Source organism: Cololabis saira, chromosome 12 (assembly GCF_033807715.1).
Source record: "Cololabis saira isolate AMF1-May2022 chromosome 12, fColSai1.1, whole genome shotgun sequence".
Classification (NCBI taxonomy): domain Eukaryota; kingdom Metazoa; phylum Chordata; class Actinopteri; order Beloniformes; family Belonidae; genus Cololabis; species Cololabis saira.
Genome location: NC_084598.1, coordinates 20738751 through 21027108, shown reverse-complemented (window position 1 = coordinate 21027108; position 288358 = coordinate 20738751). Strand labels below are relative to the sequence as shown.

General features: G+C 40.8%; 6 protein-coding genes across 15 annotated transcripts in view; 4 read left to right on the top strand and 2 right to left on the bottom strand.

Moving 5' to 3' along the window:
• Positions 1-46047: 46047 nt before the first annotated feature.
• aar2 (AAR2 splicing factor) lies at positions 46048-49427 on the bottom strand. Of its 2 annotated transcripts, XM_061735977.1 has the most exons (4): positions 49353-49427; positions 48313-49250; positions 48004-48233; positions 46048-46443 (listed from the first exon to the last, which is right to left on the bottom strand). In XM_061735977.1, exons 2-4 carry the CDS (start codon positions 49085-49087, stop codon positions 46276-46278), a joined length of 1173 nt encoding a protein of 390 aa, XP_061591961.1. In that variant the 5' UTR covers positions 49088-49250; positions 49353-49427; the 3' UTR covers positions 46048-46275. The 2 variants fall into 2 exon arrangements, with proteins under 2 accessions (XP_061591961.1, XP_061591960.1); XM_061735976.1 differs by lacking the exon at positions 49353-49427 and having other exon boundaries at positions 48313-49335.
• A 5108-nt stretch (positions 49428-54535) lies between these two features.
• Positions 54536-72279, bottom strand: prpf6 (PRP6 pre-mRNA processing factor 6 homolog (S. cerevisiae)). The gene is made up of 21 exons (XM_061735975.1): positions 72056-72279; positions 68872-69034; positions 68621-68739; positions 68395-68473; positions 65636-65812; positions 64973-65101; positions 64751-64845; positions 64496-64652; positions 64075-64237; positions 62288-62406; positions 61953-62171; positions 60342-60464; positions 60112-60233; positions 59850-59988; positions 59613-59732; positions 57711-57887; positions 57436-57569; positions 57080-57171; positions 56416-56530; positions 56144-56270; positions 54536-55988 (listed from the first exon to the last, which is right to left on the bottom strand). The coding sequence occupies exons 1-21, from the start codon at positions 72241-72243 to the stop codon at positions 55836-55838; spliced, it is 2910 nt and encodes a 969-aa protein (XP_061591959.1). The 5' UTR covers positions 72244-72279; the 3' UTR covers positions 54536-55835.
• A 25537-nt stretch (positions 72280-97816) lies between these two features.
• On the top strand, positions 97817-179235 carry samd10b (sterile alpha motif domain containing 10b). The gene is made up of 5 exons (XM_061735974.1): positions 97817-98110; positions 132110-132294; positions 152713-152881; positions 167410-167550; positions 177283-179235. Exons 1-5 carry the CDS (start codon positions 98098-98100, stop codon positions 177303-177305), a joined length of 531 nt encoding a protein of 176 aa, XP_061591958.1. The 5' UTR covers positions 97817-98097; the 3' UTR covers positions 177306-179235.
• Positions 179236-184948: 5713 nt separating this feature from the next.
• On the top strand, positions 184949-230139 carry znf512b (zinc finger protein 512B). 3 transcript variants are annotated; one of them, XM_061735970.1, is made up of 18 exons: positions 184949-185719; positions 185843-186042; positions 189230-189361; positions 208347-208426; positions 208554-208682; positions 208945-209120; positions 209225-209499; positions 209605-209676; positions 210466-210597; positions 213477-213604; positions 215314-215406; positions 221110-221208; positions 221867-222010; positions 222118-222441; positions 223077-223178; positions 223353-223415; positions 224174-224272; positions 226319-230139. In XM_061735970.1, exons 3-18 carry the CDS (start codon positions 189232-189234, stop codon positions 226664-226666), a joined length of 2394 nt encoding a protein of 797 aa, XP_061591954.1. In that variant the 5' UTR covers positions 184949-185719; positions 185843-186042; positions 189230-189231; the 3' UTR covers positions 226667-230139. The 3 variants fall into 3 exon arrangements, with proteins under 3 accessions (XP_061591954.1, XP_061591957.1, XP_061591956.1); XM_061735973.1 differs by lacking the exons at positions 184949-185719; positions 185843-186042; positions 189230-189361 and adding an exon at positions 205022-205059; XM_061735972.1 differs by lacking the exons at positions 184949-185719; positions 185843-186042; positions 189230-189361 and adding an exon at positions 205804-205914.
• Positions 230140-234329: 4190 nt separating this feature from the next.
• uckl1b (uridine-cytidine kinase 1-like 1b) lies at positions 234330-252004 on the top strand. 5 transcript variants are annotated; one of them, XM_061735965.1, is made up of 15 exons: positions 234330-234424; positions 239742-239935; positions 241771-241877; positions 242893-243063; positions 243325-243396; positions 245049-245238; positions 245460-245521; positions 247689-247708; positions 248413-248511; positions 248622-248715; positions 249148-249210; positions 249353-249475; positions 249947-250054; positions 250466-250622; positions 250776-252004. In XM_061735965.1, exons 1-15 carry the CDS (start codon positions 234351-234353, stop codon positions 250853-250855), a joined length of 1614 nt encoding a protein of 537 aa, XP_061591949.1. In that variant the 5' UTR covers positions 234330-234350; the 3' UTR covers positions 250856-252004. The 5 variants fall into 5 exon arrangements, with proteins under 5 accessions (XP_061591949.1, XP_061591950.1, XP_061591951.1 ...); XM_061735966.1 differs by lacking the exon at positions 247689-247708 and adding an exon at positions 246632-246648; XM_061735967.1 differs by lacking the exon at positions 234330-234424 and adding an exon at positions 236655-237094.
• Positions 252005-278035: 26031 nt separating this feature from the next.
• Positions 278036-288358, top strand: part of zbtb46 (zinc finger and BTB domain containing 46) — a 71324-nt gene continuing 61001 nt past the window's right edge. For all 3 annotated transcript variants that reach the window (XM_061735963.1, XM_061735964.1, XM_061735962.1), the window contains exon 1: positions 278036-278212. The gene's annotated coding sequence lies outside the window, so the exon portion shown is untranslated. The remainder of the gene's footprint in view (positions 278213-288358) is intronic.

Genomic DNA, 288358 nt, shown 5'->3' with positions numbered 1-288358 from the left:
TCGAGTGATAGCTTGAAAAAGTAAAAATAAATAAATAAATACATCACGTTGATAATACTAACTCGCCCTTGACTGCTTCAATTAGATTTAACAGGGTAAGTTGTTGAAATCATCAGCCCTCAATGGAGTTATCATTAGCAGGTGTGCAGATATTTGATATATGAAAGCAGATATTTTTCTGACCTGCAACATTCAAGTGTATGTCAAAACCATGCTGCACATCAGAAAGGTATATACAAATATATCCAGACTATTTTGAATCAAACTTTCTATAGATAGAAAGAACTTTCACATGTGGAAAACATTCCAAATTGTTGCTCGTCTTGTAAGAGTAGGCATCGCCGCAAATTTACCTTTTGGTAAGATTGCTCAATGCAATGTCAGCATATCAGTCCGAACAGGCCTCACTTAGCATGTTATATGTTAAATACCATGACAACACATATAGAAAAGGATTAAACAAGGATGTTTTGCAAGGAAGGGTTGCCAAGAGAAAGCTTCTGTTGTCTAAAAGCAACATGTAAGCACGATTGAGGCTCACAAGACAGCATCTGAACAAACCACAATACTTCTGGAACAAAGCTTGATGAACAGATGAGACCAAAGTGGAGATGATTGGACTACTGTAAATGTGCAGTGCAATGTTTACAGAAGAAGAAAAAAAACATTTCAGCAGAAACAGCTCATACTTACTGTCAAGCACAGCAGTGGAGGCATCATGATTCAGGGTTGTTTTGCAGCTGCAGGACCTCAGCATCTCACAGTCATCGAGTCAACAATGAACATCTGTGTTTTGGATTCATAACTAATTGGATTAATTAACTATTTTATTTATGGTCTAACACTTGGCATTTATTAATGTCATGAAGCAATTAAAATGAACTTTGAAGTTAGATTCAGTCCATAAAAATTGTGTTTTATGTCTTTTTGCTTTTGTTTTCCCTCATTGTACATGTGGATCTGAACAAAATAAGGAATTTATTTGTGACAAACAGGAATAAGTATTCCTGTGATCATTGACTGAGCTCTCATGCTGCATAACAAAAACGTGCAAAAACTGGAGCTTGTTGCAGCCTTTAAGAGACGAAGATCTTTTCTTTGTTGATGTCCGAGTTCACAACTAATTCTTGCATAGAAGATGTCAACGATCACAGCCAAGTTTTTCAACCTAAAAAAACATTACCTTGACATTTTATGTCTGATTTTACACTTTGAAAAGACAACTCCTGCAGATTGGATAGTTTTACTTCCCAGCTCAACTCCATTGGAGTCAATGGATGACTCTCTTATTTTTTTTCTTTCTCATGCTTCTCAGATTTGGAATGGTGTGTTACTGCTGAAACTCTTTTCCTGTGTATGACTCCTAGATCCACAGCAACCCTCTGATCACAGGGTTGCTGTGGGGAAACATATCCTCTAAGGATGCATAGCCTGGATGCCAAAACCTTTCTCTCAGTCTAAACATTCTCATACTGATTAGCATAATTCTTGTCTTTACTTTTATGGACAGTTATAAGTTTTAGTAGCCAAACCACTCAGTGAAAGTTGTTAAGTTTTTGAGAAACGCTTTCTTTTCTGTCCAAGTATGAAACAACAAATGGAGTGATGACAAGAGGATTGGAGGGCTTTCCATAAGGTTTGAATTGGAAAACATTTTGTCCTGCAGGACTGGATTGCTGTAATCAGGGTGGTCAAGGATCGCAGCTGTCCCTGTTTTGTGAACTATGCCAGCTGGATCCAGCAGGCTCCTGGGAGCCACTGGGACCACAGGGACATGAGCCAAGCCGATGGGGTACAGAGTTCCTGGAATCACTGGCTGAATTAGTGACAGAAGTGGCATGATTCAGAACATCCAATGGATTAGTGACATCTTTGATAGTAATGACTGGGGACAAAGCCACTTTTAACTGAAGGTCTTGGCACTATTTTCATGTGTGGAACAAAAATAAAAGGAAGACGATACGGTGTGAGATGGATGAGACAAGGATATGGGGCTTAAAGGATTCCATTGGGAATACAGGCCGAAATATCTCCAGTGACAGACTTTCTGATACCTCATTGCTTTGACTTTTGGATTCGTGGCACATCAGAACCTATTAACGCTTCCAAAGATGACCTCAACTGCAGCTCATTGTGACATGCAAGGACCCAAAAGGCCCAAAATCTCACCTCTATTTGTCTGTCACTACATGCACACTTGAGTGTGTATCCTCTCCACTTTGTGCACTGTGGACTGACCCATGCAGAGAAAATTATTTGGCCAATCAATCTTTTGCTTTCCAAAGTAAGAGGAACAAAGACATGTTCTCTTTGTCATTTCTGTGCAGTTTTTTGCTGTATCTATTGATGCTTTAGCTGGAAGTCTGAGAAGCTGCTTCCAGCGCTGTAGGAGACGGCAGCCACTCTAGTCGCTTCGTAGCACTGTCGTTGTTTTTTACCCTTATTTATCTATTTTTCTTACCTATAACTTTTTTGCTTTTAGTTTTTTCTTCACTATGTATCCCATGGATACAGCAGACTTTCAGACAAGAGCCAGCTCTCTCGTTTATTCTAGAGAGGAGTTGCTGGCTCTCAGGAAGAGCACACACGGACAAAGGCAAAACACCCCAGCGGAGCTGCGGAGGAGATACCGAGGCTGCAAGGCTGGGGCTAACTTAAAGGCTAGGCTAGCTGACAACCGGAGCCATTATAAACCCTCGCTTGCCTCCGTGATTATGGGGAACGTTACCTCGCTCCCGAATAAGATGGACGAGCTGTCCACTCTGGAAAGCCAATGGATTTATCCGGAGTGCAGCTTGTTCATCCTGACGGAGACATGGCTAACCGATAGCATACCGGATGCTAACGTGGACCTGCAGGGATTTACAAAGCCACAAAGGCATGTGGGAAAACTAAAGGTGGGGCACTCATCTACGTCAACAACCGTTGGTGTAACCCTGTCACAGTCAAGGCAATGTCGTGTTGCCCTAACTTGGAGCTGTTAGCTGTTAGCCTTATCTTCCCCGAGAGTTCAGTCTCGTGATCTCCCTTTGTGTTTATATCCCTCTGAGGGCGGAAGCAGCCACTACCTGTGAAAGGATACACAGTGTCACAGCATGGCTGCAGATGCAACACTTTGCATTTCAGGATCTGTCCTCTTGTGGTTCATGTCTTACCTCGTCTTACATCATGGCAAGGACGAGTGTCCAGATCGCATGAGCTGCCAATGGGTGTGCCACATGGATCAGTGCTGGGCCCTCTCCTTTTTTTCACCATACACCTCTTCACTAGTTGAAATCATCAGCTTTCATGGCTTCTCCTACCACTGCTATGCTGATGACACCCAGCTCTTCCTTTCCTTCCCACCTGGCAACACGGCTGTCTCGATGCGAATATCGGGCTGTTTTTCTGATATCTTTGCATGGATGAAGGGCCGTCACCTTCAGCTAAATCTGTCCCAGACTGAGCCAAAGATCCTCTATACACAAGAAAGCGCATTGCCGTTACTGGCAAGGGTTTGAAATGGTATACACTTCCGGTCTCCTAAGTGGGCGTGGTCGCCCCTCTGACCTCACATCCTGTCTCCTAAGTGGGCGTGGCCGCCCCTCTCCCCACATCATTTTGGAACATACAACACTAGATACAGTACAACTTTCTTCCAAAAATACTTAAATAATAAAAATAACAGTATTATTAAGCAAAGAAGCAAGTTTTATTTTAGTTTTAAACTTCATTTTATCCGATGGGAAAACGATGAGAGCCAAATCTCGCGAGAGTGTGTTGCTCAGACAGAGACAGGTCTCAAAAAAGTTCATTTTCTCCTAATCTGTCGGTCTGAAAATTGCCATTTTGGTGTCAGAATGTTCAGAAGGTTTGTGGCTTTTGAAAAATGGGTCCCATATTTACTTAGGTTACTATGGGGCGAAGGAATTGGTAATAATCTATGCTCACGTTCACTTTTCCCATAGGACTCAGGACCTACTTCCTGTCTCCTAAAGGGGCGTGGCAGTCACGTGACACAGATACAGGAAACCGAACCGTAGTGGGTTGTCTCGTTTATAGAACGTCTCTGACTGAGCCTATTGTCGGTCCAGCCAGTCAGTCCTTACATCCTCAGATAAGCGTGCAGCTGGATTCCACCACACTTGTGCCCACATTTTTTGCTAGGAATCTTGGTGTCATGTTAGACAACCAGCTGACCTTCAATGAGCATGTTGCCTCGGCCTCCCGTTGTTGCCGTTTTGCTCTTTACAACATCAGGAAAATCAGACCCTACCTCACAGAACATATGACACAGCTCTTGGTTCAGGCTTTGGTCATGTCACGTATTGACTACTGTAATTCCTTGGTGGTCGGCCTCCCTGCATGCTCAGTTAAACCTCTGCAGATGATCCAGAATGCAGCAGCATGTCTGGTCTTCAACCAACCCAAGAGAGCTCATGTCACTCCGCTGCTAATCACCCTGCATTGGCTTCCAGTTGCAGCGCGCATCAAGTTCAAAGCTCTGCTTTTGGCTTACCAAACAATTACCCAAACGGCTCCTGCCTATCTTCACTGCTTCATCCAGAACTACACCCCTTCTCGACAGCTCCGCTCAGCCAGTGAAAGACGCCTGTTGCTTCCACCGCAACCTCTATTTGATAGTAGTTGACTCAGATTTGGTTGTTTACATTTTGAAAGGTTAGAGAGCTGTGTACATAAATTTTCACAACAAACTCTGCACATCTGCAAACCAGAGATACATACACGTAAGCTAGACAAAAAAAAGATGATTATGGCAAAAGTGAGAATGACACGTTTCCATTTCCTGATGGAGAGATAGAGGGAAAGCACAAAATTGAGAACATACGTAAAAGTTGTATCTAGTGCAAGTTGCTGGGTTTCATTATCACAGTCTGGCTTATCCTACTTTGAGCAAACGTGTCAAAAAACTGTTACTATTCCTCTTCATAAAGGAATTCACTGTCTACACAGCACTGAGGATGAAAGTTTAGTTAGCTTATTATACCTCAGGACTACATTTATGTTCCCTTTTGTTTTTGCATTTGTCTTCATTGCATCCAGCTTTTATCCCCTGCTGTGTTAGTAAGCATGGCACCTTCGAGAGATGTTCATTATTAGGGCCCGAGCACTTACAGTGCGAAGGCCCTATTGTATCTGTAGGAATTTTTTTTTCTTTTTCTTCTTTCTTTATTTTTCCGACGAAAGGAGGGCCTTTTTGCCCCCCTAAACGTGCCCTAAAAGTCACCAGATTTTGCACGCAAGCCAGGCCTGGCGAAAAATCTGATATTTAATGGTTTGCATTAATGGGCGTGGCAAAATGGCTCAACAGCGCCCCCTAGAAAACTTTGTGCCTCAAGCCCCACAGTACGATTTGACGTACATGCACGAAAATTGGTACAGACCTGTATCATGTCACAACTTAAAGAAAAGTCTCCTGGTGCCATGGCCGAAGCTGAACAGGAAGTCAGCCATTTTGAATTAATCGTGTAATTTTCGTGCAATTTATGCCATTCCTTCGGCAGTTAATACGGCCCGAACCGTAACGTGCACCCAGGTGTGTTAGACATCAAAATGTGCGTCTCCATCTTTCGACGACGCGCATTACTTTTCTCATTCAAAAGCATTACCGTGGCGACGATAGATTCCAAAAAGCGCGCCCCCCCCCTTCATCTGATTGGCCCATATTGGATAGTTCCCCAAAAGTCACCAAATTTTGCATGTAAGCCAGGCCTGGCGAAAAATTTGATATTTGATGGTTTGCATTAATGGGCGTGGCAAAATGGCTGAACAGCGCCCCCTAGAAGACTTTGTGCCTCAAGCCCCACAATAAGGTTTGACGTACATGCACGAAAATCGGTACACACCTGTATCATGTCGCAACTTAAAGAAAAGTCTCTTGGTGCCATGGCCGAAACCGAACAGGAAGTCAGCCATTTTGAATTAATTGTGTAATTTTGGCGCAATTTATGCCACTTCTTCGGCCGTTAATACGGCTCAAACATAATGTGCACCCAGGTGTATACATCAAAATGTGCGTATAGATCCTGCGATGATGGGCATAACTTTTCTCAGTCAAAAGCGTTACCGTGGCGACGATAGACGCCAAAAAGCGCGACCCCTCTTCATCTGATTTGTCCATATTTAATAGTTCCTACTTTCTGCCATAACTTTTGAAAGGGTTGTGATAAAGACATGTGGGTGGTGTCATCGGACTCGGTATTGAGTACTTGACCTTCATTGGCCTGAATTAGCCCTGCCCCTTCTTCTGATTGGTCAATATTTGATAGTCCCTATCTTCTGGCATAACTTTTGAATGGTTTCCCATAGAGAGTCGTGGGTGGTGTTATCTGATTCGGTTTTGACTCCTTCACCTTAATGGTGCAAATTAGCCCTGCTCCTTCTTCTGTTTGGTCGATATGTGATAGTTCCGATTTTCTGTAATAACTTTTGAATGCTTTGACATAAAAACTCGTGGGTGGTGTCATCGGACATGATTTTGAGTCCTTGAACATAATTGCTGCAAATTACCCCAGCCCCTTCATCTGATTGGTCGATATCTGATAGTTCCTACTTTCTGCCATAACTTTTGAATGGTTTGATATAGAGAGTCGTAGCTGGTGTCATCCGCTAAATGTCCAGGCCTGAAGACATCTACATGCAAGTCATACAAGCGCTTCCACTGCAGCACGCCTGAACGTGCGTAAGGGTGCGAGGGGCCTGTTCATCACTGCTTGCAGCTTTAATTTAGGTTTGATCTTCACTGAGCCCTTGATGGTGCAATTCTGCATCAAATCATATGAAGGGTTGAAAAAAACTCAGTTTCCTTCATTCTCATTTTTTCATAACCCTCTCAACGTCCATCACTCACGCGTACATGTCACAGATAATCTTTTTCTCCGGCACACAGATGAACAGACAGAGACAGTTAAGTTCCAGGTAAAGGAAGTTTATTTTTTAACAGAAAAATGATTCCACTTCCAATAGGGACACTGGTGGCAAGGGGGATTAAGGAGTCCATAAAGTCTTTTGGAGGAGTCCTTACTTCCCCTAAATGATAGGCTTGGGCAGTGGAAGGAGATGGAGAAGGAAAGGGAAGCGAAGCGACGTGTAGTGGAGATCGTGTAGGGAGATCTGGTCCTGGATCCGGTCCTGACCCACAGCGTGACTGTATGCCTGTTCCGTGGGAAGCGGCGGGCCCCTGGCACCTTTCTTTTTTCCTCTGTCTGTTCTGCCGTCCAGTGTCTGCTCCCCCGCTCCATTTCCCTGCAAGCAAAAAACCAAAAGCAAGAGATAACTCCCCGGTGCTGCCCTGAACTCCTTTCAGCCTCCTGCTGATCATTGCATGGCACAGGAATATGCAACTCGCTGCAGGTGTGACGGGGAGGTCCTTCTGAGCAGTGAGGAGAAACTCATAAATGAAATCACACAATAAAAGTGAAAAATAACACCAGTGAATCACACACACAAAAAAAAGAGTCTCTTCCTTGCTTTGTGGCACATGCATACATGCTCGCCAGTGAGTTTCCAGACAATAAAAACACAATATTTCAATTCAAGCAGAGACGTGGACATCTGTGATTCTGTGACTGAGAGAAATGCGTAAATTGAGTACTTCAAATTATGACCTTTTCTTCACTAAAGCAAACCCTCCAAGGAAACTTCTTAACATATGGAAGGAAAACACAAGCACACTCCCATGTGTTTGTAAAGGAGATGGAGGGAAAAATCCTGGTGTTTCCCTGTTTTCTGAGAATTGAGTAATAAAGCCTGCGTAGTCTGACAAGTCTGTATCCTCACTGATAAGTCACAGCCTATATTTGATTTGATATATTTGATGTATTTGATCTTTTGGTTCACAGAAAGTTTTGGTAGCCTTTGTCCTGAAACACATTGTCACAAAAAAAAGGTAAACAATATATATGATCATTTACAGTACATAGCTGTGTATGTTACTCCATGCCCTTTTCTCCATTTTCAGTGCATTTCTGTTTTTCATGTGGTATGAAGACATTTCTGGAAATATTAACATGTTTAAAGGAATGTTTATAGAATGTTGTTTTAAGTCCCTAAACTCCCTAAACTAATATATTTTTGTTGTTATGGACCAGATGAAGATCTGATTTCATTATGGAACGTTTCTCATACACAAGATTGAAAGAGACTGCTACAGTGCTGTAAAGACAGACGAAAGCCCTCCACTTCAAGCACACTTTATTGGGTAATTATGTCAGATCACACCCTTTTTAAACATGAAACAAAAAAAGATAGGATTGCAAACAGGTACAACAACCCAGGAGGATTACCTGGAAGTCAACCAACCAAACAAAGCTGTTCATGGAGCTCTCTGGAGACCAACTGTATGTGAGGTCACTTAGTACAGAGTAGCCTGGTGGGTGATTCCTCATGTTGGGCACTTTGGGAGAGAACCTTTCCGAAGTCATGCAGGAAGTAGGTGTGGTCAGGATTGGTGGAATGCCTACTGACTCGGGGATAGCCCAGAGGTGGAACACCTGCAAACTCCAGGTCTAGTATAGCGAGGTCAGATGAGATGTCACCTGGGGGGTCTCGTTCTTCATCTGCTAACTGTTGAATCCTGTCAACTAGTATTCATCTGGAAGGTGATTTTTGATACGGATGTTTCATGGCAGTCCGAGGGTGAAAAGCAAAAATCTAAGAGCAAAAGCTCTGCATGCACAACTAAGGAGCCTGAGTATGAAGAGAAAAGCTCAAATTGGAAGGCAAAACAACTGACAAATGCCATACAGTGACACGTGAAACTGAATCTGGCTGCAGAAAACATACATTTGAGATGAAGCAGGTCATATTTACACACAAAAAGGGACTTTTTTGAGGGTGAAAGCCAAGTTTTGAAGGTTGAAAATAAGTGGGCCTGCTCTCAATTTTAAACCCATACACTCCTGATAAAATATGGTAATTAACCCTCATATGCACCCACATTTATAGCCCACAGACCAGAACCAAGACACAAAGAGTCATATGTCCATGTATACTGTCAGGCAGACATATACCACAACAATGGGAAAAATACAAACAGGCACCTTACTTAAAGTGGACAGCTGTAGGGCTTGCAGTGTGTTTGCTTTCTGTGTGGATGACTGGTTCCAGTGGGCAGATTTTGAAAGCTATCACTAATCCATTTGATTTCTAAAACCCAAACCCCTGGGCTGCAGACAAAGAGCTCTTTCACACATACAAATACTGATTACAGCAACATGTGACCTCAAGAATCCTTGCATCACAAAACCTTTCCTCTGAGTCCAAAAATGAATTTGATAAGCAACTGAGTTTTACCCACTTATGTATAAATTATCTGAAAGAAGAGCATTTTGTAGAAATTAAGAAACAATGGGTCAGTCCACTTTGCTATCTTTACTAAACGTACATCAGGAACCTCAATGCAGAATTGACACAGAGAATTAGAATGAATAATAATTTGGAACAACACAAGATGGATGGACAAGTTGATAAATGGTTGATAAATGTATATTGTTTCATGTTATATTGAGTGTTTTCACTGTTTAGAGGGTTTGGCTGATGCTTTGTGTCCAGTGACGAAACATTGGAGCGTTTTGGTTGCTTTTGAGTTTGAGGTTGACCATATAGAGCCTGTTTGCTGAATATTTTTTCTAATCTTTATCTTCTTTTGTTTGGGCCCTGCTTCCTGGTAGGATCAGTAGGACTGGGGTAGAATTCGTATTGATTGGTGTAGACTGATCCTTGGAGATCCACGCGTGTGAGTCTGACGTGATCAGTTGTGGAACTGGTGTAAGAGCGGTTTAAGGTGAGCTGCTAGACCCAGTGCGGGCTTTTTCAAGGTTGTGCCTGAAACAAACCTGTGCTGACGGCAACAACTCTTCTATAATCAGTAGCGCACTGTTGTGTGGTAATGGTGTCTGGACAAACTAATTGTAAAAGTTCTGTGACGCATTTAATTGACTTTTTGTATGAAGATATGGGGAGTCCTGGGAAGATTGTGTGCGTGTGTGGATAAAAAAGTATAATTTCCCTCCAAAATGGTAATCTGAGCGTGAAGTGGAGGAAAAATTGCACGCGATTTAAAGGCAAGGAATGCCATGACGCCAGCGTTATGGGCTGAATTAGAACAACATCAGAAAGCTTTACAGATCTGGAGAGGCGAAGCTGAGGCTCGCCTGAGAAAACGCAAACTAAAATAAGGAGGACTACAATATTACATGAAACCATCTTAAAACAACATTCCATTACATAACAACAAAGTTGTAACTTTCTATTGTGAGCTTTCCCACGCAGGTATGCAGGTATTTCAGCTGTACTGGACTAAATACTGAATTTGAGTTTGGACAGTACTGCAACTGACACAAGAAGACACTTAGAAAAGGCTATTAATAATCTGTGGATATGAGACAATGATGAGGACACCGGATCAGAGTCAGTAGTTTTACGTATTTATTTAAAAGATGTTTACTGAATGTACAACCGGCACTTTGGCACCAATGCATCTCATTAGAATGATGGCATGATATATTTGGCTCTAAGTATAGTTGTATTGTAACATATCAATAGTCCACATTCCAGGCATCTCTGCAAATCCACATGGTTTATTTTACAACATTCTGGAGGGCCGCATAGCAGAGCACCAGGGAGAATCCGCTGAGATGCAGGTATTAAGTTCAGGATAACTGAAATTGTTGAGGCTGCAGGGCTGTTCTCACACCCAGATTAAAGAATGTTTTCACGCTTGACCCACAGTATTTCAAGTGATTTACGCTATTGTTGACAACCTAAAAAATGGTAGTGTCATGATAGTGTCATTATAAAGAGCAGAGGTTTAAAGTCAATGCATCCTTGTGATAATCAGCCGTTTTACTACATACAGGAAGACTGCACATCTGAGAAGCAAACAGAGTCAAGAGCTGGTAAGATGCAGGCGGTGGAAATTTTATAGAAAATTTAAAAAAAATCTGTTTAACACGTAAAACTAGGTTTGGTTATTTAATGCTAATTTGGCCCTTTTTCTTTTTTTTTCAATCCCAAACATGATTCTTTACTGGTAAATCTTTACTGGAAGGACTCCAACACTTCCAGAGATCACTGTCTGTAAACACAGATTACTGTGCAACCCACAAATGCAGTTTATAGCTCTATCATAGTGTTTACATGTCTTCAAAAACAAGACGTGAACACAATCTAGAAATGTTGTTTTTCTATTTGTGCCAAAGTTAACTTAAAAATGGTCTGAGGCAAAATTGAAAATTGTCCTGTGTTGCCCAGGTGCTGTGGATGTAAAATCTCGCTATGGATACCAAAATAATATTTGAACCCAGCTGTACAGTAGCTATATTTGTTTCTGCTGCAGAGTTGAACATATTAACTTTAGAGTCAATGGAAATGGGTTCACTTTTGGAGTCAGACCTCAGCTGTCAGTCATGGAACTGTAATTTCTTTCCTCAACCCGGACGTTGAAGCGTTTAAGCTGAAATGTCAAGCAAGTTAGCATCATTGTATAAGCCAAACTTTGCTAAATATAGCTACCTTGGAGTAACTGAAGTATGCTGGACATGTTCACACCAATTACCAGGCTTACTTGGCTTACTTGCCAATTTTTAAATTGACAAGGGATTGGGCTGAGTCAGCCTTGCAAAGATGGCGACTTTCAGAACTCCAAAAAGTGAGCTTCAAAACCACTCCTCCGAAAGTTATGACTGACATCTCTTAAGGGTTTGTCCAGTTCTCTTGAATAAAGTCTACAGTCATTCAGTCAGCTGTTCAGATTTGCACGGTGCTGAATCTTGCCTTCACTGCAAAAACTCACTTCTAAGAAAGTAAAAAAGTATCAAGAAAATTAGAAGACTATTTTGGACTAGTTTGATAGCTTTAAGAATTTTAGTCAAGAATTTTTTCTTACACTATTGGCAGACGACTTTTTGCTAAAAATAAAACAATTTTTAGTAGATTTGGGGATATTGTGCTTATTTCTAGAAGGGTAGTTTTTGCAGGGTTGGTGAAGTAGGAAATGTTTTGCACTTGTGCTTTTGCTTTATATTGAACAAAAAACGAATAAAACTAAAGATCTTGTATCCAAAACCAGTTTTGTTTTGCATAGAAAACGATGCAGCAAAAATGCAGTCCTTATATGTATGTCAGCTTGTGATTAGAAGCCCTTATGTGTTTCCAACTCTGGGCTTGAAGATAAATGTAAAACAAGGACAATCTGGTTTGAGAAGGCATCTGACATCACAAAAGATCCCAGGAAGGGCTTACATGGTTAGATTCACATGAATACTGCTATGTAGCTGAAGCCAACCACATCATTCAGTGAGACATGCATGCATTTTTGTAAAACGATGATGATCAGAAATTCACAGAGGGACACTTAAAACTGCACAGCAAATGATAATGAGCAATAGCTCTTCTGAGATTTGCTTTGCCAACAATGAGTCAAAGTTTTGACAAGTCTCCTAAGCATCACTAAACATCCAATTTCGGTTCCATCAAATGCTCTGGTTTCATACTATAAAGAAATAGCTCAAGTGAAGAGGAAGCATTTTATTTGCTTTGGTTTTCCTAGCTTTCTTTTAGCTTGAGTTGTTTCTCCTGATCATGTGAGAAGTTACTCGCTACAGAAAAGTTTCAGAGAGAAATGCAGAGCGCAGGTGCTTTAGAGCCAAATTCATTCTCTTTGACACCATATCCTCCCTCCTCCTGCGTGCACAAAATTGCCTTCTCTAATGGAAAAAGCTGTCAGACAGACACTTTAGTATGACTGCTGTAATAAATAAAACAACATTATGTCAAAACATTTAATGAAAAGTGCATAAGGTATCATCCCCAAAAGACCAATTTAGAGGTGTGTTCCACACTGCAATATATCATTCCAGACAAAAGCATTTGGAAAGAGGCTGAATGAAATCCTGCGCCCCTGTGAATGTGTGTGCATGCACAGGCTGTGCAGCATTTGCAGGAGTTTTATGTTAATGTGACTCAGAGGAGAGGCAAATCTGGGTTCAGGAGGGATCTTGGGGTAGAAGCAGGCCGCTTTCTGACTCGTGGGTTTGGACGTTGATAACTACCAACACTGCAAACCCTAAAACACTAATGCCTTCATTTTCTGACTTAGACAAATTTAAAACTTAAGGCATTCCACAGTTTATTAAGAATACAGGCAGGCACCTGCAATGGACAGGATAAAAAGCGCTGCCTGGTGTGCTTGTGATTATATCCCTGGCAAGTTGTTATCTCTAAAAGCAGTATAGTTACGTAAGCATCACATGTGCCCTACGATACTTTCTTTTCCCCGTGAAAGACATTTGATATAAATGATGGCCACTGTCTATTTTTAGTTTTTCATTCAGTTTGTTCTGATTGCAAAAATACATTAAAGTCTTCACAGAGTGACAGATTAGCCGGGCTCTCCAGGTTTGGCAGGTACCTCCGGTTATTTTATTCGTCTTTTTTACTCTTTCTTCTCCTGTGCTCCCAGCCAGATGCGAGTCTGCCTTGCAAGCCAGCGTGAGACATCTGGGAAGCATTGGACTCATGAGTGAGGATAGAAAGGGCAGCTGGAACCCATCAGAGCCCAGGAGATCAGTAGAGTCTCTTCTGTTTGTATAACATCTGACCTGTCCTGAGCTCTTAACTCGTTCACAGGCTGATGACCAGGTAAGAAGGAGCAGTGATGAAACTGCTGAAAAAACAGTATACAGCGTCTAATCATAAACAGACAAAATAGTTCTGTTTTTGCACCCTCCTGTGCTGACTCTTTACATAGACCTTTAAGTTGTGAACGCAAGTAGAAAAAGTGCATAAAAAAATCCCAGAAGTTCACCAAAATGTAGTCCAAATTTTTTATTTATTCTTTTTTTGTATCTATTAACTCTAATTTAAGACCACACAACACACACCTGCATATAGAAAGAGAGACCTGTTACAAATAGTGCAACTGGTGATAATTAGTCTCTACTGGCACTGATCCATTAACCACAGCCCACAGCTCCATTTACAGCTGAGCAGGAGACACACAGCACCACAACAGTCTACTCTTAAATTTGACTGTATTGCCATATTTGTATTTTTTTTTAATTTTTCTATGCATATATTAAAGACAGGAATTGTATGTTTCTGAGCATTAATGAAAGATTGGACTTGAAATAATCCCTTTTAACCGAATGTTGTGTAAATTGTTCTTTTTGTTGGAACGTTGCAGCTTCCTTTTATACATGTACTCATTTACAGAATAAATTCAATTTAGGGAAAACACATTTCAACAACAGTAAAATTCAGTTCGGTCTGATCCCATTACTTACTTTCCATCCATCCATCTATGACTCAGCTGTCCACGTACAGACAATTCAAAACAAGGAATGCAGTGCCCCTTCCCTGAACATAGATTACCAGGGCCCCTGGCAACTGGAGCCAGTTCCTACTGGGGGTACTGGAAGGTGCTCCTCAAGGAGACTCCAGTGTTTTAATCACAGCTTGTTCTTAATAGGACTGTTGTGTTCAAACAGAAGTGTTTCCACAAGTGCACATTTAATTATTCACCTCATAATTCCGTCGTCAGACTTGAGGTCAATTAGATATTTTGGTGAAGGGAGGAGCTGAGCTGTCAGCTGAACACCACCTTTTGTTAAGTTGGATCGGGTGGTGGGGAAGGATGCTGGACAACAATGCTGGACAACAAGGTGATTCAGTGCAGATTCAGTACAGAGACATTAAAACATCACATAGTAGAAATAAAAAGCATGATTTAGAATTTAAACAAAAAAGAAAGAAAGAAGAACAATAGATAAAATCTAATAAAATCAGTAGTTAAAATATGATTATGTTTTGAAACTCAAGCTTAAAAGTACCATTTCAGATTTAGAGCTTTATTCAAGGGCAGCTGAAAACAGGTGTGTCTTCAACCTGGACTTGAATACACTGAGTGTTTCAGCTCATCTGAGGATTTCTGGGAGTTTTTCCCAGACATATGGAGCATAAAAGCTGAAGGCAGCTTCTCCATGTCTGGTTCTGACTCTGGGAACTGATAAAAAAACGGATCCAGATGACCTGATGGGTCTGGAAGGTTCATACTGTGCTGAAGACCATTTTGATAAACGTCAGCCACATCCTGGTGAACCCTCACCGGAGGACAAAAACTCTGAATGGACCATGTTTTGTTCCTCCTCCTTGTCTTGTGCAGCTAGAAGGTCAATACCAAGTACTGGACATCTTCACCAGGCGGTGCACGAGCAGGGCCAGGAAAATTATCAAGGGCATTCACCAACCTAGTTGGGCTGAAGTTGCTAAGTGAATTAAAAAGCTCCACAGTAGCTGGAGGTTCGCTCTCTGTTCCAAGGCCGTGGATGTCATATATAATTTATGTTTAAAGGCCAAAGCTTTACACATCTAGACGTAATAATAAGAAATCACCTTGTAAGGAGGTCTAAAATGAAGCAACTATTAACCTCAGACTGCGATAAATCAGACCAAAGAAACGTCACAACTGGTCATTATTTATTGTACAATAATGAGCAGCATGTGTGAAAATGACTTGTATGCCTTGACTCAGTTACTTGTGGAACCACCTTTAGCAGTATTAACATGAAATAATAGTTTGCATAACGTTTTCCAGACTCTTTAAGAGTCTGTCTTCTTTAAAGAGAGATAGGATTTTCTCCTAGCAACTCCTCCAAACAAGCCATACTTGTTAGGAGTTTTCTTTCCAAGTGTACTGGTATGGACTTTAACATTTACAGTAACACCCTAAGAGTGTCTGACAGAGTGTGACATGTAGCTCTTGCAGTTTTTTGTAATTTTTTTCTGACCTTGAGGTGAACTTGCTGGGAAGTTCTCTCCACCACCTAAACATTCGTTTCCAGGAGTGCTTAGGCCAGGATAGGATAGTGTACACATTCCGTTAATGTTGCTAGTAAGGGTGGGCGAGCTGATGATCTTATATTGTGGAGAATTTTAATTTCCCCTGGAAACCTTTCTTCCCGATAAAACAAACAGATTGTGTCATTAGATAAATGAGTAACAGAGCTCTAAAGACTTTCCTGCTCCAACTGAACTCAGCAAAAGCGTTATTAGTTGTGGCACTGTCAGGACGACTCTAATTAAAGGCACTAATTTTGTAAACTGGCGAAATCTTAAAAGAATCAGGATAAAATTACCAAACACTACTTCCAGTCAAAACTTTTACAATAAAATCTGAGTGAAAGCAGGGTGCAGAGATTTACGAGTTGGACCTTTTAGCCTCAAACTGAAGTGTAAGACTGTAATTATAGCTCCACTGTAAACCTAAAATTATTTACATAAAATAAGATGTCACATGCTGATTTAATGAGACGGCCTGCACTTAAAAATCCTTTACATTCAACGGCCTGCCAAGGTTGGCATAAAACCTTAAAAGGAGTGATAAGGAACCAGTCATGCAGATTAATCTCATCAGTAGTTTAATTAGATGCATTGACAAAAATATAGGTCCCTTCATGCCTTTTGGTTTCCTCATTTTTGTGACACTCCATGTCCCAAAGAGATGCCAAGAGAGACAAAGAATTATTTCACTCTTCAGTAAACACATTTTAATCCATAATGCAGTTCCAATGTTGTAATTCAGACACAAATATTAAAAGGCTTGGAGGAGTCACAGTTAAAGGTTTGCTTTTCAGAAACACTTTAACACTTTGATTCCTTCAGTCGCCGGCTAATGGATACTAGAGTGTGGAAATCAAACATTGGGACTTGGCCAGTGAATCAGTCTAATCCTAGCAGATTTCCCGTCATCCTTCACCCAAACAAAGCGAACATCTGTGGACGGGTTAAACCAGGTGTGGCCTGTACCGGCCATGGGAAGCCTGGAGTTAGAGCTGAAGCTTAATGCAACGGGACAGATGTGTTTGGTGCGAGTCGCCGATGCTAACACGGCCTGACACCCTGAGCCTCGGGTGATGATGGCGGTATTTGGACCCTGAAAGCCTTTTTGGAGTGGTCTTTTTAGATGGGAAGTGAAATTAGTGAAAAATGTATCACCTCACAAGAATTTTCTTTTAGATATTTCCCCAAAGGCAGTTTTCTTTTTTTTCTCCGCTGTTAAATTAAAAATGCACCTGCCTCAGAAGCACCAAACCGAAATGACAGACTGACAGCAAACATCAAAGAAGATGTGATCGTTAAAGTGTTCAACTCAACATGCAAGCCATTTTGATTTAGGTTCTCTTATTTGTCAGCAGGGAAGATGACTCTGGCGTACAACGCCGGAGAAACTTCAAGCATGTCTCACTGTGAACACAAGACAACAACAAAAACAGATGCAGCACAAGTGGACAAGACTCATCTGTAGGGATTTAAGTTGGGGCAGTTAGAGATTGTGTTGTTGGTTTTTATTGTCACTTCTGCTGCCAGAAATCCGGATCCACCCAGAGATGCTGATGCAAAACAACAACGACTCTTTCACACTTACAAAGACATTTAAAATGACAACGCCTCCCCATTTACGACTACACATAAACACACACTCACATAGCGCTGATCTGACCCTCGTGGCATTTGCTACACCTCTTTTTTTTTGCTGTTTATTTGAAATGTAATATCTTCTCACAAATCTCATCTGCACAGACCCATGCAGGATTCATGTTTGAAATAGGACGCAGCAATTCCACAGGAAGTTGACAGTGCTAAACCCTGCGACCTTTCACCACCCAGGCAATCCAAACTCTGAATTTACAGCCAGTTAAGTGTTTCAGATTTCATCCCTCACATTGTACTTTCTCTCATGTCTAGCCAATGCACAAAAAGCCTTTTATTCACATACTGCTCCCACATGTTTGATAAGTGCCCCGAGCAGATAGTAACATGTGCTAAGATCCAGGCAGCAGACTACATACAGATACATACTTTTTCAGCAGGAAGGACTACGAGTTGCAACAACATGGAAAATCTGTAACACAATTTGCCCATGACTGCTCATACATCGGTTTCCTGATTAGGAAGATGTGTTGAATAAATGCCATTTCTTCCCGCTAGTAAGGATGATGAAACACTTGTGCTTCTTTTTTGTGTGTTTTGTCAAACGTTCCCACACCGATTTGTACCGACTCGCAGCACATTATATCATGCTCAAATTGCAGCTTTTGTTTTAGCACACTCTGCAAATAATCAAAACTCACTCAGGCGAGACGTCATCCAGTGTGGCGACTCATTGTTTGCAGAGTGTAAACAGCACAGTTAAAGACTGTATTAATCACTTGTGACACTGACAGAGCGGCAGCAGTGGACAAGCATGTTTACGGTTATACTAAAGTCTGTGTGTGTTAATGTCATAACAAGAGCACTCAACACTAGGTTAGTGCCATCGATGAAGCCCGGGTGACTCAAAAACCAGCACTCTGTTTGGATGAGGTTATTTCTGGTTATTTTACAGTGAAGCTGTGACATTAAAGAGATTCTTTCTTGCAGAACGTTTGTTGTACATTTAGGTGGTTTCAAGAGGACTTAATGAAATATATACCGTATTTTCTGGACTATAAGCCGCTACTTTTTTCATAGGTTTTGAACCATGCGGCTTATACAAAGGTGAGGCTATTCTGTGGATTTTTCTTCCACCGCTAGGGGGAGTGCTAACCAGAATTAGAATAAAAACTAAGACAAAATAAATGCAAAGAAGAATACGCTACTTCTTCTTTAGCAGATAGAAATAGGTAGAATCAGATTTCAAACAGATAAATAGATATCTAAATACCGGTTATTTTCTCTTGGTTCTGTCCCGTTTTAATCAGCAAAGTTGCTGCCGTGTTAAAAGACACTGTTAGGAAAGGATCTATTTAGGTACAAACATGTACATCATTTACAGTTCAAAATCCTTCTGTACATGTAGTAAATATCTAATCTAACAACATAAATATCTGCAGCTTGCATATCTTCTTTTTTTTTAAATAGAGCGGATGCGGCTTATATGCAGGTGCGGCTTGTATATCTTTTTTTATTGTTTTTTTAAAAATAGAGCGGATGCGGCTTATATACAGGTGTGGCTTATAGTCCAGAAAATACGGGTAATTCCATCTCCGACAAGTTATGGCAGTTTGTATTATCAGATTCTAGCAAACAATATCCAGCCCAATTGTAAGGTATTTTTTCCACAAACATGTTCTCTTTTGAGGAGTGTGCTCAGTTACAGCATTACAATGGCAAACTGCGCAGGGGAGAAAAGGGTTGTTTCACTGGACGTTGTGGACACAAATCACATTCCCTCATTTGCATAGCTGCACATCCTCTCAGGAAACCGACTCTGCTCCATCCTGTCAATTTGAGCCAATCTTACTCCTGCAGCTTCCCAGTCACTGTGGGGAGTCTAGGAATCCTGGAACTCAAGAATTCCTGGCGGATTTCTTTTCCTTCCAGGAAATATCTCCACTTCTGTGTTTTTCTACTCACCCATCTCTTTGTTTCTGGAGGGTCAGAGAACTTGTTTTGAGACCATCCAGCTCAACACCGCTGTAATATCAAAGTCACAGATGGAGATCCGTCCTGCAGAGCTGCTGTTAGTCTCACTGTAAAATGGCTCACTGAGTCACAAAAAACTTCAACAGTTTTTGTTTCTACCTGCCAAACAACCATTCCCATCAATGCAAGTGTCCTCCACAAACAAAGCTGACCTTTTAAGTCATTAGAGCCTCTTATTCTGTGTTCTTGATCACTCTCAATGTTATATGTGTATGTAGATGTACATATATATTTATGGAACATTTTTAGAACATTTTTGTACACTGAGCCACATAATTATGCCGCTTCCAAAATCATTTGACCCTTCTTTTAGTGTCCTCTGAACACCATGGTCCACGGACATTCAAAGGACACAGATCAGTGTCTCTTATTTTCCCTAAAATCAAATGCCTTAAAGGCACTCTATGTAACAGTACCACTTCTGATGCAAGAAGCAAACATTATTTTAAATTCGGCTGAAAAACTGAAATTGTAAATAATACTGTAAGCAGTGCGTTGAGCAACATTCACAGACAGTGATGATTCTAAAACACACACACAAAAAAATGTTCCATTCATTGCTGCTTCAAATTCCCCTCCATGTTGACGTTCAGGGGCCTCATTTATAAAGCTTCCGTGCGCACAAAACATTTTAAAGATATGGGGATCTGGCGACGCAGACGGTGAGGTGGTGAAATGAAGCCAGATTCATGTCATACTTTTAATGTCATCACATATCAGACTTATAATATAATAGCGCTGATCGTGTCCCTCTGTGTTTGAAGCACAGCGTCAGTCAGTACGCTCTGGTGCTGCTGCTGCTGCTGCTGCTGATGCTGCAGCCGCGGTGCAGGACACGCCGTGCCGGGAACCTCCTCGTCACCCACCGCTTCCAACTGTAGAGTGACTGAGGACATAACAAATAAGTGCTGGGCCACTCTCCTCTTGGCCTCCACCTTCAAATCACACCACTTCTTTTTTATTTCTGCCACAGATCTGTCCGTGGCACTCACGGCGTTTAGAGCGCAGCAACGACATGCTGCCACTCATTTGCTTTCTTTTTGTTAGTGATGCCACTTCTGTGACTACCAAATAATGTGGTTTTCCTGGCCTCCACCTCATCCACAACATCTTGATCTCGGTCTCCATGAAATTTATGGCGCTTTTCCACTAGCACCTACTCAGCCCGACTCGCCTCGGGACAGCTCGTCTCGCCTCTACCCGCTTTGTCCCCGTTTGTTTTTCCACAGCCAGGTGAGAAGTGGGCGGGTTGGGGTGAAGCTGCTGTGACGTACTCGATTGCGCAACTCCTTTGTTCGTGTCGGCGCAGATCAGAAATCAGCTGGAGCCGCGAGCGGCTGAGAGTAAAACAGAGCGCCTATGGATCTGATCATTCCTTATCGCCCGTCTACATCCCTTTTTAATTCTCTCGTCAGCCACCAGGTTTATGAACATCTGCACCTCAGAGTTGGATCACCAAACAGACGTTTCCGCTGTATAATAAAATCGCCGCGAGTCGCTCTCGCGCTGACTCCCGCTTCCTGATTCAAACGTCTGACGGCACCCTTGTTAGGTTTAAAACAGCATTAAACAAGTTCGTAGCCAAAAGAAGACACAAAGACTGGTTGGAATAATTTTTCACACTTCTGCAGAAGGGGAGAGAACACGAATGCTTCTCCAAAGTCCTCTGCTCTGCATTATGCTTTTATTATGACAGAACGGTAAACAGTTTAGACAGTAGACAATGGTGTGGAAGTGATTACGTGTGATTGAGTTCTGACATTACAGTGGTCAACTGTCACAGGACAATGGTCAGCTGTCCCCAGGACAGTTCAAAACCTGAATAGATCAGGAAGTGGCTGATGTGGCTTCTGTCAGCCAAGCATGTGACAGTTTCATAATTACAGAACAAATCCAAAGGTTGATTTTAACCTCACACCCCCCCCCGACCAATCAGTGGTGTGGAGGGTGATGACGTCAGATATAGTGCCGGCTCAGCCCGGTTAGAACCTCGGCAGAATGGTTACAGAAAAAGTATCTGCTTGGCACGGCTCCACCCGCCTGAGCCCGGCGTAGTGGAAAAGCGCAAGACGGGGGCGTGGCGGGTAGAAGCGAGCTGAGTAGATACTAGTGGAAAAGGGCCATTAGTGGCATGGTGGCCTGGCTCCACACATGACTCATTTATCCTGACGCGCAGCAGAAACAGACTGCATGCAGGCGCTGCGCATGCTCAGCAGGCTCATTCATATGCAAATACAGTCATCAAGTACTTTGCATTGACCATTCATGGTATAAAGTGGGCGTGTAGAGGGCAGGATATGAGGCGAATTCACATGCGCAACCTTCCAGGTGGACTGTGATTTATAAACGGAACATTGCGTGCAGATGTGCGTGCACACGGTTTTTTAAATCAGGATTTTTTTTTGTGCGCACTCCATTTTCGGCTTTTGAGCGCACGTACACTTTTAGTATGAATCCTACGCACTCTTTTATAAATGAGGCCCCAGTTTTTTAAGTCTATTCATTTGATTCAAGCTGCAGTGGCTGATTTTTTTTTTTTTAAATACAGTGATTTGAAGTGTTTTTGTGAAACCTTGTTGCACTGTCACATTTGTTTTGCACTGCATATGATCTCACTGTTCAGTCCTCCTTAATTACACGGACACAGAAGTGGCTTATCACTGGCAGTCACAGTGTTTTGGTTGGTCATCCAGCCCCTGATGGAGCCAGTTCTCGCATCTATTCCAACCAAGTTTTGTAGCCAGAGTAGCTCTAGTTTTCCTGGCTCTGAAGTGGGTCTTTCTTCTTGGTTGGCTGTAATAAAAAAAAAGAAAAGCTTGGGAATGGTTCTCAATCAGTGCTGGAAATTAATAACTGCCTGTACCTGCACAGCTCTTTTTGAGGGGTCGAGGTCAATTGAGCTAATCAATTGAGGTGAAGATACAACATTGCCTCTACATAGTCTCTTGCCAAGAGGCAATATCTAATCATTTAAGCAGGATTTTCCTCAATGGAGTTAGGGAGCTCTGCCAGCATGTGCGTGCAGAGGGTGCTTTCACTCTCAAACTGTCAAACTATTATTTTGTCCTCTCGTGTCACAAATCAACACCATTGATGAGCCCTCGCAGGCAAAACTATGACGTCTTTTAGAGTCGTTGAATTTATCATTGTGAAGATTGGGCCATTTGGACCACTGTCCTTTTGTGGTTTATAGTGACGTTCAGTGGAGTCCGTATCATTTTGGCATCTGATATCAAACATTTTGGCTCATCTGAGTTTATTATATCGTCCATGACAACCAAACATAAAAACTATTGATTCAGCTGGCTGCTTATGGGGTAACAGAGATATAAGCAGAATGGATAAACAGAGATACTTGAAGTCTGACATAGCGACTGACTCTGTGGCCCGCTGGTCACGCAAAAGCCAGATGCTTTCCTGGCTTCATATCACATTTCCATATTATTTATTAAAGTTATTTATGGCCTTTGCCATAGATTTCCAGAAATTTTACTTTTCACCAGTGTGCTGTATTCAGTGCCTCAACAACCAGACCCTATCTAATCCAACCTGTTCTTGTTTATGCCAAACCTCTGGGTCTAGTGGAGATGGGAGCCCAATAAAACAAGTCCCAATTATCAATGATGCAGCCAGATGATTGAAAAAAAAAAACACCATTTGGTCTTTGTAATACCCTAACACGTGTTGAGCAGTGTGATGAGTTGTGCTTACAGCTCCAGGGACATTGCTGTCCTGTTGTTGTAACAGCAGCTGTTGACCAGGTTGTTATATAAGTTGTAGAGGCATTTCAGAAATCCTAAATCCTGAGGACAACTCCTATTGACCAAGCAGTCTGGTGTAATATGACGCCATGTACCTTAAATATATATATATACATATATATATATATATATATATATGTATATACATATATATATATATATATATATATATATATATATATATATATATATATATATATATATATATATATATATATATATATATATATATATATATATATATATATATATACATATATATATATATATATATATATATGTATATACATATATATATATATATATATCATATATGTGTGTAAGTTCAAGTTGTTAGGATTTTTGAGTTTTGTTTGCATGTCTTTGCAAATAAAAAACTACACAGAAATAACTGCATACCATGATACAAATGCAAAAAACCCTAAGTCCTGTTTTGTTTTTTAGTGCAGTACACTCCCAGTTATACAGCCAGCGCCCTTGTAGGCCAAGCTGATGACGCACAACGATACGTTATGTTATTGACATTTAAAATATGAAAGCCATCTCACTTGCGAAAAATTCAAAACATGTTTGAAATTAGTGAAAGCGCCCAGCATTCTGGACCCATTCAACTTTTTTTCTGTCCATATGATGAGCTGTACAGGGACATGAAAATTCATTTAGTATACTTATACACTTAAAAAGCCAAACATCACTTAAAGATGGGGGTCGGGACCCCACCCTCACCCATTTTGATGATGAGGCCAACTGATAGGCTAATTTAAAGATAAGTCAAATAAATTGACTTAACCTTCCATGTATGTTTCTAGTCCGACCCAAAGTGGTCTATGGACATGCGCTAAAGTTCCTAGCCAGAAAGGGAGATGGAAGGTGATATGTCTTCAAGAATCAAGAAAAGGAAGTCCAGTATATATGTTTAAAGCCTGTGAGAGTCATCTGGGTGATAAAGAATCTGCACCAGGGTATAACTTACTTAGCTTCTCATACTGCCATCACAGAATGTTACTGAAAACAATCAGGGGGTCATTCACCAACATGTTCTGTTGCTACTTCACTATTCAAAGTGCTGCATGTCTGAAAGGAGCCTAATCCAAATTTAATTAACCTTTTTCAAATGAAATAGTTGGTGTCAAGTATTTAATTCTCTATAAAAAGTCAGACATAAACAGCATAATTACTACTGAAATCTCATGTCATGCTGTTGGATAAGTTTATCCAACTGCAAAAAAACAAGAGTTAGCTCATACCAACACATAAGCACCCTTAAATATGCTTACACTACTGGATAATATTTTATCATTTAAGGCAAGCATTGCAATGCGCTGTGGTCACAAACGAGGTCTGCACTAAAATAAAGAGAAAAAAAAGACAGGCTTCATAATATAATTTTCACCAGGCAATGTAACAACAAACAGATGGGCCCCCCACCGCTAAACTGGGTTGATGAAGGACTGGCAATAGTTTGAGCCTCACCAATGAGAGGTAACAGAGACGAGTCCTTGCCTGTTCTGATTGATCAATACTCACAAATATGCTCTAAATGTTGAGTTGGTTAATTATGTTGTCTGTAGACACTCTCCAGCTTTGATTTACCTTTATTTAATACTACATAATCTGTGCATATCTGGCTGCAATTACTGTAATCAAAGCAACTACTTTTCATATTACCAAATGCCTCACTATCATTTACATAACTTAAAGGTCCTCTGTAGCATTTTTATTGTCTTCCTATGTTGTTCACATGTGGACAAATTTGCTGGTACCCTTCCTCTAATGAAAGAAAAACCCACAAGGGTGACTTCAATAACCTGAAACTGAGAAAGGTAATAATAAATAATTAAAGCTGTAAGCAGCGATGAACGGGCCCTCGCACCCTTGTGCATGTTCAGGCGTGCTGCAGTGGAAGCGCTTGTATGACTTGCATGTAGATTCTTCAGGCCTGGACATTTAGCAGATGACACCAGGCACGACTCTCTATATCAAACCATTCAAAAGTTATGGCAGAAAGTAGGAACTATCAGATATCGACCAATCAGATGAAGGGGCGGAGCTAATTTGCACCAATTGTATTCAAGGACTCAAAACCATGTCCGGTGACACCACCCACGAGTCTTTATGCCAAACCATTCAAAAGTTATTGCAGAAAATAGGATATGGAAATATGGAACAACTAGGTGAAGGCGGGGCGCGCTTTTTGGCGTCTATCATCGCCACGGTAACGCTTTTGACTGAGAAAAGTAATGCGCATCGTCGCAGGATGGAGACACACATTTTGATGTATAACACACCTGGGTGTACGTTACGGTTTGGGCGAAGAAGCGGCCGAAGAAATGGCATAAATTGCGCCAAAATTACACGATTAATTAAAAATGTCCAACTTCCTGTTTGGTTTCGGCCATGGCACCAAGAGACTTTTCTTTAAGTTGCGACATGATACAGGTGTGTACCGATTTTCGTGCATGTACTGTATGTCAAACCGTATGGTGGGGCTTGAGGCACAAAGTTTTCTAGGGGGCGCTGTTGAGCCATTTTGTCACGCCCATTAATGCAAACCATTAAATATCAAACTTTCGCCAGCCCTGGCTTGCGTGCAAAATTTGGTGACTTTTGGGGCACGTTTAGGGGGGCAAAAAGGCCCTCATTTCGTCGGAAGAAGGAAAAAAAAAAAATTCCTGCAGATACAATAGGGCCTTTGCACTGTCAGTGCCCTAATTATAGTTAAAAAGACAGTGACATGCAACAGCAGTATCATTATAGTATCATTACAGGGTGCCTGTTGTATGACTATGCTCTGTGGCAGCCAGGGGATGTATTGCTTTGAAGATAGAGATTTATAGCACATTATTTTCATTAACTGGATCTGTTAATGCAGACAAAGGTAACTTTCACAAACCAATTTTTTTCCTCTTTTCTTTTGCGAGAAAACATGTTTCACTTCTTTTTTCACTTCTTCAGCACCCTACCAGTGCTGGCTGAATCAGTCACTTACCTTTGAATCATTCAGTGAGTCACTGGCGTGTCCAAGTAGCTTCACTGAAGATGTTGTGAGCCAGTTCTGCAGGCAGGTGCCGTTGGCAGGCTTTATGACTATCCAAGTTCTGGCATATCATATGATTGATTTAATCATCATGCTCTGAGAACTGATACAAATGGCTCTTGACCAAGTGTTCATGGTAACTCAATAACAATAACTCAATCAGCAACATAATTACATTAGCATGCATCGTTAACTTGTGGTAATAAGTTATTACCTCTGCTCAGGAAGTTGCGTGGTTGATGGAGTTTGTTTATTGGTAGGATTAATCATAAAGTGATAGATGGTGCAGAGAGCAACAGTCTTGTCTCTTTTTAATGCTTCACATTTGGTCAAAATATAACAATTTTAAATAAAACAAAACACTGCAATCTCTGCTGGTTATTAACATAGGTAGACTCGAGCATTTATCCGTCTCTGCTTCTCAAACTCAGGCCAGTGTTGCTTCATGTGTCAGCAGCTTGATGATTATGATCTCACAAAGAGTAGTCCTGTGGTGGACTGGTGACCTGTATAGGCTGTTCCCTGTTTCCTGTGCAATGACATCTGAGATAGGTATGAATCATCCCCACCCCACCATGCCCATGAACGCGACTGAATCAGGTACATAAATTGAATGAGTAAAAGCCACACAAAATGCTGTATTAATAAAAGAAATGTCAAAACTTTCCCCAAATCATATTCCTTTTCCCACAGACAACAGGCTGGAGCAGTTGCTTTTGATTTGGTGGAAATGAAAAGCAGTAATCCCCTCAATTGAACAGAAGTATATGCAGTGGTGGTCTTTTTCCCTAAAGGCTTTACCAGAAATCCTTATTCCTCTACTATTTAACATTTAAAAGGCTCAGTGTCAGAAAGCAAAGGAATGAAATATCATCTTGCTGTTCATCCAACTTTTTCAAGGAACTAGCTCAACTCCCTGCTGAGACTTCTGATCTTCTAAACCACTGCATTTTATTTTGTTACCGCTTTGCAATGCTGTGCCATTCAGGGTCATTCCATTACACATATTGCTTAGAAACAAATGATGAGGCAGTCAAGCTGACTATACTCATAAAATCACTTCTCCAGAGCCTTTCAGTGGTAATTTGGTCTGTTTACTAAAGTGGAGATTGATAACAGCTCTCTCAGTGTTCACTGCCGTGAGGCTCATTCCAACATTGTTAAGAGACTCAAGTGGTCTCCGGACCTCTGAAAATCAGCCTCTGATGAGCATTCATCTTGGTACCTTCTCCATCTCTTGACAATCATCCAACCAACTCAGTCTTCTTTTCCCTAAAGTATCCATTCTTCTTTGCATGCAAACAAAAATCTGAGCAGAAGTTATTCCTTTCAGGCCCTTTTTTGAAAAGCACTTTTTCTGTTGATTAAATCTTTCCAAGACTGAGTTTATTGTCTTCCCAGCCAGTCATTCCTTACCTCCTCAGATAAGTGTGCAGTTGGATTCCACCACTGCTAGGAATATTTGTGTCATATTAGACAGCCAGCTGACCTTTAAGGGCCATGTTGCCTCGGTTTCCCGGTCCTGCCGATTTGCTCTTTACAACATGAGGAAAATCAGACCGTACCTGACAGAACATACGGCACAGCTCTTCAGGCTCTGTTCAGGCTCTGGTCATGTCACGTATTGACTGCTGTAATTCCTTGTTGGTCAGCCTTCCTCCATGCTCAGTTAAACCTCTGCAGATGATCCAGAATGAAGCAGCACGTCTGGACTTCAACCAACCCAAGAGAGCTCACTCAGCTGCTAATCTCTCTGCACTGGCTTCCAGTTGCAGCGCGCATCAAGTTCAAAGCTTTGTTTCCGGCTTACCAAACAATTACAGTGAGCGGTTCGGTCCGGGCCAGTGAGGTTTGGAATGGTTAGAATGGTCCAACCAGTTCAGGTGAGTGTTCCCACTGCCAGTCGGACCGGCACTGAGCATCTGGGCTTTAGACCAAATGCCTAGCATGGTGTCATACTAGTGCGACGACAACAAATGTGATGCACAAACAAGAACAATGCAGGTCATCCAGCAGGTCGTTTTTGCTCTGCATGGCTTTTGGTTCTTTATGTGTATGAGAGAAACACAACCCAAAAGAGAAGAAAACCTCTTGTTTGGGTCTTAAATCAAGTTTTTCAACGTTTGCTTTTGTCACGTTTTTTCTGTCCACCAATCAATAGATCACATCGTGTGATGCCAGTAGCTCCGCCCTAACTGTACCGTATCATTTTCCATTGGACCTACAACCGAAGGGAGCCCAGAAACAATGTGGTTTGGTCAGTTGTATGGAACCCTTTTCTAATGGAAACACAGTTTGTAATGATTCTGTTGAGCTTAAATTCTAAAGCAATGTCGGATTTTCGTTAGTTAATTTTCAGTATATTATTAGGGCCCAAGCACTGACAGTGCGAAGGCCCTATTGTATCTGTAGGATTTTTTTTTCTCGTTTTTATCGTTTTTGTTTTTTTGTTTTTTTCCACAAAATGAGGGCCTTTTTGCCCCCCTAAACGTGCCCCAAAAGTCACCAAATTTTGCACGCAAGCGAGGCCTGGCGAAAAATGTGATATTTAATGGTTTGCATTAATGGGCGTAGCCTAATGGCTCAACAGCGCCCCCTAGAAAAGTTTGTGCCTCAAGCCCCACAATACGGTTTGACGTACATGCACAAAAATCGGTACAAACCTGTATCATGTCGCAACTTAAAGAAAAGTCTCTTGGTGCCATGGCTGAAACCGAACAAGAAGTCGGCCATTTTGAATTAATCGTGTAATTTTAGTGCAATTTATGCCATTTCTTCGGCCGCTTCTTCGCCCGAACCGTAACGTGCACCCAGGTGTGTTATACATCAAAATGTGTGTCTCGATCCTGCGACGATGCACATTACTTTTCTCAGTCAAAAGCGTTACCGTGGCAACGATAGACGCCAAAAAGCGCAGCCCTCCCTTCATCTGATTAGTCCATATTTGATAGTTCCTACTTTCTGCCATAACCTTTGAATGGTTTGATATAGAGAGTCGTGGCTGGTGTCATCTGACTCGGTTTTGACTCCTTCACCTTAATTGGTGCAAATTAGCTACGCCCCTTCTTCTGATTTGTCGATATTTGGTAGTTACTTTTTTCTGAAAAGACTTTTGAATGGTTTGACATAAAGAGTCATTGGTGGTGTCATCTGACTCGGTTTTGAGGACTTGACCTTCATTGGCATGAATTAGCCCCGCCCCTTCTTCTGATTGGTCGATATGTGATCGTTCCTATTTTCTGGCATAATTTTTGAATGGTTTGATATGGAGAGTCGGTGGTGTCATCTGCTAAATGTCCAGGCCTGAAGACATCTACATGTAAGTCATACAAGCGCTTCCACTGCAGCACGCCTGAACGTGCACAAGGGTGCGAGGGCCCGTTCATCGCTGCCTGCAGCTTTAATTTCTGATTAAGTTTGCCTTGTCTGAATAATTGTTCTTCCCTCTCTTTCTCACTTTTTTTTTAAAACATATGCTACGGTGCACCTTTACGCATCCTTATGTGTTGGCTACCTGGGCAAGAATTGTATAAATATTTATACAAACAAATGCAAGCTTTATACAATCTCCAAGAATCTGCAGTATAGGTTTTTTATTAATTAGGTGATTTATGCGCAAATCTACTCATGGATTGCCAATATTTAATTAATTAGGCCCAATGCTTGCTGAGACGGAAAATTAAACACCAGTTAATAAGCTTGTAAATCGAGAATATAATTTAGGTTGCAGAAATGTAACATTTACAGAAAAGAGATTTCTGTTTGCATAATTTTATACATGGTTGCTCTTTTACTATACACACTTCCTACTTGTATCACTGTCTATTGTGTATTAGGTCATCAGATACGCAGTGAACTGAGAAGAGAGAGGTATCTTTCATTAAAACATCAAAGATAGTGCATCATTCCTCCAAAACTGAGCGGTTCACTGAGCCACTTACTGAATTGCATGCTCTATTAGATTAGTTCAAGCTAATTCAACTGTAACCAATTGTGGGTTATTGTTCATGCTAATTAATCCAACATAGGAGGTTGGTATCCAGTGAGAACGCCTCAAAATCGAATCAAGATTACAGTGGTCCAAGTTCACCGAGGTTAAAACTTCTCTCTCCAAAAAAAACAAAAAAAATAAACTCTTCATCCTACACTGCCTCAGTCAACTTCACATACTATGAAAAAAAAAAAACTTCACATACCTTCCACATTCACAGTCTGGGAAAAATTAATCTGCAGTAACAGGAAAAATAGATTGTCACAGAAGACTTTTGAGTTAATGCGCATACATCCATTCTCTGTTGTAGCCGTGTGACCCGTACATATGGTCCCATCACTTGAGAGCACAGGTATGCAGGGAATGCTGCTGTAGTAAAGTCAGACAGATGCTGTCAAAGGCTGCAAAGAATTGGAATCCTAATTAGGGTGTGAAAACCATATTTCACAACCAGAATGTTTTTTCAGCTTGAGATGATTAGTGAAAGTAGCCCATGCCAAATGAGATGGTCGTACCGCCATTGTTTCTACCTGAGGTTTAAGCTACAGGATACAAAAGAAGTTATATGTCTTGATGCAGAAGAATTTGGTGTAGAGTTGTATCCCCCGGAGATGCAACTTTCGCAAGCCCATATTTCTCAGCACTGACTACTGTTTGTGTTTAACTCCGATTTTTACTGTCTGCATCAGAGGAGGAAGTGAGTGGGCTTACCATTTCTCACGTAATAATCTCATCTCACAGTCTTTGGCACTGGGTCAGAGCAGATGAGCAGCACAGTGAGTTCAGAAAACTAGAGGTCCAGTCACATGCTGCTGGCTGTATGTGCATGTGTGCGTGTTCGTGTGTGTGTGTGTGTGCGTGCGTGCGTGCGTGCGTGCGTGCGTGCGTGCGTGCGTGCGTGCGTGCGTGCGTGCGTGCGTGCGTGCATGCGTGCGTGTGTGTGTGTGTCCAGTTTGGGTATTCTGTTCCATTAGAATTAGCTTTTTTGCCATAAAATGCAGCTGAGCAATCGAAACAGCTTGGTTTGTACTTCTGTGTACAGACCACTATGTACTTTGCTTTATATTGCAGTGTGGATGCTGGGAACTGGACAGACCCCCTGTAACCTCACAGATTTTCTAAAGACAGCTTTTGAAGCCCCATCACAATATTGCAATACTGCTCATAAACTGTATAATACAATGGATAGCATTAGATAATGTGACCCATTGGTTTATGAACAGCAGTTTCAAAGCCCCGTTTTCTTTGTACAGGGTGCAGTCATGTTGCTTGGGAAGCTGATCGGAACATGCCCACTTTATGGCAATCAAAGTTAGCTTTGCCTACCAGCTCCTTTAGCAGATCCCTGCTGAAACATCTCCAGAGCTGCCGGCAGACGTTTACAGCTCAGAATTTTCTCAGCAGTGAAATCGAAAATTACTGTCACATTTAGCTGATACTGGGTTCATACAAGCAGCTGGTTGCTTCCCTAAGTGTGGGAGCATGACAACTACAGATGAGGAAGTGTTAATGCCTTGCCTCTGGTTGACCCGCCTTTCAATCAATAATTTTAAAAATAAATATAATGTTTATATAAATTGTAATGATGTGGTATAATAGTTGTTATGGGTGTGAAATCAAATGAATGAGACCAAAACAGTTTTTTGAACCAGGCTGTGAATATGTTTATTTCTACTCTAAATGTGAACATTTAAACATGGGATTCAATGGAGATTGACTCCTTTTTGCAGCCAGCCTCTAGCAATCAGTGGAGGAAATGTAATAAATCTTAGTTCTACATGAGCCTCAACCCAAAAGTTAGAAAATCTATTCAAACATCTCATTTCAACTCTCAAAGGATATAAGGGAAACACCAGCATATCAGCAATCCAAATGTTGTGACCAAAAGAATATCTGATGAGCTGAAATTATGGCTAGCAGGGCTCTACAGGAACCTGCCATCATGCAGGCTTGTGAGATTTCATTTCAGTTCTGGCTGCACTTGTTTCAGGTGTGGTAAATCTGATCTGAGGCAAAAGTTGTTCAATCACAGGAACCAGCTGCTGCCAAGCGAATCAGAAATGGCTGCTTGAGGCTAAGCTTCATTCCCAAACCCATCCAGGCCAACCAGTCGCAGCAATATTTTGATACGAGTGTTAAACACAGGATATCCGTCAATGTAAAAAGGGCCTACTGGTTATGCCGGCCATTGGTCAAAGACTACACCCCCACATTCAACCTAGATACAGATGTCATGGAGACCAAAACTGCTTTTTGAACCAGGCTGTAAATATGTAAATATGCCTGTTAATATGTAAATGTTCACAGAGATTGTTTAAGAACAAGACCCAGTACAATTTAAGCCTGAATTGCAAGTAAATAAGACTCTTATGTTGGCAGCCGAGGCGTAGACACTGTGAACATTCAGGGCTTGGCTCAGTGTGTATCACAACATTCCTAGTGGGTTGTTGGGGAATGGTCCCCCAGAAGAAATCTTTTAAAAATTAACCTTTAAATAATGACCTTTGGTGAACGTTGTGGTTACGGAAGAGAAAATTGAGACTTTAAAGACTCTGTGATTATGCCTTACCACAGCCAACGTATGTAGCACTGCAGTAAAAGGCTGATGCTCGCTGTAGAGGGGCTTAAATAATTAACAGGCTTTTGAAGTAATGCTGGGTGTAGAGCTGGTCTAGAAGTACTGGAGATTAAAATGAAATGGCAGAAAATGAGCATAGCAGACCCCCTTTAAACAATTTAATGACTCTGGAGGAGTTTCTTTGTGTAAAGGTTAAGGGTGCAAGCCCAACCTGGATATTTGTGAGTTCTGGTCCCTGTATCAAGAACTGTTATTCTTCAGTTGATATACCACATGAACAAGCTAACAGTCATTAATCACATTTACAAATGCAACTTTTTTGTGCAAAAACAGGTCTTATTTCAATCATTGTGTAAAGGTGAGATTGATGTCTTGTATTCTTACACACCCATAGATGTGTTTTAGCCCAGTCAGGCGAACTGGGATAAAATAAGAATTATGTGTCTTTTCTTGGTAAGTCATAAGATAAATTCGGCAGAAGGTGAAAGAATGGTACTCTAAAACACAGCAGCAGTGTTCTTCTGGTGAATGAAACCAGAAACTAAGAAAAACAGGATACTAGTTATGCATAATAAAATATGGTGCGGAAGCACTCTCATAGACACTTGTTCTCGGTTAATAGATGAGAGTTGCATTGTCTCAGCTGAATCTTTTAACAGTTTTATTGATTTTCTATCCATGTCCCAGTTACCACAGGCCCTGTTTTTCTGTTTTTATTTGCTGTATTTGAATAAATGGTAGCGCCCCTCTGGTCCTGGAGGGGGCGGGTGCGCCTGCCCGTGTCGGCGGCCGGGGTGGCCCCGTCTCTCCGGGCAGGCTGGCCCCTCGCCGGGTGGGGGTCGTTGGCCTGGGGGGTGAGGGCCTCCTGGTCACATGTCTGGCCCGGACCGAGTGGCCGGGGTTTGCCTGGGTAGCGGGCCGCCGCCGCGGGATCCCTGGCTGCCTCTTCCCGTGTTGTGGGGGTAAAATTGTGAACGTATAAAACATAGGGCCATACAGGGCCATCACCCCATTTGAGGGAGGCTGTAGAATCAACACTCTCTTAAAAATTCACATAAATACATGAAGCTTATATACACATCTGCAGTCAGTTCATAATCAGCATCAGTTCAACATGTATGTTGTATTGAGAGGCAACACTAGTCCTCGCAGCCCAACAAGGGTCACCAATGATACTGCGAGTGAGCTGTGAGGGAAAACACTGAAAAGTTCTTGTTTGGGGCCATTTTTACTACATTTTATATAAACTGATATAGTTCTATAGCTTCTAAAGAAAGTTAGAGACAAATCTGTCTGTTTGGTCTCTAAAAGGAAGCTTTAAATGTTTTGGCCATGAGCTTTAAAGTTTTCCACTACGGTGGGTGTATTTGCAGAACAGCCATGAAGAGCAAGTGCCACACATTAGCAGGTAAGCTGCTCTGATAGTGTGTGACACTACATTAGTGTCATCTGTCAGTGTAGTTGTGTTCATCTGCATGTACAAAATCCTCCAGTAGCGGTTGCCATCGATGACCTCCTGTTGTCCTTCTCCCTGAGTGTTTTAATGGCACTGTAAAGGTCATACGTGCTATTTTATGGGGAGAACACATTCCAAACACGCAGCAGCTGCAGCCTATATGTCTGCTCTATTTACAATACAATAATGCTCTTCAACATAGCCTAGAAAAATCCTATGCATGTGTATGCATATATTACTCTTAGAGGAGCCGGGGAGTCTCACACTTGGCTTTGACCGCGTGCAGAGGGACTGTTGCCATAATATAGTTTGGAATGTAATTATGCTTAATTGCTGGATCAGTGTCAATAAATCAGTAATGAAATGTTGGGCTTAAAGCATACGAGCCGGGGCATGTTGGTTAGAAGAAGAGCTATGGTATAGTCCAGCGCCGGATTTTAAACAGACTCTTTTTGTTAAGCGGCATGATCCCTCATATCAGACGATACTAGCCAAACAAATCTCACATTTTAATAAAGACAGGAATTCTCCAGACTGCACAAGACTGGCTTCATTATGAAGCTGGAGGGAATGCATGTTGTAAACATACTGTTTAGCTTCCAAATATGAAGACCTGATGTACAGATTGGAAAATAAGCCGTGATTGAGGTTAGTGCTTGCATAATCAACAAGATATTGTGACTATTAAGCAGACAGTTACTGACATTTATGCCATAAACAGGAAATTGACTTTAATACTCCTCATAATCTATATTATATGGACAATCGCATTTGGCCACTCCTGTAAATTACTGAATACAGGTATTTCAGTCGTAAGTGTGTAAACTACAAAAGGGGCGGTTCTGAAGAGCTCTGGGACTTCTGCTGTGGTACTGTGATAGGATGTCACCTTTGCAATGAGTCGATTTGTGAAATTCCTCCCTGTTGGTAGTTTCACTGTCAACTGTAAGTGATATTATTTGAAAGTGGAAGTTTTGGGGGACAGCGGCAGTTCAGTCACAAAGCAGGAGTGTAAAAGTTGTGTAAAAGTGACCAAAGATCTGCTGATTCCATCACTGAAGACTTTGTATTTGCATAACCACAAAAACTGCTCATGGAACAGGTTTCCGTGGCTGAGCAGCTGCATGCAAGCCTCACATCACCAAGTTTATTTACAAACATTACATAAAGACACACTGACACTGGACTACGGAGCTGTGGAAACATTCTGTGCAGCGATAGCTTCTCTGTTTGGCAGTCAGACAGGTAAGTTAAGCCAGGGATACCAGGAGAACATTACCTGCCTGACTGGACTGTGCCAACTGTGAGGTTTGATGGAGGGGGGATAATGGTATGGGACTGTATTTCAGTTACTAGACCTTTTACCTCCAGTGAAGGGCAGTCTTAATGTTTCAGCATATAGACACATTTTGGACAATGCTATAGCTTCTTTGTGGCAGTTGGTTGGGAAAGGTCCTTGTCTATTTTAGTCTCTCTGGGCCCCAGCACACATAGCAGTGACTAAGAAGACACGGTTTGAGCTTGGTCTGGAAGAACTTGACTGCACAGAACCCTGACCTCAACTTTATTGAACACCGTTGCGATGAAATGGAACAGAGATTACAAGCCAGGCCTTTTTCATCCACCGTCAGTGAATTACCATACAAATGCTCTACAGAATGAATGGGGATAAATTCCTGAGGAAAACCATCCAAGAACAGCATTGTAGGTGCAAAACAGGGACCAACAAAATATTTAAGAATATGTATTTGAATACAATATCATTACAGATGGTCAGGCGTCCAACTACTTGATGAGGTTAAAACTGAGGAAGACCAAAGAGGAGATGTATAGATGTAGTAAAAGAGGACATGAAGTTAGTCGATGCGAGGATGCAGAGGATAGGGTTAGATGGAGGTGGATGATCCGCTGTGGCGACCCTTGAAGGAAACAGCGAATAGGAAAAGAAGTATGTAAGATAAAATGTTCCACAGTTGGTGGTGACATTCCCCAGTTTCATCAGTCGTGTAACTGCGGGATAGCCACGGCTGAAAGAATTCCCTGTTAGACCAGTCAGGAATTCTGATATATCGGCCTTGAATCCCTCTATAGGATCCAGGCACCAGCAATGCAACCCAACAGAGAACTGAGATTCATTGCTTTGTGTGGGTTGTATGGTAATATATCCCCCTACTGCATACAAATCACACTCACAACCCCCCTGACTCATAAAAAGATGAGGTCTTTTCTTTTTGACATGAAAACAAATGCATTTACATTGTTCTTCCCGTGTCCTTGCTGGAGACTGAGGTCTCTCCCGGGCGTGTGAAATAACTGTGTGAAAAGCTGGACTCCTAATTGACTGGGTGTGACGGCCACTGATTTGCCAATCATTTCATTGCTTTCCTGAGACTGACAACATTCTCAGAGGAAAAGGAGAGTGAAGCACTGCCTTTCAATTGACACAAAACAGAGAAATACACGAGTACATGCATACAGATGGACCCAAGTAGAAAGGCTAATAGCAATGGACTTTATTCAGACAGGACAGAACATGATCATTCTCTTGAAATCTCAGAAGTGAAACAGTTGACAAGGGCTCTGTGAAATGTGCGTGTGTTTTATTCAGTAACAAACAAAAGGCGAGGACATGAACCAGAAACATTAGCTAAATAATCTTTGAAAAGCTTGTCATCTCTTGTGAATTATAGCGGTTTGGCTCAATGAATGTGACACATTTCACTTTATGGTCAATTTCCCTGTCTTTAAACTTGTCTTTAAACAAAACAACCTGTCAGGTTTTTCCTCAAAATACAAGACTGCTTCACAGAAAGACACAAGGACTGCCGCGAGGGACATTAATATATAAACACAGGCAAAGTACAGAAACTGCAGCTTTATACTGCATTTTACTATTAATGAATTAACGAAAGGAGCCTGAAAATTACTAGTTTCGTCAATAAGTATTAAAAGTTGACAAACACAACATTCTGAGTGGGTTCAAGTTGGGAAAAAGGGTTTGGATTTCCCTCTCAAAAAGTTGTAAAACTATTTAAAACTAAACAAAAACAATGCAATGATTTCTATTTTATAGCCTGTATTTAAAACCCAGTAACACCATGACATCTGGTCAAACGTTGAAAATGTATTCCTTTAAAGCCACTCTATGTGACGATGCCATTTCTGGCCACATGGGGGGCAGCATATCACACAAAGGTTCATAGTTGTGTTTTAAATGGCATGCTTTTGTTCATACAGTCGGGAATGAGTGACACAATATAAGTGCTGCTGTGCTGTGGTCAACTTTCTTCTTTGGATGTTTCACCTGAGCCATGTTACCGCTAAGAAGTGACTTTTCTGGGATCTTTAATTCCAAACTAAAATGAAGACGGTTTCTTCTAGTTATCTGTGTAATCTCTCCCCTTTTCGTTAGAGATTAAAGCTGGGGTATTTTTCACCAAAGATGGACTGCCCTCCTCTTTTCAGCTTAGGAAAGGAGCACCCCACCACTTCTGCTACATGAACAAGATGTCGACCATTGAGTGGCTAAAGCCTACAATGAAGTGTACTGTGGCAGGGTGGAGGAGCAGCCACTCAGTTGATTGGGCACACATGTGCCAGATCAGCCTCTCCACCCTGCCTGCCTTCATAAAGAGCAGCTGCACTCCAGCAAGAGGGCTGCTGGAGGAAGCTGCTGAAGGTGACGGCACATGTGTCTTGGGTGAAAGAAGAGAATAAAGAGTTCCTGCACTAAACCCTATGTCCTCTGTCCTGTCGGTCGACCCCCGTAGCACTAGCCTTGCTACATGTACATCTAGTGGGACAGAGTGGTACTACAGCACCTGCTGTGCCGTCCTCACTCATTAGAATAATGTTGTAGGTGGTTCTTGTCATCACAGCAGCGCTATATGCCCACATGTGGTCAGAGGTGGCATTGCAATATAGAGTAGCTATAAGATTTGCTCATTTCGAATTTAAATACAGGCAATGTTTTCAAAATAAGTTGGGCAGAGATATGTTTACTAGTGTGTGGGAACCTGAAAAGAATAAGTGTTGCTGAAATCAAAAATCCATTCTCTGAGACATCTCCACACCATGGTAAAAGCTGGTTTTTCAACCATGGTCTGATCACAGGTCTGAGGGTCCTTTCCCTATTCAGCTCAAAGGTGTTCTTTTTTTCCCAAAACAAGTCAAAGTGTGATTTGTCTACGACTACGAGATAGTTTTCTGCTTCTTTTCAGTCCAAAATAAGTGTGCCTGAAAAGTGTTTACTTGGTGGTTTTTGTGAAGTGATTGTGATCCTGTGGGTTGATCATTGGAAGCACAGTCATTGTTGTTTTTCAGCCTTGCCTCCTGCATACAGAGATTTCTTTGGAATCCTGCCAGCCGTGGTGTTGTGACTGCAGAAAGGGCAGTGAGACTTGAACATAATCAGCCATAAGGCAGATCTTCTGGAAGGTGGACACTCCTGTTAGTCTCCAACAGCCCCCTGGAAAAACATACAGGCTGTTTATGCATTTACATTTAGAATGTACAAGCCACTAATGTAAACCATCTGTCCCACCGATCAAACTGCAGTTTAAATTCACAGTTTAATTTTACCTGAGGAGTATAAGTGAGGATGAAAACGAAGAGACAGACATGCTAGATAATGTAATATCAGCCGCTCTTTGTAAAGACGTTCTGTGGCCAGTCAGGGCCTGACCTTCATTAACCAGCTGTGGATTAGTGCTAATGTGGACATGGAGAAGACCCAGAGCGCAAACCTGGAGCAGGTCCAGACTGGGAACGGGGCCAATGTCTGTTTATTGGCCGGCATGGGTCAGAGAAGTTAATACCAGCAGCAGACAAAGCAGCATAGCAGAGAAATACAACAAGACAGTGAAATGTGAAGGGAATGCAGAGAAAGCTTTCGCAAACCAATGAGTTATACTCTCGCTGGATGTAGTGAAGTGTTTATTGCATAAAGAACTTGCAGCTCTTTATGACATCATGGCAGATCAGCAGCTTCTGCTATTTGTTTGTTACTTGTGTTATATAACTAAAACTCTTAATTAGCTGACATACCAAAACATTACTACCCCTAGACTCCTCAAGATTCTGCCTCTTTCACCCTGCTTTTCCTACTGGATTTTCATCATCAGCTTTGTCAGTTTTTAGCCATTGGGACACTGGGACAAACATCAGATCCAAATCTTTTTCAAAGTTCTATTAACATTTGGAATGAGCATAAACCACTTTAGTGGCAACAAATCCTGAAGATACCGTATCAATAAAATGTTTTATTCTTGGTTACGTCTGTTTCTAAACTCTTTGCCTGCATCTGCTGCCAAATCTTTGGCTTTGGCTCAGACCTTGCAGTGGGTTTGTCACATGACCGTGTTTATTGTTTGGTGGTTTAACATTGATGGGATTGCAACCTCCCCAGTGTGAGTCAAACACATGGCCACCTGGCTCCGATGACCCCTACCACAGCATGGACGCACACACACACACACACACACACACACAATCGCACATACACTGACAGAAGTCTGTCCTATTAGACAGACTTAATAGTAGTGGTGACAGCAGCTGGATCCGAGAGGAGACAATCAGGGCCCAGACTAGGGGCAATGAGCTCCCTCGGTTCTCGAATTCTAGCCAGTAACACTGAAGAATTAGATCTGGAAGGACAGATGGAAAGACTTTTAAGAAGATGCTAATTAAGAGTTATTTATTCAATAAATGTTTTGATGAGAGGTGACATTTCTTTCTTTCGTTCCTTCTTTTTTCCCTCATCTGCTATTGATTATGGGGGAATTTTGTGCTGCTGAGATTTACATTCCTGGAGCAGAAATGTAACAGATGAGACCCGACTCTCCCTGCTCTGCTCTGGATGATGGTCCCACAACTCAACTTGGGCACAAATAGGGAGAACCAGATGGATGAAGGAAGTGGAATTGGAAAGACCTGGGGGGGGGGTATGAATATGCAAAGGAGATGAGAGGAAAGAGTAGCGATGTGAGAGTGAAACTGGAGAGATTTTTCTTCAGCTTTTTATGACTGTCCTGTGTGCCAAAACAAACCAAAAGTGAAGGGGATTAATGAAGCAGCATTGTCCAGAATCATGTTGTGCTGCTGACACGTTTTCTTGAGAACTTCCTGCTAATTAATGAATCACATATCCAATCATGTCATAAGAAAATGAGAATAAAATAACCAACAAATGGAGATCTGGATGTTAAATACCCAAGCTTAAAGGAGACAAATGAGAGAAAAACATTTACTCTTTCTCAGTTTTAGAGCGTAAATTGTAATGCTAATATCAAAGGATGCACACCCCACTGGGGGACGGCCCAGAGTGGATTTGAGTGGCTGACTTCTCCTAAAGTCACAAAGTTGTAAAAGCGTGGATAAAAAGTGAGCTTTTGCATGATTTTCCTGTGTTATTTTCACCAAAGCGTGTCCTACACATTTCATTTAGACCTCAGGATGGTGCTTTTGAGTTTTAAAAAAAAGGGACAACATATTTCTTCTTTAAAACTGTCAGCCTGCTCTGCAACCTGAACTACATAACAGCAGCAGGAAGAAGTTCAGCCAATAAAGTCTTGTGCAAAAATATGACACATGCAGCTCTGTTGGTGCTTGCATCTGATGGAGAGAGCAGCTCTCACATTACCCGCTTCACAAGAAAATATCACTGGATTGCATCTTTTGTTCTACTGTGGAAATACTTCCCCAAGCCGACGTCACATGTCGTACGTGGTTGTGCAGGAGAGAAGCCTGGCAGAGGGACGGTCCCACAGAGGACATAGACGGAGAACAGTTTTCTATATTTAATCATAAAAGAGTAGAAAAATCAAAGCAGGCAAAAGCAGTGTGTAGAAGAAAAAGGTCTGAATAATACATTAGAAAACTGAATTATTTAGAAGGTGAAGTGCGGGTGGCGCAGGGCGAGGAGGAACAAGGCAAAGAAAAAGCACAGGAAACTGAAATAAAGCAGAAAGGGAGAAGAAAAACATGAATGAATTTAATACCCAGCGGAAAACAGTGGGTGATGAATGCATTTATCCTCTCGCAATCTGAAAGACCCCGGCCTGCTGCAGGGTTTCCCTCTTGCCCTTCCTCTCCAAGCTCCAACCATTCAGTGGGTTCTCCCCTGGGTGTGGGGCTACCGGGAGGGGTCTGCTTCAACCTCACAGCAACCCTCGCACAAACACACTAATGTTCCAGAAAAATAAGGGTTAAAGAGGTGGGGGGGCAACAGAAAGAAGGATGGTGTGTGTTTAGAGAGCAGGGTATTCAAACCCTTTCTGCTGTGACCACGTCTGCCAGAGTTCATGCTCCCGGAGCCACAGCCAAAGACAACACAGGCCCACTGTAAATGGAAGTTGGAGATCAGTCATCTGATGGGCAGGTGGGGGTAAGAATGATATCTGATGGTCTGAGAGCACTAAGTAGGAAAAGTTTTTTTTACTGTGGTTTGTTTAAGCTGTGCTCGATTCCAAATGACCACCCAATGTTTAGAGACAGGTGTGTGAGCTCTGTGGCAGTAGTGCGACATGACAGATCTTTTCCTCTGCAGAGCAGCAGTGTGTGCATGCGCTAATCAAAGCTTGTACTTGTGTCACCTCTACCAATTTAGTTGCTCAGGCAGGGAAATTTATTAGCCAGCTATTTCGTCCTTAAGTAGTGCACGATCACAAAGGCACACACATGCCTGGCAACGAGACCTCAAAGGGTCTACCGCCTTGTTTTTAGCTCCTGCCTTTAATCACTCCAGCAGATCACCATAACGGAGCACATTGTTCACACGCTCGCTCACTCCCTCTCCCAAATTTCTAGGAGGGATTCCTCACTTCGTCCATCCCTGCCTTTAGACCCCGTCAGCCCGACCCATCCAGAAGTCTGGACAACGGAGTTCAAAACTTTGTACAGCCACACACGCACTCGGGGAAAATGTACACGTGTCTGAGTCACACTTGGGTCATGCAAGTCAAACATGTGAAGCCCCTGCTGGTACTGTAGCAGGAAAAGGATTACAGAGGAATAAAAATGTGGCCATCAACACGTTCTTATTTATGAGCCGCTCATGGAGGCTTACAGCGAGGAGAAATGGGGGAGAAACAGCAGCTGGGAATGGCTGTGCGTGGATAGGAGGGAAGCAACGCCACAGACGTTCAAACTTTTCCTGATATGAAATTTAATGTATGACGCCAAGCTATTTAACCTTCATCAGGACTTTTTGTTGTTGTTGTTTTTTACTTAAAACGACTGCAAAGGTGTTAAAACATCCTCAAATATATTGTATTAAAAAAACCAAACCAAGACAATGTTACAAAAAAATGGCTCTGATGTGAAAATGCTTACACAATCAGATTTACTGAGCAAGATATTGATATCAAAAGAAGTTGCGCGCACACACACACACGCGCATGCTAACCTGCATCTTCGCTGCATAAAGAGCTGAGGGTGGTGAGTAAGTGACTGAGAAAGAAACAGAGGCGCTGGTGTGTACTCTGGCGCGGGGAGCAGTCAGCAAACTCCACGGAAATAGCAAGCGCACATCGAGTGTGGAGAAAGCCCCACTGTGACGGATGAGGCCTGCGGGGCTTTGAGGTTCTGCACAGTAAACACAGCGTGTTTCCCAGTGCGCTTCACATCCCGAGGTGGCTGCACCAAACAAAACAGATATGAGACACTCTTAGGAGAATGGATGCTATGCTGCAAACACGGCAGGAGAGTGTCCACTGAAACAGGTTGTCTGCCAGTATGCTGTGCAGTCATGCACAAACACTGATGGCCCTCTTCTTTCATCCTTTGTTTTTCAGGCTCTGTCATTATTTACTTAACAAAATGAAGTCAAATAGAGCAAAGTATGTGTTCAAAACTAAGTACCCTCGGGATACAATAGCTTGTAGAGCTACCTTTAGCAGTAGCTATTCGCTGTGTCCTCTCCTGCCACAGCATTTCACTTAGATTGAGGTCTGAACTTTGACCAAGCTGTTACGTTCCTTTCATTTTTCAGTCATTGCAATATTGTTTTGCTGCTGGACTCTGGACCTTTCCCATATTTTGTTCTATGACACAACTTCGACTAACCTTCACTTATGGGACAGACACGCCCACATTCGCCTCTAAAATGTACGTGCAGAAGGATAAATGGCAAGGCGTCCAGGTTCTGTTGCTCCAAAACAGCCCCAAATCCCCCCTTCCACCTACGTGCGTGACAGTGACGTGTTTCTTACTAAAGCACTATGTTTCTATGAAGAGGCTGTCTTTTGGCAATCCTCCCAAAGAAGCCATGCTGTTTCAGTCTCCTTCCAATTATCCTGTAATAGACTTAAACAAAAGAAAATTCTCAGTGAGGCCTGTAGAGTCTGAGAAGTAGCTTTTGAGATTTTTCTATATTTCTTTGAGCATTGTCTATTGGGATGTTCACTAAAAGAGTCTCTTGAACGGTTTTCACCATCTTTCTCTCTTCAGGACACTAAACTTCCTTTTTTTTTAACTTGGTTTTACAATCCTTTCCAATTTGATGTGCAACAATAGCTGCCTCTCTTAAGCTTATTGCTTATGTCTTTCTTCGTGGCATTGTGTTAACACACACCTTAACGCTCCAGACCAGCAAACTACCAAAAGAAATGCTGTCTCTCTCCGTCTCTCCTCCCTCATCCCTTAATCTCTCATATCTTCCTGCATTAATACTGACTCCCCCTTTTAACCTTAATTTATAATTTTTCCTTTATTTATATTATTGATTTATTTTGCTGTCTCTCTCCTAAAATAACCATCATTCTAGAAAACCATCATATTCATACACACCACACATTTGTTTTTGTACTGCTTTGTTCGTCTGTTTGTAAAATAAATAAGATAAAATAAAAATAAATACATTTAAAAAATGCACACCTGCTGGGAATTAATTCATTTTATCTAGTTTTTTTATTTTTTTGGCATAATTTTTGCAAAATAAATAATGGCACAGTGAAAAAAGTGGTATAGTTTATATGAGGTCATGTTTGCCTAATACTACAACCCACTTTGATAGTATGCATTGCTTAAAAGCAAAGAAAAACAAGACTGGCATAGCTGGGACTCACTTTTGTGCATGATTCTGCTGTAACTAATGAAACACTGGAGGGGCTGGAATACCAAGAACATCAGAACACCCAAAACAATCATTTGTGTGACAGTTTTCTTTGAAAATGTACATTATTCTATCCCCTGAGAGGACAATGCATCAACATATATTTGACATACACTCCCCTTCATGTTTTGCTGATGTTTCCACCATGTGTTCCAAGTTTTTGCTGCATGTAATTGCATTAAAAAAGCAAAAAAAAAAAAAAAAAAAAAGATACTAGTGCATGGTTTCAGTGGCTCCACAGTAGACCACAAATAAAGGAACAATTTCATTTGAAGTTGTGCATAAATTTTCAAAAGAAAAAGTGACACAGATGGACATAGGAATTAATGTTTTTATTTTATTTTATTTATTTTTCTTTTAATCCCAGTGATGGACAGATTTTGGATTTTCCAAAAATACTCAAAGTAACTGCTAGTTAATAAATAAATAAATAAATATTCAAATGAATAATAGTCAGTAGATTAAGAAATGTCAACCGTAAGACTGGAGTTTGCGGAAGGAAAATGAAAACGGAAATAGGTTGGAAACCAGTAGTAAACATTCTTGACTGCTCAAATTAGATCAAGTGTCTTACTACAAACATTAAGAAAGGCTGTTTGTCTAGGAGACTGTAGGCTTTGGCGTTGAGCCAACATGAACAATTACTTGACCTAAAATCATGAATGAAAAAAAAAAAAAAAAAGATACTAGTGCATGGTTTCAGTGGCTCCACAGTAGACCACAAATAAAGGAACAATTTCATTTGAAGTTGTGCATAAATTTTCAAAAGGGGCGTTTTTGTCACAAAGCCTAGAGCTGCAATCTATTTCACAATACCATCTGTCTTCTGGGAAGAGTGGATTTCTTGTATTGACATTTGGGTCTTGATAAACAAGCCCCATCTATTGATTTAAATAATTGCATTAAATGGCCTTTGTGCTCTTCAAGGAAGCCTTCTGGTCAGAGTCTTGTGAGTGCGTGTCAACGAAGACACGTCCGGCTGGAAAGAAAAAGGCCAAAGAGGGGAAGAGGAAAATTCCCGTGTGAACAGATCGATATACTAACAGGAAGAGACTAGATCTGTCCCATCCGTCACACAGACAGACCTCATAAAGTGAACACAATTGTATGGTGCACATGTTCTTAATATACTTTTAGTTCACATGAGAAAAAATGTAGATAAAACTCCTCCTGCCCCCCCTTAAATACAGCGCTTTTACTTTCTGAGTGGAAATCTAAACATCTACAATGTTGATTTAAGGAGCACGTCAGAAGATCCTCACAAATAGCCAATGTCTGCCATCTAGTGGAGGAGAAAGCCACAACAATTCCTGACGGAAACTGAAACATTTTTCACAACTATTAAACAAAACCACCATACAGCCATATACAGTAGCTTTAAAAGTGCTGTCTTTATTTTAAGAAGCTTTTGTCATGAGAATTGATTGAAGAAATATAAGCATGTTAAAAAAAGGAATGTCCAAGTACTTAAACTTTATTAAACATGTAGCCACTGATGTCCATGGACTTATTGTGTTCATCAGGACAACAGAGACAAATTAAACTAATATTATCAGTATTCTCTTATTTTCTTTCACTAACCAATGTACATGTCATGTACTAATGTAAATTTACAGTTCAAAATTAAGTAATCGCATGGCAAGAAAAGGTTTGTAAAACTTCCTTTTAATACACTATTCCAACTAAAGTGAGGTTAAAAATTATGCTTTTTGAGACAGAAAACCACAACCAAAGTTTCCAAACTTTCTTCAAAACAGAATACAAATGGTGTGTATGTCTGTCTGGTGTTGTTCAGCCCACCCTGATGAAATATACAAATGTGTGGTGATTTATAAGACTACCGCGTTGCAGTTTGTAGAACCTAGAGGAGAGACGGATCAGTCTACTGAAACGCCTTCAGGAAGCTCCACCACCACAGGTGTGCAGTCTTCCAAGTCCACATCGAAGTCCCAGCTGAACTTCTTGGTCACGTGGGCTTTGAATTTCTCTGCCCTCTTACGCAGGGCGGTGTCCATTCCAGGTCCGGTAGCAAACTGGAAAAAGTCCTAGAAAATAAGTGAAAGGATATGAAGATCTGTAACACACACGGGGATGTACTTAGTCGTAATGGGTGGGGCATTTCAGTGGCAACTAGCGTTGAAAAGTTTAGCTAAAGTCATCTGATAGAAACTCGAATCCATGGCTCACTGGTTAAAGTTATACTCCAGCTTAACCCGTCATGTGTCAAGTGTACATGGGAAGAGAACCGAACGACACTGATGACTTTATTGGTAAAACATAATGGATAAAAAGTTCAAAGTGTTAGCCAGCAGTAAGGATAAAATGTAAGAATAGATCAAGTCTGATGAAGAGTCAGACAGGCCTTGGGGGAACCTCGTCTAAGAAATGCAAAAAGGTCATTAATTACATAAACACAGTGTTAGTCATTAAGAGAACATATTTTAAAAGCACTTCACATTTAAAATTAAGATCTGCTAATAAACAGAAACTGATATCAGGCATTAGAAACATGATGTTCAGACATAAATGATCGACTAAAAAACAGCTGAGCTCCATTCATGATTTTAGGTCAAGTAATTGTTCATGTTGGCTCAACGCCAAAGCCTACAGTCTCCTAGACAAACAGCCTTTCTTAATGTTTGTAGTAAGACACTTGATCTAATTTGAGCAGTCAAGAATGTTTACTACTGGTTTCCAACCTATTTCCGTTTTCATTTTCCTTCCGCAAACTCCAGTCTTACGGTTGACATTTCTTAATCTACTGACTATTATTCATTTGAATATTTATTTATTTATTTATTAACTAGCAGTTACTTTGAGTATTTTTGGAAAATCCAAAATCTGTCCATCACTGGGATTAAAAGAAAAATAAATAAAATAAAATAAAAACATTAATTCCTATGTCCATCTGTGTCACTTTACCCACCGTTTACTGTTTGTTTAAATAATTGCCATTTGCACTCATACTAGAAATAGTACATGTCGTGTCGTGTTGTATTTATTTTATCTTTTATCTTTAAACTTTTTAAGAATGTCTGTCCATCTGCTGTGCCTGCGCCCTTTTTATGTTTATATGTCTATATGTTTATACGTTTACATTTTACCGTGGGAAGTGGGAAACCTCTCGATCTCTGTATGTCTTGACATACTTTATCGACAATAAAGCTACTTTGACTTGACTTTTTGACTTTGACATCTAGTTTGCCACTGAGATGACTTTTGTTGTGAACTGGTGATATGCAAATAAACAGAAATTGAGTGTTTGACTTTGATTTACAACTTTCACAACAATGTACCTCCTCCACTGTTTTGTCTTATTTTATATCCCAGCTGAACTTTTTTGTATTGTTTGCAACTGAATGTTTTGTTGTTTTTACATTTTGTGTTAATGCATTATGTTTTTCACGAATTGCTTTGTGTCATCTTATTGAATTATAAATAAATGTATCTTGTCCTCTAAATGCATATTGGCGTTACATTCATTTTTTTTTAAGTAAAGCTACATTTCCTTAGCATGCAAAACTCAAATGAAAAGGGTGAATAATAATAAATACAGGGAGAATTTTTATCACACCTTGGAGTCATATTTTGTGCGTAGGCCGTACCTGCAGTGTGGTCGTAAGGAAGTTGCTTTGTGACACAATGTCAACAAAGAATTCAGGTGGTATCTCTCCAAGCTGGTGATAGAGCACGCCAATGAGTCCTAGGTAGAGCTCCTTACGCTTCCTCATGGCCTCCTCTGAGCGGCACAGCAGAGCCAGGAGGCGCTTCCAGTGCTCAAAGCCTTCATACACATCTCCAACCAAGAAACACACAAAGGCAAACTGGAGCTCACCTGGAAAAGAGAAACATATGTAATTATTTTCATATTAAAAGTAACATTACATATTGTCGTTCTTCTTTTAAGCACATACCAAGCAGGTTGAGAGGTAGCTGCTTGTGGTTCTCCTCCAGCACGGTCTCCAGGGTGTAAGTCAGGTCCATGCTGAACTGGGTGATTTCAGCGGGTGTTGCTCCAGGCGGATAGGTCTTCTTGGGGATAACGGAGAAGCGCAACTCCGTGCCCTCCCTCTGTTTCATCTTCGGTAGTCTTTCAAGCCCCTCTTTCATGTTCTGACAGGGTGTGTCATTTCTTGGCTGATCTTCCCTGTCTTTTGTGTGTCTAAACTCAATCTCAGGAATAACGTCGCTGAAGGCGCATATTCGACCTGTCAGAGGCTGCAAGTTCATGGCCAGCTCCTCGCTGAGGCGGTCGGTGAGGGACACCCACTTCCTCATCACCTCATAAGGATAGGGGCCGAGGTAAGGATCCAGGTCTCGCAAGTTTGCCCGGATCCTGTTCACCTCTTCCTCGTTCTTGGAGGCTGAGAAGTCCAGATCTTCTGTTTTGTGATCCCAGTTTGCGAGTAAGATCTCTCTGGGTTTGAGAGTGAGGAAGAGGCCTGATTTGGGGCCCATTTGTCCTCCACACTCCGGCGAGTTCACAGAGCAGTAGTGGAGGAAGTGTAGGCCAGGGGGGATCATCTTAACGCCCCGGAAGCGAGGACCAACCTGCCAGCTCTTGCAGTCCAGGCCCAGCTGTGTGCCCTGAGGGACACCCAGCAGCACCAGGGTGGCTCCCTCCTCAAACAGCCTGCGGGCAACATCTGGATCCAGGTCACTGATGTTCCTGCTGCTGCTGCTGGCCATCTTTGCTCCTACAAACGAACTTTAGCCAGGCAACAAATAAAGCAGACTCCCTTTGCACCGGCCAGGACGAGGTTCTACGTCTAGGACTCACAAATAATTTCCTTAAAACATGTAAACAGAAACGCTGCGTTTGAGCTCGGAAATGATGCGGTCTACTCCGTCCCTGAAAACATGGCGAGAAGAAAAGTTAACTACAATAAAGCGTTAACAATTACCTAACACCAAACTTTTGTGGGTGTATTTATCGAAAACAAAAACAACTCACTTTTGTTTGGGGACGTAGGGAATTCGTTTGGTTGAAGCAACGCAACAAAGATTTCGGCTCGGGCGGAAACACGGTCGTTACACAAACGTTCCGCGGTTTAGTACAACTTCCTTCCTGCAATCTAATGCCGCGTTCCATTTGTCCTCGGAAGTGGGGATTTCGTAGTTCCCAGTCGGAATTTTGAACTGGAACGCCCCTCGAAGTGGGATTTCCCACTGGGAAAGTGGGAGACTCTTCACCACCCCCGAGTTACCATTCCAAGATGGCTGCCCCGGTTGTAAACAGTCGAAGAGAGCTCTGTAAAAATTCGTAGCACTTCATTCTAGTTTTGGTCACACTAAATCAGTCGTATACAAGTATTGTTTGGCTTATATAAGCTGCTATAGTGTAATTTACATTTTTCATGTGGTATATGCGAACTACAAACTTGTTTTCCTACTTTGTAACTGGAACGCTGATAACTCGGCTGTGACGTCATTCCCAGTTGCGAGTTCCGACTTCCGAGGTAAATGGAACGCAGTACATTGCTCTTTTAAATAATAATAATCACAATACATTCAATACTTTATTGTATGGCATAAACTTCACAACATGACAGGATATGATGGTTTATAAAACATAAAAGTTGATAGAACGGGACAGACCTCAACAATGTGCTTATTCTGAAAGTGTTTGAATGTGTTGCGTATACATTTTTAGCTTATCTTTGGTTAATATGAAACAATTCCATATAGTAAATAGCAATGCTGACAAGAAACGGCTGGCTGGTTTGATCCACAAAACACTGAAAACTTGAACAACAGTAAACATTCCTGGTATTGCATTACAAAAACAATGTGAGTTATTGGCCACTTGCTGGAGTGAACTGGTATCTTCATGAGAAAGTAGTACAGCTTTTAGAAAAACAAAACAGACACTATATTTCCTACTTATAGAGTACATATACACTCTGAAGTTTTTCCCAACAAGTTTTCAGTGTCTTTATAACTTTAATTAATCTAGACCTCTTCCTCTTCTTTCCTCGTATCTTCCGGACAGCTGAACAATTGGCTCTCTTTGCCTAAAACCAAGCAATAAATAAAAATAATAATTTTATACATTTCCTTTATTTCTTCATTCATGGTGATCTGCAGCAAAGCTTATCTTTTTTTTGTTTTGAGTCCCTTTTCTTTACCATATTTTCAGGACTGCAGTTTTGAATGATGAGCTGCTCCATGTGCTCCACTGGCTTTTCCAGGTCAGATGGCTTCTTGCTGCTCCTCTGACACCGTATCTGCTGAGTCAGACCATAGATAGACACAAGGATGCGATGTGCCTGCCAAAAGACAGCAGCCCAGACAGTAAAGGAAGGGAAACAACATTCAAAATTATCCATAAGGCACAACAAATGGGACACACATTTGCTTTTGTCAAATCTTCCGTGCAAGTAGATTATGTGAGAAGGTGGAACACATTAATGACACAGTCAGTGAAGCTAAATCCTAAGAGAGGCCCAGACTTGGAAATCAATCAAATCATGAACACTGGTTCAAAAATATCAGATAAAAAAACAAAAAAAAGTCACAAAACTGCAGGAAAACGACAACAGTCTTGGCTATTGTGTTTTCTGATCATTCTCATTTGCTTGGCTTTTCTAGTTTTGTTTTTCTAAAATGTTTCTGGTTTTGATTGGATTAAGTATACTTAATATTGTGCCACTTACCTTTCCTGAGGGACAAGGATCTCTCTCTTTGAATTTCTGAAGTGAATCAGACAAATTCTGCAAAAAGAGGACGCAAATGCAGAAATAATTAAGATACATTTAATAGAAAATAACCACGGCCACTGCAAAAACTCAAAATCTTAACAAGAATATTTGTCTTATTTCTAGTTAAAATGTCTCATTTTTAGTAAAAAAAAAATCTCACTCATCACTGGAAAAAACAACAACTTTCACCTGTTTCAAGTAGATTTTCACTTAAAATAAGTAGAAAAATCTGCCAGTGGAACAAGATTTTTTTTGCTTGTAATGATGAATGAAAATTGTCAAATAAGTTATTTTTCTGGTAATGACTCTTGTTTTAAGTGCAATGAGATTTTCTGACTAAAAATGAGACATTTTAACTAGAAATAAGACAAATATTGCTGGTAAGATTTTGAGTTTTTGCAGCGGCAAACACTGGAGGGCAGACTATCACCAACTATTCAGTAATATATGCTTGTTACATCAAAGTTACAATAGGCTATTATAAAAGTAGGCTATATGGCGCGAAATAAAAGAAGTTGTTTACAAAGTCACTTTTGCAGCAGAGACTACTGTGCAACTGTGTACCAGATTCTGCAGCTCAACGTGGATGACTTCTCTGTAGGAGCCCAGTATTGCGTTATAGTTGCATCTGCGTTTACCATAAGAGTTGGCCAACAAGAGAACCACCAAGACACTACGGAGCAGAGATCCGGTCAGACACTACATGAAAGGAATAGAGGGGTGTGAAAATGTGAAGAAAACAGCCCAAAGTTCAGTTTGGACATGAAAAGGGAAATACATCCAGCGGGAGCCGCAATTGGCACTGACGCATGCTGCGTAAAGGCTGATTTATGGTTCCGCGTTACACCAACGCAGAGCCTACGGCGTAGGGTACACGTCGATTGAACGCAGAACCATAATTCAGGCTTAAAGCATCTCTGCGCCAACATGTCATCACGACCAACACATACACATTCTGTCGGCACGCAGGATTCTTCATCAACAGCTTTCCAAGACATTTTTGCGCGCAAGATACGCAGCCCTTCACTTACCATTTATCATGATCTTCAGCAGGATCCTCAGACGAGTAAACCCATCTGTGGCAGTGACAGGAAGATCCAAGAAATCCCTCCTGATCTCGCTGCGGTCCTGGGCAACCAAACCCACTTTTTTTCCTCCCCTAACAGTTTTACACTTTGACACTTCCTCTAGGGCAGAGTTTGCGCTGCTGCGTCTCCAACATCCCCATTTCCTTCCCCTTCATGGACTGCTGACACTCGATATTTGGGTTTTCACCAAACTCCAGTCAGATCTTGTCCAGGAAACTTTTGCAATTAATAGCTCGTCCGCATCCTTTCGGTTTCGTTTTAAAATATGTCAAAGAAGCGTAAAGAACACTCCCAAAACAGTATTGAAGACACGTCCAGACTCTCAGTGGGTGGTTGAGGTGGAGCAGGCCCTGCAGGACCTGCAGATGCAGAAACTCTCAACCCTCATCTTCTTAGAAGAATAAACAATGCAGTGATCCTGACATGAATCCAAATAAAAAATGTCTGAAGTTACAACAATGAACAAGTGTGGGAACCGCCTGGGAGGGTCAAAGAGGGGTCTGGGACAGAATATCATGTCACACACAGAGAAAAAAGTAATTGTGCTCTCAAATGAAGTTTGACATTTGGATCACAACAAACTTTATGACTTGCCTTGGAGGAAAACAACCCATAGTGCAATAAACTTTATCTGCTTACTGGAAGGCTATAATATGTTTTCAGGGCTTCAAGCAAACTACAGTGCATCCAGAAAGTATTCACAGTGCTTCACTTTTGCCACATTTTGTTATGTTACAGCCTTATTCCAAAATTGATTAAATTCATTTTTCTCCTCAAAATTCTACACACAACACCCCATATGAAAAAAGTTTTTTCGAAAGTTTTGCAAATTTATTTAAAATAAAAAACTAAGAAATCACATGCACATAAGTATTCACAGCCCTTGCCATAATGCTCAAAATTGAGCTAAAGCACATGCTGTTTCCACTGATCAGCCTTAAGATAAGATAAGATAAGATAAGATAATTTTTATTGTCTCCCTTGAGAAATTTGTCTTGGACAAAACTAGAGACTCTTGAGATGTTTCTACAGCTTAATTGGAGTCCACCTTTGGTAAATTCAGTTGATTGGACAGGATTTGGAAAGGCTCACCCGTCTATATAAGGTCCCACAGTTGACAGTGCATGTCCGAGCACAAGCCAAGCATGAAGTCAAAGGAATTGTCTGTAGACCTCCAAGACAGGATTGTCTCGAAGCACAAATCTGGGGAAGGGTACAGAAACATTTCTGCTGCTTTGAAGGTCCCAGTGAGCACTGTGGCCTGCATCATCCTTAAATGGAAGAAGTTGGGAACCAGCAGGACTCTTCCTAGAGCTGGCTGGCCGTCTAAAATGAGTGATCGGGGGAGAGGGGCACTAGTCAGGGAGGTGACCAAAAACACTATGGTCTCCCTGTCAGAGCTCCAGCGTTCCTCTGTGGAGAACCTTCCAGGACAACCATCTCTGCAGCAATTCACCAATCAGGCCTGTATGGTAGAGTGGTCAGACGGAAGCCACTCCTTAGTAAAAGGCACATGGCAGCCCGTCTGGAGTTTGCCAAAAGGCACCTGAAGGACTCTCAGACCATGAGAAACAACATTTTCTGGTCTGATGAGACGAAGATTGAACTGTTTGGTGTGAATAGCAGGCGTCATGTTTTGAGGACACCAGGCACCGCTCATCACCAGGCCAATACCATCCCTACAGTGAAGCATGGTGGTGGCAGCATCATGCTGTGGGGGTGTTTTTCATCAGCAGGAACTGGGAGACTAGTCAGGATATAGGGAAAGATGAATGCAGCAATGTACAGACGTACTGAATGAAAACCTGCTCCAGAGCGCTCTTGACCTCAGACTGGGGCGATGGTTCATCTTTCAGCAGGACCACGACCCTAAGCACACAGCCAAGATTTCAAAGCAGTGGCTTCAGGACAACTCTGTGAATGTCCTTGAGTGGCCCAGCCAGAGCCCAGACTTGAATCCCATTGAACATCTCTGGAGAGATCTGAAAATGGCTGTGAACAGACACTTCCCATCCAACCTGATGGACCTTGAGAGCTGCTGCAAAGAGGAATGGGCAAAACTGCCCAAAGATAGGTGTGCCAAGCTTGTGGCGTTATATTCAAAAAGACTTGAGGCTGTAATTGCTGCCAAAGTATTGAGCAAAGGCTGTGAATACTTATGTACATATGATTTCTTTGTTTTTAATTTTTAATAAATTTGCAAAAATCGCAAAAAACCTTTTTCACGTTGTCATTATGAGATGTTGTGTGTAGAATTTTGAGGAAAAAAATAAATTTAATCAAATTAAGAATAAGGCTGTAACATAGCAAAATGTGGAAAAGTGAAGCGCTGTGAATACTTTCCGGATGCACTGTATGTGGGAAAATAAGTAAATGAATAACTGTAGCAGGGGAAACTGTAAAAGTCAAAATTAAATGCACTCTGATATTTAATAAACGCAATCAACAGTGTACGTCTATTTTCCACGTTATTAAAAAGTATCCTCTTTCAATTTCCTCAATGCTCAGTTCAAACACATTACAAAGTTAAAATAAGCATGTTCTTCTACATATCAAGTAGTTGCTTCTGAATTTTTTGTGCTAAAAAATTACACAATGTTTTTTTGTTGAACAGATGTGAATTAACTTCCAATTACAATTGGGAAGGATATAAGGTGGGAAACCTACTTAATACTGCTGTTGAGAAACATTACCTGGGCTACATTTTCACAAATATCAGATCATTCAAATCAAGTGGAAAGAAAATGTGTTGTTAGACCCAGTCCTACAACATATAATGTAATACACTCAACAATCAAAAAATTCAGCAATTACATTCCCAAAGCAGTGTTTTGAAGTCAGGAAAAAAAGGTCAGGAAATGAATAAATTAAATCAGTATTTTACTAGAGTAGGTGTGTTTTTCTCTTTAATGTTTTTGTTTTTTCTCTTTAACAACTAAAGACATGCAGCATTATGACAGAGTTGCAGAAGAAAATGTCAGATGACATTTAGGAAAATAATGAGAATGAGGAGGCCACTATATGAAACTAAACTTTTAAAGATAAACCAAAATAGAAATATTGCCAGGCAAAAGAAAAGAAAAAAATCCTGATGCATGGCGAGGGCAGGATCATGAGGGAGGAACCATGAGACTTTTTGCAAAAGACTATTAAATGACTGACTGCTGAAGAACAAAATATATAAATGCCACCCTCCAGCAATCTTTAATCAGACATGGAAGGAAGTTTAATTAACAAGACAAAAGCCTTATAGTTAAAGAAATCAGTGGCTCAACCAAGACCTTGATGCATCTGGGGGTTGACATTCCTCAAAAGACCTTACACAACATCATTCCACTGAGGCTCAGAAAACATGTCCAAAACTTCATGTTGCAATTTCCGTTGGATGTGTTGTTCATACATATTCACTCAATCAGATATTTGATATTAGCACTTGATTTCAAATGTGCCGAGCTGTTTTCAGACTGACAATAAACCACCTTTTTCTGTTACGCAAAACATTAATTTGTAAAAGAATAAAAGGTGAAAAGTGTGGGGTGTGTGATTGAGAATGGCGAGTTCTGGTAGAGAACAAGCATGTCCATAGCCATTCTCTGTTTGACCGGCCACTGCCAGAGTCCTCGTTTTCAGTCCTAGTTTCCCCAAGTCTCAGAATGTGTTCTTGATCTTTCCGGCTACCTGCGCCAAGATCTCTCCTGTTTTCTTCTGCCAGTTCAGGACGTGTTTGGACTCGGCGCACCACAGCTCTCCATGGCGAGGCTCGGCATTCTCACATCGCTTTCTTACTTCTTCTTGCTGTTCCTGGTGGATGCACATCAGTAAGGTTAAAATACAAACACAAGTTTTTGGGAAACACTGTTTTTTGTGAATGATAAGGAGCAATTGTCTAGTTCAAAACAAGGAAAAAATGTAGCTAAAATGTAGATGTAGCACAAGCCCAGACACTAGATCAGTACCTCTGTGCCATGCTGAAGCTCAAACTTGTAGAAGAGAGCCCACGCATCTCCCAGGTCTGGTTCAATCTTTACCGTCCTGAGGAACCACTCTCGGGCTTTGGTTATTTTACGCTCACTCCAGAACAATCTAGGATGAGGCAGAAAGATGCATACCAGGAGCACAAAAAAGATTAGTGAATACATTGTAAAACTAGAATTATAAGATCACCAATTAGAGTTGAGTTAATTACTAAGAATAAAAATTACAAAACAGTGAAAAGATAAAGTCATACTTTGCTACAGCGAGCAAGACATGGGGGTCATGTTCACACTTCTTCAAAGCATCCACGCTCTTTGTCTTCCTCTGAGGTCGGGCCTCCAAGAACACGGCCTCCGCCCAAAGGATGCCTTCACAGGAAAGAAAGAGAAGTATTTGAAAGAAATATTTGAAATTCGGAAGAAACATCAAACAAATCTCTTTTTGTAAATTCAATCTAGAACCAAGGGGACAGACGGGAGTACTGGGGTAATACAAACATTCTCAACTTAAGCTTGAAAACTTTAAGGGAATTCGTTTTTTCTACTTTTTCAACAGAAATTGTCTGTTTACAGAACTGGTTTTGCGATAGAAATATGGAAAACAAATTTGTACTCTGACTGAAAGATCTCTAGCAGATTGAAGTATTTGAATCCTAGACTGAGACATATCTGTATTAAGTTCAATCTTATTGTCATTTGGCAGGAAATCACCCACTGGGGACATGAGACAAAATTTGGTAGGTCTGTAAGCTTCAAATGAAGGAAAGTGAGAATTCTCTACCGATGTGTAGATTCAGTGTGTTATTTAGGGGAAAAACAGATTTAACATTTCTTTTTTTCAGCAAACTAAAACAGACTGTTTTTATAAGTCTTTGAAATTAAAAAGATCTTTGTTACATTAAAGTTCAAGATTCTGACCTGAATTGGGGCACTCCTGCAGGGCTTTGGCCATCAGCGTGTTGGCGATGTTCTTCAGTCCGCCCCTGAACTCCAGCCTGACAGACTCCAGCCTGTTTAATAAATACACATCATTTTAGAGCTACAGACTTCATTTCAGGTTTGTTTTTTTGATGGGTAACTTGGGTAATATTTTTGTTTTTAAATACTTTCGGACTACAATGTTTTCTCAATGTACATTTTTTTCTTCGTAGGTCAGTCTTGCAGAATTTTTTTTTTTTTTAATGTATGTAGATATGTTTATTACAAAGCTTGCAGAACTGACTCCTCCCAAGTAAAACTCGACAAAACACATTTTCACTGTTGTCCTTTCTCACCACAGCTCAGGGCCCTGTGGGTTTTTGAGTCGGGCCTTCTCCAGGATTGCTCTGGCTCTCGTCAGCTGTCCCACTCTCTCTTCAAGACGAGACAGCAGCAACCACAGGGGCACCGAGTGGGGACACTTTTTCAGCTACACAAAAAGAAAAGTAAATAATCACTCACTGGTCTGAGACATCTGAGCTGAAACAAACACGCATTACCAAAAAAACGGTTTAGTTCCCAAGACCCCTTGTGTATGTTATCATCCAAACAAACATTTCCCCGGCCTCACCCCTTGGTTATAGGCTTCTCTGGCCCTGTCCATACTCTCACACTGCTCCTCAATCTGGCCTCGCATCATCCAAAGCTTGGGGAAATCCTCATAGTGTTTCAGGGCCTCGGTGCAAAGCTCCTGGGCAGCTTCTATATTTCCCAACACCCACTCCAGCTTCACTGACTTCATAAACACCTGGAGAGATAAAACAGAGAAAATGGTCACCCATATAACCCCTTCAGAATCCCATTGGCCTCATGATAAACAACATAGAACAATATATACTCATTTTTATAAAAAATAACAATAATTCTTTATTTTCTATGCCCTCTTCCTCCTGTTCAGGATTATGGGGGGTTGAAGCCCATCCCAGCTGCCACAAAGGTGGTGTCTGTGTCAGCCCAAGTGGTGGTTCAAAAACTGGGGGAGTGCGGGGGGGACGACATCATAAAACTTTAATTTTCCTCTCCCCACCACATTCACGTCCTTGTCAGCTGCTGTCTTTGATGTGCTACTGATCTGACTGAGTCGGTCAGCTAGTCAGCCTTTACAGCTGTGCACAAAAACAAGGCATGCCTTTCTCTAAAAGGCTCTACGGGAGGTGTGGAGCGGGGTAAAGTCGCTAAATGTATTTGGCTGAATTGCATAAATTGCTTTTTCTTCTGTGTATTATCACATATTGATCCTCTGTGTATGCATTAAGATGCTGCTGTGCAAGTAGTATATGTCAATATTAAGATAGGATATAATCTTTTAAAATGTAAGCGTGGTGCCGAATATATTACATCAGCGATACATATACCCGGGTGATCTGTCAAGTATTAAGAGAGTGTTTGAAACGCTGCATAGGGTGAGCACCAGGATGGACCCTGGAAAGGTAAGTCTAACACAGGAAGATACAGAGACACACAACCACATACACACATTCCAACAGACAGTTTAGAATCCCAATCAACCTAACTTGATTGATTTGTGGGTCGTAAGAGAAACCCTGTGCAGACAGAGAGAGAACATCACAACCGCACACAAGATAGTAAAATTATTCTGATATAGTAACATACTTGTATTGTAACCCAGTCCTATCAGAATGACCAAATGCCACTTTCACTGCTGTCGGTGTACAATACAAATAATAAAGTGGAGTGAAGCCAGGTCACTGCAGACAGAAATCAAAACATGCCAACATCTGGCTCTAAGTACAATGGCACACTGTTTACTCGGCAGTCAGTCCTGTATCAAATGACTCAGCAGGAGATGCGGGTATTTATTTATCTTCCTCTCCGAACAGAACGGTGATCAGAATTGTTCCTTGGCAGATCATGTTTCTGTAGCCCACAATGTTAAAGGATTCATTTGGCGTGTTTTAGCAGGTGTAACTCAAAAAGGAATACTTAAAAAAAAAAAAAGGATTTAATTTTGGGATAAACAATATCAATACTCGAAGAGCACAGCTGTCAACCCTAATGGTGTAGAAACCTTGCAAGTTTAAACATGAGTACAAAACATTTGCAGAAACCACTTTGATGACTAAACACTGACTTTCTAACAGACAAGAATAAAACTTGATGATCAAGTCAACCCTAAAATGTGGGTCAGAAGAGTTCTATCAATCTGGCGTTTCTGACTAAAAAGCAGCTCGCTGGTACAGTAGGTCACCAAAGGGCAGTTGGAAGTGAAAGCACAGGGATATTTCAACATACAAGCAATATCCCACTGTACACATTTAAGTAAAATAACATGCTTTTATCTTTCCATCTTGTCAATGATTTTAAATTCAAAACCTAAACGCTGAAATTCTTTAATACTGGAAAAGGGAGATAGGTTTTAATTGTTTTTTATTCAACTGATAAGAGTAAACCTTATGAAAATGATAACTGTTTTCAGACACAGACACAGACACGCTCACACCCATGCACTCACCCTGGCCGTTGGTGCACTGCTGCGAGCCTTGGCCAGCAGTCGTCGAGCTCTCTCGTACTCATTATTCTCAGACTCCAGTTTGACGGCAGCGAGCCAGATCTCTTCACTGTTAGGGTTAGCCTGGAATCAACAATAAGGGGGGGGGGGGGGGGGTGTTAAACACAGGTAAACATAGACTACTACAGTACGGGGGAAAAAAAGTGTTTGCAAGTCAAAGGTTCAAGAGTTCATTGGCACCTGGAAGGCCAGAGCGAGGATACTTCGAGCTGCAGGCACATCTTCAGCCAGCCACTTGGACTTGGCACCCATCAGCCACAAGACTTCTGCTTTTGGGCAGTGAGCCACTGCTCTCTGCAGCAGGGCCTCCAAAGACTCTCTGCAGCACACAGTGGTAGTTGATGAAACACACGTCAGAGGAAACATTAATAATAAGCAAAACAAAAATGAATGGACGACTGTTATGCTTATAAAGAAAAGTAGTGCAAACAAAGGGGCTCACCTTGTGCCGTGGTTCTTCTCAAAGTATGCTGCTCTAAGCCAGACACTTTTCTTACTAGGGAACACCTGCAGGGCATGGGCATAGATGGCCCTGGCGCACTCCAGGGCTCCGTGGGAAACACACTGGAGCGAAAATATAAAATAATATGCACACAAGTTTAACGCAAACAACAAATTAGTATGAAAATTTGTCTTTATTTTCCAGAAAAAAAAACATTCATCCAAACTCACACTCTCTGCATCCTCCATCCAGGTGTGTTTTCGGTCTTCCTCCTCAATGCCAATCCCTATGACCGCCCTTATCACTGCCTGGCATGTAGCCACACTGCCTGCTTTGTCACACTCTTCTGCATCCTGCATGAAAATCAGAAGGCTTTAGATGGGAAGAAAAAAAACTGTGGGTGCAGAGGAAAGAGCCAAACACGAATGCATGAACTGCTGGAGTCTGCAGAAAGTGAGCAATTTGGAAACATTTCCATACCTTACATCAAAGAAAATACATTATACAACTAAAATCAATGATCCCTGAATGAACCCGGGTTACTGATTGATATCCATGAAGATGACTTGCAGTTTAAAGATCATCTTAACAAGGGATAATCCCAGCCAAGATTATGGGAAGAGCAAAGGATAGGCTCAGGGGTGACCAGGGTTAAAATAGCAAAAATGGTCTGAAAGCCTGTTGACATATTTCTCTTGTGTCTGTCTGCACCAACACATCATACTTAGCAGAATTTGACATTTCACACTGCACCTTCATACATATTTTGCCAGAGGTAGAAAATGCCAGGTAGTGAAAAGAAAATAAACTATAAAAGAGGGATTTCTTTGGAAGCCTATCATTTCAAAATAACCGAAGTACACTAAACAATGCGTCAGTCACAGTGCTGGCTTGTGTTCTGTTGTACTCAAGATGAAATAAAAGAGCACTACGTTGCCAAGACGCTGGCATGCTATCAAAGACAAGATACAGTCTGAGCTTTTTTTTTATGTTTAAAAGACAACACTTTTTCCATTTCATGTAGACCTGTTTCGTGGAGTGTAGATGGGAAAAAATGTATTAACCACAATTGCATAATAAATCCGTCCTCAGCAATCATATCTTGTCCCAACCTGAACTAATTATCTATGATCTGCTTCTATATAGTGCAAATATACATGGGCCCCACCTATAAATGCTGACATTTTCAAGCTTTAGTGGGGTAATGAGTTTCTCTCCGCCCACCTATATTTTGCCAAAACAGCTACGGTACTTGGTTTTTACCTACACTATGATGACCTAGATTAAATCAGTTCACAAAATGTAAAAGTATGATTTCTTGTAATGCTGTTGTATATACTCTAAAATCAATAAGCGATTTCAAGTGGGGAGTGTGGAAGTACAAGTTTATAAGTCAATACTAGCTCTTCACTTTATTGCTGTAGTCAAATTGTTCCGTTTTACTCTAGATGCACACTGCTCTCCTAAAGGATCAGTAGAAAAGTACAAATTGTTCAGTTGCAAAGTGTTCTCACAACATGTTTCCTTTGAGTGACAGTGACGTCGGCAGCTGTTTTATATGAAATCACTGTTTTTTCATTAGTCTTTCGTCTATCTTTTGTCAAGGTATGAGTTTGTCCATTTCCTCTGCTTTCTTGCTGTGACTTTATTTCAAACATTCCATAACAACATCACTGTTAGTGTTTCTATCTTTGAGAAGTGTTTCATGTGTAATTATTCATGTTTGAAGAGAGTTTTATCAAATATTCATAGGACAAAGCTTCCCTCTGCTTTACTAAGTACTGCAAATCCTGCTCTTTCCCTTGATAATAACACGAATGCACAAAGCCATATTAACAAACCTGTATCCACTGTTCTCTGTTGATTTCCACACCATTGGCACGCAGAGAAGTGATGGCTCTGTCAATGATCTTGTCCACCATCTGAGTGTTTCCATTGGCCTCCTCCAACTTAGCAGCAGTGATCCAGATATGGCGATCTGTGGGGATGTTTTCTCGAGCCTTGTTCAGGACACGGCGGGCGTTTTCATATGTTTCCAAACGGGCCAGTGCCAGCCACAGCTTTGGTGGGGGGTAGATATGAAGATTCATGTGAATGGTCTTATATGTTGCACTGTACTGTGAGATTTCCAGTCCAATAAATACTGTTTAAAGTGACAAACATGTTGTAAACCTACCTCCACACTTGTAGGGCAACACTCCACAGCTCTGCTGAGCATGATTCTGGCGTCCTCCGGTTCCTCCAGCTCAACAGCAGTCTTCCACAGCCGAACTGACTTGGATACATTCTCTAAAGCTAAACAGACACACAGGTATTAGAAGAAAAACAAAAAACCAGAAACTTTCGCCTAGCAAATAGCATTCTCTGTTTATTGCAAGTGTCCAGTGTAATCAGTACATGGTTTTCATTGCGATAAATCATAGACCAAACTACAAGTTTTATACAATAACAACGAGGAGATGAAAAATAAGTTTTTCAGCAAACACAGATGACTTGTTTTTTTTTCAGGATGTACCATCTAGGAAGAATAGATTAGTTTATTGTCTGTATAAAACAATTCTAAAAAACCATCCATATCCCTTTTCATGGTTGAATAACCGAAGGACTGTTTGACATCCATCCACCAAACTTTGTAGCTACGCTAGAGTTGAGAGCAAATCTCAAAGAGATCCGATGAAGCGAGGAAACACATGACATAATGTGACCAAAATCACATCCCTTTGACATAATGTGAAATGACATTTCCTGTTGCCAACAGCTGGCGCTATAACCATTAGCAAATATTGCACTGTCAATGTGTTCAAGCTGAGACTATAATTATACACATGAGTTAAAGCCAATTTCTCTCTTAGTGTGAGTCTTTAAAAATGCCATCAAGCTTCACCGTGTCAATCCGATCACATCCTCCAATAAACCAAATCTCTAGTACTAGTTTGTTAAAGCACATGGCCTGGAGATGACTGATGTGTTGAATAAAATTGCATATTCTATTAGTGTTAGGTTTTTCCTCCCTCCCCTGGGTCAAGCAAAGTGCAAAAGAATAACAAGTAAATAACACAAAAAATCCTGGGGTGCTGCTCCTAATAATGACCCGATGAGATAATCTGTTTGATAAAAATCAGATCACATGCCGAAATATTTCCTCACAACGATGTGTGCCTCTCTGTTAATGTCACTGCAGGCACTTGAAACTATATGAAAAGTGAAATGTAGGCCTGACCTGGTAAATCATCCCCACAACGTTTTACTAACCAACACTAGACAGATCAATCAGGCATCACCGCAACCCATTCGTTAGCTACCAGATTAGTAGCAATGCTGTGACGTTTTTATATAGTGCATTAACAGTAAATGTTTAGTGTTGAATCGGAAGGCAGAGGGTTGTGTTTATAATGAATGAAACAAGAGCGGAGGCATTTCAACATGTAGAGGCGGTGAGAGCTCTACTTTGGTGGAAGCACCGATCCATCTCTGTCAGTGGAGTATGCAGCTGGGAAATATTAGAGAGAGTGTGTGTGTCGGTGTGTGTGTGTGTGTGTGTGTGTGTGTGTGTGTGTGTGTCAGTGTTGGAGCATTGACACTATGCTTAAATACAGTGCCTAGTCTTGATGAGAAGCCAGAAGCAGTTGCCAAATATTGCCTTGATGAAATCTTTCATGAAATCTTAGTGCGGAGGATCTGAGGAAGTCTGAGGGCTTTTATGAGACAATCAAGAGATTGAGCCGGACTTAAACTTTGGCTTTGCAGAGAAACTAGTATCTTATTTTTGGCAGGAGAATCATACTCCTACACAAATGCACTGCTGGGAAAGCATATCAACTTCTCCACATGACAGCAACGGGCCCTTTCAACAACTGCCTCACAATCTGACAATGAATGTGGACAACGGAGGAAAAAAAATGAAAGGCAAAATTCAAATCACAGATAATGTATTTTGGCAAAACTGATATATAACAGTCTTACCTTTCCTGAGGACCCGTTTCTTAGCTCTGATGTCCGTCTCCAGCTCAGCGGCTCTGATGTAGATGCGGACGGACCCTGGCAAGTGGCGAACAGCCTGGGCTACTACGGCTTTAGCTGTATCGCCAGGTTGGAGCCTGGCTGCTTCCAGCCAAACATCCTCACTCTGGTTCAAAAAAAAAAAAACGAATCAAGAAGACAGCCAGGCATGGTGATATTCCCAATTTTGCAGCTTAATTGGACTTGAATAATACTATCCATTCATTTTATGAAATAGCCAGTGGTGCGTATTCAAATGTTTGTCATGTCGTACTAATAGGAATGCTACAATGTGGTATCCAGAGTTTCATGAACAGACTTTATGATTATGACTTTATGAGCTTACTGTACAAGCAGGTCTAGTTTTCTACTCATCTTCCTTTACCTTTGGACACATTTCTGTGCCTTTCATGATTAGGTTCCTGGCCACCTGCAGTTTACCAGTCACCTCCTCCAGCCTGGCAGAAGCAATCCACGCAGGCGGATGATGGGGGTTGGTCTCCCTCACAGACTTCAGCAGCAGACGTGCCTTCTTAATGTCACTGAATACACAAAGCCGAGCAAGAAATGTCAATAAAAACGCAAAACATCTGCTCATACACAGATACTCTGAACATCTCTGTGGCCAGCTTTTCTGTACCTGATGTCTCCTCCATACGTGGGGATCATTGAGTTGAGATCTGTCAGGTAACCTTTTGGATCCACCACTGTCTGTCCACTAACTGAGTCGGACACCTGAGGAGAGAACAACATATATATGTAAGCCTGTGCATATAGTATAGATACATATAAAAACTTTAGCATAGTAAGTGCAACGGAACGAGGTAAAAGAAAAAGTAGCTCAGGATTATGCAAAGGTCACCTGACTTAGCCTCATATCCATGAGAGTGTTTCTGGCTTGACCAATTTTCCTCATATCCAGTTCTCCAGTTCCAGGTGTCATCAGACCAGGGGTCATGCTTCCTGGGTAAGACGTGTTCAGACCTCCCAGCTAGAGGAGACGGGAGACAAGGATAATTGAGAGGCGTATTTAAGTTTCTGTGATCATTTTGTTGCAGCATGTTTAAACAGCTCACATGACACTTTTCTCATCATTGTAAATGATACATGCAAAAAAATCTGTCTGTTGGCTTTCTTAGGCCGCAAATTGAAAATGAGTGGAAATAATTCACAGTGGCAACGTGAGAGAAAAGCTAAAAACGTTTTACTCAGCTGAGTGTGCCTCTGATTGTTTTCGATGTAAGCAGTCTATTCACACGCACCAGCTTGACCAATGCAGTGCCTTTTAAAATTGTGTTTTATTCACCAACCAGGGCTCATGTCAACGGTAATACGAGTCCGTTGTCAAGAGTTCACATGAATGCATAACAAAGACCACAGAAAACTGCGTTAACTGTGCAGTTGCAGTGATTTGATGCGGAGTCAGGGAGACATCCTGACTCCTGCTGGGACAAGCTGAAACTGCAGTGTGATGTTCAGTAACGTGGACTGAGGTGGCTGTGCATGTAGTTGCATTAGGACTAACCCCTTGCAAAGGGTCAACGCTTGTATGGTTTTCTCCGCTTTGGAGGTGTTTGGAGAAGAAGCTGTCAGGCACAGGGGTGAGCTTCTCGTAGCGGGGATTTCTCTGGCGCTTGTTCCTAGCATCTCCAACTTCAGGGATGCTCAGCCATTCCTCCTCAGACACCTCTGCCAACTTCCTCTGTGAAGATATGGGAGGAAAATAGAGGGATTAATGAGAGTTTTGAGAACTGAATCACCCTCAATTCAACAGTTCAGTTTTGTTGAAATGTCTGGCCATAAGATCAAGATTATGTGCTGAGAAAGCAAGAAATGACCAAAAAAAAAAAAAAACTGTTTTTTTACATCAACATCACCTGTAACTGACTGTAGATACCACCCAAACAACTATAATCAGTACTCGAGTTGAGGGGGGATGGCATCCCCCCTGAAATAAAAACAGTAAAAATCATCCCCCCTGTAAAACTGCCATCCCCCCTTCCCATCCCTTATGTCATTTCATCAATGAATGTGGTTTTACTGCTATTTCAACATTTAGAGTCATCACCCGAAAAATAACACCATAAAAATAACTTATTTGACAACTTTCACCTGTTTCAAGTAAATTTTCACTTGAAATAAGTAGAAAAATCTGCCAGTGTGACAAGATTTATCTTCTCATTACAAGCAAAAAAAATATTGTTCCCCTGGCAGATTTTTCTACTTATTTCAAGTGAAAATCTACTTGAAACAGATGAAAATTGTTATTTTTTCCAGTGATGAGTCTTGTTTTAAGTGTAATAAGATTTTTTACTAAAATGAGACATTTTAACTAGAAATAGGACAAATATTCTTATTTTGAGTTTTTGCAGTGAACCATTTTACTTATCCTGTGAAGGACAGAGTCATATTGATAAGTTGAGAAAACAGTTTTTTATTTTTGTGTTTTGATGTATTTGATGTAAGCCCACTGGATATTTAAAGCTTACAGAATGCTGCATTTAACTGCTGCTATGTCATTCCTGCAGGTGTTTTGGTCAGTGCTAGTATTTGTAATATATTATATTATTTGTAATGAGCACAAATTATCTGTCCCCATATGATAAAATCCACCACCCCCCCTGATTTTTTTTTTTACAACTCGAGTACTGACTACTATGGTATATCAACAACTGTATTTCCAAACCACATGGCCAAAAGGTATAATTAAGAACAACTTCCACTCCTCACAGTCTGTTGTGTACTTAAGGATAATCAAAAGATGTTTTTAGATTAGATCCCATTACTTTCCATGGACAAACAACTTGTGTTTAACGCGCGCTGAGCAGTGTAAATGCAAGGCGTTATTGCCTCTCTGTTGCCCGAAGCCAAGTTGCGGGGAGGAAAGAGGAGTCAAGGTGTTACTGAGTTGGTATTACATAACATGACAACTCTGCTATGTGTTCGGTAGGTTTTGCTGGCTCCACCAACATCTGAAGAGCTGGCTGATGCACTGTTGGGTGCTGGTGAAGGAGCAGGTCCCAGATCCATGTTGAACAACAAAGGGATTTCCGAAGTGGCTTCCCCACAAAATCATGTTGCACAGGTCAAAAGCAGCTGAAGTCGTTGATTGCTTATAATTTCTTTTTAAGGCTTTTCAAGTTATTAATGACCTCAGTTTAGTTTCTTGCAAAGCCACAGTCTGTCATTTTAGCAGCCAGCTACACATTGCAGTTCCTTAAAAGGCAGATTTATGGCGTCCTGTGCTCTAGAATGACAAGTTCGTAGACTTCCATGTCTTGCTATCAATAAATCCCACCCTGGGCCCACCATCCTGCGTCATTGTGTTTACATCACACCTGACCTGAGATTAATACACCCTCAAAGGTGAGTTATTGGCGGGGCCTGCTCGAGACCTAACCCCTATCATTAATGTAAAAAGGACAGGCAACACGCTAAGTTAGGGCAATAAACACAGGCAATGTAAAAGGGGCTAAAGGGTGACGATACCCCAAATCCAATTTCTCTAAAGGGTGCAGATGTGCTCACAAAACATTAAAATGATTGTGAAAGATAAAAGTATGCTATGGTCGTGTTTATAGTGGTATGGTTTAAGCACAGGTGCTGCCATGCCAGTGCTAGAGGACTTTTTTTTGTGTGTGTTCTCTTCCCACCCAACACAACAGTCTCTTAATACACCAAAACCAGATCTTGTAATTCGCCATCTGATTCTAGAAACAGTTTAAACCAATAATGGAATGTCTAAAAAAGCAAAATCACAGCTGAAACACTTCATGTATAGAAATGCTGAAGATTACAGGATATTTTCTTCTCCCATACTGTAATGCTATTAAACTAAAGCCAGTAAAACCAAACTGCTTTTATCCCAAACTCTCCTCTTAACATTAGGAACCACATGAGCCAGATAAGTCATTCAGCAAAGCTTTTCATACTACTATAGCTTCACTTCTTCAATGTACACAATCCATGACAGGTTACACAACCAACAATGTATATAATGACTTGCAAATCAGCTGTGTCTGGTATACACATGTCACTCTGCTTTGTAGATTATCAAGTTCGCAGAGTTAACTTTAAACATAGTCTCTGAAGGCGCATTAAAATACTGTATATCTAGGGGGGAAAAAATCAACAATATAAGAATATGACAGTTTAATGTCACTTCTTATCCTGTAAAAAAATGTTTAAATACTGAATTCAAATTGTTTAAGAGTGTAAAAACGTTTTTTTTCTTGTAGTAGAGGATTATAAAAACAGCAGCAGCTTGGAACACAAATGTGATACCTTCAGGTCTGAGAACTGCTGCTGAATCTTTGGTCGCTCCATACGATATTTCTCAATTTCTTCCTTTTCTCGCAATTCCCTAAAAAATACACAGAACACAATTTATGTGAGGTATGAATGTAACATTAAGCCCAAATTATGCAAATACAACTAAAGTGTGCAAAGATTAGTTATGAGGGCGTAAGTTTGTTTTTAGTTTGTCAATAGAAACTGTTAAATTTGTTACCTCCTTTCTTTTCGCCTTTCATCCATTCTTTTGTCCAACGCTGCATATATAGCATCTGCTTCTTCGTCATCTTTCTCGTAGGGCCCGCTAGAAAACAAGCTACCTGCATAACCGTTAAACTAAAAGAAAAAACAAAATCATTAGAAAAAAAGAAATGGTCGGAAAGACTTATTTTTTGTAAAACTGCGTTTCAATTTATGCAAAAAAATTTTAATAATGAGACTACAGATAGAAATTATCCACTCAGAAACCTCATCATAATTGGTGTCATTCAGATCTTCATCATCATCATCCTGATTCTTTTTCATTTGGTCTCCAACTGTCCTTTTTCCAGGAGGTGCATGTCGGTCATCCACTGGATCATTGGCATCCCGAGCAGGACCGATATCAGAACGGGTGGTGAAGCCAGTAGCACTAAAACATAAATATACAATCAAATACTCATCACAAAGAGCATGGACAGAATTACTTCTTTCTGCAGATAAACACATGATGGAGTGATGTGTATATCTTTCTGTTATAATGGGTTCTTAGGGACATGCCAACAAGCCACTCAATAACCACTTTGACTGTCTCACCCGAACTAGAGTGGAAAGGGATGCAATGATTGTACAGATGTTTCTTTATTAAATATTGTTTTGTTTGTTTTGATTATTTCGGTCTTTTCCAAAATAAGAATTCAAATACAAAAGAAATGACAAAAGAAAACAACAAATAAACATGAATTTAATGCTAATATTGCATTAGACCAAAATATATAAATAAAACAAGACCGTAGGCTGAAGCTTAGCTTATTACGCCTACCCTTTTATAATCAATTTCTGTCAGCTCCTACATTTACCAATACAGAGCAGTAAATCAATTAAAAGAAAAACATTTCATATACTTTTTGTATATTTAAAAAATGCAATATACTGCATAGATCTATTATCTATTTAAGTTCGGACACTTACATAAACACTCACACAATATGATCATACTTAATGAGCATCTTGTTCTTCAATTATTTTTTTAATATTTGGTATGTACTGCACTCTTATTTCCATTTCCAAAACATTCCACAGATTAACCCCATAAACTGAAACACGTCTACTGGTATTTTTGACATCCGTTCTGTTCCTTGTTTTTGTGAACATACAGCTTCCTCTCAGTTCATATACACTTTGTCTTTGCTGAAACAGCTTCTGGATACAGTGTGGAAACAGATTATTATAAGCCTTGTACATCAACAGTGATATTTTGAAATCAACAAGTTAATTAAATTTGAGCATCTGACAATTAATAAATAATGTATTTGTTGGTTCCCTATAATCAGCTCTGTTGATAACTCTGAATGCTTTTCTTTGAAGCAAAATAATTGGGTTTATGATTGTTTTTTATGAATTCCCCCAAATCTCCGCACAGTAAGTAATGTATGGTAGTATGAGAGAATGATACAGTATTTGTAATGCATTTATAATGATAAATTATTTTACTTTATACAAAATAAAAGGTGGTGACTGCTGGTGACCTATGCTGTGACAGTGTGGCACTCCAGCTGCACAGAAGCAGACAGGAAGAGGCTGCAGAGGGTGGCAAACACAGCACAGAAGATCATCGGCTGCCCTCTGCCCTCCCTGTCTGATATCTACAGCTCCCGCTGCCTCAACAGGGCAAGGAACATGTTAAAGGACAACACCCACCCGGGTTTCCACTTCTTTGACCTGTTGCCCTCTGGCAGGCGCTTCAGGTCCATACGGACCCGAACAAACAGACTCAGGGACAGCTTCTTTCCCAAAGCTGTGAACTTTCTAAACCAGTAAGCTACCTCATATTGTGCAGTATTCTTCATCCATTATGTGCAATATTATTCAACTCATTCATGTGCATTATTATTCTCTCATTCACTAATTTTCATAGTGTATATATATTTATGTTTCCTGTTTCTCATTTTGTTGTTTACACAGTCTTTGTTTACATAGTCTTTGCATGTGTGCACTTTTTACGGAGCTGCTGCCTAATCTCATTGTACCAGTATAATGATATGAAGGCTTTCTTTTTCTATTTCTAAAATAGCAATATACTCAAAGCAAGCTAGCAAAGCGTAATCACTTTTTTCTCCACATTCACTTCTCTTATTTTACTGCCTCGTGATAGGTTTTGTGGTTAGTCAAAACTAATCATGTCATTGACATTTGTTTGATGAATCCCATTAGTTTCAAAGCTAACTACAGTGACTCCATAGAGACAGAGCCAGTGAGGCGGTCTCTGTGATCCAACCTTTAATGAGTGAGTCAAAGAAAGGATAGAGTTTAAAATCTTACTGCTGGTCTACAAAGCACTGAATGGTCTTGGACCAAAATACCTGCTTGATCTGTTAGTTCCTATGAAGCTCCCAGACCCCTGAGGTTCATCTGGATCTGGTTTGTTGTGGTTCCCAAGAACCAGAACCAAGCAAGGTGAGGCAGCGTTCAGTTATTCTGCTCCTCACCGGTGGAACAAACTTCCTGTAGACCTGAGGTCTGCTCCAACTGTCAGCTCCCTTAAATCAACTGCCCTTACTTTTTGACAACTTGTGCTTTTTATTATTTTACCTCTTTTCTTATCATTTTATTTCATTTATTTGGTATTTAAGCCTACTCTTAAATTAAATACTTTCTGAAAACCGCAGATGAGATGTGTACCTGCGGTATACTCTAATGCCCTTAGTTTTCAGCAACTTGTGCTTTTTATTATTTTACCTTCTTTTCTCATAATTGTATCTCATTGTATTTGTTATTTACTGTTTAATTGTGTTTGCTGCTTTTAATGTCGATGTAAAGCACTTTGAATTACCCTGTGTTGAATTGTGCTATACAGGACTGTCTCAGAAAATTTGAATATTGTGATAAAGTCCTTTATTTTCTGTAATGCAATAAAAAAAACAAAAATGTCATACATTCTGGATTCATTACAAATCAACTGAAACATTACAAGCTTTTTATCATTTTAATATTGCTGATTATGGCTTACAGTTTAAGATTAAAATTCCAAGAATATTCTTTTTTTTTTTAGATAGGATATTTGAGTTTTCTTAAACTGTAAGCCATGATCAGCAATATTAAAATAATAAAAGGCTTGGAATATTTCAGTTGATTTGTAATGAATCCAGAATGCATGACATTTTTGTTTTTGTAATTGCATTACAGAAAATCACAATATTCAAATTTTCTGAGACAGTCCTGTATAAATAAACTTGTCTTGCCATTGACATTTGTTTGATGAATCACATTAGTTTCAAAGCTAACTACAGTCTCTATAGAGAGGCGGTCTCTGTGATCCAACCTTCAATGTTTATAATGTACTTGGTGATAATTAGTGGTGAGTGACGGACCTACTTATATATTTGCTCTACACTCCAATTAAATATGAATAAGCAGCGTGTGTGTGTGTGTCTGCAGCAGCAGCGTGGCTCACCCTCGTCCCAGCCCCGGCACGTAGCCCAGCGGTGCGGGCATCCCCAGGAACGGCTTCTTCTTCTTCCCCATGAGCGGGGAGGCGAGGGGCATCACCGGGGCCCCGCCGCCGGAGCCCGCGGCCCCGCCGCCTCCCGAGTTGTTCTTGGAGACAATTTTGGACGTTTGTTTTCCTCCAGACGAAGCCATCGTTGCTGCAACGGGTTTACTGGCGGATGAACAACAGCCACACTTCCGCTCCCGGAAACGGTCTGCGGTGAAATGTCGTTGGTACCTGTTACAGCGCCCCCCGCAGGGCAGGGGGGGTACTGTTGATTTTCAATATTTTTGATTTACAATATCTTTATTTGGTTTTCAAAATCCTTCCAATGACACACAAAAATAAGAGTGCTCTTACATAAAAGGAAACATCAAGGACAGCTGAATTATTGTCCAGCATTCGAATCATATTTCCTTACAACTCAGATATTTATGAGATATCATAAAGCAACACTCAATTTAAATGAGAAAAGAAAAGAAAGAAAAAAAAAGAAAAATAAAACCCCAAACAAAACAAAAAAGTAACAAAAATGAAAACAACAAAGGTTTCTCTGTTTTTCAAGGGTTAGCCCAAAGTATTTCACCGTTGTGCTTAATTCAGAAGTATAAACTCAAATGTACAATTTACAAAAAATAAAGAAATCAAGTATCAAAAGAAAGGAAATTACTTTAGAACACTGCAGAAGATCACTAGTAGCTACGCCTCATCCACCCCACTCCCCAGTACTGGAGTTTTCTAAGATTTGATGACTGTAACATGTTAATTTTCAACGTCTGACTGTGAATGTTTGATTTTAGGTATTTCTCCCGGATATTTATCAAGTGCAACAGCGATGTGAGCATTTTCTATAAATACCACAAGAGGGCGCCAAATCCTGGAAAAAAGTGGTTGATTTTATTTTAACGTTGTTCTTTAGTTTGGGACTAAATGAGATTAAACTGAAGCGATAAACACTGTGTGATTGTCTAAAACGTTCCATATAGTTCAAATTATCATTGTTTTTTTGATATTTTTAATTCATTCACATTTAATCTTATACAGATATAAAATGTTCTGTTGGGATTATTTCACCTATTTGTTTTATAGGATTACAACCATATGTTCATAAAAACAACCGGGATGTTGTGTAAATATGAATTTAAAAAAAAGCCAGAATCCAATACATTTTTCAATCCCTTAAACACCCCAAAATATCTAATATCACTGCTGATTACATTAATTGGCAACAGAGCAATAATATGACTTGGTATGAAAAACAGTATTCTAGAGAGCCTTTAATAAGTACAGATGAGGAGGGGGTTACAACTCTGTGACAAATTGCAAGTTAGTTAAGTTAAGTTAAGAATAATGTTTAATACACTAAAATTTCAAAGCCTTTGGAGAAATATTAAAAGCAAAGCCAGTTTATTTTTATAGCACCATTCAAAAACACGGTGAGTCACAGTGCTTTACAAAGATATTAAAATATACATAAAAAGCATGATTTAATGCTTAAACAAAATAATGATGATAATAATAATAATAATAATAATAATAATAATAATAATAATAATAATAATAATAATAATAATAATAATAATAATAACAATAATAATAAGATAAATAAATACAATAAAATAAAACATAATAGAATTTACAGGATTCAAACCTGAGCACTTTAACCCAAAGAGATTTTACAAGATTTAAAGGCTTCAGGGTTGTTAACTAATTTTGAGTGTGATCTTCTCGATGGAACCACATCAATAGCCTGAACTAAAAATTGTGATGTGAAAGTGTGATCTCCATTCAACCATCCATCCACGTATCTGGGTTCAGGTCATGAGGGCAGAAGCCTAAGCAGAGACGCCTGGAGCTCCTTCTCCCCAACCCCCTCAGCCAGCTCATCCAGGAGGATAACAGGTCTGCCACAGAGCCTTCTCTGGACATAAACATACCTGAAACAAACCTCCCTTCCAGGACTCATCCTAACCAGATGTCTGAACCACCTCAGTTGGCTGCTCTTGATGTGGAGGAGCAGGACTCTATTACAACCCGTCCAAATGACTGAACTTCTCACCCTATCTCAGTCGACACCTATAGGGTGAGAAGCCCTGTGCTTGTGTGAAACACAATTTTAAATTCTGTTTGGAGATTAGAAAGCTGCATCCTCCTGTCAATACTCAAGATCACTCCCTCGAGGTCTTTGAGATCCTCTGATCAGTCACGTCTTGTCGTCCCCAAAACCAGGCAAAAAACCAGGGGCGACCATGCTTTTTCAGCAATAGCCCCTAGACTATGGAACGAGCTTCCTCCCCACATCAAAATGGCCCCCACCCTTGACATTTTTAAATCTTGTTTTAAAACTTATGTTTATTCTTTGGCTTTTAATCCAGCATGAGTGTTGTGTGGTCTCTGTCTTGTCTTTTATGTTTCTGAATCACTGGTTGTTGTCTGTCTGGTGTGTTTTTATTTCATGCTTTATGTGCTCTTATTTATTTTATTTTGTTTTTATCTTATTTTATTTTTACTATTTTATTATGTCTTGCTTTACTTATTGTGCAGCACTTTGGTAACCATGTTGTTTTAAGAATGTGCTATATAAATAAAGTGGATTGGATTGGATTGGAATATTGATGACCAGCCATCTGGTTTGTGTCCGGCACACAGACCAAGAGTCAGTACATGTGATATGAGGTGCAGTGATGCACATTAAATTGGTAACTAGTACGAGTATGAATGCACCATTAAAGCAAAATGACATATACAGGTCTTAGAAGAAGGAAAGCTGGAAGGCACCCTAAATCTTCTATGGAAGATTATTTTTTATAATGTCAAGCCATTGGCCGCTCACATTTTAAACACATTACCGAGGAGAGCTCTGTGGGAAAAAGCCCAAGTACAACAGTGGCATTTCTGCTTCTCATGCCTGCGCTGATCCTAGACAACGGCAGGAGAAATGAGCAAAAGATGGACAAATTGTTTTTGAAGTACAGAAAAAGTTTAAAATACTTTTGAAAGAAGAGAAATGTACAACAGAAGTAAACATACCCTAGTCCTAATTTTTCTTTCAAAATATTGCTAGCATCACATCCAGATTGAGAAAATACTGTGTGTATGAGAAAAACAATAAAATATCATATGTTATCATTTTTTCAGTTGAACTATTTAGCATTTCATAACAGTTTATTTATTCCCTTGGCGTTATTTATAGGCACCTTTCAAGGTACCCAGGGTCACCGTGCAAGAAGACACAACAACAATCATGCAGGCCAATGCAACATAAAGCAGCAAAACAATAAAACAGAAACAGAAAACTACAAAGAATAAGTCCTTTTTAAACAATGTATCTTCAGTAGGGATTTAAAACACTGAAAAAAGTCCGTATTACGAAAGTGATGTGGGGCAGAGCAGCTGGAGGATCTGGAGCCCGTGGTGACCATATCCGAGCAGGATAGAGGACGATGACCTGACACTCCGAGATGGTGCGTTGATGTATAACAGTTCTGATACGTAGCCAGGCCATGGATGGTCTTATAAATAGCAAAATGTTATATTCAATGCAAGATTTCCTCGGAAGCCAGAGAAGCTGCTGCAAGATGGGAGGGATATGATGGACGGAGGGTGTTCTTGTGATAATGCGGGCTGCTGAGTTTTGGATTAGTTAGTTTGTTGATGGATTTGAGAGGAAGGCCAGAGAGGAGAGAGTTACAGTAATCAAGACAAGAAGTAACTGGAGCATGAACCAGAGTAGCAGCATTTGTAGGTGACAGCGGCTGCTATGTTGAAGGTCAAAGTAAGCACAGCAGGAGATGTTATTGATAAGAGACGTAAATGAAGAGTGCTGTCAAGGCACCCAATGACACCCAGAAACAGTAAACAAAGAAACAGTAGTCTTTTCATTATCTTTGAAAAGCTTTAAAATGTTGTAAGAGTAGATTTGCAACCATTGAATAGAACCTGCGATGGACTGGCGACCTGTCCAGGGTGTAACCCCTGCCTCTCGCCTGAAAATAGCTGGGATAGGCTCCAGCAGACCCCGTGACCCTGCAAAGGATAAAGCGGGTATAGATAATGGATGGATGGATGAATAGAACCTCACTTTTCGCTGTTGAGTTTTATTTCTGCTTGAACAGGACTTCCAGATGTTACTGGACATAGACAGTATGTACTCAACAGTCATTTTTAGAAACAGTGCCTCTCATTTCTTGAGTATACTTAAGGCCATCGCCTGAGAAAGGTCATACATGTGGATAAAGTTAACTGAGCTATCAAGTTCAAGTGATTACAGTGTATTTCTATCCTACACATGTTAAGAATATTAGAGTGTTACAGAAATGATACACACTATGGTCAAACATGAGACACCAGACTGCAATAAGTAATTACAGTTGAACATGACATTTCTGGGTTTCATTCTATGAGATGAAGGGAGGCTATTCATCAATTAGTTTCAATCACATTAACTTCACTCATCCTCAGGCTGAGCCTTGGCTATGGCCTTTCTTCTTTTTTTTTCATTTGCATCGCCTGAAGGGCAGACATTATTTTACTCCTGGGAGAAGATGCTATGATGAAAATGGGCTGTCAGGGGCATTAGAAGATGTATAGCTCACACATTCAAGGGCCCGTTTAAACATGAAGCTTAACTCAAATCCTGATTTAATTAATTAATTATCTCACTTTATTCCCTCATGAGTATTCATATAGTGACATGATTGTGATTGGATAATTGTTCAATTATGTGCGGCTGAAATTATTGTGTGCTGAAGGAAATAAAGAAAAAATAGCACACACACAAATTACATGTGGGTATTTTTGGTATATAGCTGAGCCATACATTACGGATCAAGGTCAGTCTCAGCAATGATGAAAAACTCTTTTTTTTTCTCTTTGAAATTGATGCAAGCATAGCCTGATTGAATGTTGACCCTTCATTAATTAGCATAAGAACAAATTAATTACATTTTTTTTTTTTTTTTTTTTTTCCCTCATAGTCAGCATTATGTTTTGCAGCAGTATGAGCTACAGCAGCTCCTCTTTGGATGAAATACCAAGTAGCCATTGAAAACTTGTTTTGATGCCTGGTTAAAAGTCAGACGGGAACACAAATATGTCTTCCTCATAAATGTGTGTCAGGGACTGCATTTTGTTTATTTTTCAGAAGACGAGTCTGTTGCTGCAAGAGTTTTGTATCAAAGAAATGTGCTATTATTGGCTGCCTGTTCAGATGAATTTCCCTTTGTCTTGCTTCATTATTTTTTTTTATTTATTTATTTTTTTAAACAAATTAATTAATCTCCACTGCAATATGAGTAGTAGCCAGATTACTAGAACAGGTTTTCGTCATCCTCAAACTATGTTTTGACAACAAAAGTGTGATTTCATGAGCACAACTCAGCAGGACCCCACCAACTTCCATCACACATGCAGACGCAGACCTACCGATATTTGAATCTGCAGTCGTGATGGCAGTGGCAACAGAAGATAGCAGATATCTGCTGGGGGGTGATGGGGTAGTTGCGAAGGCTGACTGAGCAATTGTGGTCTCGCCAGAGATCATACTATCACCATTTCCTCTGATGTGCTGCCATAAACATTTGGCAGCGCTTCCTGTAAATGCAGTTGTGAGCCAGAAGCCGACTAGAATTAATAGGCCCTAAAAACGTGTGTTTTTTCCCCTTCTAGTTTACCTGCTTCATAGACCATTTGGCATAATAACACAGAAGCCTTAAAGGCCTTAATATAACCTTTACATTTAATCTGCACTGACATTTCAGTTTCTTTTCTACTTAGCATATGCAGTTGGTCATAATGGACATTTTGCTCTTGATTGGCACGTACACTTTCTATCGTGCTGAAGGAAAGAGAATGAGATCTCTCTTTCTTTCTTTTTTTTAAATAGAGAACCATTAGTGTGATTTGTCAATGAGAACAAAGCTGAAGGATAATCAATCAGCCCTTTTTTTAAAAAACAAAAAAAAACGAATCACTTCATTTATATAAAAAAGCACATAGAATGAGGGCGATTCACAAAGTTATCCTTCATATTCGTTAAAAGATACTTTAATTTGTGCTTTAACGATAAAATGATGCACAAGCAAATATGCAATTAGTCAAAATGAAACATGCTATGAGCAAATTACATCATTGCAGCATACTTGCATGGAAGCACTCCCTTGATCGTATTCACATCATCCTAATGCTCACTCACTCATGTTTGTGCCGGTTTGCATGGATGCATTATAGCACTAAATCTGTTTATTCCTTGGAAATGACAGAGGATCATCCACTGGTCCTCCACTCCATCCTCTGGCTTTGAAAAGGTGAAATATCACAGTAAACAGCATCATTTCCTATTTTGTGTGAACTACTGAGAGAAAGATGTTTTTTGCTAGTGAGAAGCAATGGAGGAGATATGTCAAGAAGACAGGTTTATTGATGTACTCAGCGCATCACCTGCATACACACACAAGGAGACGGAGACACGCTACTCTTGTTAGGGCTGCACTATGAGTCAAATTTAGCTCATTATATTCACAATACGCAAAAAAACCTCATAAACAAGGACAAGGACATTATCATTTTTCTAAATTACACACACACGCTAAGCTCAATTATGGCTCTTTAACTGAAAACACTTTGCTCGCACAGCGTCTGACTTCATACATATGAATTAATGATTAATTTGGTGCTGATTACCAACTGTGTATTATTCTGGAGCAAAGAGAAGTGTCCTTGTGAAAGGACACCGTTTAATTTCCATTAGGGCCTTCCTTCAGGAGTAGCCATTCAGAGTCATTTTAGGCAACAGATGTTTAAGTGGAATTCTATTGATCCCCAAGCTTGGCGCAACAACAAAGCTTTGAATAACGACGGCTGATAATTAGTTTATGGCTTCCATCTGCAATCCTATGCAAAAAAAAAAGTCGATTTTGTGTTGTGAATACTAATGGATTGATAAACGTAAGGAACAAAATATATTTGCATTGTGGATCAATGAAAATGATTAATTAAGCTAAATGCTACGTAGAAAAAAGGCCTTCGCCACTCATCTCCTTTACGTCTCACTCCAATAGTTATGTATCAATTACTCTCTGTTCCTCAAAATGTTATAGCTTGTGTTTACCAAAGTGGCAAATAAATAAATCAAATAAACTCTTATGTACTTCACTAGTTTCCAAAAATCTGTGACTCGGGCGACATCTGGCTGCTGGTCAAACTCAAAAGGAAAAGCGAAGAAAAATGCCGCTCCTCAACTGAGCGCTAGGAGCTGGCATCCAAACCAAGTCCACTTTCAAATGTCAAAAACACTAATTATAGCCTGTTTCAAAACACAGCTTTGGTCTTCGCATTGACGATTCACATCCACTGCACCTGTAACAGGGGTTGAGATCTTACTCATCTCATCAGGTAATATTATATAAAGCCATGAATGTATTCATAATTATTTGTGTTTTCTTTTGAGATGGTCAAATTTGTTGTGTCAAATAGCTAGTTTTCACTTTAAGGTTCTGGAACTGTGACCATTCCTGTTGTACAAATGACATGGCTTCTTGTGCTCTTAAAAAGGAAGAGCTAATTATATAAAGCTGGATGCAAGTTAAAGTATTAGCATGACAGTCTCTATCACTTTCAAACAATGGATAATATGCCCCAGCCAGACAGACTTGTTGGCCTAGAAGTGACAAAACCCTCTTTTTCTTGGGTCAAATTTGAAAATTGTCTGATAATTGAACTCTGCATGTACATATCCTTTCTGGTATTTTGAAGGGACACTGCAGTATCTTTAAATAAGCTGCATTTACAGGATTATAATTTTAGTAAAACATGAAGACTTACTGAATTTAATTAAATGTTATCTATGCCATAAACAAAACAATGTATTGTGATCTCGTTGCAAAGATGACAAGACCAGAGAACAGGACGACATGTACTGTCTCTACACACTTTTCTACAATATACATTGTTTGTGTCATCCTGATAAAAATAAATGATGCCCGTCCTCTGCTGAACAGTCTTTCCAGCATTTGCTTATAAGAAATTGCAAAACATCTGAAGCAATTGTTCTGATCTAGCGATCACATTTTACATTTTGACGGATGCTGTAGGATTTCATTCCTGAATCTTGGTTTTTCACTTATTAAGGGAGCTGTGTCCCATAAACAGTCAGACATTTCTGTGTATTAACTTACAGGTGTATTACATGAAGGTTAAATCTGGCACACTGTGTTAGAGTCTCTGAAAAAAGGCAGAAGCAGAGGCATTAGAACTAAATTGGAAAGTTAGTGAGGCAAAGCAGAAGACAAGGCAAAAAGAAACCCAAGGGACATACAGTTGAGGTCAAAATAATTAGCCCCCAAAGAAGTGTGGGACATTTTCACAAAATCACAATAATTCCATTATTCATAATCCTTATATGGATTATCAAAGTTACGGCTACCAGTGGATTCACTTTTGAATGTAAGAAATGTATATTTTGATTTTCTTAATGCAAAATGTAGTTTAAATCAAGATGGTCAAAATCATGAGATCTCAGTGTTTCTTTTGCCTTCAAATCAAACCTGAGCAATCAATCAACATTTTGACATCACTTAAAGTCACTTCAAGGATAAGAACTTCATTGCTCACAGAGTGCCTTGTCAAAACCAGATTGAAGTTTGCTTCTGAAAATCTGAGACATGAGGACGAAATAAGAGGATGGGAGCACAATCATGATGCTGTGAGACTGTTTCGTTGCTTCCGGCACAGATAACCTCATGAAAAAAAGATAATTATATTCATACTCTGGGGAATAATGGTAAGGGATCTACTACCAGTCCAGCTTTAGGTCACTTTTGGGTCTTACAACAACGACAAGGAGCCAAAACAGACATCTCAATAATCACTCTGAAGGACACAAAAATCAGGATCCTGGAATGACCCTCTCGGAGGCTAGACCTTGATCCTTTTGAGAATCTGACAAGGAAACTCAAGATTAATGTCCATCAATGGAAACCACATAATCTGGATGACCTGGAATAATTCGACATGGAAACTGGGGAAAATATCCCTGAAACAGCAGTTTGGTTTCGGTTAGGAACTAAAATACAGTTGTGGATCATATACTACACTACCGATTAAGAATTATCAGATGGCCAATGACTTTGGCTTGGATGTATTTTTTTTATATTGAATGCAAAAATTAAATAATCTTTTATTTGCTAAATGCAGATTTGCTTTTGTTCTTTGGAAACAAGTGCATTACAAATGTATTCAGTTATAGTTATTTCCATGGGGAAATCTGTACTCTTTTAAAGTTCTCACATGGACTAATGCATTTGAACTGTAAACTGGAGACTTGATCCAGGTTAAATTTGTGGCAAAATGTGGCACCACACCACAAACAGAAAAGCTGTCTATTTTTTATTTTAAATCAACTCGCTAGTGCTGTGAATTTTCTCCTGAAATTCACAGATGGCACTCAAAGAAAGGTGTAACCTTGTGCATCTTTAGTCATTGTCACGAGCTTGTCATTAAAATGACAATTCAATGAATTATTTTGACTATTGTCTTTGTAAAAAAAAAAAGAAAAACACCAACAACAAAAAACAAAACTATACTGATGGCATGCTCACTGGCATCAAATTTGACTTCTTGGAGATAGAATGAGGATTAAAGGCTTTTGAAGGTTTACATAATTACAAGCAACTCCTTTCGACTCTCCCTAAGGGCCACCACATGATCTCTTCTGCAAGTTGCTTTTTTACATCAGACGCCCTTCCTGACAAAGTCAGTTATTCAGCCTATATGCCCTATTCACACCTGGCATTAAAATCTCCTTTTAATAATCCAATCACAAATGGGCAGCTATATTGCATCTGTTCACACTTGGTGCTACCACAGGTTTCCTCACGCATCTGAGTGGCAGCTTGAATGAGATTCCCCCTCCCACCCCCTCGCTCCCTATGCTCATAAACAGGAATGTGATTCCACCTTCAAAGACTGAAAACATTGGGGTTTTTTTACCTACAGAAGGCCCAATGCACTACTCTGTGTTCTCAGATCGTTTTTTTCCCACTTTTCTTCAAGCATGAAAATAACAAAATACTTCAGAGGATCAAAACAGAAATCAATGTCTCAGAAATTGAAAGAAGAGCTGAGGTAGGCAAAGTGCATGGCATTGTGGTTGTTGTTGGTCACTATGGTAGGGGGTCCGGTTTGAGGTTTTCTGGGCATGTCTCACTGGAAGAAGACCCAAGGGACGATGCAGCACACGCTGGAGGAACTACGTTTTTCAGCTGGTCTGGGAACACTTTGGGATACTCCCCAGATGAGCCAGACGAAGGTGCTGGGGAGAGGGAAGTCTGGGCTTCCTTGCTTAGGCTACTGTCCCCTCAACCACGGATAAGAGGTAGAAGATGAATGCATGGTTGTTGTGACCACTGAATAGCTGTTTTTTTTCAATGAGGCAATGTGTTAGTGTCCTTAAGAGATATTTCGGCATGTGATTAAAATCAATCCAGATTTCTTTTTAAAGAAAAGCATTTTTATGACACACAAGTGCTGAGGATGATTCAACAAATGTATCGGTGTGAGCCTAAAAACATGCAGTTTATGCTTGCAGCATCCCTCAGGTCCTACATCTCCTTTTAAGTAGTTTCACTTAGTTTGAAAGAAGTAAAGAATTCCACTCCCAGTGGTTTGATAAGCTCATAAGATCCATACCTGTTTCCAGGGGTGGAAAGTAACAAATTACATTTACTCACGTTACTGTAATTGAGTACTTTTTATGTGTAATTTGTAATTTTCTAAGTAGTTTTTGAAATATGTAATTTTTACTTTTACTCGAGTACATTTTGACCCAAGTATTTTACTTTGCTACATTTGAAACCCCTCACGTTACTGAGTACAAAATTTATGGTGAAAATCTTGTGGGCATTTGATTTTGGTTTATTGTGAATAGCAGGATCCTGCGGGCATTGGGCACTTTATTTTGTGTTTGAATACTTTGATTCTGGTTTTAGTGTTGTCGGTTGGACAATATGACTGAAAATAGTTTGCACTTTACAGTAAAAGGTTGTGACTGTCCTTTTTGTCCTGTTATGCGGAAGTAAAAGGATCATGTTACTGAGCTCAGCTGAGCTTTTACAAGTGTGGATGTTAAATTAATTAAATTAATACTTTAAAATGCCTCCAAGTTGATTAAAACAACTTGTGCTGGATTTGATTCGTGACTCATCCTTTTTTGCATTAAATAACTGAAGGTAACTTTTACTCAAATTACATTTTAAATGAAGTACTTTTGTACTTTTACTCGAGTAAATTTTTAGATGAGTACTTTTACTTTTACTTTGAGTAGGATTTAAGCAAAGTAAAGATACTTTTACTCAATTACAATTTTTCAGTACTTTTTCCACCTCTGCCTGTTTCTTTGCTGATGGGTGATCAAGCACATATATTTATTGACAGAAGCTGTTCTCCTGACCTGCTGTCAAACTGTTCTAAATTATTTAGATAGAGTGATACACATCGTGCTGCACTCGGTTTGCTATGATCATGTTTTTTGTTGGGTTTGTTTTTGCTTTCGTTCCAGAAAGGAGAGGAGATCAGGGGAGACTTCCACACACTTTGTCAAGCGGTAGAATGAAAGAGACAGGGAGCGATGAATGAAATATTAAAAAATGGTCTGAGCATCCAGACATTTCTCAGGATGATGAAACTTCTGTCCTATCAGATCTAAGACAAAGACTTTTACTTGTCGGGTCACATGCCCAACAATCTGACTTTAGGGTTCAGAGAACTACTCCCTTCAGATATAAAATATAGCGTGTGCAATATATAATATATAAGAACTACTGTAGTTGCTTAAACAGCACATGTGATCAGTGTTTGTTGTAACTACCAATTTAAAAACTCTGTCACAACAGAACCCTGATCACTTTGTTTGGGGGATTTGAACCTGACAATTTCAAATCCATTGATCCACTGATATTTGGAGGTTGCCATGGCATCACAGGCCCACATCAGAGTAGGTTTACATAGTATCCCTATTTTCATTTAATCTCAAATTCATAACACTACTTGGGAGGAGGAAGTGCAAGGCTTCACTCCACCTACTAAAATCAGCTGCTATGACCAGAGCAGAAAAAATAATAATACAAACGGAAAGGAGGGTTTTGTACTGTATTTGTATTTTGACCAAAGAAAATTGCAAACATTTCTTACCACCTTAGGAATTTGTATTAAATTTGGAGGGAAAAAAGTAATAATATTTCTCCATTAATAGACTTTTTTTTCTTTCTTTTTTTTTGTTCATTCTAAAATTTCAGTTTCTATTTCAGTTGAAGGAATACAGTATTTGCTCACTTTAAGGCTCTCCTGTCCCTACCACTAGAGAGAAAATAAACCAACCTTTTCATATATTGGGACATAATGGTATCACTTTACAGCACTATGTCACACATTAACAGTGGTGAAGCTTGCTCACAAATCAACAGCAGACATTATGGCAAAGGCGACTAGGGCTTAAGAAAGTAAGGAGGGAAGAGAAAATAAGAGATATAAAGCAAGCAAAAGACATTGACAGTCACAAAAGTGACCAGAACTCCATCACTATATCTACTGAGATAAAAACAAAGAAATACGTGTTCCAGTCGTGTTGCTCTAAATATACTGAAACCAGCTATCACCAACAGTTATGTGTGAAAGCATAATTGTTCATTATAGAAAAATGCATAAAATGGTGAACACAGAAATGAAAGGGGCGATAACCGGGCGGAGCAAACAGGGGCCTGCCAGATTATGACCAAGAACAATTCAGAGGTAAGAGACAATTGAAGGCAATTCTCTTTATTCAACTTGGCACTGATGTTGAAACAGCAAAACAATGTTCAACACTGAGCAGGTCAGGCCATCATGATCCTGATAGTAAAATATGAGTGAATGAACGTTGAAATACGGTTAGGCAGAAACATTCAATCCATGTTGAAGCCATGTGAAGACTGGTCCACTACAAACAGAATACGTTGATTCAACATTGATTCCACGGTGGCATTAGAATTGGATTATTGATTGATTGTTGATCCAGCATCAATCGTCGACCTTAACCAAAAATCTACATTTTTGACCATACTTCAACATTGATTTACGTAACATCTTTTGCAATCTTGAATCCACTCTACACACCAGTAAGGTTTCAATAAAGCATGAAGAAAATATATAACACAATTTAAATACATATATTGCACAATATTTTTAAATAGTTAAATATCATGCGCGGTTAGATTCAGAAACATATGGGTAGTCATACGATTTTGCTAATCTGAGGAAAATCACAGCCAAATACAAGAGTAGTTGGGAATAGCAGATCTTTAAAAGGCTCAAATGTATATCAGCATGAAAACATATTCATGTCTATTCCTTTCAACTGATGAATGACAGATGGGCAACTGCAGAATATTCTACTCCTTTGCATTAAATAACTCCTGGATTGCTTTCCAAGATGTTTTGCCTCATTTTCCATCTGTACAGTAAAGAGTCATCCAATCAGCCGTGATACATTTTGACTGAAGCAGACGCACACTTCACAGTTCATCTGCCACTCTTTCCTGTCATATCGTCACTGAAGTAGTGACGCATAACCCTGGAAACCATGCATATCCATGTCTTTCGACTATCTCCATGAGTTTTACGGGTGTTATGTGCTTCAGATAATGAGTCATTTAACGCACCATCGTATCAATATGGTTCAGGTTGGTATTAGTTCAATTTACCTGGTAACTAACAACACACAGAGGAGTCCACAAAATGTTACGACCCAAACCTGCACCAATACTCAAGCATTAATGCATTTCCACCCAGTGTTTTGCTTTCATGGACGATTAAACTCTCATATGGGCAGCATGCACGGTCCGACGTCAGTGGTTTAATTTTTCCAATTCAGTTTCTAGTTGTTATGTTTCTCCACACATTTGAGTGCAGCTTTCCGCAAATCTGTCTCAGGTAATTTTTTTCATCCTTGTGTTACAGTCATGCACAAGAACGCATTCTGGTATTCGGTTTCTATATGATAGATAGATAGATAGATAGATAGATAGATAGATAGATAGATAGATAGATAGATAGATAGATAGATAGATAGATAGATAGATAGATAGATAGATAGATAGATAGATAGATAGATAGATAGATAGATAGATAGATAGATAGATAGATAGATAGATAGATAGATAGATAGATAGATAGATAGATAGATAGATAGATAGATAGATAGATAGATAGATAGAGTTCATGCTCAGATGCAGTCTCTTGCACACATGGGCATTTGCATAAGAGTGAGGTCACAAACAAAAAGTGAGTGGAATTACAATTGCATCCCTTTCATTTCTCTTCCTCAATGCACGTGTTTTCATACATACACATGCGCATGCAAGGCAAAAAACAGTGGACAAAAGGTTGATGATCAGGGCGTGGAAGGGGGAATATATCTCTCAAACATATTTTGTCATCTCTGGCTCCACACTCTAAAATAAATCCAGAGAGACAACAAAGGTTTTTTTTTTATTTTTATTTTTTCTTAAGTCGGCTCCTCTACCACATGTACACAGAATGACTAAAAACTCCCCCAGGTTTTTCATTAGGAAATCAGCTCTGGGACACAACTTATCACCATAAAGTGAGTTCCTCTTTATCATCTATACTCATCTCAATGGAGTAAATAGCCTCCTATGGGAATTCATTAGACTGCTTTCCCTTCCACCTGAAGGAGCATTCTTTCAGATCAGATTAAGGAGAGGCAGAAGTCTTATGTTTTATTAAAATCCAGGCTCTTTGAATCTTCTTGGAACATTTTGATGCATCAAAGGTTTATCCAACCTTTCCTCGACTACTCCTTTCCATTGGCATGTTTTATTCTGTTTGGTACGACTCCTCCGAGCTGCCAGCTGAAGGACAGCATTTCACCAAGACATGATCTTTGGCAAAGCTGATGCCAGACTCCAGTATCAACAGCCCGCCTGTGCATCTGAAGGAAGTGCTCTCATTTTTCTTTTCTCCGTAAAAAGACTCTGACATAAGTTTTTTCAGCGTGTCATCTGCCACAGTCTGGCATGGGTATCTCTGGATGTAAGCAAAAGAGCACAAAACGGACATGCCATGTTGGGTGTTACAACACTGTCAGTGAAAATTTAATAGCATCGTCTGTCAGTTATACTTGGAAATGTTACACTCCAACACTCTGAGTCTCCATCTCTTCAGTGATACCACGTATCTCCCAGTAAGGATGCTTTCACAAAACTCTCAACAGAAACTGAACACTGCAGGTTAAAGACTGAATATAACATCTTTTATACCCCTCAACTCCCGCTCACTGATATCAATCTGCACTCATGCACAACCCTTCAAACATTTCTTTCTAGAGTTCTTTATGCTCAAACTGCAGTTTATCTGTGACCTGAAACTCTTGAGGACTGGTGCTCGGCAAGTCTTACTCCTTTATCTCTCCAGGTCCCATTCTATTCATTATTCACCACACTGACCACCCTATAAATTAAAGATTCAGGCTTCCACTGCTCAATTTTTTACATGACAAAATGTCTTTACAGGCACCCAGAAGCACACTTCTAAATTAAGCTCTGCCTATGCGTGTACAAGTGACTGGTATGCAAATGGGTGTGTGTTTCTGTGTGCATATTTGCAATGTTATGCATAAATCTCTGTAAGTGTGTTTGTGAGTGTCAAACTTTCATACCCAATCAGCAAACAGTCTAGAGAGGCCCTGATGGACCAGGCAGCTCTTTGTTCCTGATTGTTCCCCCTTTGATGATCCGGTTCTTTGGCCTTAGGGAGAGCGCACAGCTTCTTATGCCAAGTCTGTCAGTGATGCTTCTGTGTTCTATAAAAAAAAGAAAGAAAAAACATCATTGATGGAGAGCAGTTTGCATGTATCTGGGAGACAGCAGAATCAATTAGATATGGGGCTATCAACAAAGGCACATTCCAAACTTACTCACAGATTTTATGCTTTGTGAAGTCTGTTTTTGTTTTTTGATGAGTAAACAGTAAGTAATGTGAGATTCTAGCTGGCCATGTATTCTGATTTTTGGCATGTGAAATTTCACTGTATTTGCATAGATAGCGCTCCAACAATTGCAAACACATGAAAACCATCAGTGGATAGTATAATTCAGCTTGCTAAAACATATGTGCTGTATCTTTTGATGTCTTTAAAGGAACACTCTGGAGTCTTACAAGGATAAACCACATTATATCAAGAAATGTATCTGTGAGTTTGTATTAAACTTTCCATTTCTAGAAGGCTGTGAATGCTACAAATTGATTAAGTGAAAGCTGATGAAGAGGAAGAAATATTAATGAAAATGGTCAAAAAGAAAAACTAACTGATGAAAGACTGAATGTAGTCACTTCAATGGATTTTATAATGTAACAAAGCTGCTTTTAAAGGTAGAGTAAGCAATTTTTCAATGGCATCACATTTGTTGATATTTGAAAAACCAAAAATAAGTTAACTCCCATGATTTTCATCATATTTGCTCATTTACCATTTTCTGTTATCCCCAGAGATATGATCAACACTGTTATAATCACTTCATTTCATCTTTTTTTCTGCAGCTCAGGTAAAAGAAGTAGTGCGACATCAAACATCACGTCCATAATACTGTGCATGCTGCCTGTTGCGGTTGCTCCACTCGTTTTACTATTACTTATTTCTATATAACTGTTTTTTAGGTTACTTGTTGAATGTTTGCCCTACATAATGTGCAGGTGGAGAGGTTTTTAGTCTTTTTTTGTTTGCTCTGGAAGTATTCCACTTTTGATCGGTGGAGCAAAACACCCGGGATCCAGCTGGCATGGTGACCAGACCTACAGACATCTTGGAAGAGATCTCTAGAAAAACACATTGTGGCTGCAGAGGAAATAGAAACCAGCAAAGGAGATAAGCTAGGATGAGAAAGCGGATGAGTATGGAGAGGAGGAAATAAAAAAAGCTGTGTCTCCCCACAGTTATCATGGGCAAGGTAAGATCACTGGCTAACAAGATGGAGGAGCCACAGGGCTAGTCCGGAGTCAGTGGTTACACAACAACATTCTGGATAAAAACGTCTCCATAGAAAGCTTCCAGACTGTTACTGCTGACAGAGATAGCACTGGGAGAGGTAAAAGGAGAGGAGGGGTCTTGCCATTCTAGTGAACAACAAGTGGTGCCATCCTGCTCACATAACCTTCAAAGCGAGCATCCGTAGAACGGACTTGATACTGTTGACTGTTTGTCTCCGTCCATATCATCTTCTGCTTGAGTCTTCATATGTTTTGATGGTGGCTGTTTACATTCCTTCTCCAGCTAACCCTACATCAGCGTGTCATATCATCGGTTCAGCCGTAGCCCCCCAGGGAAAAGGCACTTACTAACTTCACATAGTATGTGAACTGTCCAATCAGAGAGGGGAAATTTCTGGATCTACTCTGTGCTAATATTAAAGAAGCATTCAGTTGCTCTCCCCTCCCAACACTGGGTAGGTCAGATCACAACCTGATTCACTTAAGCCCCGTTTCCACTGAGTGGTTCCATATGCTCTGGTACAGTCCAGTGCGGTATTTTGTGTGTTTCTATTATAAAATTGTCGCATTAAACCGAACTATACCATTCCATTTTTGGACCCCGTTGTTTGTAGGTCCATAGGAAAATGGCACGGTACATTAAGGGCAGAGCTACTGGCGTCACACACTAGAAATCCATTGATTGACGGACAGAAGCGCAAAACCAGTGCAAGGATTTGTAAATACTCTTGGCAAACTTAGGGCTCATCCACACCAAGACAAGCTCTGGCAAAAATATTACCGTATATAAAACCAGCGTATCCATACGAAGCCGGTTTTTGGGGGTCTGTAAATGATCCTTTTTGAAACCGGGTTCCAGAGTGGAAAGATTTAAAGATGCTATTTAAGTGCCTCCGTTGTTACTGCCTCTCCACAACTTTTCGGAAATGCTTGCGTCATACACGTCAATCGTACCTCTCTGTTTACAGATTTCCGCGCAAGTGCACATGTTCAGTGTTTTGCCGCCTGTTTTTGCTTGTCCAACAGCCCTGGCATGTAATTTACAGTGTTTTCAGGTCTATTGAGTACATTCATGTGGACGCACACATTTATTGACACATCTCCATCTTTATGAAGAATGTTTTTGAAATTATAAGTGTTTCGCCTTCGTATGGATATAGCCTTAATCTGTTTTTTAACAGATTTGACTTGATGACACCCTCACCCCCTGCTCATCCTGGACTCGCGACATTTAGCACTCCTCTTTGCGCCTCTACCCCTCCCCTACCCCAGACATTACAGCTACCCCCACTGCTGCGACAGTGGGGGTAACATCAAAGCGGATGATGTGAGAAGACAGCTGAGAAAACTCCACTCTGGGAAGGCTGCAGGTCCGGATGGTGCCAGCCCCAGGGTGCTTAAAGCCTGTGCCTCTCAGGCCCCGTTTACACATAGCTGGGTATTTACAAAAACGGATATTTCCCCCTCTATGTTTTGAAAAATTCCATCGTTTACACGAGATCGTTTTCAAAATCTCTTCGTTTACACGAATCTGCATAAATAAGCTGTTAACGTGATGCCAGCCAATCAGAATCCTGGAAAAAACATCAACAAATGACACGTGTAACTTCCAGTTAAGGCTGATTTATGGTTCCACGTTACACCAACGCAGAGCCTACGGCGTAGGGTACGCGGCGACGCACACCGTACGGCGCGCATCGCCGCGTACCCTACGCCATAGGCTCTGCGTCGATTTAACGCGGGACCATAATTCAGGCTTTACTTCCAAGACGGAACGAGAGTCTTTCGTTTGGAGTGACAGAGAAGTGGAGTTACTTTTAAGTGTGACTTTAGAATATAAAACAGGTAAAATACAAGAAAATATTGACGGTGGCCAAACTAATTGTAAACACAGGTCGCACACATGACGCTGGTGACGTTTCTGTTGCATAATGTGACGTTCTGAAGCCTAAATCTCCGTTTTCCTCTGTTTAGACGCAAATGGGAAAACTGAGTTTTTGAAAATCTCCACTTTGGCCGGAGTTTTCAGAAATTATCGTTTTTGGTGACTTTGAGCTCCGTTTTCGTGTAAACGAACGGCCAAAATGCATGAAAACGCCTCAGTTTTTGCTCCGTGTAAACGGGGCCTCAGTTCTGTGGAGTACTACGACATGTCTTCAGCGTGAGCCTGAGTCTACAGCGGGTCCCTGTGCTATGGAAGACATCGTGCCTAGTTCCTGTTCCTAAGACACAACGTACCAGTGGAGCCAAGGACCTGTGGCACTGACCTCCCACATCATGAAGACCCTGAAAAGACTGGAAAGCTCTGGCCTTGGTCTGAACACACTTGGACCCTCTACAGTTCGCCTACCAGCCCTGTATTGGAGTTGAGAACGCCATCATCTACCTGCTGAATCGTATCTACACTCGCCTGGACAAGTGTGCACTGTGAAATTATTTTTTTCCCAAACTCTTCTGAGTGAAAAAGTGACGGCTACAAGAATTTAAGCCCCCCCAGAGTCCAGGATTGTTGATAACCTGACCTTCAGACAACAGTACGTACGCCTGCAATGCTGTGTGTCTGACAGTATGGTCAGCAACACTGGGGCCCCACAAGGGACTGTCATTTCCAGAAGTTTTCAGAAGACACAATTCAATTCAATTTTATTTATATAGCGTCTAATACAACAAAAGTTGTCTCCAGATGCTTTCCAGAGACCCAGAACATGACCCCCGAGCAATTATTACATAAACAATGGCAGGTAAAAACTCCCATAGTGGGAGAAAAGCCTTAAGCCAAACAGTGGCAAGGAAAAACTCCCCTTTAGGAGGGAAGAAACCTTGAGCAGGACCAGGCTCATAAGGGGGGACCCTCCTGCCGAGGGCCAGATTGGGGGGTCGGGGAAGTCAGCATCACACAGCAGGCAGGTGGAAGCAGCAACGGGATGACCGGGGTGGGGACTGCAGGCCAGGACGCAGCTCCTGAAGCTCCGGCCCAATCAGCAAGCCCCAGGTTAGGTTCAGGGTCGGGGAAAGGTTGAGAAGGTGCAGGGCCAGGGAGAGGTGTCTTGACGGACAAATCTCTCCCCCGCCTGACCGGGCCTTTACCCTGCCTCTCTCACTCCCACGCTGCCGGTTCCGGTGTTGTGCATTCAGAGATGCTCTTCGCCACCAGCAGAGGATGCTGCACCATGTACAAAAGTGAAAAAAAAAAAAGGGGGGCCAGCACAAGAAACTACAGGAGCGATACTAACTATTATAGTCTTGTTCTATAGCTGCAACTATGACTACTGACTCTAACACACTAGAGTTTACACTACCTAGAGATTTACCAACACCAGCTAGAGGTTTACTAAACACTAACTATAGGCTTTACTAAACAGAAAGGTTTTAAGTTTAGTTTTAAAGGTAGAGGTGGTGTCAGCCTCCTTAACCCAGATTGGAAGTTGGTTCCATAGTAATGGTGCCTGATAGCAGAACGCCCGCCCTCCAAATCTACATTTGGATACTCTAGGAACTACGAGTAATCCTGCACTCCGAGAAAGGAGAGCTCTGCCAGGAACATAAGGCACTATCAGGTCTTGCAAATAATGCGGAGCTAAGCCGTTTTGGGCTTTATACGCAAGTAATACAATTTTAAATTGGATTCTGAATTTTAAGGGTAGCCAATGGAGCGACTCTAACACTGGAGAGACGTGGTCTCTCCTGCTGATTCCTGTCAGCACTCGGCTGCTGCATTTTGGATCAGCTGGAGCCTATTCAGCAAATTACTTGGACATCCTGCCAATAACACATTACAGTAATCTAGTCTAGAAGATACAAACGCATGAACTAGTTTTTCATCATGCATCACTCTGCTAGAGGATTTTCCTAATCTTTGCAATATTACAGAGATGGAAAAATGCTATTTTACAAACCTGATTAACATATGGTTTAAATGACAAATCCTGATCAAAACAACACCAAGGTTTCTCACTGCCTTTTCCAGAATTTTAGATACAAATGGAAGGTTGGAAATTGGTCTATAATTAGCTAAGGTGTCTGGGTCCAGAGAAGGTTTTTTAAGTAAAGGTTTAATTACTGCAACTTTGAAAACCTGTGGTACATATCCTAAATTTAGGGATAGGTTGATTTGGTCCAGTATTGTCGCACCAATAAGAGAAAAAACATTTTTGAATAGTCGAGTCGGGATGGGGTCTAACATACATGTGGTTGACTTAGCTCTATTGACAAGTGAGGTCAGCTCAGGGAGGTCTATAGGATCAAAACAGTCTAGAGTCAAGTCAGAGCCTAGGGAAGTCGCTAAAGCTGAAGAAACACCCACAATCGGCTGGTTGATTTCTTCTCTAATTGTCATGATTTTACTGTTAAAGAAGCTCATAAAGTCTTCACTACTTAGAGCTGCAGGAATGCACGGCTCCACAGAGTTGTGACTCTTTGTCAGCCTGGCTACAGTGCTGAACAGAAAACGTGGGTTACTTTTGTTATCCTCTATCAATGTTGAATAATAAGCTGTGTTGGTTGGATGCATCAATAAGGGTGATGAGATGAGAATTACAGAACTGCTGTGGACAACTTTGTCATGTGGAGTGAGAAAAACCACCTCGAACTTAAAGGGGACCTATTATGGCATCTAATACCTATTTTAAACAGGCCTTGAATGTCTTAAAAACAAGCTTTTGATTGTTTTTGCTAAATAAATTAGAAATTCAGCCTCTGAGCCATGTTATCTTCTCATTCTCTAACCTCATTCTCTATGCGGGATTCTGAGTGGGCGGGGCGGCTATAACAATGAGGCACTATGCTGATTGGCTGCCAGAATGACGCGATACACCGCTACGAAAAAATGGCGGAAGCTCCGGCCGGCGGAGTTAGTTGTGGGCGTGGTTTCACGCATCGGAGGCCAACCGATGCAAATTGCATTTTGGTTACGTAACGACGGGAGCATCTGAACCTGAATCTGAATCTGAACGGCTCGTAGAAGCCACATCACACTGGATGGCTCATCCGGGCAGGCTGTACAGACACTGCAGAATTTGGTTGCTTTCCTCCTTCTCTGAGTTGGCAGGCTGAGGGGAGGTCCTTGAGAATGTTTTACCAGTCTGTGGTGGCCAGTGCTTTCTTCTAAGCTGTGGTGTGCTGGGGCAGTGGTCTTAGGGTACTTAGCAACAGACTGAACAGACTGATCTGCAGGGCTGGTGAAATTGTTGGGCCAAACCTGGACTCTCTGATGGTGGTGTTGGAGAAGAGGACGCTGTCCAAGTTAAGGGTCATCTTGAACAATGAGTACCACCCACTGTACAACACTGATTGGACACAGCAGTACATTCAGTAGTAGGATGACCCTTCCTAAATGCACTACTAAGCATCACGGGAAATCCTTCCTTTCTGTGGCAATGAAACTGTACAACTCCTCACTCTGACAATCAGACAGTGGGGAAGAAACCAAACATTAACCTGAAACTACTATACAATAAGTGCAATAACTGTATAAAGTATTATTGTATATATTCTTAGTTTTTTAAATTATTTTTATTTATTCTTATTCATACGATAGTATATTGTGTTGAGGGACTGGTGTTAACCCTTTTTTTAATACTTCAGAACAGTACAAAAAGCAATTTCCCTTCAATCAATAAAGTATTCTGATTCTGAAAATTTAGCCTTTAAAGTTACGTGAATGAAGTGGATGCAAACAAGCATAAATTCATGCTTTAGATGCCAATTAAAATGTGACTGTTGACAAGATGAATAAAAAGATGATTAAATGCATACAGCCCAGTCTCATTAAGAATCACGTATAAGGTACTCTTCGCTCATCTTTCAGTGAAAAAATAATCTTAATTTCGGTTGGCGGTTGTATGATGGATGTTCCACCCCTTCACTAATGAAAGCAGTCTGCTGATCTGGCAAACAAGTCCATAATTTTGTTGTCAGTTTCGGCGCTGATGGCAGGTATTAAACAGAAAACAAAGACAGACATACAGCATACGGCTCTCACTGAGCGTGAGAGATATCAATGATGAGAAGGATATTTTATACTGCAAACTAGAGCCGTATAAAATCTTATATGCAACACTTTTAAAAGTGTAGAGTTTTTTAGGAGTATACAACTTGAATGGTCTGTTTGTTTATACATTTCCTATCTTCAAGTGGCCACAAATGTGTTTGTGACAGTTTCATTCCAAATCCTTTAACTGCCCCATATTACCGGCTCTAGTTGTGTTAAAGATGCCAACTAAAAGACAAAACTTTTCCTCTGACTGTTGTCACACCTAAAACTTATATAGCTGCCTGCCAATACACCAAGTACCACAATTTATTTCTATTAAAAAAACAACAACAACTTCTTCACAATAGAATACTATGGCTGTTCGGTATAAAAATCCGGAGCTCCTCAGCTTCCTCAACCTGCATTTTCTCACCTTAGGAAGACGGTTAACAAAACCTGATACATAATTAAACCTTGAATCAAAAAGGTGCTAAATTGTGAAAAAAGAAGTTGGGCTTGAGGTCTTTAATGTGCAAAGGAATAGATTCTTATTTCTTTTTTGTTTTGTGTTTATAGTCAATTCCAACAGTTCACTGAAACCAGAGTACCAGTCGGAAGTGTCAACTGGAACACTCCCTGAGACTGAAATGTGGTCGGAGAAACCTCACTCTGAGTTCAGAATCCAACAAAGATGGTACTTGCACCAAGTAAACACTCAACTAATTTTTTTGTTTTGTTTTGTTTTGTTTTAAGTAGGTCATCAATGGTACTGTTGGCTTTTTATTGACGGATATGTTGCCACACTGTCTGAATGTACTAATCATTCCATTGTTATGAACTAATCAGATGTATGGAAAGGTTTATGGGATATGAACATTCATGTTTTTTATTGTGCAACTAGAATACAATCAACTTGGGTTTTATGCCATTTCCAGTTACAACATGTGACTTTTGAGGTAAGGGGAATGCACCATTATAAACTATTACTCCATTTGTGCTCGAAGTTGGATTCTGAGTTCCCACATCAACCTTTAAACTGTAATGCTGTGTGCACTTCTGGTAGTTAGCCACCTCTCTCCATTGGCCACAATAGCCAGAGAAGCTGGTTGCTATAGCAGCAGCAGCTAAACCACCTTCGTCCTGAAATCCTTCCTCAGTATGTTCTAGCTAACTGCCAAGCGTATTTATTTCAGTCCATTTTTGGATTAATAGAGATCAGGCCAAGATGCCACTGACCAGAGAATCAGAAAAAACGGGTCTTCAAAACCACTCTGGTCTCAGGGTCATAGAAGGGTTTATCTATTAATTTTGATATAGTGTAGGTAAACCATCCATATTTGTTCTTACTTTGCAGCTTGAGCTCAGGTGTAACATCAATCTCATCTCCCACTTCTGAGGTAAATAGAACACAGCCTTAGCTTCTGAATGACCACTTCAGTTGCCACTGATAAATAAATACACTTGACAGGTTTCATCTGCGCCTGTAAAGCTGCTTTAAAGAGACAGAAGCTGGCAGATGTTTGCAACTCTCTCAAACCGTGGTGTGTTACCCAGATACAAGCATAATTGAAAAGTTTTTCCTTTTTTTGTGAAATTTCCATTATAATCTATAAGAAACCAAAATACTGAGGAAATGAGGCTTGCATGCATCCAGAGTCCTTACAAACACAAGGAAACTGGACCATATCACACCAGTCATGAAATCACTACACTGGCTTGTGAGTCAAAGGATAGAGTTTAAAATCTTACTGCCAGTCTACAAAGCACTGAATGGTATTGGACCAAAATGCTTAATCTGTTAGTTTATGAAGCTCCCAGACCCCTGAGTTCATCTGGATCTGGTTTGTTGTGGTTCCCAAGAACCAGAACCAAGCAAGGTGAGGCAGCATTCAGTTATTCTGCTCCTCACCGGTGGAACAAACTTCCTGTAGACCTGAGGTCTGCTCCAACTGTCAGCTCCTTTAAATCAGGCCTAAAAACATTACTGTTTACTGAAGCGTACTCCTAAATTAAATACTTACCTGCTGGACTCTACTGCCCTTACTTTTGAACAACTTGTGCTTTTTATTATTTTCACCTCTTTTCTTATCATTTTATTTCATTTATTTGGTATTTAAGCATACTCTTAAATTAAATACTCTCTGAAAACTGCGAATGAGATGTGTACCTGCTGTACTCTACTGCCCTTAGTTTTCAGCAACTTGTGCTTTTTATTATTTTACCTTTTCTCATTATTATTAATTAATAATATTATTATTATTTCATTTTATTTGTTATTTACTGTCTAATTATGTCTTGCCGCTTTTAATGTTGATGTATAGCACTTTGAATTACCTTGTGTTGAATTGGGCTATATAAATAAACTTGCCTTGCCTTTTTTCGTGAAATTTCCATTATAATCTATAAGAAACCAAAATACTGAGGAAATGATGCTTACATGCACGCCTGCGCGTGTGCGCAGTGCCAGAAAGACACAGGGACCGTCTCCAGCTGCATCCAGACCAGCATGGATGACCTTTTAGCCTGAATTATGGTTCTGCGTTAAATCGACGCAGAGCTTACGCCGAACGTTACGGCGTACCCTACGCCTATCCTACGCCTATCATACGGCGCACGCACCGTATGGTGTGCGTTGGTGTAACGCGGAACCATAAATCAGCCTTTTGTCACCGCGGTCAGGTACGGGGAGGGAGGCGGAGACTCGGGCGGAGCGGCTTCATATGGGACCGGTCGGTCCCCGCGTCCCAACGACAAATGGCTGTGAGCCGACAAAGAGGAAGAGTGTGATCTGGGGCTTCTTTTTATTCTGTGTTTGTTTATTTATTTTGGTACCTCCTCAATACTACAAACAGCCAGAGCTGTCTCCGCGCTCACATGGCAGGTTAGAAGGGGGCAAGAGGCGCTCTTTGTCATCCGTGTGAGCAGATTACATTTGATCCGTCTGGCAGAATGAGAGAGTCCTGTTGACACCACGGAGAGATACACGCTGAGACCGAGCATGGCTGTGGACGGTAAGAGCGCATCTCAGCTTCCAGCACACACACACTTTTGAAGGCTTTAAATAGTGAGCATAATGGTCTTGTAGCAATTTCTTTTTTTTTTTTTTTTACAGTCTCAAATATCATTACAAAGAGGCATTTATTCATATTTAACGCGTGTCTCCGTTTTTGAGGGTAATTGCATGCAGGATGTCGTTTGTTCTCACCAAAACAAATCAAAGTTTTTAACTTGTTTTCATACGTGGCAAGATTTTAATTAAAATAAATGTCAGTGCGCTCATCTTTGTCCGGTTAAATCGCTTAGATCTGCGCAAAAACTTGTGAATGAGCCATGCAGTTACGAAGTAGGGGTGAAAAGCAGCACGTCTGTGGCTAGACTGCCAGTAACCTGGTAACATTTTAGTTGTTTTGTTTTAGGAAGATGGCTGGAACTGTCTCTCCTTGTCTTTGGAAGTTTAGGGTTTAGACCGGATCTGACTCGTGGAATAATAGCAGGCAGTCCACATTTTATGGATTAAATCATTTTTGTTACTCCCCTTTTTTTCTTCGTTTTTTTTTTATTTTATAAAATAAAAAGTATGAAATATGAGCACACAAGTAAGGAAATTCACCACCTCCACTAAAGTTACTCAACGAAGCGTGTCTGTGTTAATAATACAAACTTGGGTTATGACTAAAATAATAATATTTGTATTAGGATATTTTCACAACTCTCATACTGTAATTTTATGAGGAAAAGAATGAAGAAAACTGTGTATAATAAATCTTAAAAAGAAAGTATAAATCAATGAGGTCATATTTTTGCAGCCTCAGCTCCAGATCCGTAGCTGAAGGGACAAAACTAATTAGACACTAATATGGCGTGCATAAAATGCTGCCTTTTTGACTGTTTGCACAGTTGTTGTTGTTGTCGTCCTGACCCCTTCCTCCCCATCGTATACATGGTTGGTTGCGTTTTGCTCCAGGGTATCTAACTTAAGTAAAGTCTAATCAGATCCTCTCTTTGCTGAAGGACAATAATGTGACTTAGAGCATCCCTGTGTTTTCCATCTGTCCTCTGTTTGCCGGAGCAGGTTAGCTCTTCATTAGCGTGGCGGCATGTGACAGACTTAATCAGATATGTATATATGCTTACAGTGCTCCATTGGATTATCTATAATTAATCCATAGTTTACTTAAGCAGCTTTGTTTTACTCAGAGCCCTGGGCGTAGATGCTACACTGACGCACGCTGTGCCACTTAAACTTTTATGTGTTTGGTTCCAAACCGACTGTAGTATGTAAAGATTACCCAAGAGCTTCTTCTATGTAACCTGCAGCATAAGACACCAGACCGCTAACATTAAGAAACACTCAGCATCATCACAATTCTGTTTAACACTTCTTTCTGATATCTTATAACTTCCTTTTTTTTTCTCATACACTTCCAATCAGAACCAGATTGAAGGATCTCGTAATACTTAATTCATCGGACCTGCAGTCCAAAATTTGTAGAACAGACTGTGATATCAGTGTCACTACTTCACCCTCGTAAAGCTTTTATTTCTCGTTTTGTCGACCCATTTTCCATACCTGCTACCTTCAGTTTAGCTGGAGTTGGTGCAAGCCGTCATCTGGCAAAAGGTGGGGTATACCCTGGACAGGTTCCCTACAGGGCTTATCAATATTTTACCGTTTTCATTTCAATTTCACACTGACTTTGGGGTAAAGATCAGGTTTAATGCATCAGAAAAAGTTTATTTTTCCAGTGTCAGTCTTTGTGAAATACAGTAAATATGCACAATCCTTAACTACTGCATCACATAGTGGAAGCATGTGAAAAAAGGATGCATTTAGTCATTAAACATCCGATTTCAAGAGGTTTTGGACATTTCACATATGTCTGTGAGTGCTCCGTTTTTCACAGGTGACTGGAACACTATCGCTCACATATTGTGCTGCAACAATGATGCTATCCATATGCTGCTGATGCCTCCCTTCGTTCACTCATACTGACCAAATAGAGATAGTGCAGTGCCAGATCAGAGTGTGCTTTCAAGCAGCATTGCAGAATCAGCTGAGTGATGCCGGCAGCGCCAGAATTAAAAGCACTGTGTTTTGCTGTGCCTGCTCTCCCTTACACATACACACAGCTTTTCTGTCTTTTTATATTTTATTTTTTTACACTGCGGCTGTCAGCTCAGTTAGATTTAGGGATATGGTTAAAGTTGCCATGAACTTCACACCCCTCTTCCATGTCCAGACCTTACAACTGAAAGACCCTGCATGACCGTTTTTGAACAGGTCCGAAAAGGCTACCCATGCAGACAGCTAGATAATATCAAACTGTGCAAACCTCAACGTATTTATTACAGCTTATACAGCTTTGTTTTTTTGTTTTTTTAAAGGGAGGGATGGGGGAGAAGTGGTTAATGTATCAACTTAGAACAGTGATATGTATGTATTTATGTATGTGTGTGTTTGTGTGTGTATATATATATATATATATATATATATATATATATATATATATATATATATATATATATATATATATATATATATACACACACACACACAGAAGTTGTACTTATTTCTGAGAGATCACATTGATGCAACACTAAGAGGCTGTAGCAGTTGCTGAAAACTGTCAATTTTCCGTGAGGCTCTCAGGACAGTAATTTGCGACCTGTGGCTAGTATAATTGGTGGGGCATGTCCAATATAATACCAGCCTTGCTGATAATGTTTGCATTGGTTTTCATTTGTTATAAGCTTGCAGTGGCATTGTTTGGTGGACTGTCAGCTAAAGTCGTGAGTGTGTCAATTACAAGGACTTGTCTGTATTTAAAAAGTGTATATTATCAGCTTTTCCTCATCATCATGTAATTTAGAAGGGAATTACAATTTCTGCCTGTTGCATAGGGACACACCCTCTGTAATTACTCTCTCCTTCATGATTGGCAGTTCTGAGTACTTGAATATCTTCACACATTTGCTGAAATAGCTCATGACATCAGGCTAAACTGCAACATCTTGGATAAGCAACCATGTTGTAGAAATGATGGTCAGGCACCATTGCACACAGTCTGATACACATCGACCACTAGTGGGGATTTGCTTCGGTGTAAAGAGCAGCACGGTTCATCAGGGTGACCCGGTATGCGAGCACTCCAAGGCAGAGGCCTAGCTAAGCTTAGCATGCTATCCAAAGATTAGGGTTGATGTGGAAAATTCAAGGATATCTTCCATCCATCCGTGCCCTCCCAGAGCTACAGTGTGTACACACATGCATGCACAAATCGCAGAAAAGGCATGCTCACCACCAACCTGACAGCCCACATGGAGGCAAGCACACAGCTGCATATGAATCTAACAATCAACCCCTTCATGTTTCTCTCTGGCATTGTCGATATACAGTCCACAGGAGGGTTGCTCTTGTCTATTTTGTATGTGTGTATGTGTGGTTGTGTGTGTGGGGGGGTAAATAAATGAAATTATATGTTTGAAATAAATCTCTACTAACGACTGCAGGATTTTATTCTTTGGATAACAATGAATTGAAAAACATGGTTCTCTCTGATTTACAAAAAAAAATGGTAAAAGTTGGGACAATGTCTGAACTGTAACTACAAACAGAACGCAGTGATTCACAAATCTCACAGACCTTTTATTTACAATAGTACAGCATAGCAAATGTTTAAAATGAGGAAATATATGTGATGAGAATTTGATGGCAACATGTCTCAAAATCGTTGGCACAGGACGATGTTTTCCATCAGGTTGCATCCCATCCTCTTCTAACAACTTAAAAGTCTGGGACCTGAAGAGACTAATTGCTGGAGTTTTATGAGAGTAATGTTTTCCATTTCTTGGTTGACAAAGGATTTGAGCTTCTATAGTCTTCCGTGAAAAAGTCTGGATGTCTGAAGAGAAGTTCTAAAACCTGTATATTCCTTGTCAAGATCGATTCTTCCCTTTCACATGTGCAAACTGCCCTTCCCACAGCCACAATGCACCCATACCGTCAGAGATGCAGGTGTTGCATTGAGCACTGTTGAGAAGCCGACTGGTCCTTTCCTCTTTAGTCTAAAGGCGGCAACATCTATGGTTTCCAAAAATAACTTTTTTTTTCTTTGCCCAAAGGACAATTTTACACTTTGCCTCAGCCCATTTTAAATGAGCTTTGGCCGAGAGAAGTTGGCGGTATGTGTGGATCCTGTTCAAATATGGCTTCTTCTTTGCCTGATAGAACTTTAACCTGCATTTGTGGATGGCATGACCAACTGTCTGCTCTTTCACAGTGATTTCTTGAAATGCTACTGAACCCATGCAGCGATTTCCATTACATTTCCACAACATGTTTTTAAGGCAGTGCCGCTGAGAGCCAGAAGATCACAGGCATTCGGAATAGTTTTTCACCCATGCGCCCGTGTGCAAAGCGTTCTCTTTATCTCTTGATGATTGTAAGTATTCTATATGGGGAAGTCTAAACAATTTTGAATTTAAGAATATTATTCTGAGATTGTTTCATAATTTGTAAAAATAAAAAAAAATCTTATTGGCAAATCCCTTTTATACCCGACCTGTCACCAACCTTTTTCCAATTAACCGAATTGTTTAAAAGATGTTCCTCCAGGTGGTTCTTTTTCGTGCCACTTACTTTTTCAGCCGTGTCATGACCACATCACAATTGTTTTAAGGCACGTTGCTGTCATCAAATTCAAAATGAGCTAATATTTTTTTATTTGGTGGTAAAATATCTCACTTTGAACATTTGATATGATTTCTGTGCCCACACATATAGACGTTCCTTCTCTCCTGATCAGGTCGCTTGTTTGTTCAAACGAGAAATACATTTCCCAGTGCTATCCCTCTTTCTATATAACACACAATCTGTATGTTTGTGAATGTCTGTGTTTTGGTTCATGTTTGTGTGTGTGAACATTGAAATGAAGGGTGCCAGTGTCCCAGTGGAGGGGGGATGGGGGGGTGTTAGCTCTGCTCAGACAAACACACCCTTTTGTTTTTTTCCCTGGCACACACTATATTGTCTGCTGGAAACAGCATCCATTTGGTGCATTTGGTGTTGGAGCCAATGTGTTTTGTGCTTGTGTAGTTAAATGACATGATAACAGTGCTTTAACCCTAGCTGTTATATTGGGATGATGGGGGTTATATCACAATTTGATGTGTGCATGCATGGCAGGCATGCAAGCTGCTAACCTCATTCTCCCTGTCTATTATCATCCCCTGCTTCCTCACAGCAGGGAGCGTGTCAGAATAATACATAGAGAATCCTCTTGAAACTCTTGACACGCATACACACACATGCACAGGCACACAAACGCTCCCCGTCATCCATCATCAACTCCCTGATCCACTGTTGCCCTGCTGCTGCACCTGACCTGGGCCTGTGGATTTTAGACCCTCAGAGGGTTGAATAAAGACAACGTAGAAGAGCAGATGGAGAGGGATGTGTTTATATAAACTGGCATGGTAGCAAAATATTTCAAATGCACGAACAGCAGCGTCTGGGTCAAACTGGGAGGGAGTGGCCCTGAAATGTTAAGGGTCATTGCTCTCATTGCGTTAAAACGTCAAACTATCACACATATGGAAGTGCAGTAGGTTTAAGTTGAACCAGAAATGGGAAGCTCAGGGGAAGACTGTACAAACTCAAATTATTTTAGTCATAACCCAAGTTTGTAGGACAAAAAAAAATATCTGACCATTCCCTTAAGTTGAAAACATACAACTGGCATTAATACACAGGTCAAACGACTGTGCAGTAACCAGGGGTATTTCTCAGGGGCAACTCCATTCTGCTCCAAAGAAAACATGACACACAAGCAGGTGTTAGGGATGGGAATTGTTAGGAAATTACAGATTCCAGTACCATTATCGATACCGCTAATTGATTCGGTTCCTTATCGATTTTTTTATCGATTCTCATCCAGTTATATAGAGTACAAATGACTTTGGTTACATTAACACTTCAATTTCAAGTAGGCTATGCATCAATATTTTGCATATAAGAGTCCTCTAAACTCCTCTAGGAGTCTCTAGAATGGCGCTTTTATACTAGTACCTACTCAGCACGACTCGCCACGCCTCATCTCGCCTCCACTCGCCTTGCCCTCATTTCTCTTTGGACACGCAGATCAGAAGTAGGCGGGTTGGAGCGAAGCTGCTGTGACGTATTTGATTGTGTGATCTAAACTGAGAAGACAACACTAAAGATGTAGAACCTGGAGGAGATGATATATGTGCTGCTGGGTCTGTGACTTGTGTTCAATATCAAGTTAAAAAATGAGAGTGAAAGAATCTTCAAGCGGCGACGCTGTTTTTTTTGTTTTGTCTTGGCCCTGCTGAAAAGTCAGCTGGGAGCCGCGAGCAGCGATGAAGAGACAGAGCTCCTGGTGGATCTTGTCGTTTCTTATCCCCCGTCTAGATCCCTTTTTAATTCTTCCTCTGCCACCAGGTTTATGAAAATCTGGACCTCAGAGTTGGATCACGAAACAGACTTTTGCGCTGCCATTGCTGGTCGAATAAAATGAAGAAGCCGCGAGTCGCTCTTTCGCGGATTTCCGCTGATTTCCGCCTCCGGAATCAAACGTCTGAAGGCCCCGCCCCCTGACAAATCGGTGGGGTGTAGTGTGATGACGTCAGACGCAGGCCAACACAGCCCGACACAGGCCGACACAGCCCGCTTAGAACCTCGGCAGAGTAGTTACAGAAAAAGTATCTACTAGGCACACCTCCACCCGCCTCGACCCCTAGTGGAAAAGCGCAAAACCGGGGCAAGGCGAGTTGAGCCGCACTGAGTAGGTACTAGTGTAAAAGCGCCAGAAGTGTGTGTGTGTGGGGGGGGATTTAGCTACATATTTTGCAGTTATATGGTCTTAAAAAGAAATAGGAAAAAAAGAGCTAGGGCTGAACAATTTTGGAAAATAATCTAATTGCTTCTTTTTTTCCCCAATATTGCGATTGCGATTTAATATGCAATTTTTTTTCTTCAATAAAACCTAATGGATGATTTTAATATTAACAACATATTATATACATTTAGTATAAAATGTTCTTCCAAAGACTAGGCAACTTTGTTTAGATAACGTCAACACCACAAACCAACAGATCTACTCCATCAAAGAGTGCTTTTTTTAAAATATGTTTGTTTTTTTTTAAATAAAATTTTACAAAATATTTAATATTGGGACCAATGAAAACACAGTGAAATTGAACTATTTAAGATTTTCACAAATCGAATAATAAAATAAATTGAACGTGTCCCAGAGTTACTTCAATCCTAGTTTCTGCAGTTCTGTATTGTGGCTTCTGAACTGGTTCTGGTCTAAGGCCTCGTTTTTCTAAAACGCTGTGAAATGGTTCTTTGGTCTTGTCGTGATTCAGAAACAAACTTCAGCATCATGTCTTTTACTCTTGTGGTTATTCAGAAACTAACTTCCGTGTTAGCAGAGATGCTCTTGCTCCATTCCAAAGTAGGATAGTTAAACTCTAACGGCTCAACAACATTTGAAACAAATCTGGTGGTGTTACTCATTTAAGCGCCTCTTTCCAAGGGCACATAAATGACCAATATCTTTATACCAATCTGTGAACTGAGAGTGATGAGTGACTACGTCTCTGACTCATGCGAAGAGAAAAAAAAAAGGTAAATCAGCAATACGCGGTAAAATATGAATAGTTTTAATCAGAGCTCTGATAGTAAACTGTATCAATATCCCACTACAAGAAAAAAACATCACATCACATCATAGGCATAATGGTTGAAAATATTATTAGAATTATTCAAAACCGAAAACCAAGAGTGACTTTTGTTTAGATGATGCAGCAGCGGTTATGTACCAGGCTTCAGCACGGACAAATGCATCCCCAGTAGCATTTATCAATGTCCTGAACCCAGGATTGGTCACCGCGCTGGCGCCACAACTTTAGCAAAGGACGCGGTTTTTGATGGAAGGATTTTCCTGTTTTAAACTGCGCTCGTAAGTAACAAAACTTTCAAACATTTCGGGCAATGATCCCCGTCTTTGGCTTTTCTGGCGCAGTAACGCTCAACAGTTTAGCCACACAACTGTCATACATGGTTCTGGTGTTTGTTTGTTTTACCATGCTAGAACAAGTTTGTAGTTTTACTCTGTGAAGTAGCAACGTTAGCACGGCTTGCTCTCAACACCTGACGTTACATTGCATCTTCCTTTAAATCAAAATAATCCAACAGTATAGATTGGCTGTTCCTCTTCCTGACTGAGTTCCAGCTGATTGTGTTTCAGGCTTTTGGGTGTTTTCTTTTTACTTCACCCACAGCAGGGACTTCTTTCAGCCCCATGGACATCCGGAAAACTCTTGTTGACCACTCCTTGTATTGGAGACGCATGTCAGTCTGCATTTACATGCACTAAGAGGAAGTCGAATTATTGCCTTAGTAGTGCCGCCTGATATAGAAGTTTTAAAAGCCATGTATACTAGTGATGCACCGAAATGAAAATTTGTGGCCGAAACTGAAACCGAAAATAATAATAAACACTTGGCCGAATACCGAATAACATACACAATGGTTCTTCGCAGTTTTTCATTTATTTTGCCAATTTTTTCACCATTGCATAAATCAAATAAATGTGCAGTGAAATACCCGACAGTCACAATTTGTCCTACTGTACTTATTGTATTTTTCATTTTCTCCCGTTCAAATTCAATTACTCGGGTCGCGGTGGGGAGGGGCTGATCGCCGCAATTTATAATTGTATAATAATTGTATAATAATTGTTAAAAAAAAAAAAGAAAAGATTGCTACTTCGCAGATTTCACTTATCACAGGTTCTTTTTGGAACGTAAGCCCCGCTAAAAACGAGGGATTACTGTACAGCTTTATTATTATTATTATTATTATTATTATTATTATTACCTGCGTGCCATCTGTGCCAAGTCAGGAAAGTGGCCTTAATTGGTCCGCCCATGTGCGAGAGGGTCATCACTCCTGGGGATGGGGACTTCTGACAGATAACCATCTAACCATCTAAGCAGTTGCGCTTGGCGTCTGCCTGGCATCTGGGTTATTTTCTTGGAGGATTTCGTCAAACATATCTGACAGTGAGGGTTCGCGCACCGCATCTGTAGTACGGGCCCTTTTCTCTGCGCTCTCTCTCCCCGATCTCCTGCGCTGTGCGTCCCATGACCGTCTCCATCACCAAGCAGCTTTCCAAAATCCAACTCAGCCTGGATCATTTCTCGTGTCCTCTGCTTTTTCCCCACATCCAAGTAATGAGCTGACATGCTGACATGTTTGCTGCATTTAACACCGCACGCCCCTGACTCCACGCTGGTCGCTGTTTGATTGCGTCATCTAAACATGCCGTTATTAATTGTTCGTTTTTTTCCCCACTTATTCCACCGAACACCGAAAGTGTTTTTTTGCTATTGTTTTTTGCCGGGTTGTAGTTGAACCAAACTGGAGCTCTTGAAATCAAGCTATTAGTGCCAGATAATGGGGTTTTAATTTGAGCTATTGTTGTGAGTTCCCATTGATTTACAACATTTTCAGGGATTTATTGATGCAAGGGATTTGCTAAATGGTCCTGTCAGACCAATCGCCATCTGCGTTGACCTCTGACCGAGCTTGCAGGACTTGAATGGGCACAGCAGGGTTCTGCTCTTCCCTAAATCTCTTACAAAGATTGATGAGGGGATAAAAGGAGACAAGACCATTTTGGGATAAATCAGTGGTGAATTATCAGAAAAAAGAGCAAGGCGGAAATTGGGATATGTTCTGAGGCATCGCGTTTCAACTGTCTCATTTAGCTTGCCTTCTGCCTCACTGAATATCCCCTTTTTCTGTCTATGTAGGACTTCACCAAATGACAAGGCCTCACCTGCCTGAACCCGTCCTTTTTCAGTGTCTGAAATTTCCCTTCCTTCCACTCTACACCACCATGTGTTACTGAATTAGAATGCACAAAGGCCCATATCCAATTTTATACCTTAATTCACCTTCTACACAGAGAGAGTGATCAAAGAAGAGGAGCTGAAGGGGTGAAGTAATGAGTAAAGAAATTTATTTTTCATGAAGGACTCACTTAATATAATTTAATTTAGTTGTATCTCTCATGCATCACACTGTTGTTACTTAGTGACCTTGTGTAATCAAATGCAGTGACATGTAATCAAATGCTTTTTTTCATGCTTAATATATTCAACGTATGTCAAGTCAATTGGGTATTTAGATAATGCATTTGTCGTTTTTTTGTTTGTTTGTTTTGTTTTTGTTTTTTTTTTTGGGGGGGGGGGGGTAATCATTGCAAGGGAGTTAGAAATTTCTTAATTTACCATTTCAAATTCTTTGTCCGTTGTTGCTTGCTATCATCTGAAAAATAAAATGAGGTCCACCACGTGATAAAGCCATGCAAAGCTAATATCTATGCATCCTCCGTCTCATCTTTGCCCAGATGCCTTTTAGCCCACAGTTTCAAGGAGAGCAGTCAACCTCTTCCCACACTTGCTACTCGTCCCATTAGAGTCTGCTAAACAAACAGGCTAATTAAGTGTGGCTATGTGTGATAGGGCAAGCTTGGGGCTTTTCACTCTTTGTTAATAGGTTGGCTGGTTCCTCCTACCAAGTGCTGGGGGTCACTGAACCCTTCGGCACAGATTGTCCATTAAAGCAAATGGCTGATGGCTCCAGTTACACTCTAACAAGGCACACATCCTCGCACTGTCAGGAATGCAAGTCATGTTCATGCGCTCAAAAAGCAATTACTTTCCTGAAAGCAATCTAGTAGTGGGATCTGTGACAGGTTTCATCACAATGTCCAGATTACATGTGAGTTTATGTGCATAAATCCAAGTATGTGTGCCACTATGAAATTGAACATGTTTACATTCGTTTCATTTAATGGTTTTTACTATTCCAAAAATAGAAATTATTTGTTTACTGCTATCCCCTCCTGTCAGACATTTAACTGTTTCCTATCTCTCACTGCTCTCTTCTTGGTTTCTATTTTTTCATTCTGTTTTTTTAGCCTAATCTTTACAATCTATTTAAACTTTGTTTTGTTGACGAGTTTTTATTTTGAGAGAATATGTATACTGTACAAGTTCAATTTATGGCCAAGTCCCTAATAAATGCCTGTTGATTTGAGCGATTTAAGCAAATAACCACCCGGGGCCTTTATTTGGTGTTTTACTGTAGCCTACTATGTTTCTTCTTTATTAATTTTGTATATATATATTCTTTGGATTCCTTGATTTCTGCTTATTCTGGAAATCTGATTTCTCAGTACTCTTTAGTTAGTGTTACTTCTTGTTTTACTTCTTGAGAACTTTTATTCCCTGTTAAGGATTTTTAGTCTGTTTGTTGTCATGATGTGGAGGATGAGGACCCAAATGCAGGAGAGACCGGGAGGCAGGAGTTCCAAAAAACTGTGATCTATTATGCCAAACAAAACCAAAAGCGCTGCAGAGCAGGGTTGAAAAAAACCCACAAGAGCCAAAATCCAAAAACCTGACAGGACACACGGAGAGTGGAAACAGTACAGACCAGCAAAGAGCAAGGCAAGAAAGACAAGACCAGATATACACAGAAGGGTTGACGAGACAGAGGTGCGGACAATTAGGGCAGATGGGAACCAGGGAAGTCAAGACAAAACTCAAACACAAAGACACGGTTTTCAAAATAAAACCGGAACCGAAACAAACCGTGACATTTGTGGGTCCTTCTTTTTTTAGCCCGAGTCATTCTTATCTTCAGTGACCATATTCAGTTGCTTTTCTCACCTTTTCCCAGCTGTGTCTTCATACTGTTATTGTATACAGGCATGCCAGAGTCCATGGCCTCATCATGCTGTCACAGTGCTAGAATTGGCCCCCAATTTCCCTCATCAACAGGGACCCAAATGTCATCTCTACAACAGAGGTGTTAAGGAGTCCTTTAAATGCAATTCAGACAGGCGGTGCAAGCTGATTGAATGATGATTTGATCATTAAACACATGCAAAAAGATAAGACAAAGGACATGGGTAAAGGAATGGCTCAGCACACACAGGTCGTAAAACTTGTCTGCTACAGAGAGAGTTAGTGACAGAAAATATTTTGGTAGTGGAAAAGTAACTGGCTTTTTGCATTGCTTTGCAGATTTTTCCTTTGGAATTCTCTTCCTCACAGTGACCTCATCCGATGCCTTGCTCTCTCATTGGCTTTAGCTTGAATAGGGAGTCCCCCAATGTTTCTAGATATATCTTGCTAAGTATCAGTTGACTGTCACCAATAGCTCTTTGACTCATTGCCTCGTGTCTTAAATGAGTCTTTCAGTTGTTCACACGGCCAACCAATAGTGATATTCCACTGACCCGTCTGAATGTTTTGACTGACAGTTTGCGTCTGAAACTGTGTAGTCTGAAAGCACCCTGGAGGGAGATTCACACTAGCAAATCTGTACTCTACCCGAGTGTGATTGACCCCTAGACACTGGTTTGTTTCGCCAGAGTAACCGATTCAGTCCGTGCTCAAGCATGGCACGATTCCTGATCTCTGGCACAGGTGGAAAAGGTGTGCTTGGGCACGTTAGCATTGCTTGTGTATACATTGCACCGCTCAATGGTGATGGTTCCTTATCAAAAAAAACAAAAGTCATCATCTGTAGAGATTACGTCTTTTTGTGCTGTTCTCCATTGTGCTGGTTCTCTTGAGTGCTATTTGAGCATATCATGCAGCTGTGTTGTGTAACAAGGTGATGACATATTTACAATATTTGCAATAGTGCACAAACATATTTGTGACTGGAGCGATGGGTGAGCCGGCAGGAGAATAGGGAGGGACTGTCAGTCGTGTTTGAGTATGTCATGTTACAACCTGGCTAGGGAGGAGTCCTTAGTCTGTTGTAAACTGTCCTAAGCGGCCTGATTTCAAGGAACATTGGTCCTCTTCACAAAATGTGTGTCCTTTACAATAACTAGCTGTAAAATTGTGCAATGTTTTTTTTCATAAGAGGACTTATCATTTGAATAATCAAAGTAAAAAATAACTTAAAACAATGCTTACTTTTGAAATAAAATAACAAAAACCGATGAATCTTAGTGTTGTGGGTGAAAGTCACAGACACAAATTGCATCTTTTATTTATGAAAGTATAACTCAGGCATCGTGGATAAACGCAGCAATTTAAAATGACGGCCCCCCTCCCCAGTTCTTGGTTCCTTTTTTCTCCCAATTTTGTCTGTTTTCTCTTTTTCCCGCTCAGATCTCTGGAGATGCGTTAAAAAAGTCCCTCTCGAATCACACCAATCCCACAGTTCTTTGCATGCTCACTGAACATGTGACACTTTCACTTCACAAACTTTTTCCTTTTTCCTCTCCACGCTCACTGATCCCAGGGGAAGCTCTGGCTGATGCAAAAACCATATGGCACTATCAAAAACTGTCTTACGCCATGGGAAATACATATTGCAAAGATATGACATCCTCAAAGAGATAAATGGATATTTGTGAGCGGCTGAAAATGAAATGCAGTGTTCTGTTTGTGCATACATGTAATCTGATGTTCTGCAACTCGCTCACATTCTGACTTTAATGTCACGGCCCTGAGGATGTCCTGAAGGCTGAAAAGGAGAGATCCTTCTTAGGGCCCATGTAAATGCGCCCCTTCCCGACTCACTTTTAAATTATTCATTCTCAAAAAGAGATTGGGGCTGCGAGGTCAAAGATAGTCTCTTTTGCAACATCTACGGATCATGTGTGATGAAAAAAAAAAAGATTTTGTTTTGATCTGTTCTAGCTTTGAAATCCTAGGCCTTTTTTATATCTGGCTTTAGCTGGGTGTAAGTTCTTAAAACCTAATATCTCATCGGACCACTTCTTTCAAATTCTCTTTTCTCTTTTCTATCATGCCCTGTGGATTTTTTTCATTTCTGTTTCTATGCTTTATCATCGACTTTTTGGATTTCCATGGGTTTGGATAAGGTACTGTTTCTCAAATAAGGAACATTGAATCAAAAAAATCGAATCTTTTTATTTCTGTTTTGTCTTTTTGTTGTGAACTTTGGTTAGTCACTTCTTGTTTTGTTTTGTGAACTTGGCTCCCTTGTTCATTTCAGTGAGAATTACCTTCTGCCCTTACATCACGCCAGGATTTAAATAGTAATTGCCAATCACAAATCACAATCTTTGCCATTCCTCCTAAATTTGTTGCTTGTTTTCTTTATTTCTACCTTTATTTCTACTTTTTTTCACCATGACACTTCTGCTTGTTTATGAGCTACTTTTTTGTCAGATCTTTTTATATTCCCTTCTTAGGGGAACACCTTTTGATTTTGTCTTGTTTTATACATTTTTAATAATTCCTGCGCACCCGCTGGTTGAGTCACACCTTTGGGACCTCTGCAAACACAACATTTCCTTCCTTTGCATCAAATGATGGCCACTGGCTCTAACCTTTGGTGCTGTTTGTTAACAATAATGCTCATTTAAGAAGACTATACCCTTTTGACCTGATTTGGTTGAATCCACTGGGCAATGTGACTGTTGCCCCCTATCAACAGATTAGGATGGATTTGTCCTGTGACACAGAGGGGACTGGATGGGATTGCTTAAGCATCAGTCTCAGAGATTATAAAACGAGACGACAGAGTGCTACATGTCCAGTAATGTTGTTTTGGACTCTGTACAAGCACCGAGGGCATTGTCTGGCTTTTGCGGGAGCTGAGTTTTGCCTTTAGGAGCTAACAGCCATCGATTTCCTGGATATTCCTAAAAACATGTACTGTATTTACTTTACTGCTCTTAGAAGACTTTGTCCTCAAAATAATTGTTGTTTTAAACCAGGAACGACAGACGTTAAAGTGGAACCAAGACCATACTATTGTCTTGGGAGGCAGCAAAGGTTACAGGCTTGTCAGTCGGAGTGACTGGGGGCAGCCTCTAAGCTGTCATACAGTGTTTCATTCTCGCCGTATATGTCAGGGCACTGGAGCACTGCAGGCTTTTGGTCTTGGCAGAAACAAACATGAATACTTCTGCACACATAGCTTAAGCTGCATATATTCTCTTGTGTGTACACATGTACACGTTTGCTTTGGTGACTGAGTCACCAACTGTAGCGCAAAGAAAGATTTTCCGCTGGGGATGAAAGCTGACACAAGTCATGAAGATTTAGAAAAAAAAACCCAACATCTTTCTGACACGATAGACAATTCATCTGTAAACCCGACCTATAAAGGAGACAGCTCCTTAGAAACTGATATAAAGTCGTCCGTATTGAGAGAATAGTGAAAAGCAAAGTGGCTATTCTGAGAGGCGTCAAGTGCATGTGTTTGAGGTGCACACATTGGGCAGAAACAAAATAATTAAGAGTTGAATAATAAAAATCAACTTCAAAGTTGTCCACAATAAGCTGGTGCATTAATATCACAATATCAAGTACATTCTTTCTATTCCAACGTTCTGTATAGTTTGATTCCCGAAAGTAGCAGAGTTCAGGCTTGTGATAAGGCCTCCATCATCATGATCCTTTTTTTTGAGGGGCAGCACTGAACAGCATCGTGGAAAACGGCTCCCAACACACAAGACAAGTATGCAAAAGTGATCGTTATGTGCTAATTGGGATTGGAAAACCATTTTTTTTCCAACCAGAAAGTTGGTGGCCCAGTTTTAAGAATCGCCATATATTGACGTCTTATAAGACGGTGAACCTAGACACTTAAGTCTCTAAGTTAGTCTCAATAAAGCTCTTTGGGTGAATAAAAAACACATTGTGCAGTGTTTTTCTATACCCTTGCCAAAGTTAAAAAGGCAATGTATAAGTTTGGAAGAGTTACCATTTATTAGTGTGCTTGGGGTCATTATTCTGTTGCATGAACCAATTTCACATTTGATCTAACGCCTCACATTTGACTTTAGAATCATTTTATATACAGAGCAGTTCACATTTGACACAATAACTGCACAACTGCCAGGTACTTTGGCTGCCAAAAAAATGCAACTTATCATCCACCACTTTGCCTGAAAACCGGTATGAAGTGTTGATGTTTTGTGCCTAAAAGGCCAGTTTTTTCGAAGATTACCAAGTACAATGCCATACATTATGGTCAAAACATCCCCACTTTGGAATCATCTAATCTTTTCTGATTGCTACTATCATTAACCTAACTCAAGCGTCTGGACTCAGAGATGTAGGGTTTGATTTTTAGGGCCCGAGCACCTTCAGTGCGAAGGCCCTATTGTATCTGTAGGAATTCTTCGCGTTATTATTATTATTATTATTATTATTATTATTTTTCTGACGAAAGGAGGGCCTTTTTGCCCCCCTAAACGTGCCCAAAAAGTCACCAAATTTTGCACGCAAACCAGGCGTGGCGAAAAATTTGATATTTTATGGTTTGCATTAATGGGCGGGGCAAAATGGCTCAACAGCGCCCCCCGGAAAACTTTGTGCCTCAAGCCCCACGATACGGTTTGACCTACATGCACGAAAATCAGTACACACCTGTATCATTGCACAACTTAAAGAAAAGTCTCTTGGAGTCATGCCCGAAACCGAACAGGAAGTCGGCCATTTTGAATTAATCGTGTCACTTTGGCGCAATTTATGCCATTCCTTCGAGAGTTAATTCAGCCCGAACCGTATCGTGAACCCAGGTGTGTTATACATCAAAATGTGCGTCTCCATCCTGCGACTACACGCATTACTTTTCTCTTTCAAAAGTGTTACCGTGGCGACGCTAGAAGCCAAAAAGCGCACCCCCCCTTCATCTGATTGGTCCATATTTGATAGTTCCCCAAAAGGCACCAAATTTGGCATGCAAGCCAGGCCTGGCGATAAATTTGATATTTCATGGTTTGCATTAATGGGCGTGGCAAAATGGCTCAACAGCGCCCCCCGGAAAACTTTGTGCCTCAAGCCCCACAATACGGTTTGACGTACATGCACGAAAATCGCTACACACCTGTATCATGGCACAACTTAAAGAAAAGTCTCTTGGAGCCATGGCCGAAACCGAACAGGATGTCGGCCATTTTGAATAAATTGTGTCATTTTGGCAAAATTTATGCCATTCCTTCGGCAGTTAATTCAGCCCGAACCGTAACGTGCACCCAGGTGTGTTATACATCAAAATGTGCGTCTACATCCTGCGACTACACGCATTACTTTTCTCTTTCAAAAGTGTTACCGTGGCGACGCTAGACGCCAAAAGGTGCGCCCCCCCCTTCATGTGATTGGTCCATATTTGATAGTTCTCCAAAAGTCACAAAATTTTGCATGCAAGCCAGACTTGGCGATAAATTTGATATTTCATGGTTTGCATTAATGGGCGTGGCCTAACGGCTCAACAGCGCCCCCTAGAATACTTTTATCTGCCATAACTTTTGAATGGTTTGACATAGGAAGTTGTGGGTGGTGTCATGGGACTCTGTAATGAGTCCTTAAGCTTCGTTGGCCTTAATTAGCCCCGCCCCTTCTTCTGATTGGTTGTCCCGATTTTCTGCTATAACATTGGAATGGTTTGACATAGAGAGTCCTGGGTGGTGTCATGGGACTCTGTAATGAGTCATTGACCTTCATTGGCCAGAATTAGCCCCGCCCCTTCTTCTGATTGGTTGTCCCTTTTTTCTGCTATAACTTTGGAATGGTTTGACATAGGGAGTCGTGGGTGGTGTCATGGGAATCTGTAATGAGTTCTTAAGCTTCGTTGGCCTTAATTAGCCCCGCCCCTTCTTCTGATTGGTTGTCCCGATTTTCTGCTATAACTTTGGAATGGTTTGACATAGGGAGTCGTGGGTGGGGTCATGGGAATCTGTAATGAGTTCTTAAGCTTTGTTGGCCTTAATTAGCCCCGCCCCTTCTTCTGATTGGTTGTTCCGATTTTCTGCTATAACTTTGGAATGGTTTGACATAGAGAGTCGTGGGTGGTGTCATCAGATTCTGTATGGAGTCCTTGACCTTCATTGGCCTGAATTAGCCCCGCCCCTTCTTCTAATTGGTTGTTCCTTTTTTCTGCTATAACTTTTGAATGGTTTGACATAGGAAGTCGTGGGTGGTATCGTTTCTCATATGCTTATGGGGGGTGGTGGCCATGAGTGCGAGGGCCCGTTCATCGCTGCTTGCAGCTTTAATTTTTTTTTGTATTTCTCTGAACTTTGCACCATTTGACCATACGGTGGAGTTGCTGGAAAGTCCATCTCTGGGAAGAATGGCAACAGTCCTGAATGCTTTGAAAGTGAATGAATCATCTTTCTCCCGGTAGAATTATGCAGGATTCATCCAATGTTAATACCCACCTCCATACTTATTTTATATATATTTTACATTATTAAATACAGTATAGAGATTTACTACTTGAAAGCTGACATGCTGTTCAGCCTTACACCCCTGCCCTTTTTCCACACACACACACACACACACACACACACACACACACACGCACACGCACACGCACACACAGAGACTAGATCTGTGTGTCTCATAATGCATGAAATAAATACACAGTCATGGTTTAGTACATAATCATTGCTGCAGGTTAAGATAAAGAAGACCTTGTTTTGGTGCGTTATCATAATAATCATGCAATGATCAAGAATGAACAAAGCTTGACAGCTGAAAATTATGTTGCAGAAATCCAGGCATGCAGGTGCTATTGATGCCCCATTTGTTAACATGATAGATTTGTTGGACAATTGGATTGTGTTCTTGTGTGTGGCCCAACATTTGTTTGATGGTCCCTGATGTCTGAGCAGCCGTGTGATGATAAAAAGGTTGTCAGTGGAGTGGCAGAAACTGGGAACTACAGCTGGTTTGGCATTGTTATGTTAGGACAGAATTACTGAAATGCTGTGGTAACAAAACACAGCTTTAGATGTGCCTGTGTCCTCATCAACAATCATCACACACAGACTGATTTAATTGGTGAGTGTCCAAGAAATGCTCAAAGTGCTCTGTAGTTCATTGTGCTCACAGTGAAATATCTGGCATCGGTGAGTATAGTCGGTGAGTTATCAATAAGTTTGGAATCCTGACAATGATGGAGCTCTGTGATTTACAGTGGATAAAAAAAGTCTACACAGCCTTATAACTTTCCAGGTTTTAAAATTTTAAAAATTGAAATAAACAACAATAATTGCCAGAATCCTCACATTTCTAGTGTGATCGTCCAGCAAAACATTCAAACAAATAAATAAATAAAAAATGTAGGAAAAAAAAGTATGAAGATTTTATTACATTTTAAGTAAGAAAACCAAATTTCATAAATCTTCACACCTTTTCAAAATGGAGGCAACTGTCCATAGAGTTAACAGTTACAGTCACTTTTAAATTATTCATTCTCAAAAAGAGATTGGGGCTGCAAGGTCAAAGATTCTCTTTTGCAACATCTACGGATCATGTGTGATGAAAAAAATTTTTTTTTGTTTTGATCTGTTCTAGCTTTGAAATCTTAGGCCTTTTTTATATTTGGCTTTAGCTGGGTGTAAGTTCTTAAAACCTAATATCTCATCGGACCACTTCTTTCAAATTCTCTTTTCTATCATGCCCTGTGGATTTTTTTCATTTCTGTTTCTATGCTTTATCATCGACTTTTTGGATTTCCATGGGTTTGGATAAGGTACTGTTTCTCTAATAAGGAACATTGAATCAAAAAAATCGAATCTTTTTATTTCTGTTTTGTCTTTTTGTTGTGAACTTTGGTTAGTCACTTCTTGTTTTGTTTTGTGAACTTGGCTCCCTTGTTCATTTCAGTGAGAATTACCTTCTGCCCTTACATCACGGCAGGATTATAGTAGTTGCCAATCACAAATCATAATCTTTGCCATTCCTCCTAAATTTGTTCCTTGTTTTCTTTATTTCTACCGGATTCTTGCTTTTTTTCACCATGACATTTCTGCTTGTTTATGAGCTACTTTTTTGTCAGATCTTTTTATATTCCCTTCTTAGGGGAACACCTTTTGATTTTGTCTTGTTTTATACATTTTTAATAATTCCTGCGCACCCGCTGGTTGAGTCACACCTGTTGGACCTCTGCAAAATGGAGGCAACTGTCCATAGAGTTAACAGTTACAGTCAAAATTAAAGCTGCAAGCAGCGATGAACGGGCCCTCGCACCCTTGTGCACGTTCAGGCGTGCTGCAGTGGAAGCGCTTGTATGACTTGCATGTAGATTCTTCAGGACTGGACATTTAGCAGATGACACCACCCACGACTCTCTATATCAAACCATTCAAAAGTTATGGTAGAAAATGGGAACTATCACATATCGACCAATCAGAAGAAGGTGCGGGGCTAATTTGCACCAATTAAGGAGTCAATACCGAGTCCGATGACACCAACCACGACTCTTATAACGAGGAAAATATAAACGAGAACTCCTACAGATACAAAAGGGCCTTTATTATATATATATAATATAAAAGTATTTATTTTCTGGAATTCTGTGTGTTGGAGTAATGCATTGTTATGTCTGTCCTTATATTTTAAAATGTGCAATGTCATTGACATGTACAGACTTTTTATATCTGTATTTCCACAGAAAATGAGTAAAAGCATTACTTTTATAGCTATTTCTTTTTCAAGAGATTTTCCACAAAAGTTGTGGATCATAGTTTCATCATCATCATAATGTACAATCTGATGATTTTAAAACGTTTTATTGACTAAGGTTAATGTATTAGGAGTTATTTTCACTAACCCCTAACCCTACATCACATGAATGGAAAACCCCTTTAAGAATCGGTTTGGGGTGTAATTGATGCCACACAAACTAAAGTGATGCAACTAATTTTATTCAGTTATACATCCATTTTACACTTCATCCAAATATTTTTTTGTTAACCAGGGATTTTAGACACTGCCAGGCCTGTTGTTTCTCACTAAATGCAGTATATTACATCAGGTTCTTCTTAATCTTCTGTTAAGTCAACATTTGTGATTTACTGCTAAACACGTCCGTGGTTTCCTCCTCCACCTGGAATAAGAAAAGGAAGCTGTTGGAGTTTGCAATATAGGGAAAAGTAAAACACTGTTTGTGTGTGTTTTGGTAAAGATTTGATAGGGAAGGAAAAATAACTGTTCCTTTCGGATCTTTGGGCTTTGACAAGAAGCTCCTGCCGAGGATTTATGTCTACTGATGTGTGTATTTACCTGCAGGTGTGCATAGAGGAAACAAAAATCCTTGATACTTCCCCTTGTTTCATCTTAAACTTTCCACTTTGTACCAGCTTCTGTCTACTTTATCATCTGACAGTGCAGCCTGAGGAAACTGTGTGAGAGTGAGAACTGGTGTGTGTAGAGGAGCGGTAATTGGCATGTCCATCGGACTGAAACGTCTGCGCACAGCAGCAGCGCAGGAGTGGTGCTGATAGCGATAATTGGGCTGGGAGAGACAGACCCCAAATCAGCACAGCAGGGTGCAGAGACTTACAGAGACAGGTGGGACTACATGGAGTGTTTACAGGGGAATGGACGAGTGTCCCCCGATGTGAGATAATTTGTATTGCCACTAGAGTGAAAAGAATCACGCTCCAGAAGTGCTGATACTGGTCTGTGTAAACCAATCACATTCCCTCTGTGCAACACCTTCTGCAGACTGAATCTTAGTGTTATTAGGCTAGTTTATATGGCAAGCCATACAATTCACATCTATCTGAAAAGACACCAGATACTTTTTAGCTGGCTATCCTGTTAAGCTGCACTGTCTACTTGGGTGGTGCTCGCTGGGTTGTCCAGTTGGTTTGCACACATCGTCTATTGAAGTGCCTGTGCTGAACCGCCAAAGATGCTCTGATGACAGAAAGGGATGTTCTTTTGTGAAAACATCGTCACTGGATACATATTAATATTTTGACAAAACAAATTTAACATATGATTTCTTTTTTTGTCTTTTTATCCCCGATTTCTTTTTTTTCCCCCATTTTTACCACCCCGTGCTCCTACCTAAGTCAGTCCTGGGGATTGCTCCCTCTGCCAACCACGGGAGAGCCCTACACTGAGCTCAATTGAGCGCCGCAATTCATCTGGGATCTGCTGAAGGAGCTGGTAGCCACTGCTAACTTTGATTGAAATAGGTGGGCGTCTTCATGTCTGCTTACCAAGCAACATGGCTCCACTCGGTACAAGGAAAAGGAGGCTTCAAAACTGCTCCACAAAAACCAATGACTTGCGTGACTAATACTTTGTCCATTGTTTTTTATAGTCCATGAGATTGGCTTGTCTGTGGCACTTCCTGTTTTATTTCGGAAGTGTTTGTCCTTGTCAGTGAGTCCTTGTGTCTATCCTCTATCCTGTGTGTCAACACCTGTGTCTAATTAGCCTTTCAGTGTCTGTCAGTGTGTACATGTAGTTCTTTCTATATGTCACCTGTTTTGCTTTCTTGTCTGTTGTCATTCTAGTCATCATCTAGTCAGTCTTGCTTATTCTGTTGCCCCCTGTTGTGGTGTTCATTCATATGCCAGTTTATTGGTCCTCAAACCTAACCTTGTCCTCAAAATGTTAAGATTACATTTTTGTACCAGCAGCACTTCAGTAACTTTTCACACTATTCTAACACTGAAAAGATTACTCTTTGGAAGCGAAGTATCTATGTCGGTTGTCCTTCACTTGTTAATTATCTTGATCATGTTAGAACAGATGCCAAATTGTTGTAGAAAAGCCCTTATAAACCATTTCCAAATTGAGGACCAGCAGCAGTTGCCTCTTCAAGGTCATTGCCAATGTCTTCCCTCAACATCGTAGCGCTATCATGCAGCTAAACACTCAGGACCAGTGAAATGGAAAAAGTCCTGCTTTTATAGAGCAGGACACTCTAGCTGATTATCAGTTAATCAAGTGCATCAAGTGCATTTGATTACTCACCCTCTTGATTTCTATGAAACCAGTAAGAGCGTACAGATATGTAAAACCCCAGAATTGAATGCAGTTTTTTCCCATAACTTGACTGTTGTCATGCATTTGACTAATGTTGTACACTTACAAATACCTGACCATGCATATAGTTGCATTGCTAATGGATCATGTAGTTCTGTTGCAAGAGCTCTCCTTAGGTAAATTTAAGTTGTACAGCAATCTTTAGTTCCTCTAATAGAGACATAAAAGAGGGGTTCCCCCTCTATTATGTCTTATGTTTTTTTTTTTCAAGCATTGACTGACAAGTCTCGAAAGCCTTTTAGCCCAAACATTGCTAAGACTGCCAAACAAAGGTCTCTCCCTCGTCTCCTTCACCATCCACCCTGTTCAACCAGGAGCAGAGAGAAGCATCAGCTGCACCAGTGAGCTGCTCCTACGTGGCATCTTTTTTTGGTTTTTGTGATGCTTAAGGAGCCTGTGCACAGTGTGAGAAAACATTTGAGACATTCTGTCACTTCCAACTTTCTCTCTGAGTGGTCATTGTACTTGTAAACATAGCCAAAATCACAACACGACCGTAACATTTAACTCCTGCGGATGGTAATGCTGTCGGAGTTGCAGCATAGACCTGAAAATACATTTAAAATGGCAGAAATTTAGCATGCTGTCTAGATTAATTTAGTCTTAATACATTTTGCTCTACTGCCAAGTTGCAGTTTCATATCATGCACACTGCTTACAAAGCTCCACTCCAACTCCCATGTCTGCAGTGTGCTTTCTTATGTCTGTCTTGCTTCCAAAATCATTGGTATATTTACCTTTCCTCTCCTCCATGCTCTCTGACTATTACTGCTTGTCTTTTTCTCCCCACCTGTGTTCCACATATCTTTAAATCTTATTTCCCCCACTTTTCCAATTTCTTTTTATTGTGTTTCATACGCGTTTGCCAGTCTGGCCGTATAGATGAAGTGAAAGAATTGATTTGCAACCAGCTAATGCTCATGATAGTCATTTACTAAATCCAGTCTTTGAAAACACCTCTGCGTTCAATAATGCAAATATGTGTGCGCTGTCTTTTATGTACGTGTGTGAATCTGTGTTGTTATCGACTGGTTATTTTTTGCCACGCTACGCTGCTCTGATGTTTCCCCGCTAATGTGTTACAATGATCCATGAGCGTTGACATGCATTAGCTAACACAGCAGGCAAATTGCATGACCGTTGTGGTTTAAGGACACTCGATTATGTACTGAGTACTGGACTCCCTTTTCATCCTTTTTCCCTCACCAGGCCACATAGTGAATGTATTTCATTGATTCCAGACCACATGCAACATTCACAAATAGGCGTGCTTCACAGTCGTCTGTGCAGTCCAGTCTGTGTAGGAGTGAAGTTATTGATGACCACAGTCCGTGGCTGGCAGACAGAATGACAGGAGCTGGGAACTAGCATACCAAACTTTGCTTTTATAAACAGTTTCTTTGATTTTAGTTCAGGGGGAAAAAAGGATAATGGTAAAACCTGATAGTCTAATTTTGCAAACCACTTATGAGTTCATTAGAAGACCATCTGGTTTATTGCTCTTGGTTCCAACTGATTGGCTTAAATTGCTCTTGAAATGGGAAGATAATATTTTGATATTGCCATGAAAGCAGACTTTGGTTTTGTGATAACCTCTTAAAATGACTCATGTCCTGCTGCCTTTCTCAAAGACATGGTGCTGAAAAAAGAAAGAGCACTTCAGACGTTTAATGATTTTTACGCAGGAACCTGACAATCCACGCTCGAATCTTTCACCAATCAGGGAAGCAGTGGTGTATTAATCCTAAATAACCCCAGTCTTCTTTTAAATGAAAAGTTTTGTTGTCTAATTCCCGGCACCACGCTGGTTTATTTCCAGTAAAGATGAGAGTCTGAATGATAAACAAACTTTAGGCAAGCACAGTTTTGATTAATACTGTGATTACGCCTGCACTGGAACATATTACAGCCTATGACTCATTCGTCATAAAGTGGAGCAGGACTACCAACATTCAGAGTGAGATTATTGATTTTTGGGGGTGGAGTTATAGCACCAGTCACCTCAATCCGTGCTGAATTATTTTTGTAACTGTCACTGTTGTCACATAGATAAAACTTAACAGACTGGTTGTGTACTATTCATGATGCATTGTGGGATTCATTGAGTACACTATATATGGTTTAACAATACTCACTAAGTAGCTGGAAAGAATTGCAAAATGATGATGTATGTATTCCTTAGGTCTCTCGTCGGCCTGCATGCAGAGAAAACATGAGAACATGGAGAAAATCTCGCAACATGAAAGCAAACAAGCAACATTTAAAACAGGAGAACAGAAGCAGGACAGGAAGCAAGTCTGAAACAAAACCAAAATTGAGCTTTAGCTTCGTCTGCTTCCATGGACAGCCAGCTCCTACTTTACATCTATATTAAATTGTGAGCTGCCTGCTTGACCTTTCAAGTAATTCTCCACATTTTGTGCTTTGCCTCATTTCCTTTAATTCATCTGAGTGCTCCAACCAGACTGATTTGTATGAATTTGTCAGATTTTTCTGTGATGTGAATGATAACAGTGGAGCAGCTGGAAATGGACAGATTTGATCATGTGATTGCCTCCGCGGTTAGAGATTTATTAGACAATAATTCAAGGTCCTTTTTAAAAAGAAAACGCAAATGGTCACAGATGTTAAATGCTCCTTGAAACTGCGGCATTTGAGTCTTTATTGGAAAATCTGTCAAGATATTTCTTGTACAGCCCTTGCAGCGACCTTTCATTCACTTCTCACACTAGTTTAGAATTTAGGGATATGAGGTGCTGCTGTGAAGCAGTTGATTATTGTGGACTGCTTGCAGATGATGGCAGGTTTCTTTCAGCCAAGTCTTACCAGCACATGATTAATAAAGCAGAATTTGTTTCGTCGCCGCCTGGCGCCTTTTCCATTGGTGCCGTGCAGATCACGTGCTTGACGTTGGGAGCTTGTTTCCAGCTGCAGGTTGAGATTATCACACTATTTTCAAAGAGAATACAAAGCACTGAAGTATTCTGATACAAGATCCTAAAGATTTTTTGAAACACTCAAATACAAATGACAGAATACACCCTTAGCTTTGAATGCATGTTTTAAATACACATTTCATAAATACTCCCCATCCCTGTGTGTAATACTTGAACAGTGCTTCCTGGTTTCCTTGGAAGCATTTTTCATATGCTAGGCTGTATGCCTGGAATAACCCACAAACCGGAACATCAGAAGATCAAGTTATTTGTCTCAGTGATTGTGTCATTTTCCTGATTTTATCAAGCCTCATCACATCACACTTCGACTCATATTGTCCTCCCTTTCCACGTCCTTCCTTCTCTTTCCTCCTCTGAGGTTCACTCTGGATTATTGACGGCCACTGAGATCTAATCTGTCATCATGTGAAGACTTGGCTGCAAAATGGAGAAACCCATGTGGTCCCATCTCCTTCAGTTTTCCTCCCCAGTCTTCTTGTCATGCTGCTAATGTTAATGCTCTTAATTTTCGGTCTATTTAAATTTTTCTGACGTGTCATCTTGTCTGTTTTCATGACTTTCTCTTCCTGCATTCATGCTGAGCTTGATTTCCTCTCTTTTCCATAAGTGAAAGACCATGCCCCTCCTGAATCTACTCTCCTCTTCAGTGTCATCCTTCCTTTTCTTCTACTACTGTGAAACATGAAGTGAGGTCTCTTGAACACGAGTGGATATGACAGCCAGGGGTGAGCGGTGGAGGAGTCGGGGGGACTGTGTCTGTGTACTTTCTGGTCGATCTCTCTTAAGTGATCTGTAATCGTACTTCTTTGACACATCAATGGTGAATCAATAGTTCTGTCTGTCTCTGTGGAAGTGCTGCTGTCCTTTCTCATGGCGGTGTCTGCACAGAGGAACCAAGGTCAGCCTGGCATTCATCATACCAGCCTAGAATCACAGCAGAACCGCCACCTGTGCTCTGAGCTGTGCTGCACTGTGAACCACAGCTGCCCTGTGGTTTGAATCCAGAGCCCGGGCTCCATCCAGGTGGCTGCCTCTCTGCAGCTTTGTTCTGGTTCAGTGGCCTCAACAAATGCTGAATGGAATTCTACAAATGTGTGAATACTTGAGTCTGCATACTGGGGTGGTGTCTCATCCATATATTTATGACAATATTAGAAACACACACACACACACAAAATTGTAAGCACAGATTTTTCTGCCGTTCCTTTCACTTGTGCCATGATGATAGTTGGATCTGTGGCGTGTTTAGCATTTCCCTCTTTGCTTGCTCCCATGACACTGATCGTTTGTGAAAGGTAAGCCTCAGCCTCAGCTTCTGCAACAACGTCTCATGTCAGTGGAAAATGGACTGCAATGCATCATGGGAAGCACCCCCACCCCCTTGGGTCGCAGAGTTTACATTTTTTTTTTTTTTTTTTAAGCTGCACCCATTCGTCTTTTTCTTCATTTCTTCTTCTTTCTCCTGCTTTTTCAAATAGAGTAATTTCATGGCTCATTCCTGGGGTTACTACTGGGTCTGGTGGAGTTGAAGAGTGGTAAATAGCCCCTCGCTTCACCCCCAACATACCATAGGGCCGACAAATTAGGATCAGTGGTAAATGCACCAGTGGACTGGGCTGCATTGGGTTGTTAGCTATAGTTGGGACTCCAGGTTTAATGCATTATACAGGTGTGAAATCACTGTATTAAACCCAGAGTCCTGTATTTAGGACTCAGGGTTTAATGCTTTCCACAGCCATGAAATCTCTGCATGATGAAGTTTTACTCACTTAGAGATTACAAAGGAATGAGGTTGACCGTGATCTGCCTTTTTTTTTCTCTCTCCCGTTTTTTCCACTTTTATATAAAGCTTGGACTACAATAGAAATTTCATCATTGGGGTAAATAGGAGGTGCTGGAGGGAGTTGATGCCAATACCAGTCTCTTGAAATACACCGTCACATCCTCTCTCCAGTGCACAGCAAAAGGTGGATTAACCAGACCACTAACTTTATCCTCCGTGTGTGAGAGGATGGAATAAAACTTGTGCGCTCTGAAGTTGATGGCAAGGTTATGTAAAATGAAACTTCACCCAAAAATTCCTACGCAGCAAAAGACTTTGCGTTGACTAATGTAGACGCTCGCTTTGAAGTCAAATGAGTAATGTTCAGTGATGCCATGTTAATCTACTGTGGGGTTCGGCTTGGAACGACCTTTCAGGGTGCCATACCTAACAGCTTAATTACATTTTCAAACAGAATACCACTGAGATTTAGCATCCCTTCTGCACGGCAGATATGCTGCTCAGTCAGGAGGAGGTGATATGAGGTTACACTTCAGTGAGCTGAGTCATATTGACCTACCTTTACACAAACACACACACACACAAATATTTGTGTGATGCTTTGCCCTTGGTTTTGGCAGCACCACTTTCTTTACCATCTCTTCTTCCTAAAGACGTGAATCCGAAGGTGGAGATTCCTGGGCTTTTAAAAAAATTCATCGCATCACTGGGTACCTTATTTCTTTTTCATTAAGTCACCACAACTCAGAGGACAAATTTAATACTTTCCTCTCTTCATCTAGTCTCCACCACTCACCTTGCATCGCCCCTCATCGTCTCACCCTCCCCCGACTGGAGGTGATAAAAGTCACCAGCAAGGGCAGCAAGAGATAATACAACAGCAGATAGTGACAAATAGGACGCTTGAGATTTGGCGGATGTCCAGGCTCAATCAAATGCATGTTGAGACAGGAAAGGAAAGGTGAAAGATAACGTCTCGATTTAGAATAGAAAGGATTTCTATCTGCTTGAATTGCATAATTCTGAGATTTACCTCAGCCACAGTATTTAGCATTTCTGTTTTCATAAATCTTTCTGCCTCTGAAAGCAACACACCGAGGCGTACTCTTGAGCTGCGTAGATATTAGTATGAATGTATAGATATTTAATTGTTTTTGGCTGATCTTAAATTGGCTGTGGTGTGCTGTGCCAGGAGGTTTAGCCAACCAAGTCCATTAAAGATTACAGAATGAGAGTTTTGTCTTCCTTTTATGAGTGCTGGAGGCGGAGGTGTGCAGCAATGTGGAGGAGATTTAGATTTTATTTCAGTAGATGAAGTAAGTCATGAACCAGCAGTTTTTCTTGTAAAAGTTATGTTCAAGGGTCTCTTGTTTCAGCACAGGGAAGTTTCAGCCTTCGAAATTAAGCTGTTTCATGTTAGCGTATGCCCTTTCTGGTGAACACGGATCTCTGTGCTTATTTACTGTGCAGCACACCTTTTCTCTTTGTTAATTCGCTCTTTCTTGTCTCATTCCTTGAGAATGGCAGATTTTTAGGTTTTTAAGGCTTCTAAATTTTGTATGTTCCACATCTACTTCCACAGGCTTGACTGGCGGTACTAATGTCTAAATTGAGCCTATTGTCTCAAAGATAAGACAATCAGTACGTTTACATGCAGCAAAGAAATCGGATTTCTGATCATATCAGATAAATACATCCAGAAGACCCAATCACTTGTCTGAGTATACAGGACTGTCTCAGAAAATTAGAATGTTGTGATAAAGTCCTTTTATTTTCTGTAATGCAAAAATGTCATACATTCTGGATTCATTACAAATCAACTGAAATATTGCAAGCCTTTTATTATTTTAATATTGCTGATCATGGCTTACAGCTTAACTCAAATATCCTATCTCAAAAAATTAGAATATTCTGGGAATCTTAATCTTAAACTGTAAACCATAATCAGCAATATTAAAATAATAAAAGGCTTGCGCAATATTTCAGTTGATTTGTAATGAATCCAGAATGTATGACATTTTTGTTTTTTTAATTGCATTACAGAAAATAAAGAACTTTATCACAATATTCTAATTTTCTGAGACAGTCCTGTACATGCTGTTCAGAGAATCGGATAAATGGCCAGAGCATGGCTGACTCCGTGACACTATGTGGCGCTGTAACCGTTGTAACCATTTGTAACCATGTCAACAAAGAGCCACTTCCGGTTGACGGTTGTTTTGTTTGGCGCCAATCTACGCCTTTCGTATATTTTTCCACTTTATTTGGATCTGCTCCGGTGTCCTGATGAAGCCCGCTTCTGCCAGCTCTTTCACGATCTTTTTAAAGGTGTTTAAACAACTATTTAACAGGCGCCGTCTCCTTTCACTTCCGGGTGAATGCCCCAGGGGAAATTCTCGAGCATGCGCAGACTGCAATATCCGATGTCTCCGTATACATGGCGTTAAAATTCCGACTGTGAACGAATTATCTAGGTGTTGCTTCGATCATTAAATGTCCGATATAGGTCCGAAGTAGATCGGATTGAGATGTTTACATGCAGTTTAAAAGTCCGAACGATGTCTTATACGATCAGAAATCCGATTGAACTGCTGCATGTAAACGTACTGCATGAGAAATGGAGAAGAAAATGTCAAAAGATACAAAATATTTTAAGGAAGGAGGATCCTGCATATGAAGACACCAACATATCAACATACAGAGACAGCAGTTGATGAAGGAAGAGAAGCAGAAAATGCTGCAAATCATGATTCCTGACAGGCATTTCTTATTTTCCTTCTCCCCCGTCTTTTTTCCCCACACATCATGGTTTTATGTTCTCTGCTCATCACTGTTTACATGAGCAGACTTCTAGGTTGAGCAAAAATGTTTTTTTTTCTCCTCTCCTTTAAGTTGCAACCAGGTGTTTCCCCTAAACCTTAGCTGTCATAAACCTGGTCTTGATGGTTTGTTGGACAAACATAATGAAGGAACGGGAAGGTAGTTTTCCCTTGATGGCAAGTTTGACATGTTTTTTTAATATTCCAATCCATTTTTCTGTAATTATGCATCTCATGGATATATTTACAATTATTCACTTCCCTTATTACTGAGGGGTAAAACAAGATTGAGGATCCAGACTATAAAACTCCTAGAAAACTTTTCTCTTACATCAAAGTTGTAAGAGAGCCAACCCTACAAGCAACAAACTCAATTATTTATTTATTCTGAAATGGTAAATGTATACTTTAAAGAAAATAAAATTGTTGCTGCTTAGACAAAAGCCTGGTCAGCAAGGTAAATTGTTTCCATCATATGTTTCTTAGTGCCGCTGACACCCTCTCTCTAAAAAAAAAAACGGTGGTGGGGGTCTGGGGTAAAACCAAGGAGGATGGGCCTTTTAACAGAGGCAATAGTCTCCTTTGACTGTGTCCAGCTGTTGCTTTTGTTATAGTGATGGACCCGGTAGGATCCACTGACTTGGCAAACTAACACTCAATAGCACTTGTTTGCACTTTAGCTGTTTTCCAACAAGTAATAAGATAAAGAAAAAGAAGATGGGAAAGGAAAAAAAGAAAAAGGGAGGTAAAACCAACCAGACGGACAAGATTAACATGGAAGGAGCTGAGATAATTGCTGCATTTCTGTTTGTTGTGCTCGGATGCACTGCCATGGTGGCGATAAATGAGATGAGAAGACTCCAAAAGTAGAAGTGAATATCGAGAAGAGACAGCTGAACATTGTCTCGTGCTGACAGCATACCCAAGCTAAAACAGGAGGCTTAGTGTGGCTTAGTTCCTGGAAATAGTGACATTTACCAATGGACAGGGCCGCCCAAAAATCACCCTGGACCCCAGATAATGGAAACGTGCCTTGAGTGGCATTTCTTCTCAGGAACAGCTGATCTCCTGTTGTGAGACATTGTGTAACTTTTCTGTGTTGTGTTGTTCATTTCACACATATATATGTATGAAAGGGAACATTTCATGCAAAAATCTTTTTTTTTTCTAATCAATGTTTTCATGCCAAATTAAATATTGACTGAGAGTGAAAGTTCAAATGTAAAAAAAAAAAAAGAAAAATGAAATGACATTCTCACCTGGGATTTGAATCAGCCTCCTTAAGGCAAGCCCATGCAATTTTCTCATATGTACATGAACACCATTGATGTGCAGTAGTATACGAGAGTCAGATAGAGTCCATGTGACATAAATATAGCTCTCTGAAGATGCACGCCAGGCTCTGTGCAGACAGAAACTTTCCCACTATTACGCTGTGACCACACTCACTTATCAAATGACAAGATTGCCAGGGTGCACAAGCAAAATAGCTCCTTCTACCACGGCTAATCAACAGTGCATTTATGTGGTGCAGCCCCGGTGTGAGTAATGTCTGCAGTGGTCTCTGTTAACAGTATTGTTGGGTCGCCTGCCTGTTCATTAGGCAAACAATCCGTAGGAAGGTAAATGTCAGGCTGGATGTTTAGACCCAAACAAGATTCTGTGACACTCTGGCTCATTTCTTTTTTTGTGTCAATATTGACTTGATAGTTGTCCAGTAGAAATAATGCCAAAAGATGCCTTACATGCATCCAGTTCTCAGACATGTCAATTCCTAAAGCTTTTTGAAGCGATTTGGTTGAGTAACTACTTCATTTTACTAAGCACAGCTGGATCACCCTTAATTCCCCATCATGTCACCGTCAATCAGGGGACGTTTATTGAGGATGAGCAATTCCTTGCTGAAGATACATTTTTTCTCTATAAATGATGTGAGAGCTCTCCCATAAATTTTCCACTTGGATCTTGCAGAATAAACATATTTTTCAAGGATTGTATGACTTAAATTGTGGCTTCTTTTTCTTTTTTTTATGCTGATGCACCCAAAGGATAAACACAGCCGTTGCCCATCGCCAAATTTAATCCAGCCTTATTTTAAATCTATTCCTCATGCGTGCAGAGGGAGAAAGGAAATTAAGAGATCAGTCAGAAATTCGTTTGTTTTTCCTCCTACAAACCTTTCTCTAACATTGTTCTCATGTGAAAAGGTTTATTTTTATTACCGTATATATCTGAATGAATGTAAGATTTTTGGGGCCTTGTTTCACGTTTGGATCTGTCATTAGTAAATCGGCATCTGTCTAAATATCTGCTCTCACATGAAGAGACAAAATCATTTTTGGATTTTAAAGAAGAAAATCGAACATAGAAATGCTTTAAACGAACTTCAGCCTGCATTAACATACAAATAAAAGGTAGGCTGAATTATCATTCACAAGATATGATTTTGTACCAGTAGCTGAATAGTTACTACTTACAAAAAAACATCTATTTCAGATTTGATCAGACCGTTCTGCACTACAGTGTTTTCCTTATCTGAATTCCCATACACAAATATGGAAAACTGATTTATCAAGTACTTTATTAGCCCTCTAAAGCTCAAGAATGTTTCTCTTAACACATCATAAATGATTATTTTTTTTTGTCTGTCCAGCCAGGTCAATTGTTTTTCCTGTGTTCTTCAAGAATAGAGAGATGCTGCACTGACCTTTTTTTTGCCTTAACCCCAAAAGTCTCACATGTGGTTTAACCATGGAATTAAAATGACATGCAAACTGTCTGTAAAGTGATGAAATACTAATATGCAAGGCTTGATGCATTGATTCGTTGAGCCAGGTTTAAAATAATTTTAAAAAATCTGATTACTGCATGAAACAGACATTAAGCATGTTAAAAAATTACCTCTATCTCTGTGTCTCTCTCTTTATGAAGCACCTCCACATTTTGAGCACTTTTTCTCTCACCCTCTTCTATTATTCAGGTTGCATTAAATTACGTCTTAGGTAGAAGGGGAAATGACTGAAAGTCTGCTACAGATGACCAGCCACACCTCAGCAGTTCAGCTTGACATTAAACGCAGAAAAACCCTGTGGCGACCACAAAACTTCACCAACAACTTGTCTGTGTTGCTGCAAATATTGAGTCTTGAAAGGAAAGAGGGGAGGGATGGATATGTCATGATGAGGGATTTAAATAATCAAGAACTAATCTGGTAAAAGAGAGACAATTCCAGGAATCACACACTGCTGCTGTGAATATGCACTCTCTATAATCGGAGATCACAGTGCAGTAACGGCATTACCCAGAACCATCACTGTATCAGCCATCTGTTCGGTGTTGTACCACAGTTGACATACAAAGCATGTAATCCTGAGTGAACGCAGCCTGTTAAGCTTTTAGAGGATTAACAGTCATTATTATGACTTTTTTTTTGTGTATTCCTGTTGCTAAGACGTAATGAAAGCCCTCAAAGACACTGAGTTGTATCAAAGTTCTTTTTCTTCTGATTGTCTTTTCTGTTTTCTCTACTCATCCGCTTTGTTTTTATCCCAACAGCTGCGTCCAGCTTCAGCTTTTGCCGTGCCTCCCTGGAGCACACTCTGTCTGCTGAGGAGCTGAGCTACCAGCTGCCGCATCGCGCCGGAGGCAGCAACCTGACCTGGCATGACGGCCATGGCCAGAAGACGGCACACACACGCACCGTCAAGCTCCTTCAGCAGCCCGGCACAGAGGGCATCCAGGTATGAAGATGCACAAGCAGACCAGAAGCCACCTTGCAGAAAATCATTTTCAATGCACGACAGTGGCTTTCTTTCAAGTGTGAATCACACAAGGAGATAACAGTAATCTGAAAATACAATCCCAGTTTACCTTTTTAGAGGTTGTGCCAACTATTTGGTAAATACAAACAAAATTCAATGATTTTCAAATGTATGCTAAAACCAACTGGATTGCCCTTCTCCTCTTTATCTGGAGGACGTTATGTTCATGTTTCTGAAGATTCCTACACATTTTTGATCCATCCATCTGAAAACAGTTTTCCATTTTGTCTCAGTCTTTTTTAATTGAGCTTTGGCCTCGAGAAGACTGCAGTCCTTCTGGATCAGCATCACATATGGCTGCCTCTTTGCATTATAGAGCTTTAACCTGCGTTTATAGACATAAATGTGGGCATTTGTGTTCTTAGGCAGTGGTTTCTGTAAGTGTTAATGAGCACATGCAGAATATTTATTGAATAATTGTGCCTGTTTTAGTCCAGTACCATCTGAGGTCTCAACAACAATAACAAGATAAGATCATGGTCAAAGTTTTGGATGTTTTAAGCTGAGGAACATTATTGTGAAGTAGTTTCAGAAGCTGTAAGCACAGTCTTTGGACCACATTGACTTTTGAGAGACTTGTCCTTTCCAAGCCCACTTTATATCCAGTCATGTCAATGACTTGTTGGCGGTTAAACTAATTAGGTAAGATGTTCGTCCAGGTGTTTCTTTTCAGTCCCATTTAGCTAGTCTTCCAGCCTTTCGTTTTCCAAGTTCCAACATTTATGAGATGTGTTGCGGCCATCAAATTCATAAGAGGCAATATTTTTAATGAAATGGTAGTGTTTTTTTTGTTTTTTTTTACAGCATGTAATACGTTTTGTTTGTTATTTTTGATTAAAAGTAAGTTTTATGAAATTGGAAAAGTATAAAAAGAATGAGTGAATCTCATATGAAATTTCAGCATAGTCACTGATTAGGAATTAATTCTGACATTTGCTTTAACATTTGTTTTTTTGTAGATCATATGAACCAAAGACATTTGATGTTTTTTCTCGTCAACTTCATTTCACGTGCTCATATACATCTATACTCCATCAGGTAGTGGTGGAATCAGTCAAAGGCTTTGAGTCTTTGAGGGGCAATGAGAAACAGAGGATTTTATTTTAAATACTTGAAAAAAAAAAGTATTTATGAAAGGGATTAATATGGGAAAACTTTTGTTGAGCAATGTCATGTGGGGCCGCGTTCAAAAATAGAACTTAACTCTTTACCATGCAGAGATAAAGCCCTGTGTTGGTGGCATCAACATCCTTGGGCTCAGAGGCATCAGTGGAAATGTCTTTTGAGGTCAGACAAATCCATATTTCAAATCGTTTTGCAGGAATCTTTGTGTGGTTACACATTTTAAGACATGTTTGTTGGAAAAGTTAAACAAAGTAACAACTAAAGTAGCTTGCTGCTTGGTATCCTTAATGCCAGAAATACATTTTAAGGATTATGAGCAGGAATGGCAAATCATAAAGTGATCCAAGCTTTACTGACTTAATGTATCAGAGGGAGAATGATGAGAAAAAGTTGATGAGAAAAAAATATCTTTGGTTCATACTGTGTGCAAAGTTTCTCCAACAAACACACTTTACTGTTTTGTTCTCCATATCATCTTAACTGTTTCTAAGCAGCTGTGTGAACTTTAATTTCCAGAAAAGACACAATTCCTTGTTAATGTTATAATTCATCTTATAGGTATTTATATTAAATTACAGCACTTTCCTTTGTGGGTGGATTTGTTGTAATTGAATATCCTCTGGAGTGCAGCACCGTAAGCGTATGAGAGAGTGATGGAATGAAGCTATCCTGTCTTGGTTGTGAAAAGAAGCATGCATGTGCTGTGTCATCAGAGATTAGACTTAATGTGCTAGTGCTGCATCTCCACCTTTTAAACCGACCAAACCTGAAATCTTACTTTACTCTGTGGTGGTAGGAGAGGCTGGAGAGAAACGGGAGTTTGAGGAATGGTGGTGAAGGTTACTTCATTGCTTGTGATGGAAGAGTGTTTGTACAGTGTTAACTTTTCATGTTTTCATTATGTAAATCACTTTGAAATGCCTTGTTCCTGAAATGTGCTACACAAATACACTTGCCTTGCCTCCCCTTAAAGTCCTGGGGCCTCATTTATAAAGCTTGCATGCGCACAAAATAGGGCTTGAAAGATGCGCACGCCGCCTTCTACACTTCTACTCTAGGTTGGGATTTAAAAAAAAAAAAACTGAAAAATGTGTATCTTTACGCAAACTTTGATCCTAGCGGACAAACATTTTGAAGATATGGGGATCTGGCGACGCAGACGGTGAGGTGGTGAAATGAAGCCAGATTCATGTCATACTTTTAATGTCATCACATGTCAGACTTATAATATAATAGCGCTGATCGTGTCCCTCCGTGTTTGAAGCACAGCGTCAGTCAGGACACGCCACTTCCAGCTGCGCCATGCGCTTGGGACGCTCTGGTGCTGCTGGTGCTGCAGCCGCGGTGCAGGACACGCCGTGCCGGTGTCGTGCCAAAAAGTGATTGAAGGCCAAATACAGTTAATGAAAGGTTGTTTCTACCTAAATATGATTTGATCTCATTCTTGAGCTTCATAATATAAACGCTAGAGCTCACAGGATTGCTTTTAACTCTTTTAAAGGACCATTACAACACAAAATAGGCATTTTCACCTGCCAAAAATTGATTGAAGGCCAAATACAGTTAATGAAAAGTTGTTTCTGCCTAAATATGACTTGATCTCATTCTTGAGCTTCATAATCTGAAAATCTGAAGTATTAGTGCTATCGCTCAAGGGGCTGCTATGCACGCTCCCGTGGCCAGAAATCAGAAGAAATCAGATTCTGGCAGGCAATCACTTTTTGGCACGACACCTGTACGACATCGGGCCACTCTCCTCTTGGCCTCCACCTTCAGATCGCACCACTTCCTTTTTATTTCTGCCACATATCTGTCCGAGGCACTCACGGCGTTTAGCACAGCAGCGCACGGTGACTCGACACGTCTCATTCATCCTGACGTACAGCAGAAACAGACTGCAGGCAGGCGCTGCGCATGCTCAGCAGGCTCATTTATATGCAAATACAGCCATGAAGTACTTTGCATTCACCATTCATGGTATAAAGTGGGCGTGTAGAGGGCGGGATATGAGGCGAATTCACTTGCGCAACCTTCCAGCTGGACTGTGATTTATAAAGTGAACATTGCGTGCTGATGTGCGTGCACACGGTTTTATAAATCAGGATTTTTTTGTGTGCACGCCATTTTCGGCTTTTGAGCACATGTACACTTTTAGTATGAATCCTACGCACTCCTTTATAAATGAGGCCCCTGGTGATTACAAACTGCACCGATCATAGACCTGCATGCCGTTAAGATTAAATATGTCTTAGGATCTCATTTATTTCACTGTTGAACATCAAACTTTTCATGCTTACCGGTTGATTAGGAATGCGTGATGATTCAGTGTCTCTGTAACAAATGTCATCACTACATCATTTATTTTCATAGCCTACATTTCTTTAAGCAACATTGAGTCCCAGCTCAGCATCGCCAGAGAAATTAAACAAAGAAGGAAGAAAAATCTATTTTAAGGTCTTTGGCCTCTGACCTGACCTAAAACAGCTCACAGCACGACAGCCTCCCGTTTCTCCTACTCCTGAAATAAAAGAGACAAGATATCCCTGTGGAAGTCATTTGTTTCGTTGCCTCGCAGCTTTTAAAAAAGTTTGCAACAAGGAGCCTGTAAGATGTACATATGTGCAGCAGAATGCGTTCAATAATTCATAAAAGAGTACCCTCTCAACTATAAAGGCTATAAAAGGCTTAATAAAAGAGGCATGAGAAGCTGTTTCCATGTGATTACACATAGACCGGATAATTAAACCTACTCTATACCAGGGGTGGAAAGTAACAAATTACATTTACTCACGTTACTGTAATTGAGTACTTTTTATGAGTAATTTGTAATTTTCTAAGTAGTTTTTGAAATATGTAATTTTTACTTTTACTCAAGTACATTTTGACCCAAGTATTTTACTTCGCTACATTTGAACCCCCTCACGTTACTGAGTACAACATTTATGGTGAAAAAATTAAATGCGGGCAGAAACCAGCCACAAAAACAACAAAAACCCTTGGCCAAACTTGGAAGACTTATTCGCATTCAAACGCACAAAAGGCAACAACATTAATTTATAATGCAGTGTAAAATGTGCCTGCCTGCGGAGCTTTCAGCCTTCAAGACATCAACATCTAAAAAAAATGTACTCTAACAAGTGTGGATGTGTACTTTAATATGCCTCGAAGTTGATTAATTTGATTCGTGAGTCATCCTTTTTTTGCATTAAATAACTGAAAGTAACTTTTACTCAAATTACATTTTAAATGAAGTACTTTTGTACTTTTACTCGAGTACATTTTTAGATGAGTACTTTTACTTTTACTTTGAGTAGGATGTAAGCAAAGTAAAGATACTTTTACTCAATTACAATTTTTCAGTACTTTTTCCACCTCTGCTCTATACCATAAGCAGTAAGGCTTATCACCTCCTTGTGGCAACAAGCTTCTTTATGCATTATTCAGCCCAGCTCACTCTGATGTGCGTTTGTGTCTGCACAGTCAGAATGCTTCAGCAACCATTCATGCACCTATAATTTGAAACATTTATCTGTGGGGGCGTGCCTACATGTGTGTGCATTATGTGGATTCTTGTTTTTGCAGCCAGTTCTGTCAGGTGTCATGATTAGATTATTTTCCCCTTACACTGGCTGTGCACATCAGCTGTAATGAGGGAGTCGGTTAAGTGAGACACAGCTGACTTCCTGGATATCAGGTTATAGAGACTTGGGAAATCTTTCTCATGCGCCTAACAAAGCTGATACAACACATTAGACACCGGTGAGCAAACTCCCACTCAGGAGAGACAAGAGATAGTGAAGAGGGGGCGGGGCGGATGTTGGCGTTCATTCATGCACAAACAAAGATGTACCCGGCAATTTGTGTGTGTGTGTGTGTGTGTGTGTGTGTGTGTGTGTGTGTGTGTGTGTGTGTGTGTGTGTGTGTGTGTGTGTGTGTGTGTGTGTGTGTGTGTGTGTGTGTGTGTGTGTGTGTGTGTGTGTGTGTGTGTGTGTGTGTGTGTGTGTGTACTTTATATTTTATATTTACATAGGAAAACCACTTAAAAGATATAGGGCCCGATTTACGATTTAAGATCCTAAATAAAGAGTACTAAATTGCGTGTGCACTGAAAAAGTTTGCACGTGCTGTTGTTGTGTGTTTTGCGGGTGATCAACTAAGATTGCAATTGATAACAGGTGCAAACCTCAGTATTTAAATGAGGTGTTGCGTGTCTTACGGTTTGCGAGCGCAAAATGAAATTTGATGAGTTGGAGTTAGAGATATTAGTGGAAGAGGCAAATTGTTGTGGCGTATTCAGCACCCCTGCCGTGAAAAGCACCCATTCGTATATTCAATGATAAGTAGACCAAGAAAAAAAACACACTGACACTTCAATATATTTATATATACACACTCACACAAACACATACTTAGGAGTTTATATTATATATATTTACAAATATTATGGAAGACAACACAGTAAGCAGGCTATTAATTAATTACATCAATAACCATTTACCCAATTTTTGTTATCTGTGACTGTGATTGTGGGAAAGTATGACTATTGTGGAATCCATGAGCGCATTTAAACATGAATCATTAACACAAAACTGGATGCTAAACAGAACGTGACACGGAATGAGAATATCATTTTTGTCAGACGAGGGGGTGCTTTTCACGGCAGGGGTGCTGAATCCGGCACAACACCGGGGTATGACAACTGCAGAACAAGTATAGGCGCACAATAAGAAACACTTTTTTCTCCATGAAAACACGTGATTTATTTATTATCACAAATAAAACAATGAATGTGCCTCCTGTGGCAACCTTTTGCTGAATAATACTCGATTTAACATTAAAATAAAATGTTTCTCCTTTTGCATGTGGAGAATCCTCACCACAAGTTGAGCCATCCCCATTCCAGTCCTCAAATCAGGCACCAACAAGCATCCCTGCGTAATGCTGGGCAGATTAGCACCTTCCTTTCGACGCAATACAGACGCAATCACAATCCCCGCAAAAACTTTCAGGCTTGGTAAATCTCATTGCGCGTGGTAAATGGACATATTTGCATTTTCCCCTCCCAGTATTTAGCAATTTCTGGCAGGTACGCCCCATATTGATTATTCATCAGGGCAAAAGTACTAAATCAATAGCGTGTGCTATTTTGCTCATTTGAGAGGCGCAGTCCTCTTTGCACGCTGTTAGCAGATCAGCTTGCACATTGGTTTGCGGGTGATGTCAAGTTTGCACACGTTTTTACGCACGCAAACCTTTAGTAAATCGGGCCCATAGTGTATATAGTGAAACACTAAGAGTTGTACTAAAAAATACATATTTCAGAAGTAAAATACATCCTGACACAACAGCTGTTGACTCAATGACAGGATAAAGGATTTATTAAATTAAATGTCATGTTACAAATGTCTTGTACCCATTCATGTTGCTGCAGCTGGACAATCCGGAGACAAACAAACAAATAATGAGCTACTGTGTCGCCGCTGCACCCTGTGTGCCATTCTTGAAATGCCTGTTGTTTTGGCAGCCAGATGGGGTTAAGGAAGTGTGTTGCTCATTTTGCTGTCAGCTACACAGCATGTGAGTGAACCCTTAAGATGAGACCGGTGAATAGGCGGAATAACAAAAACACAATTTAGCAAGTCTCAGCAGCCAGAGTGCATCCTTTATCTTTGCAGGACCGAGCCTGTTACAGGCAGCAATGCTCTTCGCCATGCACTAATTTGCCTCGCTGGGTGGGCGAATGAATAACACCAGTCTGTGATTATTTTTTACTTTTTTTCCCTCCTCATTACAGAGGCTGACCTTCTGAGCTGGCACCAGCACACAGACGTAAACTTGGGACAAGAAAGAACAAGTCGAGCTCACAACACTTGACAATTGATCTTGAACACAGCTCATTACTCCAGTCGCCAATATTGTACAGTTTTATTTGTAATTAAACTAGCATATGTAGTCATTCACTAGTTCATATTTTTAAAATCTGTTTCCTAACTGCCACCCAAATGCTTCTTACCATCACGTATGATAACAGTAAACTGCACCAACCACGCTTCACCAGGTGCGTTTCCATTACACCTTTTCGCAAAGCAAAACTGAAATCGCAGCGAAGTGCAGGGGGGCGCCAGCTTTCTCTCCTGGAATCTCGTCCTACAAGACTTCTTCTCAAAACAAAGAAGATTTTGATTTTGAAGGAGTTGGACAAAAGCAGCTTTTGTTTTGGACGCTGCTACCGCTGTGGTGAAAATCATCACTAAAGAAGAAGGCAGCAGATGATCATTCAAGGGCAAAGCCCTTAATGCAGTAACGCATTAAGCACAACTTCATCATATACAGTAAATGAAGCCAAAAACAGCTGGGAACTAAAAAAGTGTTTCCATTACATTTTACGTTAAACTGAACGTTCGAAACGTCTGAAAAACCACATAATGAAAGATTAAAAAAGGTTTTTGCAACAATTGACAGTTTATTTTTGTAGTTCTAGGTGTTGCAATGACGGACTTTTCTTTGTTATATTTATGTTTTGTGCAATTTTAGTGGTAAAGGAAATTTTCCTTACTGCTGTTTATGACAGTTTTCTGTCATAACCATCAACATAAATGGTTGAGTATGGGTGGAGCTTATGCTATGTTCACACTACAAGCACCATTGTCCAATTTCGATACCATTGTGATTTGATGGTTCATGACTGCAAGTGTATTGCTTCAGACTTTCATGGAAACGTGACAGCCCTCTGAAACGGCACACGTGTGAACCACGTATCAGTCAGAATGTGTCATATGCATCAACAGCAACAGAAGACGTCATATTTGTGTGACCACGTCGAAGCTGGGGAAGTGATCACAGATGCTAGCGATGACATTTAGGATTGAAAAGATTTGATTAGTTACATGTGAAACAATCAAGGAAGTGAAGATGACTTTTTTGCCACATATTTGTAAATACCTGCTAAGAAATGGACCCTTGCTCACAGCTAAAATAAAATCTTACATTAAAACGTCACTGCATTAATGTGAAGTGCTTCTCCAATCATCTGAAATGTTTCAAATACAAACACACGTTGATCAAGAAAAGAAGCCTTTTTTCTAAAAATAGCTTCAAAACCTTTGTGATTAAGAGACAACAGTATTGACAAATCTGTGTGTGTGTGTATTATATATTTATATATTACATATATAAACTTGGACCACTTCATGAAGTAACACAATTATTGTACGGTAATTGTCATTTAAGTCACAATAACTAATTCTGAACATTGGTCAAAATTTAATAGATATTACTTGGAGTTGAAATTGGTATTTTAAAAATGGGAGATATACTATCTTTCGAAGGTTGAAGTTTTAACATTCAGTGTAACTATAACGCCTCAATATTCTCATGAACTTCACTCGCACTACATGTTCAATCATTTTATGCCAATATTGTAACATACTAAACTTTGATGCTGTTCTTGGTTAACTTTGATTTTTTTTTTATACTAATCACTGAGAAATTACCTTATTATTAAAGTGTCAATATGAGTATGAGGTTATAAAAACTGAAAAGTGACATGTGGAGGCAGCGAAAAAGCTCACGAAGGACTGTTGCCTTTTGTGAGAACTCTCATGAATGTCCAAGAGCTGTTTTGTCCAAATGGAAAGTGGTCCATAGCTGTGCAGGTGAGGTGAGGACATCATGAAGGCTGGTTGTTTGAAAGACACGGAAACATAAAAAGAAAATACTTCAAGAGAGCGGTTGGGCAGTGAGGCAGAAATGCTTTCCTCTGTATTGTCCTTGTCCTGCCACTCTGTTGCTCCGTCCAAGACACATGTTTGACTCTCGCTAAATGGACAGCTTTGTGAAAATCCCATCTGGCCCTTTGTCCACCCAGCGAGGCTGTTCATATTTGCTTGAGTGCAAGGCTCTTTTCTCAGAGTGTTGAGGACGGCGGAAGGGAGAGTTGCACAAAGGCGATGAGGGCTGACAGTTCTCACACATCCACAATGTTACTTACACAGGAACAGGCAAGTAAATGCTGACAAAATCTCAGTGGTGCATATTCACATAAATGTGCAGGGCTAGACTGAGCAGGAGGAGATAACAGAGTGCTAAATGATCAATTAAAAAGTTCCAAGGAAAAGGAGGTGACGGGGTTGCTGCGAGGAAAACAATGAGGAAAGGTGTGTGAGGGAGGTGCAAAGAACATATGAAAAATCATGTGTAAGGGTTTTTGGGGGATTGGAAAACAGACTTAAGATCCATTTCTATTTTTAAAGCAGAAAAAGGGTTATATGAGTAGAATACATAGAAGAAAAGTAGGGCTGTTCGGTCAGACGGCAAATAGTGAAAGAAAAGTGTTAACATTCTGATGAAAGATGAAATGACAGCAAGAAAAGATGCACAGCAAAAAGGAGAAACGAGGTGTGAGATAAATGACATGATATTTGAAGAATAAAACATCGATTTACCCATTTATTCACTCACACACATTTTTACTGCTAATTGGCGAAGCATCATTGATCAGTCTCGTACGGGGTCTGACAGGCAGTCATCGGAAGAGAGGCGTTATCGGTTACAAAAGAGTGAATTTTACAGAATCCCCACGCTCCCCTGACTTTAAGATAATCCCTGATTCAGCTGCAAACGATGGCAGGGCAGGCACGCACATGTGTGCGCATGCAATCACAAATCAGAAAGTAGCTGGGCGCCCAGAAGTCAAGGTGATGTTTGTGATCAAAGAGAGGGTGTAGAAGTAGGGGCGATGAGGGGGTCAGATTTATGAGGACCAAGTGGAGGGAGAGAAAAAGACATGATAGAACACCATAAACAGAGACGGACAAATAAGTAGTTCCACGGTATAAAAAGATTGATCGACGTGTTTGTTTGGTGTTGGGAAGGATGTGAGAAAGAGGACAATGAACAAACAAATGGATGGAACAAAACAACACAGTATCGAATCCAGATGATAGAAAATAGGATGTCTGTCATTTATACTTTATTGTGTTAGTTTCAGCATGCATTGATAAATTCAAGGACAGCTAAAGGAATGATTCAACAAAACTCACAGCTACTGTACGTACAAAAAGACAGTTTCTTTACAAGCATGGTTTGATTGTTTTTATGTAGCACAATCAACACAGACGTGACGTACTTAATTTATCTATTGTCCGCAAACACCTTTTTAAAAGGCCATGAGACATTCTTCCTGTTGGGTTTGCTGAAGGCTGGCACCTGATGATTTGGTTGCAATACCATTGTGGCAGGAAAAACTTTGCTGGCACACTGGCTTAAATGGATATTTATCAATGGATTTCACAGGAAGACGGCAAAAGCAAGGCTGGAAAGTTAGATGCAAAGAACGTACACTGTTTTTTTGTTGTTTTTTCTCAAATGTTTGGTAGACCGTACAAGAAGAAGATTTTACACAAAACATGGCAATGCAGCCATCTGAGGAAATGTATGCATTGAGTTTTTTTTGTTTTGTTCAAAAAATGATTAAAAGAAACATGTTGGTGAGCATGTGCTCGTATTCAAGCCTACTACCTTTGTAGCCTCAGGAAAATACAGTATCAACCATTCGGTCTCCAAACATGTCTCAACAAGTCAAAAATGTTCGAATGAATAAACTTTTTTGCAAAACTAATCAAATTTTTTACTCTTGTGAGGCCACAGCCTGCTAACGTAAGCTTGTGAAGAAGACCTGGAAGTGTTTAGCCTGATTATAACGCAGTACAACATTCCTCCTCTCCATAAAAGTTATATTTTGTGGCAACTGAGGGGTTGCATCCGGATAGTCTTGACACTTGACAATTCTTCAATGAGCAGTAAGGTCTGGCTCAAGAAATTAGTCAATATCAGATGATCCTCATGTTAAAATATATACTATTTTGCAGCAGAAATTAACATTCACAGGTTTGATCTCCATAGTTAGAGTTCACACAACTAGAGGTGGATTCTTATGAACCTCATCAGGTAAAATTATATAAACCCATGAATACATGCATATAGGGTTTTTACTGCTGCATTTAGGTACTTGCCTCCAAGTATCAGTTAATTTGGCATCTGAACTATAAATTAAGAGCTAAGAGATGGCAGTCACTCTTATTTTAAAGGGGACCTATTATGGCATTTAATGTCTATTTTAAACAGGCCTTGAGTGTCTTAAAAACAAGCTTTTGATTGTTTTTTCTAAATAAATTAGAAATTCAGCCTCTGGGCCATGTCTTTATCTTTACCATTTCTAACCTCATTCTCTATGCTGGATTCTGAGTGGGCGGGGAGGCTATGATAATGAGCCACTGTGCTGATTGGCTGTCTGAATGACGTGTAGCAGGGGAGGGCACAAAGCCTTGCTCCGGGCAGAAGAGCAGCCGGCTGCGTACACCAGTGTTTCCCAACCCTGGTCCTCGAGGCACCCCTATCCTGCATGTTTTAGATGTTTCCCTGCTTCAGCACACCGTGATAAAAGTACGTGTGTCATCAACAGAGTTGTGCAGACCTTGGTGACAAGCTAATTAGGACCATTAATTAGAATCAGGTGTGTTGGTGCAGGGAAACATCTAAAACATGCAGGATAGGGGTGCCTCGAGGACCAGGGTTGGGAAACACTGGCGTACACTATTAAGGCTGATTTATGGTTCCGCGTTACACCAACGCAGAGCCTACGGCGTAGCCTACGCCGTACCCTACGCCGTACCTGACGCCGTACCCTACGCCGTACCCTGCGTAACCCTACGGCGTAGGCTCTGCGTCGATTTAACGCGGAACCATAATTCAGGCTTTAAACCGTGTCCCATGCGAGCGAGCGTCAGCGACAAAATCAATTCCATTGTTTTATTTTCTATTGGACTGTCCTAACTGTCCGCAGCGATGCAGCGCTGTGCAGCGCGACGCGCCGTGCCGTTTTGAGCTGAACATTTATCGGACACCCTGCTTCTATTCTCTTCCTGTCGCTCGCGTTGAAAGCCGGTTGAAAGCGCTGTAGGAAACAGCCATGATGAGGAACGGCTGATCCAGTTAGTTGAAATGAGAAGTTATCTCTATGATACCTCCTCATTTCACTATAAAAACCTCAATAAAGTGGCAGCTGGCTGGAGGGAGATGGACAGAGAGCGTCCGATGTCACGCAGTGCTACGCGATAGTCGGACGCTCGCATTCAGAAGGCTGGATTAGGACACGGTTTTATAGTTGTCGGTGTGGTTTGCATTTTGGTTACGTATCAAAAATGCACAGAATCTGAACAGCTCGTAGAAGTCACATCACACTGGACGGCTCATCCGCGCGGCTGTACAGACACTGCAGAATTTGGTTGCTTTCCTCCTTCTCTAAGTTGGCAGGCTGAGGGGAGACCACTTTATATATGTTAAAGCAAGAAAAAACTTATTTTTCATAATAGGTCCCCTTTAAAGATATGGCTAGTTGTGCTGCTGAATGTACCTGTAACAGAACACTCTGGCAACCCATTCTGGATCCGCCTCCAAGGGTTCATGAGAAAAGCTCGCCAAATGGCTTGTGTCCAAGGGCTGAGATAGAGCTGTAGTCGGGGATCAGGTCAGGCCGAGCTGATCGCTGCTCTCACTGCCTGATCCTGACACCTCATCTTCACCCTCACATCATTCCAGATCAGCCTGGAATGGTTCGGGTCATAGCAGTACAACCACCACTGTTAGCTTTTCTGTCTGAGCCTCCTAGTGGGGTCAAGGTAGGTCTCACATGGCCACAGTAGCTCATATTTCAGAAGTCCTTATTTTGGCTCTGGATCAATCAGGTTAACACACTAAGCTAAAATTGGTCGCTATGGTAATAGTGTTACGTTGGGCATGTTCCATCTGACTGTAGGGTTAACCTGGGTGGGTGGAGTCAGTCCCTGCCAACATTGCGTCTGCAATAAGGTTTAAATATCGGCTTCAAAGCTACACTCTCCAAACCTCTGGTTAACGTCACAAGGGTTAGTCCAGTTGTCTTTTTACAGTAAACTTAATGTCATAATTCACAGATAACTCTAACTAACATTGATATGTATTCATAGCTATGTTGTGATTTCATGGCGGGTTATATTCAGGTGGAGTTTTTGATCAGGTGGTTGTTCCTTCTGGGAGTCTACTTGCTTTATTATTTTTGAATTAGTTTTAGTTGGGACAAAGTAAACTAGAAGAAGTTATCATGTGCTAATCAAAAGTGTTGTTTGGAAATTTTGACCTTCTGGCAGACACAAGTTTTTGTTTTGTTTTTTATACAGTTTTTTAGTCATCATGATAAGCTAAAGTACAATCAGTGCTTTTCGATGTTGCTTTATTTAGCACATGAGCACTCAAATGAATATTCACACATCACTATGTAGGACAGTTTATGTATATTAATTCCCCAAAATGTTCAGGCTTTACTTGATGAAATGTCCATGCATCATCATAATGAAGGTAAATAAGTAACACCCTGAAATATTTTTGTCTTAATCTATATTATTTTGACTGAACATATTGTTGGATATATGTATATAATTATGTAGCCTCCAGCGTTTCCCCCTCCTCTCTGTCCTAAATTCTTCATAGACTTCTGCTCCATATATGAACTCCATCTTCTCCATCCTCCCCACCCCCTCCTTCTCCCTTCTGTACATAACAAATGAGAGACCTCCTCCAGCTGGACAGAAGTAGGTCTCAGAAGGAGCAGGGAGGTAGTGAAGGGCGAGCAGAGACGAGACAGAACTGGCCAGAGGAGATACAATCTGATGGATGGCCAACAAATGGAGCGAGAAGAACAAGGGAAGGCAAAAAAAGAGAGAGACAGAGGGATGATTTGGAGCTATCATTTCATTTCCCTCCTGTCTGGCTTCTTCATGATGAAGGCCATTATTCACACATAGAGTAGCCAGCTCACCAACTCACTGTCTTCGTGCTCCTTTTCTTCCTTTTCATCTGTGCTCACCTTCTTGAGCCGTCTCTTCTTAGTGCTGTGCTGTTCAGGTTTCCATTAAATAAATATTGTGGGTAAATAAATGCCAACAAATGTAAATCATGAAATTTTTAAGAGACAATTATTACAACTCTGGCATTTATATGAAGATTTATGAGCATTTATAAGCTGATTTGTTATGCTACTCAGTTATCCCTCAGTGACTCTAAAGTAGGATACATTTCATTTCTTCCGTAATGGGCCATTTTCCATGTAGCTCAGTCACTATTAAAGGTAATTTATAGCAGATTTCATGGTTGACATTTTAGAAGAAGAAACTGTTTATGAAAATTATATAAATTATTATACAAAATATCAGTAGGAAATCCAAATATGTGAATTTGTCTTATGACTTTTATTACAGTACTTTAACAGAGGAATTTTAAGTGGCATAATTTACCTCCTTTTTTGCCTCCTTTAAATGATGGTGGCATATGATGCTAAACATTGCTGTGGTCAGGGAGCTGAGTACAGTGATTGAAAACTACATATGTGTTCTGCTTGCCATTAAGACAATCCGATGCATAATGTATCTAGATACAAGACATGTGCAAAAGTGGGATTGAGTGGTTCCCAAACGTTTTCTGGCAGGCCCTCCTTTGGTTTATAAGAACATTTTCTGCCCGTGTCGGCGGCCAGGCGGCTCTGTCTCTCCGGGCAGGCTGGCCCCTCGCCGGGTGGGGGTCGCTGGCCACATGTCCGGCCCGGACCGGGTGGCCTGGGTAGCGGTCCGCTGCCGTGGGATCCCTGGCTGCCTCTTCCCGTGTCGTGGGGGCCCCACCCGCGGGTCCCCTCGGCCACCGCTGGAGGGGATGGGCCTCGCTGGGGGTGGGTTTCCTCCCGCCCTCTTCTCGCCCTCTGTGGGGTTGCTGGTGGCCTGGGTTCCGGGTTCTTCCTTGTCGGCCTCTGGTCTCGCGGGTGGCGGGGTTGCCTCCCCCCCTCCCCTACTATAGATACACTTCAGGTGGAGCTTTGATAGGATTATTACACACACACACACACACACACACACACACACACACATAGACATATACACACGCACACACTCACGCACACACAGACATACATATATTCATACATGCACACATACACACACATAGCCACACATACATACACGCTCACACACATACAGCTACTCAGACATATACATATACACACACACATAGCCACACACACACAGACACACACACACATACACAGCCACACAAACATATACATACACACACATACACACACAAAAAAAGAACATTTTTGTGAAAGAAAAACTTTTTTTTTAAAGTGCACATTTGTATTGTTTATATAAACACACTTATCTCCATCCGTGCACCTTAGTAGCACATTTTCAAAATGTTATTGCCAATGAATTCTATTCATCGATTTCATGTGACGTCACACAGTACTCGCAGCGCCATCTTTAGGACCGACTTTCAGCATGCCGTCTATCTGTTGTGCCGTGGGATGCGACAATAATAAGTCTAAAAAAACGGGATTGACCTTTTATCAGTGCTTTAAGTGGGCCGTGGGATATTGTGATGTTTAAATGTTCTTTTATTTTCTTCCTTTCACTCGTGTTGAAAGCCGGTTGAAAGCGCTGTAGGAAACAGTCATGATGAGGAATGGCTGATCCAGTTAGTTGAAATGAGAAGTTATCTATGATTCCTCCTCATTTCACCACAAAAACCACAATAAAGTGGCAGAAATAAATAATATCCTATTATTATATAGGTCCCAGAACATCGGACGGGAGGGAGAGAAAAGGTCCTGTAAGTGGGGGGGGGGGGGGGAACAATTAATAACTGCGTGTGGTGACGCAATCAAACAGCGAACAGCGTGGAATGAGCGGCGTGTTCGTGGTGTTAAATGCAGCCAGCATGTCAGCATGTCAGATCATTACTGAGATGTGGGAAAAAAGCAGAGGACACGAGATCCAGGCTGAGTTGGATTTGGGAGAGCCGCTTGGTGATGGAGACGTCACGGGACGCACCGCGCAGGAGATCGGGAGCGCAAGATGAACATTTGCATTAATAATATAATAAATCATATTTTATATTTTATGTTTTAATAAAGTTTTATGGTGACATGATGATATGCTTTTACTTTCTAGAGTAGTAACGTTACTGAAAAAGTGAACTGCCTTCTTACTTTTCATTACATAAACGTATCCTGTGCAGGCAATTCAATGCTGATGCTATTCATCAACAGACTGTCACTTACCTTTCCTGTTACCACGAACATTTTTTTGGCCTCCACATGATGAAGTTTGGCATCTTTAACCCATCATGATGTGAAGTAGCGGTAAGCTTTGGTACTTTAAAAGCTTTGAGAGCTTTGCCGGTGTATGGAGAAGGATTGTGGACCAGGTACATATATATGTCCGCAAACGACAAATCTGGCAGGTTTTTGGCAGACTGGAGTGGAGTCAGTAATTGATTAGATATTAGATACGGATCGAAACCTAAAGTGTCAATTTTCTGTAGATACCGTTGCTGTTCTTCGGGAGTTAAGTGAGTTATTAGGTGAGACGTCATATTGGCTGCGCGACGGAAAGGTCCTCGGTCGGTCCTCAAGATGGCGCTGACAACAAAAAATGTCACGTGACTGAAACCCATGAATAACTTAGTGTCAGAGTAACACCTGCAACGAACTTAGCATTCTTGGCTTGATATTTAAGTTTAACTGGGCACAGCTTTGATTTGATAGCTAAAGAACTGAAGTCACTGAACATAAGCAGGACAGACTGAGCTGCTCTGAGCTAAATTAGCTCATGTATAACCTGCACTACTACTACTTCTTCATTTCTCACTGCCAGATGAATGGCTTCTCCTCCTTTTGATTGGCCGCTCTCATTAGGTTTGTTTACGTAAGACGCACCAAGCGAGAGGCGGGGCCCCTTTAGGGTGTTCTCTACCAGCCAACGAATATCATTGCAAATTCTCCTCATTGTCACTTCTGTGTTGCGATTCAAAGATGGTCAGGCCCCCCTTCTTGGTATGCCCGTTGGCAAGCGGCGCCTCTGATAATGCAAGCAGTGTCCAAGCATACATTTTTTCATTGGTTCATACCGCGCTCCCCCTACAATGGCTCTGCTCTGGTTCACTTTTCGCGTGGGACGCTGTGGGTTTTGAGGGCATGTTTACTTCCTCATGTTATCAGCACCTGTACCCTGGGTGGGGTTGTGAAGTTGTTCTCCCACCCTGGGTGGGGTTGGCAAAAGGGCCTTTCTGTGTGGAGTTTGCATGTTCTCTCCGTGTTCCCTTGGATAGCTAATGTGAGTGAGCTATCCACACAAAAACATGCAGCAGTCCTGGGCCGTACACTGCCTCCTCTGGCCAGCCGGGGCACGCGAGGGGGCACCCAATGGGGCACCCGAAGGGGTGGGGAGGATCTGGCTGGAACATAACATGATTCATGATAACATGATTCTCCCACGTGGCACCTCTGGCCAGGGAAGCCCCGCCCTGTTGGGTGGAAAGAAGGGGCTCAACCAAGAAGGATGCGTGAGCTCAGTGCAGGGCCCTCCCGGGGTTGGTAGAGGGAGAGCAATGCACAGGATTGATACCTAGGTAGGAGCATGCAGTGATAAAATGGGAAAAAATCAAGAGATAAAAATATATTTAAAATGTTTTTTTTTCTAAAGTCTGCATGATTTCCACTCATTAGACCTAACGGTAGATTGTAAACCCTGCCACCATGTTGTCTTGTGTTGTTGTAAAAAAAATTGTGTTTATTGTACAAATAGTGACCTTGGGTGCATGTGCCACTTCCCCTCGAGATGTGAGTGTTGAAAGCCCCAAGATCTTAGTGGGGCATCTGAAGGTCGAATCGACTGGTACTCACTCACTGTTCACTTGGAGCACCGCCTACGTACTCAACGTGTGGGCCCATTCTGATGTAATGACATGTGTGACTTTCATGTTCTATTCTTCTATTATACATTTATAACAGCTTATATTAACCTTCAGTGGGTTGTGAATGTCTGAGACATGTAGGGAGTGGAAGGAAGCAGTTGAAAAGATCACTCTTTTCTACTTGTTTCAGCTTTTAAGAACAACAGCTCTGTGTGGATTCTCACTCAGTTTTTATTGCAACAGCAGCGATGAGCATATTTTACAAAAAATGTCCTTCACCTCACCTACAGTAGGTAGGCTGTCCACTGTGCTGAGAACAGATGACAAGCTGCTGCAGCAGCTCTTAGATGAAAATGCAGCCAAGAAGATCCTATAGTTCCCACCCATTCACGTTCATTTACGCCGGTAGAACACACTAAACAAGCCTTTTTTATGTCACAATCTGCTGGATTCCTATAAGAAAGAGATAGTTTGTCAAATTAAATCGAGTGTGTGCCTGTAATATAATGTTATAGTACCCATTTTAAATGTGTCGCATCTGAAAGGGTTCATCATACAGAAATCTTTTTTTAATTATCAGGGTTCTGAAGAAAGGTTGAAGAAAGTGTAAATATCTTAAAATGTTGATCTATTGAACTTAGGCTGTAACTTTCAAGGTCTTTTGTTTAGGGACCAAACATTTCTTTTTCATTCATATTAACTAGAAAATTCCAGCTGTTTTAATTTGATCTAGATGGAAATAATTGTCTTGTTGAATTTCCCCCCACATATTGATTGCCCGAGCTCATGCCCACGCTAATATTCACTGAGCTTAAATCAACATGAGGATTGTAAAGATGATGTGAAGTAAATTGGCCAGCTCACAGCTACAATACTAGTAGAAGTAATATTAATCCAAACATGAAGGAATGGTTTTAGCCTCTCTTGCTCACACTCAATTATCCACTGGAGACGTCATTTCCGCACTTCTCCCGTCTCAGTCTCGATTAATGATTGGCTTGAGCTGTAAATTTGGGTTATTAAACTGGCTCCAGCGCTCAGCTAAGATGGGACACAAATGTATGTGTGCAATCAGAAAACAAGCAAACACAGAGGAGTAGGGAAATGGAATGGTTTTCAATTAAGGGCTATGAAGCAGACTGCGCTTAGTGGAACAACCAGAACTTGATGGAGCTGATTGGTGCTTAAATGAACAGAGGGAGATCTCATTACAGCAGCTGGCAAGGATGTAGATGGTTATAAACTTGTGAGTGCCACATATTAAGATGTCAGGCTTCTCCATTGCTATGAAAAAGCAATGGAGAAGGTGTTAATGGGCTACATGACTATGTGCAAGTAGCATTTGAGTGTATGACACTGCAGCATCCATAATCCTGTTTAATGCCGTCACTTATGGAGTGGAACATTTGGCAGCAGTTCTGTGTTCTTCTGTTGAAAATCAGCCAAACCCTTTTGTTGTTGAGTCGGTTCAGTCAGAATATAAATGAATGGATTGCACATGAGGGTAAATCATACAAGAAAGGGAGAGCTGCGGGGACACGGTTACGCCTCTGTTTTCTGACCATATCAGCTGGTTGCAACTTAGCTAATGTCTGTATAAATATCCTGAATGTGGCTGCGATTAACAAAGAAGAGCCTGCTGCTGAAGAGTGACAAGATTAAGGGAGGTTGGTCTGCACAGGAGGTGGCAGAGTAAAAGTAAATGGAAAAGAGGCATGAAAGTAAAAGATGCAGATGGTACGATCACATTAGTGCATTTCTGATTGAAAATGTAGGTACAGTTGTCAGGCAAAACTTACTTTTTGAAAAAAAAAAAAAAAAAAACACGACAGCAGTAAAAATAGCAACTTTACATCTGTCCCTCTAAATCAAGAAGGAAAGGTGATAAGTGGGTGCTCATTAACTCAGAAGTAGCATCTGTTTGTACTTCACAGCCTTCAAGCTTTTAAATCTTATGCTCACTCATGATTTGCGTTGCATTTGGGCTCATTATGTTAATTTCATCCTCAGTCACTCATCAGCAACTCCCAACACTCAGCAGTTTTAAGCAGCTCAGAAGTACATTTTTGGTTTGTGTGAAAGAAATATATTACAGGCTGCACAATAATGTAACAATCTTCTTTCCATTATATGAGGTTATTAGTACTCTGCTCATTTTCTGTTTTTGGATAATTGGATTACCTGAAGGGATTTTTGTTGCAATCTTTGGCATTAGGATACATCATCCCAGTTATTTCACATAAATTAGAAAATCCTGTATGCCAAACATTTAAGTAAACTAGATGAATTACAAGGTGACTGCCTGAATGGGGGGTTAAAAAGCTGGGTTTTATGTATAATTAAAACACAAATACAAATGTTCACCTGCTCACTGGTTTCGCTTTTAATAACTTATTCATATGGGATGTATCATATGTATTATGATCTGTGTTGCAGCTGCGTCCAGGCGAGGCCTTTACTGTTTATCACACCAGTCCAACGCTCTCCAGTCTGTCCAAACCTGTGGTGCTGTGGACTCAACAAGACGTCTGCAAGTGGCTTAAGAAACACTGTCCTCACAACTACCTGACCTACGTAGAGGCCTTCTCTCACCACGCCATCACAGGTACACCAAGAAAAAGATGCAAGCTGTTAGTTGTGTTCCCCAGACTTATAACAAGGTGGCAGCAATATTCAAGCAACTGAATGTTCATTACAGTTAAGTGACACAAGTTTTATAATCATGTATGGTAACCCGGCAACTGTGCAACAGCCCTGTTACCATATGCGAGAGCGTAAACAATCAATTTATTATCTAATGAATTTTTTTAACTTCATATTGAAACTAAAAATACCCCAGTTTTGTCTTAAACCGTTTTGTAATGAATATATGTTTTGTATCTCTAAATACATTGAGTAATTATTTTTTATTTAAATAGATTTTTCTGAATTTTTTCTATGTATCAAATATGATACATCATGTATTTCATATAATAATAATAATTGATAATAATAACCCCAAATCACTTTATTCACTCATAGAGCACTCCATAGTGCAGTCACATTCTGTAGTGTTGTCCAAAGGTGAAGTGAGAGTTGTTACACCCTCTATAGCAGTGGTCATCAGCCCCGGTCCTCAAGTTCTACCGTCCTGCATGTTTTGGATGGTTTCCCTGCTTCAGCACCACCATGACACAAGTGACTGTCACTAACAGACTTGTGCGGACCTTGATGACAAGCTGATAACGATCATTAATTAGAATCAGATGTGTTGATGTAGGGGAACATGTTAAACATGCAGGACAGTAGATCTTGAGGACCAGGAGGGATGGCGACTGCTCTATAGTGTACTCAATGAGTCCTGCATAGCACAGAGTAGTATAGTATACAACTGATCTGTTATGTTTGATCTGTGTGACAGCAGTGATGCAGTGAGTAACACAGACCAAAATAATGCTATTGTTTGAAAATTCAGCCTGATGATGACTCACTTGATGATTCCCTCCACAGAACACACCACTTTGTGACTGTGAAATAATGTACTATAATAATGAGGGTGATTTCTTTTTTTTGTTTTTTTGTTTTTACTTTATAAAAATAGCTCAGCATGGATGGGTTTCTTCTGGCATAACATCATTCCCAAGATCCATAATCTCACCCCGTAGCTAGCACAATTTAACTACTGTTTAGTGACCAATTTCAACTGTTTAGGCCATCCATTATTTCATTTCAGCTGTTACCACCAATATACATTTCTCTCTCCCTGACTAAACTAAACAAAACCTTTTAGCTTCAGAATTTGTCTTTTTTTTTGAAACACAGAGCTATTATCCCGAGATATTGGACCTAATCAGTATAAAAATACCTCAGTCAGAATGAAATGATCAGAAAGGATTCTTACTGTAAATCAGATAAAGAGTAGTGACGTGAAACTTCTCACATTCTGATCAAATGGTAAATATAACCATAAACAGACAAATATTTTTTCTCTGACTTCAATAAGTGACTTCTTTCTGTGCATTCATAAAGCACATAAACATAATGTTATGTAACAAGTGTCTGGGAAATGTGGCCAACAGATTCTTTTGTTGGAGCATTCTGTTTACTAATTTCTTTCATTATTTATTTCAAATTAATGCAGCTAATGTTCCCATGTTCTTCCTGGAGTAAATGCAACTCTGTTTGGGTATCACTTTTGTGAAGGCCCTTGCTCAACATGCATATCGTTAGACCATGTTCATTGGGCTGCTAGTTCTTTCAAAAGAAACAGTATTGATGCTTTAGCCTGTTAAGATGTGACAAACCAACGCCCTAAAAGACTAACTAATCTCACACAGGTTTTTTTTAAAAGGGGCTAAGCTATGGAACCCCAACACTCAAAACAGGTTTACGCTTCCATTTCTGTAAAGAAGATTTACTGCATACATGAGAGGTATCGAAATGAGTGCAGCTATTTTTGGAGAAGAAAGGCAAATCTGCTGAGAAAAAAAAGACTGTTATCATAATTCAGACAACACACTCGTGCACATACATTTAAGCCCAAACAAGTGCATTTCATAAACACACGAGGAACTGGATGCAAATGCACACACACATTCTTCACACGTATCCCCAGCTTTGACAGACCAGACAGCAGAGCAGATTCTTTCTCAGTGTTTTTCAGAGAACAGATTGCTGTGTTGTGCCGCAGGGTCAGCTACCACTCAGCTACATTTGCATGCACATAGGCTCTTAGAAACACATGCTGTACTTACACACTGGCTGCAGGGTTAACAGGGCTGCCACTGTCATAGCTGCAGCAGCTCTGATCAGTTTTATTTATGTATTACCAAACACAAAGGATGGCAGAAGCTCAGATTGAATTTACTTGCTGATAACGAGCTACTGAGATACATTTCATTTCGCCTCAGTCATTAGCTTCAGCTTTCTTTCAGCTTGCTTCGGTGTATTATGATGCTTATCAAAGAATTTCATCAACAAATTGACTGCGATTTCGTTACCTTTTTCAAAGTATGTTGGACATCGCCAACAGTTCAGAAATGGATTCTGTGTCTATATCATGTTAGTTCAGTGACCCAAAAGTAAATGTAGCTCTCAGAGGCTGTTTGTAAGGGCACCATCACAGTGGAAAAAGCTGCCTGAGGACAGAATCGTAGCTGCTGCAGTGTCCTTTCTCTATACTTTGTGTGTGCGTCTGTGTGAAAATTCAGACGGTCTTTTATTTCTGATGGTAGTCGTCCTTCGTCACGGCTTTTGTCCTTTGCAAGACTTTTATAAAACAGATTGTCTTTAGTTCAACCTTGCAAAAATGCATGTAGAACTTGAGATCACTCAAGCAAATATATAAAGTAATACTTACTATTTTAGTTGTAAGGGTTTTTCCCCCAATGTCCCTTTTGAGAATTTGAGGTGCTTTACTAATTTAAATATATCTGTCACGGCTCAGACAGGACAGAGAACCCACATGCACAACACCAGGCAGAATCAGAGTCCAAGAGGCTTTATTCGGGTCCAAGGCAGGCAGGGGTCAAAACCGGGCAGACCAGGCAAACAAGTCCAAGGGGACAGGCAAAAATCAAAAACCGAGAGTCATACCGGGAGTCATGCAGGGTTACAGGCAGGCAGGCAGGAACAGGACAGAAATCAGGAAGGCTGGAAAGCGGAGCAAAAGCACACGACAATCTGGCAAACAAGAAGGTGGAAATGGGCCGGTATATGAGGGGAACTGCTGATGAGGGAAACCAGGTGTGGAGCTGGGTGGGGAAGCACAGGTGAAGGGAATGAGTGGATCTCTGGCTGATTAGGGTGGCAGGATCTGGAAAAACAGGGGAGTGAGTAAAACTAAAAAACTACACTGGGAAACCATGACAGAACCCCCCCCTCAAGGGACAGATTCCAGATGTCCCAAAACCACCCAGCCAGGGCGGGAGGAGTGGGTCCGGAGGAGGGCCCCGGCCAACAAACGGCCAAAGCTCCGGGGGCCGTCCTCGGTGCCGGGCAGACCGGTGAGGCAGTTCGGGGGGTAGCCCTCGGGGCGTAACAGGCGGGTCAGGGGGTCGGTCTGGGGGCTTGGCAGGCTGGTCCGGGGGTCGGCCTCGGGGCTTGGCAGGCTGGTCAGGGGGTCGGCCTCGGGGCTTGGCAGGCTGGTCAGGGGGTCGGTCTCGGGGCTTGGCAGGCGGGTCAGGGGGTCGGTCTCGGGGCTTGGCAGGCGGGTCAGGGGGTCGGTCTCGGGGCTTGGCAGGCGGGTCAGGGGGTCGGTCTCGGGGCTTGGCAGGCGGATCCGGGGGTCGGTCTCGGGGCTTGGCAGGCGGATCCGGGGGTCGGTCTCGGGGCTTGGCAGGCGGATCCGGGGGTCGGTCTCGGGGCTTGGCAGGCGGATCCGGGGGTCGGTCTCGGGGCTTGGCAGGCGGGTCAGGGGGTCGGTCTCGGGGCTTGGCAGGCGGGTCAGGGGGTCGGTCTCGGGGCTTGGCAGGCGGGTCAGGGGGTCGGTCTCGGGGCTTGGCAGGCGGGTCAGGGGGTCGGTCTGGGGGCTTGGCAGGCGGGTCAGGGGGTCGGTCTCGGGGCTTGGCAGGCTGGTCAGGGGGTCGGTCTGGGACTGCGGCAGGCTGGTCAGGGGGTCGGTCTGGGACTGCGGCAGGCTGGTCAGGGGGTCGGTCTGGGACTGCGGCAGGCTGGTCAGGGGGTCGGTCTGGGACTGCGGCAGGCTGGTCAGGGGGTCGGTCTGGGACTGCGGCAGGCTGGTCAGGGGGTCGGTCTGGGACTGCGGCAGGCTGGTCAGGGGGTCGGTCTGGGACTGCGGCAGGCTGGTCAGGGGGTCGGTCTGGGACTGCGGCAGGCTGGTCAGGGGGTCGGTCTGGGATTGCGGCAGGCTGGTCAGAGGGTCGGTCTGGGACTGCGGCAGGCTGGTCAGAGGGTCGGTCTGGGACTGCGGCAGGCTGGTCAGAGGGTCGGTCTGGGACTGCGGCAGGCTGGTCAGAGGGTCGGTCTGGGACTGCGGCAGCCTGGTCAGAGGGTCGGTCTGGGACTGCGGCAGGCTGGTCAGGGGGTCGGTCTGGGACTGCGGCAGGCTGGTCAGGGGGTCGGTCTGGGATTGCGGCAGGCTGGTCAGGGGGTCGGTCTGGGATTGCGGCAGGCTGGTCAGGGGGTCGGTCTGGGACTGCGGCAGGCTGGTCAGGGGGTCGGTCTGGGACTGCGGCAGGCTGGTCAGGGGGTCGGTCTGGGACTGCGGCAGATCCATCCAGGATCGCCTCAGGAAGGGGAACAGAGACCACCTCCAGAACAGAGACCGGCGGGGCCGCCTCAGGAACCGAGGGCTGCGGGACCGCCTCAGGAACAAGAGTCGGGGCTGACAGGAGGCGGGGAGCCGGAGTCGGGGCTGACAGGAGGCGGGGAGCCGGAGTCGGGGCTGACAGGAGGCGGGGAGCCGGAGTCGGGGCTGACAGGAGGCGGGGAGCCGGAGTCGGGGCTGACAGGAGGCGGGGAGCCGGAGTCGGGGCTGACAGGAGGCGGGGAGCCGGAGTCGGGGCTGACAGGAGGCGGGGAGCCGGAGCTGACAGGATGCGGGGGGCCGGAACCGACAGGATGCGGGGGGCCGGAACCGGGGCAGACAGGATGCGGGGGGCCGGAACCGGGGCAGACAGGATGCGGGGGGCCGGAACCGGGGCAGACAGGATGCGGGGGGCCGGAACCGGGGCAGACAGGATGCGGGGGGCCGGAACAGGAGCAGACAGGATGCGGGGGGCCGGAACAGGAGCAGACAGGATGCGGGGGGCCGGAACAGGAGCAGGAGCTGGAGCTGGAACAGGAGCCGGAGCAGGAGCTGGAGCTGGAACAGGAGCCGGAGCAGGAGCAGGAGCCGGAGCAGGAGCTGGAGCCGGAACAAGCTGGGGCTGGCGCTGACGCCGTCGTCGTTGCCTGCCCTGAAGGCTCCTGGGCCCACCCAGAGCCAGGCGTGTTCCCCAAAAGGGGTCCCAATACTCCTCCTCCTTGGCCCAGCGCATGTTATCAGCCGATTCTCGGGGAGCAGGAACAAGCTGGGGCTGAGGCTGACGCCGTCGTTGTCGTCTCCCCTGAGCCTGCAGGCCTCTGGGCCCACCCAGAGCCAGGCGTGTTCCCCAGAAAGGGGGAAGAGACTGGGGTGTGTCCAGGGCCACCTCGGGAACAGCAACAGGCTGGAACTGGGGGCATGTCTCTGTCCCCTTCACAGTACGGTGGTAGAACGCCACTTGGTCCCCATAAAAAAAATCCCACAAATCCTCTTCCTTACGTGGTAGGTCCATGTTGGCTGGGTTCAGTCTAGGCCAGATTGTACTGTCACGGCTCAGACAGGACAGAGAACCCACATGCACAACACCAGGCAGAATCAGAGTCCAAGAGGCTTTATTCGGGTCCAAGGCAGGCAGGGGTCAAAACCGGGCAGACCAGGCAAACAAGTCCAAGGGGACAGGCAAAAATCAAAAACCGAGAGTCATACCGGGAGTCATGCAGGGTTACAGGCAGGCAGGCAGGAACAGGACAGAAATCAGGAAGGCTGGAAAGCGGAGCAAAAGCACACGACAATCTGGCAAACAAGAAGGTGGAAATGGGCCGGTATATGAGGGGAACTGCTGATGAGGGAAACCAGGTGTGGAGCTGGGTGGGGAAGCACAGGTGAAGGGAATGAGTGGATCTCTGGCTGATTAGGGTGGCAGGATCTGGAAAAACAGGGGAGTGAGTAAAACTAAAAAACTACACTGGGAAACCATGACAATATCACCTTGTTGTAAAACCCCATTTCCCAAAAGGATGATTTGCAAATTTCATAAACCCACATTTTATTAAATGTTTATACTGAGGAACTTAGTGCCATCTTAAGAAACTGAGGTCATTTTGGATTTAAGGCAGCAGCATCTCAAAAAATAACCCTCTATATACAGTATATCTGGGAACAGAGAAGTCCAGTTGCAGAAATCGTGGGATAATAATGGTCTGTCATTGGTCCGAAGCTGTTCAAATGTCTGGGTTTTTCTTTGTTGTGGTTTTAATTTCATGATGGTTTAATGTGATAATGTTTTCAGTTGGTGACAGGTGTATTCCACAATGAAACAATGCCTCTGGAGTGGATGCAGTGTGCATTTTAGCACTGATAGACGCATCTTTAAAATATGTTTTCTAGATCGGAGAACATGCAAGCTGGTTGTGTATTTCCATACTATCAGAGATTTTGGCTTTTGTATTATATATTTTGATTCATTTGACCACAGGAACCTTTTCAATTTGCCTCAGTCCCAGTGGCGTAGGGATAGTCAGTGCAGCACGTGCAACCGCACTGGGGCCCGGGACGCACAGGGGCCCGTGCGACTTGCCGTATTACTCCTATAGATATCGTGAAACCAACCGTTGGTAAAGTCCCAAGTGGTGGTTTTTCACAAACGACGAGCTCTGTCAGGAATGTGCCAAACACTAATTGCCAACACAGCCTATCAAAGCTGCAGCGGCGAAAGCAGGAAGTTCGGAGTAATTTGAGAAATGCATCCTCGTCGAAACGATTTAAAGGCTGATTTATGGTTCCGCACCAACGCAGAGCCTACGGAGTAGGGTACGCGGCGACACGCAAAGTACCGCGTAGCCTACGCCGTAGCCTACGCCGTACCCTACGGCGAAGCCTCTGCGTCGATTTAACGCAGAACCATAATTCAGGCTTTAAAGCCAAACGAGGACGCACGACGTTGTTTCGTCGCTTTAACAAACCCCGACTTCTGCACAACAACAAGCGGGCGCCACAGTGGACTTGTGCAGCAGCCTGCAGCCTGCAGCAGCACACCGTTCGCTTCAACTGGTGTCTGTTTTGGCACTCAAGGACGGGACTGAATGTACTTTTTGCATATGGGCGGCAGTCACCACCGTAAATACGCGTTCTGGTTGCGGCATCAAAGGAGGCGCACAGAAAAAAGCGCCCCGATCTGCGCTCCTCTTGTTTTTAACATTGCCGGTGACAGTGGCGTCAGCTGAGAGATCATTGTCAAAGTTAAAAATGATTAAGACATACCTGAGGAGCTCCATGGGGCAGGAGCGGCTGAGTGGCTTAGCTATCCTCTCCATTGAACATTTAAGAGCCAGGGAGTTGGACATTTGGGGATGTAATCCAGGATTTTGCCCAGCGCAAGGCTCGCAAGATGCCGTTTCACTGAATTTATAAATTAATCTTTTGTTTAGTAGGCTACACCCTGTGTTAAACCTCAGGTTCATATTCTAAGAACCTTTTCTTAGATTTTTTCTTCTTTTCAAGGAATTAGTCTAATATAGCAGAGGTCTGATTTTCACGTTACGCACTGTTGCGGTTTGGTCGGAAGATCTTAAAATAGTGTAAAAAAACAAAAACAATAATCTCTCTTCTGTCTTGTCATGCTATTGTTGACTTAATGTTTATTATCTCCTCTTGCCTTAAGCTTTATCATGTAGCGATGCACTCTTGACTTTGTAAGAAAAATGATTTGGTGGTCATTTCAGCACCGCCATGTATCAGACAGCTCCTCCCGTGCTGTGTGATGCGATGGTGAGGTTTGTTGACATGCAGACTGTTGTGCAGGTGAGTCCAAGCTGGGCTGTTACATTTAGAATCTTGACCTCTTAAAAAGTTTCTATTAGGCTACAATAACCCAAGTCATTTATTTGATTGTAAAATGTAACAAACTGTTGGTAAAATCTATAAAGACCTCATAGTGTGGGGGTGAGCGCATGCATGTGCGTGATTGCGCGGGTACGCCTAATTAGTAACATGCACTTAGGGCCCGTCAATATATCTAGCACTGGGGCCCGTGCTGAGGTTGCTACGCTGCTGCTCAGTCCATTTCAATTGAGCTTTGGTTCAGAGAAGACGCTGGCATTTCTGGATCATGTTCACCCATATCTTCTTTTTTCCATAACAGAGCCTTAACCTGCATTTGTGGATAACATTGTATATAGTCTGTTCTTAGTGATTAGTGATTAATGAAAATGATCCTAAGCCCATCCAGTGACCTCCGTTGCACATTCGTGGCCCCAAAGATCATGCCAATACTGATTTCCCCCCCCATCCTTTATCCAGATTCTCAGAGTATTTTGATAAATTGGATACAATAGATGATGAGATATTCAAAGTCATCACAATTGTACACAGAGGAACGCTCACTCAATCTTACAGTTTCACAACTTCTGTCCATCTTTACTGCACAGAGACTTTGCCTCTCTAAGATGCTCTTTTTATATTTGAGCAAGTGACATGTTGACTATTAACCTAATTAATTGTAATGTTCCTCCAAGTGCTCCAAGCACCCATTAATTTTCCGAAATATCTTTTTATTTCAACTTTTTTAAGATACTGGATTTTTTAGATTTGCACATAATTGCATTTCAATGTTCTTTGAAGTTTAGGGGGAAAGATTTGGGAAATTGTTTTTGTACATTTCAAAGAGACCTTTTTTTCTGATGCTTCTATCCATTATTTATCAGTTGAAGGTTTTGTTTCTCTGTTGCTAAATATAAATTAATTTAGTCAGTACTTCCATTGGAAATAAAGAGAAATGTTAAAATATGCTCAGATTTCAGCATGAGTGAAGGATCCTTTATTGCTTAGCAGTTAATATTCTATATTTACGCTAAAATAGGGCTGTTGGTCATATTGGAGTACCCCAGCCTATAGCTTCCTCCAGCAAAGGAAAGATTCAAATATATTTTCCACCACTGAGGGATAATATTAAAACCTTATCAAAATCTAGATAAACAGCTCTAAGAATAGTAACTTCTTAGCATGCTTTACAGTCACACCAGCTGTTTTTATGTTGCGCATTGTTATTTTGTGCTACATTTCACCCACTTGGTGATAAGAAAATATTGATATACACTTGATTAGCAGGAGTGAAGTTTAAAAACAAATAACAACAAAAAGTGCCAGCTCAGATGCTGACTGTTCATGTGTTGACCACAAGCTTCATGGACTGCATTTACAGATTTGATTTCATTCTGCGTGCGACCACATTTAAACCTTACATTAAAGTTGTGTGTTCCTTATCATGATAACACAGGTGAGACATTTTTGGCTGGTGTGCAGACCATAAAGATAAAAATAAAATAATCCTGTGGTGGTGCTTTTTAGTAGGAAAGGTGAAAATGGACACAACCACCAAGGTTATGTCCAGAAATGTAACAGTTGTATAGAAATCAACCTTTGGTTTACACCTTTTTTGCAAGTCTTTAGCTTCCTTGTTTTTGGATTGCTTTTCAGACTGCTTTAAGAGTCATTATTGTCCTAGCCGAGGCATCACTGCTTTCCATTTACCCACAGACATCGTTAATAAGCAATTTATTTTGAAGCCAAATTGAGAGAAGCGATGTCCATTGAAACCGCTTTTGTTTTTGTGTCTCTTTTTCTCCCTTTGACAGCATACTTTCCCTATCTGCAGGCAATTATTTGGAGCTGTATTAAGTCTGTCTGGGGGGAATTGATTTGAGCTCCATTCATCTACTTCATCTCGTTTGTACACACTCATTCACATAGCAAGGGCAGAGGGTTTCTAGGACACTGGTGCTGCTGTTGGCAAGTGCACACGCAAGGGCTTTTGTGGAGACCGGGTTAAAAGGTTGACAAGCCTACATGCATAGACATAAGTGCATGTGGGTGTGGAAGAAGCACCGATTATGTGCAGAAAATAAATGGAAAATGATTGTCGTCTTATCCTCAAGATAGATATGCTCTCTCAGGATTGGTTATTTGAATATGCTCGGCACAGAGAGCACCTGGACTTGAAGGAAAAGTAAATAAGCTGCCCTTTAAACAATGTGTGCATACAAAGGCATGTACTCCACAAACACACACGCACGCGCGCACACAAACTGATCATGAAAGCTAACTGGTTTGTCACGGCTTTTCCTCCCAGGGATTGGAGCTATTCACCACCAAAGATAACTATTGTATCTGGTTGTAAAGCAAGGACCGGTTGACGGTTCCCTCCCCATTTCCTTTGTTGAGCTCCAGTGAGAACTTTGCATCATCTCAAAGACTTGGCACATAAAAAGAAATGATAATGTTCAACAATCTGTGTGCTACGTCATTCAACTTTAACAAAGCATTTTTAACCAAAAGCCTAAAATAACTGAGGCATGCCAGGGTACTACAGTATTATGATCAAATCCTTTTTGAGTTTCCCCCCAGAGCATTCGTATAACTTACATACACACACTTGCACAATGTGTGCTATAAAAGGATAAGATGTGAAATGTAAGACTTTGTGGTATTTCATGTATGTCCTAATTATATGCATGCTCATACCCTTCAGGACTGGTATTGTTTCAGATTCCTGCAGCTTTTAGTTCAGCTCAGTTTATTTGCATCACACAAATCCACAAAAAAGTAATCTCAAGGTCTGTTATACCAATACTGAGCGAGCAAGTTTAATTTATTCTCATTAAACACATTCATACTCAGTCCAGTTATGCCATTGTAAAATCCAATTTGTTTGAATCCATTGATTAGAAGTCAATCCAATAAAATGTCATAACAATATTAACAAAATAAGGTAAACAAAATCACAAAAGCCTGTTTCAGGAACTCAACAGATTGCATTGCTTTTGAAGATCCAAGAGTGAGGGAGGATTGAGAGACTAAAGCTTTCATGCAGACACTGCGACATGAAGAGGCACTGGGCATCCTTGCCTTCATTCTGCCTCGACTCTTTAGCTGTGAATTCGCAGTGATATCATGAAGGTGGAACGTTCCCCTGCCCTCTGTTTGCTGCTTTCACAAAGCATTACGGCGTTCCGCAATCTGTAGACTATCCCTTTCCTCTACTTTGCATACCACGGCTTGGTTGTTTCAGTGGAAGAAGACGAAGACAGCCTGTCCAGCACGTATCTGCCTCTCCAACCACTGTGGTCAAAAACCCAGTCGTATTTTATGCATTCTGGTTCTTTAACTTGCTTGTCACGGGACTCATCATTCTGACTGTGGGGCTAAACACAACAGACAGTCACTGACTAAATGAATCTTCTGCACCCATCCTCACATCACTGTTTTGCCTTTCCACATTGACAATTAACGCAGGACTTTTTTCATCTTCGTTATGCACTGTTGCAACCTCCAAATGTGTTACAGTGGTGTAACAGCTGCAGGAAGAAATATGATGCCTTTCCACCGAGGTGCCATTAACACTGCAGAGAGGAATAAAGGTGCTGCAAAATTAAAATTCCATTCAAAAATACTTTTATTAATCCCCAAAGAGAAATGAATTGGTCATAATTAACATCTTTTCAAAAGTAAATTGAAGAGACTTTAATCATGACTACTGCAACAATTAAGTAATTAATATATTAACCATTCATTTAGAGGTAAAATGAACTGGTTTTGTGAATGGGGTTTAGAAATGCAAAGAGAATAGTGTAGCTGTATTTGCTTTGAGACAAAGGTATTGAAACGGTGCCAGTTGGCTAAGCTTACAAGCATGAGATGAGGTACGGTGGTTTTGGTGTCCCCTTTGAGTTCAAGACTTCTCTTTCTATTCACATCTACCATCACCGTGCATGCAGACAAGGCAAACAGAGGAGTAACCACCTCAGCTCTTTTCATGATTATTTTATTGTTCTAGTTTGCTTTTCTTCTTCTATTGTCTGTAAATATCCTATTTTATTTCTTTGGTGGTTTCCTTACAGCGAAAGTGGTGAATTACCACCATCAAGCGTTTTAGTTTTCTAGGCCAGTGGATCCTTCCAGGGCTGACACTGTAATCGAGGCACAACGGTTGACCTCCAAAAACACTATAAACTTTATCAAAAAAGAAAGTTTTAAGTCTAATCTTAAAGGTAGGGAGGGTGGAGAGGGTGTCTCACTCCCAAAACCAATCTGGTGGCTGGTTCCACAATAGAGGATAACTGAAGTCTTCTATTCTATTTTTAAAACTCTAGGAACCACAAGTAAACCTGTAGTCTGAGGGCAAAAAAAAACTCTGCTGGGATAATATGGAATCAGGTCTTTAAGATAAGAATATGCTTGGCCCTCACGGGCTTTATAAGTGAGGAGAATTTTGAATTATCTCTTTGATTTCACACAAAGCCAATAACTGAATTGTTTAATGATATTCTTCACCGTAAAGAGAGAAAAATGCAAATCCCTTCTAATCTTTCATTGAATTGCGTTGTTTTTAAACATGTCAGTGATTTTCACACACATTTGCTTACAAACCGGAGCCAACGGAGGGTTTACAATGTCTATTAAGTACGTTTTGCACAAAATGCACATCCATAATTATCCCATAAAACTTGTGGGGGAAAATAGGTAGAGATGCAGAGGATGTGCAGATGTTTAGATGGAAGGAATCAGTTTGAATGGAATGATATGGAAAAAACTGGATGAGTAATGAGTCTCATTATGCTTCGGGCATCATACGGCGCTGCGCAGGTATGATGGATTTCTACTGTTTCAGCACCAGCAAAGGACACGGTGAGGCACGGCTCTGGGTTGTGGTTAAATTTATGATACAACAACATGCCAAGTTATTGTAGATTTAAACCTGTGAGCCTTTTTTAGTTTTTTAACTATATGTAAGACACTCTTTACATAGACAAATTGAATTCCATCACAGTCTTTCTAAACACCAACAATATGAGGCTTAATTTGGTGCATTTTGAGACTTGAATTTCAGCTGTCTGATAGACAGTATCATGGCTGAGGGCTGTTGTAGACCGCATGGCGGTCAGACAGGCAGGAAGTATGCTGGGGAGAAATGGAAGGGGAGGATACAAAATTACAATTGGTTGTGTCGATTTGAAGGCAATTAGAGAAATATGATGATGCCAGATTGTGAAAATCCTTAAAGGTGAGAAGAAAATGCTGTCTAGCACACTCTAATGCACCCTGAAGAAGGTGTGTATTAAAGTCCAGTCTACAGCTTATAAGTGGGATAACTTATGCAAGGGAAGAACAAAAACACAAAACTCTGCCACAGGTAAAACTCAAAGTTTACGCTTTGATGATGCAGGCAATTAAACACAAGCTGCTTCCACACAGACTTCAAGCTTTAAAGGCAAACTGAGAAACTCCTCTTTATTTTGTCTCTTCCCTCCTATGCATCCCAAATTGTCCATCTCCAAAACATGACAGTAATTTGTCCTCTAATTTGCAGTTTTATTGCCAGTAGCAAGTCCCTAAGTTCGTGCTTACTGCTTTATTCAATCAATGCTAAATAAACACTAGCAAAGGTTCCAGGGTGACACGCATGTCGATGTTGCTGTTGCTGCTGCTGTTGCTGTTGCTGTTGCTGTTGCTGTTGCTGTTGCTGTTGCTGTTGCTGTTGCTGCTGGCAATCGTGGCGTTCGTGGGGCTGCCGGTAGAAAATGTCAGGTCGGCCTGAATAAAATAGGTCTCTAAGCATAGCAACAGCGTTAGCTGAGTCACCAGTACCCCAAATCGAGTGACAGAGTTTTGTAATACGGCCAGTCCAACTGGTCTCTGATCCAGCTGGTAGTATTTATTAAATTATTTTTCCCGCTGCATATTTTGCATCCTTGTAGGGTTGGTTAGGCGTTTTCCCTCAGGGCCAAACACCACCAACAGAGAGCCGGGGTTTATCTCACCATCCAAGTGATGGGCTGACTTTGTCCCCTGTGTGCATTTTGCAGCCATCGTCACACTTCCATTCACATGTTTGTTACCTCCCAAGACGGTATGAAGGATAAACAGAAGCACCACACCGTTCCAGCTTTATGCTTCTCACATGGCACATGGCAGTGGTACCGCAGTGGTGGAACAAACTGGTTATGTGAACGGAGTTATATACAGTACGTCTAAAAAAATATTTTTAAAAACTGCAGGAATGCAGGAATCTCATATTACTGGGTAATTGAACTAAGAGCTACAAAACTACAGAGTACATGTACAAATTGAATTAATAAATGGGTAGTGAATGGGTACAGGTGTGGAAAAACCCACCAATTTAATAAAGGCCTGGAGAAAAACAAGGGGGCTAAGTACAGCTATGAAAAGTTTGCAAAGCAAGAAAATGCAAAGAAGCAAACTAAAAACAAAACCATGAGACAGATTCGGTGTGTATAAACATAAGAATATACTAAAATTAATTTCAAAGGGCTAAGTCAGTTTCTCATTTCTCACATTGTATCTGCCCCAACCCATTCTCATCCTCCCAACAGGACGTGCATTGCTCCGTTTGAATGGGGAGAAGCTGGAGAGGATGGGAATTGTCCAGGAGACTCTTAGGCAGGAGGTTCTCCAACAAGTCCTCCAGCTACAGGTCAGGGAAGAGGTGCGCAACCTGCAGCTCCTTAGCAGAAGTAAGTTATCATTGCTCTGTGTAGTTCACTGTTAGTGTGCAATGGATTCTTTTTCCTTGTGTGTGCGTGTGCGTGCGTGTGTGTGTGTGTGTGTGTGAGTGAGGGGGAAGACAGCACAAACAGAGAAACAGTGGGAACATATAATGAGTTTGTTAAAATTGGGAGGGGGGTGTTTGACCATGCAGGCCTGCTGTGGCAAACCTGGAGTTAGACATCAATGTTATCTTGCTTGTGTCTTCATGGTTTATTCATCGGGAACTCCTAATTTGCTGTCATTACACATTTACATATCTATCAGTAAGCTTGCTCAATACGTCAGTGCTGACCTGAGGTCACTTGATGTGACTTGTTCCTTGAATATGACTTTGGTGTTGCAATGATTGTTGTAAGTTACTTTCATAAGTCTTCATATAGAACTGTAAATCTGTCTTTTTTTTGTTTTCTGTATTTGGCAACATATTATACTCTAATATTTGGTTAATCTGGTTTTCTGGTCACTATACACAGTGATCAGTCAAAACATACAGAAAAAAGTGTTTTAAATGTACATTTTAAACTCTGTAACAGCATTACAGCTGCAGAAGAATTCATGTTTAAGATGGTAACTACTGGTGTTCGTGATTTTGTATTCAGAGTGAAATGTATGAGCACCTAAGGGCTTCCTTTGGGCACTTTTCAAGATCATGACTTAAACTGAGCAGCAGCAGCATCCTTGCTGAGAATAAGCCTTACATGAGAGGGACTCCGCAGCATTTAGAGTGAATTTCAATAAGCTCACAGCTTCAGAATTTCCAGCATCCTTGTAATTCAATCCCGGCCATTTCACATCATCGGAAAGACTGGAACTTTTTTGACAAACACAACAAAAATTTAAAAATGATTCCTCTGTAATGGTCCCCTATTCATTTTATAAGGTGTTCTGGACTAAACTTTGAATGACTGATGCATAAAGTTGCTTCACCATCTGCTAATCATCATGAATTGATGGTGTATAGGATACTGTAATCACCAGTAGCATTCTAGAAAGTAAATTAGTTGGTCTTTTTTTGACAAGCTGACAGTCTTACTTTCTGATCATGCATGCTGCTGATGCTGTTACTCTTTGGTTTTCTTCATATTCCAACCCACCACAGGCTGCTTTGAGGTAAGTCCCTGAGAATTACATGTAATGTTGCTTCTTGTCTTTCCATGGCCCATCCTTTGGGACCTAAAAGTGTTTTTGTAGGTGCTACAAAAACAGGTATGCTTGTATTGAGGCAGACATTCTATTAGAGCTCTATAACTCCAAAGTACTGAAGAAATGACAACAAGGGGGAATGAGAGAACAACACTGGAACCTCTGAGCAAGTCATTTACAGGGTTGTTCACCTTCAGATGGTGTTTAAAACCAAAAGTTGCTTATCACGAGTCACTGATCACAGTCACTGTATGAGATTGTTGAAATAAAATTGTTAAAGGGATACACCAACATTTTGGGAATTAACCTATTTGCCATCGACCCTTGACTTTAGCAAGAGGGCATTTATATCATTATCTTCTCTGTGCATCCAATAACAGCATCTGACAAAGCCCCCGCAAACGTATCCCAGCACATTTGCTGGAAGTGGAAAGCTACAACTAGCATAAGTAACAAAATAAACTTGCTAATAACTGCAAAATATTGTTATTTACATGTTCTGACTTTTTACTTTATGTGGAAATAAATATGTAAAATTATGCAAAAATGTTATAAACAGATTGACGTCACTGGCACTGTTGCCGAGTAACACACAACAATAGTCAGTGAAGTCTATCAGCTAGCAGGTGCCTAGTTTACAACCAGCTTCCAAAACCTGCAATTCTTCCTCTGTGCACTATAGATGAAAATGTATTGCTCTCGATTGCTTGGCTCAAGGAAGCCTAATCATTTGATGAATTCACACTCACCAACTCTTTAGCCTCTAGCCGCCGGGTACTGTCGACAAAGGTTTCAGCAGGGTTTAGGGAGTGCTACGTCTGGTCACTTGCCTCAGGAGATGGCACAAGAAAGAATATTCTCAAAAAAATACATGTTTCTTATGACACTTGAAGCAAACTAGCACATTGAATAGCATTTAGAATGTACAGATACAATGTAACTGGTAAGGAGAGAGAATTAAATTGCCATTGGACTCAATAATTGGGCAGTGCAAATGTAATTTCCCAGTTCATCAGGCTCTGACTTTAAGCTATAAGGGCATGTTAATAAAGCGGCCTCGTTAAACACCTGATTTCCACAAGGATGGGGGGCTATTGGAAGGTGATGAAGGTATAGGGCAAGCTGGGAAGGGCTGGAAGATGTAATAATGTTGATGACTCAGCTTTATGATAAAATGGGAAGTAAGGGGTGGTGATGAGGCAGTGAATGAAGGACAAAGTTGAAGGTCAGGGCTAAAACCTTTAAAGAAAGTAAACTGAAAAATCTTATGGTTTTTTTTGAATGATATTTAATCCTGGACAAATAGTATCTGTTTTGCTATTTGTGTGTGTCGGCCTTCAGTTTCAGATCTCCACAATTTAATTATGCAGCTGTCCAGAGTGGCTCTTCAAAGTATTAAAAAGCACTTGTGGTTCTCTTAAACTAAAAGCCTTACAGACACACGTGGCAAACGCAGACATTTTTCTTAGGCATGATGTCATTGTGGACTTCTAATATGCTCTTATATGAGAAGAAAGAATTGAATTAAGTGTGGTACACATCCACTTCAGCTATTAAATGTTAAAACAGCTTTCCAAGGATATTGCAATAAATGTCATGTATGCAGCAGGCAAACAAACAAGGAATAAATCCACATCAGCTTTATCTAAAAACCCTTGTGGGTGCGTCCATTGTTTATGTGGCCATTTTGTGCCTTTATTAGATAGTGATAGTGGAGAGATGACAGCAATTGAGGGAGAAGGTGTCACAGGAAAGGCGTTTTGCCTGGATTCAAGGTGAGATCCTTGCTGTTTATTGCCAGCATCTCGGCTAGAGGCTTGTAGATATGTCTCTCTGTCAGTCTATTAGCAGTTTTGATTCATACTGAATAATCTCAGATATTGAACAAAATGCTATTTTCATCTGGGCGTCTATAGCTCTAAGATTATAAATCATCAAATATCTGCAGGGTTTTCCTTTAACTCAACCATGAAGTCAACTTTTAGGACTTTTACTTACATATATGGATTATTGGAGGGATGGTGAACTTGCCAAGCATGGCAGTAGACTGTCAAACTGTTTTGGTTTGGGTTTAGAAAAGAAGAAAATGATGTCATGGACAAAATACAGAAACGCCTTGACATGCAACTGGAGGGTGATAAATGTAGAGAGGTATGGCGATGTTAAGAGACAAGAGACAGGCAGGTTCAAACAGTAACTAATGCACATTACGGCTTTGCACTCACAGTCGTCCAAACACACCACCAACTTTTCTCCCTCAATGATTCTCTTAATGCGCTCACAATTCTGCTGTGATTTAGAGGAGCTGTCATGCCAGCCGTCAGGTCTGATTCATCTCCAATTGATTTGCCAAAAATTAAATATTGATCTGACAATATCTTTTGAAAAGGGCATGAAAATACAGAGATGCAGCTGAAATCAGATTGGAGTTTGTCTCTGATCTGAGCGCTAACACCCATTACAAGTTTCACATTTTGGGTGTAAAAAGCTCTCTTCTGTGATTCTTCAACTTTCACAAGCAGTAAGTGCTACCTCCATCTCCTTTTTAAAAATGATATACAGCAACTATTTGTGATGAATAATTAAAAGCACAAATTCTAGAAAGACCAGTTAAACATCTAGGGGTAATTTTTGCTGCAGATGGAAAGTTTTCCACATTTTGTCAAATTTTTGGGACAAAAAATAATTTGCTGTTTTGGTCAGGAATGGCTCCTGTCTCACCCATCCAGTGCAGGATCCTGTTTGTTGGAGTCAAGCCTGATTTAAGGTTCTGCGTTAAATCAACGCAGAGCCTACGCTGTAGGGTACACGGCTACGCGGGAGGCTCTCCGTACCCTACGCTGTAGCCTGACGTGCACCTCCCTAAAACTGTAACTACGCGTCGAGGCGACGCAGACCCAACGCAGGCTGGGACTGGTTTGCTTGGTAGCAATGCATTTCCGGTTCCAGACTGCGCCATCTCCGCCATTTTTAAACATCTTGTTGTTGTACACGGACAGAACATTATCAACATGGACCAAGTCGAGGAGCGACTCATTGAGGAAGTCCGTAAAAAAACAACAAAGAATCAACTAGAGATGACGATAAACCATTCAGGAAAAGAACGCAACCCCCTAGCGCTCTGGTATACGAAGCAATACATCTATTCGTAATATGGTTGATTGACAGTCAGCTCAGCCAATGGCTAGCTGTTATCATTTCCTGATCTGTAATTGTCATGCTACTGTGCTTAGCAAAACAATCAATAGTTTGTACCAATCTAGTGTCGGCTAACTTTCAAATCAACATGTGAATCGGGATATTCCACTGTAAACATCGCCTAGCAGCTCTGCACTTATTTCAGAGGGGATAGGCTCAAGGAGCTGTTAGCTATAGCTAACTTTGATTGATTGGTGGTCGTGTTGCTGTCGACTCCCCGAGCAACATGGCCCCCATATGAAGAAAAAGAGGTTTCAAAACTGCATTTATGGTCGATGGCTGGAGCCGATACTTGTTGGGCAACAGTATTTTTTACTGACTTTGCAGCAGTATTTCTCTCTATCCTGCTTTTAAAAAAACTAAACAAAAAAGTGGTAGAAGAAAATGCTTTTGTAGAAAATGCCAAGCAAACCAGTGACATCTGTTGTGGTCTGCGTTGACCCAATGTATAGTAACACTTCTGGAGAGGTGTACGTCATTACCATAGCCTTACCCCCGATGATAGACATGAAATATGTCTATATCTATGTCTATATTGTTTAGTGTAAAAGTGTAAGTGCTTTCGGACACTTTCAATGATATGTCCCTTCATACCCTTGACAGAGACTTGTCTCTTAGGGTTTTGGACAACTCTCTTCACCTCTTGGCTGGTTTTCCCTCTGACATATTGTATTAACATTTCAAAGGACATGAATGACATGATGTTTGACATAAATTAGACACACTTCAACTGCACTCGAGTTGTGAGGTATCCTAAGCAGCAGAGGTCAGCTGTGACTACAATATCGCTGGACTTTTGAGGGAAATATTTCAGTCTTTGAGTTTATTCATTCAGAAAAACATTCCTAAAAACGAATTATGGGCAGACTAGTAATAAAAGGAACAGTATGTATTTCAAGATAAGTGGAAAGCTATACAACTGACAACGTAGGCTGCAATTGGACGTGACATGTTGAGCAGACACAGAAAAACACCAGGGATTAAACTGAGTGCTCGTGCAGATATGAAGAAATGAGATGGGTAAAGAGGTTAATGAAATGGCTTGGACTGTGAAAGAAAACTTGTTCTGACAGTCTTTTTCTTCTGTGCTTTTGGGGCCTTGCTTTCAGCTCCACAGCTGGCACTGAGGTTTCATTTTCACATCCAGCATAAAGCTACATCACTTCTATTAACACTGGAACCGCCAGCTTTCTAGCACCACCTACAAGCGCAGACCGTCAGATATCATTTCATTGTTAGGGTACAGAAATCAGTTTTTGAAGTGGATAAATTTGTGTTAACACTTCTTCTACTTCAAAGTTTGTCTGTGCGCCTCTGCGCCTGTGGCGAGCCCGCAGGGTGGGGGGACTGATATCCAAATTGTTTCATTTTTGGTTTGAAATGTATTACCGATTATGCCGTGAAGTGAAAAATATTAAGTTTCAAAATATATGAAACATGTACAAGCACACTTCTCAAAACATATTTTTGTCAACAAACTAAATATACAGTATAACATACACACAAAATGCACAAACCATACATAGAAGGCAGTGTGTGTATGCTCATGGATAAACCTTCAGTTTCTCTTGATTCTGTTGAGGTTTATTGGATTTATAGTACCGTTGTTTTCATCAATGCTTACTTTCTGTTCCTGTTTTATATAAATCATTAAATTAAATTACATTTTTGAACCAGCCTGTAATATTATATAATAATAATAATCACAGATCTCTCTTGTAGTGTTGTTAGCGCTAAAGGGGACATAAGCCACTCCGCTTCACCAGCTGGTTGCCCTGTTGAGAGGAACGGTGTCTAATTCTTTATTTGTTGCGTTAATTTCAGATATTCAGGCTAGTAAAATCAATTTTGGATTTTTCAAAATAAGGTCTGTGTAGAAACCCTCCCCACCTTTTTGTTGTTCAGTCGGAGCGTTTCTCATCAACGCAGGCCACATCACTGAAGTCTGAAACTTCCCCTCCATCAGGCTCCCCCTCGCACATTTCTTGCACAAATTGCAAAGTTTCTTACACAGTGCAGTCTTTTCTTTTCCCTCTATCCACATTTGTTTTCATGCAGGTTTGCTAGCTAAACAAACTATTACGATCAGGATGTACAGCATAATATAAGGAAAACAAGGAAGGGGGGGGGGGATACACTGGCCCGCGAAAATGAAATGTAACAATCTCCCATGTAGCAATGATGGAATCTACAGGACCACTGTGGCAGTGAGATGAACAAGTGCTCAGAACTCAAATACATTTTATTTTAATGTTATTCGCATAATACAAGTGTTAAAAGAAAAACAAAAAAAAAACCCTAACGTTAAAATTTGTTTGTTGACACATAATTTTTAGCGTGAATTTAAAAAAAAAATGTCTGGGACTGAAAAGGTCCATACAATAATAAATACATCTAGGAAAATGATCTCCAAACTTTTCTGCTCTTTTTATCAATAAATAAAATGACTAGAACACATGTATTTTGGAGAAATGAAAATCTAATCAAAGGGCTTTTTGATGTTGTGGGAGCAGTGAAGGACGACAAACTTCAAACACCTTTTCTCTGGTTGCATTTATGCTCAAGGTATGAAGCTTAAGTGATAAGGCGACCTGCTGGTGAGCAGAAGTGGAGTCAAAATCAAAATTGAATTGCTCTGTTGCGATTAGGCTCAGTAACCCCTTAGCCCTTAGTGGTTTATGACCATAGACTGCATAAAACAATGGATGAAACATTAGATCACATGACCTATTGGTTTCTGAAGAGCCGTTTTGAAACTGTTTTTCTTCATAAGGGCCTAAACATGTTTCTTCCGAAGCACCACATATTTCAAATTTAGCTTTGCACCCAGCTCCTTCAGTGGAACCCTGCCAAACCCTCTGCAGAGGTTCCATCAGATGTTCAGAGCGGGATATACCGCCTAACATGTTGACTCAACAGCGAAATCAAAAATAACCCGTGGTTTATGTGTATCCGAGGCTGGGTTTATACAAATGTGTGGTTGCTTCCCTAAGCACTGTCACATGACCATTATGGACGAATGAGTGAAAGTGGCTCGCCGTTGGCTGAGGCGACTGTCAATCACATTAGAAGCAAATTTAATGATTTATGTAAACTTCTGGGATGGTACAAAATAATTCAGCCCTCTCAAAGTTGTCATGGATGTGAAATCAAATGACGGAGACCAAAACAATTTTTGAACCAAACTGTAAATATGTTTATTTCTGCTCTAAAGTTGGACATTTTAACATGAGTCAGTGGAGATCGACTTGCTTTTGGAGCCAGCCTCTATTGGGCAGTGGAGGAACTGCAACGTATCTTAGTTCCTCCTGAGCCTTAATGCCGAGGCGAGATGGTCGGTGCTTCTTTTTGACTCTAGCTTCAGTTCTTGTGGTTCAGACACAAAAACCTAGAGGGAGCTTCATTTAGTGCATCTTAGAAGAACTATGGAGCAGTGTTTGCAGTTCCAAACTGGCTATATAAATATTAGCCTTCTAATTTGATAAAAATGTGTTCACAAAAGTCAGTTAGTTTCATGTTGAAATATGTTAATCGCGTTTTTCAAGTAATTTGTCTCATACATTGTTTTTAAATTATTATTATTATTATTATTATTATTATTATTATTATTATTATTATTATTATTATTATTGCCTGTGGAAAAGTTTGGAAATGTACTTCAACATTTTCAGCTTGTATTTTACATTTAACTTCTACACTAATGCAGGTAACATTTAAAACCCTTTATTTTAAAGCATCAACGTTGCTCACAGATGGGCACTTACACATCCATCTCACATTCCTGTAATCCTTCTGTTTTCCTGCTCTTGTGCATAACTCTGTCATGGTTGAGAAAGCCACTTCCTGCTCTCTTTTTGGTGCATGAATATTGAATTTGTATTTTTAGACACATGTTGGCTGGTTTATTTCAGTCAGACAGTGAAAGGTGAGGTTGATGTCTTCCGTTGCCCGGGGCCACAGCTCTCAGAGGGAAGCATGCGGGGATGTAACATCTGGAAAGCTTTGGGAGTGAGGATTCAGATCAGAGCCAAGTGAGCCTTCTTCTGCTGAGTAACTGGTTGTAGGTTTATCTTTATAATAAACTGTCAGCATCTTCTTCCTGCTCAACATATCAAATTTTTATCAAAGTCAGTCTGTGCCTTTGTATAAAGCCATCTGTTATGTGTCGGATTCTGAGCTCATTAGGCAGAACTGATGATGAGCAAACAACCTCAATAAATCTTCAGTTTCCTTTCTTCCATAAAAACAGACCTTGTCTATAATGATGTGGTTGCCCTGGGAGAGTGTTTTAGTAACCTTTTAGCTCTGATTTACTTCTGTGGTGTTGCTAATTCCTGCAGAGCTACACTGAGGACCTCCATGTGGTGCCTGCCAGTTAAATTGCAGCTCTGAATTTGAATATGAATGAAACTCTGAACATGACAGACAAAGATGAAGAATTATGTAATATCTCTGAACACATTTTGCTCTCTTGCTGTTTTTTGTCCCCTATATTTTCCACCCACAGTTCGTCCTATGGTGCACTTTGACTCCAACTCCACCATAAAGAGCTCATTTATAATCACTTGTATCAGTGGCGCAGTTCTGACTTTGTATGTGGCAGCCTCCATTCTGCCTCTCTGTCGCCTCCCAGTTCAGTTCAGGATCCAAGTTACATCTGTCTGTGTCCAATAACAGGTGGTACATCTTCCTCGGCTATGAGGGGAGGAGACACGGCTGCTGGGAGAGGAAAGGCCATCCCAGTGACACTTGGGACATTTCAGGCTCAAACTGGCTGGTTTTCAGGGAAAGAACAATAAATAATGTCATTCAGATAAAAAAAAAAGATAGGGTTTATAGTAATGGATAATCATAGCCCATTTGTAAATCGTATCAAATTAAGAATCCTTGGTTTTTTGTTTTGTTTTTATCATTATCTGCCTTATTAATCACAGCTTGTACGTCATTATTTTTTGTGTCTTTTCCCCTACCTATTACAATTATTCATATGCATTCAATCTGCTGGTAATTCATTATGAATTATTTCCGCTGTTTTTTTTCTGCCATCTTTAATTACTGTTATAACTGCTCTTTGAATGTGTGCAGCATGCTGCATAAAGGGAGCCCAGCCACAGTAGTTACTTGATGGCACATTCAGGGGGTCCAACAGCCTCATACTCGGGCTTTGGCTGTAGCAGTAAAGACTCGTCAAACAACATAAACATGCGCACCAGTCGTGAGAAATGTGATTTTAACTATCCACTGAGGTTATATGGGGCACAATGTGGGAACAATCAATTGCTACACTTTAACCCCTGTGTTTTGTATTCTCTGAGTCCTTAATTATGCACTCCCTGTCTTCTCTCCTCTCTTCACAGCTTCCTTTGGAAATTTCTCTTAGCTCATCCCTGGATCTGCTTGGCAGCCCTTCCCCTCGTCCCCTGTCACAATACGTCTCTAGGAGCCATGGAAAAGCTGCTGTCTTCAGATATGCGAGCGGGGAATTGATGAGTGAAAGGGGAGAGGACGAGCCTATACACTACATGCCAACTGGTCCAGAGGATTCTCATTCAACACGGCCAATCTGGTTTGCAGACACTGAGACGGAGACAAAGCCCCGTTCACGGCAGAGATACCCACTGTAACATGATGCAGTGAAAAATTCACTATCGTAGGGGTGATATCGACCTGGCACTCGCTCAAAATTAGCAAATCAGCATGAGGTAATTTTTTCCTGACAGAAGCTTTCCATGAACATGATCCATAATAGTCCACTTTCCTTTCAGTTCAGATCATTACACCGGTAATTCTTTCCAGGATTTACATCGAATAGGGTTTTACGTCCTGTGATACTGGCAATATGTGGGTAATTCCTTGAGTTACAGTGTAAACACACTTTTACATGCAGTGCTACTGTTTAGAAGTAAAAATGGCAGTGTGTAGCGATTCCTGACATCTAGCAGTCTGGAGGCTGGAGACGGAAACGTTGTCAAGTGCCATCCAATCTGCGATCTCAGCATATCGCATCTAAATTGGTAGGCCACATTGCCTAACGAGGAAAAACGAGCAACTTGGGCGTCACCCTGAAGACCTTTGTTCAGTGATCTTTTATATGTGTTTTTCCACCTTTGCGTGTGCTAAAACTGCTCATATGTGTTTTTGCTACTTCGATGAGGTCAGTTTCCCACACCGTTGCCTGGTCTTGCATAATGCAATGTGTATAAGTCTCCATTTCTTAAATGTGGGCCCCCAAACCTCTCATTCCCAGTAACTGATTCCTCCACTTCCTCCTTCATCTCCCTCTGAGCAACAACTCTTCTTCTACGTGCCTTTCATGGAGGTTGTACAGACCATTCTCCAATCGGAAAGCACCTGTGACACAAATCATATAAAGTGTTAATTCTAATGTTGAATAAACACTAAAAGACACAGATTTTAATAATATGATATTTGTTTTCTCAGATATTTTTGTTATTGTTACACATGGCAACTTTAAGGAACTTTTCAGTAAATAATACTTAAACCTGAATGTCATTCCCAAAATAAAACTTTTTGTATTGTGACTTAGCTGCAGTATGTAAATGAGAAATATATGAGCCTTTTAGAGTAATATTCACTTTAACCTGTGTGTACGTTAACTTTAGTGTTTTATTAATAGTAAAGATCCAGGAGGCTGACAGAGTTACTATGATAACCAATCATTCATTTTCATACCCGCTTAATCCTTTGCCGGATCACGGGTATGATAATCACTGACTTTTTGAATTTGAATGGTTAGCAGTGAAGAGAAAAGAGCAATATCTGGGGTTTATTTCAAGAGATCTTCCTTACAGGGCCGGTTTTGTCTGTGGAGGTAAATACTTTGTAAATGTGTACCTCACCTGTTTCTGTTCCTGATGTGACACTGAAGTTTCAGAAATCAAGACAGCCATGACAGCTGTCAACATGCAAAATCTGCAAACTGACTGAAATTAAAACCCCAGATGCAACCCAAGGCAGCAGCAGACAGCTAGGTATGATGATGCTCATGTCTCATAAATAAATAAATAAATAAATAAACTTACAACAAAGAAAACGTTGTCATCCAATATCCCTCTGTCGGGCCCTTGACAAGAAGTCTTGGAGAAAAGGGAGAAAACACACTGTTATTTTTAGATTACCTGATAAACTGTAAATATCGACACTCTTGGTTTACTTTGATGATTGGTAAATTGTTTGAAATGCAAAAAAGGGAAAATATGAAATATTTATCCACTTTACAGATATGAAGGCATATGTGTGCATAGACATGTTGAAAGCTGTGTTTTTTGAATAAACCTGTTAGGAAAGTGTCAGCCCTGTGTTTTTATCATTGTGTGTTTCATATAAAGAAAGGTCTGTAGGTATTAAAACAAACAGTTAAAGGAGCTTGAGGCCGGATTGTGGCAAGATTTATGATAAAAATCCGTATACATTTTAAGTTTTCTAGTAATAATGTCAGATGAAGCGTTCCAAACCCAAAAGAATGAGCCCTCTAGTGTATCTCTCCTTTGCCTCGAACAGGCTGTTGCTGCAAAATGTGCTGCAATTCGGTCCCGAATTTCCCGCGCTGGGCTGCGGATGTGACGTCACATGACGCTGCATGTGCGTTCTCCCCGTTCTCCCGTGCTGGTGTCGGTGCTTTTTTTTCCCACCTGCTTTTTTTTTATCGGAGGTCTCCCGTACGTGATGACGTTCCGTCTTGTGATTGGCTTTTGACCGTTAGTTTAGCCATTGTTATTTTATTAGTTAGTTGGTTGGGGTACTTTAGCCTTTATTTGTTCCTTGTATATGTTTCTTCTCCCTTTTACCTCCTCTATGATCTGCTGCTTCTGACTTTACAGAAGTGTATGTTTCTATATGTTCTCATTGTTGAATCTGTAAATGTCTAAGCAAAATAGTCATAATACATTATATAAATATAATTAAAAAAATGTAACGTCAACTAAGCGCTCACTGATTAATCCGCAATTGCCAAAAAAGACGTTTTGAATGTGAAGACATGGTGAAAAACTACCTTCATAGCTTAACATGGCAAAAAAATACCATCGCGGGGAAAAATGCACACTTCCGGGGAAAATATTTCAGCCCGATACAATCTGGTACTCACACCGGCTTCACTGTTGGCTGCAGTACCCCTGACGGCCGTCGTGGTGAAGGGTGGCGCTAGAGAGTCTCATTTCTTAAAAGGAGCCTCAAGCTCCTTTAATTACACAAAAAAAACTATCAGAAAAAAGAACTAAAATGATCCTCATGAGCCACCTCATGCTTTCCCAAGTGTTTATCGATACTTTCACCCCTCTCCAGGGGTCGTTCCAATTACTCCATCTCATTCTTGGAGCCATATAAGAAGCAAGAGATGTTTTTCTCTTTAGATGTCTCACCTGCTAAGCTTGCTGTCACTCTTAAAATCCCACCCCTCCCAGCTTCCACCTGGAAGCTTCAGTTCAATAGAAGAGGGTTAAGCTTGCCACGCCAAATATCTCTGTATAAGCCTGATCAGAGCTTAGATGCCAAAACTCAAGTATGTTTTTTCATTTATAAAGTGTTCAAAGTCTTTGCTGTGTCTTTACTGTGAGTTTTCTGACTAAATGGGGGGATGCATTAGCCAAAACAAGAAAAAAGAAAACAGATTTTCAGTCCCTAGACTTTTTTGGAAGCAGCTACAGTATCTCTTGAATGGTGATGAATCCAGCACATTTGAAGCTGGATTCAACTAGAAGACAAGCGCAGGTGAACAAAGAACTTAAAAGCCTTTTATAAAACTGATTAAAACAAAACGAGTGCTACGAGCGAAGAAATCCTCAAGGAAATCCAGAAGAAAGGGCTGTTAATATGTGTGTGTGTGTGTGTGTGTGTGTGTGTGTGTGTGTGTGTGTGTGTGTGTGTGTGTGTGTGTGTGTGTGTGTGTGTGTGTGTGTGTGTGTGTGTGTGTGTGTGTGTGTGTGTGTGTGTGTGTGTGTGTGTGTGTGTGTGTGTGTGTGTGTGTGTGTAAGTATACTGTTGCCTTAAAAATAGGAATACAATAAATATTACCTCTTCTCATTGTAAATGAAAAGAGGAGTAAAAAAAAGAGGACTGTTTCTGAAAACCTAAATTATTCCAACTTTACGGGCTATGCGTCCAGATGGAGGTGATGGAGATGATAAAAGGGAAGAGAACAGCGGTGAAGCAGGCAGGGGCTGAGCAAAACTAGCTTTCAGTGGTCCGTCATTTGTCTCTGTTGGAAAACAGAACTAGATTCATTTTTAATTGTATTAAATGTGAAAATACAAAACCAAAAACAATACACAACAAGATGGCTATAAATAAAAACAAAAATACAGATACAGCAAATGCCATATAATACACAGGATACTGTTAAAGTACATTTATTTATTTAATTTTGCAGCTCATAAGAAAATGAATAAGTGAGAGGTTAGATCTGTTTATTTGTGACTATTCAAAAACTAAACACATGGATAATTTGAGGAATGCAATGCTTAACAGCGTTGCATGAAGAGATTCAAAGTTTGTCCCTTGCTGACGCACCAACGCTCACAAAGTCACTGGGATCCAATTACTAAGAGACATGAAGCATTTCACCTGTTATTAACGGGGCACGAGCATGATGAACAGATTCAGTGAACAGTGACCTTCTCAACTTTGGCAGGGAATAAACCTACAGGGCAAATGGTTGGATGATGCCGTTAATTGGGGGCTGTTTCCTATTCCCAGCATGCTCCACAGAAACACACGGGTGTTTTTTGTTTTTTCGGGGTATGGGTGGGGGGGTTATCAGCACTGACTGAATAATGAAGTCAGTGACTAGATATATTAGAGACTAACTACTGACTAACCAGGAAGGGATTAGTCAGACCTCTTGGGGTCACTGTGATTGCACAGCTGCAGTGGAGGCGGAATAAACAGGGAGTCACCAGTACGTCTTCATACGGCGCCAGTGTTTTAAAGTGGATTCAGACAGGTGGGGATAGAGACCCTGTATGATCCACATGAGAAAACTACTTTGGAGCGACCAAGCAAATGAAAGCAAACAGAGAAAGCACTTAGCGCATGCTCGGTGGAACGGCTCCTTGGAGTTTTTGGTTTGTTTTGGGTTTTTTTGCTGTTTTTACTACATACCGGATGTGTTTTGTTTAAATGTGGGATTGCACAAAATCACACTTTGAAAGCCCAAATGTCTCACCCAAAGATGTTAAACTCCAACAGTATTGGGGTTGAGTTTATTGTATTCTGATAAATCGCCATGGACTGTTACAATACCAGAGAGCACCAGGGGCTGCAACTTTTATATTTCAAACAACAGCTGCACATATTTGACCCTGAAACAGCTGGGTTTGGTCAAGAAATTTGTTAATTAATTATTAATAGATTTGAATCTATTGAAGACTGATGCTGTTCCAACCACTTTAATGTTATCAAGCCAATGGCTCATATTATCCAATATATTTATGCTTCTAATATTGCTCAAAGCAATTAAGAGTAAATACATTACTGCTCCGATGTTTCCACTTGCATGTGACTTCATGTAAACAGCTCATCCTGTACTTGAGAATCAGCGTCTGGTTCAAACTCAGATAATTTACTCTAATATTAGAACTGGCCGTATCATATCAGAGTCAGTTTTTCAAAGTCAGAGAAGACAAGGCAGGATAAAACAATGTCACCTGCAGGAGGGTGGGACCCGATTAGCATATTCATGCAGACCGTTCAGCGATAAGGAAAAAGGTGTAGAGTCCTTGCACAAGCAATTTCAAAGACTTGACTTTTTTTTTCTTTTTAATCATCAAACTATACAATTTTCAAGAATACTGATAAGATTCAGGGGTATTAATAACTGCTTGGGTGGGAATTTAACCGTAATCAGCAGTGACTTTGATCAGTACTGAGTCTTCTGAGATCACTGAAGTCGAATAAGAAACTCTCAACTGTCTCTTATCAGCTACCATCAAGAAACCTTTAAACATCTGCTCCAGTGAACGTGATTGATGACATAAACTGTACTTTTGTCTGGCAGCCAAAAGTCTAAATACCTATTGATCAAATATAAATAATATATGTGAAACAACAGTATGACAAAGGTGTATGTGCAGTCTCTGAACTATCAAAGGGCATGAGAAGACCCAATAGACCACTGGACTCGCTCTTCAGATCTTCTTAGTCAGCAGACATCTCCACCGGGACTGTTTAACTATAAACTGCCTTTTGCTCACTCGTCAGAGGACCAGGGGGAGCAATGTCATCCCGTCTATGGTCAGATATCAAAAGTAAAGCAGCGTCCTACGTGAAGAATTTATCAGCAGTCATGAAGCAGATTTTCATTTTGTTGGCTTGATAATCTGCGTTTGGAGAATAACAGATGTCACTCAGTCGGCACCAACCTATGGACTCTTGGTGTGTCATGAATCTTGCCTTCTAGTCTTAAATAAAAAGGTCAGTGATATCCCAAAAGTCCTGAACCAACTCATGTCACAATCATGGAAATAAGAAATAAGAATCAGACCTTCTTGAGCTTCACCTGAGAAATGACAGGACTGCACTGCCACCTGGTGGAAGATCAAAGCAGACAACCTGACCTTACAAAACGTGATAGAAATATTTTATTATTATTTTTTTTTAAAGCAGGAAACTTGGCATGAACTTTTTGGTTTATAGTCTAATCCTTTTAAATTCTAACTAATATCATGATATATAGTCATAATCTCAAGAAAAACTGTTTTTGGAACATGTTTAGGAAGTTTGTAAAATTGATTAACCAATTGTCTTCGTGCTTTGTTCTTTCATGTGTATTTTGTAGTTAGTTAATTTATTTTCTGATTAGTAATAAACTTTTTTATGATGCTACAGTGAAGTTTGTTGCTATCAAGTTTTGTTTTGGTATTCAGAAAACGTGTATAGCACTGGAATAAAGATGGAGCTATGTTGCCCCCCACTGGCAACTTTCAAAATTGTTTATATACATAAATTACATCATGGTTTCAGATAATTTCCACTAAAAGGAAATATCACGATTACTGGCACCAGTCAAAGACTATGACAGTTCATCTGTTGTTTTACTGTAAATGAGAGAAGTGGCAATGATGGTATCGATGACTTATTTTGTGAGTTATGATATGGCCTCACAACATATGTGAAACATTAATTATTAGCCTTGCTGAAAGTGGGGAAATGCAGCATGCCCTGCAGCATGCTTGCATTTACAGCAATTAAAAATTCAATGTTGCATTGATTGCAAGACCCGCGTGCTGTTTGTTTCCATTAACATCAGTGGGAATATGATATGATATGAATACTTTATTACAGACTCAAAAGGTTCCATATAAAATACATAAAAATACATAGAAATTACACACATTAAATACATGCAAACGTCTGTTCCAATGTTTCCATAGTCCAGATGTGTACCTTGCATCACTCCATTTGATGTTAGTGAGTGCAGTTATTAGACTATTTTCTGACTTATGGAGTCGACACATATATTTAAACATAAAATTCCTCAGCAGAGCATGGAAGGAGGGGACATAAAAATAAAGTGCTTGCACTTGTCCATCTTGGAAGCTTAAGGAGGATCCTGAACGAATCATTATATGCTACCTGCAACTTCTTTAGCTTGGCTCTGGTGGTATAATTACACCAAAGGTGAGCTGTGTAAAGGCTGATTTATGGTTCCGCGTTACACCGACGCAGAGCCTACGGCCGTACGCAGCGCGTCTCCTCGTACCCTACGGCGTAGGCTCTGCGTCGATTTAACGCGGAACCATAATTCAGGCTTAAAGAGGGGTACAATAGGCTCTGAATAGATTTACCTTAACATCAGAATAGTAAATCGGAATAGTAGCTTATGTCTGAAAATTGACCTTGAATGTTTTTTTGGAATTATTACAAAAGTAAGGTTTTACTAAACCAGAGAAACATTCTTTTTCCTTTAAGTCAGTAGGATAATGTTATTTATTTATTTATTTTTCCTTGGCAGTGTCGGTGTTCCAGGGGTTTAGGGGGAGTGTGACAGCACAGCTCGGGGAGACGCTCCTCCGGAGGACGCACGGGTGCAACATTGAGCTGCAACTCCATGCAAATGCCGAGCGAGGGCTGAAATGAGGAATTTAAGCCCTGAGCCTTTTTCGTCAGGCGGCGAGCGCCGCTACGTCGGGAGAGAGTCGGCATCGCGGCGAGTTTATTAGCTCCTATTATTCGCCTGGAAATAGATAATAATAATAACGCGAGAGTTCAACCCCAAGTTGCCTCAAGACTGTAGTTGCAACTGTCAAAGGTTGGAGCGGATCCGCGCATGACCCAACACACATTACTGTACTGTAACACGGCCGCCGAGATAATGTCCGTATAAAAAGAAAAAAACCGAAAAAAAAAAACACCCGAGGTAAGGAGCCGAGGAGTGAACCACAGCCGACGGAGATTTGACGTTTCTGTTCCATTTTTCCCCTCGTTTCCCTTTTCTTTTACTCTAGCCGACTTGTCTCGAAGCCGTCGAAATTACTGCACTAAACATATTTTTGTACCTCCCTTCAGCTCCAGCCAGCGCAAGGATTTTTTTTTTTTTTTTACTCCTCCTTCGTAATAAAGTCGCCATTTTGCTTCACTGCCTATATAAACCATCCCGTACTCTTAATATTTTTCCTCTAGCTGTACGGGGGACCTACCCGTCTTTCCTGGGTGTTTTTTTTGGTGACATTTCTGGAGTGTCTACGGAGAAGACAGCGGTTGGAGAAGCGCCTCGTGGTGTACATATTAATGCAGGACAGGAGGGGGGCAAGCCGCTGGAAACAAACTGGAAATAAGGTGAAAGTCCAAGGGATTTCTTTTCATGTACAGACTAAATTGTGATTTCTTTTTTCTCCTGTCCTGCTCTTTTTTTTTCTTTTTTCTTTTTTTTTTTGTCGTCCAACTGGTCGTGGTGTGCAGAGCGGGGGGACAGCGAGGACGCTCCCCGGGATCAGTCTGGCCGGCCCTTGACGCACAGCAGGTGTGATTGCCATGTAACATAACATTGGTGGAAAAACGCCCACACCGGTGCCTGTCTCCTCTCCCTCCTCCTCCTCCCACACGTGGGTGACCCGGGGCCACCCCGATCTGGTGCTGGCTGACTGGGTGACACAGCTCAGGTAGGTGCGGCTGCTCAGGACCTGGAAAGTGGAGCATATTTAATTATTATTATTTTTTAAATTCACTTCAGCATGCAAATATAACATTTTTGTAGTTGGCAAACAGGGGATGGCAGTTTGCCATGTGTGCAGTGTAAAATTGTATCCAGGTAACTTGGTTAGCAGATTGGAAAGTGTGTGGGTTTCATATGTTTTTTTTTTCAGTGAAACTAGCTCTCTAGTAATAAGGTGAGACTGATAAGATAAGATAATCATTTATTTCTCCCTCAATGGGGAAACTCACTTGTTAGCAGCAGTCAGAGGTGGACAGAGTACTTGACCCCAGTACTTGAGTAAGAGTACAAATACTACTGGTCAAAATTTACTCTGTTACAAGTAAAAGTAGCTCAGTCAAAATATTACTCGAGTAAGAGTCGAAAAGTACTTGCTTTTAAAGGTACTTAAGTATCCAAAAGTAAATGCTTTTAAATTTACTTTAAGTAAAAGTAAGAGTAAATTTCTTATTTGCGACTATGTCTTGACTTGTTGCGGCTCTGTCTTGACTCTGTCTTGACAAACGCAGGCTACTTTGGCGGTATCGTTTTGAGGAGGCTTGACGTATTTCCGCTTTACGTACATCCCAGTGGAGAGCGTGCACTGTGATAGGTCTCCTCCTTTGACAAAAACAGCTTGTGTCCAATAGGATTTTAGGGAAGAAGAAAAAAGAGCAGACCTGAAAGTAACGAGTACTTTTCAGCCTTCCTAGAAATTTTCTCGAGTAAAAGTAAAAATTTTTGTCTTGGAAATGTATTCTAGTAAGAGTTATAAGTACCAAAGAAATCTAATACTCAAGTAAAGTACTTAAGTACAGTACTCAAGTAAATTTACTCTGTTACTGTCCACCACTGGTTAGCAGCAGTACACTTAACACACGCATGCAGGGAAGGGGGTAAGAAGTAAAAAATATATATAATTACAAGATATAGACAGTATATACATTGCAATGGAAATAAAAGTAGTGCGAAAGAAAAAACAGTGCAAACAAAGCAGGTAGAATGAGTGTGAGGTTGACAGACAGATATTGCATAGATATTGCACATATGGTTATTGCACATCTTGTTATTGCACGTGTTATTGTCCGTTAGCTACTGAGAGCAGGCCTGGTTGTACAGTCTGATAACAGCGGGGAGGAAGAATGTAGATATACTCTCGTATTAAAAAAGAAAACTTTCTGTATTTTTCTAATTGAGCCTTCTCTTTTGTACTTCTGATTCACATCTACTGCATCCCAAAGGGAACTATCGCACGTTTTACCTAATTACAGCTTTAGTTACAGGTTACTTTTCAAAAGATGCCTGTCACAAAAAAAAAAAAAAAAAAACTTTTAACTTTTTGCTTCCCAAGAACTTGTTGTGTTGTCAGGAAGCACTTTAAAAACCTATACCCAATCTATATGCTCCTACAGCAGCCAAAAGAAGACGAAAACATTTTCGTGATAATACTGTGCAAATCGTATGCACCCCTACTCTTGTTTTATTAAAGTTCAACCATCCATCATCTATACCCGCTTATCCCTATTCAGGGTCAAAGGGCTCTGCTGGAGCCTGTCCCAGCCCTGGAGAGGTAGCCAGTCCACCCCAGGGTCACCAAAGTTTTAATGACATCCATATTTATTTTCCACTCTCTACAATCCAGACAGATTGAGATTGAGAAGGGAATACACAAATCTGTCTCTCTCAAGCTTTGTAATTATTATCATTACAGACATCTGTATAGGACAGTTTCTTGATTAAGAGTTGAATCTGAGGGAGGTCACTAAACATTGACTTTTTCTTTAATGGTAATTTTTATTTTGTAGATGGTGTGGCTTTACTTTGTATTCATATCATCAAGAGGTGAAGTGATCAGGAATTGTCCTGCTGTAATATTATCACCAGGTTTTCTGTTTGTATTTGTTTACAATAAGAGACTGAAAAGTGTGAATGATTGTTAATACTTTGATACAAGAACACATCTAGGGTTGTCAAAGACTTTTGCAGAGCGCTGTTAACGACCGCAGGCCTTAAAGCTCTCTGCAGGCTAAACATGTATTAAAATACATGTGTTATAAAATAGATACTTGTTAACGTACAAGATTACTGCAGAATTACTGTGTATGCTCGACAGGAAATGTAAAATGCATTTGCACAATCATTGGTAATTCTTAAAACTTCAATTAGATGTGTCTTTCTAACCACATCTATTTATGTCAGGTAGTTTTTTCACACCCACAGAAGAAATATATTTTATCTAGTTCCCAGCTTGAATCTGAGTTTGTGTGTGTACTTTGGAAACTTGCAGCGAGTTCACTGTGGGTTTTTGTAGTTGAGTGTTAGGAGACCTTAAACAGTGAGAGATTTGATAACGTAATAGATGAGCCATCCTTACCACAAATAGACTGAATTGCATGGGCATGACCCCTGATTGGTCCTCACTGAATGATCCTTTGTGTGTAGTTGTATTTGATAAGAAAACTATCATGAATGTGTGTTAAGAGAACTCATGTTTGATTGAAATCACTACCACTCAGTGAATTGGTTATTTCAGCCATCAGTCATTAGATGTCCTTTGTCGATTGGTAAGAAAAGATTGTGAATTTATCATATATAGTAGCTGTAGTGTTGATGACAACCACACAAAATCTCAAAAGGAGTCATGGGCTTTGAAATGACATGTATTTGAGGTCAGCAAACAAGAATGAGCCCTCACTTAAAGCTGAAAATATAGTTGTTTACCAAGATCAAGGGATGCATAACAGTTTTTTATAACAAAGAAATAAAGCAAAGATGCTTAGGAAGGGTGATTTCTGTCTGCTAGTTTCTCTTTGACTCACCTTTTGTCTAATGGGCAGAGCATGAAGTTGGTGTCTAAGTGAGAGTATTGATTTTGGAATGAAACATGGAAGGTCACATCCTCATTACCAGTGCAGATGATGTGTGGGCCTCCATTCAGAGGGCCTTCAGTCCAACAGCACCCATGGCCAACATGAACAAACTGCATTATAGAACAAGTATGCGGCATCATCACAGGCTATTGATGTAATGCGATTCTAATCATGTTTTGACAAACAATAGCAAACAGATGAATGTGAAGCAGAAGGTATCCCATTATTGCCTTAAGACATCAATATTTGATTTGTGTTTGTGCTCCCTCATCTACCGTCTTGCAGGCATGGAAAGCCCAAGTGGTCCTAGAATTGGAAAGCTCTCACCATCAGGGCTGCCAAGGGGCCGAATGAAGCATGGACATCCTCAGGAGTTTACTAGAACTACGCCAGTCGCAGACAACAACAACAAACACAGTGAGTGAAGAGTTGCTGCATTTGGTTAAATCAAATCAGCGACTTGAGCTTTTCTTTGTATAAACCAGGTTTGTTCTTGGGTGTTTTCCAAGATGAATTGCTTATGGTGATGCAATGTGATGTGAAGAATATTTAATCTCCAAACACAACTTGACATATTAACACATGCATCTAGTCGAATAAGGGGTGTTTTATATATGTAGTTATAATCCGTCCGCACTGTCTAAAGTTTTATAACTCATCTAGATGTTCAAATTTCCTTATCAATTTACAAGGATACCATAGAGTTAGTGTCCATGCATCCTTTTTTTCTTTTATTTTGAGTGGGTTATGTTCTATTAAGAATCAATGGTTCCAGGCCCAATGTAATTCTACCCCTCTCACCACAGAGGAGCCTGGAAACTACAGTTTTCCTGAGACTGCCTTACAGTTAGAAAACCAAACAAACAAGTATTGCCAAGCTCTGACATGAGTGAAACCCCAAGCCATCTGGATGGAGATGGAAGATTTTGGAAATAGAAAGTCAGACAAGGGAATACTTTTTCAGTCCAATAACCAGCAGATCATCATGACTTTAATAGCGTCAGTCAGCCTTGGAAAACTTGGCCTGTTCTAATGTGACACAGTTGTTTTGGTTGATACGAAATGGTCTCTTGTTCCCAAGCATACAGAGCAGCAACAATAGCCAAGGGTCTTGAGTGTTTGTTTTTTTGTATATCTGTGTTAGTATTGTGTTATTGTCATGCTCAAAAGGGTGTGTGAATGTGTCAATGATTGCACTTGTTTTTTGTTGAAATTAATATCAAGCTTATTCCTGCAAAACAAATCTGAGTGTCAGAAGATCTTGCACGCAAAGTGTTGAATTGCTTATAAAATCCATATTATGTCAATTTATGATAATCTGGTTCATCTAATAGTTGGCAGAGTGGTATTCACTCCAACTATGCTATCTAATCTTTTATGGCATACAGGCTGCCAGCTAATGTGCTGTTTGCTCTTGAAGTACTTATTTTAGTATTAGATACTGAGTCAATCTGAATGACAGTTTCGTCACTGCAGGCTCTCAAACTCTCATGTTTTATAGATTTTTCTTACACTTTATTACTTAATAAAGAAGATGAATTTATGAATCAGTCAGTAAAAAGTGGGTGGTTTTCTCTTCCCTGATCGTTTTGAGACTTGAAGTTAAACAAAGACACTTCGCTTGGAGTCTTTCATGACTTATGATTGTGGCCGTTTGTGTGTGTTTAGTAACATTATCCCAGGTGATCCTGTCCTGGTTTTCATGGGACTTTTTCAGGTAACTTTAGACTTGACTGTTTCTGCATTTGTTTCACTTTCCCTTTTCACAGTTGATAAGATTTGATTCACACCTAAAGCATGTAAAGGGATATTTTTATAAACAACCTCAGTTGACCAAAGTGCTGGACAGGCTAAAACAAATTTTATATATATATATATATATATATAAATTTGCCTCCTTAAATAAGGAAGGAGGAAAAGCTAGTGATAAAAGGTGTGTTGTGTGTTTTTGAAAATAATTTAAAATGATCAATGTTCTGCGCAGATCTGATGCTAAAAGGTAGACAGTTCTACAGTTTGCAAGCAATAACAGAAATCCCTCTTTTGCCTCTGCTTTTCAGTTTGGATCAGGAAACTGTCAAGAGCCGCCAATTGGTTGAGCTCAAAGCTCTGACAGGATCATGAAAGTTTAAAAAGATCTATAGATATATAAATCAGATAAATAAGGTGGTGACATACTGCTCAGACTCTTAAAAACAAACAATAAAATCTTAGACTGGATCCTGTACTGGACAGGAAGCCAGTAAAGGGTAGCCAGCACAGGGGCGATGTGCTCACGCCGTCAGAAGGTGAGCTGCCACATTCCGGACAGTTTGTAAATGACGGAGCAGCGACTGATCAGTCCCAAAGTAGAGGGAGTTGCAATAATCCAGTTAACAGGTAACAAAGGCATGAATAGCTCTTTCTAGGTCTTTAGAGGGAAGGCAGGCTTTTTACTTAAAAGCCACAGATGAAAAACCTAGCTCCAATCACTGAGCTAATCTGTTTGTCAAATTTGAAACCGGTTTCAAAAATCACACCAAGATTTCTCACAAACTGGTCAGAAAATGGACCAATATCATGACCATCTAAAATGTAAAGTTGACCAAAAGCTATTATTTCAGTCTTGTTCTTGTTCAAATTGAGGAAATGTATCTCCAACCAAGAGTGTACTTCCTTTAGACGGTTAAGCAAAGGTTGAATAGACCCAGTGCCTTTTGTTTGTATGGGCAAATTAATTTGCAAATAATCAGCAAAGACGTGAAAAGGAACATAGTGGACCCAGAATGGAGCCTTGCGGTACTTTACAGTTAAGTGGGGATGCAGCCGAGGAAAACCGGCCCAAGTAGACAGAGAAACCTGTGTCTGACAAATAAGACTGGAACCAGCAAAGAACTGTGCCTTTAATGCCCACACCTTTTTGAGGAGGGGCTGCCCAACAGCACGTTTGAAAGCAGCTGCAACACAGCCTGATCTCTGAGATGAATTGATCATGTCAACAACACATTGAAGTGCAATACAAGTTGATTTACACCCAAAAAACATTGAAAATCTAAAGGAGATGTTACATATTCATTTGAAAATAGAGCTAGATATAGGTGACTTTTGAACACTCTGTTCAGCACTGGTACTCATGGGTTTATGATTCACTCGGCTTCAGTTTAGACTTGAGTAATAAGGCATTTATTGACTAACATGGCCTTGGACTGTTGTTCCATCACCAAAACTGTTGTATTTTAAATTTAGTTTTGGACAATAATCGGTCTAAAATCTCACTGGTTTATAACCTAGTCTTTCTAAAGTAAATGATAAGGAGAATTGCTGAATACGTCTTTTTGGCAATTTTAATTTCACTTGAAGGAATATTAGTTAATTTTTAGGAAGTGCGGTCTGTCCCTGCTGTTTGCAGAAACTGGCCATAGTAACTTTAAACTCCTGTCTCCGTTGTCTCTTGGGAAAACTGTAGTTGCGTTTCCATTACACTTTTTCGCAATGGAAAATCGAAACTCTGCAGGGAGTCGCTGTTTCCATTAAAGGAGCTTGAGGCTCCTTTTAAGAAATGAGACTATCTAGCGCCACCCTTCACCACGGCGGCCGTTGGGGGTACTGCAGCCAACAGCGAAGCCGGCACGGGAGAACGGGGAGAACGCACATGCAGCGTCATGTGACGTCACATCCGCAGCCCAGCGCGGGAAATTCGGGACCGAATTGCAGCACATTTTGCAGCACACAGCCTGTTCAAGGCAAAGGAGAGATACACTAGAGGGCTCATTCTTTTGGGTTTGGAACGCTTCATCTGACATTATTACTAGAAAACTTAAAATGTAAACGGATTTTTTTCATAAATCCTGCCACAATCCGGCCTCAAGCTCCTTTAAAGAGTTCTTTTTGAATAAGCGTAATTCTCGTGACTCCGTATCTCGAGACTTTGCTTTAAATAACGAAAAAGAAGATCTCAATGTTTAAGATGATGGACAAAAACATCTTTAGTCTTTGACATATTATTGCAGTTGTTGCAACTGCTGTTGAGAAAAAAGTCTGATGATGAAGGCAGTGGATGATCATTCACATTAGGATTCAGAGGCATGTAATGCATAATGATTAGGTGGTGTTATAGCACAACTACATTATATTAATGTGGCCAAAAACATCTAGAAAGTAGATTTCGATGACTTTAGATTAACCAGCTACGTGACATCCAGCATTGGCAGAGGCGTTGAAAAGCGTGAATAGAATTTCCATTACACTTTTGCGATAAACTAGATAATCAAATTGCCTGAAAAACTATCTTGTGAAAGCGTGAAAAAGGATTTTGCGGTATTTGGGAGTTTTTTTGAATTAGAGCCGTTTCCATTACAGGTTTTTTCTTTTTCGATATTTGGGTTTTGCACTTTTCAAATTAAGTCCGTTGTATTCAGTTTTTTCCTTCTATTGATCTGGTACCTCATCATCCGCTCGCTGTTGCTTTTCATCTTCCATTTCATATCCAAGGAAAGTTTAGATTTCTGTGTCTTATTTTTTTATCAGTTCTAAAGTTATTAGCTGAATCTCCCTGATCGAAACTTTGCATAATATAAAATTGTGAACAATTCTAATCTAGTTTAAGTTCCACTGCAGGTTTACTGAGAGTTTTTACACGTACTGAAACTTTGGTTGTGTTGTTGAGCTGTAACCTAGCCACTTCTTTCTCCTCTCTTTCTTTTTTGCAATTTTTTTCCCAGTGATTAATTGTCTGACCCTGGTTTTGTTATGTTTTTATTTTTTTTTTAATTTTTGATAAAAGTCAAGATGATTTATCAGATGTTGAACACAAGTCCTGAGATTAGACACAGATTAGATCAAAACTTCCTTTCGTGCAAAAGGTCACAGGATTTTTTTTTCAAAAGTCCCTAAATGGATTAATCAGGGAACTTGAGGTAACTTGAATCAACAAGCATTCCTATGTATCCTCATTGGGATCAACTGTGTGCACGAGGAGGGGTTGTATAAAAAGTAGCTGTGAAATAAGATTTTGCTATTTTGGATTATAAATAATTAATAATGTGAATGCATTGCTAAATATACTTGATGGTAGAATGCCCTTCTCCAGTATAGCCTGTGAGTGGCAAATGGCCTTCACTGAGATGGCATTTTTTTGTACTATTAACCAGGTTCTGAAAAGCGTGTTGAGGAACATGCATGTGTCTTATGTACACAAACACAGTTGTGTCCTGTATTAGACATTCACTCTATGTACAGTAACACTTTGATTTTTAGTCTCATGTTCCAATTGCCCCTCTGGTGGCCTGCCAGTTGGTGCAGTTGCCTTACAGTCATAAGGGCTCTGGTTCAATTCCCAGCGTTGAAAGGTTTGCTTGTTCTCCCTGTGTTTGCAGGGTAGTGTCAGGAAGGGCATCTGGCATAAAACCCATTATCTATACTTGTGACAGATTTGCAGGATGCTGCGGCCACCTGTGCATTGAAACAATCAAAACATGGTTACATTATCCTGATGGGACTAACTGTGCATTCACACCAAAAGTGTCAAATATCGCCTGTGTTTGCTCAGGATGCCGGCATCGCGCCGCTTGCCGACGCCCATCGACGCTTGCAGTGGGCGGGGCTTTCAAGCTGCGCTGCAGAACTGGAGGGAAAAAGTGTATATAGCCTACATATATCTATATATAGAGCGTGCAACTCTTCGGTTTCCTCTTTCATCATGGATCGCACTTTGGGAAGCCTTCTTTATATTTCTGCGTTATTTCCGCGTAGACAAGAGTGAGTTTGATGCTCCTTAACAAGGTTGTTCCGTGGATCAACAGCAACTATCGGCGAGCCGTTGCTCCCGATGAACGCTGGCAGTCTGTCTGCGGTGAACACCACTGACACACCGGGTAGTAGCAATTTGGTCATATTGTTTAAACTGTGTTTTGTGATTAATAGGCACGTTTTTTAATTCAAAATTTTTAACACGGATTTTGCGTTGGATCGATGTAGCAAAATAAAATTGTTCAGACCAAACAGCTCCTTAACCATCATTTACGTGTTTCCCATGACCAGAGTTCAGGTAAAAACGGCAGTCAAATCAGCAAAAATGTTAGTTTGATAGATGAAATAAATTAATTCCTGATAAAATAAGTTTGTGTTTACAGCTAATGTATGCATGTGAGTGTAATTTTGTGTGTACACGAAAGTATAATGTGCATTGAGGCTTCTTGCTTTGGGAATCCCAGTCTGTGATTGGACGCTGCCTCGGCGTCACCGCTGCTCATTTGCATAAAGTTTTGATTCTCTCAACTTCAAATTGACGCTCTGGATGCTTCCATCGTGCCGCTCCCGATGCCTCCAACACTCCGACGCCTCTTGCAGCGAGCTTTCATAGAAAATGAATGGCAGCTGGACACCTATGATACCCATGACACTTTCGGTGAATGCACGGAAACTAAGGGTTCTGTTTTCTGCCCTAGGACACATGATGGGGGAAGGGATTGATCCCCCAACCTTTGACTTAAAACGACCAAACTAGTGTTATTTTGTCCTGTTGTTCCTGCAAATATATCTTAAAGTATGCCGCAGTACGGAGTTGTCATTTTCACATCTTTTGTTTTGATACTGGCCAGGCAACTTTGATATCCAAATTTCAAATATGATTGTTTGTTTTTCATTTCCTCCATTTTTGATTTGAGTATAAAATGGTTTGATTTACACGTTTTTAATTTGAGTTTAGAAAAATGTTTGTAGTCCTTACAAATTTAATTACTTCAAATAACAATAACATGGACAAAAAACAAAAAGAAAATATCCAGAGCCTCTGTTCATCATGGCTCCTCAAAGACGGAGTGTTTTGTTAATGCAGTTTTATTTTTCTTTTACCTAATCATAATTACAATAACTTGTCTCCATCAACTGTTTGCTTGCTTATTTACTTTGTCGTTTACTTATTTCATTCATTCAGTCTTTAAAAGTCATGATTTTTGGGGAGGATTATTATTATTTAGAATTTTTTGCAGCTCTAAAATGCAGGACTGTATAGGTATTAAGAAATTAAATGCAGTTGATCAGACAAAAATTTAGATATCTTAGATGCATAGTTTCCAGTGGGGAAAAAAAACTCACAGTATATATAAAAATCAATGCATTTTCTACACCGCCTAAAATTATTTGATTTGGAGTTTAAACCTATGCCTCATTGCTGATTCATTTTGAGAATCACCAGTGTGGATCCCTGCATTTGTAACCTGATTTTGTGTTGATAATTGAATTAGTAGCATGATCAATAACAAGTAATTGGGTACATGTGCTGTATTAACAAACAAGTAAGTGTTATTGTAGGGGTCAGCAGGACAGAGCTGAAGCTTTTATCAGTCCATAATTGAGCATCCTAGGCTCATTATAATTCACACTCACTCAGTATCTGTGAAGAATTAGTAGCAAAACCACACATGATCGTTCACACTGGTTGACTTAAACCCTTGAAGTTCATGGCAAATGTTACGGATGTTTGCAGTCATACATCCAGCGGTTCAAGAATATGTCTGACACATTTCTAGGCTTTAATAGAAATGTGAAAATAACTTAGTTAGCTCCAGTGATGAAACACCCTCTGTCTTCCTCCATGCATATCTGCCTAATGATCCTCTGTGTGTGTCTGTGTTGACTGTTTGTGGATAGTGCCGTTTACAACTTCTCGCTAGCTTTTGTACAGTTTTTTCAAAGAGTGCTATAAAGCATCTTAGGTCTTGCCTCTCACTACTTCTTTCTGCTGTTACCCAGCAATGTGTCTTTTTTTTTTCATGTAGCTGTTTAAAAAAAAAAAAAAAAACCCTGTTAATTACAACAACAAAACTGATTTTGGAAGTTTGGTGCACATGTCAACAATTACATATTAGACTATCTGATATGTAATTTATGAATTTTTTTGCCACATTTTGCTTCAGAAAATTGGCAGAAAATGTATTATTATTATTATTATTATTATTATTATTATTATTATTGTACTAATAGCAGTAATAGAAGTATTAAAAAAATGGTGGTACCAGTTTAAAATTAACTAATAATATCTGTAGCTGTATATGGAATAGTTTTTTTTTGTCTTGGAACGAAATATCTTCAAGAGTTTATCACTGCCATGTCCATCTTGCTTTGTCAGTTGACGAATTGCTTCAAAAAGACCTACAAAACCTTTTCTTTTCATTCATCCATAAAGCTAGTTTGTCTTATTTTTTTTTGTTGATATTTGAAAACTTATTTTAATCTTGTTTTTAATATTATTGTAATTTTGCACTTAACATTTTAATCTAATCTGAATCCAATTTGAATTACTTATAGAAGACACTCTGTCCTCTGTTAGAAATTGTGGGTGGTTTAAAATTAGTTTCTAATTCTTTTGAAGGTTTATTCATTAATTCTCCACTCTTTAATATAATTCCCTTTTAGGAATTTCTCTTGAAACCTCAACAGGAATTTTTATCAACAGAATTACTCAAGTTCAGTATCCTTGCTGTCCCCAGTTCTTTCCGACAGTATGTTAGTATGTTATTGTTTATAGATAAGGAAATATTTTGGGTTAAAACTGAATACTGACTCTTTCTCTCTGCATTCCATCATAAGCGAGGTCTTTTTTTCCCACACCTTTTTATTTGGCTGGTGAAAGGAGCATACAGAGATGGGTGAGGAGAGAGGCTGAGTTGGTGAGTCACTGTACATAAGAGGGTACGGCGAACAGTCTGGAGCTGGGAATGTCTTGTGTCTGGCTGTCATATACAAGACGGTATGCCCGTTGACATAAACACATGCTGTGTTGATTAAGTGTGTGTATATGCAATGCAACAGTTGTGAACTCAACCATTAAAGGAGACATATTAAGCTCCTTTTTTTCAGACGACAATATTTGCTGAAGTCTTAATGAAATGCCTGAGGCGTGCTTTGGTCAAAACACTACAGGATTACAGTAGCGTAGCTCTCTCCCCACCTGTGTCTTTGCAGCTCAGTTCCTGCACCAGCAGCCAGTTTCAGTGGGTGGGAAGGGCCACTCCATTCTACTGTAAGTCCCCACTACTATATCTAAGCCCTTTCTTTTTAGGGAGGTGGGTAGGGGTAGTTGAGGTTTGTGCAAATGTGCAAAAGCAATTTTGGACACAAATTACACTCAAAATCCCCCAGAAGCATGTTATAATGTATGAGGAAGCATGCAGTACATACCCGGAGAGCTCACAGTAGCACGGACCGCTAATTAAGCTCGCATTATCAGGCCAAACTAAACTGGCAGGTTTATTCTCAAATAATTATATATCCTTTAAAATACTGTATTCCACCAACAGCTGGTCCTGATCCACCTTTTGGGGAGAGTCTTTGTAATAATTATACAAGACTGTTCATACATGGCACTGGAGAAAATAATGCAAGCCTGGATGCAGCTGTTATACTAATAATGGTGCATTCAGTGACAAAGCAGAAATGCTAAAGTGAAAGAGTTTTGACTTTCCACTTCTGAGGTGGACAAAGCAAAGTGATTTGAAGTTGAAGATAGGTGGAGTTCTTAAGTAGAAATGTGTTTTTTTATGTTTTGATTACTCAACGACCTTGAGTGCCATGAAAGGTGCCTTACAAATGAAATGTATTATTATCATTATAAGTATTATTAAATGAATAGGTAGATAACTCCACTCTGAAGTCTGCAGTGCAACACCATCCTTCAAAATATCAATGGCTCACTAACATACAACACCAAATCAGATAGGTTGATATGAAACATGTAAATGATCTTACATTGATTTACAATTTACTATGACTTACTTTACTTCCCTGCAGACAGTATGAACCAACATATATTTCTAAATGCAAGGGGTAATCTGACATTCAGGATACCAAGCAGCAAAGTATTTGATTTGTTAATTTGTCCTATTCTTTAAAATGTAAACAGTACCATATGTACTGGGACGGGTCAGTACTACAGACAGGCCGGTTCAGTAACTGCACCACTTTTTCCTCAGCCAGCCCTTTGTAATATATGCAGAGTATGGTTTTGCATTGCCTTGTTGAAAAATACATGGATGCCCCTGAAAATGTCATCTTAAAGGACAGCATATGTTGCTCTGGAATCTCAACATATTTTCCTGTATTAATGCTGCCATCACAGACGTGCATATAACCTTTACCAAGGGCGCTGAAACAACCCCATACTGATAGGCCGTGGCTTTTGGACTTGTTGAGGTATTTCAAACAAATGGAAATAATGGTTTGCTTGTCATTGCACTGTATGATTCTCCGGCTCTTAAAGGGGACCTATTATTGCGGTGTTTCTCAATCCTGGTCCTCGTGGGCCACTGTCCTGCATGACTTAGATGCTACCCTGCTTCAGCGCACCGTGATAAAAGTACCTGTGTCATCAACAGAATTGTGCAGACCTTGGTGACAAGCTGATGAGGATCATTAATTAGAATCAGGTGTGTTGGTGCAGGGAAACATCTAAAACATGCAGGACAGGGGCCCATGAGGACCAGGATTAAGGATCTAATACCTATTTTAAACAGGCCTTGAATGTCTTAAAAACAAGCTTTTGATTGTTTTTGCTAAATAAATTAGAAATTCAGCCTCTGAGGAATGTTTTTAGCATCCCAGTCTCTAACCTCATTATCTATGCAGGATTCTGAGTGGGCGGGGCTATGATAATGAGGCTCTGTGCTGATTGGCTGCCTGAATGACGCGATACACCGCTACAAAAAAATGGCGGAAGCTCCGGCCAGCGGAGTTGTTGTTGTTGTTCCGGCCAGAGTTAGTTGTGGGCGTGGTTTCACGCCAACCTATGTAAATCGCATTTTCTTTACGTAACGAAAGGGAGCAGAATCTGAACGGCTCGTAGATCCACATCACACTGGACGGCTCATCCGGGCGGCTGTACAGACACTGCAGAATTTGGTTGCTTTCCTCCTTCTCTGAGTTGGCAGGCTGAGGGGAGACCACTTTATATATGTTAAAGCAAGAAAAAACATATTTTTCATAATAGGTCCCCTTTAAGATTGCCCATAGACATTTGACATAAGGCTTATTTTTCTTTAAATTGAGATTAAAGTTTAAAGTGGATTTTGAAAATGTAGCTCCATATTGTGGTACTCAACAAAGTTTGAAAGTAATCCCTTGCTCATCGGGATATATTAGTCATGTAAGAAGGACAGTTCTTGTTGCAGTTGTTTCAGGGATCTGAGACCACATGAGTCCAGCTCAGGCTGGTTGTGCCCTTGCCCTGGAGTTTCTCCAAATTTCTTGAGTTGTGTAGTATGCACTGTAGAAGGAAACATATACAAATCACTTCTAATGATTGACAGTAATTGTTCTTAAACATCAATGTGTTTTTCTCATGCATTTGTGGACTAAGTAGAGCTCTCATCTTTGTTTCTCACAAACCCAACCTTCAGTCTACTCTGCTTTTTTACCGAATCATCAGTTCAATCAGCTGTTGTTTCCTGACTTTTCCGCATTTGAGGTTGTACTTTCAAACCTAGATGGTCCTGATCAAAGTTAAGGTGCTGGATGTTTTTCAGTGTTTTTCAGTTTATTCTCATTTCAGACACCCAGGTATGGATACATCCAGATGTGCTGTCTCTTCCCCTTCATCACCATTCCCTTTTATTGTACATACAAAAGTGTGGTGAAATCTTTGGCACCCCTCGTCTTGTTTCATCTAAGCATCAATATCATCCACATTTATTTTCCAGTCTCTTTAAGATACAGACTGAAAATACAAAATCATGGTGCTGTTAAATCTAAATAGAATGAAATCCTAACTATTAAAACATATGTATGAGACAGTCATTTTGAAAAGAGTTAAATCTGTGCTTGGTTCTGAGGGAGCTCACACTGGACCGCTGCTTGTGAAGATGGTTTTTCTATGGCCGATAAAAGTTATTTAGAAAATGGCCAGTGTTTAGCCAACTGATTAATCAGTTTATCTCTCTGAGTTTTTGTTTATATCTTAATAAAGTGACTGATGTTAATATTGATGGTCATTACAAAACAACAAGACAAGTGATGCCTAAAACATTTGCACATTACTGTATGTGGTCAGCCATCTGAAACTGTTGTGATTGAATATTCTGAAAGCGCTGTTGTCTGTCAGACAAATAAGTAGTGGGTAATACAGTAGGTTGGAAATGGCATAAATCATACAGTTGATGTAAAAAACTGTAAAATCAATACAGGCCCTGCAAGTGACCACATTATGTGGCAGATACAGTATCTCATGCCTCTCTTCTGTGCTTTGATTCGGATGCTTTAAGTAAAGTTTAGTGGTGGTTGTAAACGGATAGGCCAACCTAGTCCTGTGTGGTGAGCCTTGGCCTGGTACACAAAGATTCCCAATACAGAGGTTCAGCCCGCTGAGGGCAACATGAGTAATTTTCATTAGGGCACTTACTCTCTCACAAAAGCCATTCATTTTAAAAGTTATAATGTTGGAGGATCTCCCAGTCTAGTCTAGTCTAGTTTTTGCTGAATAAACTAAGGGATGGGGGAAAAAACTCAAATCAAGTGAAAGAAAAATCAGCTGGTTCTTGCCATGTCATAAAATTAGTAAGAAAATTTGTTTTTGGTTGATTTTTTCTTTGTTGTAACAATAGGAAAGCCTGTTTATTTCCCCTTTAAATTGAGCCACATGTATAAGGAATATGCATTTGTGGGATGAGCAGCAGAGCTGAGGATGTGACTCTGCCAATGCCAAACAACTTTGACTTTTGTTTGGTGTTAAGTGGATTGGATGATTGAAGTTTGAAGAAACAAAACATATTGGTAAATGTATCCATTTAACAAACATGAGCCTCAGTAGGGTGTGGAAAAACCATACACAGCCACAACAGACTGGCATCTCCTCCTGATGCTGGTCATCAGCCTGCTCACACACTGCTGTGGGATGGCATCCCATTCTTCAACCAGCATTTGCTGCAAGTCAGCCGATGTGGTTGTGTTGGTCACTCTGGCACGAACAGCTCAAGGTGATCCCACAAGTGTGGAATGGGGTTGAGGTCAGTCCATCCCCTCCACTCCCAAAGTCTGGTCTGATGAACCCTGCTCTGTGGGGGCGAGTGTTGTCATCTTGGAGGATAAAGTTTGGTCCCAGATTGTGGAGGGTGACTGCAGTTCAATGTCAGGCCCGTTTGCGCTGGTGGCAGCAACATGTGCACTGGAACCTGAAATGTTGTGGAATGTTATGTTAGGCGATTGAGTCCAGATTCTGCCTACGGCAGTTGGATCATAGGGTCAAAGTGTGGAAAAAACGGGGAGAAGGGTATGCTGATTGCTGCATAGAGTGACATCTTTTGGATGAGGCAGTGTGATCTTGTGGGGAAGCATCTCCCTTACTGGAAAAATGAAGCTCATCATCGTTGGAGGCAATCTCCATGTAGAGAGATATTGATATGAGACTCTGCAGCCAGTGGCAATCCCACATCTCCACAGTCTGGCTACAGTTCTGCAGGCTGCAGTTCAGACTCTACAGATTTAAGTTAGCATGTAAAATGTAAAATTTCTTCACGGTAAGATTAGAAAGAGAGTGTTCAAGTATGGCTTTGGAAGTGTTGCCAGGAGAAGACAGCCTCTTTCTAAAAAGATCATCCTTGTATGGCTTCGCTTTGAAAAGTTGCATTTGAACAAAACCCATGACTTTTTTATGTCTGGCCATGTTACACATTTGGTTGATGCCAAACAGCGTCTCAACACAAACACCTCATACTGTACCAACTGCCATGCATGGTAGTGGAGAGATGATGAGCTTGTCTTGACACTGGACCTTTAATCTTCTTTTATGCTCCAACATCGAGCCGACAAGGTTGTACACTGTTGCAGGGAATCCCACACTGTAAGATAAGCCGTAGCCTGATGTGCACTTCTCACATACTCCAGATGTGATGGATCCCCTTGGTAGCATTATTGTTATTTTATGCAATATTACTACTACTTCCTCTTCATAGTTGTCAAGCTGGTAGAAATATGCAAGTTACAGCACAGCAGAAAAGAACCCATGTCACTAGCTAGCATTCGGTGGTGGTAATACAGCGAAAGCAAAAAGGATGTCGATCCTCTACGTGGAGGCATAAATCACACCCTTACACTCACATTAAATGTGCATGTTTTCGTTAATTTGAGCTTGAATTTTGTCAACATTGTAAACCATTTTATTGTAAGATGTGAAGCCAACTGTGTGACATCTAAAGCTGAGCCAGAATTGGCTCATTCAATAGAAAGATCTGAGCACACCAGAAAATAAATATCAAAATGGGTAAAATGAAAGGCACAACTTGTGCCACTCTTCCACCTCTTCTAGGGGGAATACCAATGCATTTCCAAGTCAGCCAAGACATATAATCTAATTTGTAAATCCCTGAAATTGAAAGAGGGCCTCCTTACTTTTTTATGTTACTTTGTACTCAGAATTAGTTGTTGTAAAAGAAAACTGTATTTAAGTGTTTGTGTGGGAGCTTCAGCTCTCTTTGACTGAATAGGAACACTTCCAGTGGCTCCCATCCACTCAATACAACATGTTTTTAAAGCTTATATGATTTCTTATGGCAAAACAACTAGTTGATCTGGTATAACTAATTTCAGAAATACCTAATTAGTTTTAAAAGTAGTTAAAATCAAATGTTTCTTAAACTGATAACAACTCTGTCACAGTACTGCAATTAAATGTTTGTAAGTATAAGACCCACTGCTCAATAAACTTCAGCGCATAGATAAGTGTTATTTTCAGCTACTTCTATCCACCCCGAGTATATTTTAAACAGCCACTCTGAACTCAGCATGCTTATTGTTATGGTGAGATGAAGACAAAATGGGTGTTGTATTATTCCTCCCTTGTTGTGTTCTGTCCAAATTAACACACATGGCAAATATCTTGTGGAACTGTTTTCCACCTTGTCACTTTCATAGGCATGTCTGAATGAAGCTGCATGGATTATTTATGTAAAAGTGACAGATGCCATTATTGAATGCCATTATTTTAAAATATTATGTTGGGTTTTTTTTGTGTCTGGAATGGCTGACATTTACTCATAATTAGTATTCTTCAAAAAAAACAGATGTGAAATCCTGGTACAAACTTCCAGTGATGCCAGAGGGCTCGTGTTCTTTGTGTCTCTTCAGTTTTCATACGACATGCCACCAAAAAAAATAGTAGAGGCACTGGAACAGTTAAAAGGACAAACTTCTAGTCAAACCAATCATTTGCCCAAACAGCCGCCTTTGAAACCCAAAATCTACTTAAATATAGAATTTGGTTTAGATTTTAATTAATAGTGGACTTTTCCGACCACAGGCGATGTAAACCCACAACTGACCGCTCTCTCCCTCGCTTATTTCCTTCCTTTTGAAATTGTAAGATAGGGCTGCAAAGTATGTTGGAAATCTATCAAGATACGTAATGCCAGTATCGCAAAACCAAAAAAATAATGCAATTAATGGCATTCTGGGATTTTATAAGTACCATCCATTCACACTCCACGTGTCAATTAAATGTTTATGAAATAAAATAGGGTTTATGTCAAGAACAATACTAATAAAATGTAGTTGGCAGCCTGCAGTTGCACCACCATCTGCTGAGCTTTGTTGCAAACAATGTGATGAAAGTGGTTCTTAATAACCTTAACAGTGGCTTTCGGCTTTACGATCATTACACAAAACTTCAGTTTACATCACATCATATGCAGATGCAAGTATGTCTATGAAAGATTCATAAGGTCAACTGAAATATTGAAAGTACTCAATTTAAGATGCATACTGATATCAATACATCATCAGTGTCACTGGATAAAAGATGTGCAATTTCATTCTTTCAGATATCATCAAAAAAATCATCAGGCAGTGGGGCATCAATATGAGTAAAAGTATAAATATGAATTAACCCTACAGTAAAAGTGAAACATACTTGTATGCATCCTGACAAATCTATTTATTTAAAAGATTAACTTAGCTCCACTTAAAGAGGGGCAGAAAGAAGGACAAGGGGAGGGCAGAAAGACGCTGGCAGTGTAAGTACAACACTCAGTGAAAGTCTAGATCTGTTTCACTTCGTCCCTGTCTGAGTTGTAAGACTCTTGTGGTGCTGCCCCACCTTACTTTTCAGAATCAGGCCTGAATGGGAGGGAATATGGGAACGTCTTCAAAAGGAGGTGTGTATATGGTGGGAATTGTATTGTATGTGCATGTTTGTGAGGGACAGAGAGAGCAAGTAAGAGAGGGGAAGGAAATGAGTACATGCTGAAAAATAGCTTGTGGGAAGATGGGTTGTAAGTCATGAGTGATTCGAAAGTGGAAAAACTAAAAACACAATGGTAACAGTTACCATTAATATGACTGCTCTTCATTAAGTCCCAGTCTATCAGACTCTTTGTACTATCTACTGATACTGAGAAAAAAGCAGTCGTATGTTTTTACTCCACAAAGTCTGTCAGTCGTAGACGATGTTTGTTTTTGTTTGTTGTCTTGCTAAACTACAGCAGTCTAAAACCTACTGTGAGAACACGGACAAAGGCTTCTGTGTGTTTGTCGGGGAAAAACAAATGGCTGTTCTGTGTGTGCCTCGTGTGTGTTTGTGGGCAGTGTGTGAACCCGTGCACTCAGGGTGAGGAGTTGCAGGCGTAGCTAGGAGAACTTGGAGGTTATTTGAGATCATTAGACAGCTGCCAGCACTCCTGGCTCTGGACTCTCTTCTCTTCTCTTCTCTTCTCTTCTCTTCTCTTCTCTTCTCTTCTCTTCTCTTCTCTTCTCTTCTCTTCTCTTCTCCTCTCTTCTCTTACGCCTGCTTGGTTGCTACTTTCAGCGTTAACCAGTGTGGAGCAACAGTTGTAGACAGCTGGGAGTGAGTCACGCTCTGACATTAGCTGAACAGCTGTTTTATCCCCGTGGCCTGTGCCTGAAAACCGGGCTTTAGATTTGATACAATAGACCCGCTTTGTTTCATATCAAGACAATGCATGTGATTGCTGGGACATTTGAGCACCAGAGTGCTGCTCATATTCATGCAGGTAAGGCAAAGTACATTATATTTGTACCTTGTAATGTGTTTGCATAGTCAACCCCAGAGGAGGAAAGTGTCTTGTTTTTTTAAATTTCCTATATCAATAACTGCGGTCAGTACATGTGCTGCTTTGGCTTTTCCTGTTTGCATTGTTGCTACATTCTGTACTAAATTCAAGCCTAATTGTTTTGCTTTTTGTAAAGAGGCGTTTGATTGTGGTAACTAAGACAAATGCATCTTATTCCCATAGCAACAAAATTGCATCTTTCCTCGGAGGAGAATATGTTAATTATGCCTTTCTTTTAGAAGATCTCTTGTTTTTAAAGCCGAAAATGAGAATGCATGCTCAATTTCTGTCTCAGTACAAGAGCTTCACTGCCGACTACATCACCTCTCCAGCTGCTACCCAGACAGCTCCTAGAGAAATGCTCTCTCTCTGTCGCCTGGAGAATGTTAATACAATAATATCCATGCACAGACTTCAGACTCACAGACTGAGGCAGTGCTTTTGTGCACTTGTTTGTGCAACAGTGTCTGTTGTTGTTTTGTGTGCTTACACCTTGTGCCATGAACTGTTCTGAAATGCAGCCAGCATTGCCATATTACTTCTCATCCTGTTTTACTCAGTCTTACTATATATTCTTGTTTCCTGCGTTAATGTGGGTCTGCATTAAGAGATTACCCATAATTATTCATGTTGCTGAGTGAAAAACAAGTAAAGAAAAACAAAATGTTTAGTTTATGTGGTTCACGTTAACACTGAGATAGAAATGTTTTTTGGGATGAAAGTAGTTTTTTTTCTCCCAGAATGAGCTATTTTTGTCTTAGTAACACTGGTAGGAAGAAAATTAATTTATCTGATGAAACATTATCTAACATTTTTTTTTATAATCCTGCCAAGCACACAGAGCACTCAGATCCAGTGTGAGGTCAGCACAAGGCCTTTGTCAGACTTTGCAGTTGGCAGACATAGTTTCGTGTTCGTAGACATGAGACAATAGAGCAGATTCAGAGTAAAGTCAAAGCAAGACCACTACTGCCTCTCACCCACAACGAACTACAGGATGTAGTTTCCCCGGTGACAGTTTTCTAAATCTGATATGACTGTATAGACTCTAGGCTTGAACATCTCTGTCTCCTTGTTGCCTTGTTTCTCATGCTGCTTTCTGATATTTGCAAGGTCATTGCAGGAGAGTTTAGACCACGTGTAAAAAATGTGTATCGTTCTGCAGAGCCGTCGCCATTCAGCATTATGCTCGGCCAGAGTCACCCGCCTCCGCAACTCCCCTCCCTCCCCCTCAACAACATTTTCTGTCCTTTTCCCCTCCATTGTCACCTCCTCCTACATGCATACAGTATACTCTCAGACAGTGTGTCTGCCATCCTTCAATAAGATACTAGTACGTAAAAAGAAAATGGGCTTAAAAGGCTAAACGTATGAGAAAAGACAACATTAATGAGCTGGTGGAACTTTGGAGTAAGATTGTGAGGATGAACAATAAGAAAGCCAGTCATGTCCATGAGAAAAGAGGACAGAAACTGTATGAGAGATAAAAACAGCAAGCAACAGGGAGCACAAGGAGAACTGAGGCAGTCGGCCTGCAGTCTGCTGTGTCAGAGGTTCAGACGGGCTCAAGCAATTTATAGGCTTTGCCCACACTGCTTTCTCTTTCAGTCACACACACATGGACATGCACATGAGGGACATCTAAGTCTACATATCTCTCTGTACAAAGGCATTTTTAACAGCTCAAAAATGTCCTTAGGTTTGTGGGGAAAATGTAAATGTTTTACTGTTTTCAAAGACCAAAACTGTGAAGCAGGAAGCTTTAATTTAGCCGATAGGCTAAAGACCTCCCCTGTAATTACACAGTTGAACATAATTTTAGTAATACATTTTTACAAGACCTTATGCTCTTTTTCTCCTTTTTTTGGACAGCTTAGTTAATAGATGATTCATGCTGCTGACTATATCGTACAGGCCATCCTCGCCAGACGACATTGTTTTTATCACAACATTGTTCCATCTACACGACTTCAGTGAATATCCTGTATCAAATTTGAAAAGAAATCAATTTTCTTACACTGAGAACTTGGGGTTATTGTCCCTACTTTTGGACATGTGTGGAAATCAAGTGTGGACAACAGTAACTATATATCACCATTGTAGTTTTATTATTTTTTTGAATTTTTCAAAGGTTATATCCACTGTTAGTTTTAAATTTGAGACAATATAACGTACGGTATATTCAGCAAGTCAGGAGTGTTGAAAAAATATTAAAGTAGGATATAGTCGGCATTGTTATATACCTGAATTGTATTTTGTTACGGTTCAAGAAATGTAAGAGAACTAAATTAAATGTCAAAACAAAGGATGCTCAGATTTTGGAAAACTTTGTCATAAGAATTTCCTCTTAAGTGTTTTTTTTTTTTTTCAAGGTCCAGTTTGTGACGAGCCAGCAGACGGGAAGAGGAAAGGTCGCCCTAAAGGTGAAGTTCAGGAATTGAGAAGCATCCCTGTGAGTATTTCACTTTCCAGAATGAGGGATTCCTTGAAGCGTGCTTTATCCTTCCCTCATAATTGGAAGCTACCCATGATTTTGCAAAATATGAAGTATGATCTCTCTGTTCATCAACCCCGTGCAGGCCCATATGACAGTTCAATGGAAGGAAGAGTTTAAGCGCCGCTCCAGGGTTAAATGTCCATGTTCAGGTTGTTGGTTAGAGTTTCCCAGCATCTATGGTGTCAAGTACCACTATCAACGCTGCCAGGGGGTGAGTCATTAGTCTCTGCATTCTTTTTTATATAGTGGACTATAAATGTGGATCACGGACACATGTTGGAGGAAACCCTCAGTGTAGAACCATTGCAGTTTTTATTAATTTCAGAGAGCTTATACTTCTACCGCCACAAGCATTTTGTGATAATCAATTGGGCTTTTTCAGAAAGCCCTATGATTAGTCAACCAAAGGCTTTTACTACCACCCACAGTCATTAGATATTGTCTAGATAATCTCTCGTCGTGTCTGTGTTCAGGCCACCGTAGCTGAGAAGCTGAGTCATGGCTGTCCCTACTGTGAAGCAGTGTTTGCCACGAAGGTGCGCTTGGAGAAGCACAAACTGTGGAATCACCCAGACAGATATAAGAAGGAATCGAGGGAACAGCAGGCCAAGCTTCAAAAGACTCCTGTCAAGTCCAACACCAAGAAAAGGTGACTGGTATTTGGTGGCTCAAATTTCCACCCGCACTGGTACAAATAATTATACTATGATGCTGATGGCACAAACCTGTCCTCGCTCCTGTGGGTTTATTCAGACCCATGGAGAACAGTCCCCCCTCCCCTGTCTTCTTCAAAGTGAAAAAGACCCACGAGATGTCCACACCCTCACACAACGGAGAGCTGGCCCACCAGAGGAGCGAGAAGAAACAGCACATCCACACCCAGCCTTCACAGCAGCTTCATCAGTCCCAGCCAGTCCAGCCTCAGTCACAGTCCCAAAGCACATCTTTCGATGCAGAAGAAAGTGAAAGTGACGATGGGAGTCTTCCTCCTTCTTTCTCCGATGAAGACCCAGAGCGAATGAAGCACAGTAAGATTACAGCAAACGCTTTTGTAATGGACTCATATTCTTAGTACATGCTTAGACTGGAAGCATACAATGACCATTCCTTTCTCTGTTTTTCTTTTGAGCTAGGACGAAAGCAAAAAACTCCCAAGAAATTCACCGGCGAACAGCCCTCCATATCTGGAACATTTGGATTGAAAGGTACACACCTTGTGTTGAAAGTAAACCAGTTTATTTATTTATTTTCTTTATCTTTTCAACAAACAACTTTGTGTAGTCGAAGAGTTACTTAAATAAAACGAGAAGCAGGAGAGAATGTTTGGGATGGGAATGCGTGCAGGCTGATTCAGCACTGATTACAGCAGACCTCAGGAATCCTGGGATGATTTACTTAATATTGGAAAACCGGGGAGAACAGAAGTGCTACGGCTGGTTTCATTGCAGTGGTTTTTGTGCTTATTCAGAAGAAATTCCAAATTAGCGATATAATTGTTATCACTCGCTATTGCTACTTGACTGTGCTAATCTGGCTACTGCAGGGATGCTTCATTTCTGGCCAACTGAATCACACATCAAGTACACACTGCATATACAAAGCTTCAGCAATCTTTTCCTGCGTGTGTCTCATTCATATGCAGAAATGTTCGGTGACTCATATCTCATATTTAAGGCCGTAAACTACTTATCATCACAGGTCAAATATTACATCTGCAGTTTGCAAGACTCAAGCTCTATGCTGATCTCTCTCTCAGTCTGCCTGCCATTGATCCAGTATAGCTTAAACACTTTCATGATATTACATGCCAGCCGACTCCTTTTTATTCAACGTTTCAGCTCTCCTTTTTGTTATCTTGTTCTTGTTCAGCTCTGCCCCACATCTGTCTCTTTCTGCCTGTTTCTTTTACTCTACTTTGAATACATTTAGTGGGAGCATTAATTACTGACGTGACTGTGTGCTTGTGTGATCCTTTGTGTCTATATGTGTTGCAGGTATGTCTAAGGTGGAGGAGAAGCTGAAGGCGGGTCGTGTGAAGAGACAAGAAGGGAGTGGGTTCACTGAAGATCCTCATAGAAGATCTTCCTCAAGTCAGTCGTCCAAGAAAGAGTCTACTACAAGCTCTGGTGAACGCCTACACCATCTATATATGATTCAAACCGTAGTCATTATGCTTTAATACTTGTTATTTAAAAAAAATATCAATTAATATACCCAACTTTAGGTAGATTCTTTACAAAATCCAAAGTTTTGCCCAACAAAAGTCCAATTTTGTTTATCTATCAGCAATGAATTATGTTAAACTTCCTCATGAAAGCTGTTCTTGATATGTACATTAGACATAAGAAACGTTATGTGGCAACAAATGGCGATTATGTCATTATCAATTACTGTTGCAAGCAGGGATGAAAGCAGGCCAGAATGGTCTGGAACTTCATTCCAGCCAAAGATTTTTAAGCGGACCGTCATTCCAGTGTGAGAAGAGAGAAGCTGAATCTCCCAAACCAGCAAAAGATTCAACAAGAAAACACATCTGCTGACGTTAATCTTTAATAGCCTATTGACTCTTTATCAACCTATTCTTAACCCCCTAACCTCATGCAATGTTTTTCTTGTTGCTTTGGGCCTCTGTTAAGAAATGTGACATAGAGAACCAAACGTGCGATGTCCCCTTATGTGTACTCCGGGTCTTAGGAGGTTAAGGATGTTTCAGATAGGGAGCGATGGGCTCTGCTCTGGAACTTATTAATTTCTTTTTTCAAGCTGAAAAAGCATCCTTACAGTGAGCCAGGCTGAGCTCGTGCAGGGACTGGTGTGGGGTTTTTGCACTCTGCACTAAAGTAAAAATGTTCAACATGTACGCGGTGCTCATCGGCAACACCTTGTCGGATAATAGATAAACCAACAGACGTAAACCTATTTAGAAAGCACTACAGTCGTGGAATTCATGCTCAGTGTTGTTAGTTTTGGTGCATCTTTATCGAGCAGGCTTTGAGGCTGCTTTCTGAAATCCACCTTTAGTGTGTAGCTGCTGCTCCTGCACGAGTTGTTTTCTTTGCTGCAGTTTGTCTCCTCATCCTCATCAGCACACCTGAAGCTAGAGCTGTTTTTCGGTAACAGGTGGAAAGATATAGTACACTAAGGGCCTGATTTACTAAGATCCTAAATAAAGAGTACTAAATTGCGTGTGCACTGAAAAAGTTTGCACGTGCTGTTGTTGTGTGTTTTGCGGGTGATCAACTAAGAATGCTTGCGCAATTGATAACAGGTGCAAACCGCAGTATTTAAATGAGGTGTTGCGTGTCTTACGGTTTGCGCCCTGAGAGTCTGGATGGAAAGCAGGAGAGTCGCAAGCGCAAAATGAAATTTGACGAGTTGGAGTTAGGGATATTAGTGGAAGAGGCAAATAAACACATTCATGAACTACAGCAAAGAAATTTAAACATTACCAAAAGAAACGCAATATGGGAGAAAATCTGCGATAGAATAAATGCAGTTGGTAAGACAAAAAGAACGGCAGATGAGGTTAAAAGAAGGTGGCAAGATATAAGGCGAAGAACTAAAGAAAAAGTGGCCTTTAATAAAACTTGCAAACGTGCAACCATTTTTAAAATAGCATGCAGCAAAATAAAGACTCTCTCTGCGTATTCTTTGATTTTGGCGATGTCACCTCCTTGCCACAATAACAGCAGTCATCGGTGCGTAATGCTGGGCAGATTAGCACCTTCCTTTCGAACGTATTAAATACAGACGCAATCGCAATCCCCGCAATAACTTTCAGGCTTGGTAAATCTCATTGCGTGTGGTAAATGCACCTATTTGCATTTTCCCCTCCCAGTATTTAGCGCTTTCTGGCGGGTACGCCCCATATTGATTATTCATCAGGGCACAAGTACTAAATGAATAGCGTGTGCTATTTTGCTCATTTGAGAGGCGCAGTCCTCTTTGCACGCTGTTAGTAGATCAGCTTGCACATTGGTTTGCGGGTGATGTCAAGTTTGCACACGTTTTTACGCACGCAAACCTTTAGTAAATCAGGCCCTAAGTCAGTAGCTAAGAATATTAGTTAATATCAGCTAACCCCTTCCTGGAAAAACATTTTCCATCGCCTGGCAACTGGGTCTCTACTTCAATGAAATTAAAATGCATGTACAGTACCCCTTTACCTCTGGCTTCTCTGACTGTGTTATGTAATCCTTTATTGGTAAAATGTTTCCAATTCGAGTTTTACATACATTTCCCCTACAGTGTTAAATAACTTGTAACAGGAATTGGCCCCCTTGCTGTCTTGGTACTACGTTATAAGACTGTGGGTTGAATAATCCCCCATTAACTGTGTTCATGTTTGACTGAGCACAATAGTGTACCTTCTAGAAACCCACTAACTACCTGCAATCTCACTCAAGGTGCAAAATAGTCACCACCGGTACGTAAACTGTTAGCAACAGAAAATTAGCACAACCTCTTTGAGCAGTAAGCATCAATAACAATAACAGATTACAGAATATGAACGATGAAGTCAGCTATGTTAAACTCAGGGTGACAACACGCTGTTTATTAACCCAAGTGCATTCTGAGAAACTACACCCAACTACCCTCAATACTTTACAATATGAAAGCCTCTTTTTTTATTCCTTGGAAGACTAAAAACAACAAAAAATGTTTCAGCAACAAATAAAATCTACTTTCACCCCTGGTTGCAACTAATAAATGAGTTAATGATTTAGAATCTGAAAGATCCGATCCGTCAGGTTGTGACTGGTAGCGAGAGTTTTCAGATTTTCTGGCAATAAACTTGTATCGTATCCTTGTATCCCATACGATAAAAGCTAAAAGAATCACAAAATAAGAATTACAATTTTTTTCTGATTTTTTTTTTTAACCATATGACTGACTGTAATGTACAACAGAACGAGCATGGTAATGTTCAAGAGCAGCGGTTTAGTCCGTGTGCTTCTCAAGAATCACCTGATGATGGACAATTTCTCATCAATATGTTACTCAGGTGCCATTTCTGACACTCAATGGCAGCGAGCAATTTCTGAGAGAGGCGAAGTGGTGTGCCCAACCTGCTCCATCGTTACCAGGAAAACAATCCATGGCCTCAAAAAACACATGGAAATCTGCCAGAAGGTCAGTGGGAATTACAGCTATGCAACACTGGGGGTTGGATGCAAACGGTTCAGTTCAAGTTTTCCTTCACTACTTGTGCTTCCATAGGAGCATCCCAGCAAAAATCATGGAAAAGAGATGAATGTTTTTATTAAAAAACTGTCATGGCTAAGTAGTGATTGCAGTTCAGCTGGAAGGACATCTTACATCTCTTCTGCTCTGGTTTGCATCCTGTGGGACATAACACATTGTGATACAACATTGCCACAATTTTGGGGCTGTCACATAGCACCAACTTAAAAACACACAGTTCTGCAAAGCAATGCATGCGCATAGAAGTGCTGAAAACCTCCGTCAACTAACATACTGTAGTTTGATTTTTACAAACAAATACGATTAAACACAAACAGACCACGTTGTTTGTCAACAGACAATTGAAATTCATATTAAACATGACAAAGTCCCAAGTTTTAAAACGTGCTGAAGATATCAGATTAAAAGTGAGCCTACCGGTATATCTTTCTAAGAAGACTATAATTTAACACGTTGTCTCTGTGCCACTGCGAATTAAAGGTGTGTTTAAGGAGTTTACATCTCTTAAATTCTCTTCTCAGTAATATTGCGGATGTTGTCCCTTTTGTAGAAATAGGTATGTAAAGTTCTCTGCAGTTTTTTAACTGAATTTTCATTCTTACTCCAATGTTCTTAGATTCAGTATTGTGCAAAAGTCTTGAGCCACTTCTCCTGTTCTTACATTTTATTTTCAGAGAGCAAGCAGCTGACAAAAGATCTGAGTGATGGATCATTCTTCACTTAATCCACCTACTCAATGCCAAGCCTCAGCTAATACCTCTTAGCATTTTTTTTGGTGATGCAACTAAAGGAATAGGAACAAATTGTCTCTTTGTGACAAGCTATAAGTAACAGTGTCTGTTATCCTGAAGAGCCCTTTTTTGATTCTTGAATGATTTTTAGGCCGTTATTAAGTTGGAAAAAAAAGAAAAATATTACGGTCTGCACTGACAATGAGTGAAGAATACAGTGTCCAAAGAATGTTGTGGAGAACAAATGCTTAAGAACACTTGAAGCAAAACAAATGAAAGTGTGGCTCAAGACTTTTTCACATAATGCAATTGCACCGAGTCTTGGGAGTATTTGCAGTACATATATTGATTGGAAGGTTTTAGAGGAAACATCAGCCAGTACCTAAGCTTTAATAGCACTTGATTGTGGTCAGTAGTAGTAGCAGTGAAGGTTGGGTGAAGCATGGAAAAAGGTCATTCAGCTACATTAAATTGAGTTTTTCCAGTGGACGAACCAAGTGGATTGGTTCAGTAGTCTGGCCCTCAGAGACCAGCCCAGTGGTCTGACCGAGTCTATTAAAGTGACAATCTGCCGTTAAGGAATGAAAGAAATACCACATTAACTCTGGGTCACTCGCCATCGTAGGACATCCGTCTCAAAATCAATACTTTTACTTTTAGAAAGGGAAGTCTACGACAAGAAACACTGTGTTAACTTGTCTTTTTCAGGTTCCGTCAGATTATTAATGCATCATTTGTACTTCATTTTGAAAAACTGCGACACTAATAACAAACTATAAAGTTACAGATGAAAACTTGCTATATACAGTAATTAGATCTAATAAAGGGAAAAGCCAACAGCATTTGTTAGATTTCTTTCACAGAGAAATGTAATTTGATCATCTGTCCGGCCTTCAACCTCTGCAGCTCCAGGATGCTCTGAAGTGCCAGCAGTGCCATAAACAGTTCAGGTCCAAGGCCGGCCTCAACTACCACGTCATGGCTGAACACAATTCCAAGGTATGATGCTGATCTTCTCATTTCTAATACTTACTTTGGTGCTTCAAACAGAGAATGACATGCTTTCTAATGCATTCTCTCACACTCACACAGCATTAATCTGTATTAAAATGCTGGGTGTTTTTTTTATCTGTTGGTTCACCACTGTCACCACGATCTTCTGAACACAATTTCTTCAAACCACAACAGAGAACTTCACACATTTAGAAGTCATTAAGGCTTTTACTTAAAAGTCTTGGATACTACAACTGGAAATCCGTCTTTACAGTGTTGCTCGTGGTTTCACAGGACCTGTCAGTGAATGCCTCATGTTGACATTTTTATCCACTCAGAGTGAAAAAGATTCCTTCCTCTTCAATGAACTTTATATTTTGTATATTTGTGGTCATGTGCTTGGGCGTTCTCCAAAAACGTGCTCTGTCAACAGATGTTTAATTGAAACACAAGTTTTGTTTTCCTTCTCTTTTTGGTGCTCACATTTGTTTCTGCAGCGATCATAACTCTGGCAGCAAAGGCTTTCATTCAGATGCTTTTGTGACTCCTGTATTAGAGCTTTGCTGCTGCTATGAACTTTGCTGAATAATTCAACACTGTTTGTTTCGAAAGGCATCATAAAAGATTAATGAGCCAACAGGCAGGAAACTTTGTGGCTTGTACCATGTGTATTTGTGTTTTTTTTTATGTTTACATGAGGCATATCATCATGCATGTGCATGTTTGTTGGGTGAGCAATGTTTGATAGTTTAGTATTGATGATTATCATTAAGCAGAACTTAAAGTTAAACTGTTTGATGCTCCAGTGTTTTCCAATCCAAATGCACAAAGGACAAAGTATTAAGGGTGTCAAATACTCAAAGGTTTTTAGGAAGTCTTCCTTAAATACCAAGTTTAGCTTTTTTTTAATGTGCAAACTAATTCAAATAGAATTCAAAAGAAAATATTTGATCATATTCAGGTTTGATTTCTATTTCTCTTCAAGTCCATTTTAAGAAAAAAGTTAAAAAAGAAAAAATCAAACAAAAGCCATGAGGTGGTAATATATTGCGTACAATCACAGATTATTTTTGAATTTGCGGCTCCCCCATGTTTGGTTAGAAATTTGACTTTGATTGCAAGTGAGATATTTTATTCTGTATTACGGTGGTGGAAAGCTCAAGTTGCGAATTATAAAACTTATTTTCTAAGTTACAGATGACTCCACTGTATCCAAAAATACTTTTATATTGAACATTTACCCCTTTACAATAGTAATAGTAATACACATTGTCTTATCTGTCATAAAACATAAATCCCCTTTTTTCAAGTGGCTCCTGGCTCGGGGTCTGGTTGACATTTGTTGTGCTTTAAGTGGTTCAAAAACATATTTTACCTTTGTTAAAACATGCTTATGTGCTGAAAAGTGGTTCACGATGCCATTCACACTTGCACTCACACTCACACAAGTGTGTGTGTGTGTATACATATATTAGTGCTGGCCAACGATTAACATTTTTAATCTTAATTAATCCATGATTTCTGTAATTAACTGCGATTAATCGCATATTAATTGCATATTTATTCACACATGTTGTGCTGTTCTGAATTACCTCAAGGTATTTTTTTTAATGTTTTGAATACTTTTAACAACATGGGAAAGGGCAAATATGCTGCTTTATGCCAATGTTTATTCAACTTTCCACAAAAAAAGCTTTTGACCTGAATGTAACATTCCTTCATAAATACAAACACAATGTAGTCCCCAACTTTACACTTGTAAAGATTAACTTAAGATTCCTTGTTTTTTTAAGCAGCTCAATGTAAGACAATGAACCATATGCATCACAAACATTGTACAAGAAGTGCATTGGTCAGTTACATTTTCCCTGTAATTATGTCTAACCTCATATAGAGGAAAATAAAAGGCTCAAAAAATATCCCCTTCTCCTAAGTGGGACCAAAACAGGGGGATACAAAAACTAAATTACAAACAAATAAAGTGCACATGTAACGGGAGTAACTCAGCCGTTTCCTCACCTGAATCCTCAGTGAAAATCGCAGTGTGCGTGTGCCCGTCTGTGTGCGGGGCGGGGGGGGGGGGGGGGGCATTGTTGAGTTATACAGTATGTTTTATGTAAAGCGCTTCGCGTTGCATTTCTTATTTTGTAAGAAAAGCGCTTAACAAATGAAGTTTGATTTGATTTGACTATATATATATCTATACCGTATTTTCTGGACTATAAGCCGCACCCGCTCTATTTTTTAAAAAATAATAAAAAAAGATATACAAGCCGCACCTGTATATAAGCCGCATCCACTCTATTTAAAAAAAAAAAGATATGCAAGCCGCAGATATTTATGTTGTTAGATTAGATATTTACTACATGTACAGAAGGATTTTGAACTGTAAAGGATGTACATGTTTGTACCTAAATAGATCTTTCCTAACAGTGTCTTTTAACACGGCAGCAACTTTGCTGATTAAAACGGGACAGAACCAAGAGAAAATAACCAGTATTTATTTATCTATTTATCTGTTTGAAATCTGCTTCTACCTACTTCTATCTGCTAAAGAAGAAGTAGCGTATTCTTCTTTGCATTTATTTTGTCTTAGTTTTGATTGTAATTCCGGTTAGAGCGCCCCGAGCGGTGGAAGAAAAATCCACAGAATAGCCGCACCTTTGTATAAGCTGCATGGTTCAAAACCTATGAAAAAAGTAGCGGCTTATAGTCCAGAAAATACGGTATATATATATATATATATATATATATATATATATATATATATATATATATATATATATATATATATATATATACTGTTTCAGGTGTTTTTTCCTCTATAGACATGAGTACACAAAGGTCGAGTCAGGGTTCAGTGTCTTGCAGAAGGATCATTTACTGCTCCAACTACTGAGCCACTGAAAAAGCGATGTGACAGGGACGATGTTTGCTTCCAAGAATTGATTATATTTAATTGAACCACTCGTTTCTTTACTAATGACGTGTTCACTGTACCATGCTCAGTGGCTTCATGGCCAAACACCAATGTGCTTAAAGTTCCAGTGTGTAGTAGACCATGTAGGGAAATCTGGGGAAAAAAATAAATCTTTAATATTAATACTATGAATTTATAAGTGTAGTTTTAACTAGTGCTGTCAAGCGATACATTTTTTTGCGATTAATTAAGATCTGTAATTAATTAATCTAATTAATCTTTTTAAATCTCACCTAAAAATTGCTGAGAAAAGCCCTTAACTTGAGGTGTGTTCCTTTGAATTCATTACATTATTGTGGCAGATCAAAACATTGTTGCTGCTAACGTTGGCTGTGGCTGCGCTAGCGACCGGGTGCTCTGCGTTTATGTGGATAAACTCGAGCTGCTTCGGTGGTGAGCGAAGTCCTTTCCACAAAGAGCAAATATCACTCTACCTTTATCAATGGTGCCGCCGGGGCGTTTTAGAAATGTAAATCCCCCATTCACTGGGTCGACAACTTTCACATGCCCCTCCATTTTCACTTCTGTTCTCCGCTACCCCCGCTAACCCCTCTCCGCTACCATGTCTGTCCAGCTACAATGGGATCCTACCAGTTTATGCTAAACATGCCCAAACACAGTGACAGCCAATCAATGTCCACTTCAAGGTTGGACTCACTATTGTTTTCCACCCCAACCAATCAAGCACAAGAAGCACAAGAAGCCCAAACACAAATTTCAAAATAAAGGCAATAGATTAAGCGATTAAAAAACATAACACGCTAAATATGCCTGTGATTAATTAATCGCAATTAACGCGCTAAATTGACACCCCTAGTTTTAACATAAATCTAAAGATGGCATTTGGCCCATCCCTCATGACTGGATGAGGTAAACACTCATCTCGTCAACTCTGCAACCTCTTTTATATTTTAGATTGCTGATTAATCAAGTGATTGTAATGTAAAATGTACTGTATGCCACTAGATGTATATAAATCCTACACAATAAACCTTTTACAGCCGAAAGTGACTGCTTAGTGCTTATGAGGCCTTTCTGCTTCATCTTTCCTCCAAACATATCTTTAATTCCAACCAGTGTTCTTTCACACATCATCTTCAGGCCTCAGGCTTTGCTTCCAAAATACATCCTGCATGTTTAGATATGAATTACACTTTTATAATGCAGAGGCAGGAATGATTGTTTTCTGGTATCTCCTCCATAAAAGACATGTTCAAGTGTGCAGCAGAACAGTGCATCACCGCTGCGCTTCGCTAAATCTTCCTGCTTTTATTTTGCAGTCATATCAGTGTTTGAATTTGCCTTTCTAGTAAATCTATAAACATTTCAAGTTTAAACTCCACTGCTCTTTTCAACAGTAATCTTTTAATAACATGACGAACTGAGCAGTCTGCTACCGAGCAAAGAGTTTTGCTTTAGACTTGAAGCTTTCTTCCACCTTCAAGGTAGTTTAATAGTCAAGTTTTTTGTTTTTTTTTTAGCTTCGTGACAAATTGGCTTAAAAAGCTAACTGAGGGCTTGAGAATGTTATAAAAGTAAACTTTTACTTCAACTACTTTTGCTTCATTTATATTTTCTATAATTTAACAAAAAGTCTTTTTAAAAATACACTTGTTTGGCTTCAAATGGGTGGAGGGTTATTGAACAAATTTTACGACTCATTTAACTCTTCTCAGTGGCCCAGTAACTATGAGTTAACTGATGTTAATAGTGTGTGTGTGTGTGTGTGTGTGTGTGTGTGTGTGTGTGTGTGTGTGTGTGTGTGTGTGTGTGTGTGTGTGTGTGTGTGTGTGTGTGTGTGTGTGTGTGTGTGTGTGTGTGTGTGTGTGTGTGTGTGTGTGTGTCAATGTTTCTTAAAGCAGAGTCAATTTAAATAAATATGACTAGAAAAGCTTGTTTTGTCTCTGAATAGACAAAAGGCATTTTTTGTTCTTTCATTATTATAATTTCATATTTTGATTTTATTAGTATCAAAATAAGTCACTTGCAATTTTTCTCTTTTCTGAGCAAAATAGTTTGCACTTTTGTACTTTGGCTGTGATATGTTGTGTGTGCGTTAGAGTTGCCACTGACTCTCAGGTCAGGGAGTTGTCAGCGCGTGTGCAGCCCCAGTGCAGTGTGGGAACGGCATACTGGTAGACAAATCCACTGAGCTTGACATTTATGTTGCATCTCTGGAAGTGCTGCTTATTTTCTCCACCCAAATCTTTTTCTCAGTATGTGATAAAGGTATCAATAATACATGCTGCTGTAGTTTCATAGTTTCTTCCCCTGCCGGTGTAGATCACAGGTTGAGCTGCTCTGCGTTATCTCACCTGGCGGCGAGCGCTATTGTAGTTCTGCAGCCGTTATCTCCTCCTTACCTTTACAGAAACCAATTGTGTTTCCGCGTGTTGATACACAAGCACACATGTGGAGTTTGCTGCACTGGGATCCCTCAGTATGTCCCGACTTTCTCCCCTAGCCGGCACGTCTCTGCTGCCTGGCAGCCCAACCATCTGCTGATCTGGTCTTGGCTGGGTCTGACACCAGCTGACATTCAAGTGAAAATACGAGTGTGACACTTGTCATAAACATGCCTTGAGTAACAGCCTCACCATGAAATCATTTAATGGTCTTGCACAGTGTGAACACCAGAGATGGAAAACACCATTTTATTTTATTTACTAGGGATTTAAAGGTGTCGTTGTGGGACTTGATTGTGTGACAGTGTATTTGTTCCCCTGTAGCCCTCAGGGAGCGAAGGCCAGACAGCCAATGAGCATGAAGAGAGAGAAAGGCTGCGCCGAGTGCTCAAACAGATGGGAAGAATCAAGTGTCCCAGTGAGGTATGCACTTCTTCTTTCCTTCTCGTCCTTTTCCATTTTCTCGTCTCTCATTCTGTACTACTCTGCCTTTTGTCCTTCAATCCCACATTTCTCAGGAGTTCTGTCTTTCACGTCACATTTATCTCTCTCCTCATCTGCCAGTTTTGATTTGGTTCCTTTCTTTTCCTAAGGCCCCATTTTCTGAGTCTGCCTCATTTTACCTCTCTTTTTTTTGTTTTATATGGCATGTTTTTGACATGTTGCCCAATACCACATCAACAGTGTGTTACCATTACTCACACTAGACTGTAAAAGGCAGAGAAAGGAAGAAAAATAGCTGCATAAAACAGCCTCTCCTGTGACATATTTTCACACTGACAAATATGCATCGTCCTCTGGTTTTCTCTGTCTTTTCACCATCAAATGCAAAATATTGACCAAATGCAGCAGTATTGTTCCAATTTCCCAGATTCTTGCTTAATCTGTGCTTTTATTCTGTCTTATTTCTTTTACTGGTGCCACACAACCACACAAACATTTTCTGTGCACACTCGCACAAACACACGTATATGTATAGGGGTGTTCAGCTCACTTTTCAAGTATTATGGGCTACCAGTATCACCAGCAGCGTTGTGGAAGAGAGTTTTCTGATGAAGAGAAGCCTGTGTTTCTGTGCCAGCACTGTGGAAAAAATTACCGCTCCAAGGCAGGAAGAGACTACCACGTACGCACCGAACATTCCCCGACTATCAACACGAGCATAACAGCTACAGCCACCAATGACGACATCACGGACACCAACAACAATACTGGCAAGGAGAGGGTAAGATTATCTCAGGGAAAGCTATGAGAAAATACAATGTTAATAAGCATATGTATCCAAATGTTCCTCACATTTTCCACTTAAAAGATGTCTTGCTGCTTCTCCAGATGGTCTCTGAGGAGTATCCAACAGGAGGAAGAAAGAGGGAGCAAAGCCATCCTGAGAGGAAGGACTGGCAGGAGAGAGCATCACTCAGCCAGCCTCAGGAGCAGGAGCTGGACAGAAAGAAAGAGAAGCAGCAAGATAAAGAAAAGCCAGCACAAATGGACAGCCATGCGGAGGATTTCGAAAGGACCCCCAGTGGCAGAGTGAGGCGGCGGTCAGCGCAGGTGGCAGTTTTCCACCTTCAGGAGATAGCAGAGGATGAACTGGCTAAAGACTGGGGCACCAAGCGGCGCATCAAGGATGACCTGGTGCCTGACAGCAAGAGGGTGAGGATGCATTGAGTTAGGGCTGTGTGATTAATCGATTTTAAATCTAAATCGGATTTATTAATCAAAATCGATGTTAAAAAAGGAAAATCGGAAAATCGATGTTCCTTTTTTGCAGCTGGCTGCATTACAGACAGAGCTCGTCTAGTCATCTTTGTTTGGTCAAGAAAATTGTAAATGTTGTCACTTTACTAAACTCAAGGAGGATTTACAGTATCTTTCAATTGCACTTCATTCCCAATAGGGAAATTTGTTTGCTATTTTTCTTTAAAAATAAAGATAAAATATTTTAAACAATTTATTCCATTGTCTTTTGTAGTTTTACCAAAAAAATCGAAATCGAAATCGAAAATCGAGTTTTCAGAGAAAAAAATCAGGATTTTATTTTTGTCCAAAATCGCCCAGCCCTACATTGAGTACATGATGCACATTCTTATCATCCTGTAGAGACGATCGCCGTGGACACAGAATAGCACAGGTCAAAATGTCCCATACAGGCAGTCAGTGTTGGGTACTGTAAGAAGGCAGAGACCCTGACAGGATTACACTGTGATACAAATCTTAGAGAAACCTTCTACATAATTGAAATGATGGTACTACTAATAATGCTAATGTAAATCTTCTCTTTTGTGAAGTTAAACTACACTCGTCCTGGCCTCCCCAACTTCAGCCCAGAGCTACTGGAGTCTTGGAAGAACCAAGTCAAGGAGAAGGGCTTCATCTGCTGCACAAATGCAGTGAGAAACTTCACTATTTTAACTTTTTACCATACCCAGAATATTATTCTCTATGTTTGAAAGAAATGTTTAGATTTTGCTTTGACGGTGAGCACTAGATTTATAGTAATGATGAAGATTCTACTGTAATTGGGGTAAATTTGATGATTTGTTGTTTATTTTGCTTTGTTGAAGAATTGTGAAGCGGTCTACTCCAGTGTGTCCGGACTAAAGGCCCACCTCATCAACTGCAGCCAGGTACAAACGAGCATGTGCTGCAAATCCAACAACCTGATTACATTTATCATTGCAGGCCTTGTTGATAAACCTAAAAACAATTATTGACTCATAACATGCCATGTTTATCAGTATTTTCTGTTTTTCATGCCAACAATTATTATTTTGATATTAATAGTATATGCCACTTTTTTATGGCATTTCCTCTCTTCTACTGCATCTACCAGCAGATTATGTGTCCAACTCTTTGATAGATGTAACATTAATTGCTTTGTTGGAAAAAGAAATGGATAAAAGAGAGCACACAGCTACATCAGCTCTGGGGTAAACTGAGTTCAGATGATGTTAGTGTGAAAACTCAAATAAAAAGAATGTCTTAAAAAAAATTGTCAGTATTAATTGAAAAGTTCATTTGTTTCATATTTGAGCCATTGTAACTATAAAATATGTACCGTAATAAGAAAAAGAAAGAAATTGCCTCTGCAACCAGCCTGCACTGTATTTATGCAATAGAAATCAAAGCAACAGTATATAAACAAAAAAAAAACAAGAAAAAACTTGAGAAAGTTCAAATTAACCTGAAAACTTAAATATTTAAATGGAGTTGATCAGAAGTACCTCCTGTAGCGGTCTGTGTTGCTGCAGATCAGAGGAAACCGCTGACTGAGGACACTCTGTTACTAAATCACTGTTGTGAAGCGGAAGCTCAGACTTGTCCAGTATGTTTTTTAGATGGGTTATGTATTTGTTTCTTGTCTTTCTCTGTTTGTGTTTCACAGGGAGGTGGAGAAATGGGAAAGTACACCTGTTTGATCTGTCAGAAGGAGTTCAGCTCAGAGAGCGGCGTCAAGTACCACATTAGTAAGACGCACTCGCAGGTGAGTCTCTTCGCTGGAAACTTCACCAATAGACATAAAACACAGGCCTTGATTTCATTAAATCCCTTTTCAGACATGGATTTCTTTCCATTCATGTGACGGCAGCATGAAGGTGTCAAGTAAATGCTGGTGCTTTTCTGTGAAAAGTCGCAGATGCCACTTTAAACAGCACCGTTTTGGATGACATTCAGTCATGTTGCGTAGATATTCGCAGTCATTGGCTGTGTCTAAATTTTGCATTTGATCTGCTTTTCAGAAGAATAAAACAGCACCTGGGTCTAAAAATTGCCATGAGTAGATTTTCACAACACATGGACCAAGAGAAAAAAAATATTATAATTATATTATATATTATATAAATATAGTTGGTAAAAACAGAGAAATCTCAAAAGGGGGAAAAAATGACATACAGATATGGGCTGGGTAATGCGTTAGGAACTGAAGTATGCCACATCTTTTGATGGAAATTGAAAATTATCAACCTACAGATGGCTGAATTAAAAAAGACCCCGAAAATCAAAGTGGAAAAAAAATTATCCGGCAGGCTTGTCCATTTTACCCAAATTTCATTGCAGAAACTCAAAATGGTGCTCAGTAGTTTTTATGTCCCCCGTGTGCTTGAATACATGTCTGACAATGTCAGGGCATGGTCCTAATGAGACGACAGATGGAGTATCTGCTCCCAGACCGGGCTGCCCCCCCCGACCATCAGTAACCCACCCCCTACCTGATCATGCTGAACGATGTCAGAGGCAGCAACTTTCTCCCGGGCTTCTCCAGACACTTTCACATCTGTTGCATGTGCTCAGGGTGAACTTGCGTTCATCTGTGACAGCACAGGGCGCCGGTGGCAGACCTGCCAATGGTGGGGTTTTATGACAAATGCCAAACGAGCCCCACAGTACCAGGCAGTGGGCACAGGGTCCCCTAGAGGACTCTGGCCACCCTCAGGAAAACTACTTCTGATTATTTGGTCAGATATTCACAGCAGTAGCCTGCTGGAGGTGATGTAGGGCTGTGGCAGTGCTCTCCTTGCTACTGAACATGCTGCTGCTGATGGTTTAACCTATGACCCTGTCCAGCTCTTAGAGTAACTGTCTGTCTCCTGGACTCTCCGTCAGTCCTCCTACTAGTGTGCTGCGAGACACAGCAAAGCTTCTGACAATGTCATGTACTGATGTCCCATGGTGGAGGATGTGGACCTGTGTAACGTCTGTAATGTTCCAGGTATCTCCTCATTTTACCAGTGGGGAGACTGATCCTAGCCAAAAGCAGACTAGTGAAAAACAGTCAGAAAAGATGAGGAAGGAAATAATGTCAGTGAACTATTACTGTTTTGGGTGGTTGTCTCATTGTTGTTCCTTGAGAGTACCTCTTGTTATTTTCATCAACAGCATATGCCAAATAAACGATGGAAGCAAATCAACTATGAAGCGATTTGAATTAAGTACTTTTACTCTGTCTTGACATGTTAACATTTGCTGGAGTGTCATGTTACCGCAGCTGTTAGAAACTAAAAAGTGTTGTATTGTTATACAAAACACAGTAAAGTCAGAACCAAACCTGAGTTCATATTTGAAAAAAATAATGGATTAACTTTCACATGCACGCTATCTGTTGGTCTTAGTATTTATGATTTATTTAAATTCCTCACGACACTCCAGTTGATGGTTATCAGCTTAGTCCCACTTAAATCTTACTGCAGATTTAGTGTTTCCCGGCAGCTCTCTTGAACTCACAGTAGTAGAGAACATCACAGCACAGCCACAACATCGTACCACTTTTTTTTCCTCTTCAGAGTCTGTAAAGCACTTAATTATGATGTAACATGTAAACTTGTATTTTCAATGTAATATTTTTACACGGCACAATTCTAATCTTTAGAAACCGCAGTTTCTGTCAGGTGCTCTGAATTATGTTCAAGCATGAATAGAGTGCATGATATTAGGAAATTCAGACAGTTGGATGCCTGCAGCTGTGTCCTCTTCAGATCCTGAGTTGATCAGTGTGCGTGTTTGTCTTTGTGTGTGTGTCTGTTTTCTCAAGAACTGGTTCCGTGCAGCAGCCAGCCAAGTGGCGTCTAGTAACAAGAATAGAGTGCTGGAGAACGACGGCATCAGAGGTGAGGTGAGGAACGGTGCCACCACCGGTAGGAAGAGGGGTCGCAAGCCGAAAGAGCGCCCCCTTATGGATACACCACTTCCAACAAAAACTGAAGCACTTACGATGACTCAAAACTCTACAACCCCTACAGGGACGCCTCCCCCTGGCACGGCACAGTCCTCAGGCGTGATTCCTGAGCAAATAGACAGTGATAGTCCATGCCACAATAGACAGCCTGTGCCCTCCACCACCAGACGCAGCAAACCCAAGAGGCTGTCTTTGTTAGAGTAGCTCTGCTCTCGTCCACCCTGGAGCCCGAGAGGAGAGAGAGGATCTTTACTAGAAATGTTACACCGGAAGCTGAAAGGCCCGTCTGACGTCACAAGGACTTGGCACTGAGAAGAAAGCCAAACCAACCATTGAGACGTAAAGGATTTAATCCAGTCTTTTAATCTTGGTTTGAGACTACGGAGTTTATGTGCACTGGTATAAACAATAATCTCAACTGTAGTGTTTTATTTCTCCATTCCACTTTGTCCAATTTCTAAGTTACTCAGTTTCAGTTTCTGTGCTCACAGCAGGGTTATAAGTAGTAATCAAAGTACAGACCTTAACATGGATCACTTTTTTTTAACAGAGGTAGTATTCTACATTAATGAAGATTATTTTTATTTCTTTGTGAAATTCATGTTGTGTTTGAGAGGTTTTAAAAAGGAAATTTTATTAGCACGGTGAAGTCCTTTAATAATAGCTAGTGTTTTCCATTTTTCACAGATATATTATATGGTGTACATAAACAGTATCTATATGTCTATATATTCAAAGCAATGATGCATTTCTCATTTTCAACCCTGACATGTTAAATTGGATCAGAAGCAGTCAGGATTTTTGCAGTGTGCTGTAGTACAATGTTGTTTGAATATTACTTTTACTTTTTTTTTTCTTTTTTTTTTTTTTTTTTTTTTACTTTTCACGTTTTCTGTAAGCAAATGTCATGTAAGCTAAGATACTGGTCAGTTGTCAATCATGTCCCACACCTTTTCCGCATCTGTCCCTCCAGTGAAGTTTACTTTGACATAATGATGAAAGGTATCCACTTTGACAGCCATAACCACGACTTAAAAGATCATTTCAACAGTTTTACACTGAAATTGATGAGTTGAATTCCCTCAATAGTGATCATTTGGAATTTTGATTCAGTTATACTTAATGGGACATTGTTGAATTAATTTTAAACAGAAAAAAAGTAGAAGCCTTCTGAGAGAGATCGGGGAAAACTAAATATTTGGTAGAAAGAGGTTTTTTTTGTGAAACTTGTTACACCGTTGCAGCACAATCAAATGATACGAGATCATTTTGAAGGCCATCTCAGATTGGCCACTGCTTTACCTTGAGCTGAGAAGAGAATAGAAATGCTATCTTTTATAGAGAGGTTGAGGAGAATTATCGTTTATTAAACAGAAAAATTGCAATTTTAAGTTTCACAGAGAATAATGCATATGGATAATTTCCTGCAAGCTTAAAGTTATCGCCTTGCACTTTAACCCTTGACCCTTATCGCTCCTCCGTCTTTTTGCACTCCGGGAGTATTCAACCTCACTGACATAGGGGAATGGGAATATTTTACTCTGATGGGAAGCTAGAGGAAAACAGCATGGTTAACTCTTTCTGTAAAATATCCAACATGACTGTAACTATGAATCACCCCAGAAAGCCATAACTGGTCTAATTTAAGTGTGCTCTGGCACCTAATGTTAGTTTAGCTTCAGATTTCTAAAATATAAAATTACTTAATCACTTAAGATGAGAGAATATTTTCACTTTGATGTGTACTTTAAATAAATACTTGAATCCACAGTTGTAACAATAATTTGAGCTAATGAAAACTCCATAAATGTTTGATTTATATGTTCGATTTATGTCCATAAAGTAATGACTTGCTTGCTTAATAAGAAAAAAAGGCAGAACTTTAATCTATTTTATATTCTACTGTGTATATTACCAAGGTAGCAATCTGATAGCTTTGGATAAAATTGTGATGTGGCGATATTCTAGTGAGGTGCTTTACTTGCCACTCTACCTTAAGGACCTGAGACAACTCACGAGAGTCTACTCCTCCATCCTGCCATCTTCTCCTTGCTGGCAAGTTGTCTGAATTTTGCATCAGTCTTCAAAGTCATCATCAAAAATCAAACACTGATGTCAGCGGATCATTTTCAAGAAACAGTGAATCTGAAATGTGAGTGTGTGTGTGTGTGTGTGTGTGCGTGTGTGTGTGCGTGTATGTGTGTGTGTGTGTGTGGCAGACGGTTTCCTACGCCGTGAATTTTTATAACGTACCGCAAAGATTCAATCTGGATTCCTCCATTACCAATCAGACGATGGAGTTTATTCAGGTGCGGATGATTATGCACTTGCTTCTGTCAGTGGCATGATAGACGTCCCATCTTCTACCGAGGTTCAGTCGGGGGGGAAAAAAGGCATCATTTGGATGAGCACTGATTGGTCCACGGACCTGTTTGAAACGAGTTGTCCAGACCTTGTGTGTGTTTGTGTGGGTGTGTGCGTGTGTGTACTAAGCAGTTAGCACCTTTGTAATGACTGGACGTCAGATATGGTGACACTTTGGTTGAGTGTAATGCTGTAGCACAGAATCAGTTCGTCAGCTGCTTATTTCTCGTTTCATTAACGACGTCACATTGACTGTGTTTACCTGACAAGCTTTGGTGTTGCAATATGATAGTTTAGCACTGCTTTTAACAGTGGGTATTTTATATCTTATCACACCCTTTACTATCTGTCTTCCTACGACGTGGAAAACGCATATCTATCCCACAGTATGAGCTAACTGCGACATGTTTAGAGAGTACAGCAATACTCCATATTTAGCTGGTTTTGTTGGCTTGCTAAGATTTTGATATTGATGTGTCTTCTCAGAATTGTATGGCTCTTTTTTTTTTTTTACTCCCTTTTCTTTTGTTTGTTTGTTTTGAAAATGCTTTTTACATGTTATAAATTCTACATGACAAAAGTAGAGAAAAAAAATAATTTGTAGACCACAACAAACTTTGCAGGCCTGTCTGTGGGCATATGTTGGCATACACTGTTATTTTATCCATTTTAATGATGCACATACAGTAAATTTAGCTTTTTTCAGTACATGATGGCAAACACAGAGTCCTTTATTACTATCTATTGAATACTGGACGACAAGGCATATGTATGTGTGTTTGTTTCTGTATTTAGTGCACTTATAACATGAAATAGGCTTGAAATAGGAGTGTTTTTTGGAGCTTTCTAGTTACCTGGACTGTGTGTGGTGTGACTTTTGTACCTGGGGAAACATGAGGCTCAAGCGTCTTCCCTCTGTCAGCAATCTTATTTACAAAAACCCAGATTTATCCTTTGGAATCTCCCTTAGACGCCCTAAGAATTTGACTTGTTTTATTTGGACGACAGTGGTTTGTTTTGTATGCTACCTACTTGAAACGCAGGAAATGGGATCCAGTCATTGTGATTTAACTTTTGAGAGTTTTATGAGATGATGTTGCAGCTCTAAAATGTTTATAATACATAGATAAAAGATAAAATGAGACTAATGATGTATTTAAATTTCCATATCTGAAATTAAGTTGTATAGTATCTAACATTTGAGGAATAAACACCTCTTTTGCGTCTGAACTGTTACAATTTTTCTCCCAGACTTGTTGTATTACCTGTGCATTAGTATCCCTCAACTAATTAATAAAAGTTTGTTGACTAAACCTTGTGTTGTCTGTTGTCTCTTGAGCATTTATGAGTCATTTCTGTCTGCACAAGGGATTATATATGGATGCAATGCACTTTTCCTTGGTTTAAAACCTTCATGCTAGAAAGAAACTTAAATATGATTATTACTGACAGTTTAGCTTCAAATTTTTACTTTTTGTATACAGTACTGCAAATTGTCTCAATGTTTGCATTTTGCATGCTGCATTTTCATTACACTCTTATTCCATTACAAACAATAACAAAATATTATCCAAATTTTTAGCAATTGAAAGAAAAATTGGAAAATAAAACTGGACAATAAATCTCTTTTAAACTTACCTACAATTTATAATTTTTCTTTCGAAGATGAAGACTTGAAAAATTCAGGTGGAAAAAATCGAACTTAAAGAAGAAAAAAACTGGGAAGGATCCTGCTCCTTCCTGTTTATTGTCCAATAGTACAGGAGCTGCACCAAGAACGGCAGTCCTCCTCATTTGCATAATAAGGCAGAAATAGACAAGGTAAAGTAAAGAGAGGAGACAAGGGAATATAAAAAAAAGAAATGCATGTATAAGGAAAAGGAAAAACTATATGTATATATATACATATATATATATATATATATATATATATATATATATATATATATATATATATATATATATATATATATATATTTCTGCTTTTATTTCTAATTAAGTCAGTTTTGGTCCTCCATAATAATGCATGTGTTACGACATTATAACTTGTACAAGTACACAGCTCTGATGTCTCTTTTGATGGAGCAAATGGACTAATTTTAACCACCACCATTACTGAAATAAATCAAACTATGTGATTATTTTGTTTGAATCAAGATTAAAATTAAGCGTCTATTTTCATCCATCATTTTTCGATATAGTTTGCTACTGATTCCAGGGAAGATGGAGTATATTCCTTCAAATGTCATTTGGATACTCAGCCAATTACATTTGAATGAATATATTTCTTTTTTTTTTTTTTTTTTTTTTTTTTTTTTTCTTTTTTTTTTTTTCCGCTGCCAATCCAGGAAGCAGGAACACACGGAGACACACGTCAAGCACTGGAAATCTGCAACAAAAAAACCACAAACAAAGCACGAAACCGGCACGGAGCCAACCAAAACACGAACAGCAATCGACCCAAATCTTGAGATCCGATCGCAGTCCGAGCCAAGCTATCGCTACCGCTACCTAAACCCAAAAACTAGAGAGCCAGCATGCAGGTGAACAAGCCAGTGTGTATGTCTATGTGTGTGTGTGTGTATGTATATGATCATGCGTGTGTGTGTGTGTGTGTGTGTGTGTGTGTGTGTGCATGTGACTAAATGACTATATGTGTGTATGTGTGTGTGTGTGTGTGTGTGTGTGTGAAATAAACCAAACAAAGCTCCACCTGAAGTGTATCTATAGTGGGGGAGGGGGGGGAGCGACCCCGCCACCCGCGAGACCAGAGGCCGACAAGGAAGAGCCCGGAACCCAGGCCACCGGCAAACCCCACAGAATGAATGAATATATTTCATTTACCCAACAGATGACCACCACATATCGGGGCTACACAGTGATTAAAAATGCAAACAAACAGACACGTTCACATTCACTCCTACAGACAATTAAAAACCACAAAACAAACGAACATGCTTGTTTGTGAACTGTGGGAAAAAGCAACTGATCTTGGACACCCACACAAACCAATGGAAAACATGCAAACTCCAGAAAGAAAGGCCTCGGAGAAGCCTTTAGGTGTGATCACAGCTCTGTCCTAACCATATGTTGATAAAAATCAGATATTAAAGTCAGTCATGTTGTTTCTTGTAATTTTCTAGTATTATAGTTATGAACATAGCATCATGTCTCCAGTCTAACACAACCTGCCTTAACTGACTGAATTGGATCTCTCACAAATTGAAGTCACTTTATTTACAGTAACTTGTTCATAACGTAGTGTCTGCTGTACATGCAACCAAAGAAGATGAAGGCACAAGGCAGGTGTTAATGTTGCTCCCTGGAGGGAAGCAGGGAATTAGAGACGGAAATCTAATCTGAACAGATCTCCTCAAAGCAACAAAAAAAACTATTTCTTTAAAAATTGGACAAATTTATTGAGAAACACATACTGCTTTCTGAAAGCCAATATGGATTAACATCGTTGGCAAGAAGAAATCACCAGCTCCATAGACAAAAAGAGGTTTGCAGTCGGGGGGGTTCATTGATCTTAAAAAAGAATTTGACACAATAAATCCTGAAATATTAATCAAAAAACTGGAACATTATGGTATCAGGGGAGTGGTTTTACGCTGGATGAAAAGTTATTTAAACAACAGGCAACAAGTTGTGAAAATACTGGAGGTGACTTTCAATCATCATGCTTGGACACTGTATGTGATGTCCCCCAGGGGTCAGTATTGGGACCTAAACTCTTAATTCTAGACATAAATGACATGCAAAGTTTCAAAAGTACACAATTTGTTCTGTTTGCTAATGATACAAATATTTTCTGTGGAGGGGAGAATTCACAGCATCTTATGGAGGAAATCACCTCAGAATTGAACAAATTAAAAAAATGAATTTATATTAATAAACTATTATTAAATTGGAAATCGTAAGGGGGATTTAAAAGTCATGATAGAGGATGTAAATATAGACAGAGTTAATTAAATGAAGTTTCTGGGTGTGGTGTTTGACCACAAGATCTGCTGGAAACCTCACATTCAATATGTTCACGCGTAAGTATTCAGAAGTATTTCAGTCCTCAGTAAACCTAAATATTTACAAAATAACAAAGCATTACATATTGTATATTGCTAACTTATTTGAAAAAAATAAATGTTGAAGAAAAAATTAGCTTTGTTTTTAATTTCAATATATAATTAACATTTTCAACCAATCTGGTTGTATGCCATTCTCTCCAAGTGTGGGTCCAGTTTAGGAAGACCTGCGGCCACAAAGACCTCTCACTTCTGAGCCCAGTTACTTGTTATCTCCTGTTTTTGTCTATGTACAATGTTACTGGTTGACACTGCGGTTTTATTGTTTTTTTTTTCAGAAAAAAAACAATAAAAAAATAACTATAAATAAAAATAAAATACATTTATAGGACTTTCTGTGTATTATCTTAAATATCAGGCTTTAAAAGAAGGATCTAATACATCAATGTATTTATTACAAAATATTGTATATAATGTTCTTTAGGTTAAGTAAATGTGTGGATTCTTTTTTATTTTTAAACAGATATTGCTCTTCATATGGAGAGGAAAATCAGAAATTGGTCCAAGACGTTACAAATTGCTGTCATAATTCCTGTCATAATATCTGCTGTTGCCTGCCTTATTATAAAAATTGGCAACAGTTGTAAATTACCTATATCAGACAACCTCAGACATTTATAACTTTTAATTCAGTGCAAATTATTTGCCCGTTGTGCGTTTCCCTGTGTTTCTCTCATTTCAGACTAGCAGCGGGTGCTGTATTGATAAAGATTATAATGGAATGAACAATGAATTACATTAAGAAATGAAGCCGTGGGAATAAAACACCATTATTACAGACTTTCTTTCTATCTAACATCGCTTGTGCTTTTACAGTTGTAAAAAGAAACAAAAAACGAATTTATTTTTATTTTCAACAATAAGACTGTAAGCTTTATAAAAGCCAAAATGAGCAAGTAAAATTGTCCAGTTAAATTTCATTCTTTTGATCTGACAAGTTGAACCAAGATACTCGTACCAGTACAGAGTTCTCAAAAGTATACTCTCATGGATGCTCTTCAGGAATTTAGGAGTGTCATTAGTAAATACTGAAGAAAGTGTGTTTTTTTCACATTTTTATACATGAAAATTTTTCAAGATTTAATTCTTCAATTTTTTTTCCATAACATATGACACATAACATGTAACACCTTTGGTTTAAGAACCGTTATCATATGATTTTATTTAGCTAATCTTTAATCTTTATCACAAATTAAGTTCAGATTAACACGTGGTCTCTTGAACGTCAGTGCTAGCTGTGAGTAATTATAATCATATACTGTAAGTGCGTTTTGATTTTTGGGCGGTATGAAGGATCTCATGGATTCTGGGGATTGTAGTCCATCTATTGGCCGATGCCGCATATCCTTCTTCTTCGTTAAAGAAGGTATTGCCTACATTTCCCATGATGCCGTAGCGCAAATTTCGCTCTCCGACATCTGATTGTCAACAGAGTGGCAATGACTACTGCTAGCATTGAAGAAAGGCTGGCTCAGATGGACAACGAGGAGAAAACGTCCTCTGTTTCAAACAGGTATAACACCTCGAGACTGGGGTTATGTACGTGATATTTCTCAATGGTGGTTTTTCCGCGAAACGTTTTGTTTTATTTTATTTTTTTCCTTTTCTGCTAGCTGTTAAGCATCTTTACGGAAACGCGTCCTGCCACGCCAGTAATGTAGATACAGTAACTGAATCTAATCAGACAGCAACATCACCCAGGCCAGGAAGTTACTAGGTAATAGCGAGCTTATCACAAATGTCATACAAACACACATATATATAGCAGCCCCTCATATTTCTGCCCTTCTTTCAGGCTTTAGAAGTGTCATTTCTACACGAGGTGGCCTCCCCACGTAACTTTACCGTAAATCATGAAATAATACACAAAAAAGAGCTGCAAAGAAGCATGTTCTTTAACATGGCTGCTATGGCCAGTATTGTTCCATAAGAAGTTAAAAAAGAGAGAGCTGTCACTTTAAAGAGAAGTAGTTGTAGATGTTTTTAATTTTTTGTAAAAAAAAAAAAAAAAAAATGATGGTAATAATACATTTTTTATGGAAATAGCCAGCATCAGCGAGGCTATACAATATAAGGATGCTGAATTTAGGTGACTAATATTGTAGCTGGATAAACAGTATATACACGTGTCATGCAGGTATTGATCCTTGTTAGCTCTGCATAACACCAGTCCTGGTACGTCTTTTCTCCAGCAGGGGGCGCAGCTGCATTTGAGTGTAGAGACCAAAAGCTTAAGGCTGATTTATGGTTCCGCGTTACACCAACGCAGAGCCTACGGCGTAGGGTACGCCGTACCTTACGGCGTAGGCTCTGCGTCGATTTAACGCAGAACCATAATTCAGGCTTCCCTGTCATCATATGCAGTTGGGCGGTGGGAGGTGGTTGGGGACTATTTCTGGAGCACTAAAGTACCACTAACTATAGAATTAAAGTACATTTTATTATTTCTATTGTATTGTGTATATATATTTGTTTTTTCCTCCCATATGTTGTATTTTATGGTTAAAAAAGTATTTTACCAATATCTGAGCTGATATCAATAATATCAATATTTGCTGGTTCCTAGTATCGAATGAAATAGACAGGACATTTTTGTGACCGTCTTTAAAAGGGTGTTGAATATAGTGTTTAGACCTTTGTGGCATTCACTTAATATATTCTTTTTCTTTATGACATTTTCTCAAGTCAGATAATTGGAGACAAATTATCCCATTTCAAGCTGAATCAATTCACCATCTCTCCGAGTGTGCTTCCACAATAAGTTTTAGTGTAACTACATCTCAGACTCTGCTGTGCGTCTTTGTCACCACAGTGATGTGGTTGAATGTTTGGCATAGCAACCAGCTCTGGCTTCTTGTTTCAGCATGGCTTTCTTATGTTGCAGCTGTTCTCTCACAACACTTACAAGTTACAGTGCCATCCCTTAACACGGAAGAAAAACACAAGAACTCTTGTCATGTCCAAATTCCCAAAAATTAGGAATGCATTAAATATTAATTTTGTATTTATTTGCATGGGGAAATATTTTTAACCCATAACTTCCTGTAGGGGTTTTTTTTTTTTTCAATACACTAGAAAAAACAATTTGTCACTGAACTTTGATTAAAGTTTTGTTTTGTTTGTTATGAAATGGCTGGAGTGTGAGATCTGTTTGTGTATGTCTGTGCGTGTTGCCCAGGGCAGTTCCTCAGACTTTGAGTGGATAGCGCAGCAGTGTTGGGTTTCATCATCCTGTATATTTCCCAGTCCTCTCTGTCAGGGAGGGAACATGAGCATGTGTGTGTATGTGTTGCTGTTGTGCTGAGGTCTTCAGACTCAGTTTAAGGCACACAGAGACATGACGAGTCCCTGCAGGGTACAAGCACATCACGTTCCCCTTCCCCTCCCCTCTGTCATCCTCTCTCCCCTTTTCCATTTCTCCCTCGTGTCACCTCCCCAACACAGCCTGAGGCAGCTCCCTTGTGAATTCGTTCAGCAGCGTCAACATCAGAAGGAAATAATAGCTGCTTGTTTTTCTATTCCTTCCTGCTCTTCTCTTTTTTTCCTCCAGTTTGTTTCTTTGGGTCTCCGCTGCTCTCTTCTGGTTTCTCTTTCTCATACTGCGACATAAAACTACACTGACTGTCAAAGACAGACGACCCGAGCTCGGCATGTGTGCATGCGCCAGTAGTGGGGAAGTCTGGCTCAAACCCGATGCTATTAATACCAGCTAATGAACATAATCTGGAGAGTAGGTTATCCTCTTACGTTTGTTGGCTGCCCAGCTAAGGGGAGGAGCGGGAGCTGGTGAAAGAGGAGGGAAAAGCTATGTTGCATTTTCACACTGAGTTGCGTGCTCCACCAATCTGCAGTGCCTTCACTATCCCTCAGTTGAGAGAATGGGAGAAACAGAAAGCTAAACAGATGTTTTAAGTTTCGATTCTCGCCCAAGTTGATGTCCCTAAACCACCCTCCGTATTTCTAGATGTGTTGCTGCAGAGGGCAGTCCTGTCAAATGTGTTGTTTTTACTCTGCTGCATAAAAATACTGAGTATACCTGCTGACTCTAGTGTGGGATTAAAGCATAACTTGGGAGATACACAAATACTGGAGGTCTCCTGCACATGTTTTGAGTTATGAACTCTCTACCTGCTTATTCAGGAGCTAGAATATCTGGCTGTTGGACTCTGAGATCTGATGGCAGGTAAGTGCCTTTTTTAATCTATATATTTGCATTCTTGTTGTTATCCTGAGGTGTCGCATACATCTGAGAGTCCTTGTTATGTGAGCTTTGAACTTTAAATATCTGCAGTTTTTCTTCTTAAATTGTGGCGATAAGTCTCATCTCCGGTTCTTTTGGGCTTAAGCTTTAATAGTTTTTGTTGACATGTTGTACTTTGGGAAATGTTGCATGTTTCACTCAGCACTGAGGTTTTCAGCACGAGTGAAACTGGTGAACAAGAGCATGATTCAGCATCGTCAACAAGGCTAATCTTTTACGGCCCCTGGTTTGGTTTTAACTGATAACCCAGCTAGGGTGAGCCGTCTCTCATACATGCCCCACGTGTTTCTCAGTCCACTCCCTGGCTCCTTCCAAGCCCAGGTGACCCTGATGTGATAAGATAAATCTTCCCTCTCCCTTATTTATTTGAACTTACCTTTTGATACTCAACCTGTGGAGGTATAGGGTCTGTTTAAAAGGACAGAGGTGATTGGAAAACAGTGAAGCCCGAGTATTTTCTTTCTTACAAGTTATGGCATCTGGCATTTTACAGACCTCATTGGCTGAAGTGTGGATGTCTCAGATACTGCAGTAAGTGTTGTTTGAAACGTACAACCAGTTGGACTTGTTATCGAAAGATACTGTGTTGCGTAGGGTGGCATTGTGTTTAGTTGTATTTGTGTATGAGATTGACGACAGTAGCTTCTGTTTAGGTGATTCATGGTAGTGTTATGCGTGCCTCTGCAGATTGCTTAGCTTCTGATAGTTCAGCAGCTATTTCTTCACACTATAATGGTTTGGTCGCCAAAGTAGGAGGCAACTTATTATTTGTAAGCTAAAATTGCGTCAAAGAAGTGGAGCAGTCTTAGCGTAAAGTTTAGCTCTATAGAAGATGCTTTGTAATTAGTTTATCACTTCTTTGCATCTGCTTGTCATCGCTATGAAAATGAATTATCTCGGAATAAATGTTAATGCACATGCTTCACTTTCCGTTTGTAATGTTACGGAGTCAAACTCTTTCTGGATGACCCAACTTTGTTGTAACTGTTGCAGTTTTGCTACTGTGTCACAACACACTTGCATAAGGTCATTTTTTTCTTATTAAAAGTACAGTCATTAGTATTGGAACTGTGTCTTGCAGAAAACCCGGCTGAGCATTTTGTTTGGGTTGTATAAACTATGCAAATCCACTCAGTGCCTCTCTCCTGCCTGATTTGAATGGGCTTGTTGGCATTTGTTTACGAGGACCTTTTTGACTCTGTTTACTGTGAATTGATTACATGACTGTAGAGAGGTGACTGATTAGACATACTTTCACAGAGATAACATATAGGGCTTTTTCACAGCAACATCATAACAATATCATTTCAATTTCAGCACCACACAGGAGGTGATACCAAAGATTCGGGTATCAGCCGGATACTTGAATATCACAGCCATCTCATCCGTGATATTCAAAGAGCTGTCACTCATGACATCACACACCACCATGCGGCTTATTTGTGTACATCCACAAAGAGACTTTAAAGCAACAAACAGTCAAAAAGTATTTAGAATCCAGACACTAAGTTGACAGTATCTGTCCTCCTTTTTGACATGATAACATCTGTTCATACGTGGCTCCAGCTGTTGCAGGCGATGGATGGTTGCTTACTTCCCATTGACCTTGGAGACAACTTCTTTTGCATTAAGTGTGGTGTGAATTGCAGTTTAGTTTGTAAAATATCCCAGAAAAAGCAAAGTAAGACTGCTGTTTAGGTTTTCTTAATGTTCAAGTGATATTGTCTAAAGATCGTATAGTTCCCATGGTGGGAAAACAGCTGGGTACTGTATATGTACTTTATTACAGTACTTGTACTATAAGAGTGGACAAAGTTCTCTGGTTGAAGACGTGAAAAACTAAACATTAACTCTTGACAAGAGGCACAATGCTTTAACCTTCGGTCTTGATTGATATCAGTTAAGTGAGGTGTTAGAAGAACAGGGTCACCATAATCCCAAAATGATCTTATTTTCTTCAGCTAAATGTGAGTCTGGAATTGCATGTCTTTTAATGCAAAGACTCTTGTTTTTATTGATTTGCTGTTCTGCAAATGGAAATTTTAATAATGTATTTCACTTTTACTTTGTAGCTAAGCAAAAACCCTGTTAACTGAAGAAGTATGCAGTTGTTACACCTGGTGATGGGATGCGATTGTGTAGAATGATGAAAGATTAGCTTATGAGGGGAAAAAAACAAGTCATGTTTCTTTTTAAATATACAGTTAATTGGGAAGGTGGCTCCGTTGGTACAGCTTTTTCCCATGAACCTGAAGGTCAGTGGTTTGAGCCCTGGTTCCTCTTGTGTCCACCAAAGTGTCCCTGGGCAAGGCACTGAATCCCCAGTTGCTCCCGGTTGTCAGGCCTGCGCCGTTGCATGGCAGCTCCCCCGACAACCGGCGTGTGTTTGGGTGAATGTTTGCAGTATAAAGCGCTTTAGGGCTGTAGGAGTACAGCTGGAAAGCACTATACAAGTTTAAGCCATTTACCACTTGTCAAATATAAAAATATTCACAAACAAAATACATTTCTTCCATTGCCTCAAGCACCGATACCACTCTGTGTCTGTCATGTGTTTGTGGATTTACAGTGGATGTGGGGAGGGATCTCTGGACCGGCTTCTTCCCTCTGTAAGTACGGGCCTTTCTCCCAGGAAGAGGACCACCAGCCAGTGTAAGTCTGAGCCTCCTTTGCTCCGCACCTCCAAGCGAACCATCTACACTGCTGGTCGCCCGCCCTGGTACAACGAACACGGGACACAGTCCAAAGATGCATTCGTCATTGGTAGGAAACTGAAAAGAAACTGCACAACACAATTTCACAACGCTGGACTTTCTGTCCTTGTATGTGCTTGTTTGATTGTTACCTCCCTGTTGCAGCATCGTAGTGAGTTGTCAAATGTACACCCATTTTTTGAGATGAAATTGTTTAAATAAATAAAAAGGTACCTCTAGAATATAATACTTGAACTTGATTTAAATGAATAATACTTTATCAATCCTCAAAAGGGAACTTTTATTGTGCACTGTAAATTACTTGGTAAAATAGATAATAAAGTAAAATAAATAAAATGAACATGAACTGACATACTGTCTGATTGTAGGAAGTGTAGAAGAGAGAGATACATTTGATATTTGGGCTGCACAGAAAGTATGCGTTGTGTGATATTATAACTTATGAAAGCTGTGAAGCTGATATGTGAATTGTCTTTCTGTGTTGCAGTTAAAATTGTCGTATGGTAATTGTTTTTCATGGTTTTGATGCCTAAATTGATTACCACCTCATGAGAGCACAGGCCACAAACAGAAGAGCACTGCTGAAGATTAGGAGGAAGTTGACAAACAAGTGAATCCTTACCAAAAATGCCTCGCATAGCTCTGCCACAAACAATGAACTATGAAATGTAAAACTTTGGTAGACAAAAAAGTCAGTTATTGTATTTTTTAGGGCTGTAATGAACAAAATAAATTCTTGGTTGATAGAAGCCCTCAAATTTCGATGAAAATTCAACTATTTGACAATTCTTTTCGGGGGAGCGGGGTAGTCGTCGTCGTCGTCGATTTGCTATATAATTGTTTTTGATCTAATGTTTTACACTAAAATTAATTACAACCTACAGTCTGTCAAAATTAATAAGAAGAATATTATTAATATAAAACAGTTTTTGCATGTTTGAATATTAATTGACCGACACTATCATTTTACACTGTACACAGTGGCGGAAAGGGTTTTTTTCCTGGTTCAACTACAGTAGGGCCAACCCATATTGTGAATATATATTTAATAAAACAAGACCCCCCATCAGAGAGAGAGAGGGAGAGGGAGAGAGAGGGAGAGAGAGAGAGGGAGAGAGAGAGAGGGAGAGAGAGGGAGAGAGAGAGAGGGAGAGAGAGGGAGAGAGAGGGAGAGAGAGAGAGGGAGAGAGAGAGAGAGATATTAACAGCACACAGGTGGATCGGAGTGAGAGGCTTAACATCCAGCGTGGTCTGGGTGTATCTTCAGTTACAAAACAGTTATTAGGCTAAAACATTGAATATATCTCATATATCTTGAACATATGTCAATTCTGATATGTTCATATTGTCAAGTTGGCTTACAGTCTTCAGGTGATAGCTATCATGTTTGATGTCGAGCTGTGATATCCAAACTGTTGCTTGGAAAGTTTGCAATCAACTTTCTTTCCATTGTCTATTTTTATGAAATTCTGCCACACTGCAGATGTCTGACATGATAGAGTTCAACAAATCACGGGACCTTGTCCTTCTACTTTACAATCTATCCATCTCTCGTCAGCGTTTCGGTCTAATCCAAAATAGCAAAAACAAGGGGGTGTCCAAAGATAGAGTGTTACCTGTGAAAACACCCCCTTTACAACTTGGTACTTTCCTCCTGAGGAAATTTAATTAAATGAATCGACTAATAAATCAACCAGTCGACTGGTGGAGTACAGCACTAGTATTTTTTCCCCAGTAAAAGTAATAGTCTAAATGACCCTCGATTTACACTGATAACCAGTTCTCCAGTGAAATTTGTTTGTACCAAGAAAAGGTGTTTTGAGATGAGGGTTTTTCATATGTAGAAGCATTACTTACTTTCTTTGTGACGACTTTCTGTTAAAGGATTGTGTGGTGGCAGCGCCTCTGGAAAAACAACTGTAGCCAGGAAAATCATTGAAGCTTTAGATGTGCCATGGGTTGTACTACTCTCGATGGACTCTTTTTACAAGGTATGTATGACCATGCAGCGTGTGTACGGCTGCTCTGAGTGCATTTCCCATTTCTTCCTAAATCCTGCCATAACTTGTTAATGTTTCTATTTTTTTGTGAATTTTTGCATCAGATTAAGTGTATCCTTAGTCAGAGATAATATCGTGACGTGAAATGAGTGTCTATCTTGTAAGGAGGATAACCTTGCAGGCCTGAAGAATGAATGTAGAAGACAGAATAAAGAAAAGAAAATTGAATTTCTTTTACATCCTTGGAGAGAAAGAGGGAAGGACGTGTGGCTGCAGATAGGAGAGACTGAGTGAATACAAAAAGGCTCAGGTGCTGAAAGTGAGGCCCAGTGACAAGTGTCATGAGAAGAGAAAAAGAGGGCTGGAGACCAATCAAATAAGAGCCATCTTTCACGCTCCTCTGCACCTCCACCCACTCTGGTTGTGTAATCCTGTCAAAACCTGACAGCTCGAGGGGGGGTCAGGGATCTACCAGTGTCCGGCGCTACTGCAGAGCTCTGCCAGAGCCCGCTTTTTCACTGCGCTACCTGCGGTCAGCATTTATTGACATTGCTTGTACAATATAAAACTTTATAAATTGATCTCTCCTTTCCTACTTACAGCCCACACAGACTGTGGCATCGGCTCATTTGAGAAGTGAATGTTTCTGTTCATAAAGTGCCAAATACCAGGTCTGGGGTTTTAGTGCTCGACCACCCTAAGGGCAAACAGAGCTCCCGGTACAGACGTCACAGTGGCGCGTGATGTCCTCCTAAATTTAGGTCCCCTAACTTAAACTGCTTTTGAAGAGCAATGAGTTTTTTTCACACAAGCTTGTGTTTATAATGTGTCAAGGTTTTTAGGACATGTATTTACAATGTGTTTATTAAATATTGCTTGTATAATTATTTAGTTTGTCTTGATTCCCCCAACCCCCCCCTGTTTTTCTTTGTTCTTATCATACACAAATAAAATCACTAGAGAAAAATGGAGGAAGTATTTGCTAATATATTGCGCTGATCCTAAGGTCCTGTCCTCTGAAGAGCAGAAGTTGGCTGCCAGCAACGACTACAACTTCGACCACCCCGATGCATTTGACTTTGATTTGCTGGCACACACCCTGCGCAAACTCAAACAGGGGAAGAGTGTAAAAATCCCTGTGTACGACTTTACGACGCATGGGAGACAAAAGGAGTGGGTAAGGATGAAAACACACATCTAGGCGGGGACTGTTGTATTTGTGAGATTAAAGAGTGTATGTTTCATGTAAGTGCAGGCAGAATAATCTGTTTCCTGGTTAGCTAAGAGGTTTTTAATCTCCAGATGTTCTGTGGTGGAGTGCTTCTGTGCTTTCTTTTTCACACTAAACAACACAGAGTTATTGACTAGTTTCTGCAGTTTGTATCTTCACAATGTTGTATGGAAATGTTACTGTAATGTTACTTGTTTGTTCCTACAGAAAACTGTATATGGGGCCAGTGTCATCATCTTTGAAGGGATCATGTCCTTTGCAGACAAAAAAGTCCTGCAGGTAAAGTTGAGATTATTGTCTCTTTACATGATGTGATGGTCAGTGGAAGGAGAGGTTGGAGTATGTTTTTATACCATCATTGAGTATGTAAAAGCAAAACTTATCAGGATAGGGATACCGTATCTAAAATACTGCATACATTTGATTTTACACACACACACACACACAACACACACATGGCCAAAAGTATTTGTCCATGTGTTACTTATGGAACTCAGGTGTTAACACAGATGTCGAACACCAATCCATGACTGGTTGCCGCTTTTTGCAATAAGGCAGTTTGTGAAATGTCATCCCTGCTGGATATTCCCTGGTCAGCTATACGTGATATTATTGGGGAGGGCAGCAATTCCACCACAATCAGAAGACTGCTGAGGCCCAAAGTGCATAAAAGTGGATAAACTTTGTTGTTTCAGTCGCTGTAGAGTTCTGGACAGGTGTCAATTAATGGAATGGGTTTCGATGGGCGAGCAGGTGCATGCAAGCCTCCCATCACCAAGTCCAACACCAGGCATCAGACTTGGTATCGGACACTAACACTGGGCTGTGTAGCTGTGGACATGCGTTACGTGGAATGAAGAGTTACGCTTCGTTGTTTGGCAGATGCCTGTCTGACTGTGCTGTGGCAACTGCAAAGTTTGGTTGAGGAGGGATAATGGTATGGCACTGTTTTTTAGGAGTTAAGCTAGATCCCTTACCTCCGGTGAAGGACAATTTTAAAGCTTCAGCACACCAAGACAGTTTGGGAAATGCTATACGTCCAACTTTGTCCAACTTCGAAGCAGTTCTTTGTGAAAGGCCCTTTTCTTTTCAAACGTCTGCCCCAGTGAACACAGCAATGACTATAAAAACATGGTTTTAGTTCGGTGTGCCCTGACCTCAACCCCATTGAGCACCTTTGGATGAACTTGAAGAGCGATTGCGAGCCAAACCTGCTCCTCCAGCATCAGTGCATGATCTCATAAATGCTCTGCAGAATGGATGGACACAAATCACCACAGAGACACTACCAAATCTTTTTAGATAACGGTAAAAGCTGCCAAATGGAGACCAACTCCATAGAGTATAAGCATTTGATTACAATGTAATTTCAGTCCCTGTTGATGTGATGGTCAGTGATCATACTCTTGTTTGTCCATATAGTTCTGTATCACATAGTTTGTTCCCAAAATACCACTGATAACTTTTTTATAAGTATTAATTGTCCCTTATTTATTTAATATATTCATGAGATACGTATTCTTAAATATTATGTTCAAATTCATTTACAGGTATTAGAATTCTACAACTGTATAGTTTTAATTAAATCTGAATTATTTTTGGTTATTTCTTTTTTATGTCTGATAACACTATGTACACCATGTGTAGTTTTCTTTTATGTTGTAAGAACATTTTGGATACTCTAATCTTAGGGACAGAGTATATATTTTCATTTATTTATTTTTTTATTAGTTTTCAAGAAAAAGGAAATACATTTTCTTTTAATCATCTTTGGTGCTACAGTTTGAAATAAATTCATAAAAAAATTGCTAATTAAGAATGCCATTGCCAGCCTTGTGGCTTGTGGGCATTTCTTCTCATGCCGTCTTTTTTTGGTGAATGTGGGACATAAAGCGTCAAAAATATTCTGTTGTTTTCATATTTTCATTCAGTTGCTCGACATGAAGATCTTTGTGGAAACGGACTCTGACATCCGTTTGGTGCGTCGATTGAGGAGGGACATTACGGAAAGAGGCCGTGATATTGAGGGTGTCATCAAACAGTACAACAAGTTTGTCAAGCCCGCTTTTGAGCAGTACATCGAACCTACCATGCGCCTCGCTGATATCGTGGTGCCACGTGGTGCGTGCATACTCACATATTTCCATGTACAAGTTCAGAACTACATAAGTACGACACAACAGGAGCAATCTAGAAATAAAACATCCCAGTTCATTTACTGCACTACAGCACTGCACTACTCACTTACAATGTGACTACCGTCAAACTAATATGTCACCTTACATTTTTAAGCATCAGAAATATTAGATTAATCCCCGTTTCTCTGCTTGTCATCCTGTCAGGTGGTGGTAACATGGTCGCCATCGATTTGATTGTGCAGCATGTTCACAGTCAGCTGGAGGAGGTAAAACATGTCATACTCACTTCTGAACATTCTGAATGCATCCAAACACACTGACATGTCTGTCCTGTTACTGAGTGTAAGATGACATTTACATTTCAGTAGATACACAATCAACTCCTTTTAAAGGTGATTTATTTGTTTTGTCTTGGATGTTACTGTATGTCCTTATTGACTTTTGACTCGTGCCCTGTTAACGCCCTCTAGTGGATAAAAAACAAACTGCAAGTTATAGTTTGGTGCATGTTCTTCATGCTGGGTCCCAGCTCAGAAACAGTGATGGTTGCAATTAAATTGTTAAGCAGGAAATGTAGTTACCCGCGACCCGATAAAGCCAACAGCACTAAATCATCAGTAAAAAGCCGAAATTTGATCCTAAGGTCACCAAACCTCCAGATCAACTAGTAGACAAATTAGAATAAAAGAGATCTTTCACTTGGTTAAAAAAAAGTAAATAAAAAATCAAGCCTAATGGCAACAAGAAGTTGGATTACCTAGTTGGGGTATAGAAATTACAATAAACACTGCTGGGACATATTCACCTATATTTTTCTGTATGTTTAGTGAGCCATTAGTTATATAATTTTTGGAGCAAATAACAAGGACAAAAGAGTTTTGACAGCAATTCTAAGGTTTGCATCACAAACTAAAGTTTAGGTTGAGTGGAGATAAAGATGGGGCTTTGGTAGTTGCTCTCTGAGCTGGAGATGTCACAGCACCCTGCAAATGTGAAGGGCGTTTGTGTTTTTGCGTGTTTGTGCTGATTTAGCTTCGTCGCAGCTTCACGCACCCAAATATGTGGTTCCAAACACTGTTTTTTTTTTGTCCCACAATTTGCAGACTATGATTGTAATTCTCAGTTCTGCATTGAGTGTTGATTGATGGCACGGTCACACATGGGATGCACTGGGTTTGTTGTACAACATTCACTTGAGGCACATTCTTGTTTGTGGAGGGCACAGTGTTGTTTGCTTCATGTTTTCTCCAACACACACACACACACACACACACACACACACACACACACACACACACACACGGTCACACACATGCCTCTGATGGACCACTCTCTCACTCCCCCTCCCTGTCCTCCCCACCCTCCACTGCTCACAGCGTGAACTCAGCGTCAGGTAGAGTGGCCTTTATCCTGTCTATCATTCACTCCTCAACATCTTTTCACTTCCTCAACTTTGTCCCACTTCTTAGTGGAAGGCAGAGAAAAAAAGAGTCAAGCAAAGCAAACCTCTATCTTGCACTGATGTGCTGGCTGCCATGACAGGTCACCAGGCGGCGCTATGGTGTCTTCAAACTCAAAAATGGCTAGTCACACTGCTGTGTAGCTGTAAAATCTGTTCTGCATTCACACCAGCATGAAAAAAAAAATACAGAAATAGCAACTGTAAAAACTGCAGTTTGAAAAGTCTGAAAGTGGTGATGTACAGCCAGCATTTAGTGTAAAGGTGTTGGTTTTACAAAAATGACATCTCACACTCTTCCTGCCTTCTGTGTCTAAAAATACACCCATGAATCAAATCACTGACCCCTCCTTTCAGCTATAACAAGAGAGAGTCTATAAGAGAAAGCATGAGAGAGGAAGCTCTTGCTACAGCTATTGTTGATTATCACATACCTCAGCCACAGAGAAAGTTTCCAATACCCTACTACAAAGCGCTGAGTTTTTCCATTGAATGTCGGCCACAGTATATGAGGCAGACAGAGAGAGGAAGTGAGCATGGTGTCTGTCTTTAGACACAGGATGTGCAGGGGCCCGTGAGCTGAAATACCAACCTTTACTGTTCCGCACGGTGAAAGAGTGACAGCCACACGATAGCTTGTGCACCTCCCACGCGTACGCACACTGGATGCATGTGTGTAGATATCAAAATCTCATCCAAAAGTTGTTCTCTTTTGTACTTGTACATCAGCATCGATACACATCTTCTCTTTTAAGTATGGCCTTATACTTGAGGTCTTGTCAGGGTTGTAATTCCAAGTCTCAGCTGTCACACTTTAAACTGTGCCTGATAATCCTTCATCCCTTCATCCACCTGATGTTGTCTCTTCTCGTTTTTCCTCCTCTCATTTGTTGTCTTTTCTGTGTTTCCCCTCTGTTGTTACTGTTGTGTTTTGTCCAAAAAAAAAACAACAAAAAAAACAAATCTCCCCATAGAGGAAACTTCGTTGGGATATGTGAGCAGATTTGCTACAATTTCTCTTTTTCTTTGTATTTGGCTAATCCGTATCTCGGTGATACTGTAGACATTTGGTGTGAACATGACTGCATCACTGTGTATTTGTAACGGTGTGTCTGTTCCTCTCAAGTCCGAGGTAGACCTGGGCCCGCTAGACATTCATAACTAATACATCTCAACAAATGCAGAGACCTGTCATGGAAAATAACCATTTTGAATTTATCCAGACTAGATATTAAAATTTTCTTTATTCCTTGTTTGTAAGGTGATCATTTTTACTTCGGCTTGTTTTGATTCTAAACCCTATTTTCCATTATTGTGGTCTGTGTGCTGCTGTTAATTTTTCACCGAGATACTCCACACTGTGTGCTCTGCAATTTGTGTGTCTGCCTTTTCCCAAGCAGTCTAGTAAGAGTGCTTACTCTGTCATTATGGGCTTTGTGGCAGCATCTAATGAAAAATTAATCTTTCCTTTTTGCTTTTCCTTGTGCATGTAAAAATCACCTTTGTGTTTGTTTTCTGACTGTGGGAACAGAATGTATTTGCACGCCTCTGTGGGAACCTGCACAGTATCTGCACATGTCTTAATTTATGCCATATTCATATGTCTTGTATTCTTGTTTCCGTCCATCCTCGTTTCTTTTCACTGCTGCTCGCCCCCCTTTGCCGCCCCCCCGCCACTATTTGTTGCCGTGGTTACAGGGCAGCCCTGGCTTCTGCACACCAGGCCCAACCCCTCCCCCAAACCCTCAGCGTCCTGGAGAGCACCCCCCAAGTCAGAGGCATGCACACCATCATCAGGTAAAAGCCACAAAGGCTCATTTTTTTTATTAACAACTTCACGTGTTTCCATAAAAGCCTCTACAGTGTAAAGCTGCTGGTTGCAGAATTCATCTGATCATTTCTTCTAGAAACAAGGAAACCAGCCGCGATGAGTTCATCTTTTACTCCAAGAGGTTAATGCGTCTGTTGATCGAGCGAGCACTCTCCTTCCTCCCCTCGCAGGTTTCTATATATTAAGATACTCTGTAAATCAATTTCTAGCAGTGCATGAGATACTGTAACTGTATTAAGACAATAGCATTAGATCAGTGTGTGCAGATGTGAAGTAAGACAGCTGAGAAAAATCACTGGAGTGACAGATGCTCATAAGAACAAGTAAAAAAGTGAAATATATTTGAGTTTGAGAATAGTTAAGAGAAGACAAAGATGGATGGAAAAAAGATTACCTGCCTATATTTGGTAAAGATATACATGCTCTAACGGTGTACAACATGAGCTTGGAAACTTGCCATGTCACCACAGTGGAAAGTTTCCATACCTTAACAGTTTATGTTGTAGCAGGTCACAATATATTTTCCCATTTCACTTTGTAAAGTATGCAGCAATGTGATCAGCTCTGTGCTCACACCGTTAAAAGTTTTTATTTTATCATAGGTTCACATCGTCCAGACCCCCCAGGGAGAAGATTATGAAGGCAGGACCTTCCACGGGAAGAGGGTGAGTGAAGTCTGTTTACTTGTCTTTTTTTTCTTTTTTTTTCTTTTCAAATTTAAAAGCCATTTGGATGAATCTTCTCCTTACTTAAAGTGATGCAGTTATACTCTTTGTTTCTGTTTTGCCATTTCTTCGTGTTCTTTAGATCACGGGCGTGTCCATCCTGCGAGCGGGGGAGACCATGGAGCCGGCTCTGAGGGCCGTCTGTAAAGATGTACGCATTGGCAAGATCCTCATCCAGACCAACCAGGACACAGGAGAACCAGAGGTGCACACACGCACTGATTTCAGTAGTTATACTCTGAAGAAGAGTTTGGAATCAGTCATTAAATGCTTATTTTCATCAACCCAAATTACAAAATCTTTAAGCTTTATACAACAGATTTCAAATCTCACAATACAAGAATACGAATATTTATGTATGTATGTATGTATGTATGTATGTATGTATGTATGTATGTATGTATGTATGTATGTATGTATGTATGTATGTATGTATGTATGTATGTATGTATGTATGAAAATCTTCTCCATTTTGCTAAGAGTTGTGCAGTATAAATCTGCATCTTTGCAGCTGCGGTGTGTTGTTTTCTTATTGTTTGTGGTGACCATGTTGTTTTGTCATATATTTGATGATTTAAATTCTGTTTTTAAGGAGGTCGGGGGATTTCTACACAATCCCTCCTCCAGTACAGCTGGATTTAATATTAACCCACATCCTGTATTTACGCATTTTTAGCTTCATTATCTTCGTCTACCTAAAGACATAAGTGAAGATCATGTGATTCTGATGGACTGCACCGTGTCCACCGGAGCCGCTGCCATGATGGCCGTGCGGGTTCTGCTGGTGAGTGATCTCTCCCCAGATCCAGAGCAGCGAGCTGCAGGCATCACCCTCATGTCAAATAAATACAAAAATACACATTTGACTTAATAAATAAGTGTAAAACCCCCCACCCTTGTCATTTAAATTGAGTTTTCATCAACAACTTTTTCTGTACCATGTAACATTTTTAATTTACATTAGAAAAAAAATGTTTATGCTAATGCTCATATCTCTGTTATTTGTTCATTCATTTACTTTTTAAAAACTTTTTTTTACCTATTTATTTCCCTAAATGGATTCATCAGTTTCATGTTATTTTGCAATTATCATTTATTTAGCCTGGAATGGATGTTTGTATTTATCGTGAATTGTGATAATTTCTTCCATACCTTCACCGTGTAGCCCGTTCTCATTGGTTGCCTCGATTTTCAGGATCACGACGTTCAAGAGGACAAGATCCTGCTGGTTTCTCTTCTCATGGCTGAAATGGGAGTCCACTCGGTCGCCTACGCATTCCCACAGGTCAAAATCATCACCACAGCGGTGGACAAGAAGGTCAACGATCTCTTCCACATCATACCTGGCATAGGTGAGTAACGCTCGGGAGACGGGTAGCTCAGACACTACGTGAAAAGGATGTTTTTATTATTCTCCCAGCGTACAGTATGACCTTTACATGATGCCAGAACGATTTTTTTCTTCTTCCTTAATGTTTGTTGCAACATGTTTTTGATGCGTCTAGGGAACTTTGGGGATCGGTACTTTGGAACAGATGCACCTCCCGACTGGAGCGACGAGGAGATGGACGAGCCCAGTTACTGACTGCTGTACTAGATGTACTAGAGAGATCATAGAACTGTCCGGTCCAAACGTGCCTGATCTGAGGACATCCACTGTTTCTGCGTGGCCACAATGTGACTGACCTACAAGTCAACTGACAACAGGATATTGCTCAAACAGTTTCAAATTTAAATTATTATTATTGTTGTTCAATTATGTGTGAATGCTGTTAAAGAATGTTAATATTTTAAAAATATTACATTGTTTTATTTGTTTTTTGTACAGTATGTTATAAATGTGTACTATTTTTATTTTTTGTAATGCTTAAATCTGTTTGGGAATTTGTAGACATATTTTAAAAACACGACTTATCCGGCCTTTAGTCATGTACTGTGGACGACGGCTGAATGTGAATTTTGCACGTGACGTGAAGGAGAAGGAGAAGCAGTCGCGCTTTTAAGGTTATTCTATTTTTTTCTTTACCACATGCCTCTTTCTTCACCACTTTCAAAAAAGTAAAACTGGAACGTGAACTCGTGTCGCTCAACTTCCATCGCCATGAGGCTTTCTGAAGGACCGTTCAGTCGGAAAATGTGTAGGCGTATCTCTTTTTTTTTTATATAGCTCTTGCTTTCACCTTTTTTCTTCACTGCGGATGCTGACCTAACCATCTGAACATGGTGTTGAAACCATATTTTCATCATGCAGCGTTGAGTATGTACTTGTGGTGTACGTCTGTGTGGATTGTCCTTCATTTACATGCCATTTACATATTTTTTTTTTGTTTTGCTACGGATGTAACTGACCAGTCACCAGGCACGTTGTCCTTTATTTATTTTTGTTCTTCTTTCAGCAAAAAGGACCATCTGCATTAGGTTAACACAAACTGGTTATCTCAGTGCACATATCTTATTTATGCCTCCTTTTCACACAGTGGGGGGGGTCTTTACAAAGGGCTGTCGAGTGGTGGACTGGCAGAAGGCATCCAGATAGTGCCTGATATTTTCACCTGGTAGCTTTATTAAACTACGTAGGATCTATCTGTTTGTGTTGGTGGTTTATTCATATGTCCATGGCCAAATTATTGATAAATGTCCGCAGTTTGAGAGACACGGAGTTGCACTTCACAGTATTCAGTGGATCATGTATTTGAGCCGACGCAATGAGACATAAAGTTCATTTTTAAAAACATATGCTTGTGTGTTTATTATTCACATTTCTTGTGATGGCATTGTTTTACAGTGTACCTTGTATGGAAATGATAAACATTAAGAAAAAAAAGTTTTAAAATAAAATGTGTTAAAAAAATTGCTGCATCCTGTCACCTGAGCAACAAGTGAATAAGCTCTGGCTGCTGATCTCAGCTGTATTTCTGCTCTGAAAGCGGCTGAATGTGTCTGCAGTCTCATTTTTTGGCTTTTGTGCTGTTCTGGGTTATCCAGGTCTACATATTTTATAAGCATTTAATTAAAGTGCAACAGATTTTGAATGGCTCACGGTCATTTACACTGATGTGAACCGCCTCTGTATCTGCAAAACAACCGCACAGCAGAGCACGAGGAAACTTCTTGACGTTTCTCAATAATGTGTTCATTGTTTTTCATTCATCAAACATCTGAATTCGGTCGCATTACCTGCGCTCTGAAAATGAACAGGAAGGATATTGTGGTTGTCCTGTTCGCATGGAAAGAAACCCTGATATCTTCCATCACTTTCCATAATAATCACCCTGACACCGAAGATGTCAGTCACACAAAGTATGATTGACACCCGTCTCATGAGGATTGTGACAAACCGGTGGACAGACTGCTGTACACAAGGCTTTTTCTCTCTTTTTTTTTCTCGAGCATGAGGATATGTGAGAGCGACAATGAAAAATGCAAGAGCATACAATATATGGAAGCACAACAGCAGCATTTTCATTTCTTACGGTTATTGTTCCCCAGTTTGAGTTCAGTTGTAATATTTTTAAGTTAAAACACATTTGAACAAAAAACTAAAGTTTCCCTTATACTTGGTTTGTACTTGCTATTAAATGATATTTAATGGTGATACTTGCTGAAACACTTTCCCTACAAGTGAAATGTTGTATTTTTATTGACAAGAGGCATAAGAAAGAACATATGAATGGAGATGTCAGTGGAAAGTTCACCACCAGCAATGACAAACAGGAAGGTGGTGTGTCACTGTGTGAGAGTTGCATCCCCATTGGTAGCAGAGAGCATGATGAGGTCACAGCTCAGAGAAGACAGCAGGAGTGGCCGTTATAACTCAGCGACCTGTGTTTCTTTTTCATCCTCACGTCACCTGCTCCAGCTCCAAGTTGCTCTGCTCCCCTCCTCTACGCCTTCTTTTGGCCTTCACTTGCTCACATGATGAAGATCGCCTCCCCACCTGTCTTGACTGAGTCTCGGGGTCTGCCATGTGGGTAAGGAGCAATGCAAGAGAAGACTTTTGATAGTTTTCAAATGGGAGACTTCAAAAAACTAGTCACAATCCTTCTTTATTGCTATGATTGTTGAAGGCATGGCAGATGACTGTTTTTATGGCTGTTATTTGTTTACGTAAAGCGCTCTCAGGCAGGGAGTTTTGTGTGTGGGTCGTACATGTGAGGAGATGTAGGCCACTACAGAGCAGATGCTCAGTGTTGATTGTTGGGAATGAATTATTCAGATGGTGAAGAATTTCTGAATCACGTGAAGAGGGTTTGGATTAGTCTGTTGAAGAGCGTAAATTATTGTATTTCCCTTCTTCAACTACTTTCACTCTCCCTCTCTTTCTCTCTCTCTCCCTCTGTACGTGTGTGTGCCCTTGTCCGCTCTCCATCTGCATAGTTTATCACAAGAGTGGAAACTCAAAGAGATTGGACTGTCCACATGAAGTCAGGCCGGTGTGATTTAGGTGTTTTTAGTAAGAGATGCAGTTTGTGCATTAAGCTCAGTTGGTTGAGTGTTTAATTGTTCTGTGAGTGCTTTCAGTGCAGGTCAGCTAACAACAGAGGGCCAGATGGGCTGTTAATCTTTATATTATGTGCTTGGAACTCTCTAAAAAAAAAAGTGCACAAAATGTTACCTTTTTTTCCTCCATTGCTCCCATTGTTTTATCCTATCATATTATGCAAATGTATTTAATTGTAGCGACTGAAGTTTTCCATTAGATCAGAACCCTTCTTCAGAAATAAAGACCAACTGATTAGATCTTTTTTTTTTCTGGAGTGAAGAAGGCAAAAATTTTAAGAAAAACGTGGCGTTTTAGTCAGCTTTACGGTCAATGGATTCTTGGCGCCAGAATTGTGCACGTGCACGTCTTGATTGAAACATAAAGTTACATCTTTTTTTTCCCGGGTTTGAATAAATATGTATATGAAAACAGAATAAAACCCATACAGCTAGGTTTATTTTAGCAGGTACTTTAAGAGCATTTACCGGTCTGTAGGACTGTCATTAGCAACTGGGGGCAGCTAATTAAAAATGGCCGACAATATTAATGCCATTCATTTTCCTGCGTTCTGCATGGTCATAAAAAGAGGTTTTTGGGGGGGTTTTTTTCAAATATTTTTTTGTTTGTTTATCTTTTTTCTAATGAAGTGATTTATTGTTTTGTTAGGACGCTTGCCCTCCGTGTGGAGGCTCATGGAGCGGCCCGAACAACACACACAGCTGCTCCTTAGCTCCTGACTGGTTCTTTCTAGGACTGTCCAACCTGAGAATGGTGATTTCAGGCTCAATCTCAGGTTAGTCAGCCCATGAAACGCTAGCTCACCTCAGCAGAGTATGTGGAGGAAAACCCAACCAAAAATAAACAACAACCAAATGTGCAAGTACGGGTGTTATTATTTGCAGAGGAAGATTATCTGATGATAAGACAAAGAAATACTAGTTGTTATTTGTTCAGTGTACTTGAGTATTTCTTCATTCATAAAAATGCCAAATATTGCTGTCAAATAATACATTTCATGGTGCCTTTAATTATGCTGTAGAATTACAAGCCAGTGCTGGGAGGAAGAATATCTTATTCAATTGATCAGAAATGGCTATTCTGAAAATAAAGATGTTTGAAATGAAATCATGCTCTTCTCAAACTTTTCTTTGAATGCTTAACTGCACCGCATCTTATCAAAACTTACATTCGCCGTCTGCTATCCAGTAGAGGGAGCAATGTGCACACCAACCAAACACCGGCCGCTACTGGAAATGAATTTGACTGATAAATTTAATCTTGATCTCCGTCTGAGAGACAGATAACTTGAATCACTTATACAGTAATTTTATTTTAATGTATTCAAGAATTATTATGTCAGTCTGAAAAAATTTGAAGATTGCCCCAAGTAAAGTGCTCATATTACATATATATAAAATATTACACATTATCAAATTCTTTTCATTTTTTTTTTTAATTAAGCACCCAAATTTCTCTTTGTGTTTGTGCCTCATCTAAATATCAAAGCCAGCGCGAGCCAGTATTCTTTTATTCTGCTGTTATTTGGTGAGTGCAGACTTCTGTGAATAATCATGTTTCAGTACAACAAATCTCGAGGTCAGGACATATACATGTACGCCAGCGTGTTTGAATAATACCTACTGCAATGTAATATCTAAAATCTAAGGGATAAATACTATTCTATTAATATCAAACACGTTGGAAAACAAGTTCACTTGAAATTAATTTCAAAACATTTATCTCCTGTATGTATTTTTCAAAGTATTCCTGTTCATATATATCCTTCAGGAATATATATGTATATATATATAACCACTTAAGGTTCTGTAAGGTGTCCTAATTACATTTGTATCTTCGTAGAGTTAAAGAGGGTACTTTTTTTTCCATGAAGTGTTGGTTGTGACACACCGTCTTGCAAGTGTATTAATGCAGTTCTCTACAGCATACAAATATCACAATTTAAAAATTAAAGGTAGAAAAATTATAGAATAAATACACTTTTTGTGAACTCCAAAATTCTGACATGCCAACATTTAAAAGACATTATCAGAAATGTGATCTGGCACGATTATTAACTAACCAAAAAATATAAATAGGTGTGAATATACAGTTTGTGTTAGGAATGTAAGCAAAAACGAACAAACAAGAAAGCGAGGTAATTGTGCACCTTTTCTGTGACCCCACTCAGACCGAGTTGAGTGTACCGCAGTAGCAAGAGTACAAACCCCTATTATGCCTAAATATGCACTATTTGTAAATGAAATAAAGCTCTTGTAAGATGAAATTATTTGCGTGCATGTTACTCTTCTCAGGTAAGCCACCTTTTAAAAAAGTCTTTGGTTTCTGTTGCGAATCACAAACTGGTGTGTGAGCTGTCATTTCTTGTAACGTCTTGTCAAGTTAGTTTGTGTCCTTGTTCTCTAAAGCGTTTAATGAATCAAAACTCCAGGACACACCTTTAGGCTTTAGTAAAAAAATTCTGCTAAATTTTGCATAAAAATGTGCACGTAGTTTTTCTCAGGAAGTGCAGAGTATTGCTTCATATTTTAACCATTTACTCAGATTAAATTCTGCTTCAATCTCAGACTTGCAGGTATGAAATGAAGAGCAAATTGAAATGGAAGAACTTCTATTTACCCAAATACATTTTGTACTATTGTCTCCAGGTCCTCCTCAACCATCCCAGCTCCCGGTTTATGTAAGATTCATATCTATTCTGGGATTTCTCACAAATTCACCTTTTTATTAAACAAAATTGCGTTTATTTTTCTTTTTAACAAAAAAGAAATGGGGTATCTTATCATTTTTGAAAGGAATCATAGGTTTAAAATCCCAAACGGTTGCCACCGTCAGTAATTAGAAGACAATACAGGGATGCTTTCTTTGTTCGAGTCTTTAGTGTAGTTTGCTGTAATCGTATCTGGCCAGTTGTGCTCCAGCTAAATGTATTCACACTAGCCGTGTGTTATCCATGAAAATAGATTTTTACAATCATCCTTTTAGAGGAAAAGGTTTGTGAACGGAATGGAGCAGAGGTGTGTGTGACCGGGGTGACCTCTCTTTCATCTTGGTTAAGGGTCAGATTTGGGATGCAGCTCTCTAAGGAGAGATTAAAACAAGTCACCGTGACAACACAATCAGCGCATACATTGTTGTGCAATTCTACATCGAAGAGTAAAAAATGCTTATTTTTGTTTAACTAAAACAATAGTGAAGCTCTTAAAAACCTAATCTTAAATGATTGTCGTGCAGACAGCACCATAGCTGTGAGCATGATTTATGAGTGTCCAGCGCTCCTGACTTTAACCTTTATTGCCCCACAGCGCTCCGGGCGTGAATCAGCCGGCCAGGGTTTGAGCCACGTTGCCCATAGTCATTTGGCCGGGAATGAACATGTGTAAGGACTGAAAAGAATATGTATGTGCCGAGCTGGCTGACGTGCAGTACAGTCTGAGGGGGTTTATATCGCGGCGTGTCGCTGGTGAACAGAACGTAAAAATAAAACACTCTTAAAGATCATGTATTCTTGCTGTACATTTTACATTTCTCCTAAAACAATTGTAATGACTTACAGTCTGCAACATGATCATTTATTTTCTGTATTTTCAGTGTTTTACATTTCTTTATTTCTCTAAACTCCACCAAAGTAGCACTTTTATTAATTTAAACCATCCAGGTTCATTCTTTTCTGCTTTTGGTGGATTTTACCGGTCATTTTTTATTTAATAGCAGGTGTATGGATAATAATCAGCACATATTTACAATTCAAATATAACATTTTTAAAAAGTAGGTAATTAGCGAGCACGAACATTTATTTCCCTGCAGCATCGAGACCATGTGCACTGAACTCCTTGTTGTATGTCTCCTTTACAAAAATAAATTAGGAATAGAAAAACAAAGAAAGAAGCAGTATTGGAGCACTTCCACACATTTGTTTGGTAATCTGTGTATAAAAAGGCTAAAAGGTTGGATTCATGATAGTGTGTCATGTTGACATGATGCTGTTTGGCAGCTTTACAAGCACACTCATGTTGGAACACATTAACAGAAAGGCTACACAAGTATGTGGCTGCTCTCATCTAAAATATAAAACTAATTCACATTCAGCAGTACAAAATAGAGGCATACTGGAAATAATAGATAGCTTTCGTATAAATTTGAGGTTTCATTGTGTTTAGTTGTCATCAGATTTCTCAACAGAAATTAGAATAAAAATGGCCGACATGGTCTGACAAATACAGTTGACCATGCATCATCTATCTATCTGTGCATGGGTGTGTGTGTGTGTCAGTAAGTGTGTGTGTGTGTGTGTGTGTGTGTAGGAGGGCTTAAAGGTGTGGTGAGAGCTGTGAGCGGAGGTCAGTTAGTTCCAACCTCGAGGAGAGCGCTGCGACGGCCTTGGAACAGTGTGGGGGTGGTTCACTTCCCCTTTCCCTGCTCATGGGTTCCTGTCAACAGTCGAACCGTTAACCACACCCTCCTCCTCCTCTGCTGGCCCACACCTCCAACACCACCACCACACCAAGCCCAAGAAAACACTCGTGCCCCAACTCTCCCCCTGTTTCGCCTTCATTCCCTGGCCAGTGAACTCACACACACACACACACACACACACACACACGCACGCACGCACGCACGCACGCACGCACGCACACACACACACACACACACACACACACACACACACACACACACACACACACACACGCACACACGCACACACACTCCAACAATAGTAATTTCCCTCATACCTCTCTGTGCTCTGTTTCTCTTTGTAAGTCTGCATGTCTCTCTGGCCTGCTCCATCCATGACCCCACGCAGGCTAATTATAAAAATATTGTGGCGATGCCGCCGATGCAGTGGCTTTGAACTCGTGTTCGGGAGCTGCACAAAAGACACTCAGTGGATCCAGTCTGCGCTTAGCAACAGCTGAATCACCAGCGAAAGATGTCTGCGAGATGTCTGATAGCACTCCCTGTTATCAAGAGAGTCACTTAATGAAAAGAATAAAGCGACTAAAACAAAGCGCGGCCACGATCTGATCTGATTACTGTCCACGTCTTTTTTCCGTGCCACGTATCACACCTCCAGCAGCAACATTCCTCCTCTGCTCTGCTCAGTCATTGTGCTGCAGAAGTGGAGATTTCTGAACGAGATTGTCTGCGTCAGTGTGTGTTTGTGAGTGGGCGTATGTAAGCCTGTGGTCTGTGGAGGGACAGGAGAGGTGTTGTGTGCATGTGTGAGGAGGTGTGTTTGCACAGATCATAATTGTGAGCACAATGGTAGGGCTTCTTCCTTTTCTTTTTTTTTTTGGGGGGGGGGGTTACTCCTCGAAAGGGAGCACTGTTCCCGTAGAGGGAGAGGAGAAGTGGGGTGGAGCGCATGGAGTGAATGCATGTGGGGGACTGTGTGTGGGGGCAGCTAGGCCATCTGGACTGTGAGGAGGCTGAAGAAAGAGAGAGAGAGAGACTGTATGTGTACGATAGAGCAAGAAGGAGGGATAAAAAGAGAAGGACAGAAGGAAACGGAGTCAGAACGGAGGTTGTAAGGAAGAAAGAAGTGAGGTACGCGAGGAGCAGCAGAGGGAGGAATGTTGCTCATGGTCATTACACAAAACATTTCAGTTCACCCTCCTGCAAAGTGTATTGATTTTCCTTTAAAAACACACTATAATTGTGTGAAAGCACATATGAGCCCAGGCTGAGGACAAACATTGGTGTTTCAAAGTTTCCACCTTCACTCGGTTGATCTTCTGTCAGGGAGGAAGTCTGCTAAACAGTATTCTGTAAGCATGGTGTCACGCCGAAGCCCCCGATAACTTCCACGGTGCCCATTGTTTCACTCCACGCATAAAAATGGAAAACAGCTAAAAAATCTGCATAAGATTTGTGTTCCTGAAATGATATCAGCCGTAAACAGCAGTGGCAATGTTGCAGTCTTGCCTGATGGTGTCACGGTTTTGTAATTTTACCTCCTCTTGGCGATGAGCAGTTTACGTGGAACGCTGCATGGATGTAATTAATAAGTTACAATGAATGTCTTCAAAGACGATTTTCAAACAAGCTGTGGTGTAAAAGATGACGTCCTCACATCATCTATCCATCCATTTCATTTTCTATACCCACTTTATCCTTTGCAGGGTCACAGGGGTCTGCTGGAGCCTATCACAGCTAATTACAGGCGAGAGGTAGGGGTTCACCCTGGACCACATATACAGACATATAAATATAAACCTATATAAACCAGGCACACTCACACCTACGGGCAATTTATAATCATCAGTTAACCTAGCATGCATGTTTTTGGACTGTGGGAGGAAGCCGGAGTACCCGGAGGAAACCCACGCAAGCAAAGGGAGAACATGCAAACTCCACACAGAAAGATTCCCGCCGGGTCCGGGAGTCGAACCAGGAACCTTCTTGCTGTGAGGCAACAGTGCTAACCACTAAGCCACTGTGCTGCCCGTCCTTGCATCATGCACATTAAAATGACTGATGACATCATTGTGAAAATGTGGGTGGGTTATGTTCAGGCCATCCTCACTCCAGAAATGTTAAATGAGGGGCTTCATTTTCATTGTAGAAACACTATTATTTGCATGAGAAAAAAAAAATTAAAAGGTTGTTTGGAAGCTAAAATCTAACTTCCTGGTGATATCCACTATTATGAGTGGCATGTACTAAACAATAGATGAGCAAAATGGAAAACCGTGCGACTGCATCATATGGCACTTTTCCACTAGTTCCTACTCTGCGCGCCTCTACTCGCCACGCCCCCGTCTTGCGCTTTTCCACTACGGGCCGAGGCGGGTGGAGGCGTGCCGAGTAGATACTTTTTCAGCACGCTTATGTTCTAAGCGTGCTGAGTCGGCTCTGTATCTGACGTCATCACACTACACGCCACCTGCTTGAAGCTTCTTTCACTCTCATTTTTTAACTTGATATCGAACACAAGCCACAGACCCAGTAGCACAGATATCATCTCCTCCACGTTCTACATCTTTAGTGTTGTCTTCTCTGTTTAGATCACACAATCAAATACGTCACAGCAGCTTCGCTCCAACCCGCCTACTTCTCATCTGGGTGTTGAAAAACAAACAAGGACGAGGCGAGTGGAGGCGAGTGAAGGCGTGCCGAGTCGGGGCGCGCTGAGTAGGTACTAGTGGATAAGCGCCAATAGTGACTAGTTCTTGAGGGGTACATTGTCCCTCGCAGTGCATCGTGGGGAGATGCCGCTGTATCGTCAGGCCACAGACAACAACAACAGCAACATGTCCTGCTTTTTCTCAAGCTCGACCACAACGTCTTAAGGGTAGTGTACAGGGGCGGATCTAGGGGGGCGCCTGTAATCTATCAGCCTGTAATCTGATCTGATAGTGATTTGATGATCACTGCTACAGTTCCACCCCCAAACTGGTGGTGGCAGTGCGCCTGTTGCATCAATACAACTGAATAGAAGAAGAAACAGCTCGGTGCACTCTAGGTGGGGCTGTCACTACCTGATGTGAGTCGCTACCCAATTTGAGTCACACATGCGCAGTCGCGTCCAACAACAGGGAATGCCATGCTAAGGGTATTGATGCAAAAAATCTTTATATTATTTTTAGCAAAAAATATTTATATTATTTTTAGCAAGCATAGCTAAGCATGATAGCCAAATTACCTTTCAAGATGTAATTACTCATAGAACGAGTAATCTTCCATTTGTCAGCTTTTCCCAAACTGGGATGGAACTTTCCGGATTCCATGTAGGCATGGAGATGATGGAAAACATTAAAGTCGCTCATTTTTATCAATAATCGGGTAATGACAACACTACTTCTCCACTGAAATGCACATGTTGGACGCGACTGCGCATGCATGACTCAAATCGGGTAGCGGACTCACATCAGGTAGTGACAGGGACAAACAGATTATGGTAGACGTTATTGGACAGTTTGATTTGGAGGGAGGATTCACTTCCTTTTAAAATATTAGTGGCGGGCTGAACGTAACGTAAGGATTACGTTTTCATTCTGCTTTCAAAGAAAGAGGATGATGTTAAATTCTGCCAGTCAGCGGCAACCACATTGAACTTCAAACTACACGGCAACACCGTGCTTTGGTGAGTGAAATGCTCTTGCTGATTTTGTACAGTAAAGTTTAGGTTTGTATTAAACTAAACTGTAACTAGCCAACATTAAAACTGTTGGCTAATAAAATTACCAACTGCACTTGATAGCTACATTAGTGTTAGGGCTCGGTCGGCTGGGTTTTCCTCCGCGGCCCGGTCGCGCTGGAGCGCGGAGTCGGTGAGTGCAACTCCGCACTCCAGCGCGGAGTCGGTGCAGCGTGTGCACGCTCCGGCAGAGCGCTCAGCTGCAGCTCGCCAGCTCATCCATGGGAGAAGTTAAAGGGTGGGGCTGCCAGTAGCTCGAGACCAGTTCTTTTGTTTGTTTGTTTGTTTAGTTGTTTGCTTGTTGCTGTGTGCCTGGTGATTTTCTAGTTCCCCGTAAGGAGGGTTTGTGTTCCTTTTTGAGTAAGGAGGTTTTTTTTGTACATCTCTCTGTGGATTCCCTGTGGGAGTTTTTTTGGTTTACAATTAAACTATGCCATGTTTTTGGCTAAATTTAACCCTCTCTGGTGTCGTGCGAAATCCATAACAATTAAGTTGCAATTTGGTTGGTAGGATAGCACTTTGACCTGATTGTTCAAAGATTAAGAGATTCATATACTATGTTAATCATAAACTGTCATGTTTGTCGGGTATTGAGACAGAGAGCATGAAAAGAAAGACGCGGGGAATTGCTCAGTCAAGCAGCGCTATTTCTGGATGAACATACATTTCGTTACATTTCGCCCCATAATGGCCCTTGTTTCAGAAAAATCCTAGAACCGCCAGTGGTAGTGTAGATATGTAAAAAAGCAATAAAAAAAAAAAGAACTGTACAGAAACAAGCCTCTACTGGAGGATTGTAAATGTTATATTGAAAAGATTAACATTATAGTTAATGTGGATATCCTAAAAGAATTTGAGTCAGTGACTTTCATCCCCTGGTGTTTCCTCATGTCTTGGACAGTTTCACAATTAAAACTCTACAGAAACGCACGTTCAGTTCACAAATGATTGAAAACATGCCCTTCAAATTTAAAGCAAAAGCCTCCCAACTGCAGAAACACTATCGTTTGAACAAAGGTAAGCATTTTCTTTTCACACGTGCATTTGAGCATGCAGAACTCACCTTGACATGACATTTTTACCTTCTATTAAAACCTACTTTTTTTTCTAAATTCTTTGTATGTTCTCTCAGCAACTGCGTCACTCTGCTTTAAAACGGATGACAAAAAAACATCCATTATGATGGTAATTGATGTGAAGGGCACTTGACCAAGGTGGGAACAAGACTGTATTGACTTCTGAGCATCTATTTGTTATAAGCTTCTCAGACAAGTTTTCCTCGGCTAAGAGAAAAAAACACCCAAATCAGATAACCCTTTTTCTGGTCATGGGCAATTTGATTATTTATTTTATTTAAACTACACTTTTCTGACTCGAGTTACAACAACTTATTTTTAAATGGTTCAAAATGCAATTATATAGAAACTCACCATCAGTCTCAAATGATGTAGCATGTTGATGCCATCCATTTTTTTCTTTTTGTCAAATGCTGCTGGGAAGTTGTTTTTTTTCTTCATTTATCACCAAATCCCCATCCTGGTCCTTTTGGAACCAGAAAGGACCATAATTGGACATGAACGTGAAACGTGACAATGATAATTGAAACCTAAAAACATATTTTTTTGAGGCGTATGTAATGAATGTCATTGCCAAGGTTTTATTTATCTCGTTGGTTTAAGCTTCTACACTTGTTTAGATAAACTAAATCTAATAGTGTAACAGGCATCAACAGTGCCAGCTTTAGATGGTAACATTGAAAAAGGTCTTAAACAGGAACTCCATTTACAAAAATAGGTTCACTTACAGCTCTTGGCAGCTGCTGTTGCATGTGTGTAAATTGTATGAAGTGCTTTACAGCTTCAGGGGCCTTTGCAAAGGGAAAAAAAAACATCTTATAAACCGAGGTGCATCTTGACTTTAGGTGAAGTCTGAGAGTTAAAATAAATTAAAAAAAAAAAATCTGAGAAAGAAGTAAGCTTACCAGATGTCTATAGTGTGCTCCTTATCATGGTTTGAGGCTAACGGCTCAAGGCTGAACCCAGAATCCCTCAAATCAATGACTAAACTGCTGCGGTTGAGGTCCGTTGTGTGTAATGCAGGAAGCAGTGTTTTTAAGGGGTAAAAAAAAACCTCTGGTTCAGTTTCATTGATTTTAAGCCCTTTCTTTTGATTTATTTATGTATTTTTTTCAAAAAAGAAAACCACACTCAATATAGTACACCTCATAGTTAGCAGTAAATACTTTTACTTTAAATGGAACTGATATTGTGCCGGTGAAACACACACACGGGTGCACATGACAGATTCTGCATTTGTTATCATTTCATTACTATTTATCGATTTTTCTATACATATTTTATACGTATCTTTTTGTATTTTTTATATATTTTTTATTTCTGACTTTTCAGTCTTTTTACCCCTCCCCTATATGTGTGTACTGCTGACGACAAATAAGTTTCCCCACTGAGGGAGAAAATAAAGGATATCTTATCTTATCTTATCTAATCTTCTATCTAATCAGGGTTGTTTAATCACACTAAAATTATTGAGAGAAGTTCTGAAAAACAAATCTGTTAACTGTTTTGGGGGTGTTCCTCTAGTCTTGGGTGTTTACTTCATCCTTTAAACAATTACTGAATACCAATCATGTAAGAAATTTTAAGCAACTAAGCCACATCTGAAATGTTTCTGCGACGAGGCGACACACTGGTTCGCATTATCTTTGACTGTGTTGTATTTTAAAAACATATTATATCATTGAAAGAGTCAAATCCCCCAGTTTAAATTTACACCATGCGTATTCTTGGTGGTGAGAGGACCAGAAGGCCTCTCTACTGTCCTCTTGAGTGTCCCTCCATTCCCTCAACCTCTCCAACCCTCCATCACCCTTCCCCCAATCGTTTGGCTGCATCAATATGACCTCTTCCCTTCCCAAACCTCCCACAAGGCCTCACCCCTACCCTGGCCTGAGCTCCTCGTGTCCTGCAGGCTGCTGGGTCAGTAAGGGTCAGGAGTGTGTGACTCTTTCATTTATGGTTCTTTTCTCTCTCTGTTGACCCTAATGCTGCATCCATCGTTCTCTCCTTCTCTCCGTTCCCGTGTCCTCCGTTGAGCGCTCACCCTTTTACCTCATTATTTGACCCACTTTTCTCCTTCTTCGCCACTTTGTCTCTTCCAGTTTCTCCGCTCCTTCCCTGGCTCAAGCTGTTCTTGGATGGCATATTGATTGGGGTTTCTGTTAACCTCCACTAACATCCTCTTTCTCTCCCACTCTATTCCTTTTGTTCCCCAGTGTACTGTAATGCTCGAGCCTCTTTGATCTGCGCGTTTGCATCTGTCTATCCACTGCTTTCCTAAATGTCTCCATTTACTGTAAGCTGCCTACATGCCAGCGCAGACTCGCTCCCGAATATATTACAGATACGTCGGTCCGCAGTGCAAAAAATGGTCAAATCCACGGCTCTTCTAGGCTCTCGTGGCTCAGAATCATTCCATATTCACTTTTACTTTTTGAAATTATAAAATGTTTTTCTTTTACGTTGCGTCTAATGGTCACAAAAATTTACATTATCAATGACATGTTAAAAAAAAAAGGTATTAATAGGTTGGAGGGGGACAGAAAGGTTCCAAGAATTTTTCCCTTTTAACTCCGTTGCTGGCTGAGGTTGGTGACGCATTCAAGTAGAGGGTTGGGCAAAAAATACTGAATAAGCAGAAAGGAACTTTTGCATGTTCCTCTGTACTTATTTGCATTGTTTCGTTCAAAGATTTTGCAAAATAGGCATGGAGGTTAAGATTTTTACTTTTGTCTGGTCTCTTAGCTGGCCCCTCTCTCATTCTCTCGGCCATCATTCCTTTCTTGATTTTCTGAGTCGCTTTTGTGTGTGTGCCGTAGTACCGGTAGGGAGATATGCAGGTGTCCTGCTGATAGTAAGGATGCTCGACCATGAGCGCTACATGATATGTCCTAAAAGCAATCAAATTTCTTCCAATAAAACTGAAAATAATATTTCAAGGTGAAAAAAAAAATTGTTCTCCTTCAATAAATACCTGTTAAATGGTTAATACTCATGCAAAGCCTTTACAACTTTTTTAGGTCCTACAAAGCATTTTACATTTGCATAATTTGCGTAGTTCACACAGACCCTCAAACAAAACTCTCATTATATTTAGCCTATGTGCATTCTGTATACGGCCTCAAACCTGTGTCTCTACAGTCACACTGATGACTTTTCAAGGAGGAGATAGATTCCTGGAGAAATCAAGCAGCTGATCTTTGGGTGAAGATGACAGTGATGACTGAGCTACGGGGCTGGCTTTGCCGTGTTTACCAAAACAATGGAATGTCACACTTGTCGCCCCTTTATTGGGACACTACAACAAATGGTAAAAGGTATTGATTACACTTTTTTTTTATTGTGAGACTGTGCTGAGCATCCCTCTCATCTGACTTTTCAGCACACACACGTAATACACAGTCCTGCACTGACACATGACAAGGAAAGTCTGGTTCACCACAGGTGAGAAAAAATGCGAGCTTCAGTCTGACTACCAGTTGTTTTCTTATAATCGCTGTAGTCTGCATGTGTTTCTTCATCAATCTGTGTGGGTTTGTGTTTTGTACACATGCCATAAACCTGCATGTCTCTCCTGCCATGTTTATGTGCGGCGTGTTAGTCTTACAGGACTCGTGTGCCCTGAAGGCCGTCGGCGTTAAATCCTCATTTTGAGGAAGGACTGCACAGCTGAAAACCCTGGGTACTTTAGGGGATTTCCATACAAACGGGTGCAGATGCATGCACTACACATGTACGCATGCTCGCAGCGCAAATACAAACACGACCCAGGGGAAGGGCTGTACTTTACCCCCACGTAGCTGAAGGGAGAGGAGATGAGGTACGGGAAAAAAAAAAAAAAAAAAATTAGAAACCAAATTAGAGGAACTGGTCAGGCGAGGAGGAGAGGCAGAGAGGAGTTGGAGAGGGGAAGGGGGGAGGAAAGGAGGGCTAGGACAAACAAAGGCAGTGACCTGAGGAAGGAGTGTCTGAGAACCTAACCAGCATGCATCAACAAGAACGCTGCTGAGAGGACACAAATACAAGTAAAACAGTGAGGGCAGCTCGCGCAGAGAAAGAGCAGGCCAACAAGGTTGAGCGTGTTTGTTGAGGTGAGCTGTCTTTGTTCGGCCGTTGCCCTTTGACCCCTTCTCTTGTCTGTGCGTGTGGCTATTCTAATGGCTCTAAAGCCTTTCTCGTGCCCATCACCCCCTGCCCCCATGCTAAACCCCCCACTACGTGTCCTCACCACCCCCTCATCACCCCCTCACACCCCGGTGAGACACTCACAGGTCTCAGCACACATGTGCCTTTTAGCAAGATGTTTTTATTTCTTTTGAAAGTCAGGCCACGTTTACACGTAGCCGGGTATTTACAAAAACGGATATTTTCCCCTCTACGTTTTCAAAAAAATCCTCGTTTACACGGACCCGCATGAAAATGCTGTTGACGTCATGCCAGCCAATCAGAATCCTAGAAAAACATCAACAAATGACACGTGTAACTTCCAGTTGGCTGATTTATGGTTCCGCATTACACCAACGCAGAGCCTACGGCGTAGGGTACGCGGCAACGCACACCATACGGCGCGTACCCTACGCCGTAGGCTCTGCGTCGATTTAACGCGAGACCATAATTCAGGCTTTACTTCCAAGACGGAATATAAAACAGGTAAAATACAAGAAAATATTGACGGTGGCCAAACTAATTGTAAACACAGGTCGCACACATGACGTTTCTGGTGCATAGTGTGACGTTCTGAAGCCTAAATCTCCGTTTTCCTCCGTTTTTCTCTGTTTAGACGCAAACGTGAAAACGGAGTTTTTGAAAATCTCCACTTTGGCCGGAGTTTTCAGAAATTATCGTTTTTGGGGGCTTTGAGCTGCGTTTTCGTGTAAACGAACGGCCAAAACGGCATGAAAACGCCTCTGTTTTTGCTCCGTGTAAACGGGGCCTCAGGCAGGCAACTGCGACCCCTGATTCCTGCTCCCGTGAAACCCATCTCCTGATTGAAGAATCCCATGCCTCCCATGTCAGTCTTTGCTTATCTTGGAGTATAATCCAGTGAACACCACTTATCTCATCAGCCTGATATAACTTCAACTCTCCTCATTTCTCTTTGTCGGTGTCTAATTGACACACCTTGTTAGACGTAGACTATATGTGGTGCATGTGCGTGATGACTATCCCCCTCCGATATTCTCCTACAGGGAAGACAGTCGAACGAGGATGCTTACACATTACATCCTCCTACAACCGTGACCTCCGCCCCCATCTTCTTCCAACTCTTCCCCATTCTCCTTCTTTCATACTCGCAGCAGCTTCTTCTTCCCTTCCAGTCTCCCTGTCTTCTATTGCCTCATCTCTTTCTCTCGTCTGTGTAAGTAAGCAGCTTAAACACCTACAGGGTGTGACATCGGGGCCCCACGCGCCTCCGAATGCAGTCAGCACGGGCGGTAGAAGGCAGCGCTGAAAAGGAGAGCGTTTCATCCGACTATTCTCTCCTCCCCACTCTGCCTGGCATCCACGGCGCGAGTGTGGTTAAGGCGAAGCCAAGGCTGTCCCCTCACATTAGCCGGGGCTGAGCCAGACAAGCCATCAACCCCTCCACCCCCCCCCCGTAAAACTGTCCTCCGTTGCTCTTCTTTGCATCGCCTCCCCCCTTTTTTTTTTTCTCTCTCTCTCTTTTCTCTCATCCTCTTTCTTCCTCCTCTTCAGCGCTCAGCTCAGCTCAGCTCAGCTCTGCCATGGGCACCGGTCCCCAATCTCCAAGGTGATTATGACAAAAACGAACGACCCCCAAGAGACGGGGGGGCCAGCACAGATAAGAGAGAAAGAGGAGTATGGCAGAGGGAGAGAACGAGGAGGAGGAAGGGATTGGAGATGGATGATGTAACATAGGTTTTTGGCTGTGCATCATGACTGGGTTAAGTATCTCAGAACCAACATTTAATACCAGTCCCTATCAGCATCAGTCTACTGTATCAGTGTGTGGCTGCTAGTAACTGTAAATACAGTACAACTTTCAAACTGTACGCTTTTACTTCATGGATGTATTTGCATTTCAGAGTGTTTCAGTTTTTACTTCACTGTTAATATTTTCTGCTGTGTGCTTCACTTACTCACATAGATAGATAGATAGATAGATAGATAGATAGATAGATAGATAGATAGATAGATAGATAGATAGATAGATAGATAGATAGATAGATAGATAGATAGATAGATAGATAGATAGATAGATAGATAGATAGATAGATAGATAGATAGATAGATAGATAGATAGATAGATAGATAGATAGTAGGAATGGGTGATATTTTACCGTTCACGATAAACCGTCAAAAAAATTCCCCACGGTAAGAATGTGTCATGTCGCAGTAAAAATGATAAATTCCCGTTGATGACGTTTTTGTGTAAAACTGATTTATGGTTCTGCGTTAAATCCACGCACAACGTAAGTGAAGGAAGGAAGGAAGGAAGGAGGAAATGAGCAAGAAAGAAAGAAAGAAATGAGCCAGAAAGAAAGAAAGAAAGAAAGAAAGAAAGAAAGAAAGAAAGAAAGAAAGAAAGAAAGAAAGAAATGAGCCAGAAAGAAAGAAAGAAAGAAAGAAAGAAAGAAAGAAAGAAAGAAATGAGCCAGCAAGAAAGAAAGAAAGAAAGAAAGAAAGAAAGAAAGAAATGAGCCAGAAAGAAAGAAAGAGAGAAAGAAAGAAAGAAAGAAAGAAAGAAAGAAAGAAAGAAAGAAAGAGAGAAAGAAAGAAAGAAAGAAAGAAAGAAAGAGAGAGAGAGCGAGAGAGAGAGAGAGAGAGAGAAAGAAAGAAAGAAAGAAAGAAAGAAAGAAAGAAAGAAAGAAAGAAAGAAAGAAAGAAAGAAAGAGAAAGAAAGAAAGAAAGAAAAGAAAGAAAGAAAGAAAGAAAGAAAGAAAGAAAGAAAGAAAGAAAGAAAGAAAGAAAGAAAGAAAGAAAGAAAGAAAGAAAGAAAGAAAGAACGATAAATTCCCATTGATGAGGTTTTTGTGTAACAAACATGGCGGATCTGAGAGCGAGATATATTTATAGTTAAAAAGATGGAGTTGAATTGGTATTTTTTTTTATCGTCATTTTTATCGTTATCGGGAATGTTTTAGTCCAAATCGCCCATCCCTAATAGATAGATCCCTATCCCTAAGATAGATAGATAGATAGATAGATAGATAGATAGATAGATAGATAGATAGATAGATAGATAGATAGATAGATAGATAGATAGATAGATAGATAGATAGATAGATAGATAGATAGATAGATAGATAGATAGATAGATAGATGTTCTCATAATGACGACAGATAGCTCTTCCATAAGTCACAGATCATTTTTCGTAGCCTGGAATGGGGGTCGTGACCCCGGACGGTCAGCAGGGTCTAATCAAACAGCAGCACTGAGCTCAAGAAGGTCATTAAAGAGACAGAAAGTCCTGATGGGGAGAAGCCGAACGAGGGATGCTGTTGTTAACCCCTTCCCCTGCCTCCCTGCGGAAACCAAAGGAAGCACTGAGAAAGGAACTGTAGCGAAGGAGAAGAGATGAGAGGTCATATTATTGTAGCATAGCAACCCAGGTTTCAGTGTGGGTTGAGGCAAGCAATAATATATAATATTGCTGAGAGGTTAGACAGCTTAGCAGAACCTTTCAAGATGGATGTGGAAAGAGAGGTGCACTTCCTGCACCGAGGAGGGGGAGGGAAGGTGGGAGAGGGCTGGTGGGGGTGAGTACAGTCGGCGGAAAAAAATAGCCCAATCCTCCCTTCTCCATCCGCTCCCCCTTCTACGTCTTCTTCTTCTCCTCCTCTCTTTGCCTCTCTGATACCATGTTAGTTTTCCTATCTCCATCTTTCCCTCCCTCCGTCTCCCTCCACTCTGTGCATCATTAAAACAAGTAGAGTAGTGTTCAGAGCGTGGGGCTGAACTGAGACGGTGACCTCCACAATAAGAAGATGTTCTTGCTTCGGGGAAGAGAAGGTCGTTTTGTACTCCTCCTCCACCTCCTCCACCTCCTCCTCCTCCTTTCTCTATTTTTTTTTCCCTTCTGCTACTTCCAATGGAGTAAATGAGATTTGGAGGGGGTAGGAGAGTGGAGGAAGGGATCAAGAGGGTAGATATGCAGACAGAAAAAGATAGCAAGATGCAGAAGAAGAGCGGCCAGTTTAACGTAATTTAATGTTTAATGTAAAACAGCGCTAGAATATGATAAACAGACAAAGATTTGAATTCTCCTTAAGTAAAGTAGGTAGTAGAGTTAGAAGGCTGTCGGGAGCTGCGATCTCAGCATTTAGTATGAAAAGTTAGACTGTTAGCCAGGATTTTGTTCTTTCCTTTTCAAAAAAAAGCATTTGTTTTATTCATATATGACAATGGAGCCAGTAAGGTCAGCCAGGAGTAATCCTTATCAAAGAATGCCACAATGCTGAGGGTGAAGAGCACGCTGCACGTCTGCAGCATGACCAGAGGCTTCATTTCATATACATACAATAGACACGAAGACTCACAGCTGTAGGGAGGACAGGAAGTCCTATGGGTGACACAAGGACAGGCATGGTGTGAACAGCTCCAGTTCCCCACCACCACTCCTGCGCGTCGCCTTCACGCAGGAACAAAATGTGTGGGCAGCGAGCACAAACACATTCTCTCTATCCTCCAGATGATTTTACATCCTTGAAATCCAATAACCTCGATTCATTCTGCCTTTTTCTGATGTCATTCCTCATTGTAGCTCATTCATTTACGATTTCTTTGAGAAATCTGCCCATTCTTTATATTCTTTTCCTCCTTCCCTCCTTCCCTCATTCTCTCCCGTCCTACTTCAAGTGGACTTTGTTCCAGTGCTTTTAATTAGCTCTTTCTCTATTAGGGGGGAATCTTTAGAAACGGCGTGTCGTTTCCCCATACTGATTTGAGTATCACTAAGCTGCACCTTCACACATATTGTTGTCTTACACCTTGTGCCAAATACTCCTTTGTGAAGCCTTCCCCCATCCCCTGCCTGCACCTGGTAGAGATAGTGTTCTTCCAGCCGCAGGCTCTGCTGTCTATACAAGCAGGGCTAGGATGGCACAAGCTGCACACAGCTGTTCTCCTTGCTAAATTGATAGTGAAGGGTAGTGGATGGCTCTTTGAAAACGCCTTGTGCTATTTTTATGACAGTTGTAGATTTTTTTTTTTTCCCATCTGTATGGAAGCTACATCTGTAGGAGAGAAAATTAATGTCGAGCTTCAAAAAGTTTTCCTAAAGTTTGCATAATGATCTCTGCCCTTTTGTCTGTTGTTCAAATGCTTCAAATGCCAGTCACCATAAAAAGATGTGGATTCTCTTCCATCAGCCTTTCTTTGTGATTACTTCTACTTCGCCCCAATCGCGACAGTTTAAAGTGAAAACAAGATGTGTGCTTTTATTATTGGAATTTCAACATTATATGGGGAAACGCAGAACGCAACTGAAAAGCCGTTCACACTAATACACTTGCCTATCTCCTCAGTGGAAAAACTCCTCAGCCCCAGCTGGGAAAGGAAGCGTGGGATCATAGAACAAGAAATACTGAATAAAAAATGTACTAAAGCACCTAATGTAAGTGATGAAGACTACCTGCCGCTGGCAGCCTCTCTGAGCTAACAAAGAACAAGTTTGTTTGATAGTCTTACACAAGCCCGCATTAAGGTTAGAGAGAGTTGTAGCCCCTTTGCCAAAGTCTGGATGAAGACAAGTCACACATCACCCTCGCCTGAGAGGAAATCACTTCTGTTGGTCGGGGACACCTCGCAAACCTGCCAGAAACTAGCTTTCATGCAGCCCAGTGACAGCAATATGCTATTTCCAAATATAACTAAACTTAAAGGACTGAGGGAAAGACATACATGGTTTGAGATAAGGTAATAAGTCGACCTTACCTTTACGCCGCACCCAGTGTGATCATTAAAGAAATATATGACCTGATCATTATTTCTTCTCACATTTTCTAGGTAACATGGGCTAAACATGAATGCTAATTGGATTTCAGTGTTGTCAGGCAATTAAGTGTGATTACGTGTGAGAGGTGCGGCGTGGATGATTAATGCCTTAATTGAGGTGTGCAGAACCGGTAGGCATCTTCATTTCCTCAGGTAAAATGAACCCCGGGGGAAGAGTGGACACAGAGAAACCCTGACGTCACATGCCAGCAGGGTGAAGGAGGGGTCATGGTATGGGCTCTCTGAAGACGAGCATGTAGGACATTGAAGATGGTATGAAAATCAATCCCCACATCAGCTGCCAGTTTGGAGGTGATAGTTTTTCTAGCAGTGCCAAGTGAGCAGCTGTCGACAAAGCTCGATATTCAAAGTGGACTATAGGGACGCATGTAATATAGCATTCTTCTACATCGACGTATTCGACTGCTCAGCGAGGCTTTAAAGACACAGGAGCAATGATGTGGCACTTTTCATCATCTATCTTATACCTGCAAGCCTTATATATGCAATACCTACAAGCAAGAAACTGCTTTACTTATGCGTGAGAGTTAGGATGACCTTACACTTTTGAACTTTAAAGGGGACTTCAGAAAATGTCTACAGTCGAAAGAAGATCATGAAGCGTTTAGCTTGAACAAGGGCACGCTCCCACGCCAGCACTCATGTAAGGTGCCAATCAAAGCAAATCAGAGCCCCCCCCCCATGTCTTGGTGTAACGACAAAATCAAACATGTTTAATATTATTGCAAGTCTTAAGTCTTGTCTCATTCAAGCTGTGCTGTTCCATGATGGAGTCAGTATCAGCACCAAATTAGGAGCTTTTTTTGTTATTTTACCCACAAAGGGATCTAACTGGAGTCTTGTAAATTGTGAGCCTGCAAGATCCCCAGATATTTGTGAAATATTTAGCTTAAGATGCGAGAGGGTTTCAAACGTTAGTGTTTGAAAAAAATTTTCTTAAGTTTTTGCAAGTTGTCTAGTTAGGGTGAGGGAGTCCAGCTAATCTTGATCAGATAATGACCACAGGATGAAACTTTTAGACTCACAGATGTGGAAGTTAATGAACAGCAGGGTGCCTATGGCCGTAAGTGAAATATGAGATCATTCTCCTCACTACTAGTTGCTTTAAAACTGTGTAGTGTCTTTTAAGATGTTAAACATTCAGATCTGAATGTTAATAACATTTTTTAATGACTGTTTATTATTAATCAGTGAAACGAATCCTGAAGAAGGCTGTTTGCCTAGAAGTTGTCAGTGTAAATGAGTTGCAGCCTTGTAGTTTTGATGATGCAGATGTTTCATTTTATTTGTTGAATCAAGTTCATCTGAAGATAATCCGTTCAGTTTTTGACTTTCCACGCGTGCCGCTCACATGTTTATTTTCTTTGCATGCAGATAAACCTGTCTAGAGGCCTTTTCCTTTGTTAGTTAACATGTCTTGGAGTGGGCTCATTTTTTACAACATTCTTAACAAATTATGCTTTTAAAAAGAGACAAAGACAAAATTAGCTATGTCAGAAAGTGGCGGAGACACGTCGCCCCCATCCTGTGTGTAAATGACACTTTAGTTTTCACTCCAGAGGAACAGTTGAGAGAAATAACCAAAAGCCGGATTTTGTCATGAAATTCATGTCAACGGTGAGTGTGTGCAAACTGTTAACCAGAACTCCGAAGCACAGACGTTTCAAGAAGTCCTTGTGGACATAAGAACTACACACACACACACACTCAACCACATACTTATACATACACACACAGATGTGCACGCGCCTACAGCATTGTCTTGATTTTTCCTCACACTGCAACTCTGTGTCCTGAGAGAATGGCCATAAGTGTTTCTGGGGGTAAATGCATCAGTAAGTGGCCTAATGATGCCTAAAACCATCCATGAGCTGGCAGACCAGGCGAGAGCTGGAGAGACAGGGAGAGAGAGAGGAGTGGGGTTGAGGAGGTGGTCATGCTTGGGTCATGCTTGTCGTGTCAGGCGGATTGGAAGACCACGCTGGCGAGAGGGAACACAGCTTTGCGAAAAGCAGCTTGTTTCAGGCGGGGATTGTGTTTGCAAACCCTGCTCAGAGAGAGAAAACGTGTTTGTCTGTGTGCGTGTGACAGAGAGAGATGTGTCCGGGCATTACAGTCCCAACAGCCTTAATCCACATGGCCTGAAATTCTCTGTGATCCGGCCCTGTGCAGCCAACTCCCCAACCTGACGGAGGGAAAGCTATGCCCCCTCTGTGCCGTGCCACACATCATCCTCTCTCTGCACACACATGCAAGTAAATACACACACTACATGTTTTGCAGAACAACCCACACTGTTCCCCATAAATGTTTCCCACTTCCTCAAAGCTACAACGATTCCTGGTCACAACCCATGTATTCTTATTTCCTAAGAAACAACCCTGTCTACAGTTCCTCATTACCACAGACATCTACACACAAAGTTCACGTTGTGACTGACACAGAAAATTCTCACATCTCTGGACACTGTACAAGCTGAACCTTATCTTTTCCCATTTCCCATAAGAAATACAGTAAAGCCCTGTTTGGGGCAGTGATGAATTACTGCATATTGGATCTCAGCTGAGTTTGTGTAAAAGAACTTTGGATGCCTCCTTGATACGTCTTTATACTTTGTATTGTAAATTGTGTAAGGTAATTACTTATTCTCAACTATTGAACAGCAAAATGTTGTAATTGCTTTCCATAATTAAAAAGAAAACAAAAGATAAGGAAACCAGTCATTACAGCTGCTGACAGCATTTCTTCCACCTGCGCTTTGCCAATGATGAAGAGTTTTCCGATCCCGTTGCCTGGAGTTTCACATGGCTTTTATGAAACTAAACGTTAATTCACAGTAATGTTTCATATCCTGCGCCCCAGTAGCTTCGGGTTTGCTTTTTTGGTCAGTTTGTGATATACAGCTTGTGCTTTTTGAAGTATGCAAGAAAATACTGATATACAAACGTTTGCTTTCAGCCTTACGATCAAGTGTTTTCAAGTTTTTTTATTTATATGTTCATATACATGAAATGTGCAGTGTTTTCCAAAACAACTTAATATGATGCTTTCTGTATATTTCCATCAAAATAAATGAACAATAAGAGCTTTTTCATGCCAAGGTGGCATTTACTAATGTCAGACCTGAAATGAAATTAGTCATTTTAATCCATGTGTTTCCAGTCTAATAACCCATGTCCCTGGACTCTTCTTAACTCACTTTTTAATACCTTTAACTTTACAATTGGCTCAGCTGGCTCCTTTTTTTTGGGGGGGGGGGGGGGGGTTGAAATAATCAACCAAGTTGTTTGGGTCAAGCCCCTAATCCAGCCCTGCTGTGTCAACATGACCCACGGCTCCATTCATCCATATCTGACCGCGCACCGACGGAGGGAAACAGCCCAAATTGGTTTATTTAATTATCCCTCAGATTTTAGAGAATACATAACCAATTTCTTTTTTAAAGGTTTTAACAAATGTATTCATACACTGACAAGCTATATTATGTACCCTGCCAGTAATTTACAGGATTCCTGAGCTCATGTAGTAATTTGCACTAATCACTGTATAACCTAAAGTCTATTAATGCAGTGTCAGCATTGGGCCGCAGGATCTTATCCATCCATACTGGGTTTTGAACATGTCTCAAATATTTCGGCATAAATAGTTACACATTTGGCGACCAGGCACAGTGGTTACTCTTATTTCTATCTTTTTTTTTAACCAGTCAGCCTCTTTTAGTTTTTTTCTCAGCATTACACAACTGTCCAGGGTTCTGTTGCCGTGACCCAGCTTTTTAAATAAAACTTTTTCCTTGAAGATGAGTGTTCTTTTTGTCACAAAAATATTGAATATCTCATATAAAGGGTGGACATAATTTGAAAACTGTGGTTGGTTTTTCATGTTTTTATTTGCATTATAGAAGTTGACCCACTTTTTGGGGAACATTGGTTGGATATGTGGTAAACACTCACATTAGGCAGAGCTTCGCTGAAACTACATCATTGAAGGAGATGTTGGGGGTGTGGCAGGAGTTGCTGAAGCAACATCTACCAGGAATTGAGTCACTGGAGTAACAGGGACAAGTGTGAAATTATAATGTCATGGAACACCAGAGAATCTCCAGCACCAGCCAAAGAAGCAGCTACTGTACTGCAAAAAGGGTTTTTATGAATGATCTCTCGCTGATGAACGCATGGCCCCCTCAGATCTAACTTGCAACTTGCATGAACTACCCGGACTCCTGAAGTGAGTATACTATCTGATGTACGGGATCTACTTCCATGTTTCATGGGCTTAGTCCAGACCGATGCTCGTCACAGAAACTCCCATAGCATGAAAAATATGAATCAAATGTTTGTCAGACTAAAGTGGAATTACCCACGAACTTTTGAAAGAAAAAGAGAAGAGAGAGAGAGAAAACGTCCTTGTCTGTTTTCACATCATGACACTTATGGGTGTTTTCCATCTGTTGTCATAGGCCACGATTGAACTCAGTCTCCATTTTTAGTGAGTGACCGGTGTTTTCTCGCTGATACCACAAGGGGGGGTGAGGTACAATAACTGAGCCCTACAGCAACACACGCACTGACCCCACACATTTGATTATAATGAGGGACTCCATTATTATCATTATTGTTGTTTTTTTATAATTATTATTACTGATATAAGCTATATAATTAATTATGATGTGAGTGCTATTTTATATACTTGATAAGAGTCCTACTTTTTCAGATCTGATACAGGGTGCGCACGGTGAGTGCGTTCACGTTGTCTCATTTCCTGACTCTGCCCAGAAAAAGAGTGTGTGTTATTGTGTGTGTGTGTGTGTGTGTGTGTGTGTGTGTGTGTGTGTGTGTGTGTGTGTGTGTGTGTGTGTGTGTGTGTGTGTGTGTGTCTATGTGTGTGTGTGCGTGCGCGTGTGTTGGGGGTAGAATGAGATAGAGAGAGACCGAGGGAGAGGACGAGAGAGAGATAGATATGCACAGAGGAGGAGGAGGAGGAGGAGGAGGAGGGGGAGGCTCCTGATACCAAGACACGGAAAAGCAGGGGAGGGAAAGAGAGAAAGAAAAAGGGGCTGGTGGAGGAAGAAGAGCGGGGAGTTGGGAGAAATCGGGGAATAACACTCAACAGAAAGCGTACAGAGGAGAGGAGGGACAGCACCTCGCGCGTCGGGCATCCCCTCCTTTCCTTTCTCAGGCTGTCACATCAGATTGGACTCCGAAGGAGCGACACCGCGTCCGCCCCAGACCCCATGGGGTAACAGGTATGTCTGACTTCCTCCTCTCACTATAGCCCTTCTTAGCGTTCAGCGGCTTCGGGCTTTCATCCAGACACCTCTCACACTGCAAAGGTCCCCCCCCCTCACCGCTTGATATCATGTCAACAATTAGTTTTGCTCAGTCCTCGCGGAGCGGCGTCTCCAGCTGAAGGCTGATTTATGGTTCCGCGTTACACCAACGCAGAGCCTACGGCGTAAGGTGCGCGTCGCCGCGTACCCTTACGGCGTAGGCTCTGCGTCGATTTAACGCAGAACCATAATTCAGGCTTGATAGTTGGGCGCGCAGGCAGGTTGGAGACGTGACACACGACGCAACTCTGGCACCGCTTTCTTTCTCCGTCTGCTGTTTTGAAGGCCTGTCTGTTATTTTTCTTTTTCTTGCCCCTCTCCGCCCCCCGACTCCTCTGTTTCTATCCTCCGCGTCCGTCGGCATCATGTTCACCGGGAGCTTGAGCGTATTTTGACAGCGACGCACTCAGCCAAGTGCGCCTACCTGTTCCCCGCGTGGTGACAGCCAGCTGCCTGTCGTGTTTGGAGAAGCTGTCATCCCCGGTTGGACATTTTAAACATTACAGTGCGAATTACAGAAGAGCACAACTATAAGACTACTTATACCGGGACCAAAATCGATAGATGTAGATAAAATGGTTAGTTGGAAGTACTTCGTGGTGTTTAGAGCGCGTCTTTGGATGCACGGCATCCACTTTAAACACGCGTAACATGTCCTCTGTAATAATGATAAAAGATCTCACGATATGAGGACGCGTGCATAATTCCTGTAGGCTAAGACATTATTCTTTGTTAAGGGTTTCGTGTCAGCTGAGGGACTTTAATGCAAAGTTTTGAACAGCGTGACAAGCCGTTTCAGCATTGGCAGAAGAAGAGGGGGACATTGTCACGCAGGCATGATCGTGCCATATTAAAATCTGGTGCTTTATGCAGCCGCCTGCAGGGGATTCAGAGTGAAAGTGCTCATAGCCTTGGAAGACAAGGGCTTAAACCCTCTTCCCCTCCAGCCCTCGATTAACCCACCAAAACGGGGATTTCTCCAGCTGGAAATTTCTGCTGCGTCAACATCCAACCCCACAGAGTATCGGATAAGACACAGAGAGGGGGGATTCTGTTAGCAGATGGTGCTCTTGGGTGTCTCTTTTTTTCGTCTTCTTCTTTGGTCGCGGGAGAGTCGAAGTACAGCTGATCATCATCTGATCCGCGTTGAGAGTTGAAAAGACTGGCGTCAAGTGTTTTGTGTTTGTCGGCAACAGCTGAAAGCTTCTCCTCCTCGCTGCCTCTCTCCGCCTGTCTCCTGCGCGGTGCACACACTCGTGTGTGTTTTCTGTCTGTGTCTGCCCTCTCAAACCGGTCACTTCCTCCATTTTCTACCATGAGAAGGGAACGAACCCTCCACCTGTAGTGTACGTGGACGTCGACACGCACCTGGCTGCCCTGCAGCTCAGAAGCCGCAGCCAGGTGAGTGGTCACCACATCTCGGCTTGTGACACCTTTCTTTCCTCTGGAGTTTCCAAACTTTTATATAATAGAATGTAAACAAAGACCTGCACTAACCAACAGTGTTATATTTTGTTATTAAAACCCTGATTGAGGAGATCTAAGTGCAAAACCATTAGCTGAAAGCATACTTCCACATTGTTTGGATAACTGTTATTTGGATAATGTTCCTCTCTCAGTTTACAATCTGTTATTTGTATTTGATCAGAGGATCTTTACATCCGCCAAGCCATTTTTACTCCGGCTTAATTCTCACCCTCTTGACATCCACGAGCCCAGTGTGCATCTGTAAGATTTTCCTCTTTTTTGACAGCTACTAAAAGGATCTCTGGGATTAAGAGACCATCAAGTCATTTTTCCAAATTGTCTTAGGCCTCTACGGATTTGTCTGGTTGTTTTGTCCCTCTTAATACTGCGTTAAGGTTTGGCACTTGATATGATAAACCCTCCAAAGTCCTTTATACAGTTATTCAATTACCATAGGCATGTTCCTCTATGTGTGTGTGTGTATGTGTGTGTTAGTTCACATGCATGCTTCTCGTCACAGTCAGGAAAAAAACTCAATTGTCTGCTTTTAATGCTTGCAATCCTCAACTGCCACGCCGTCAGATCAAAACACATGCGGCGTGCCCAGCCGCCTTAAAGACTTGTCTTTCACGCTGCTTTGTCTGTGGATCTGGTCCCCCTACCACACCTCTGAGGTTTCTCCACTAAGGTGGGGCTTTGTATAATTACGAGAACAGTACATGTGTGTCTGCACCTCCATCTGTGAGCTCCACAGGGAAAATATAATGCAGACCAAGACAACAGCTTCAAGGATGACTGGAGGAGGAGTGTAGGCGAGATCGGCCGAAAGATGGAAAAAATCTTAGCTGCGCGTGTGCTTGTGGGACTGCAGAGCGGGATTCGGAGCACTCTTTGTGCATTCTGTCATGAATGAACTTTGCAGTCGATGAAATGAGATGACTCAAGTTAAAGTTGCTCAGCTGACTTGTTCATGGTTGAACCCAAAAGTTGCGTGTGGTGCTTGACGAAGGTGGCGGAGGCTGTTACGCTGGACGTTAACAACACGCGTGGAATGGAGTTTGTGAGAAGCTGTGGGAGTGAGGAAAGGTGTGAAGAGAGACAGAGCAGATGAGACTGGAAGCGCTTGGTTTGGGTAGTAGACGGAGCTGAAGCGCAGCGTTTGCCTCGCTGCCGTGTGTGCAAGTGTTTTGTTGTGTAGGAGGTGCTCAGTGCTCCCGTGCAGGTAGCTGGCTGACCTGTGTGGTACCAGGTTAGTCGGCTTTAGCCTTCAGCCACGCAAACCCTGTGGATGCAGCCCTCACAATAGTACATGTGTACTGCAGACACCGCAACATATTGTATGTGGTATTTAAATCACGGCACATCCTCCACAAACAGAGAGAGAAGGTGAAAACTCCACGAAGACAGTTGTTCCTCATAAGTAACCTGCATTCATCTCTCCGTGTCTCTGTTTTCTCATCCCAGTCACCCCTCAGAGCTCTCTTGTTAATGAGAACACCTGTTTGGCTGCAAATCGAACCACTCACATGAACACATCTTACATCACACACCACATCTCTGGAGCTTCCCAACAGCCCGTTTTTTCTGCATTGTGAATAAAATAATCCCCACATCTTATTTTTATTTCATTTTTTTAAAGAGACACCTTAACCCCTCGGATCTGAACCATCTCCATCCCCCACCTCTCTAATAACTCCCAAGGCCCTTTAGCTTAACTGCTTTATAGCTCTTTGTGCAGTGCTGAATACAGGTGTTCCTAATCCCCATGGGGTCACATGGATGCGGTGGGGGATGTGTGTGCGCGTGTGTGTGTGTGTGTGTGTGTGTGTGTGTGTGTGTGTGTGTGTGTGTGTGTGTGTGTGTGTGTGTGTGTGTGTGTGTGTGTGTGTGTGTGTGTGTGTGAGTGTGTTTGAGTGCAACAGCTGGCTTCCCTATCCACCTATCTGACATGCTCATCCAACCCCCAGAAGAGAGAGCAGGTGAGTTTTTTTAGCCAACCCCTCCCCAGACCACACAGACGGATCGCCCCCCCCCTTTGTTTTTTTACATACGCATGAATATTTCATAGTTGTTTGTTTTTGTGTGTGTGTGTGTGTGTGTGTGTGCGTGTGTGTGTGTGTGTGTGTGTGTGTGTGTGTGTGTGTGTGTGTGTGTGTGTGTGTGTGTGTGTGTGTGTGTGTGTGTGTGTGTGTGTATCTGGGCTCCTCAGTGAGATATGGTGTCTGTGAAAATAATAGTCACACTCCCTTCTACTATTTTTCCCCTTTTGTCTCCGTATTTAAAAACTGGGGTTCCATCCACGGCTATACGTTTTAGAATTGTCAAGAAATGGTCAAAAGTCTTTTAGCAATATTATACTTTGTTTGTTTTGCTAAAAAATAAATATTGAAACTGGATTAACAAAAGCATTTTTTTTTTCATTTCTTGGAGGGTTGTGGAGGGTTGCAGATTTCTGAGAAAACAGATGAGGGATTTCTGTTTGTGTACTTTCACCAATCTTTCCAAATGGTACATCGTCATCATGCAACACTTATCAGCATTATGATTCATTTCTGGGTTTTACCTTTTATGATAGCTGTTCATATATTCTGTATGGTTCTAAAAACAACTTGCAGCCAGCTAAATAAAATGAAATGCACATACTGTCCTCCCAGTAGTGTTAATTGCATTGTTACAGTAATATAAATAAACTGACAGATTTTCATTTGACTTCTCTGATCTTCTAAGTCTTTAAAGTTATTCATTGTCTGGGGTATTTTAATTTATGATTACTGGCAAGAAATATACTATCACTCATTTTTGAAGTTGTTAAAAAAAAGGACTGCAAACCTTTTTAATTAACAGTTGAATATTCTGGCTTTGGAAAATACACCTCAAAAAACGGTTATGATAAACTGCCATTTTTCTTTTTGATAAAGGGGACTTGAAATGTTTCGTAAAAATTTATAGTATAGGTCACGGTCATGAGTGAAACGTGATCATGAAACAACCCAAATCACAATTGTTACTTTGTTACAGCTTGAATTCCCAGAAACATGGACAAATAAAAACAATATTCCTTAGCAATCAGGTCGTATCAAGCGTAGTGTGGAGCCTTGTCATTTTTTCCTTTATTCCATCAAAACATTTTAATTGGATGAAGATTCAGTATGTTTGCGCACCTCGTCAGTGAGCTGATGTCTCTGTCCTGGAGAAAAGTTTAACGCTCTTCGCTCTGAAAGATGCATTATCGTCCCGAATGACTTTTTTTTTTTCATTGAAACATCTTTTAAAAGATGGAATGGGAACACAACAAGTGTTTATCTCCGCTTTTAGTGTCGCAAGAATAATCTCTGATTTCCTCCTGAACATTAATGGCTGTGGAACCTTGCTCGTTTTTCTTTAAAAAGACAAAAACAAAAAAAACAATGATCTTTGTATGTTTCATTGAGCCACCCCCAAACAAAGGTTACAACATCATCTCCTCACCAAATGCAGCTTTACCATCTATTCCTCAAAATCTGGTGTTTTCTGCTTATTAGGTGTTGATGTCGGTTTACATCTGGCTTTTTCTAAAGATTAAATCCAATTTCTTTTCCTGATGTCCTACAGTTTGGTCACAATCTGTTTCACTTTCTTTAAGGGTGTATTTTTTATTTTCAATGTGCATCGCCTTGAGTGTCTGTCCAGACACGGTGACGTCTTCTTTTTGTCTGCGGTCGTGTCTCTCTTTTCTAACCTTCACTTTTTGTTTGCACTTGTTCCAAATCTTATAAGCAGCCGTCTGGAAAAAAACTAAAATAATTTGCTTCACTTAAATGTTGAAGTACCTTTTAGAAGGCGTTTTAAAAACATTTTCCATTGTTTCAGTCAATCAGCCATTTTTAATATCTCTTAAAGGTCTGTAAGCACACAATTTTAACTGCTGACTAATCTGCATATATAGACTTATTGAGGTATTTCTTTTATAGGTGCAAAAGCTTTTGTTATAAATGAGATGGAAAATGTGAGTGAGCCCCATTTAAGCGTACTTTTCACCCCTACTGTAGTAACTGCAACCAAGTTCTAAACATCACAGTAAAATGAAACTTAACAAAGGATCCCCAGTGAACATAGAGGACATAAAGTAGAAGAGTAAACCGAAACAACTGCTTGTGTTGCCAAAAACCAACCAGTCTTTGACAAAAATAGTCAGTGTAACGTAAAAGTAGAACGGTAGTGGTCCTGTATGACAAAAGTCCCCTTTGGAAAGTCCAGCAGCACACAAACTCTGCCACCACCCACCACCCCACAACCCCCCGCAGCTCCAAACGCTGATTTAGAGTCGACTTCGTTGCAATATCAGCCTGGTGAGAGGTGGGGGAGAGCACCTATCAGAGATGTCTACGGAAGTGACTACGTCAAGCTAAGGAACAGCACTTTTTTTCTTCCAGTGTTAAAAAACAAAAAAGAATAAAAAATCACATGGTTTTCCCAAACATCGACTCACAGAGGAGCACCTTCTGAGACATCAGCCCCTGACATCGCCGATTCTTTCTGATGAACTTACACGGGACTGATTATTAATGCTTGAATGATTTACAAGAATATTTCATTTTTCTTTTTTTTTTGTAATTTAATTATTTCACCAAATTCTGTAAAAAGTTCTGTTTTCCCCCGGAGAGGTTCCAGTTGTCGCTTTGCTTGACTCAGGGTTGCAGACGTGCTATTTAGGAATCCTTAATGCTGCGTAATTACCTGGCTGGACAGGACGGGTAAACTAGTGGGAAGGAAACGTCTACACGCACACTCACTTCAAATCCTCCATTGACAAGACTGTTAGCGTCCTCGGCTCTACGCTTCTCAGAAAGGTCATCAGCGTTTTTGTCAAATTAAAACACGCTATTAAGACCTTGATGGTTTGGACTTCTTAGTCTGGGGTTTGAGAACTGGTGAAAGACTCAATAAGTGTGTAGTGGTTTGTTCTTATACTCCTCGATTAAAGGATTTATCTTTTATACGCACAGTGTGAGCATTTGATGAGATATTGAGCATCTTTGAGCAAATACATCTTTAGCAACAGTCAACGTGCCTCGGGCTCTGGCTGGTGAGAGATTTCCATATCAAAGCTCAGGTGAGAGAACAAGAATGGGGAGGCAGAGGGAGAAAGAAGGAAAGAAAGAGGGAACGTGGAGGAGAGAGAGGGAGGGGGAAGGAGGAGGAGGAGGGTTTGATGAAACACACATTCACTCTGAAAGAGCCGTAGCCCTTGTTATTCTGTCGCGCTTTTGTGCAGCACAGTTTAGTCTGCGTGTGTCAGGGTTGTCTGTCTCAATCTAAACTCCTACATTTACAAAAGAAAAAAAAACACACAGAGGAAAGGTAGGAAAGACGTGGACACTAAATCAGCACCTTTCTACAATTAAATACCCCACAAATATCTTCTCTGCAGCCTTGAGTCGGCCGGCACTGACCGCACAGACCCTCTATGGAACAGAGACCCGAGTTTCTCCCGCTAACATGGCATAGCATCTGACCTGCAAGCTTCTGCCAATATTTGGATCCCTGTTTAATATTATTACTGAAGCATAAAACCATCATTTTCCCTGGAACTATTTCTCTTTTTCAGACATAAGTATCAGACCTGACCCCTTGGAATTGTTGGTGACTGTCTAATTAATGGATAGAGTTTTCAAAGATGTGTGCGTGTGTGTGTGTGTGTGTGTGTGTGTGTGTGTGTGTGTGTGTGTGTGTGCTTCAGATGAGCATTATTCTGCTTTGTAGAGTTTTGTAATCCAGCCATGGACTCAGGCTAGAGTGCTAAAGTGCTGCTAACAAGGCCTGTTTAACATTCTCTACCCTGCTCAACATACAATTATTCCACTTCGCTGCCATTAACATGTACAGTAGGACTGGGCTTTTAATTGGCCTGATATGACTAATGCCAGATCAACTTAGATTTGCTAATTAGTTTTTGCTTTAAAAGTGCCATCAGGACATGAAATATTCATTGATGTGAGGTGGAGCGAGAACTGTGGGTGGCATTAGTGGGATATTAGTGGTATAGGCAGGCTGCTCCACTGCGCTGGGAGAAGAGATTGAACCTATATTGGCCTGTTGTGGTCCGTTATTCATAGTTTGGGTGAGGTGTTAGTTTTTTTTTCATAATTTTAGACACACACACACACACACACACACACACACACACACACACACACACACACATTCCTACTGCTTTCACACACCACTTCCTTTCTCTGCATCACAAGGCCACCTCTTCTTTTCCAGCCCCCACCCTCCCTGTCTTTCCCCTGTTCAACTCCTTCTCTGCCCCTCCCGCTCGTCACATTACTTCATCACTTTTTTTCTTGCCCTCTCATCTCACATTCCTTTTTCCTCCTCACCTTTTCCTACACTTCACCTTAGACCCATCCATCCCGTCATCCATGCGCCTTCATGCTGCTCCATCCCTGGCTTCGTGTCCCTTACTTGTTTTTTTCTTTCCCTGCAGGCCTCCTCATCTTCTCCCTCTGCTTCCTCCACCTCCTCCATCACTTTTTCTTTTTCCCTCCCACTCCTTAATCCTCCACCTCTCCCTCCTCCCACACCCCCTCCTCTGCTGTAAGTGGGCCAGGTGCCTCCTGTGGCCTCCCCTACTCCATTTCTCATTTTTACCCTTCCTCTACTCCTTTTTTCTCATTTTTACCCTCTCCCTGTTCCCTTTCTCATTTTTATCCTTCCCCTTGACCCTACAGCTTGTATTTATACATCCTGTTAACGCGGCAGCTCACAACCGACGCAGGCTCTATTATTTTTTCTCCCAAAGACTCAAAAATATATTGCTCACATCCAGCCTGCTCTGGCAAGTTTACTTATTCAATTTAGAATAAGTTTTCTGCTGGGTGAGAGCAGGCTTGGGGGGGGGGGGGGGGGGGGTCCTCTGTGTATGATATGAAGTTTAAAAGAGACAGAGATCTATCTTTGTTGCTGGACATGTTATGAGCTCCTCTGCGTCAGTATGGTTCCTTTATGAACAAGAGAGGTGGGCCACATGGAAACAGAAGTGAGTAGGTTCACATCCCTTTTTCGGTGGCGAGGGGCAAATTCCTCCCTGGCTCCTCTTGCCAGTGTTACGTTTGCCCACACACACAGACACACACACACACACACACACACACACACACACACACACACACACACACACTCACACAGACACACAAACACACACACACACACTCACACGCTCACACACACACACATACACACAGATATGGAAGTGTCATTGTCGCTGTCTTTTTGTTCTCCTCCTGCCCCGTAAATGTGCACGGTGAGCTGGCAGTTTGCTTTTCACCTCATCTCATCCTCTCCGTTTCCCCCCCTCCACTCTTCCTCTTTTCACTCATTGTCATTCTGCCTGCCTTTGTCTCCTGTTGGCTCTTTCCCTTGCCCTCATCTCTTTACGCTCTCCCTTTCACCCTTGCACCCCTCACTCCACCTTGTCTTCTACCCCCCCCCCCCCCCCCCCCCCGTCTCCCATGCGTGTGTGTATGTGCGCGTATGGTGTTTCACAAAGGGGATGGAAGTTGATTGGTGGTTGTGTGCAGACACCTGATACTGGCACTGCCTCACGATGTGGGAATGTGTGACTTCTTCAAAATTAAGGCTGCCGAGGTGGGTGTTGTCCAACACGATGGGGAGTGCCGTCGTGAGAGTGTACACACAGTGGTCCTTTTGTCTCTTCCTCTCTCGCTATTATTCTTGTACTACTTTTGTAAGTGGATTTTCTGGGAGTTTTTTTTTTTGTTTCTTTTTGTGGCCCGAAAAAAGTACCAATAGTTGTAATAGCCTGCAAGCCACGGCAGCTACTGATGCTATTCAACAGGTGACAGTCAAGTGTCAAAGCTCATTCAAATAAAGACTCTCAAAAGTCCTTTCAGATCCTTAAAAGGACAGACAGAGCGGTGGTGGGGGGAGGGGCGGGGATGTTGGGATGACAGTAAAATGAAGTCTGGAGAGAGACGTGAGGATCCAGGTGAGGCATTTGTCTGATCGAACGTCACTCTTCGTCAATCACGCTCAGCTCGGTAGCCTTGAGCCACGCAGCTGAAACGTCCATGCAAATGTCCGTTAAACCGCGTGTTTTAAGCAATCCCATTTCATCACAGGAAACTTTACTTGACGTGAGATGTTAAATGAGGTATTCCTTGTATGCAGTTTTAGAAAACACAGCTCTAAACTGCAGCAGTGTCCCCCGCCGACACCCCCAGCGGAGCAAACCAGCCACGCCGCAACACAGAAATGAAAGAAGACGACGGACGTTAATGATTTTGCGTCTTTGTTGACTTCGGTTAGGACTGGGCCGGCAGACGGACCACAGGCGTTTTGATGGAGCAGCTGAAAGGATCGTTGAAGGGTAGCCCTCAAAGTATTGACGTGACGTATTGATGAACACCTGTTGTGGTGCACTATTCAGGTTCACTGAGCTCCATCAGGCCTCCACGTCCAGCTCTAGAAGTCTCTACAAAGCAGCGCCCCTCATCTGTTCCTCTTTTGCAGCTTCAGCGCTACCGTTGGTCCTCATTCATTACTTTCCTGCTCATTCCCCCGTTCCTCACTCTCTCCCTCTTTTCTTCTTGC

What these genes read in the sequence shown, in the direction of transcription:
- aar2 (XM_061735977.1), bottom strand. Translation starts at nt 49,087, where the DNA reads ATGGCCAGCAGCAGCAGCAGGAACATCAGTGACCTGGATCCAGATGTT. An exon ending in GCTACCTCTCAACCTGCTTG is followed by an intron (nt 48,234 to 48,312) that starts GTATGTGCTTAA and finishes TCTCTTTTCCAG; the next exon opens with GTGAGCTCCAGTTTGCCTTT. An exon ending in TCCTTACGACCACACTGCAG is followed by an intron (nt 46,444 to 48,003) that starts GTACGGCCTACG and finishes CTTATTTTCTAG; the next exon opens with GACTTTTTCCAGTTTGCTAC.
- prpf6 (XM_061735975.1), bottom strand. Translation starts at nt 72,243, where the DNA reads ATGGCTTCGTCTGGAGGAAAACAAACGTCCAAAATTGTCTCCAAGAAC. An exon ending in ACAGAGAACAGTGGATACAG is followed by an intron (nt 60,465 to 61,952) that starts GTTTGTTAATAT and finishes ATTTTCATGCAG; the next exon opens with GATGCAGAAGAGTGTGACAA. An exon ending in CCACAGGGCCCTGAGCTGTG is followed by an intron (nt 57,172 to 57,435) that starts GTGAGAAAGGAC and finishes TTTATTAAACAG; the next exon opens with GCTGGAGTCTGTCAGGCTGG.
- samd10b (XM_061735974.1), top strand. An exon ending in CCGGCACAGAGGGCATCCAG is followed by an intron (nt 132,295 to 152,712) that starts GTATGAAGATGC and finishes TCTGTGTTGCAG; the next exon opens with CTGCGTCCAGGCGAGGCCTT. An exon ending in CCTGCAGCTCCTTAGCAGAA is followed by an intron (nt 167,551 to 177,282) that starts GTAAGTTATCAT and finishes CTCTCTTCACAG; the next exon opens with CTTCCTTTGGAAATTTCTCT.
- znf512b (XM_061735970.1), top strand. Translation starts at nt 189,232, where the DNA reads ATGGAAAGCCCAAGTGGTCCTAGAATTGGAAAGCTCTCACCATCAGGG. An exon ending in ACTATCAACGCTGCCAGGGG is followed by an intron (nt 208,683 to 208,944) that starts GTGAGTCATTAG and finishes GTCTGTGTTCAG; the next exon opens with GCCACCGTAGCTGAGAAGCT. An exon ending in TTAGTAAGACGCACTCGCAG is followed by an intron (nt 224,273 to 226,318) that starts GTGAGTCTCTTC and finishes TGTTTTCTCAAG; the next exon opens with AACTGGTTCCGTGCAGCAGC.
- uckl1b (XM_061735965.1), top strand. Translation starts at nt 234,351, where the DNA reads ATGACTACTGCTAGCATTGAAGAAAGGCTGGCTCAGATGGACAACGAG. An exon ending in TGATATCGTGGTGCCACGTG is followed by an intron (nt 245,239 to 245,459) that starts GTGCGTGCATAC and finishes TCATCCTGTCAG; the next exon opens with GTGGTGGTAACATGGTCGCC. An exon ending in AGGAAACTTCGTTGGGATAT is followed by an intron (nt 247,709 to 248,412) that starts GTGAGCAGATTT and finishes CCGTGGTTACAG; the next exon opens with GGCAGCCCTGGCTTCTGCAC.